Source organism: Panthera onca, chromosome D1, assembly GCF_046562875.1.
Source record: "Panthera onca isolate mPanOnc1 chromosome D1, mPanOnc1 haplotype 2, whole genome shotgun sequence".
NCBI lineage: Eukaryota > Metazoa > Chordata > Mammalia > Carnivora > Felidae > Panthera > Panthera onca.
This window is the reverse complement of record NC_138348.1, coordinates 6,663,176-6,897,368: the sequence shown is the minus strand read 5'-3', so window position 1 is coordinate 6,897,368 and position 234,193 is coordinate 6,663,176. Positions and strand designations below refer to the sequence as shown.

The 234,193-nt window shown below is 54.5% G+C and overlaps 12 protein-coding genes and 2 long non-coding RNA genes across 35 annotated transcripts; 10 read left to right on the top strand and 4 right to left on the bottom strand.

Annotated features, from left to right (window-relative positions):
• The first annotated feature begins 722 nt into the window (after positions 1 to 722).
• Positions 723 to 25,113, top strand: LOC144612995 (uncharacterized). The gene is made up of 2 exons (XR_013550274.2): positions 723 to 12,689; positions 13,259 to 25,113. It is a non-coding gene; the product is annotated as an uncharacterized LOC144612995 (long non-coding RNA).
• Positions 25,114 to 27,803: 2,690 nt separating this feature from the next.
• On the top strand, positions 27,804 to 33,845 carry LOC132661996 (general transcription factor II-I repeat domain-containing protein 2-like). 2 transcript variants are annotated; one of them, XM_060607215.3, is made up of 4 exons: positions 27,804 to 27,913; positions 28,193 to 28,275; positions 28,381 to 28,525; positions 28,925 to 33,845. In XM_060607215.3, exons 2-4 carry the CDS (start codon positions 28,201 to 28,203, stop codon positions 30,724 to 30,726), a joined length of 2,022 nt encoding a protein of 673 aa, XP_060463198.2. In that variant the 5' UTR covers positions 27,804 to 27,913; positions 28,193 to 28,200; the 3' UTR covers positions 30,727 to 33,845. The 2 variants fall into 2 exon arrangements, with proteins under 2 accessions (XP_060463198.2, XP_060463197.2); XM_060607214.3 differs by lacking the exon at positions 27,804 to 27,913 and having other exon boundaries at positions 27,928 to 28,275.
• A 51,091-nt stretch (positions 33,846 to 84,936) lies between these two features.
• On the top strand, positions 84,937 to 96,250 carry SCYL1 (SCY1 like pseudokinase 1). 2 transcript variants are annotated; one of them, XM_060607225.3, is made up of 18 exons: positions 84,937 to 85,127; positions 85,476 to 85,616; positions 85,808 to 85,930; positions 86,009 to 86,235; positions 86,577 to 86,667; positions 86,744 to 86,899; positions 89,251 to 89,409; positions 90,255 to 90,362; positions 91,135 to 91,248; positions 92,728 to 92,883; positions 93,446 to 93,634; positions 93,757 to 93,832; positions 94,112 to 94,276; positions 94,516 to 94,658; positions 95,317 to 95,385; positions 95,490 to 95,699; positions 95,789 to 95,843; positions 95,987 to 96,250. In XM_060607225.3, the coding sequence occupies exons 1-18, from the start codon at positions 85,017 to 85,019 to the stop codon at positions 96,109 to 96,111; spliced, it is 2,418 nt and encodes an 805-aa protein (XP_060463208.3). In that variant the 5' UTR covers positions 84,937 to 85,016; the 3' UTR covers positions 96,112 to 96,250. The 2 variants fall into 2 exon arrangements, with proteins under 2 accessions (XP_060463208.3, XP_060463207.3); XM_060607224.3 differs by having other exon boundaries at positions 95,314 to 95,385.
• On the bottom strand, positions 96,109 to 113,931 carry LTBP3 (latent transforming growth factor beta binding protein 3). 3 transcript variants are annotated; one of them, XM_060607220.3, is made up of 28 exons: positions 113,177 to 113,931; positions 109,840 to 110,169; positions 109,505 to 109,707; positions 109,222 to 109,327; positions 108,909 to 109,001; positions 108,611 to 108,733; positions 107,949 to 108,107; positions 107,677 to 107,862; positions 107,083 to 107,099; positions 106,936 to 107,008; positions 106,660 to 106,758; positions 104,674 to 104,799; positions 104,453 to 104,584; positions 104,211 to 104,339; positions 103,850 to 103,972; positions 103,489 to 103,611; positions 100,445 to 100,567; positions 100,079 to 100,198; positions 99,251 to 99,379; positions 98,778 to 98,945; positions 98,517 to 98,600; positions 98,130 to 98,258; positions 97,888 to 98,025; positions 97,650 to 97,790; positions 97,340 to 97,501; positions 97,172 to 97,252; positions 96,936 to 97,067; positions 96,109 to 96,770 (listed from the first exon to the last, which is right to left on the bottom strand). In XM_060607220.3, exons 1-28 carry the CDS (start codon positions 113,505 to 113,507, stop codon positions 96,619 to 96,621), a joined length of 3,912 nt encoding a protein of 1,303 aa, XP_060463203.1. In that variant the 5' UTR covers positions 113,508 to 113,931; the 3' UTR covers positions 96,109 to 96,618. The 3 variants fall into 3 exon arrangements, with proteins under 3 accessions (XP_060463203.1, XP_060463204.1, XP_060463206.1); XM_060607221.3 differs by having other exon boundaries at positions 96,936 to 97,064; XM_060607223.3 differs by lacking the exon at positions 97,650 to 97,790.
• On the top strand, positions 113,710 to 117,726 carry LOC145712478 (uncharacterized). The gene is made up of 2 exons (XM_081790415.1): positions 113,710 to 115,787; positions 116,048 to 117,726. The coding sequence occupies exon 1, from the start codon at positions 113,710 to 113,712 to the stop codon at positions 114,949 to 114,951; it is 1,242 nt and encodes a 413-aa protein (XP_081646541.1). The 3' UTR covers positions 114,952 to 115,787; positions 116,048 to 117,726.
• Positions 117,727 to 133,180: 15,454 nt separating this feature from the next.
• ZNRD2 (zinc ribbon domain containing 2) lies at positions 133,181 to 134,851 on the top strand. Its single transcript, XM_060607235.3, has 4 exons — positions 133,181 to 133,604; positions 133,701 to 133,852; positions 133,982 to 134,066; positions 134,473 to 134,851. Exons 1-4 carry the CDS (start codon positions 133,586 to 133,588, stop codon positions 134,814 to 134,816), a joined length of 600 nt encoding a protein of 199 aa, XP_060463218.1. The 5' UTR covers positions 133,181 to 133,585; the 3' UTR covers positions 134,817 to 134,851.
• Positions 134,852 to 135,536: 685 nt separating this feature from the next.
• On the top strand, positions 135,537 to 137,255 carry FAM89B (family with sequence similarity 89 member B). The gene is made up of 2 exons (XM_060607236.3): positions 135,537 to 136,021; positions 136,429 to 137,255. The coding sequence occupies exons 1-2, from the start codon at positions 135,722 to 135,724 to the stop codon at positions 136,705 to 136,707; spliced, it is 579 nt and encodes a 192-aa protein (XP_060463219.1). The 5' UTR covers positions 135,537 to 135,721; the 3' UTR covers positions 136,708 to 137,255.
• A 2,218-nt stretch (positions 137,256 to 139,473) lies between these two features.
• Positions 139,474 to 155,475, top strand: EHBP1L1 (EH domain binding protein 1 like 1). Of its 7 annotated transcripts, none has more exons than XM_060607227.3 (20): positions 139,474 to 139,823; positions 142,563 to 142,620; positions 143,266 to 143,361; positions 143,653 to 143,706; positions 143,798 to 143,976; positions 144,066 to 144,208; positions 144,669 to 144,704; positions 144,800 to 144,868; positions 144,961 to 145,123; positions 145,258 to 147,259; positions 147,718 to 147,875; positions 147,964 to 148,012; positions 148,440 to 149,093; positions 152,854 to 152,923; positions 153,044 to 153,099; positions 153,198 to 153,321; positions 153,588 to 153,687; positions 154,571 to 154,644; positions 154,729 to 154,843; positions 154,981 to 155,475. In XM_060607227.3, exons 1-20 carry the CDS (start codon positions 139,720 to 139,722, stop codon positions 155,078 to 155,080), a joined length of 4,404 nt encoding a protein of 1,467 aa, XP_060463210.3. In that variant the 5' UTR covers positions 139,474 to 139,719; the 3' UTR covers positions 155,081 to 155,475. The 7 variants fall into 7 exon arrangements, with proteins under 7 accessions (XP_060463210.3, XP_060463211.3, XP_060463212.3 ...); XM_060607229.3 differs by having other exon boundaries at positions 139,476 to 139,823; positions 145,258 to 146,002; XM_060607230.3 differs by having other exon boundaries at positions 139,478 to 139,823; positions 145,258 to 145,393.
• A 258-nt stretch (positions 155,476 to 155,733) lies between these two features.
• On the bottom strand, positions 155,734 to 159,260 carry KCNK7 (potassium two pore domain channel subfamily K member 7). The gene is made up of 3 exons (XM_060607234.3): positions 158,345 to 159,260; positions 156,562 to 156,960; positions 155,734 to 156,308 (listed from the first exon to the last, which is right to left on the bottom strand). Exons 1-3 carry the CDS (start codon positions 158,859 to 158,861, stop codon positions 156,103 to 156,105), a joined length of 1,122 nt encoding a protein of 373 aa, XP_060463217.1. The 5' UTR covers positions 158,862 to 159,260; the 3' UTR covers positions 155,734 to 156,102.
• Positions 159,261 to 160,155: 895 nt separating this feature from the next.
• MAP3K11 (mitogen-activated protein kinase kinase kinase 11) lies at positions 160,156 to 175,790 on the bottom strand. Of its 3 annotated transcripts, none has more exons than XM_060607249.3 (11): positions 175,687 to 175,790; positions 173,516 to 175,395; positions 169,102 to 169,282; positions 168,758 to 168,906; positions 168,478 to 168,653; positions 168,109 to 168,352; positions 167,513 to 167,626; positions 166,842 to 166,977; positions 166,662 to 166,753; positions 161,676 to 162,101; positions 160,156 to 161,026 (listed from the first exon to the last, which is right to left on the bottom strand). In XM_060607249.3, exons 2-11 carry the CDS (start codon positions 174,255 to 174,257, stop codon positions 160,689 to 160,691), a joined length of 2,598 nt encoding a protein of 865 aa, XP_060463232.3. In that variant the 5' UTR covers positions 174,258 to 175,395; positions 175,687 to 175,790; the 3' UTR covers positions 160,156 to 160,688. The 3 variants fall into 3 exon arrangements, with proteins under 3 accessions (XP_060463232.3, XP_078289820.2, XP_060463231.3); XM_078433694.2 differs by lacking the exon at positions 175,687 to 175,790 and having other exon boundaries at positions 173,516 to 174,814; positions 175,026 to 175,461; XM_060607248.3 differs by lacking the exon at positions 175,687 to 175,790 and having other exon boundaries at positions 173,516 to 175,119; positions 175,249 to 175,461.
• A 61-nt stretch (positions 175,791 to 175,851) lies between these two features.
• PCNX3 (pecanex 3) lies at positions 175,852 to 196,531 on the top strand. 6 transcript variants are annotated; one of them, XM_060607238.2, is made up of 35 exons: positions 175,852 to 176,585; positions 176,959 to 177,146; positions 177,374 to 177,473; positions 177,596 to 177,635; positions 177,735 to 177,830; positions 178,066 to 179,193; positions 179,700 to 179,823; positions 179,912 to 180,087; positions 180,551 to 180,641; positions 181,001 to 181,136; positions 182,404 to 182,564; positions 183,369 to 183,522; positions 183,810 to 183,842; positions 184,105 to 184,276; positions 184,385 to 184,495; positions 184,860 to 184,951; positions 185,128 to 185,237; positions 185,419 to 185,524; positions 185,631 to 185,723; positions 185,902 to 186,052; positions 186,850 to 186,994; positions 187,345 to 187,522; positions 188,554 to 188,662; positions 188,827 to 188,956; positions 189,348 to 189,406; positions 189,514 to 189,729; positions 190,619 to 190,872; positions 193,231 to 193,461; positions 193,633 to 193,736; positions 194,043 to 194,190; positions 194,283 to 194,513; positions 194,598 to 194,872; positions 195,255 to 195,388; positions 195,472 to 195,770; positions 195,847 to 196,531. In XM_060607238.2, the coding sequence occupies exons 1-35, from the start codon at positions 176,433 to 176,435 to the stop codon at positions 196,042 to 196,044; spliced, it is 6,126 nt and encodes a 2,041-aa protein (XP_060463221.2). In that variant the 5' UTR covers positions 175,852 to 176,432; the 3' UTR covers positions 196,045 to 196,531. The 6 variants fall into 6 exon arrangements, with proteins under 6 accessions (XP_060463221.2, XP_060463223.2, XP_060463222.2 ...); XM_060607240.2 differs by having other exon boundaries at positions 179,909 to 180,087; positions 182,443 to 182,564; XM_060607239.2 differs by having other exon boundaries at positions 179,909 to 180,087; positions 182,422 to 182,564.
• A 654-nt stretch (positions 196,532 to 197,185) lies between these two features.
• On the top strand, positions 197,186 to 208,901 carry SIPA1 (signal-induced proliferation-associated 1). 4 transcript variants are annotated; one of them, XM_060607247.3, is made up of 16 exons: positions 197,186 to 197,314; positions 199,632 to 200,392; positions 201,058 to 201,185; positions 201,271 to 201,447; positions 203,478 to 203,652; positions 204,362 to 204,465; positions 204,723 to 204,880; positions 204,961 to 205,570; positions 205,909 to 206,183; positions 207,105 to 207,332; positions 207,450 to 207,561; positions 207,655 to 207,763; positions 207,862 to 207,963; positions 208,059 to 208,113; positions 208,336 to 208,414; positions 208,509 to 208,901. In XM_060607247.3, the coding sequence occupies exons 2-16, from the start codon at positions 199,720 to 199,722 to the stop codon at positions 208,653 to 208,655; spliced, it is 3,132 nt and encodes a 1,043-aa protein (XP_060463230.1). In that variant the 5' UTR covers positions 197,186 to 197,314; positions 199,632 to 199,719; the 3' UTR covers positions 208,656 to 208,901. The 4 variants fall into 4 exon arrangements, with proteins under 4 accessions (XP_060463230.1, XP_060463229.1, XP_060463228.1 ...); XM_060607246.3 differs by having other exon boundaries at positions 208,038 to 208,113; XM_060607245.3 differs by having other exon boundaries at positions 207,450 to 207,763.
• A 1,839-nt stretch (positions 208,902 to 210,740) lies between these two features.
• RELA (RELA proto-oncogene, NF-kB subunit) lies at positions 210,741 to 219,306 on the bottom strand. The gene is made up of 11 exons (XM_060607251.3): positions 219,182 to 219,306; positions 218,518 to 218,544; positions 218,264 to 218,415; positions 217,966 to 218,114; positions 217,213 to 217,304; positions 216,722 to 216,853; positions 215,781 to 215,885; positions 215,351 to 215,563; positions 213,090 to 213,170; positions 212,926 to 213,000; positions 210,741 to 212,164 (listed from the first exon to the last, which is right to left on the bottom strand). The coding sequence occupies exons 1-11, from the start codon at positions 219,186 to 219,188 to the stop codon at positions 211,530 to 211,532; spliced, it is 1,668 nt and encodes a 555-aa protein (XP_060463234.1). The 5' UTR covers positions 219,189 to 219,306; the 3' UTR covers positions 210,741 to 211,529.
• Positions 219,307 to 219,691: 385 nt separating this feature from the next.
• LOC132662011 (uncharacterized) lies at positions 219,692 to 222,332 on the top strand. Of its 2 annotated transcripts, none has more exons than XR_009602478.3 (2): positions 219,692 to 219,976; positions 221,429 to 222,332. It is a non-coding gene; the product is annotated as an uncharacterized LOC132662011 (long non-coding RNA). The 2 variants fall into 2 exon arrangements; XR_009602477.3 differs by having other exon boundaries at positions 219,692 to 219,987.
• The last annotated feature ends 11,861 nt before the right edge of the window (positions 222,333 to 234,193 follow it).

Here is a 234,193-nt window from a genome sequence, read left to right as displayed (position 1 = left end):
GGCAGAGGAGCTCGGCTAAGCAGCCATTGGGGAACAAGCCTGGGCTTGCCACAAACTCAGTCATCAATGCTGACGGTCACATGAGAGTCATGAGTTTTGCAAGAACCACAAGGAGGGGCCCATCTGCAGATGCCATCTCACTGAGGCTGGGGAAGAAATCTTCCCCAGTTTCCTCCCAGTTGCCAAAGGAGGCTGTCTCAGGGAATGTTTTGTTTGGGGCGCGGGTGGTTACCCTGGGAGGAGGCTTTCCGGGACAGAGTCGGTCTAAGGAGCCATCCTCGCTTGTGGTTAACCTGACCACACAGTCCTCCTTCCACTCTATATACTCCAGGGGGCAAGGTCTGAACGGAGGGTACAGGAGGTCTCGAGCTGTGATTCTCCCTCACCCTGGCAACGAGATACCACCCGTCCCTTGCAAAAGCCTGACCCAGCGCTCAGGCCTGGGTCCGCCTGGCCTTGGCAGAGGGGATCATAAGTCCAGCGGGTTCTTTTGCCTCTGCTCTAGAAGACCCACGTCGGAGGCCTGCTCTATGTGGGCAGCCAGCAGGCAGTGACCCCAAGCCATCCAACGGGCTCCCTGGGCCCCATCACAGGCTGCAAACTACCCTGGATAAATGCAGTTTTTTCCCCAAAGTCTCCCTTCTTCCCCGCCTCCCAATCCAGAAGTAAAACGGGCTGAATTATCTGCATCCTTTTGGTCTTACAGCCACGCAGTTGTATACTGTTTTCTGCACTGGCAAGATTTTGATTTCATCATTTGGCAATTACTGATTTCCCCTTAATGCATTATGAAAAATCATTCAGTAGCCTATCCCAGGCGTGGTTTTCTTATGGAACACCTCAAACCGTCAGGCCCCTGGGGACAAAATAACAAAGCCGTAACACATTGCCTACAAGCCACCACGCAGGAACATCACGGGGCATTAACGTTTTAATCAACTTGTCCCCCAACCATTCCTAACACAACGACCCCACGGCGGGGTTTCTCAACCAGAGATGCTACAGGCGCAGCTCCGCGTGCGCTTCTGCGAGGGACGGCTGGTCGCCAACATGCGGGCAGCCCCCCGCACCCCTTAGAAATGTCCCGAGTTCGGCCGCCCGGGGCCTCCGGCCGCCCCGCCCCCACCCGCGCGCCTCGGCGCTGACGTCACCGGCGCTCACGCGGCCGAGCCGCCGCCCGAGCAGTCACGCGGCGGCGCTCCGCCGCCACCGCCCGAGGTGATGCGCCCTCTGCAGAGATCCCTCCGCGGCCGCCTGGAATTTTCCAGGCGCTCTGCCGGCCCTTCTTTCGGGCTTATGCGGGGCGGGGCGACCTAAGAAGACCCGGCGTTTGCTTTGGCCCCCTCGGGAATGCGGCCCCAGCCCGCCAACCCGCCCCCACTGCCCGGTCTTTCAGGGAACGGTGTTCCTACTGCCTCGTCCTCCGAAAAGAAAAAGGGGACTCTCCCCCGCGGAATCCTCTTCCCAAATATGACCTTGAAATCTATCTTCCGTGTCACGAGGCACTGCTAAAGGGGAGGCGGGGACAACTGAGGAATCCAGGTGGTGGACGCCCCGGGAGACCGAGACCCGCCTCCGAGTCGTCTCCCTGGGCAAGGTCAGGGAGGGACTTTTTTCCCCTCGCGTGGCGGTGGAGGAATCGTCCCGTTGAGCCGTGCCCCGAGTGATGCGGCCCGGGGCTATAAAAGCAAAAGTTGTGGCCTGTCCATCAGGAGTTAGCGACAGGGAGGGCTGCGGGCTTGGCTGTAGTTGTGGGGGAGGAAGTGGCCAGCTCAGGGTCTCAGGGGGCAGATGGGGGAGATGACAGGCTTAGATGAGACTCGAGGGGGTTGGGGTAGGAGAATAAGAAAGGTTAAAGAGGAAACGAGATCCTGGGGGACCTATGGTGGGGAGAGCTGCGTTGAAGGTCCCCGCAGTGACCCAGGGGAGCACAGCCCTTTAGCCCTGGCTGTCGCTTCCTTCTGGAGAACGGGAACTTGGCCTCTAGGAGGGCACCGCTCCTGCGTGGGCCGAGCGAGCCCCGTGCCCTGGTTTGTGTGGGAGGAGGAAAGAAGTTAGAAGCAGGAGGAGAACAGGATCTCAACGCCCTTACTGGAGAGGAAGCGGAATTGGGCATTTGGCTCCCAGAGAATGATCAGGAAGGAAGGCAGTGGGGTGCAGGGCCCCAGGAGGGCTGGGAGGGCAGACCTCGAACTCGTCAATGTCAGCAGCCCCCTTTTTTTTCAGAGGGTTGTGAACCCGCGTGGGGATGAGGCCTGGTCTTGTGGATACTGAACTTAGCTTCGCGGGCCTGACAGCTCTGGCCCAGGGTGGTATGTAATTTTGGTTCGGCCTGGGACAGGGTCCAGGCCATGCCCAGCCTGGTGAAACCCAGGTCTGGGTGTGAGGTCAGACCCTTTGTCGGAGGTAAGGGTGGTCTCAGGAGTGACTGAGGAGGTAGGGTGCCATCGAAGCGGTTACTGGTGTGGCGCCTGACGCCTGACAGGCTGGGGCTGCTGAGGCAGGATATTTGTGTGTCTGGGGACAAAATTGACCCAAGCTTTATTTTCCAGGTGGCAGTGCTCCCCTTTGGACTTTTCCTCTAGGTTCCGTGCTAACTTCTTCTGTGAGCTCACTCTGCCCTTCCTCCTCCCTTTAACTCTCTCGAGGTTATCCATTCGTTTAAAACATTGCTTCTGGTAACCTGGTAAGCCTGGGAAAGTTGGCAACGGCCTTGAGAAGTTCAGTTATGTCGGTAATCGTGGAGGAGGAGAGGCACGCCCTGCTGAGACTCGGGGTGGGGTGGGGTGGTCTTGCCTGCCTGCGGAGAGGGTGGGGACGGAATGTGTACCCTTGGGTGGGCCTGCAGCTCTGGCACCAGCTGAAAGTTACGAAATGCCTCATGGACCATGGTTTGTTACTATAGTGTTCATCGTGGTCATCAGATGGCACCAGGAGAAATGGAGCCCATGGCCAGTGTGAGTCGTAGCAGTGCAGGAGGGGAGACCCTGAAGGAGAGAGCCCGCCTAAGTTGATGTCTGCAGATTGAATTTCCAGAGGCTTAGGAGGTGGAAGTTTCTCCAGTGTCCTGTTTCCAGGCCTTGCTCAGGAAGCCCTGTATGCAGGAGGCCACCATTTAAGGTTTTCAGATGAGCTCGCGAGGGGGCAATCATTCAAAGTCCAAAGCAGATGCATCGGGCCATCAGCAGATCTGTTGCTTTGAATGTTTGATCCCGGAGCACCAACCCCCAGGCACCCCTCCTTTTCCGGGGCGGAGGTTTTCAGATGCCGCGTCTTCTAAATTGAGCCTTCGGTCTTTGCTAGTTCTGTGCTACGAACATTGCTTCAAGAAGATTCTTAAGCTGTAGGACGTTGTAACGTGCCGCAACGCAGAGTCGTGCCTTGTAGATGAATCTTGCGGATGGAGCCCGGTGACTCGTTCGCCTACCCACGCGCCTGCCTGCCTGCACATTGGTTGGAGGAATTAGTGTGATGGTCTAACCTGTGTCTGGGGAAAGTGTTCACGTTTGAAACGCCTTGAGCAAATACTTAAATGAAGCCTACTGGCAAACCGAAGGGGGTGGGGTGTGGGGGGGGGGGGGGTCGTTGTGTTATGCTACAGTCCCGGGGTGGGTACAAGTTGGTTGTGGCCAAATTCTGTTAGAAATGGCAGGTCTTTGGGCATTCTGATTGCATCACAGATGACTGAGGGAAATGGTTGGGGGGCTACCAGTGATCTTTGATGCTTCTATATATTTTTTCATGTGGATTTTGCTTGATTTCATTTGAAAGTAAACTTCAAATGGGAGGACCCAACTGAGGTGTGAGGGTTGGGGGGGGGGGCACACCTTGGCATTGGTTCTGGCAGGGGTGACAGTTGGAGTGGTACACGTTGGCATTGGTACTGGGAGGGGTGGGGGTGAGGAAAGGGAGAGGGTTGGGTTGATACCGTAAATGTTGCAGAGGGTAGGGGTGGTAGGGAATGGGGGTTGGAAGGGAATTCTGGCAAAAAGGGTAAAATTCTGGGGAAGGTAATCGACTCACAGAGAAAGAAGATACTAGTTAACGCTACTAAATTGTTAGTGCTAGTTACATTGTCTCTCAGAAAGCACAAAAGATTGCTTCAAAACTTTAGAAAGAAGCTAAAATTGTTTTGCCTTGCTGCAAGGTGGGAAAGAGGGAAGACAACTGAACATGAGTACAAGTCCCATGAAAGCTGGGTGGCAGGAGTCCCCATCCGCAGAGTGCTCACCAGCCTTTGCTGCTCCATGAGCTTTTTCAGTGGTTTATATGAAGGTGTGCGGGTGTTGGGGAGCTGTAAGTCTTAGGACTTTAAATGTGCACATTGTGAGCTTTTAAAGTATTGAAGTTTAAAATGTTGGTGTGCACTTGAGATTAGATGTACTCTTTGGGGTTTGGAACATTGCTATTTACTGAGATGTTGTGGTTGAAAATTCTGAGCAAAGTGAACGTGCAATGATAGGAATTTTATGTCTCAAACACATGTCTTGTCTTTGTGGTCCGTGTTAATAGCAGTAAAAATTTTTGCCATTAGTGTTTGTAACAGAATAACCTTTTTATGGTCACTGTAAAATTACTGTGATATATAGTAGCAAACAATCCATGTAGCCTTGCAAAGGTTGAGTGAATCCATTCTATCTTTAGTTTGAACATTTGTGCTTTTCAGATTGATCCAGTACTGGAGCAACTCTCAGCCAAAATCAGTTTGGGGAATAGGCAGAATGGTGGCCGGGGGAGCGGGGAGCCTTTACTAGATGTGGTCTGTTTTTAAAAATTCAGGGAAAGACAAGAAAACCGTTTATGATTACGTGTTTCTGAGCTGCATCCAGGGAGTTGGTAAAGTAATACCAGTAGCTCTTTCTCCTGTGCCTCTAACCTTAGATTTCACTAAAAATTTAAGATCCCCAATACCTTTTGCTTCTGGGATTTTTGTCTTATGGGTTCTTTTTTAATGTTTAAAAATATGTTGGAATCGTTCAGCTTTTCATCATGACTTGGGTATGATGTAATTCCTGTCCTCAGAATTTATTAGTCATGCGCGTATGGGGAAATGTGTTTGTTATGCTGTTGTGAAATGGAAGCTGTTACACTGGGTGGTTAAAGTACTTCTGTGTTGCTCTGTGCTGAGAACTAGTCTTCTGTTGCATCGTGTACATGATTACTAATCGTTTTCTTTACAGCACAAATAAAGGTTTGAGTTCTAAAACTCTTTAATTTGTATTGCTATCTTATGTTTTTCGACCTTTATCTTTTCTGTAAACGAGTTATCTTGATAATGACGTTGGCTGTATCATCTTCTTATAGATTGAGGCCTAGATTTGCTGTTCAGTAGCTTTAAATAATTGAGGTCACTTAGTGGAGTGTGTAGTAACTTCAAATAAAACAAGTATGTCCTCAATGGTCTGCAGCCTGGTGGACAGGAATGGGGGCTCAGCTCACCGTAGGGAGTGTCTAATGGTCGTGCAAACTGATGCGGAACCACCCAGCCGGTGAAGGTCAGTGTCAAGGTCCTGGGCGAGTACTTTAATATCCTGGAACTTTAACTGGTTAGATTTCCAAATGGTATCATTGGAAAGGGGACCTATCATTCCCTTTGCTGAAGGGAGACCGTCTGAAGAATACAACAGACGCGTGTTCTGTGTTTTCTGTACTTGTGGTTTGGGGGAGCTGGAATGTATTTTGGACTCGAATCTAAACACAATTCTCATCTTTAGTACCAAAGACTTTGGTTTGGCTTTATTGGTAAGTGACATGAGTTTGGGCTCGATTGTGCACCTGCTCTGCGGAGCAGGCCAAGGTTAAACAGAGAGTGTGAGCAGAAGCTCTTGGAATCCATAGTTCGTCTCATGTGTCTAAATTGACTCTGTCCTGGGTGGGGAAGTGGCAGGAGGCTCATCCTGGGAGCAAAGTCCTCACGCTGCTGTTGTGTATTTACTCTTGGGCCCAAAGGTTTTGCCTCGCAGGAGGCAAAACTTTGGGCTCAGGATAGAAACCCTTGCCAACCTCCGTTAAGGCTTTAGTTTGCAAGGGAGCCGAAAGGGAAGTTTACCTTGGAAGGGGAGAGGAGATGGGACAGGCTAGGTCTGTGACCAAAACAAAGCGGTGGGAGAGCGTGGCCTAGAGAATTCCTCCAAGAGCAGGCATGGGACTGGCTATTGTCCTCCCTCCTTGTGTCTAGGTGGCCTGCGTCTAGGGTCCTGGTAAACCCTCATGTGTCTGCTACTGAGAAACTGGAGATGGGTGCTGGGGAGGAGGAAGTGGCCGGGCAGGGGTGGGGGGGTGTGGGACAGGCTAAAGGCTCTGCTGAGAGTGGGCACGGCTGTGTGCAAGTTTCAGGATCCTTTCCCTGCTCACCTCTCTGGTCCTTCATCCCTGTAGAACAATCTAGGTCTCCTTTCCTATCTTACCCCTTCCCTTCTCTTTGCTTTTTACCCCAGCCCTCCTCCAGCTGCCCTGCCCTCTTTTCAGAACTAGTTTCTCCTTGTTTTTTATATGCTGACTACAAAACTCTTGCTTCCAACCTTGAAGGTAACTGCTATAAATGTTTTTCTAAATGGCAGTGTTTCCTAGCAACTATGTTGGCTGACAAAGGATTTCCATAAGGGTGTGGTTGGCACCCAGTGGTTGGTATTGGCAGACAGCAGGCAGCTGAAGCTCAGGCCCCCTAGCCTCCACCCAATCCAGGGGCTCCTGAGATGGTCTGTGAAAAAGGAGCCTTCTACCTGTTCTTCACCCACAATGATTCTCCCATCAAGTGAGTGGGCTGCAGGTGTGAATGACCGCGTTGATGATTTTTGCTAATCATTTTGCCTCCTCGTGCATAGATCTGAACTCGGCCTTCTCTCTGAACTCGCACAGGCAGTGGATGACACGATGAAATTCATTAAGTAGAAAATGGTGATCTGGTGCAAGATGAAAGTAATGGGGGCATAAGGATAGCAAAAGTTGCGTTTGGAAGTTCATTTAAAAAGGAAAATAGCCTAAGAGTAAATATGGGTTGAGGCCTCTCTGTGCCCAGGTTGGGCATAGTCAGAACTGCCTAAGTGGCTCTCCTTACAAAAGGGATCAGACGCTAACCACCGCCTCTTCCACTCTGCCGGCTGCCCTTGGTTTGTCTTCCTGACCTTGGACATTAAGGGACTTGTAGGACCTCTTATGCCGCTCTGTGTGGCTGAGTGTCTGGAGGAAGTGTTAACCTCTGGTCTGCTCTCTATTGTGTGGTGCTGATATTAAATGAAATGCAAACAGGCTTACAGATACTTGTATGTTTTAAGTGTTCGTATTTAACACAGACTGCACCCCTGCAGTCTGGGAGTGGGCAGAGGAAGGTAGCAAAATAACAAAAAATAAAAAGATGCAAAGGTGTATGTCCCTGGGGGTGTGGCCTTGACCTTGCTCTTGTGGGTGTCCTCTCCGCCACCTTCTGGCCTGCTGGGTAAGGACACTGCCTGCTCTCTGCTGCAGGCCCCTCAGCTCTGTGCCGCCTTCCCTCTCTTTTAAATACCTCTTAACTGAGTTCTCACGTATAAAAAAGGTTTATCATGAGGCTTACAAATAAGACAGAAAAACCAAAATCCTCAGTAATTTTCTGTTATTGGTATGTTTGCTTCTAGAGTTTTTTTCTTCCTATGCATAAGATATGATTTTTTTTGTTACAAAAATGGGATTATGCTGTAAATTGCTTTGCAACTCCTTTCACTTAATATATAGTGAACATCTTTTCCTGTCATTTAAAGCATCTTTTGTGGTGATGTAATCCGTCATATGGCTATATCAGTTTAAACAATCTAAGTTAGATGATCTTATTTTCCAGGTTGTTGTTTTTTTTTTTTTTTTTTTTCTCTTAGGAAGTACAGCTATGATGACCTTCCCTGTGGCTCACAGTTGATCACATCTGATATTCTTTCTTTGGGATATATGAATATATGAAATGCCTATGTCAAACTTAAGACTTTAGGTTCATTTATAGTGCTAAATAGCCCTCCCGGAGGGACTTTGTAAATTAATGTTCTCATAATTGAGGTAAACCTGGCTTTGTCTTCCCTTTTCTACAGTATTCCAAGGTATCACTATATTAAAAACCTTAGATCTTTACCGCTACTGAGACAGAATATCTGTGGATTGGCCATTTGCAGTGGTGTGTGTGTTGGGGGGGGGGATTACTTGGGCTTACTAATTGCTCATTTTCCTATTGGTTGTTTTGTAGAAACACATATTAAGGATATTAACAATCTATGTTCAACGTAAATGCTTTCCCCGGTTTTTAGATTACCTTTTCATTTTGTGTATTGTGTTTCAGACATACGAAAGAGTGGCACCATTTTTCTGAGGTCCTTTTGCTATAGTTTCTGCACTCGGTGTTCTGCTTAGGTCTCTCCCACCCCAAAAGTATATAAATATTAATCTGGATTTTCTTGTGACACTTATGGCTTAATTTTTTACGCTTAAACATGTACCACAACTGGAGTTTATTGTGCAGCCAGTGGGGGGTAGGGGCTGATGTCCTCTCAGAGCCCCCCAGAGCTTGCTCCCCTCCTGGTGTCCCCCGCCCTGTGGCTACATGATTGAGTGGAAGAGTCGCGGCTGTCACAATAGGACAGTTCACTGGAGAAGACCTTGGAGACAGGCAGGTATTGTCTTCTAGTGGGGGCCTCCGTGATGGAGGTTGCATTACCGCATCCTAACTGTTTTGGACCTATGGCAACGCCAGCCCCGGGGGCAGGTGTCCAAAGCAGGTGCCGAAGGATGGATCTGGGTTTTCCCCGACCTGGCCACTTAGAAGCTTTATGCACTAGAGAAAGTCACTGAACCCCACCCGCCGAGCCTGTTTCCCTCCTCTGTGAAATGGCGCCAGGTGAACGTGTGTCCTGGGCACACGGCTACTCTTCATCGAGCGTTTGCAGTGCCACCTTCCTCTCATTACCCAGCCTCCTGTCCAACCACTACCTCCTGGTTCCCCCTCCCTGCCCGCCTTGCTCTGAGCCTTTGATGGCAATCAGTGTGCATATTCTGGTCTGCTCTGGTTTTGCATTTCTGTTTTCATTTGCATTTCCCTGTATCAGTGGAGTTCACAAACACGTTGGACGTGGCTTTTTCTCAGGGTTGTTAATTCTTCCGTAAGAATGCTACGGATGGGCTTCTAGAGGTCTGTGAGTGCTCAGAAACGGTGTGTATTTTATATATATACACATATATATATTGTGTGTGTGTGAAAAGCATAAGCTTGCCGAAGAGGCCCATGACCTCAAAAAAAGATCAAATGAAAAACTGCATTATTGTATCCCGTGGTGCTTATACTATAGGATGTCTCCTCCGTCTCCTAAGTAGTAAGCAGTGTCTTGACTATTTTAGGTTGTGCCTGCTGTGAGCGTCTCTGTGAGTGTGGTGTGTGTGTGGCGTTGCCTGCTCGGTGAGTATGCACGGTTTCACGGACTCGGATACTCTCCGGAAAGCTTACACTTCCTCTTGTGAGTATCTCCATTTCCCTGCGTAGTTGGTGACATCGGATATTTTCAATTTTTCTTATTACAACTTTTTTTTTAGTTGTGGTAAAATACAACATAAAATTTATCATCTTAATCATTTTTAAGTGTACAGTTCAGTAGCGTGACGTATTGTCGTGCAACCAATCTCCAGGGCGTTTTCATCTGGCAAAACTGAAACTCTGTGCCTGCTAAACTCCCCATTCCCTTCTCCCTCCCTCCCCTGGCAACCACCCTTCTCTGTTTCTGGGAGTTTGACCTTTCTAGGTACCTCATGTTAAACAGAATCATACGGTACTTGCCTTTGGTGACTGGCTTATTTTACTTGGCATAATATCCTCAAGGTTCATCTGTGTTACATGTGTCAAAATTCTCTTCCTTTTTACAAGAGCTGAAATGGGCACCTGGTTGGCTCAGTCATTGGAGCGTGCAACTTTTGATCTGAGGTCTATGAGCTCGAGCCCCATGTTGGGTGTGGAGTTTACTTTAAAAAAATAAAAGAGCCGGAACGTTCCATCAGATGTATGTAACACATTTTGTTTACCGCTGGTCAATTAATACCTGGGTCGCATCCACCTTTTGGTTGTTGTGAACGATGCTGCTGGGAACGTGGGTGTGCAAATACCTTTTGAAACCCTGCTTTTATTTCTTTGGGAGATACACCCAGAAGTGGGACTGCTGGATCATATGGTAATTCTACTTTTAATTTTTTGAAGAACCTCCATACTGTTTTCCACAGTGGTTGCACCAGTTTGCATTCCCACCGGTCTGCAAGAATCCCAGTTTTCCACATGGTCCCCAATACTTGCTATTTTCTATTGTTTTATATAGCAGCCACCCTATTGGGTGAGAGGTGATGTTTCGTTGTGGTTTTGATTTGCATTTGCCTAATAATTAGTAATGTTGAGCATCTTTTCATAAGATTCTTGGCCATTTGAATGTCTTGTTTGGGGAAACATCTTTTCAAGTCCTTCGCCCATTTTAAAATCTGGGTCATTTTTTATTGTTATTGACTTGTAGTTCTTAAACTATATTTTGAATAATAACCCTTTATCAGATAGATGACTTAGAAATATTTTCTCCCATTGTGTGGGCTGCCTTTTCAGTCTGTTGATCGCATCCTTTGATGCCCAGGAGTTTTTAGTCCTCATGTAGTCCAGTGTATCTATTTTTTTACCTTCGTCACCTGTGCCTTTGGTGCCACGTCCGAGAAGTCATTGCCGAGTCCAGTGTCATGAAGTATTTATTGCTACTATTAAAAGGGCTTTGGTAGTCTTGATCCATGTTTTTGAACTTACTGGTTAGTCCGTTTTACCATTTGGTCTACCATCTGCCTTTTACCTCTTTGCCCGCTTACTGTGTAAAATGCCTTACTGAGTTCTATAATGGTCGTAGATTTTTTTGTTCCGTTCAGAAGGTAAGCGTTTGCCAGTTATGAGTGTCAAACGTACTCCTTTTTTCCCCTTCTGTTGTTGGTACAAAAAGTATCTATCACACAAGGACTTTTAAAACATCCATCTACCAAGTCTAATAATAATTAGTAAGTCTGTTCATTTTGCTTCTGATTACGTTTTCTTCAGTAGCTAAATGTCTGTGTACTCTTACAGTTTCCTGAGTAGTCTTCACCTTATGAATCCAATTTAGGGGTGAATCTAAATTGATGAGTTATACTCATAAAGTGGAAATGTCAAACTTTTACTGACTGAATTCTACTTTGCTTTGCTCCAGGTCAGTATTAGTGTCTTGCAATTAATTATCTGCCTGAATCTGTTTCTGGAATTTTTAGCCGCTAGTTTCTGTTGTTTCTAGCCAAATACAGCAAATTTTAATGACCATCACTGTTACTATGTTTGAAAACCTAGTATGTGGAGGCTATGCTGCTCCCTTTAAGGCAAGAGTATTCTCTCCTTGTTGGAACTTGAGTACACAGAACTGGGTTAATCTTTGGTTTGTGACATGACATGGCTCTCTTTTATTTGCTTCCTTGGTGTTTTTAATAATGTGGTAAGCATTTCTGAGACTTGTGTTCAGTGTCAAACCTAGGACGTTAGACAGTAGCTTTTTCTACCCGGGTGGTCATCTTCTCCCCCTGCCCCCATCTCTAGGCCAATGTAATCGCCATCCCGAATACTGGATTTATCTTTACTTGCTTTCTTTTCATATAACTTAAAAAAAAAAAAAAAAAATCCACCTAAGTGTGTTTGTTAAGGAAGCTCCAGGCATTCACAGCCCCTCCAGGACAGCACAGCACAGCAGCTGTGCCATCTGGGATTCTCCATCTTGTCAGGTGGGTTGAGACTTTCTGCTGCCAAAGTAGAGTAATGTGCTATGGAATTGAGTTAAAACCGATCGCTCTCTACAACTGCTTGTCGGTACCAGAATTGAGCATCAGATAGTGTCTGACTTATTTAGACCTAGCAAGACTCTGAGTCTACTTCTGGCGTTCTTTCTCCTAAGCAGGCTGAAAAACCAACTATTCTAGGACAGCAGTTGTGACATCGGCCGAAAGTGGCTTTTAATTATATCTTATTTGTTTGGTCTTGTTGAAATCTTCTTACCTGGCATCTGTCTGTCAGCATTTCTAATCCCAAGTGGAAAAGGCGTGCATCCGGGTGGGGCACGGTCTGCTCCCTCTGCTGCCTGCCTGCCGCACCCAGCCTTAGCTGGTTCCCCCTTTAAGTACGCGCTTCCCCTCAGAGGCCCCCCGAGGGCCAGGAGCACAGGTGTGAGCCCTGCTCTGTCTCTTACTCGACTAATAGGGTCATGGGGAGCTTCACGCTGGGAACCACAAGGCCCAGATCTATCCCCGGCAGCCTTATTCTTGCCCCCTTCGCTTCTGGGGTAAGTGGTAGCTGTCCCCTTGACTCCTCTGTCGATGTAACAGCTGTGGGACCAGCTGTCTGTGTGTCAGAGCGAGGCCCTGCCTCTGCCTCCTGCTGACCCCAAGGGCAGAGGCTCTGCCGGTTTTCTTCCAGTTTGTTTCAAGATATAAAAAATGTTCAGAGTGATATGTGCACATATAAAAAATTCAAACCCTGTAAAGGGGATGTAGCGACATCCTTCTCTAACCCCAGCCTCCCTTCCCACAGAGGCAGCAGTTGCGGCCAGTCGCTTGCATTTCTTTCTGGATAATCCTGTGTGCCTATTTCACTACAGAGGCCCCGGCACACCACATCCGGTCTCGCACTTTGGACTGTTCAGTTAACGGTACATCTAGGAGCTCACCGCTTGTCCTTTTTGGCCTACCTTGGGCTTTTCGAAACACATCTGTGTGGTAGTCAGTGTTTAAATTTACCCATTTTCCCTTGTGAGGAGCAATTAGATTGTTTCTAGCGATTTTTACGGTGTATAAGGCTATACTGAGTATCTGCCTATGTGGTTGTTTGTGTATATGGGCAACTGTGCCTTTGGGGGAAGGTTTCTGGGTCTTGGTCTGTGTGTCTTTCTGAATATGATGGGTGCTGCCAGCCCACGCTCGCCGTAGCTCCGTTCTTCCGCTTCACGTTTTCCCGCACTTCGCCAACACCGTTCTTAAACTTGGTTACTTGTCAATGTGAGAAGTAAAAATAGCATTTCATTGTAGTTTTGAGTTCTATTTCTATTGGGCTGCGTACTTACAGATTTTCAAGAGCTTTTCATATATTGAAGAAATTAAGCCTTTGTCACTGATGCGGCAAATACTTGCCTGTTTGTCGTTGATCTGGCCTTTGTGTTTCATGCTAGAATGTTGCTGTTCAGAGTGTTAAATACACTTATGTATCAATGTTTTCTTTTAGGGCTTCTGGGTTTTATGACTCAGGTTGTGAAGTGCCCCCCCAACCCCCGCCCCATTCCAGACGCAGTGGTTCCCTGCAGCCCGGCCTTGGCCGTTTGGGGTTTTATCTTTGCTGAGTAGAAGGTAAGCTCCAGTGTCGCCGCGGTTCAGTTTCCACTTTGTGATTCTGTAACGCTGAGTGAACACTTTGTCGGCCGACGTGTGTGACGGCTTGTGCCTCAGTTATGTGTTCATCTCCTGAGAACCCTTCACTGGAGGACGTTTACCCTCGAATGACTACAAAACATTGTTTAAGTTTGTAGTTTGCCCTTTTTTCCTTTTTTTTAAGTTGACGCGCGATGCTGCCGCGTTGCTTTCAAGTTGTAATTTGCCTTTTAAATTTACTTGCTGCATCTTGCCAGTGGTTTTCAGTTTTGTTGTCAAGTCTGTTATTTTGATCGTGGTTTCATACTTTGATGTGCTGCTGTATTTCCCACTGGCTTCCTTGTGCTTTCATTTTTGACATTTGACATAACTCTTTAATCCGTCTAGAAGTCGTGTTGGTGTTTGTACAGTGTGAGGTAAGAATCCAATTAGTTCAAGACGGCTGATTTCCCCAGCGCCGCTTCCTGGATGATGCCTTCTCTACTGATCTGAAGCTTGTTAGTTATGTACTAAGTACCTTTAATGTGATTGAGTATGTTTCTGAACTTTCTAGTTTGTTCCGCCGATCTATCTTTCCTCCGCCAGTCCAGTGTTTTCATTATATTAGCTTTATCACATCTGATTGTAAAACGTGGTAATACAAGCCCCTGGCATTCTTTTTTAAGGTACTCTGATTTTTACTGGAATTGTTTATGTTTATCGATATGTTATGACGTTGAGACTTTCCATTTAGGAACAGGCCCCCCCTGTTCGTTTAGGATTGGATGATTTTCGTGTCCCTCAGAAATTTTAGCCCTCTCTTAGGCAAGTTATGGACATTTATGAAGTTCGCTCCTAGATATGTTATATTCTGTGTTGTGGTTAGATATATTTTTCCATTAAAATTCCTGGTTGTGGTAGTATATGATAAGACTTGTTTTATAGGTATACATTATTTCGGACATAAATAGGCTGATTATTAAGGCCAATTGGAAGACAATATAGCATCCAGGCTGAAAGGGCTTTTGAGTCAGATGACTCTGCTCTCATGCTTGACTTGCCCCTTATTTATTTTCTGTGCCACGAGCTCTCTGCCTCAGTTTCTCCATTTGTAAGAAGGAATAATCATATTATCTACTAAGAAGTGGGATGAGGGTTTAATGAAATAAAGAGGCATCGTGCTCAGTGCTCTGCTGACACGGAGTGAGCACTGTTCTACTGGAGTTTCAGAGTCATCTTTAATGGTTCTGTCATCCATGTGATTCATTCCGTTTTTCATGCTTCTCTCCTGTCTTGCTGGCATTGGCTGTAATCACTAATGAGCTGTGAGCATCATGGTCTTGTTCCCACCCAATCCGCTGGTGGGATCTGTCGGCGGATAGAGGGGTCGGGCTGGCCCTGGCAGGTGTGCACAAGCCCCAGCAGCACACTTCAGGCTGCCCGTTGGTTGTCATCCTGACGGTCCTCAGCTGGAGTGATCTGCTGACAGACCTCTTCAAATTTTACTATTCACGTATTTGTTTTATCATGTATTTGAAAATGGCTGGTTTTCTATTTATGGTGGTAATACAACATTTCCTTTTAAGAGAAATATATTTGTTCTCTTTTTAATTGAAATGTCCCCCCACATACTGTAAGATTCATGCTGTCAACGTGTACAATTCAGTGGGTTTTAGTGTGTTCACCGTGTTTTGCCAACCATCACTGTCATCCCATTTCCAGGACTTTTTCATTTTCCCAAACAGAAGCCTGATCCCCATAAAACAGTAACTTCCCATCCCTCCCTCCCTCCTCCCGGTTCCCCCCCCCCCCCCCCCACACTTTTTTTCCTGCATTTTCATTATTGTAACTGATCAAAGTCTGTCTGCAATAGATGTGAATGTGAGTTGAGTACATGTGACATTGATTTGACAGAGGCAACCTAGTGATTGGCAAGAATACAGCACGAGCAGCTTCTGCAGGTTGGTGTTCCTCCTCCTGGTTCCTGATAACCTTTACTATACTCTCTGTCTATTTGCCTATTCTAGGTTCTTCCTACGAACGGAATCATACATTTGTCCTTTTGTGTCCGTCCTACTTCAGTTAGCACAGCGTTTGCAAGTTTCATTCACGTTGCAGCATGTAACAATACTCGATTCCTTTGTGAGGCTGAATATGCCCTTGGTGTGGCTACACCACATTTTGTTGATCCAGTCATTTGTTGGACATTTGGGTTGTTTCCACTCATTTGGCTATTATGAATAATACCTCTATGCACTTTTTATGTGAATTTGTTTTAAATTGTCTTTGGTGTGTGCCTCAGAGTGGAAGTGCTGGGTCAGATAACTCTGTGCTTAACTTTTTGAGGATCCGCAAAACTGTCTCCCAGTGTAGCTGCACCATTTTACATTCTCGCCATTAATTGATGAGGTTTCTGATTTCTCCACACCCTCAACCCTTGTTCTTATTTGGCTGTGTGTGTGTGTGTGTGTGTGGTTTTTATATAAGCTCTATGCCCAGTGTAGGATTTGAACTCCCAACCCGGGGTCGCATGCTCATCCACCCAAGCCAGCCAGGCACCCCTCTGGCTTTTTGATCATAGCCATCCTAATGGGTGTGACGTGGTATCTCCTGTGATTTTGATTTGCACTTCTCTCATGACTAACAGTGTCTAGCACCTTTCCATGTGCTTGTTGGCCATGTGTAGATCTTCTCTAGAGAACTGTCTATACTGATCTTTTGTCCCCTTTTTAAATGAGTGTTTATCTTTTCATTATTGAATTTTAAGAGTTCTTTGTGTATTCTGGATACTAGAGCCTTATCATGTTTTTCCCTTCTGGGGGTCGTGTTTCCACTTTCTTGGTAGTGTTCTTTGACATAAAATAAATTTATATGTCGAAAGTAACTTGATTTAAGGAAAAAAAAAAAAAAAAAACTAGGACTGGTTATATGGCAAAAAATGTCCAGGTGTCGTGTGAATGATTAAGGTTTGGGGGCAGAGAAAAGAGTGTTCCGATCCTGTAGCGTGAAGTGGGTGAGCACTCCTTCCTGTGCGACGTCAGCGGGTTCCACCTGGTGCGTGTGCCGGGGTCGTCTCGTTGGAGTGCTTGGAAGGTTTGGTTTTGTTTTTTATGTCCAGTAATAGATAATGGATTTATTCAGATGTCTTTTCTGCATTCCCCCCCCACCCCCCCGCCGCTGCCCCCCCAAGCATCGAGTTTTTCTCCTTTCATTCTCTCATGATTAATTACATCACGGAATATTATGGCCTCCTGTGGTTTCTGAAACACACCGGTCCCAAGCCTGGAGCTCTATTCCGCCAACACAGAAATGAATCAGAAGGTCCACTTCAGCTTCAGGGCGTTGTCAGGCAGGCTTCCGTATCAGGACCTCAGGAAAGGCAGAGACGCTTTTAAGAGCAGCAGCAAAGAGCAAACCTCTGAGCTGGACAACTGACTTTCTGTTCCCTGCTTTGCCACTTAGCACGTGACGTTGGCCACATTTCTAAAATCCTTGAAGCCGGTTTCCTTAATAAAATGGGGACAAAAATAAAGTCAGAACATAACTCGTGGTTTGCGTGAGGCTGAGATGAGGGGTCACACGGCACAGGTGCTGGGAGTGAGGGGCCCTGCTGTTTCCGGTCCCTGTCAGCCTCCCCACTTTGCACAGTTGACTGGACACAGAGTGTTGGGTAATGCCGCCTGGGCTGCCACTTCCTTTTGGAGATTCCAAGTTCTTTGCGAACTTCCAATGTCTTCCCGAGTTATAGGCTAGTCCGTATTTCTATTTCATTGTAAGTCAATTTGTTTGAATTAAGGTTTCTAAGAAAATTGCCTTCGTAAATACGTATTAGTGTAGAGCTTTTTTTTTTTTTTTTTTTTTTTTTTTTTTTGCATTTTAATATCCTTGTCAATGGTTTTTGGGGGTGGAAGGAAAAAAAAATAGTTTTCACTTTTTATTCCTAGTTTATCTTTGACAGACTTTCGAGAAATCTATTTTACTGGTTTTTTCAAAGAAGCAGCTTTAGAGAGAATACCCAGTTCTGTTTTCATGTTGTAATTTATTAATTTCTGCTTTTACTTCATTAATTCTTGTGCTCTCCTTGGATGTTGTTTGTCCCTCTTTTTCCAGTCTTGCCTTACGTGCTTAGTGAGGAAGGCGGGGGAGGCAGAGCGCGGTCAGGGAGGCTGTGGCAGGAGGCGGTCCTGCTCTAGCCCCACTGTGACCACGGACAGAGCCCTCCAATGCTGACGCGTGGACCCTCCGTAAGGGAGGCAACTGCTGCCCCCTCCCCGCCCCCGCCACCCCCGCCGCCAGAGGATGCATGGAGGCCAGTTAGTGGCCAGGGCCCAGCGGGAGCATGAGGGGCGTTCTGCAGGGGGGAACGGCCAACTGCTGTTGCTTCGGTCCACAGTTCGGTTTCTAACGATCACTCCAACCAACAGCCTCCTCGGTATCCAGATACTCGGCTGGTCTCCACAGACACAGGCAGGCGAGATGAATGGCCTTGCCTTCCCGTGGTGCCCCTGTTCTCCTGGGGGACGGGTCTCCGATGGTGACTAGATAGATGGTGAGTGAACACGGTGCGGCAACAGCCACCGGGGATGGAGTGCAGCCTGAGGGTGAAGACAGAGCCCTAACCCAGGGGAGACCTTTGAGCTGTCGCTTGACAGGTAGGTGAGGCTGTAAGGAAGAGCATTCTTGGCTGAGAAAAGGGCGATAGCAAAGCCTCTGAGCTGTGAAGGGAACTGGCTGGAGCTGGGAGTGCAGGTGGGGCTGGCCGGGCCACGGTGGGGACTCAGGAGGTGCCCCTTGGTGCACCTGAAGGCTCCCCGTCTGTATTTGGGAAAAGAGTTTATTGTCCTTATTTCCTATTTGCTTTTGCTTTTAGTTCTGACGTATCATTTGAACATAGTTATTTAAAGAGTGCGCTTTAAATTTCCCGAGGTTTCGGAAGGGTTGTGTTTTGTTTTTTTTAACTATTATAATCAATTTCTATTTTAATGAATGGTTACCTGAGGAAGTGCCCGGTACAGTTTCTGCCTTTTTGGATCTGTGGCTCCCTTTCTTCGCTGCTTAAGGTATGATTATTTTTATAAATGCTCCATGGTGTTTGAGAAAGTATTCTTTGTCACATTCCGTACGTTGGGTCCGTCCCTCTCGACGGTTTGGGGTCCAGTCCAAAGCCGCGACGTCCCCATGTAATGCGAAGCGTGATTCCATTTTCCCCACCACTCGTGGTTCTCTCCGCTGCCCCCAAGACTGCTCACCGGTTTTGTTCTGTGTGTTTCGCTGCAGTGTATTTGGTGCGTGGAGTCCGGCCCTGCCGCGTGGAGTGCCGGGTGCTGACCGGGCAGACGGGAGCCCACCCCCTCCCCACCCCCACCTCACTGTCTCCTCCTTTGCGGGTTGAATGAAGTACCTGTGTGTTGGAATTTTCAACTGTTGAACCTTGAAACCATTTTTCCATCTCTCGTCTGTTTCCTGCCCGTGTCGTGTCTTCGTTGTATACAGTAGTGATCGGGAGCCATTTTGCTTCTTCCACTTCAGGCTACCTTGTAGACACAGTGACTCTGTTGAAATAATCCACCTGTTCTGGCTGAGGCTCTCTGGGGTGTTCCAGGCTGTGAGCCTGCCACTGTCACCTCGTGGGCTTCTGCGTGGGCTGGTTCCAGCATTTTGTAATCCTGAATTACACGGGCACAGGCGTCTTTGGGCAAATCCTCTTTTATACCTCCAGGCTGCTCTTGGTTTGTCCCCCGGCCGGAGGCAAGGGGCGGGAATTGCTTGCTTCTCTTCACTCACTGCCCTGGGTCCAGATGTTTGGAAAGGGCCGGTTATGCACTCCGGTTTTGCCCACTGCCCTGCCAACACAAGTTTTTCTGTTTTTGCCTGTGAGTGTGGAGTGCTTCCTTGAAGACATTTTATTTTATTTTTATTTTATTTTTCCCTTGAAGCCATTTTAATTTTCACTGGGGACACGTTTCCTGTGTAGGTCACTCTCTGAGTTTCCTTAAGCAGACACCTTGAGGGTCTTGTCACTAACATGTTGAATTAATTCTTTGCTCATCTTACAGACTGTGTTTTGACTACCCCCCCATTTTTTAAGGCCTTTTAAGGTCAGAGCTTTGTTCCTCCATCAGGTTGGGACTTAGATGGCTATGCACGGTTCCTCTTTCCTGCTGCAGTAAGTAAGTGCCTGCCTTTTGTGGTGTGTTTGGGGGCTGAAGCCTGGAGAGAGGCCAGGAGGGGCGATGGGCAAGCGAGGGGGTGGGGGAGAGGTGAGGGAGATGGGTGAGGGGGATGGAAGTCTGGCTCTGAGCTCACCCAGTGGTCCCCAGACCTTGGTGTGTGTGTGTGTGTGTGTGTGTGTGTGTGTGTGTGTGTGTGTGTGTGACAGAGAGAGAGAGACAGACAGACAGACAGACAAGACTGGCTGTGCTTGCAGAGCATCCGTCAGGACTAGTAGAGAGGACCCGTTGTCAGCCTGGCCTGGTGTGACCCTGAACAGGTCTCAGTCCTCTCTGAGCCTCACCTTCTCCTCTGGACTCCGCTGGAGAAGGGCTACTGGGCTCCTCCGGGCTGGTGGGAGGGGTCCAGGAGCCCTCCCCTCGTAAGAGGCCAGGACAGGACTCCTGGATGAGGACCGCAGAGCTTGGGGGTGCTCCCACTGGACCCGCCGTGGGCCCACAGGAGGCAGAGCCCAGCCTGGGAGAAGCAGGTGCTTGGGGCCCAGATGGGGAGGGTGGCCCAGGGCAGGTAAAGTGGCCCAGGGTCCAGGGTACGCTTCCTGTTCCTCCTGTCTCTGGGGCCCTGGTGACTCAGACCGTCCTCTCGGGGAACTCAGACACGGGACCAGAGGCTGGTGGGGACACTGTGCTTCTGACTTCATTTTCAAGCAGTGGCAGCTTCGCAGGAAGGACCCCACAGCCGGCACTGGTGGAGAGAGCGAGGACGGCAGGCCAGGCAGGTGGGCTAGACTGTGTGGCCCCACACAGCAGGGGCCCAGCAGATGCGGAGGACCACTGGCATTTGAGCTAGGCTGGGGTGCTTGAAATTTCCTCTAGTTCTTAGATTTCCTGTTCTGGATGAAAAACTTGAAAGTTTTGCCTTTAATTATAAAAGTCATCTGCATAGAGTTAAAAATTCAAGCCATGGAAAAAGGTATAAAATGAAAGTAAAATCCTTCTCCCCTCACTCATCCCAGCCCTACTGCAGAGAGGTGGCCTCTCCCATTTCTTAGGATCTTTTTGGAAATTTCCATCTACATACGAAGACATTGCCCTACAGTGAGCAGGACCATAACTTGTGGTTCAGTTTTCCGTCGGACTTTGTGAGCTCCTGCAGTTGGGATGTGCATCCAGCACAACAGGAAACATGTGTCCATGCGGCCAAGGGGACACGCGTCCCCCTGGCTGCACATTTGACAGGGCTGTCAGGGCAGCGAGGGGGAACCTGGGAGGGAGGGGGGCCCGGAGCCGCCGCAGGTGTTTCTTTTACTGGACGCGGCCCATGGCCGCGTTCAGGTTTTGCTTTTCACCTTTGAGTCTGTGAGAAAACAAGCAGGAAAAAGCAAAAGGCGCTGGTGGTGGCACGCCCGGTGCTGCTGGGCCAGGGTTCGAGTCCCTGTGGCGTCTCTGCTTCCTTCCTGCTCCCCATTCCGGGCCCTTGCCCTCCGTGGTCCCGAGGAGAGACGTTGGGCTGAAGCACCCAGGGCCTCCCCCAGGAGTGCTCCCCTCCACGGTCTCCTCCATCGCCCCCTTGGAGGACCCGGGGCTGGGCTCTCAAGGGCTCTCCCCCTCCCTTGGGCCGTATGTAGATGAACTAGCCCCATCCGAACCAATCCTTCGAGAAGAAGAGGAGAGCTTGGGAGCTGTGAACCCCAAGGCCGAGGGTGTGTGTGCTCCCCGCCTGGTCTCCTCCATCTGAGGCTCCCAGGACCAACTCACCACCGCCCTCCACCTCCGAGGACCAGGATGGCTCTTCTGGGAAGGCTGAGGGGGTGAGGAGTTCTGGGCTGGCAGGTCAGGGTGTGGGGTGGCCCTGGGGGAGAAGAAGGCAGGGCCAACGCACACACGGGCCCTGGGGCAGGAAATGGGGCGGGAGGGGCCAGAATGGGCACCGAGGGATCTGAGACTGCACTCTCCAGGCTCCTGGGACCTGGATGGATCCCAGGAGACACCCCACCCCCACCACCGCCCCGCCTCCTGCCTGGGACCCAACAGGGACAGTGTGCTGTGATCCTGAGCAAGCTCCACGCAAGCCCCAGCAGCGGCTGCCTCTGCCTCTCTCCAGCTTTGTCAGCCTCCCCATCCCTTCCCCGCATCCCAGAAAGAGGTCAGAGGATCACAATCCATTTCACTGGCCACAGTGCCGATGGCTGCCTTGTCTCCAGCCCAGACCATGGTCACGCCATCAGTGCAGAGCCTGATTTGGGGCTCGATCCCCTGAACCTTGAGATCATGACCTGAGTCAAGATCAAGGGTCCGACGCTCAACCAACTGAGCCAGCCAGGCACCCTGACAAAACCTCTTTTAAGGGACTTCCAGGAAGCCTGGCTGGCTCAGTCAGCGGAGCATGTGACTCTTGATCTAAGGGCCATGAGTTCTAGCCCCATGTTGGGGGTAGAGTTTAGTTAATACAAAAAAAAAAAAAATAAGGGACCTTGGCTTGGGTCCTCCTAAAGGAGACTGATGGCCGCTTTGTCATCGTCTGCAATCCCTCAACCTCTTAGCAAATTTTGGTGACAGAAAATTGCCCCGTGGATCTGGTGTTTCTGGCTGAGGTGGTGAGAGGAGGCAGCAGGAAGCTGTGGTCTTGGCGGGTGGCCTGTGTGCATCCTTAGCAGCCAGGCCTGGCACTAAGGTCACAATGTCAACCAAGGTGCCTGTCTATCTGAAGTGCGGCCACCACATGAGTCAGAAGAAGCCTTGGGACCTTTAGTCCTTGGACATGATCAACCAGCTGCTAGGGGCTGACAGGCTTATGCTCGCGCATAAGCAAAGGCGGGGAGGCCGGGAAGAAATGACAGAGAGGAGCCAACATGTCTCAAAGAGCATGGACCTGAGTGTGACCTAGGCTGTTTGAGACTCAGTTTCCCCATCTCTAAAACTGAGTCAATGGTACCTACCTTGCAGGGTTGTGGGGAAAACTAGGAATAACATTTATGAATTGCCACATGGAAGGTATTCAAAAATGGCTATGGACGTAAAGGAACTCGGAACTTGGGAACGAGACGACTGTAAAGCAGGAAAAGCAGGCTGGAATCAGCTGGGAACAGCTTTGCCTGCAAGGCTGAGCGGAGGCAGTGGGGAGCTGCAGATGAATTTTAAGCAGAAGAGACACATGATCAGATCCGGGTTCTAGAAGGGTCACCACCCAGGCCAATGAAAGACAGACCAAAGGTCAAAGCGGAGGAAGCCAGTGCAGGATGAGGAGGACTGGACGAGGCAGGGACAGTGAGGACAGAGGCGGGGAGAGTGTTAAGATGGGGCTTGGTGTCTGATTGGTACAGACCATGTGGGCAGCTGGAGGCAACTTCAAGCCTCAGTTTCCCCTTCTTCCATTCTCCGCTGGTTCTTCATCCTTCTGACCCTGTGGATCCCAGACTCCCACCTCACCCCCAGCCTCTCCTGCCTCCAGGTCCTGTGTCAGATTTCAACGTGGAGGCTGAATTTGACCAGGAGGCATTTTGCTTGGCTTTGTGGCCTTTTTTAAATGTTTAAAAAAATTTTATTGGGGACACACACACGCACAATGTAAAACCTGCCATTTAACCAGTTTTAAGTCTTTAATTCGATGGCATTAATGACATTCACAAAGTTGTGCAACCATCACCACTATTTCCAAATCTCTTTCATAGCCCCCGACAAGCCACATCCATTAGTTATTCCCATTTCCCCTCCCCCACAGCCCCTGGTGACCTCTACCCTACTTTCTGTTTCTATGAATCTGCCAATTCTAGATATTTCATATAAATAGAATCTAAAATAATTGTCCCAGGAAACTAAGGCAACACTGTATGTTAACTATACTGAAGTTAAATTTTTATATTCTTTTTTTTAAGGCAGGAGAGTTTTGGGGTTTTTTTAAATGTTTGTTTTTGAGAGAGAGAGAGAGAGAGAGAGAGCATGAGCAGGACAGGGGCAGAGAGAGGGGAACAGAGGATCCAAAGCAGACTGTGCACTGACAGCAGCAAGCCCGATGTGGGGCTTGAACTCTGGAACTGCAAGATCATGATCCGAGCCTAAGTCAGACACTCAAGTGACTGAGCCACGCAGGTGCCCCTGGAGTTAAACATTTTTTTAAAGAAAAAAAAACCCTTATATATATTTTTAAAATATTTTATTTATTTTCAAGAGGTAGGGGAGGGGCACAGAGGAAGGGGGACAGAGCGTCCGAAGCAGGCTCTGCGCTGACACCTGCCTGCTGCGGGGCTAGAACTCACAAACTGTGAGATCATGATCTGAACCAAAGTTGGACGCTCAATCGACTGAGCCACCCACGTGCCCCCCAAAGACCCTTAAATCTTAATGAAAGAAAGAAAAATAAAGTAACTTCTTCTTTTCATTAATAAAAGTAAATAATAAATAAAATAAAATAAAAATTGTCCTTTGGGGTCTGACTTCCTCCACTTGGCGTGTTTTCAGGGTTCATCGATGCTGTAGCATGTGTCAATGCTTCTTTCTTTTTTATGTCCAAATAACACTGTAGGCAGGGGGTGGGGAGCTGAAGGGCCAGCACCTTCTTGCCTGCAAGGTCCCCCTTCAGCGCTTGGGTGGCTTGTCCCTTCGACCTTGGGAGACGAAGACAAGAAAAAAGGACGCCCTCCTTAGAGCTTCACCCAGCTGGAAGGCCACACTTGACCTGGACCTGAGTGGAGGCCAGAGTAGCCAAGAAAGGGGGATGTGCTTTCCCCGGGTCCCCTGGAATTGTGCCCCCCATCCTCCCTGCATCACGCACCAGCCCAAAGGCCCTGGGAAGCCACTCCCGGTTGCTGTACTGGGCTGGAGAAAGGGAATCTGAAGGGACTAGGAGGCGGCTCCCACACGGGGGCGGGGCGGGGGCGGCAGGACTGTCCTTCATGCCCATCTCTGGGTCAGTTCTGCTCAGCCTAGCACGAGGCGGGGGCTCAGCGGCACTTACAGGAGTGAGATCACAAGGACAAAGTGGCCTACGACGGAGAGGTTTGAGGCTCACCCCCTCCCGGCACCATGCCCATTTCCAGAGCCTAAATTTGCCTCCTGCTTGAGTTGTGTCAGGATAGGAACCACACGGGGGCCATCAGCCATGCCATCCCTTGCTTGACTACTCCTGGTGGGTCTTCCCTCCTTGAAGGTCCTTGAAGGTACGTAGCTGTTCTGGCCCTGTCTTCCCTCCTCCACTGCTGGCAACCTCTGCAAACTCCCATGCCTCCCCCTTTCAGGGCAGGGACTGGTCCCAAGGATTCCAGCCACTGTGCTGCCTGCCTCACAGTGCCAGCACCTCTCCCCAGCTCTGAGGCCCTGCTTCTTCCACCACCTCGAGAGCTTGTCCGTAATGCAGGGAACACTGTCACGCAGGCTGCTTGGCCAAACGTCAGAAGCCCTTCTCTAGGAGCCAAGATGTAGCTGCCCTTGGTCAGCATGATCCTCCATCACCTGGCTGGTCTAGGTGATGGGCATCAAACCCGGTACCACCGGAGGGAAACTCTCCATGTCCGGAAGGAAGGAGGTCAGTCAATCCTAGCCGGGTGCCTCATCCCTCTATAGGACAGAGAGAGCAGTTCAGCCTTCTGGGCCCCCACCCCCTTAGCCCTGAAAAGGCAAGAGACCAGAAGTCTGACCCATCTACCCACTGACTAGATGTCTCCCCTCTTCTCATCTGGAGGTTGCTGTGGGTAGTGCTTTTACACAAGGTAGGTGATGCGTGTCGGGAAACACCTTACAGAGTAGGGCAGGTTGGGTGAGGTGGGGGGAGGGGGGGAGTTGCAAAGAATACGGATGATAAGCCAATTCTCCCTAGGCTTCATCTCCCCAAAGCTGAGCACCTGTTTTCTCAGCATCTACAGACGGGCAGCAGCAAATGGCCAAGCCACCTCCAGACTCCAGGTCAAGAGCCTCCCTTTTCCATAAGTTTACAGCCAGGACAAACTGTTCACCCTGACACCTCAGTGTCGGGCACAGGGCCTGGCACTTGTCTCCTGCTTGAGTTGTGCTCAGTAAGTGTCTGTGGAATGAAGGAAGAAATGAATGTATAAATGAAACCAAGGCCACAGCTGCTGTGGGGTTTTAGGTGACTCTCTGAGAACAATCTCTCCCTTCTTTAGGCCGGGAAGACTCAGATAAATTTCTGGAACAAAGGAACAGAGTTCTGAGTGATTTATGTGCACCTTCATTTTATCCTAACAGCCCTCTGAGGTCAGATGTAGTATCTCTATCCTGCTGAAACTGGGGATGGGAGAGACTGACACCCACAGTGTGACAGGGCCAAAATTAAACCTAGATCCATCGACTCCCAAGCCTATGTTCTTGTGATGCCACATGTTCTTGAATTAGAAACCTCAGGTAGCGATGAGATAGGGATGCAAGGCCAAGAACACAGGCCTACTGGGGGAATCCAAGCACTTGGGTCTTCTCTGCGCTTCATTTTTTTCCCATCTGGGAAAGCTCTGTAAGGCATCCAATAGTGTTTGGAGACAGAGGGCTCTACTTCTGGCCACTACTGAGGACCTGAGTCAGATGTCAGCCCTGGGGAATTTCCCCACGGGTCCTGTCCACCAGGCAAACCCCAGATGAAGGCGGGCCGACCATGGGATGCGGGAGTGGGCTTTTCCACAGACACCAAGGGCCACGGTGCCAGCCACTCAAGATGAAACATTGTGCATGCTTTGGGGGCTTTGGGATACTTCTGGGGGTAGCAGGATCTCCACAGACTAGCACTCAACCAGACTCCACCATGGTAGAGTGATTAGTCAGCTTCTGGGTCTGTGTCTGAAGCAAAGAAACAACCAACTTAGCGACTGGCTTCCAAGGATGGATAGAAGAAAGGAGAACATTCCAGGCAGGGAGCAAAGCGGAAGCCAAGGCCAGGAACCCAGACTAATGGGTTACAAGACTGGAAAAGGGCTGGCCTCTGATGTGTCTGCTTCTCCCATGTGTGAGACTCAAGTGAGTTGCGTTTGAAGAATTACGAAAAAACGCTTGGATCGCAAGTCTAAACTCAACATGGTATATCTCTGTTTTTATTTATTAACAATAATGTTTTACTTATTCTGTGCCAGATACTGTTCCAAATGCCTTATAAATACATTGACTTACTCAATTCTCATAGGAGTAGGTTCTATTATTTCCATTCTCAGATGAGAAAGCTGAGGTACAGGTTACATGACTTGCTGATGATCATAGAGATTGTAAGCCACGGAAATTCGATCTGAATTCAGTCTGGCTCCAAAGTCTGAACCATTATACCAGGCCAAGATAAAAGGTTTTCAACATTTAAAAGTCTTTCTGATACACGTTTTTCCTGGTTTTAGTTTTATGCAGGCATACCCAACACCATGCTAAGTGAGAGTTGTACCTATTTCCTGCAACCCTTCTAGAGAGTAATTATTGTTGCCCAGCTTCACAGAAGAGTTAGACCCTCAGGGTAAAATGTGAGCTGGGATTCAGGCCTAGGTTTTTGTTTTTGTTTTTGTTTTCCCCTACAATCTATGACATAACTATTCTGCCATAAGGAGCCTCGTGGAGTATTTCTTTCCAACACAATACCCCGGTGCTAGATTAGGTTTGAGGGTTACAACGGAAAGGGGCTGCCAAGGTGGGGGTGGGCTGAAGGCCCTCTGGGACCCACAGTTCCTGGGCGTCCCACTCAGTCTGCCTCCTGCCCCCAGTCTAAATGAAAAGAGGGAGCCGAACTAAACATGCTGCTCCTTGTAGTTGAGGCCATCAGGGACCATGGCCACACCCGAAGCCCCGTGGTCGTTCTGTCCCTCTACGCATTTTTTCGAAGATTTTATTTTTAAGTAATCTCTACACCCAACATGGGGCTCGAGTTGACAACCTCAAGATCAAGGGTCACTCGCTCCTCTGACTCAGCCAGCCAGGCGCCCCTGTCCTGCGCACTCTTTGCTACCTCCTCTCTTTCTCTGCACCCTCACCCTATCTGTGCTTAAAACAGATGTCCACCTCGAAGGAGAAAACCGAGGTTCTAGCGGGCTACTCGTTGCTCCGAGGTCCCGAGAAATGGCTGGACTTCCGTGTGAGTGTTGGGCTAAGCGGCTCCCATCACCTGCCGCATCCCACAAGCTGCAGAGCGCCCGCTTTCCAGCTCTGCCAAAAGAGCCTGAGGACGGGGTCCGCCATCTTGGCGCCGCCTCCGAGAGCCTTTGCCCGCCCTGGAGGGTGCCCGCGCGTGCGCGGACCGCGGGGGGCGTGGCGAAGGGCGCGGGGGCTAGGCCAGAGGAGGCGCGGGGCAGTGACGCAACGCGCCCCTAGTGGCGGGTGTCTTCGCGCCTTCGCTCTGTAGCCTCTGGATTCCGTTTCCACGGTTACGGCGGCGCGAGGCTCGGTCCCAGGTAAGATCCGGGTGGAACGGAAACGTGATACTTGAGGGACCGAAGGCAGCAAGGCTTAGGGGAACGGGGAAGCGGGACCTGGGCTCGGGGTCGGGGGAGGTCTAACCTTTCGCCCCTGTGCGTGCCCCCACCGCGGGCTCTGGTTAGCTCTGCCCGGCGATTCCCCAAGGATGCTGTCCCGCCCACTAGTGTTCTTCTGCCCCACGAACTGTCCTGGACCCCCACAACCCCTCTTCCCGAGTCTCCCAGCTGCTGACCTCACTCTTCTCTGTCGCCAAGTCACTGACATGCAGCTGTTTGTCCGTGCCCGGGAGCTGCACACTCTTGAAGTGACCGGCCTGGAGACAGTTGCCCAGATCAAGGTAAAGGTGATAGTGTATCCCTGAGCTTCCCTAACCCATGTGCCCTGTGCCTGGCTTCCTGTGACTTCCCCGGAGAACACTCTTGACCCTCCCTTTCTTCCCTAGGCTCATGTGGCCTTCTTGGAGGGCCTCACCACTGAAGACAAAGTCGTGCTTCTGGCAGGTTCTCCCCTGCAGGATGAAGCCACCCTGGGTCAGTGTGGGGTAGAAGCCCTGGCAACCCTGGAAGTGGTTGGCCGAATGCTAGGAGGTGAGTCGGGCTGCAAGAGGCCAAAAGGTACCATGGGGTTCTTTATGATCCTTACACTTACTTGGTTTGCCTTTCGCAGTGTCTAGCATATTTTGCCTTAATTTACCGTGTCTAAAAGTCGGCCGATTTTGTGTTAAAATACAGCATCTGGCTTTGCTTCAGCAATTGGGTAGATCTGGTGGCAGGGGGGCCTGTGTTCCCACATACTAACAATCTGCCCCGGCTGAGTCGTGGCCGTGCCCTTTGGAAGGCTTTACAGTTTGCTGCAGGTTCCATTCCTCCCTCCTCCACTCCTCGGAACCAATGTCAGTCACCATTTTATCTTCAGGCTTGTGGTGGTGTTTCTCTTACAGTAAAGAAAAGTGAACTCTGTTTTTGTACCCGTTTCTCTGTCAAAAGTGGGAAAACGAAAGATGGATCGAGAGCATCGCATGTTTCAAGAAAAGTGGGAACGAGCGTATTTCTTTGTGGAAGTTAAGAATAGCCCTGTGTGTTTAATATGTAACCAGACTTTGTCTGTGTCAAAAGAATACAACTTAAGACGCCATTACGAGACAAACCATAGTAAGCACTTTGACCGGTATACGGAAGAGATGCGTGATGAGAAACTTAATGAACTAAAGAAAGGACTAAACTTTCTTCAGCATCTGTCATCAAATACAAATAAACTAAGTGATGCTGCCGTGAAATGCAGTTATGTCATAAGTGAGAAAATTGCCCGCGCATCAAAACCTTTTACAGATGGTGAGTTTATAAAAGACTGTCTCTTGAGTGCTGCGGAAATCCTGTGTCCAGAGCAGAAACCAGCATTTGCCAACATAAGTCTAACTGGAAACACTGTTGCTCAGCGAGTAAAAGATATGGCTGAGAACCTACAGGACAAGTTGCGAGAAAAAGTGAAATCATTTGTGACATTTTCTATTGCAGTTGATGAGAGCACATACATAAATAATACGAGCCAGTTGATTATATTTATCCGGGGTGTTGATGAGAATTTTGACATCACTGAAGAACTTTTGGACATGGTGCCCATGACAGACGCAGCATCTGAGGATGACCTATTTTTGTATGTTGAGAAAAGTCTTGAAAAGTTCAATGTTGACTGGTCAAAACTAGTAAGTGTAACCACAGATGGTGCTCCTGCGATGGTCTGTGATCACACTGGACTTGTTGCAAAACTTAAGTCCAAGGTCAAAATGTTTTTCAAGGATGCAGAGCTTAAATCTATCCACTGCATTATTCACCAGGAATTGTTCTGTACTAAAAAGTTAAAGCTAGAACATGTCATGGATGTAGTGATTAACACAGTAGACTGGATACGCACCCGTGGCTCCAACCACAGGCAGTTCAGGGCTTTGCTTGAGGAACTGAATGCCCAATACGGGAATCTCCTTTACTATACAAAGGTAAGGTGGCTTAGTCGTGGCATGGTGCTGAAGAGATTTTTTGAATTGATAAAAGAGATAGACTTGTTCATGTCTTCCAAGGGCAAACCCCTTCCCCAGCTCACCAGTGAAGACTGGATCAGAGACCTGGCCTTTTTAGTTGACATTACAAACCATCTGAACACTTTGAATATCTCCCTTCAGAGACGTTCACAAGTAGTGACACAAATGTATGATTCAGTTTGCTCTTTCCTCGCAAAATTGAGTCTCTGGGAAGCTCATTTGGCTGCACATAATCTGGCTCACTTTCCTACACTGAAATCAGTTTCCAGAAACGAACGTGATGGCTTAATCTACATCCCCAAAATTGTGGAGTTGAAGATGGAATTCCAAAAAAGGTTCTTTGATTTCAAACATTATGAAAATGAACTCGTACTGTTTAGCTCACCTTTCTCAATTAACATCGATCGCGTTAATGAAGAATTACAAATGGAAGTTATTGAACTGCAGTGTAATACGGTATTAAAAACTAAATATGATGACATTGGAATACCAGAATTCTACAAATACCTCAGCAAGAGTTACCCCAAATATAGAAAACATTGTGCAAAAATTCTGTCCATGTTCGGAAGCACCTATGTCTGTGAACAGCTGTTTTCTGTTATGAAATTGAGTAAAACTAAGTTTCGCTCCCAATTAAAGGATACAGGATTACACTCAGTTCTCCACATTGCGACTCGAAATATGAGACCAGACATTGACATCTTGGTGCAGAAAAAAAGGTGTCAGGTTTCTGGTTCCAAATCAAAGGAATAACAGATTATGAACAAAAATTTTCATAATTAAAAGATTTCTATTTTTCAACACGTATTTTTTTAATTTTGTCTTTGAAACACCCAGTATTATAAACTTTATATGTTACACACTTGCAGTGTGGTTCGATTGCAAAAAAAAAAAAGTTTAGGTTGTTTGTTTTTCCCTTGGCATTTGATTTTTCATATACTCGGGCCTGTTACGCTTGTCTAACTTACTTGGCTACCCAACTTTAGTTTGAGACTTCGGGCTGATGGAGCTGGTTGCCATACTTCGTGTTTGTTTTCCTACTTGTCTCAAGCCAGGGAAAAACCGTCACTTGCTGCCTCGAGCAAAATGCCTGAGCTGTAGACTTCTTACGCATCTTTGAGCCAGGTTGTGCTACTTATCAATTACTTGCTTCTCCGCTCCAAATTCATTCTTTGTTGTCTGCTCTCTAAAAATGGATCTGGGCCCTTTAAATATCTTTCCTCTGGCAGCAGGTCTGATGTTAAGCTTTGTCAGTGGAGGGCACTGGAGACACGTTTCAAAAGGAAGGAGTTTTCCTTCCTGGTTTGCTCACTTGGCGGACTCCTGCAGTGCAGCTGATGTCTCCAGCACCAGTGTCCTGCAGGGCCCGCAGTCAGCAGCATCCCCTGGCTTATCCCTACAGGCAGTTGTATGATGCAATCTTTCTGCTGAGACACTTCACCATGAACAGCCTTCCCCAGTACCCTAAAGGGGAGATTTCCAGCAAATTCTGCCAGTGTGGCACTGCAACAATTTCTCTGTGTTTCTTCTGTATCTATTCTGTATATCTGGATGTATCCAACATGGGCTGGATTTCAGCCCTCCAGTTGGGAGCCTCTTCCCTGGGCCTCTACTCAGCCCCTGAGATAGTTAGCAGCTGGCCCTTATCCCTGGTATTTCTTTAGAATTCTTACAAGACAATCCATAACTTTTATGTTAAATCACGGTTTAAATTATCGTGTGGCTTCTTCCGATTGGACCCTGACTGGCACAGGCCCTATTTCTTAGCTCTCTTGGGGTTCCCCCAAAATGAGCATGTTTGGATTCTGGCAACAAGGAAGACAAATGTGCATGTACTCAAGCCTTCGCCTTTCCCTGAGTCAGCATGTCACTAGATGGAGAGGAGATGTCTCCAGGCCCCGTAGCATTTAATCAATCATGCAGACTGTTTTTATGTTTATAATAATTGGTTGTAACTCATCACTGTTGTACTTCAACTATAACCTAACTTGACAGCAGAAGAAAATGATTGGGCCAATGCAACAAATATTCGTCAAGAACATACCATGTGCAAGATCCTACTCTGGGTGCAAGCTGGTTCTGTCGTTCGTTCATTCCATGATCTTGAGCCGGTCACCTTGTCCCCCGAGCTTTACCTTCTTCACCCATAAAATGAGGCTGTTGCCACACGTATCAGTTATCTGTTAACCACATTCAAGTTACTTCAAAGTGTAGTGGCTTAAAACAATAAATATTCATTATCTCACTGGTTTCTGTAGGTCAGGAATCTGGGAGTAGCTTAGCTGGGTGGTTTCTCTCTCTCTTTTTTAATGTTTGTTTGTTTGTTTATTTATTTATTTATTTATTTATTTAGAGAGACAGAGAGCATAAGCAGGAGAGGGACAAAGAGAGAATCCCAAGCAGGCTCCATGCTGACAGCACAGAGCCTGATGTGGGGCTGGAACCCATGAACCATGAGATAATCATGACCTGAGCCGAAATCAAGAGTTGGACACTTAACCAACTGAGCCACCCAGACACCCCATCATCTCAGTGTCTCTTAAAACGTTGTAGTCAAATTGTCAGCTGTACCTGCAGTCATCTGAAGGCTTTCCTGAGGCTAGAGGATCCCTATCTCTCATGACTTGTCCACGAAAGTCAGCTGCCGTGTTGTGAAAAGGCCTACGGAGAGGCCCGTGTGGTTGCAGTCAGATGTCTGTGGTGGCTATAGTCAACCTGAAGGCTCACCTGGGCCACGTGTTCATGATGGCTCATTCACAAGGCAGCCAGAGACCCCCGTGTAGCCTGGGGGCTCTCGGGGCTATAGATGACCTCTCCGGCACAGCGGTCTCAAGGTAGTTAACAACAGAATCTAACACAGCCCATGTCTCCCTCCTCTGACATTTCCTTTGCTTTCCTCTCACCACACTGGTGACTCTCAGCCTCCTTTATGGTTCTCGTTCACCTCCCAATTCTAAACATGGAAGCTCCTCAGGGGTTCTTCTCCAATTATATTTCTTCTGTTGGTGCACATTCCCTGGGTCTCCTGGCTTTAAATTAGTATTAATATGCTCTTAACTCCCAAATTCTCACCTCCAGCCAGACCTCTCTTTCCTAAGTCCAAAACGGAGCTGCTGGTCTTTCCTCCAAATCTATACCTACTGCAGTTGGTAGCAATTCTGTCATTCGTGCAGCTCCGGCTAGAAAGCTTGGAACTATCCTTGGTTTTTGAAAATTGTCCACACTGGAAATTGTCCACTGGGTTTAGAGACTGGAATCCCTGGCGACCTTGGGGAGAGCCCTTTGGTGGCAACGTCAAATATGACAGTTCCAAAACCACTAGACCATTTATTCAATAGGCACTGACTGTGCCACAGCTGTTGGTGAGATTGTGTCGCTGGGATCGGGCAGGCGGGCAGCGTACTACGTAACCAGCAGCTAGCCTCCCACACCCCAGAAGGGAGCCCTGAAGGCCTCTGAGCAGTTACAATCAATAGCATAAGATTTAAGAACATAGCTCCTGGAGTCATCAGAGCTTACTGATTTCTGTTTTATATACATTGGTATCAAGTAGGGTCTGATTTCTAGGATCAGAGCCACTAAAACAAGAAATTACCATGGGATAGCAGGCCTGCTGTAGGTGGGCAGTTGACTGCCTCACCCAAAAGAGGGAAACAGAAAAATTATTAAAAAACAGAGTTCATGGAGCGCCTGGGTGGCCCAGTTGGTTAAGCGTCCGACTTTGGTTCAGGTCATGATCTCACGGTCTGTGGATTCGAGCCCCGTGTCACACTCTGTGCTGATAGCACAGAGACTGGAGCCTGCTTTGGATCTGTGTCTCCCTCTCTCTCTGCCCCTCCCTTGCTCATGCTCCGTCTCTCTACACCCCCCCCCGCCAAAAAAAATTTTTTTTAAAAGCAAACAGTTCAAAAAGGCACAATTGTAGTGACCATTAAGTGTAGGACAGACAACTGGTACATTTCACCAGTTGGCAATGAAGTCAAATGCAGAGAGGCCACAAACACCCATAGGGCTATCTGGCCTGTCTCCTGACTTTATCACAGCCTCACTGTGTAACCTCCTGCAACTCTCTGGACTTGTCCTTAGTCTTTTAGTTTGTAAATTGTGAATACTAATCTCTGCCTTGCCTATTAGAAAAAAATATGAGAAATACATTGTATAAATACAGTTAAGATGTAGTATAGGAGCACCTGGGTGGCTCAGTTGGTTAAATGTCAGACTCTCGATTTCAGCTCAGGTCATGATCTCACGGTTCATGAGATCAGGCCCCACATCAGGCTCCATGCTGACAGCGCAGATCCTGCTTGGGATTCTCTGTCTCCCTGTCCCTGTCTGTCTCCCCCATTTGCGCTCGCTTTCACTCTCGTCCTCTCTCAAAATAAATAAATATACTTTTTAAAAATGCAGTATAAATACAGGGGTTATTATAAGATACTGGACAAAATATAGTCTGTGAGAAAATGGAAATAACCTGGTGTTTGTTGATCACCTTCTATGTGCCCGGTGCTGGCTGCTGTACAGGTATTATTAGGTTCAGTGTTAGAGATGAAAAACACAAAGTACAGAGAAATTAACTAGCTTCCCATTGCCAGGAAATGGCCACACTAAGTCTGCTCAAAAGACCAGAGGTAACCTCCATCTTCAGGCCCAGCTGGATCCAGCAACAAACGATAAAATTAATACAACTTTATATCCTCGTATCAGCTTGCTCCGGCCGCCATCACAAAACACCATACACTGAGTGGCTTAAATAACAGAAGTTTATTTTCTCACAGTTCTAGAGACTGGAAGTTCAAGAAAAGGTATTGGCCGGTGTATATTCTGAGGCCTCTCTCCTTGGCTTGCAGATGCTGCCCTCTTGATGCGTCTTTACATGGCCATTCCTGGCAACCCTTCCACTTCTCATAAGTCATGTTAGACTAGGGCCTCATCCTAATGGCTTCATTTTAACTTAGTCACCCCTTTAAAGAACTTACCTCCAAATACAGTGGCATTCTTAGGTACTGAGGATTAAGACTTCAACACATAAACTTGGGGATCAGGGACGGGGGGGCCCAATTCAGTCTAAAAAGTACCACACTAACAGAAAGGCTCCTAGGTATTTTATTCCCTTAAATCGTGAATGCTTTACAGATTTATGTCATAGTTCTCCTTGTCCTTCTGAACAATACAGTGACTTCCTTTCCTTTCAAATGTATATCCAGTTCTCCCTTCAGTTTCATTTTCCCTTGTTTATTCTGACTCTGTGTTTTCAAACCTGCTTTTGAATTACCTTTCTAATTGTGTATTTTCAACCTTTTCAACTTTGTATAGTTTTGAAAGCAAACGTCTCTCTTCCCTGTGGATGCCTGAGTGTTTTCTGGAGTGGTGGGGAGGGATCTTGAGGGTACCGTTTGAAAATAAGATCTAGGGGCGCCTGGGTGCCTCAGTTGGTTAAGTGTCCAACCTCAGCTCAGGTCATGATCTCATGGTTCATGAATTCGAGCCCCGCATTGGGCTCTGTGTTGATGGTGCAGAGCCTGTTTCAGATCCTCTGTCTCCCTCTCTCTGCCCCTTCTCTGCTCATACTCTCTTTCTCTCAAAAAGAAATAAACATTTTTAAAAAGGTTGATTTATTTTGAGAGGGAGAGGGAGAGAGAGAGAATTCCAAGCAGGTTCTGTGCTGTCAGCACAGAGCCCAGTGTGGGGCCCAGTCTCCCAAATCATGGGATCAGGACCTGAACTGAAATCAGGAGGTGGACGCTTAACTGACTAAGCCACCCAGGTGCCCCTAAAAAGCTTTTTTTCCTATTGTTTAAATCTCTTTATAAGATAATTGGCTGTTTAAGGCAAAATAATACATATTACAATAATGTAATGTATTATAACAAATGTATAAATAAAATATATGAAAATTATAGCACAAAGGCAGAGTGGGGCAAAATAGAAGCATAGTATTGTAGGGTTCTTATGCATTCTGTGATATAATGTCTGTGATAAGTTTAAGATGTATACTGTAAACCCTAAGACAACCACCAAAATGACATGACAAAGAGTTATAGCTAATAAGCCAAAAAAGGAGACAAAACGGAATCATAAAAACAATCTAGAAGAATACAATAAAGAGGATAAGGGAAACAATAGAGGGGACAAATAGAAAACAAGCAGCAAAATACTATCAACATTAAATGAAATGGTCCTAACACTCCAATTAAATGTGATGGATGAAAAAATCAATACCCGACCATATACTGCCTATAAGAACCATACTTTTAAGAAACAAATAGGTTAAAAGTAAAGGAATGGGAAAAGATACACTAACAATAACAACAACAACAAAAGATGCTGCAGTGGCTCTAATAATACCAGACAAGTTAGGCGTGCCTGGGTGGCTCAGTCGGTTAAGCATCCAACTTCAGTTCAGGTCATGATCTTGTCATTTGTGAGTTCAAGCCCCACATCAGGCTCTGTGATGACAGCTCAGAGCCTGGAGCCTGCTTCAGATTCTGTCTCCCTTTCTCTCTGCCCCTCTCCCATTCTCCCCCCCACCCCTCTCTCTTTCTCTCTCAAAAATAAATATTAAAAATCGGGGTGCCTGGGTGGCTCAGTCATTTGAGCATCTGACTTCAGCTCAGGTCATGATTTCACTGTCCGTGAGTTCGAGCCCCGCGTTGGGCTCTGTGCTGACAGCTCAGAGCCTGGAGCCTGTTTCAGATTCTGTGTCTCCCTCTCCCTCTGCCCCTCTCCCACTCATTCTCTCTCTCCCTGTCAAAAATAAACATTAAAAAATTTTTTAATGAAAAAATAAATATTAAAAAAAATTTTTTTTAATACCAGACAAGTTAGGTTTCAAAACAAAGAATATTACCAGGGATAAACTGGGTCATTTCATAATGATAAAGGGGTCAATTCATAAAGAGGACAGAACCTTCCTAAATGCTTATACATCTAATAATAGAGCTTCAAATATACACGAAACAAAAACCAGCAGACCTGCAAGGAGAAATAGGCATAGTCAAGTAACCATCATAAATTTCAATATCGAATAGAACAATAATTGATAAAACAAGTAAACTGAAAATCAGTCAAGATACAGAAGATGTGAACATTACTATCAACCCACTTGACTCAATTGATATTTTTTGGACCTAACTGACATTTATAGAACACTCCACCCAACAACAGCAGAATAAACTTTTTCTAGGACAGAAAATTTACCAAGATAGACCATTTTTAGGCCATAAAACAAGTCTCAATAAATGTGAAAGGAGTCAAAACATAGAAAGTATATTCTTTGACAACAATGGAATTAAATTAGAACACAAAGATCTCTGGAAAATCCCCAAATATTTGGGAACTAAATAACATACTTTATTATTTTTTTAAAGTAGGCTTTAAGCCCAATGTGGGGTTTGAACTCACAATCCCGAGATCAAGAGTCTCATGCTATTACCAGCTGAGCCAGCCAGATGCCCCTAAATAACATACTTTAAAATACCCCATAGATCAGAGAAGGAATCAAAAGGGAAATTAGAAAGTATCCTGAACCAAATGAGAATAAAAAAACACAGCATATGGAAATTTATGGGATTCAGGTAAGCAGTACTTAGAGGGACATTTATACACTAAACGTCTATATTAAAAAAAAGACCAGGGCGCCTTCTAACTAAGTCAAGGTTGCAGGATATAAAATCCATACACAGAAATCATAGTGTTTCTATATACTGTCAATGAACCATTGGAAATTTTATTGTATTTATTTTTTTTTAAATTTAAGTAATCTCTACATCCAGCACAGGGCTTGAACTCACAACCCCAAGATCAAGAGTCACATGCTTTCCCAACTAAGCCAGCCAGGCACCTTAACTATTTCATTTTTTAAGTGCTATTGCAAATGGTATTGTCTTTTAAAATTTTTAATTTCCAGGGTGCCTGGCTGGCTCAGTTGTTAGAGCACGTGACTCTTGATCTCGGGGTCATGAGTTTGAGCCCCACATTGGGTGTAGAGAGTACTTAAAAATACACTTTTAAAGGGGTGCCTCGGTGGCTCAGTTGGTTAAGTGTCTGACTTCAGCTCAGGTCATGATCTCGCAGTCTGTGAGTTCAAGCCCCAAGTTGGGCTCTGTGCTGACAGCTCGGAGCCTGAAGTCTGCTTTGGACTCTCTCTCCTTCCCTCTTTGTCTGCCTCTCCCCCACTCACACTCTGTCTCTCCCTCTCTCAAAAATAAATATTTAAAAAACTTTTTAAATACACTTTAATAAATAAGTAAGTAAATAAATAAATAGTGAAATAGCTAGGGATGAATTTGAAAAATGGCAAGACCTTTACTCTGAAAATAATAAAAAATTATTGAGAGAAATTAAGGAATTTAAAAAATGAAGATATACTGTCTCAATATTGAGATGAGGTATGACGAACTCAATATTGTGAAGATGTCAGTCTTTCCCAAGTGAACTGTAGATTCAGTGCAATACCAGCCCAAATCCCAGGCTTTTAAATAAAGATTGACAAGCTAATTCAAAAATTCATGTGAAAACGCAAAGGACCTAGAAGAGTCAAAAACAACTTTGGAAAATCATAAAGCTAGAAGACTTGAACTACCTGACTTACACAACCAAGACTTAGAAGGTTAGATCAATCCAGGCCGTGTGATGTTAGTGTAAACAGGGACAGATACATCAATGAAACAGAATAGGGAGTCTAGAAAATATACCCACACATATATAGTTAATTGATATTTGACAAAAGTGCAAAGGCAATTCAGTGGAGAAGCAACAGTTTTTCCAACAAGTAATGCTGGAACAAGTAGACATCCGTATGCAAAAATACGAACTTCAGTCCAAACATCTCATCTTATACCAAAATTAACTCAAAATGGATCATAGACCTAAGTGTACAACTTAAAGCTATAAAACTACTAGAAGAAAATTCAAGAGAAAAATCTCTGTGGTCTTGGAGTAGGCAAAGATCTCTTAGAAATGACAACAAAAACGGGTGACTGGGTGGCTCGCTTGGTTAAGCGTCCAACTTCAGCTCAGGTCATGATCTCGCGGTTCGTGAATTCGAGCCCTGCGTTGGGCTCTGTGCTGACCGCTCAGAGCCTGGAGCCTGCTTCAGATTCTGTGTCTCCCCCTCTCTCTCTCCCCTTCCCCTACTCACACTTTGTCTCTGTCTCTCTTTCTCTCTCTCTCTCTCAAAAATAAACATTTTAAAAAATAAAAAAAATTTTTTAAATGACAACAAAAACACAATCCATGAAAGAAAAAAATGACCATTTGGACTTCATCAAAATCAACACTTCTACTGTTTGTAAAACATTGTTAAGAGAAGAAAAAGACAAGCCACAGACTAGGAGAAAATACTTACAAATCAAATATCTAATAAAGGACTTGTATCCAGAGTGTATAACAAATTCTCAAAACTCTTTATGAAGTCACTATGCCTGTGTCTTGAGTTTATCAGTTTAAATGTTGCTTCAGGCTTCTGACAATAGACAGAATTAGAGCCTGCATGTTTCTAGAATCTGAGAAGGGGCTCAGCATCCACACCCTTCTTGGAATTATGGGATCACTGATCCTACAACCTTAAATAGAATTATCTTGTCCTTCAGAGTCACAGGTGGTCTCCTGCTGTGATCTCTATTATTAGAGGTGATGGTCTCAGCTCATATTCCGTCTAGCTATTCCTTCGAGCCCTGGAGAATGTGTTGCTGTCCCCCTCAAACACTTCCGAGTGGCTTTTCATTCACCCTGAGTTGGGGGCACCCAGGCCAACAGTGAACTCTATACCAATACCTGACTCCAGACAGAGCCCGTTGTCTAAGAAGACCCAGTTCTGTTTCTAGAGAAAAGAACTGATTCCCACCCAGCACTGGGCCCTGTGAGATACCCTTGACCATCTTTCATAGATACCTGCCTCTCATTTCAAGTCAGTCTTGTACAATCAGCTAGATATCCGTGGACGACACTCTGCAGCTCAATATAAGATGATCCTAACACGTCTGCAAACCACACATGCCTCTTGAAATCCTGAAAGCCAGGGGCGCCTGGGTGGCTCAGTTGGCTAGGCATCCGACTTTGGCTCAGGTCACCATCTCACAGTTGGTGAGTTCTAGCTCCGTATGAGGTGAGCTCGAGCCCTGCTCCAGACTCCGCATTCTCTCTCCCTCTCACTCTGCCCCTCTCTCTCTCTCTCTCTCTCTCTCTCTCTCTCTCTCTCAAAAAAAAAAAAAAAGTCATAGAGATGAAAAAATACAGCATGAGGAATATACTCAATAACATTGTAATAACATTAATGGTGAGAGATAGTGACTACACATCACAGTGAGCACTGAGAATTGTATAAAATTGCCAAGTCACTATGTTGTACACCTGAAACTAATATAATATTGTATGTCAACTAAACTTCAATTAAAAAAAAAAAAAAGAAATCCTTGAAAGCCAGAAGAGAACCCCTAAATTTATACCACCGGGTGGCAAAGTCAGCCTAGAAGGCAAAGGGTGAAGAACACTACAAACCTTTCAGAGGAACTGCACAAAGACACAGGATAGTGACCTCTGGAGGATGGGGAAGAACTAGAAAACTGCTGACCTTCACCCTGTGACTTGCTGCTCTCCAGGAAGGGTCTACTTCTGTGCGTCTTCCCTTGTCCCATTAACGTGAGTGTCTCATACAGGGATAGTGACCAGTTATAACACTTGTCAAGGGCTCATTATGCCCTAATGAATAGGGACAAATAGATGTATAGTCTCTCTATAGAGGGGTAGAGAAACCAGCCCCCTGAGACCAAGGTAGAAAATCAGTAACATGATCAGTGGTAACTGCATACCTGTTCAAACAGCTGAAGTAAAAATGGCGACAATACCAAATGCTGAGGAGGATAGAAAGAAACTGCATTTCTTGTGCATTGTTGGTGAAAATATAAATGGTTTAGCTACTCTGGAAAACTATCTGGCAGTTTCTGTTGACCTAAACATACGCTTATCATACAACCCAGCAATCACACTCCTGGGCACTTATTCCAGAGAAGTGAAAACAAATGTCTACTCAGAATATGTGCGTGAATGTTCATAGCAGCTTATTTGTAATAGCCAATATTTGGAAATAATTTCAGTGTCTTTCGATGAATGAATGGTGTGGCCACACCCTGGAATATTACTCAGCACTAAAAAGGAACAAAACATCTTGAATGGATCTCAAAGCAATTATGCTGATGAAAAAAAAAAAAAGCTAATCTCAAAAAGTTACATACTTGATGACTCCCTTTATATATCACTCATGAAATGACAAAATTATAGAGATGGAGAACAGATTTAGTAGTTGCCAGGGGTTAGGGACAAGGGTGCATCTGATAGGATCTCTGTAATGATGGAACAGTTCTGTATTTTGATGGTGATGGTGGTTACATAAATGTACACATGACATCAATTACACAGTGTTACACAACGCACATACAAATGAGTGTGTATAAAACCATTAAAATCTGAATCAGGTCTCTGGATTGCACCAAGGCAAGTCTCTTGGTTTTCACAATATACTTGTAATGAACTGAATGTTTGTGTCCTCTCCAAGTCCTATGTTGAAATCCTAGCCCCCAGTGGGATATTTGGGAGAGAATTAGCTCATAAGAGTGGAGCCCTCATGAGGCAGATTAGCTCCATTATAAAAGGAACTACGAAAGGCTCCCTTGCTCTCTTTCCACCATGTGAGGACCCAGTGAGAAGTTGGCAAGCCGCGACCCAGAAGAGGGCTCTCACCAAAACCGACCGTCCTGGCGCCCAGATCTCAGACTTCAGTCTCCAACACTGAGAAAGAAATGTCTGCTGTTTAAGCCATGCAGTCTGTGGTATTCTGTGGTATTGTAGCAGCCTATGAAATAATAGCAAATATATTGGTCTCTGCCCCAGTTCCTGACACAGGGCTCCTAAACTCCTATAACTTCCTAAGTGATAAGAGCATTAGGAGCATCCTTTATTCTGACGTTTGGTTTTGGACCTGTTTCTGACACAGAGCTCTGAAATCCCTTGGAATTTCCTGGGTGATAGGAGTGTCTTGTTTTTTTTGTTTTTGTTTTTTTAAGTTTATTTATTTTTGAGCAAAAGGGAGAGAGTGGGAGAGGGGGAGGGAGAGAGAGAGAGAGAGAGAGGATCCCAAGCAAGCCCCACACTGTCAGCGTGGAGCCAGACGCAGACCTGGAACTCCTGAACTGTGAGATCATGACCTGAGCCGAAATCAAGAGTCTGGTGCTTAACCAACTGACCCACCCAGGCGCGCTGAGTGTCTTTTGTTCTAATGGGACGACTCTTGATGGGCTCCTGGGCATCTTCAGGATGGAGGCTCTTCATTAAAAGCTTGAGGAAGCCTGACAATTCCACAGCCTCATCTCGCAGCCTCATTTGCTCCCCATCCCTCTGTGAGCTAATGCTTGGGCTGACACCTCCTGAGACAGAGACAAAAGAATGTCCAGGAGAGAGGTGTCCGCGGGCTGCAGAGGCTCCTGTGACCAGGAAGCAGACCTGGTAGAGGGATGTGTGTTCTAGGACCTCACCGGAAGCCATGAAATATGTAGTGTCCTTCTAGTTGAAAATGCCCAACCCCTGGCCATTCCTGCCCACAGATGACCATCTCCTAATAAGAATTGCCAGAAGAATCCGGGAACACGGGAAGAACTCAGCAGGGCTCAGCAGGAAAATGGAAGAGCACTAGAACCAGAAACACAGGGGCGCCCGGGTGGCTCAGTAGGTTAAGTGTCTCTGACTCCAGCTCGGGTCGTGATCTTGTGGTTCATGGGTTTGAGCCCCACATCAGGCTCTCTGCTGTCAGCATGGAGCCCGCTTCAGAACCTCTGTCTCCCTCTCTCTGCCCCTCCCCACCGTTCAAAAATAAACATTAAAAGAAGAAGAAGAAGAACCAGAGACACCATGCAAAAATGAGGCCCACGAAACAGAGCAAGCTGCAGAAAAGGCCCCTGTTGGCCACACACTGAGTCTGTGCCCTGCAAGCCCTCCAGTTACGGAGCGTGGGAAACGAGTCAGAGTCAAGTGAGACTGCGGTCCTCACCTTTGCATCAGTGCTGAGCGGGGCAGAGAACTTGCTTGCCCTTCCCTCCCTTCAGCCCCTATAGATCACCTGTTTCCTGAACTCACACTGAACTTCAACACCCAGACTTCCTGGGGCCTGTCTCTCTCCCAGTCTTCTTATCCCTTGACTGTCACATTTGCATTTCTTTTGGCCTGGTCTGACTGTTTTGCTTTGACCTTGACCCTGCCCTTTCCCTTCCAGCTTCATGGTGGTCTGATGAGTGTAGTGTTCGGACAACTTGGAAATAGCTCCCTGGAATCCCCGGTGAAACCGTGTGGTCTCTTGCAGTTCTGGTATATTCCACAGCATGAGTACATCACAGTAAACTACCCATTTTTAAGCACTTGTTCAACCAGTTTAACAAGCATTCCCTGTTTATTTTACAATATAAATCACTTTATCTAAGTGGTATGAGAAGCCGGTCTGGGAAGGAAGGCATGCCTGGGGGTAGCAGGGCCTCAGGGTGGAGAGCCATGGAGAACAGGGTCCAGCCAAGCCAGAACAGAGACTGCCTCTGGGTTTTTTAGTTACATGATCCAGCAAATGCCTATTTTTACTTCTGTCCTTTTGCGGTGGGGTGGGAGTTTCAGGTGAAACTGAAGGAGGTCTGCTAGACCTAGACCTTGGCCTAGCACACTCACGCTGACGTGCCTTGGCCGGGCAGCTTTAGGCAAGTAATAAAGGGATCTGGCCATGATTCTTGAGGGCCGATAAAAGACCAGCCGTAGACCTGGCCCGACTCTGAGGAGCAGGAAATCTGAATTCTAGACCTGCTGCTTTCACATCCTCTGAGGGGCCTTGAGCCAGGCCCCACTCTGTTTGCCCTGCCACCCACTCTGCTCCCAGCCTGGCTGGGGAAAGGCTGAGGGGGTGAAGGTCCCCAAGGAGCAGGTGTCCCCTCCCCGCACTGCTTGCCTGCACCAGAGGCACCAGCGCCTTAGGGACTGTGTGCTCCTCAAAGGGACTCCCAAGGAGTCCTAGGACTGGGACACAGGCCGCCTACAGTTCCGGGCTCCACCTCTGGGCAGTGCCCGATGTAGTCGGGGCTGCGGCACGAGTACTTCCCGTTCCCGAATCAAGCGTGTTTCCAGCTCCGGCATTCTGGAAAGACCAGACTTCCCCTCTTCGCAGCAAAGAGATGCTCCTCCTTGGACCCCACTCTGCAGGGCGCAGGAGGTTCACAGCCTGGACCCTTCCTGTCTCTTGGGACTGGAACTCAAGCCACAGGTCTGGCTGTGGCCTCCCAGCTTCTAGCTTAGCTTTGCACAAGGCTCGAGCCAGGACACTCCGCCTCTGCCTGGCTCAGCCCTACACTCCTCTCCATGGGCCTCAGTGTCACCCTGGTCAGGATTCTGCATGGAGAAATGTCATCCCACCGGGGCGTCTGAGTGGCTCAGTCGGTTAAGCAGCCGACTCTTAATTTCTGCTCAAGTCATGATCTCTCCATTAGTGGGATCAAGCCCCGAGTTGGGCTCTATGCTGACCACATGGAACCTGCTTGGGATTCTCACTCCCTCTCTCTGCCCCTCCCCCACTGGCGCTTTCTCTCCCTCCCTCTCCCTGTCTCTCTCTGTCTCTCCCTGTCTCTCTCTGTCTCTCTCTGTCTCTAAAATAAATAAATAAATAAAAAAGAAATGTCATCCCACCCCCAGATCAAGTCCTCTGCCTGGAGTGTTCTTCCCCACTCATCTGCCACCTCATCCTTCAGTCCTAATTAAAGCCCCACCCCTGTGCTCGCGACTGTCTCCCTGACGCAAGTTCCCGGTGCACCGGGTGGCTCAGCAGCTGTTTTGCACGGCCCACATGGCACTGCAGCTATTTATAGATGTGACAACTCTCCCCACGGAGGCATCTTAAAGCAAGTTCCAGAAATATGCTTAGAAAGGTAGAGAAGCCTGGAGAAACACAGGGCTGCTGCTTTGTGTGTGTGTGTGTGTGTGTGTGTGTGTGTTTTCACTTTTTGCTTTATACATTTCATTGCTTATAAAATGTATAAATATTACAAGGCTGTAAATATTACAGCCTTTTGTTTTAATTTTTTTTAATTTATTTATTTTGAGAGAGGGAGAGCACAAAAGGGAGAGGGGCAGAGAGAGGGAATCCCAAGCAGGCTCCGCACCATCAGCACAGAGCCGGATGCGGGGCTGTGTTTCACAAACTGAGAGATCAGGACCTGAGCAGAGACCAAGAGTCAGATGCTCTACCTACTGAGATAATCAGGCGTCCCTGTTTGAAATTTTTATAACAAAATTTTTAATACCTTTCTATGTAAAGTCTCACACATTTCTATTTTTATTTTTTAATGTTTATTTTAAAATTTTTATTTTTATATTACATTTTTAATGTTTATTTTTGAGAGATTGAGTGGGAGAGAGGGAGAGTGCGAGCAGGCAGGGGCACAGAGAGAGGGAGACACAGAATCTGAAGCAGGCTCCAGGCTCTGAGCTGTCAGCACAGAGCCCAACGCGGGGCTCGAACTCACGAACCGTGAGATCATGACCTGAGCTGAAGTCGGACTCAACGACTGAGCCACCCAGGTGCGCCACGCCCCATCCAATCTTTCTTTTTTAGGTCTATCTATCTATCTATCTATCTATTTATTTTTATTACATTTATTCATTTTTGAGAAACAGAGAGAGACAGAGCACAAGCAGGGGAGGAGCAGAGAGAGAGGGAGACACAGAATCCGAAGCAGGCCCCAGGCTCCGAGCTGTCAGCACAGAGCCCGACGTAGGGCTCAAACTCACAAACCTCGAGATCATGACCTAAACCAAAGTCAGATGCACAACTGACTGAGCCACCCAGGCACCCCTATTTATTTTTGAGAGAGAGAGAGAGAGAGAGAGAGTGCATGACCATGGGAGGGGCAGAGAGAGCGAGAGAAAGTATCCCATAGCACAGATTCTGATGCAGGGCTCAATCTCACCAACTGGGAAATCATGACCTGAGCCCAAATCAAGAGTTAGGAGCTCAACCGACTGAGCCATCCTGGTGCCCCAGCAGCTTGCTTTTTCTCGTTCAAAAATAAGATTGGAGGGGAGCCTGGGTGGCTCCGTCAGTTAAGTGACTCTTGATTTGGGCTCAGGTCACGATCGCATGGTTCGTGAGTTCAAGCCCACATTGGGTCCACGCCGATGATGTGGAGCCTGCTTTGGGTTCTCTCTCTCTCCCTCTCTCTGCCCCTCCCCTGCTTGTGCTCTCTCTCTCTCTCTCTCTCTCAAAAAATAAACTTTAAAAGAAAAGAAAAAGCAAGCTGCAAAACAGTATCTTCAGTATAATACCTTTTATGAAAAAAATCTCATAACTGCTAAAATAATACATTTCTATTTATATGTATATACTATATATACACATATATTAAATAGAATATGTACATATATATACATATATTAAGTATACATATTTTACAACAAGAGGGGCACGGCTCAGTCAAATGTCCGACTTCAGCTCAGGTCATGACCTCACAGTTCATGGGTTCAAGCCCGGCTGAACAGGGCTGTGCTGACAGCTCAGAGCCTGGAGCCTGCTTTCGGATTCTGTGTCTCCTTCTCTCTCTGCCCCTCCCCCTCTCACACTCTGTCTCTCTCTCAAAAATAAATAAACATGTTTAAAAATTTTACTGGGGCGCCTGGGTGGCTCGGTCGGTTAAGCGTCCAACTTCGGCTCAGGTCATGATCTCACGGTCCGTGAGTTCGAGCCCCGCGTCGGGCTCTGTGCTGAGAGCTCAGAGCCTGGAGCCTGTTTCAGATTCTGTGTCTCCCTCTCTCTCTGCCCCTCCCCTGTTCATGCTCTGTCTCTCTCTGTCTCAAAAACAAATAAACGTTAAAAAAAAAAAATTTCTACTTTTACAATAAGAAAGTATTCATGTACTTAATATTTCTAAATAAATAACAATAATAAATCATAGGGTGGAGCCAGGAAGCCCGAGGTAGGAAAGGCAGTGTTTCAGGTGAGCCCATGACATATTTTTCCTGCAACAAAGTTTCATCGGCTCTGGCCGCTGAGTCCGGATGGACATCTTGATGGGCCAGTCTCCCAAAGTGTCACAGTATGTAATTTCCAAAGCTAAAGGCATGGCCCTCCTTAACATAGAGTGTTGTGAGCGATTACCGAATGCCTTACGGAGGGTACCAGTAAGGTGGGAAGAACTAACTCAAAGAGAACATCAAAAAAGTTAAATTAAGTTCAGTGAAACTAAAAACCCGAGCACGAGGCTACTAAGCTACAAGCACAGCTGCCAACGACCTACAGGTACTGAAACCACTGCCTGCAGAGCCGACTTTTCTATCCGGCAGAAATTCTCGATACCTTATCAATCTGCTTGAGCTGGGACTGGCAGTCATCCTTTTGCCCTATTTCCAAATTTTGAAGAATTATTTCTTAACAGAGGAGTGTGTTACTTAACCTCTTCTCAGAATCTTCTCTGCTGATCCCGACCCAGAGTATTAGTCTGAGCTGGGGGGGAAGCGGACTGACCACACTCGGTGGCAGCATTCTGAGCTCTGAGGACACAACCCTGGGGCCAGGTGCCATCAGCGCCCTCCTCTAGAGGCCTGAGCTGGGCCTCAGGGAGCAGGAATGAGTCGGCTCTCTCCTTCAGGTCAGGGAGTCCTGCGGCAGGGCCCTTCCACCCACGTCTTCAAGGTGAGATCTGAGGGCTGAGGGCTGAGCCGAGATGTAAGGAAAGCTGGAGTTCACCAGGACTGGGGAGGACGAACGCGAGCCAGGAGCGGCCAGGAGGAGCTGGGCGGGGGAGGGGCAGCCTAAAGGGCTCCTGAAGGGCCTGGCATAACCACAGGCAAGCCCGAGTGTATTCAGGAAGGCCAAGGGTGGGACAATACCAAAGACTGGTTTAGCAAGAGCTTCCTAAAGGCAGATGATGTGGGGAGGAGGTCCGGGATACCCCAGAGAATCCAGAGAGGCTCAGTCCTGGGGAGGCGCCCTGGGTGCTGTGGGTGCTGGGCAGGGGGAAACAGAGGAGGCAGCCTCAGCAGGAGTCCAGGCCCTTGCGAGGGAGTAGGGAGGAAGGATGGGAAGGGAACATCAGGCTGAGCGAGCGAGGCCAGAGGCACTGTCCCACCGTCTTCTTCCTGGGGGACCCCTAGAATGAGACTTCTTTTGGCTCCTCTGTCTTCCTCTCTCTCTCTCCCCCCCTCCCCCACTTGAACGCGTGCGCGCTCGCTCTCAAAAATAGTAAACATTAAAAAAAAGAAAAGAAATAAAGAAAATAATGAGACCTGGCCACAGGGTCCTTTCCACCATCCTTTGAGCCCTGAGCCCCAACCCAGGTCCCGTTTCTGCGCCTTTTTTGGATCCGGGGCCACCATACCCGCCCAGGCACTATCAAAGCACCAAGCTGAGCCACATCGATGGGAAAAGCGGTTCCCAAAAGTCGAGGCGGAGACAGACCCCCGCCCCCAGAGTTCCCTCCTTCCCGCGAGGCTCCCCTTTCCCAGCCCTCCTGAGGGCCACCCCACTCCCCCGAACTGTCCACACCCAAACGACACTCGCGGATGAGGGGACCTCGCGGATCCGACGCAGCCCTCCCCCAGCCTGTTGGGGGGTGGGGCTCAGTCCATGGTGACTCCTAGGAGCCCCGGGCGTCTGATTACTAGGACGGTCACGTGAGGTGCGGCGCGTACTGAGTCATCCTGTTAAGATCTGGCGTGGCGCCGGGGTCGGAGCTGGGCCAACCTACGGGCCGGCCGTCTCTCTGGGCCCAGAGGTTCCAACTCAGGGTGGGGTAGCGGGGGGAGCTCCCAGGCCCGCTTCTCCTCATCCCAAGGTCTCTGCCCTGGCCTTCCAGATTGGGACACACGGGGAGTGCCAGGCAGGGAAGGGGAATGAATCTAGGGCAGAAAGAGGCTCTAGAAGGAGCAACCCTGGGGTCATTAGACCATGCCTCTCATAGCTGGGGTTCCTATGGGTAGGGGTCGTCAGGAATGAGGGAGAAGAGTGTCCCAGGTTTGGAGAGAGAATGGGGGCAGCATCCTGGCAGGAGCACCCGAGGAAAGACCCACGGTCTTGTGCCCCAGAGGTGGATACGGGGGAATGCGTGTCCTTGGAAAGGTTGTCTATATTTCTGTCCTTCCACCCTCTCCAAAACAGCTTTCAAGCTCTGCTACGCCTTAACTGGGCTGGCATCTCCCCTTTCCCATACACGCACTGGGCCGGCGGCATTCCTGGCACCCAGCTCCATCCACCGCCTACCATCGAGCCCTCTCATCCCAGCCCGTGCCCTCCCCGGCCCCTTCCTACATTTCTTTTTTTTTTTTTTTTTTAATTTTTTTTTTTTTCAACGTTTTTTATTTATTTTTTTTGGGACAGAGAGAGACAGAGCATGAACGGGGGAGGGGCAGAGAGAGAGGGAGACACAGAATCGGAAACAGGCTCCAGGCTCCGGGCCATCAGCCCAGAGCCTGACGCGGGGCTCGAACTCACGGACCGCGAGATCGTGACCTGGCTGAAGTCGGACGCTTAACCGACTGCGCCACCCAGGCGCCCCGCTTCCTACATTTCTGCTCTGCGCGCAGCCCCACCCGGGCGCTCTCACTCCTCCGTGCCGCGCCTTCTGTTCCCCTGCAACCCAGACTCGGTCTTCCGGACCCCGCCCCCCACTCCCGTACCCAGCTCCAGAGCAGCCCCTTTTGGAAAGCCTTCTCTGGGAGGGTCAACCAGTTCCATCACGGCCCCACTTCCCTCCCGGCCTCCCAAGCCCGGAACCAAAGCGTGTGCGAACACAGGGCCTGGCGCTCGCGGGGGAAAGGGCTTTGAGGCTGGGAGCCGCACGGGGCGGGGAGCTGGGCGGGCAGGTCACTGAGCCACTGTGGGAATCCGGTGACAAGTGACGCTGTTGTGTGGGGTGGGGGTGAGGGACAGCGTCGGAAGGAAGGAGGGGTGTGGTGCCCGAGGCTCCGCTCCGCCCCACGCCGGGGCCGGGGTGGGGTCCGGAACTGCGAAGCCGGCAGGTGCTCGCTCGGTTCTCCCCGTTCCGCCTCTCCGCCCCGCCCACCCACCCCCCCCACCCCCCACCCCCCAGCCGCAGGGGCGCGGGCGGAGGCAGCGGGCTGAGCTCACTCGGCGGTGACGCGCGAGCTCCAACTGCGGCCTCGCGTCGCCTCCCGGGAGCCAGAGCCTGCGGGGGACGCTCGCAGCTGCGTCAGCTCCGGCCACCTTCGCGACGCCTCTACCCGGGCGGGAGCAGCGCGAGGCGGAGGCGGAGGCCCGGCCTTCCGGCTGTGCAGGGGGGCGGGAGGCAGCCTCCAGTGCGGGAGCGCGTGGACTGAGCCCCTCGGCTCCGCCGCAGAGGGGCCTAGGGTTCAAAGCGGTTAAGCAGGCAGACTGTCAGCCGTTCCAGATCATTCTCAGCCTCACACCGCCCTGCAAAGGAAGGCTCTCCTAGGCCCTCACCATGCTTTAAGACGGGACCCCATGAAAGTGGGCATCCAGCAGCTCCTTGGTTCCGCCCACTAATAGGGAGCTCACTACCTATTACTACCACTAAAGTTTTTTGTTTTTAAATTCATTTATTTTGAGAAAGTGGGGGATGGGTAGAGAGAGAAAGAATCCCCAACGGGCTCCGCACTGATAGCTTGGGGCCAGAGGCCGGGCTCCAAACCACCAACCTTGAGATCATAACCTGAGCTGAAACCAAGACGGACTGAGCCCCAGGCTCACCCAGGCGCCCCTGAAAATTCTTCCCACCCCACCCCCTCCCCCGCCCACTCCCGAAAATTCTTGAAGTTAACACTCCTTTATGCTTGGCTCATTCATTCATTAAACAGATGTTTACGAGCACCTACTATGCGGCAGAGACTGGGCAGTGGTTTAGATAATGACAGTTTTGCCATGACAAAACCAAGTCTCAAGTCTCTTGGTTGATGTTCTAGGGTCCTTTGGAACGTATGGATCACTTTTCTCTGGAAGCCCTCCTACCTATGCCCACTGGGTTAAGCCCTTAAACTGGAGAGGGCGGAACCTCTTCTGGTTTGAACTTGACCAAAGAATTTGGAGATGCCTAGTGAAAGCTCAGCTCTGGGCTTTGAAAATCTCCCCAGCTACCAGCTCTGTTGGAGGCCAGTGGGGAGGGAGGCCGGCTCCCTTGGGGCTGGGCTGGTCAAGGTGAAATCTGGTCCCTGCCCCATGGCACAGGCCCTGAAGCAAGCATCACCGCCAGAACACATGCGGTGCCAGAAGCCAGGGCTTCAGAAGCTGCCTGCCCTCTAAGCCCAAGGGTCAAAAGGTCTGGGGTCCCCGCCCACAAAGGAAGACGTGGGCATATGTCTCAACACAGGTGGCAGTTGGAATCTGCGAGGAGGAACAGCTGAATATTTCACAGTCTTAAGCCAAGAGCAGATGGCCTGTTACTGGGAGACTTCCTGCGTGGATTGGGGGTGGGGGAGGGGGGAAGAGGGGGAAGGAACTTGCATTCCCTTGCCTGGGGAGCAGCCCACCTCCCAGAGGAAAATACCTGTGGCCCCGACTTCATCTGTCCACCCTTGTTCTTCCTTCCGTCTAGAATTCCTTTCTGCTCAAAGCCGGTTCATTCTCATCCTCCAAATCGCTGCTCAAATGTCACCTTCCTTGTCCACCCTATTTAAAATTGGTCCTCTCCTCTGGCTCCCTTTATCCCTCCACCTTACTCTCTTTAGAACATTTATACACTGCTGTTCTCCGGAGTCATCGCCTGACTCCAACACTAGCTCCTAGGAAAGCTTGGCCTTGGCTTCCTCTTGCCTCATTTCCACTAGCTGTGCCTTTCATTGAGAGTGTTTGTTGAATGAGTGAAGTTCTGTCCCAGGAGTAAAGAATTGGAAGCCGGAAGTAAAGACCACTAGGTCCTACTGTACAACTAATTTTTTTTTAATCTCTTTATATCTACCTTTTACACAAAGGATTGAAGTCATCTTTGGGGGGCGGGGGCGGGGAATTGGAATCAGCTTTTAAACATAAAGTGAGAGTGAACTAGCTAGCTAGATTTTTTTTTTTTAATGTTTATTTATTTTTGAGAGAGAGAGAGAAAGAGACAGAGCATGAGCGGGAGAGGGACAGAGAGAGAAAGGAAGGCACAGAATCTGAAGTAGGCTGTAGGCTCTGAGCTGCCAGCACAGAGCCTGACACGGGCTCAAACTCACGCACCATGAGATCATAACCTGAGCCGAAACAAAGAGTCAGACGCTTAACCGACTGAGCCACCCAGGTGCCCCAATATACTTTTATTTTTAATTGGATATTTTCAACACCATGTATAACATATTCTTGTAAAAAGAAAGAAAGGAAGGAAGGAAGGAAGGAAGGAAGGAAGGAAGGAAGGAAGGAAAGAAACCCAAACTGGATTCCAGCCCTTAGATTTAATCACCTGTTTACAGGAAATGCGGAGGGGACAGAAGAATAAGTTACACCACACCACAGGGATATGATCAGCAAAATCCAGAGTGTGGAAAATTCCAAGGGCAAACCCAGATTCTTCAGCAAATAACTTACAGGGGGAAAAAGGTGGGGAGCCAAACCTACAGAATTTAAGAGAATCTTAAGAGACATATAACCAAAGCAAATGTGTAGACTCTATAAATCTCGACTGAACAATCCAACTGCAAAAAATTGAGACAAACTGTGTATTTGAAGATTAGTATTAAAGAAGTATTGTTAATTTTTTAGTGTGAAAATGCTAATGTGGCTATTTAAAAAAAAATTTTTTTAATGTTTATTTTTGAGACAGAGACAGAGAGAGACCGAGCATGAGCGGGGGGGAGGGGTAGAGAGAGAGGGAGACACAGAATCCAAAGCGGGCTCCAGGCTCCGAGCTGTCAGCACAGAGCCCGATGCGGGGCTCGAACTCACGGACCGCGAGATCATGACCTGAGCCGAAGTCAAACGCTTAACCAACCGAGCCACCTAGGCGACTCTAAACATTTTTTTTTTTACAGATGGATTTACATGACGTCTGTGCTTTGCTTTAGAATAATTCAGGGTGTGGAGGTATTTGGGGTGTTGAGAAACAAAAGTGGCCAGGGGTTAATAATTGTTGAAGGGTAACATGGGGATTCACTAAACTATTCTTATTCCTTTCTTTTTTTTCTGTTTGAAATGTTCCCTAATTGGGGCACCTGGCTAGCAGTTGGTAGAGCATGTGACCTGGATTTGGGGGTCATAAGTTCAAGCCCCGTGTTGGGCACAGAGTTCGCTTAAAAAATAAAAAAATAAAAATAATAAAATAAAATAAAAATAATAAAATAAAAAATAAAATCTTGAAATTTTCCATAATATATAGACATAAGGTTAGCCAACTTTCCCCAATTAGTCAACATTTCCCAAGTAAGAACATGACAACAAAATAGGTACCATCTGCTATCACCATCATTTCATAAGAAAAATGACTTTATAACATCGAAAATGCAGGAAGGGCTCAATCACCGAAAAAAGGCCAGTCTTAAAGACAAAATGTATTTTGCTGGAAAAAAATCATGTGGACGGATGCTGGTCTGTGGGCCCCAGCTTCAAACAATCCTTCCCACACCTCAAAGGGTGAGATCAAAGCTAATGGACAGGCCATTTGAGGCTGCATTTATTTGCTCTGTGACTCGGGAAGGCTATCCCTGGTCTCCTCTAAGCCAATTTTTCTCTCGGAGACTCAGAGTGTTTCACCTGGAGAGGCCCTCAAAGATCCGGTACAATCTCTTATTTTCATGGACGGGAAAACTAAGGCCAAGAGGGGAAAAGTGACTTTCTGGAGACAACGCAATGGGACTTAACGGCAGGACCTAGAGTAGAACCAGGCTTGTGACTCCTAGTGCGGGATTCATTCCACCCAGTGTTCTACCTACTCTGAGTCGACCCATATTGTTTAATCTTCATGTCAGTTGGTACTTGGAAAGATACCTGCGTGGACTTGCCGCCAGACCCCCAGGCTTTACATCTCGACCTTGGGCAAATTTACCTACCGTTCCAGGGCCTCGGTTTCCTGATCTGTAAAATGGGTAGGTGTTGTAATAGTGATATTCACCTTCTAAGGCTGCTGTGAACATTGAGCGAATGCATGTGCAGGGCCTGCCACATAGAAAGTGCTTGGCATAGGGAATTTGCCTGTGTTTTTACCTCCTATGAGGATGATGAGTTCCACAGATTCATTGTGGGAAGCAGGCAGCCCTTTAACTTAGGACTGTGGAATGTCCGAGCTAGAAAGGGCTTCTCAAGATCATCTACAGAAGAATCCTTTTACAGAAAGAGAAAATGAGTCCCTGGGGGGGCTATGTGAACTGCTGATGGTTCCAGAGGGCAGCTGTTGACAGAAGAAATAGACTCCTGAGGGGCCCCTGGGTCCCGAAGGCTCCAGGCTTGGCTAAACAAGTCTGTGGGGCCTCCAACCCGACCTCATAGAGTTATCCCACACTAAGCTAATGTCAATGCCGGTCAGCTAAAGACACACGGTGGCCGCACAAGTAGTGAATCCTGGATGAATACCCCGTTTCACTAAAAGAAACCAAGGCCCCCAGGGGTGGGCTAGTAACCAAGGCCATAAGGAGAAGTTCAGCAATTCCTTGACTATTCTGGAAGGTGAGGGAGTTGCCCTTACTTTAAGTCCGTGTAAAATGGCTGCTACCCCCTCTGTCTTTGCAAAAGTACTTCAGCTACAAAGAAGTCAGCCGCTAACTCCAAGGAGGGCAGAAAGGAAAGCAGTTGCTATGGCAACATCTTTGGCAGCCTAGTTGCCCCTTCCTCGGGTTCAAAATAACAGCTTCCAGCAGATTCCGGGTGTAGGGGAGTGGGAAAGAGGTCTAACTCCAGCCCAGCAACAGCTCTCGGCCAATCTCCTGCCAGATTCGGTGGCAAGAGGAAGGTGGCAGCCAATGAAGAGGCCTGGAACTTGTGTCATCGTCCTGGAGCCAGGTTGGAATAACCAGAAGCAAGCGCACTTGACCGTTTCCATGGTGACCTCCCTTAGCAACCTGACTGCAACTCCGATTTTATGAGCACTGGAAAATTCCACCCCGCTGAGGCCTGATTTTGTTACCTCCTCTGCCTCCTTCCTGCTCCACTGCAGGGGTGAAGTCACTGCCAATGGTTAACCCCTTCCCGAGACGTGCCTGGCTCCAGTCGTGCCGGGAAGCTGCCGCTGGTAGTGACAGCCACCATTTATAGAGCACAGCATTTGAGCCACGCACTGAACCAAGCTGCTGACGACCTCACAACCCTGAGAAGGGGGTACTGCGCCGATCATTCCTATTTCACTGAGGCAAAAACTTGATTCAGAGAGGTTAAGTAACTTGCCGGTGTCACAGAGCTCAGGCAGAAAGTGGAGGAACAAACGAGGCTCAGACCGAGTGTGTGGGACTCTTGGGGCCGCTCTCTTCATGACTCCTCCATAGAACGCTTGCAGTAGTCCCAGATGGGTGGGGGACAGGAGGGAGATATCCACGGTCTTCAGGGGACCATCACCAAACCAAGGAGGGTGACATTTAGGCTGGGTGGAGGGACAGGGAGGACACACCTGCTGGTTCCAGCACACCTAAGCTGCCAGGCCAGAGCAGAGGGCTGATGGGTGAGACCAGACAGGCCCCAGGGGTGGTTTTGGCCAGAGCCCGAGGCCCAGTCGTCTCAGCCTCTAGCACCGGCCATGCTGGCATTCTGGCTGTGGGGGGAGGAAGTCCAGCCTACAAACATTCCTTTCCCTCCACTCCGGCTGAGGCAGTGCTGGCTTGGGCTGGGGGCAGATCTGGGGAACCAGGTCTGGAACAGTGTGGGGTGGGCTGAGCCTCTCAGAGTCCCCAGTGCCAGCCCAAGCCAGAGGCCACACAGGATCAACCGCATGGACGAGCTGCTCTCAGCTGAGGCAGGGCTATAGGACTCTGTTTTCAAGGATGCTAAACAACAAGGACAAACAATAAATATGCCATAGCTGAAGGTAATAACAGATGAGTCACTGGAGGAAGGGTGTGACCACAGGACTGCTGCTGAGGTCACTGGACCACGATGGCTGCAGGACAGACTGACCATTCAGCAGGGAAGTCTTCCTGTAAAAGGAAAGGCACACTGCCTGGCTTCTAAAGTTGGCGGGGGGGCTCTGACTGGCAGGGAGGATGGGCATATCCTCAGGGCAGAGGTGGTGGATGTCCGTGAACTAGGGAGCTGGCAGTAAACAGGGCCAGAAGTGGGGACACAGGAGGGACACCGCTGATTGAGCTTTATGGCCCAGCTTGAGGGTGGGGCAGTGGGTGATTAACACTGGAAGAATGAGGGAGAGTGACCCTTTGTAACCCCTTTGCAGTGTCTGCCTACACCTTGGGCCTCAGCTGGTCTTTGCCTAAGCAGAACAGTGATGGAAATTTCCACCTAGGTTCTTTTCCCAAAGCTGTTCTCAGCTCCACCTTCTTCCCAGGCTCTGCTGAGTTCTTTTGCTTGTGTAGGCTGTGGCTGAAGATGCCTGGGGCAGCCCTGGGGACTTGGGACAGCCAAAACACTTGTCAGAACTTCAGGCTCAGGGCACCATGGTGCTATGGAATGCCAGATCTGTACCCACACTGATGGTCCCGGAGACCCCAGGATTCCTGGTCCTGGGAGGGCAAAGGGGAGGAGTGACAGCTTCCGCCATCAATCACCACAGTATTCTTGAGCCAGGTCAACTTCACATGGGTGTCTTTCCCCCAGAGGACAGGGCAGCAGGGCTGGAACAAGCCCAGAGGCACCTGAATATTGGGGGTGTACCACTTCTGCTCCCCAGAAATTATCTGGATGTTCTATTTTCTTACGGGGGTAGTATTTTGTATACTTATTTCTAGGAGCTTCTAAATGGAAGAGTGACTTCTAAGGAAAGAGTGGGGCTGGGAAGACACTGGAAGCTCTCTCTCCTCTTCTGCCTTCCCCCCACTTCCCCCTGCTGGGCTCCCCGCTCCACCCCAGCTCTAGTTAGGTTCTTCCTGAACAGCCACAGCTGGAAACGCAGGGGTCCAGACAGGACGGAGCCAAATGATGTATCTATGGCGTCCTCACTCTCTGTCTGCAGCTGGGGGAGGGACTGTCTCTCAGGGAGGCTGGCACAGACCTGCCTCTCCCATGTCCGCACATGAGTGAGCCTGAGGCTTCTTTGCCCCCTCTCCCCCGTTCAGGCCCCAGCAGTGACACCCCATCCTCCCTGCCAACCAGCTACAGACCTGGAGTCCCTTTGACTGTCAGAGGAACAAGGGGAACATGTTAATGTTAATACACATCGGTATCCAGGAGAACATAGGCTGCGTTGTGACAGAGAGGAACTACGAGGTGGTGATGTGAGATGACTTTGGATATGCTGGTCAGAGAGGCCCTTTTTGAGGGGTGATGTCTAGGCGGGGTGATAAGAATGAGTGTCACCTGAAGAGCTATGTCATCGAGAGGAAAGAGCAGAGATGTGTCATTGAGAGTAAAGAGCATGAGTCTGGAAAGGGCCGGGGGTGCTGAGGAACCAGAGAGGAGGAAAACACTGGGGAGCTCAGAGCCTCAGGCAGACTTCTCTGTCTTCATTCTCTTGTCCCATGGCCGCCACCCACCCCAATCCAGGCCTCTATGACCTCTGGCTTGGGCTGCGACAATGGACTCCAGTGTCCTGCCATCTGCCACCTCTCCCAGCTCAGCCACCTTCCAAAGAGCCGCCATATAATACTTCCTATGGTCACAGGGTTGCTTCAAGTCCAGAAAGGCCCAAACAGCAGAATCCAAATTCCCCCTCCAGGTAACTGAAACCCCCCAGCCCTCGCTCCAGTCTTCCCTTCGTGCCTCTCCTGCTTTCTAGTGAGTTCCCATCGCCTAATGAGCTTTACGGTCCATTCCACCTCAATCCCTGTTACATGGCTCTCCTGTTACATTAGCCCTGGAGAAGGACCTGTAATGCCACGGGCTTCTGTTTTTACCCGCCCTGTGTTGAGAAATGTACCTCAGGCGAAGTTCCCAGAACTGGGTGACCTCTGCCCCCTTGTTCCACAAAAGTTGTCTGCATGGGATGTGGGCCACAGCTGTGTCGAGGACGAATGGCACACCCAGTGTGTGTGTGTGTGTGTGTGTGTGTGAGTGTGTGTGTGTGTGTGTGCGTATGTATAGAAGATGTGAAATGTTTAATAAGCATCAGGCGGGGTATGCGATGCTAACACAAACATCCGCCAGGGTCCCCAAGTGGGTGACTGAACAGCTCAGGGATACAAGAATGTGGAGACTCACGCTCCTTTGGGCTATTTCCAAAGGTCCACTCAGCAGGCCCCGAGGCTGAGTAAGCAGAGGTCCCGGCACAGGTGAGGCCTGACCCCCACACAGGGGGATGACAATGAGGCCTGAGCCTTCAGCCGGTCCCTTCGCTCTACAGCCTGAGTGTTCAGCCGGAGCTCGGTGGAGAGAGACCTAAGGTGGCCTTCGGGTTTCTTCCCCTGTACTTTCCCCTGTTTTTGACCCCTGTGGGTCAGTGTGTCGGGAAGTTTCTTCCCCTGCACCCCTGCATCAGTCTGTCTGGAAGTTCTCCGGAGACTTACGTAGCTCTGCTCCCTGCCATCGCGCTGCACCCTGATGAGCAGTGACATCTACGTCAAATCCGGATGCCTTTAGTTCCTCTCACGGCACGCCAAGTTGGGTCTAATCGCTTCCTTCTTCCTTCCTACCACCTTTCAAGACTTAAGCAGCACAGCAAACCACTGAAAACCTCACATTATGACGGAGCTTATTTCCCACGAGTGACCCCGGACGGGACATTCCAGAACGAGGACCGCTTGGCCCTTCAGAGCCCCTCCCGTGCTCAGTTGTCAGTCAGCCAGTCACACTGCACAGCTGAGCACGTACCACACATGCCCCTGAGCTATTCGGCTTGGGGTTTTAACTTCCAACGGGATGCTTTTCCCGATTTATTCATTTAGTCATTTATTCATTTAGTCATTACTCAGTAGAGCGTACAGAGCTTCTGTTGTGTGCCGGCCACTAGTGGTACCAAGAGAGCCATCTTAGGCCTCAGTTTCCTCATCCGTCTGGGGGACTGCAGCATCTCCCTCACGGGGAGCTGGGGTGACAGCTGAAAGGGGATTATGCAGGGCAAGGGGGTGGCAGCGCAGCCCTCGCCACCAGTTACAGAAAATAAAGCCGTGTGCCGAATTTACTGTCCTTCAGACACATCAGGGACAACGGAGGGGCCAGGAAGGCAGAGCAAGCAGACTGTTCTCTGCTGGGGAGAGGAGGTCAGTAGTAAGTCTCCAGGAAAGACTAACTGGGACAAGAAGAGAGGCCAGAGGGAGGAGGACAGCGTGGGGGAAAGGTCTAGAAACCCCGGGTGAAGGCTGTGAAGGCCACCCCCCCCTCCCCTGCCCTGCAGAGCTCTTAAGTTGGGGAGATGAAGCTAAAGCCGCTCCCCTAGAGAGCACTTTCTGCCCTGTTGTCACTCTGTCCTCCAACAGGCTTCCACCGCCAGACCTTCCAGAAAGATCCACAAACAGGCTGTAGGGCCCAGCGCCAAGGACATTATGTGGTGAATAAAACTAAAGAAGGGAACTAGCAGCAGGGAGCTCATAGGCTGGGGGTGGGGGAACTGTTCTTACAAGATGCCTTCCCCCTTGTCCCCACCCCCCCACCCCCCCCCACCTCTGAGGAGGATTCTATCTCACACTACATCTTAGACGAGGGTACATTTAGAAGATGGATGCTTCTCTCAGGAGGACAGGAGGAGAATGTTTCCTTTACTCTTCTGCCTAGTGATGTTCGGTGCCTGAGAGGGAGAGGCCCCGGGCTGCCTTTTCTAACCGCATTCGGGGAAGGCCAGTGACACCGCGGCCTGTAGTTTCTGTAACTTGTTTTTACTGGAATTGCCCTCAGCTCTCTGCAAGGTAACAGTCTGCTTGGGCTTCAGGGGCTGATTTCAGAGTTTCTCCAGGGTACATTTTTAGCTGTCCAAAATCCCCTGGAAAACAACGCTCTCTCTTTGGTGTGATGGAGCCCTGAGCTGCGTGGCCTCTGTGGGATTTTCTTGCTGCGAGGGAGCCCCATGTTTGAACCCGTATTGTTCCAGAGATCAGCTCTGGGAAGGTGGGCGGCAGGAGGGGGCTGGGAACTGCAAATTCCTAGTCCTCAGACAACGAACAAGTTGTCTCTGCGGGACTCCCCTTGCCTTTCTGATCTGCATTTCCAGAACAGTCTTTGGTAATGCAGTATTAGATAAAAATCACAGGATTCGATAAAATCAAACCAAAGAGGTGGCCGCTGGAGTCTCCCCCAGACTGAACTCCGGACCCCAGACCCAGAAATGAAGGGCACCCATAGTTTCTCTCTTGAGTAAGCTCGACTGGCCTTGCTAAAAAGGGGAGGAGGTGGAGTGGATTCTGGCATTCTCTGGAGGTTTCTGGCCTGACGCGAGTCTGGAGCATTAGGTAGGGCCTTGCTGACAAAAGGCCTGGAGGCCTGACCTTAAATTTTTGCTCCCACAGTCCTTTCCATTGCCCCGCCTCCCTGAAGCCACAGCCAGGAGGCCTGATACTTTTCCTGCTCTCTTCCCATCCTTCGCTGACTGCATTTTATAGAATTAGCATCATCACTTCTTTCATCTAATCTCCTCATTTTACACAGAAGGAAATTGCCAGTGAGAAGTTATTTGGGTTAGTGCCCAAGGTCACGCGGGTGTGTTTGTCAGTGAGGTGACTGCCCCAAACAGACCAAGGGCCACCTATTTTTAGCCAAGGCTTTTTTGAGGGTGGTGGTGGGGAGGGCAAGAAACAACTGGCTAAAATGGATTTACCCTCTTACATTTGACATTTTTTTAAACGTTCATTTATTTTTGAGAGACACAGAGCAAGAGTGGGAGAGGGACAGAGAGAGAGGGAGGCACAGAACTTGAAGCGGGCTCCAGGCTCCGTGTTGTCAGCATAGAGCCCGACACAGGGGGCTCGAGCCCACAAACTGCAAGATCACGACCTGAGCCGGAGTCGGACACTCAACTGAATGAGCCACCCAGGCGCCCTTACCTTCTTATATTTGAGTCGTTAGGCTCAAATGAAGACTAAATTATAGATTCAGGTGATACTGAATATGGAAACACCAGAGGGGAGACCAGTTGCCATCAGACATTCTGAAATTAAAAGGAACAGGGATGCAGGCCAGAGAGGAGATGCCTTGAAAAAAATGTAGTTTTACGTTAAAGGGATCCTCAAGGGGCTGAGAAAAGGGCACATAATCAAACGTATTAATATCTTCACCAAAGAATGTGGTGCTTTGGGGCCATCTTGTTGAAACGAACCTTCCGGGAAAGAAGGGACTCACTATATAAAGAGGAGGAAGGAATCAGAATACTTTGGAGACGGCAAAAGCTCCCTTTGTCAAACAAAAGCTAGGAGAGATGAAGTCAATAAATGCTTGGGCCTGCACAGTAAAAACGGGGGTGAGAGTCCACAATCTCCTCCAAAATAGCACTCACCCACCAACTGGTACAAAAAAATTCTCTCTGGCCTTGGCAAGTCTCCTCTCTTGGCACAACAGATTCCTGATTGCTGACCTTCATTCCCCAAACCCATGGAGAATTGACCAAGCGATACACAGCCATTTTAACAGTATGGAAGGAAAATGCTATAGTCTATAGGGGAATGGAAATGACTTCTTTTGCAATTCTGACAGTTACTTAAAGCACTTTAAGTCTCTTCTTCATCTCACGAGCTCCAGGGTGGGAGAGAAAGAGCACGGATGACAGATGAGGCCCTCAGCTCTCCCCCAGCCCTGGAGAAAACAGCAGGGGAAGCTGACAGAGGCACAGGGAGAGGGCCCGGAGGGGTGGGTGGGGCGGAGGTAGGAGAGAGGAGGAGGGGAGGCAGCTTGAGGTCAAATTCTGGGATGCAAGAATAGGTTCTGGTACTAATTAGCTGTGTCCGATTTTAGCCAGATCGCAAACTCCCCAAGCTCCCAACTCCCCTTTTGTAAATCGAGGTGACCCATCTCCTTTTTCCTCCTTCCAGCGCTAAAAATCCCACCAAAAATTTTCCAATCCAGAAAAAACATCAAGTCTGTGTCTGAAGGGAATCCTGTGCATCTCAGTAAAATTCCACTCTTAAAGGGAAAGTGGGGAAGAACGATTATACAAGAACAGTTTTGCCAGGGTCAGTCGGGTGTGTGTGGAGGGGGGAGGGGGGAGGGTCGGTTCCTTTGCACCCTCGCCCTCCCCCTGCCCCCATCCCCCGCTCCCCCGACGCCTGCACAACCCGTCATTTACAGGAGCCAAAGGGGTTTTTAAAAACAGAGAGAAACAAGTTTGCACAATTGCCATGTCATTCCTAAGTTGCCACCCTAACCGAGACCTTGTCATTGAACTCCACCTTCCCCTCTCTGAATTTATGCCATCTTGCAGATTCTACAAGAAAGCCCCTGGAGGTGAGAGGGGATGGGTGTCCCACCCTGTCCCCGAGCTCCTCACTCTCGCTACATCATTTTCTTTTCCAAAAACCCAGCCAGCTGCCAGGTCTCGGAGACCCTCTTCCGCCTCCTGCATCCTAGACTAGTAAGACCCGGCGCGACGCAAACACCCGAAGTGTGTTACAATAAAGAAACAGCATCTGCTAATGACAAGGGGATCCTGTGCGGATTTTCAACTAACGGATGACTTTGATAAATATGGAGGAACGACAAAGGCCAGGAAAGGGGAAGGAAAGGCAGACGTGGGTTGCAAAGGGAGGGAGAGCAGCAGCCACAAAAAGGGAAGAGCGGCTCGAGCGTGGCCAACAGCCGAGGGTCGGCCGGGAAGCCCCCTGTCCAAACCCAGCTTCCCCCCTACCCGGCCCCCTCCACCATTCTCTGGCACCAGAACGTGGCCTGGGGGCGGGGCGGGGTGCGCACGCGCACTGGCGCGCTGCGTCAACCACCACCGCTCAGGGAGGCGGCCGGGACCGGCTGGAGCCGGTTAGAGCCAGCGGTGCCCGCCCGCGAGCCGAAGCCTCACAAAGCGAGGCGGCGGCTCACGGCCCGCGTATCCCTGCGCCGGGCGGGTGTGGGGGGTGCGGTTCGGCACCCCTCCCCCAGCCTTTGTGCCCTTTCTGGGGCCGCGGGCAGCCCGGGCTTCGGGACGAGCCAGTGCCCGCTGTCCTCCCCGTGGCCCCGATGGCCCGAGGGTCCTGGGCGTGGAGCGGAGCCTGGCCGGCCGGAGCCGGAGCGGACGTGACCCCCTCACCGGCCGCCTCGCCCCGTGCTTCTCTGCGCAGCCGCCTTAGCCGCGTGGAAACCCCCTCCCCACCCCCACCCCCGCAGCGCCATTGTTTCCACATCCTCCGGCCTCGCCCCGGAGTCACATCCCCTTTGCATCCCCGGGAACCGAGGTGTTTTTTTTTTTTTCCAGAATCCTTGCAACGCGGTGCTTAGTTAGCTTTCCCTTTAGTTGGGAAACTCCGCGGGGGGGGGGGGGGGTGCTTTGAAAGCAAAACGCGGACTGTGCAGAAAGGAAAGGCTTTGGGTCGGGGGAGAGCCTTTTGTATCCTTTGCACGTCCGGTTTAGAAAATTGGGAGAATGGAGCCAAGCCAGGGATCCTACAGACTCTAAAAAACGCACGGTAAAGCAAACCCATAAGCAAAGCTTCGCGAATATTCGAGAAGACGTTCCCGAACTGGGTGCCCAAGGTCGTTATGTCTTTGGAGGCGAAACTCGTGAGACTCGGTTTTGCCAGCGGATTGGGGTAATTGATAACTTGAGCGAGAAGACTGGAAGCCCCGAAACGGCTCACGTTTGGACGGAACAAAGTGTAGGCATGACCCAAAAAAAAGCAACCAAAAATGGTTGGGGGACGTCTAGCAAGCATTTGCACAAAGACAGGAAGGGTAAGCGTGTGAAGGAAGGAACGCCAGCCCGCCGGGATGCGTTAGATCTCGGCAGCCCCCCCGGGGCCAGCTCGCCAGCTCTTGTTGCAAAAGACAGCCGCACACAGAGGCCAGTAGAGGCCCTTTCTGGAAGCGATTTCTACATTTAGTACCATTCTTAAGCAGATAACCCCAGGCCGCTCGGGCTTCTCCAGTAACAGGGCAATCAGAACGCGTGCAGTATAAGCTCAGAACCAACCCGCAGGACCCCAGGGGGTCTGGGGGACAAAGGGACACCTTGCCGCTCCTAAAATGGCTGCGGTGTTTCCCAGGCTGCTGCTGGGTTACGTAATGGAGATGAAGGCCGTCAGTAAACCCAATGTAACCTTTCTTCAAACAGCATTAAATAGTACCTACTGTACTCTGGAGGAAACATGACAGGCATTTTAAAAGTTGCGAAAAAACTCCCAAGTAATGGGTGTGGGGTTTATCTTGGCGGGGGAGGGGGGGGGGTGCCGTTTGCTCTACTTATGTGTGATTCTGTTTTTGCCTACATTTTCAACTCAAATGTGCTGGCTAGTAAGTTTTAAACTACGCGTGGGTACCTAGTTTGCAATCAAGTTGCGTGAACTGTCGCGAAAAATCTGGAAAGTCTTGTAAAACTCGATTCTATTTTTAACCCTGCCCTGGAACTATTTTTGTTTCCCTCACAAAGGCGGCGGAGGGTTATGGGCAGCGCGGTGTGAGCCGTCATTCGTCTATAAATACGCCTGTCCGGAGCTCTGCGGCAGGCTTTCAGGCAGCGAGCGCAGAGGCGACTGGGGAGGCAGCAGGCACTGCCTGAGGAGATTGCAGATAAGTTTTTCTCTTAAAAGGAGATAGACAGGAATTGATCCAATTCTTTAGGAAACGTAAATAGTGTTAATGCTTATTGAGATATTGCTTAGCATGAAACTCTTAGAGGAATTTAATCTTAAAAAGATCTGTAAGGGAAAATATGAAGACTTCTAGGTTGAGAAAGAGGCAAGATCTTTCTAGAACAAGACGGAGGTTAAGAGATGAAGCTTCTCCATGCAGTGAAAAAACTTAGGCTTTAAAAATTGAGGCCAGAACTGCCAAGCCCGGGATTCAAGAAATCCTGAAATTGAAGGGCAGCAGTGTAGATTGACGTTAAAATGTAAGCGACCTAAACAGGGCCTAAATGCTATTTTAAAAAGACGAGTTGTAGACGATTAAAAAAATTTTTTAAGTTTATTCTAAAAAGATTAAGTTGAAGGTGCCTTAAGAGATAGGCCTTCAAATTCATGGCGCAGGGAGGATTGCAGCATTTGAAACCTAGTTCTTAAAATGACAAATACTAATTGGAAGTAGTAGGATAAAAATTGGGAGAGCTTAGAAAATTGAAGTGGAGAACTCAGAAGACAGAAGTACAGGAAGGTGAAGACTTAAAGACAGAAGTACAGGAAGGTGAAGAAAAGACTTAGAGAAGATAGGAAAACTGGAAGAAAAGTTACGGCTTTTAGAAGACAGAAAATTAAAAACCCAAAGGGAGGAAGCAGAAGAAAAAGTGCTTTAGACAAACTAGAAAACCAAGGCAACTAAGGTCTCAGATTACAAGTTCAGGAGAAAACCAGAAGTTGGAAACGAGGTGGAAGATACCTTCAGGGAAAGTATTTCAGGTAGAATACGAAAAGCTAGGACAACTATTGAGCGCGAGCTTAGAAGATAGACGTCAAAAAGAAGATAGAAAAGGTTAAAGCCAAAAACAAAAAATTGGATTAAGTACAAGAACAGGAAAACTAAGGAGGAAACTAATGTTTATTAGAATTTCTTATAAACGCCCATGCAGAAGCTAGATTTGAGAAGATGAGGGTGTTAAAACAACTATAGACCGGCGCCAACTTAGAAGAATTATGCAGAAGCTAGAAGGGGAATCAGTTTAAAATTTCAGCGTTTCATGGCCTTGGTACTAAAAAGACTTGAAATTATTTAAGAACCAAGGTAGCATATTTTTGGAGAGCTAAAAATTTCAAAGTCTTTAAATACAGTAGCTTAGTGTCTTTTGGAAAATTTAAAGAACTTTCATAACTGAAGTAATTCAAGATCAAGAATAACTTCCAACTTAACATTTCTGCATTGGACTTTGGGCTAAGATGATCTTAAATCCTGAGGACTAGCGTAATTGGCAGCTGACCCAGGTGCTACGCAGAAGTGGATTCAGTGAACCTAGGAAGACAGGAGCGGCAGACAGGATTCCAGGAACCAGTGTTTGGTGAAGCTAGGACTGAGGAGCCAGCCGCAGTTCGTGGTGAAGATAGGAAGGAAGGAAGGAAGGAAGGAGAAGTCCAGGAGCCAGTGCGGTTTGGTGAAGGAAGCTAGGAAGAAAGAAGGAGCCCTAACGATTTGGAGGTGAAGCTAGGAGAGAGGATTCCGGGAAGGAGGAGGAGCCAGTGCGATGTGGTGATGAAGCTAGCGAGCGGCTTGGCGGCTGTGGCTCGGTGACCACGAGGAGGCGGCGAGCAGGCGGTGTGGAGGATAGATAGAGGATCCTAGAGCAGCGAGCATCCCAGTGTGCAAGGCCGCAGGGAGAGCGAGCGAGCGAGTGGTGTGGTAAAAATCCGTGAGGTCGGCTAATGTGTTTTTTGTAACTGGAGTATGGTAACCTTTATTTGTTTTTCCAATGGTAAAGGGGGAGTTGTGTATTTAAGCGCCAAGGGATTTTTACGGGGTGTAGGCCGATTCCGGGTGTTGTAGGTTTCTCTTTTTCAGGCTTGTTTTCTCATGCATCTTGTCTGAAGCTTTTGAGGGCAGACTTCCAAGGCCCGGAGGAATGGTAGATGGCAAGTTTTTTTTTGTTTATAACCAATTTGATTTGAACCAAATGAATTTGATAGAACAACTTTGAGACAAGATTTTGGCAAGTTTTGTAAGAAGTTTTTATTTTTAGCTTGGGGTAATGAAGCATTTCAGTTTTGTGAATAGATGACCTGTTTTTCTTCCCTCACCCTGTATTAAAGTTATGTAAATGTGGAGTTGGGTGTGTAACTCTGGGGGGGGGAAGTTTTCTTGTGGGGATGGGTGGGGGGCAAAATATGTTTTGAGTTCTTTTCCCCTTAGGTCTGTCTAGACTCCCAAAGGCAAATGACTCAAGGTAACAGAAAAAAAGAAAATCCAGTATCAGGATAATCAGAACACCACAGGTTTACAGTTTCTAGAAACTAGAGCACGAGCAGCTCTCACTTTTGAGTTCTGTGGCGGAGCTGTCCATTGGAGAAATGGCTGGTAGTTACTCTTTTTTTCCACCCCTTTGTCAGCTTTTTAATACATAACCCTTTAAATTTGTCATATTTACTTATTTTGGGGTGGTCTTAACAGGGAAGAGGGTGGGGGAGAAAATTTTCTTTCTAAGATTTTCCACAGATGCTATAGTACTATTGACAAACTGGGTTAGAGAAGGATTGTACTGCTATGCTGTTGGCACGAACACCTTCAGGGATTGGAGCTGCTTTTTTCCTTGGAAGAGTATTCCCAGTTGAAGCTGGAGTGGTACAGCACAGTGCAGCTTTGGTTCATATTCAGTCCTCTCAGGAGCACTTCAGAAGAGCTTGACTAGGCCAAATGTTGAAGTTAAGTTTTCAAGTAATGTGACCTTTAAAATCACTTTTATTAAAGGGGAGGGCAAATTTTGGCAATTGGTAGTTGGCAGTGGCCTGTTAATGGTTGGGATTTGGGAGGGTTGGGGTTAGGTAATTGTTTAGTTTATGATTTCAGATAATTCATGCCAGAGAACTTAAATACTTAGGATGGAAAAACTAAAGAAATCTCAACTTCCAAGTTGGCAAGTAACTCCCGATCCTCTAGTTTTTGTTTTCCCCCGATGTTTGAATTGGGCAGCTGGGGAAGTTCATGAAGATCCATTGGATTCACAGTGTAGGGCTTGGGGAAGGAAAGTACAGGACTGGGGGTTGGTCTAGCCCACCGGCTGACTTAGAAACTTTGGGAACTTTGAAAAATGACTTAAAGTTGTTTGGATATGGTAGTGTGTGGTTCTCTTTTGGAATTTTTTTCAGGTGATTTAATATAACTTAATACTACTGTAGGAGCTTCAGAGCAAAGGAAGTGGCTTAATGTTCCTGAAGGGATTTCTTCTGATGGTAGCTTTTATATTCTCAAGTAAGATTCTATTTTCAGTTGTGTATAAGCAAGTTTTTTTCTTAGCGTAGGAAAAGTATTTTTCTTTTGTATGACTGCAAACAAGATGCTAAGGTATGCTTCAAAATTGCTGTAAATTGTGTATTTTAATCATAACTGATACAGAGGGTGGGTCTTTGTGGATGAGGGAGGGGAAACCTTTTTTTTTCTGTAGACTTTTTTCAGATAACTTCTTCTGAGTCATAACCAGCCTGGCAATATGATGGCCTAGATGGAGAGGGAACAGCTCCTTGGTGAATGATAAGTAAAGGCAGAAAAGATTCTATTTCATACCTCCATTGGGGAAAAAGCATAACCTTGAGATCCTTACTACTGATGAACGCATGGTCTGCATATGCAAAAAAAAAAAAAAAAAAAATTAACCAAATGAAACTACCAATTTAAAGTTAATGGAATCTACCATTTAAAAGTTCTGGCCTATCAAGCTATACCCACACACAAAAATGAATTGATGAGAAATAATATAATGAATTGATGAGAAATGCAACGAAGATCAAGTGTCCATCTCAAAATGCTGCTTTTACAAAAGCAGAATAAAGAAATGAAATGAAAATAATACTACATTAATCGTGGAATAAAAGAAGCTGAAATAATTCAGAGTGGGATCAAGTGGATTGAGAGGAGGAGGCTGTGCTGTTTGCCAATCTTTCGTTTGCCTCAGACAGGTTTCTCTTCATTATCAGAAGAGTTGCTTCATTTCATCTGGGAGCAGAAAACAGCAGGCAGCTGTTAACAGATAAGTTTAACTTGCACCTGCAGTATTGCATGTCAGGGATAAGTGCTTATTTTAAATAAGAGCTGTGGATGTCTTGAGTATGGAACATGGCCGTTTTTCCTGATCCCTTCCCTAGGGGATTCCAGGATTGTGAGGAATTTTCCCATCTAGCCTTTGTAAAGTTAGACAGGACTTGTACCTGTGGGCTTCCATGATGGGATCGCACACCTCAGGCAAGTAATTCCTAAAAGCCTTGAGGGTGGTGCCTTGATATAATAAGGCGGCGTTTTATAAAACTAAGAAAACTTGTTTAGCATTGAATCGCTTAAATCCTACAAAAGGATAGCATAATGTGTTAACAAGAATCAGATGCTGTTAATCTCGCTGAAATTTAATTGTGTTGTGATGTACGTTGTGCAGAAAACATAAAATCGTTCAAAATAAAACCATTTTAATATAGAGAATGTATGCTTTTAGAAAGCTGTCTCCTCATTTAAATAAAGTATTGTTTGTTTGTAGTTAGTGTTGGGCAATCTTGGGGGGATTCTTCTCTAATCTTTCAGAAACTTTGTCTGCGAAACACACTTTAATGGACAAGATCAGGAATTGAGCGGAAGAACGAATTTAACTTTAAGGCAGGAAAAACATTTTATCCTTCGTAAAGTGATGAGCATTTAATAATTCCAGGCACATGGCAATAGAGGCCCTCTAAATAAGGAATAAATACCTCTTAGACAGGTGGGAGAGTATGATCAGAATAACAGGTAACTACACCAACACTGTTTCTAGAAAGTCAGGGGTCTATAAATTGACAGTGGTAGAGTAATAAAATACCGTCCACATTCCAGAGTTTGCATGTTAACTTTTAAATGCTTATAATCATCTCATCTGGTGTTAGCCAACGTTTATACAACTGGCCTTTCATATAGGTATGGGGGGGGGGGCATGTGGGTTTTTAAAGAATTTTCCTTTGCAGAGGCTTCATTTCATCCTTCATGAAGCTGTTCAGGATTTTGACTTGCATATAAGCGCTTGGCTCTGCCTTCTGTTCTCCTAGTGAGTGTGTGAGACCTTGCAGTGTATCCGCATAATACTCAAGTAAATTTTTTTTCCCCTGTTTTGGAGGGAAGGGAGGAGGGGGTGGGGCTTACTTGTTTTAGCTTTTTTTTTACAGACCACACAGAGAATGCAGTTGTCTTGACCTCAGGTCTGTCTGTTCTGTTGGCAAGTAATGCAGTACTGTTCTGATCTGCTGCTATTAGAATGCATTGTGAAACGACTGGAGTATGATTAAAAGTTGTGTTCCCCCCCAATGCTTGGAGTAGTGATTGTTGAAGGAAAATCCAGCTGAGTGATAAAGGCTGAGTGTTGAGGAAATTTCTGCAGCTTTAAGCATTCGTGTTTGTGATTGAAGTCAAGTACCTTTTGCTGTGCTTCTTTAGGTAAAATGCTTTTTGTTCACTTCTGGTAGGGGGCGGTGGGGAGGGCACTGAAGCCTTTAGTCTTTTCCAGATGCAACCTTAAAATCAGTGACAAGAAATAAATTCCAAACAAGCAACAGTCTTCAAGAAATGTAACTGGCAAGTGGAAATGTTTATCAGTTCAGTGGTCTTAGTGCATTGTCTTTGTGTGGGTTTCTCTCTCCCCTCCCTTGGTCTTAATTCTTATACGCAGGAACATTCAAAACAGCAGACGTATGCGAAGGGCCAGAGAAGCCAGACCAGTAAGGAAAAAAAAAATAGCTTATTTACTTTAAATAAACATTCCATTTAAAATGTGGGGATTGGGAACCACTAGTTCTTTCAGATGGTATTCTTCAGACATGTAGAAGGAGCTTCCAGTTGAATTCACCAGTGGACAAAATGAGGACAACAGGTGAACAAGCTTTTTTCTATATTTATGTACCAAGTCGGATCCATGATGAGTAAATAATTTAGCGTTAAATAGTTTCAGCTTTATGCTGGAATGAATAGCATGTGAGCAAGCTGTTTGTTGGCCTGGGGGTGGAGGGGTGAGGTGGGCGCTAAGCCTTTTTTTAAGATTTTTCAGGTATCCTTCCCTAAAGGCACCGAAGGCTTAAAGTAGGACAACCATGGAGCCTTCCTGTGGCAAGAGAGACAACAAAGCGCTCTTATACTAAGGTCAATAAAAACGGTGTCGGCCTCATAACCCCATCTTCTGTTAGAAACGAGGACTCGCCTCCACGCCCTTGGCAGACATGCACTGAGGCTCTTTTTGGAGAACGGAGCATCTAAAGGAATGCTTTGAGTACCTTGTATACTCTTGGGCCTGTCTGACCTTTGATTGTGCTGCTTTTACAGCAGCTCTTTAGAAAGCCCAAACGTCCAGTGACGGTTGAAGGGGAGGGAAAGGGGAAAGCGGGCAACCACTTTTCCCTAGCTTTTCCAGAAGCCTGTTAAAAAGCAAGGTCTCCCCACAAGTGACTTCTCTGCCACATCGCCACTCCCTGCCTTTGGCCTAGCGCAGACCCTTCACCCCTCACCTCGATGCCGCCAGTAGCTTGGATCCTTCAGGCCATGATCCATAATCGGTTTCAAGGTAACAGTGGTGCTGAGCTGTTCCTTCCGGTGGGTTGCACTACTAGAAGAGGCCCTTAATTTGCCTGCAAATAGTTAACGTTATTAAAACCACAACTAAAAGCTCAAAGATACTTTAAATCTGTAACCCCATTATCCAGTGATTAAAACACTTAAACCAGTGAATGGAGAATAATGTTTTAAGACTGTCATGTCGGGTGGGAGAATCTACCTTGTAAACTGAAGAAACATCGGCATTTTAGTCTCGAGGACTGTTGGGTGGGATTGCAAAAATTCTCTGCTAAGACTTTTTCAGGTGAACATAACAGACTTGGCCAAGCTAGCATCTTAGCTGAAGCAGATTCTCCAGTGTTCTTCAGTAGGGTTGTAAAGGTTTTTCTTTTCCTGAGAAAACAACTTTTGTTTTCTCAGGTTTTGCTTTTTGGCCTTTTCCTAGCTTAAAAAAAAAAGCAAAAGATGCTGGTGGTTGGCACTCCTGGTTTCCAGGACAGGGTTCAAATCCCTGCGGCGTCTTTGCTTGACTCTGACCTCTGTCTTCAGAACTCTTTCCGTTTTCCTTCTCTCTGGTTCTAGGCTTTTGGGGTTGGGGAAGGTGGGAGAGGACTTTGTTAAATTCGTCAGAAACAGAAATCAGTTGGTGTTTATGTGGGATCCTGATGATAACTAACTTGTCTCTAATTTTCAGGTAGTCCCCGTGCATCTAGTACATGAAGAAACCTCACTATTGAAAGCTGAAAATTTCTTACTAATAAAAATAAAAAGGAAAACTTTTCATATGTGTGATTCTTCTGTCTATGAACCAAACTTCTGTGCGTGAGCAGCTGAGAGAAGATGGGGCGTTTTGTGGGGGTTTGTCCACCTTGTTGCTGGCTCGTGTGAAAGATCAGCATCATCTTCGAGTAGGGGAGTGACTTGGGGGAAGTGGTAGAGAGTCCACCACCTAAAGGACCCAGTAATGTCCCCACAGAAGAAGCAGCAGCTTCGTCCTGCAGCAGTTGGGGAGCTGGGCCGGGGTGTAGAGAAACAGCTGGGAGTGAGGAAGGAGAGATCATCGCTTCAGTGAAATAACACTTGCAGACCTAGGGGCGCTTTGTGCGTTTAACAAGAAGTAGCTCTGTGGCCATCTGTTACTCCTGAGAACACCCTTAATCGGTTGTTGGTGCCCCAGACCAGTTGGGTCACGGAGTCCCCTTGTCTTGTGGAACGGCCTGGATAGGTGGTCTTCAGGTCTTCCCTTTTCAGTTAAAATGAAAATACTGAAATCCCACCCTCCCCAGCCCCCCAATGAAATACCCTCATGGTGTTAACCTGGCTGCTAAGTCCCTTCCGCTCCCAACTGACCTATCGCCTGAAGGGGTGGGAGAGGCTCCTTCCACCCAGCCAAGCCTAGGAGAGTGGGGGACCCTGGTCTACAGAAGACGCTACACCCAGCAGAGGCCTCCCATCCTGGTTCACCTGATGGCCCCCACAGTGGAGGGGCCTCAGTGAACCGAATTTTTTTTTTTTCTATGTTACAACTCTGGAAGATGTTACTCGTGTTAAAAATGGAAAAGCGGGCTTTGGGTCGCTTTGCCAAGCAATGTGGCAGGGCTGGGATTTGACCCCTGGTCAGTCTCCAGGCTGACTCTGTTGCTGTCATTTCAGTGCGTATGTCACTGTCCGCAGCAGACCAACCTCCAAGCCACCCAGCCTGTGCAGGCCCTGGGCACAGGGACTTCCTCTTCCCTTGAAGCCATCTAGTAAGAGGCAGATGGCAGGGAGAAGCCGAACCATGGTTCCCTGGGCTTGATTGCCTATTCTGAATGGACACCATCTTAGGGTCTTTTGGAGAAAGGTCTTCGTTTTTTCCAGAGTTGGAAGCCTCCCCGGAAAGACTTCATTGCAAAGTAGTAAGAGAGAGAGGCCTGTATTCACTAGGGGCTACACGGTTCCTGGTGCTGAGCACGCTTCCGGTCGGCCAGGACTGGAAAGGTAAAGGGCAGACAGAGTCAGGGACAGGAAGGTACAAAAGTAGGCCTGAAGCCACTACTACCCTCTGAGTACAAAAGGGCAATGGAGAGCAGGCCGACATGAAGTTCCCCCAAAGATCACGTCCAACTTAAGAGGCTAGGTCTTGATATTATAGACAAACCCTAGGCATTTACACAACCCTCCAGCTGGACAACGTGCTCTCCTACCACGTTTTTTTTGTTTTGCATTTCATCACCCTGATCCTCCCGGGTGTCTCTAAAACAAACCTGGATTCAAGCGGTAGCTCCACATTTCCTGGCCTCACCAAGCTTCCCCTCAGGCCTCCCAGGCCCAGCCCAGTTGCTACGGATCCAGGCCGCAGATTTCCGACTTCAGTATAGGGACGACGGCTAGGAGAGTGAGGGGACTTGGGGGGATGGGACAGGGCGTGGGGGAGAGCTGTGCGAGGGTCTCTCCGGGTTGTTGATTCGGAAACCCACAAAGTCCAGGAGATGTGGGTCAAGTCCTGGCTCCTGGCTCTGGCAGGTTGGCAAACATGGGGTGTCACTTGCCCTCTCCGGGCCTTTGTTTTCCCACCAGTTAAATGGGGTTAAATAAAATGGGTTAATGCCCTGCCTGCGGCTGTCGTAAGGACTACACACATTTGATGGAACTGGAAATGAGTGGGCTTTTGCTTCCCTCTAGTGGGTGAATGCGGCATTGCACGCACTGTCCTTGGAATGCTTCATAACCCGAATGAATGTTCAATGAACATTTTCATCGCTAAGTAGTATTCCTTCCACTGCGTGGCTATTTGAGTTATTACCACTTTGTTGAAGTTAGGAATAAAGCTTCTATAAACATTTGCGTACAAGTATTTGTGGATATATGCTTTCCTTTTTCTTGGTATGTTGCATAGGTGGATGCACGGTTTTCATGAAATTTCCAAACTGTTTTCCAAAGTGGTTGTACCATTTTGCATTCCCACCAACAGTGTGTGAGAGGTCTTATTATTCTTCATCCTCATAATCATTTGGTACGGTCTCATCTTTAAATTTTAGCCATTTTAGTGAATATATAGTGGTTCCTCATTGCTTTTTTTGTTTGTTTTAGTTCCATTATAGTTCACATACAGTGTTATATTCATTTCAGGTGAACAATATAGTGATTCCACAATTCTATACATTACTCAGTGCTTGTCATGGTAAGCACGCTCTTTTAACCCCTTTCACGTATTTCATCCGTCCCCTACCCCCCTCCCTCTGATAACCATCAGTTTGTTCTCTGTAGTTAAGAATCTGGTTTGTCTCTTTTCTTTGTTTTGTTTCTTAAGTTTCACATACGAATGGAATTTGACTGGCTTATTTCACTTAGCAGTATACTCTTTAGGTCTATCCATGTTGCTGCAAATGGCAGGATTTCATTTTTTCTTTTTTCTTTTTTAAGTTGATTTGAGAGAGAAAAGACAGGGTGTGGGAGGGGCAGAGACAGAGAGGGAGAGAGAGAATCTCAGGCTTTGCACTGTCAGCAAGGAACCTGATGAGGGGCTCAAACTCACCAACCGTGACATCATGACCTGAGCCCAAACCAAGAGTCAGACGCTTAACCTATGGAGCCATCCACATGTCCCAGGATTTCATTTTTTCAATTGTTGTTTTAAATTGGGTTCTCTATGGGGCGCCTGGGTGGCTCAGTCGGTTAAGCGTCCGACTTCAGATCAGGTCATAATCTCACGGTCCGTGAGTTCGAGTCCCGCGTCGGGCTCTGTGCTGACAGCTCAGAGCCTGGAGCCTGCTTCAGATTCTGTGTCTCCCTCTCTGCCCCTCCTCTGCTCACCCTCTGTCTCTGTCTGTCTCTCAAAAATAAATAAAAGTGTGACAAAAAATAAATTGGGTTTTATAATCGCTAATGATGTTAAGCATCTTTTCATTGTGCTTACTCGCCATTTATACACATTTTTTTGTTAAGTGTTTATTCATTTTTTTTTTTTTTTGCCAGTGTAGTTATTGGGATGTTTATCTTTTTATTGTTGAGTTGTAAGACCTTTTACAAGTATGAGATATGAGTCCTTTGTCCATGTATATTTTGAATATATTTCACCCAGTATGTGCCTGGCCTTTTCATTTTTTTGTAACTGTCTTTGAAGAGTAGAAGTTTTAAACCTGGCTGTTTTTTTTAAATGTTTATTTATTTATTTATTTATTTATTTTGAGAGAGAGAGATAGAGGGTTACCAGTGGATGGACAGAGAGAGGGGGACAGAGAATCCCAAGCAGGCTCCACACTGTTAGCACAGACCCCGATGTAGGGCTCGAGCTCGGGTACAGTGAGATCGTGACTGAGCCGAAATCAAAAGTCAGACACTTGACCGAGTGAGCCACCCAGGCACCCCACTACTTTTTTTTTTTTTTAACGTTTATTTATTTTTGAGAGAAAGAGCACGAGCCAGAGCCAGGGAGGGGCAGAGAGAGAGGGGGACAGAGGATCTGCGGTGGGTTCTGTACGCTGACAACAGCAAGACCGGTGACCTGAGCTGAAGTCAAACACTCAACTGCCTGAGCCGCCCAGGCGCCCCAGAAGTTTTAAATCTTGAATGAACCATTGACGTACGGAATAACATAAAGGAATTTAAAAATAACTGTTGAGAGAGAGAAGCCAGTTTTTGAAAAGTACACGCAGTCTGGCTCCATTTCTAAAAAATTCTCAAAAGATAAAAACTAACCTGAAATAACAGCGGATTAGGAGTCACAAAGGGGCGGGCGCCTGGGTGGCCCAGTCGGTCCCGTGTCTGACTTTAGCTCTGGTCATGATCTTACAGTTCATGAGTCTGAGCCCTGCCTCAAGCCCGGCGTAGGGCTCTGCCCTGACAGCTCAGAGCCTGGAGTCTGTTTTGGATTCTCTGTCTCTCTCTCTCTCTCTCTGTCCCTCCCCTGCTTGCGCTCAATCTCCCCCCCATCTCAAAAATAAACAAACATTAAAAAAAGAAGGAGTTACAAAGGGACACAAAGAAAGTTTGAAGATGATGAACGTGCTTGTTGCCTTGACCGTAGCGTTGGTTTCGTAGACGCGCACTGATGTCAAAATTCATCAAATTGTACGCCTCAAACGGTTTGATTATTGTCCATTAATAAAGCTGCACCTCTTGGGGGGGTGGGGGGCAGGGCCGGCAGCGGAGAAGAGGATGAAGCTGGAGCGGCCGCTTGGAAGCCGATGGTTAAGGTCCTAGAACACCAGAGAAGCTAGGGCGCTGGCCCGGGGAGCAGGTGGTGAAACCTGATTCTGGCCACAACGTCAGTGAGGAAAGACCCGAGGTCTGGGGACCGGGGGCGTTGAGGCAGCGAGATACTTAGGCTGGGACCGAGGGAGAGAATGGCTGTGAGGAAGGCCTTTGGTTTCCGGTTTCGGGGGGGTGGGGTGGGTGCAGGGGACAAGGTGCCTTCCGCGAGACAGCCGGACGGGGGCAGGCAGGAGCGCTTGAGAGGTTCCCGGGCAGGTGACGACAGTGAGGTGAGCGTTAGATTCGCATCCGAAAGGCCCGTGGGATGGCCGGGCGGACGCGTTCGGGGTGATCAGGCCGGATGCACTTGGGGTGCTCAGAAATAGGCCGTGGTGAGATCCGCCGGCTCCCAGGGACCACCCGGATGGGGGCCCGGAGGGAAAGGAAGAGGTTCGGCGGCCGACTCGGGAGGTGCGCGGGCGGGGAAGGCCTCCCAGGGGCATGATCGGACCTCACCACCTTCTGTCCCTCCGCCAGAAGCTTCGACGTGTGACGCCTCCCCCTCGGAGAGTCTCAAACCCCCATTTCAGCTCTGGGCTGGACACGCCCACGTGGGTGCCCCCCTCCCTGCACAAGGGCCTCCTTGCCTGCTCCCGTGTCTCCCTCTGGCGTCTCCAGCCACGTCCCCGCAGGCCCAACCTGTCCCCTCCCTCTCTCTCTGCCCCTCCCCGGCTCATGCTGTCTCTCTCTCTCTCTCTCTCTCAGAATTAAATAAACATTAAAAAAATAATAAACAAATAAATAAATAAAGTTGCTCTGGTCTCCGAGCCTCCTGGAGCCCTGTGATCTGGTCCCCCGCGCCCTCCCCGCCCCCCGCGCCCTGCCTCCGCACTGGCTGTGTGACCTGATGCCAGGCTGTGGTTCACCCCGCCACCCTGTCACGTCCTGCACTAGCCCTGCTCATTCACTCCTAACAGAAACACACACACACACACACACACACACACACACACACTACCGACAGTCAGTAGCTGGCATCTGAAGCCGGGCAGCCTGCACCCACCCATCCACACTCTCTGCACACGCTCGCCAGCGAACTGTGGCCCCCGGCCCGCGACGGAGCAGGCACAGGCCCCGGGCTCAGGGAGTCCGCGCCGTCAGCTCTGACTTGAGCTCAGGTACAAGCTGAGGTGCCCCGGGGGTCAGGAAAAGGGCCTCATGGGCCCGGTGGGAGGTAGGCCTCCCGGAGGAGAAAGCGTCTGAGTTAAGCCTCGATGAAATGTTGGGGCTCACCCATGCGAGGACAGGAGGAAAATCACTCCGAGGCAGGAGGCTGGAGGCTGGCTGGCTGTGGGGTCACACCCTCGACTCCAGACGGTTCTCTGGGCTGACCTCCACACCCCCCTCCGCTGTGGGTCCTTCCAGCTCCCCACCCTCCCCCACCTCCACCTTCTCCTGATTCCTTTGTCTCTCTTTCCGCTGCTTCCCAACGTGTACTATTTCTAATCTTTTGTTATCCCCTTGCATTTGGAAGCAGGGCACTTAACAGCACCACAAACGGCGGGCTCTGTACTCGCCCGCCCCCCCCCCCCCCCCAACAGAAGAATCCCAGCCACCCCTGCCTCCTGGCCACCTTGTTTTTCCGTCTCCCCACGTGCATGCTAATCGGCTGTCCCTTATGGGTAGGGATTATTATTTCACCTGACCGACTCCTGTGCCAGTGTCTCTGGCTTTCTCGAATCCTGTTCCGCCCTTCTGGGCCCAAGGCCCTTCTTCCTAAGGCCCTTCTGGAAATTCTTCCAGCAAGGGTTTCTGAGGGGTCAATATTCGGTGTCTACGTGAGATCTATTTGGCTCTCTCTTTTCATTCCTGACTCTCTACCCCCCAACACAGCCTCTGCACTGCCCACGGCCCCCAGTCAGGCCCGACCAGGCTGCCCTCACCAGACACGCCACAGCCCCTTCTGACTGTACTCTAGATGATTCTTTTATTCCTTCTGGTCCTTTCCCGGAGGGCCTTGCCTGATCTGCCCGCTTCCTGACCCGATCTGGCTCATCTCAAACCCAGGGCTCCTTCCAAGTCTCCCCACAGGAATCACCTATCGGGAAAGATTCTTGTCTACAGGCAAGCGTCATCAGATAAGCCAAAGGCAGAGAAGTGGGCCCGTTGTCACACACCCGGGTCTGCTCTGGGTACACGTGCGGGTCCTCTGGGCTGGGTGAGACGCCGCACGGTGGACGTGCTTGGCGAAGATTCCGCTGTATTTTGGCTTTACTCTTTGGCTTTGAAATATTTTCGTGTTTTGGTGGCATGTCTTATTTATTTTTTTTAAGGTTTATTTATTTTGGGAGCGGGGGAGGGACAGAGAGAGAGGGAGACACAGAATTCGAAGCAGGCTCCAGGCTCCGAGCCGTTAGCGCAGAGCCCGACGTGGGGCTCGAACTCACAGACCACAAGATCGTGACCTGAGCGAAAGTGGGACACGTAACCGACTGAGCCACCCAGGCGCCCCAGGAGTGTGTCGTTTTTAATTTCCACACATTTGTTTCCCAAATTTCTTGTTATGATTGATTTCTAATTTCGTTCACCTGTGTTCAGAGAACACACTTTGTGTTATTTCTAGGCTTTTAAATTTATGGAGGCTTATTTTTTGCCTTAGCACGTGGTTTACCTTGAACATCACTCCATGTGTATTTGAGAAGAATGTATATTCTGCTTAGATGGGTCTCTTTCGTTTTCAAGGACTCTTGTAATTACATTGGGCCCACCTGGGTAATCTAGGCTACTCAAGGTTAGCTGATTAATGAACTTAATTCTCTCTGCAGCATTAATTTCCCCTTTTTCATGTAATATTCACGGGGTTTGAGGACTAGGATATGGACATTAGGAGGGGGAGAGGGTGGGGTCATTATGCTGCTTAACACAACAGGCGAGAACCACCAGCAGCTTCTTTTTTGGGTATCCAGTTTGCGAAACAAAAAACAAAAACCCAGGTAACCATTTTGGGGAATGGCAATAGTAAGGACACAAAGTAACTTTTGCCTTGAAGTTGTTCTCCTGTTTTTGCAGACATTGGAGTCTCTTCTTTAATTCTCCGTATTCAGACTTAGGACAAAGCACAAGTCAAATCCTTTCTAAAATTAAAATTTGATTACTGTCGCATAAGAGCCATTATTGTTTCACAGCAGCTTTTCTGTTTCATGACCTAGATATAAAATAAGTAGAAAGAACACAAGCGACAGGTTCTTCATATGGGAAAATGTCAAGAATTAAAGCACGAGTCATTGGCAAGAAGCTCCTGCGACCTCACGGCGGGTTGAACGACAAATATTTTCCCCTCGAGTCTTTGGATCCCTGTTAGCTAAGCTTAAAGTTTCTATTTTATTGGAGGGACAGATACCCCTACAGGCAAAAGCCAGAAGAAGGACTTTCCGAAGCACACATACGTGATACAAACATTTATTATGTATATGTGTATGTATACGTGTATACATATGTAAATATATAATTTTCTGTTTATAAAAGCACCTCATGCCCATAAAAACTTCAAAGATCACATCACAGAAATATTATGTTGAGCTGTATAAAATTTCCAATATTTCACTATTTTTTGTTCTTTTTTTTTTTTATGTTTTTATTTATTTTTGAGAGAGAAAGAGAGAGCAGGGGAGGGGCAGAGAGAGGGAGACAGAGGATCCGAAGTGGGCTCTGTGCTGAGAGCGGAGAGCCGCTTGCAGGGCTCAAACTCACCAACCGTGAGATCATGGCCTGAGCCAAAGTTGGACGCTTAACCAGCTGAGCTACCCAGACGGCCCACCTTCACTATTTTTTTGACCTACACGATCAGCGATTTCATACTGCTCAACCTAATAATATAGCAAGGAGAATTCCCTGTAATCTCCGTGCCCTGGAGGGAACCTCTGGCATTTGGTGTGTATCTTTCCAGGCTGGAGAGTATGTCTGTGCATGTTCACGGTTGGCGAGGTTATTACCACAATGCCATAACATGAATAACATCGCAGCCTGCTTTCTAAACACTTTGTAGAGCAAAGCAAATCCTAGGGCCGCTGCTGCTGCTTCCCTTCTCTGGTGCCTCCGTTTCCTTATCTGTGAAAATGGAACTAATGGTTCTGTGCCGGGTGTTTATTGCTTCTGGGCTCCAAATTCATCATGTTTGTCCGCTCTGTGGAAATGGGTCTGGGCCCTTTATTTTCCTTTGCCAGATGGAACAATGCTGAGTTTTGCCACTAGAGGGCGCCAGCAGCCGTTTCTTGAGGAAGAGGCTTTACTTCCTGGTGGTGAGGCGGCAGGGCTAACTTCTCCAGCTCCGCTCCTGCCACGGGGACAGCTTTTCCAGCAGCCGGCTCCTTCAGCAGAGGCAGCCAGAACCGCTGCTTCCCCTAGCACCCCACTCCCACCCTGGGAGTAGTGGAGGGCCTCTTCCCCAGCACCCTAAAGGATGGCTTTCCAGTAAGTTCCATGGGGCCTGTGCTGTGCTTCAGCAACTTCACTTATCCAATGAGCCACGGCCCAGCCATTCCCTCTCCGGGGAGGTCTGGATCTCAGACCTGGGGCTGGATGGGAGCCCTTCTGGCTAGGGGAGGAAGTGCTCTGTCTCGGCCCTGGGGATGAGGGCTGCTCCTTACACCTGCTAGTCTGGTCGTGTTTAGAGTTCCTTTTACTTTTTAAAAGAGTTTTAATGTTTATTTATTTTTGACACAGAGAGAGGCAGAGCATGAGCAGGGGAGGGGCAGAGAGAGAGAGGGAGACACAGAATCCGAAGCAGGCTCCAGGCTCTGAGCTGTCGCACAGAGCCCGATGCGGGGCTCGAACTCACAGACTGAGAGATCATGACCTGAGCCGAAGTCGGATGCTCAACCGACTGAGCCACCCAGGCGCCCGAGTTCCCTTTACTTCTTACTAGCTGATCCCTTGTTACTCCAATCCCCTGTTATAGTTAATAATTCTTTACATTAAACTTTCCCTGTTCAAATTACTTTGTGGTTTCCCTCAGCCTGATCCCACATATTGTTATGAGGATTGGAAGGAGGGAGAGGGCTGAGCTCAGTGTGTAACACGCAGGGAGGACTCAGAAAACAGCGGTTACGTCATCATCATCGTCGTCCCTGTCATTGTCATTATCGCGTCTCCACGTCAATACCTACAGAGTGGCCTCTGCCTTATTGGCCATGGCCGTGGTTCCGCAGTACGGATGGAGTGTGGAATCCCTCAACTCCTGATGGACATTGGGATTATTCCACTCTTCCGTTATTACGAACAGCCCTATGATCCACAGAAGAGCTGTCCGCCCCTGAAAACTCAGCCTACATATGCTTTGCACTGAAGCAATTACGTATAGTGACTCCAATTCTCACAACGCGCCTATTCTATTCGCTTCCAAAACTTGAGTGGCTGAAAACAACACGACGTTTATTACCTTACAGTTCTGGATGTCAGGAATCCGAAATGAAGGTGTTGGCAGGGCCGTGTCCCTTCTAAGGGCTGCCGGGGAGACTCTGTCTCTCCCAGCTTCTAGAAGCTGCCTGCATTCTGTGGCTCGTGGCTACCCGCTCCCCGCCCCTTGGCTCCACCCTCTTGTCCCCACCCCCACCCAGGCCCATCTCCTACTACTCACTGTGATCCTCCGGCCTCCCACTTAGAAGGACCCCTGTGACAACATCAGGCCCACGCGGATGATCCAGGACAACCGCCCCATCTCAAGGTCCTTGACTTGATCACAACAGTGAAGTCCCTTTTCCCGCATAAGGTAACATAGTCACAGGGTCCAGGGATTAAGAGGTGGACACCTGTGAGCGGGCTTCATTCAGCCTACCTCACCCATGGAGTAAATACTATTACTCTACCCATTTTACAGATGAAAAAACTGAGGCACAGGGAGAGTAGGCAACTTGCCCAAGGTCACACCGCTCAGAAGCAGGAGAGCTGGGTACAGGCAGTCTGGCTCCATAATCCAGTTGAGGTTTTCTCAACTACACAACTTTGCATAAATCATTGCCTACTAGAAGGAGGGTTTGTGTCGCATACATTTCTAGAAGCAGAATTACTGGGGCACAGCGTAACAGGTGTTGCCACGTTGTCCCTCGCCACAGCCGTGTCACTTATTTCCCCCCAGCGGCTCCTAAAAGCCAGAAGTTCTCCTCAACCCGACTCTAGAAGCTTTGAGGGCAGACTACCGCTTGAATACACAAAACCAAAGGATTTTTACAACTTCGTATCAACTGAGTAACTGAAAAATGTTTCTCTTTAATGAGAGGAGAGGAATATTACTCTCCCAATAATAAGCAAAAAATTACAGTGGGAACAAAGAACCCTCAGCTTCGTGGAGAAAATGAAAATAATTGGTTACCTTAACGTATCGCAGGACCAAAAATACTGTCCTAACACTGACTGTGATTCCAGCTTTATTCCCCTCTGCTCCGCCTTGTCAGAGGCATCGTGTTTGAGGGTTTAATTTGCCTGCTTTGGTGGAGTTTTTGTTTTTCCTCTCCAGTGTCATCTTCCGAAGGTCTCTGGTTAATAAATCACTTCCATCCTTGAGCCTTTCCAATTTCTCCCTTCTTATGTTGTATTCAAGCCACCAGTCTTGTCGACAACTTCCTTTCCCAGGCCTTCCACTCCCCTTGGTGGCGTGCTGTTTATCTGGGGCCAAGTACGTCTCCTAACCACAGTGGCGAACGCTTAGTTACTTTTCTAGTCTCCATTCTCTAGACGAGGAAAAGGCACGGAGTGGTTTGTTCAAGACCCCTTAAAATGGGATTTAACCCACGACATCCACCTCGAGGTTCTGCTTGCTTGACCTCTTACTGTAGCTCCTCTGGAGCAGCTGGCCTTCTGGTGGTCTGCAGAACCCATGCCTACCTGCCCCAGGACGTCTACAGGTCGCCAGACGCTTGCAGGGCTGCTCGGACTTGTCCTGGCTGGCGAGGGAGGCAGCCAGCAGCCCAGAGCGCAGGCTGCCATTTCCTACTGCATCGGCTTTCGGAGTTTCAGGGCGCTCATCTGCACGTGAGAACACCAGTCCCCCCTCACAGGGCAGTGATGGGCAACTGGCGTTACCCCCATTTTATAGGTGGTGACACGGAGGCTCACGACGTGAGGGCAGGGCGGGCACAAGGTGAGAACTTGGGAAAGGGACACCGTCTCCTTCCTAAGATGCCAGCGTCCCTGTGCTGAGTTCCACTGAAGAAGCAGGCTTCGTTAACAGAGGATTTGTAGGGACCTTCCCTTTTCTGATTCTTCATTTGTAACTAAGCTTTCTGGTGTAGCCCTGCCCAGCCTGTTCCAGACTTGGCCCCTACCTCCCTGCTGTCTTTCCGTGCACTAGGGACCCAGATCTCCCCCAGCCCAGGGGTCTTCCCTTTCTGCACCTGTTACATCTCCAGGCGAGGCCCCTTGCATTGCACAGACCAATCATTTGCCAAGAGAATGTGCCACTGACTACATGTCACCACGTGAACCCTGTGTTCTTAAAGGCCCTTCACCCATGCCTCCAAAGTGTCACCACTCCATGGTTTCACACCCCAAACACACAGCTCAGGCTCTGGCTCACCTCTCCAGTACGATAAAGTTCTAGGCTCTCCACTCTGGCATTTGAGACCTCTGCTGGCTCCCCTCCAGTGATAGTAAGCCCCCTACCTCCTAATACTGCAAACTCCATATTTACAATGTTGTCTTGTCTTCCTGTAGAAGGTACACAGGAAGATCTCTAGTTGTTATTTCTGTTCTGCTCTGAGCACCCAACACCCTGTCCAACCCTCCTTCTGCGTGACTGTCCCTCCAGGTACTTGGAGAAGAAAAGGGAGACAATGAGACTCTTCTGAGTGGCACTGGGGAGCTGGGAAAAGGCATTGGCTTTGTAGACCAGAGAGCCAGGTCTGATGGCAGCAGCCCCTCCTGGCCCTCTGGCCTCTTCTGGACTTGCTGGGCTGTTCCTTCTCCACTCTTCTCTCCTCCTGGGGTTACAGCTTCTTCCCTCCCTGCTACAGGGTTCCTGGGCCTCCCCTGGACCTTTGCTTCACTCCACACCCCCGTCCCCCCATCGATTCTCAGGAGCTCTGTCTCCTTGTGCTTTTCCCCTGGTCACTAGGCCATTCCACAAACACCGATGCCTCACTGTATACTGGAGCCCCCCACTGGCTGGTGGGAGAGAGCATCTGGCTTGGGGATCTCTCTCCTCCTCCATGCCTTTTCTCCATCCCTTGTTCCTTCCCAAGTTCTCATCCCCATAATAACGCTGCGAGGTGGACTCTACTACCACCCACATTTTAGATATAAGGACACAGAGGCTCAGATTTGCGTGATCTGCCAGGGCCGCGCACCTAGTAACCGGCGGCGCCTGGCCACCGAGCGTTTGGCCCGGCTGCTCTAGGGCTGGTCTCCGCGCAGCTTAGACCCCGCCCGCCCCGCCCCGCCCCACGCCCCGCCCCCATCACGCCCCATTTAAATGCTCCGCCCACCGCTCAGGCCCCGCCCTCGCCCCGCCCCGCCCGGCTCGGCCGCCAGAGGACCCGGAGCTGAGGCGCCCCGGCCTGCGGCGGCGGCGGCGGGGACGATGTGGTTCTTTGCCCGGGACCCGGTCCGGGACTTCCCGTTCGAGCTCAGCCCGGACCCCCCCGAGGGCGGCCCGCCTGGGCCCTGGGTCCTGCACCGCGGCCGCAAGAAGGTGAGCGCGGCCCCGCTCCGCAGGCCGCGGCCGACCTCGGCCTCGCCTAGTCAGCGCCGCCGGCCCCGCCGCGTCGCGCCCCGCCTGACGTGGCTGCGGAGCCTCCGGGGCAACCGGCCGGGGGAGGGAGACGGGCAGTGCCGACGTGGCGGGCGGAAGGACCGAGGGACGACCGGCGGACGGAACCGGGGTCACGTGGGCCCGGCTCAGTCCCTAAAGGCTGACCTGGGGAGATACCCGGAGGCGGCCCTTTTCTCCCGCCACTTGTCAGCTCGGGGGCCCATCTCGGAACTGGAGTGGTCGCCTGGGCCCGGCCCACATCCCTGAGGTCCCTCTGTCCTACCCCAGGCCACAGGCAGCCCGGTGTCCATCTTCGTGTACGACGTGAAGCCCGGTGCCGAAGAGCAGACCCAGGTGGCCAAAGCTGCCTTCAAGCGCCTCAAAACTCTCCGGCACCCCAACATTCTGGCCTACATCGATGGGCTGGAGGTACCTGCTGCCCAGGCTGTCCCATCCGTGCCCCTCACTTTCTCCCAGGCTCCCAGCCCTGTCTTCTGCCTTCCTGCCCCTCAGCTTCCACCCCTCCTGCCTCTGCACCCCTAGATCTGATTTCCCCTTCTCCACCTCTCTCCCCGTGCCTCTCATCTCCCCTTCCTCTCCGGCCATGTCCCCTTCTTCAGACAGACAAGTGCCTCCATGTAGTGACAGAGGCAGTGACCCCACTGGGAATATACCTCAAGGAGCGAGCGGAGGCCGGTGGCCTGAAGGATCTGGAGCTCTCCTGGGGGCTACACCAGATTGTGGTGAGGTGGGGGCAGTGGTGATGAGGGCAGGGTGGGGGACTCCAGTTGCTGGAGTGCGATGGCTCCTTCTGCCCCCAGAAAGCCCTCAGCTTCCTGGTCAATGACTGCAGCCTCATTCACAACAACGTCTGCATGGCCGCTGTGTTCGTGGACCGGGCCGGCGAGTGGAAGCTGGGGGGCCTGGACTACATGTACTCTGCCCAGGGCAATGGCGGGGGACCCCCCCGGAAGGGGGTCCCTGAACTTGAGCAGTATGACCCCCCGGAGCTGGCTGATGGCAGTGGCAGAGCAGTCAGAGAGAAATGGTGGGTGACTGGGGGCGGCATGCCCCAACCTGCCCTATTCTGGAAGCTCCAGCAGCCTCGGGACCCCTCAACCAGCTGGCGCTTCCATGTCCCCTGCTCCCCAGCTGGGGAGGGACCTAGGGTCCTCAGGGAGGTAGGGCAGGAGAAACAAAGACGTATGAGCTGGGGTGGATGTCCTTGGTTTTCTGAGCCTCAGTCTCTTTATCTGTCAAATGGGACTAATGAGCCCTGCTTCTCAGGGCTGATGGGATGATCAGCTTAGTGTCTGGTGCCCAAGGCGGGTTGGAGGTCTGTGCTGGCAGGTGGCAGGGCCTTGAGCGGCTCTGGTCACACTGCCTCAGGTCAGCCGACATGTGGCGCTTGGGCTGCCTCATCTGGGAAGTCTTCAACGGACCCCTACCTCGGGCAGCCGCCCTGCGCAACCCTGGAAAGGTGAGTGTCCGACCCAATCCCAGCCCCTGTCTGCCAGCCAGCCAGCCCTGCCCTGACACTGACCCTTCTCCTGCAGATCCCCAAATCGCTGGTGCCCCATTACTGCGAGCTAGTTGGAGCCAACCCCAAAGTGCGTCCCAACCCAGCCCGCTTCCTGCAGAACTGCCGGGCGCCCGGTGGCTTCATGAACAACCGCTTTGTGGAGACCAACCTCTTCTTGGAGGAGATTCAGGTGAGCCCCCCACCCCGCCCTGGGCTTTGGTCCTGTGTCCTTCATCCCAGTCCTCCCTCCCCACTTTGTGGGCTCCCTTGGAATTAGGCCCTGGGGGACAAGCATGGACTAGGGAGCCAGGCTCTCTGGGTCTGAACCCTGGCTCCAGCTCTCATTTACTGTGACTTGTCAGACGCTCTTTCTACACTAGTACCTGCTTCAGAGGAACTCGGTGAGGATTCAGTGAGTGGGGAAGCGCATAATATAATGTCTGCCACATAGTAGGCACTTAGCGACTGCCCCTGGCACTCCAGTAACTCCCCCTGTACATACTGGCCTTGGCCCTGATGGGTGCCATGCCTGGTGCTGCGCTGTGCTATGGGCAGCGGGGCCAGGAGGAAGAGTCAGACCCAGATCCCTGCCCTCAAGGACCTAGCAGGGAGTAAATGGACCAGGTCCCAACCCTTAGGGACTCTCACTGGGAGAGAGGGACAGAAAATCATAAATGAGGAAATGTGTGCTCCCAGGATAGGGACAAGTACCAGGAAGGAAAATAGTGGGTCAGGGTGCTCAGGGAGAGGTTCTCTCAGGGGTGACATTTGAACTGAGACCTGACGAGTGGGAAGGTGGGAGCCATGGCGATGGGAATTGGGGAAGAGTGTTCCAGGCAGAGGGAACAGCGAATGGAAAGATGTGAGGGAGGACTCCTTGGCTTAATCTCCTTGAACTTGAGTTTCCATATCTGTGTAATGGGGATAATGATAGTTTCTGCTGGCCTGTAGGTTGTTGTAGGGAATGCGGGGGGAGGCTCAGCCCTGGATACCTGCTCTGACCCAGCTGAGTGTGGGGCACGCAGAAAGGTGACTGAGAATCTGGAGGGGGAGAGGAGTGAGACACTTACCTGACCTTGATGGAGCTGGTCGGGCAGGGAGGGCCTTCAGAGCAGGAGAACCTGAGCTTCATCCTGAGGGAAAAGCGCCGGAGGTGCTGGGCCCTGTGCCTCCTGGGCAGGTGGGGGCAGCAGGGACTTTGTCACCTGGAGTCCTCACGTCTCTGACTCTGCCAGGCCACCCTTCTTATAATGTGCTCCATAGGAAATGGGCTGTTTCTGGCCAAGCCCAAGGAGAATGTGGGAGGGCAGGGCCTTGGGGCCCCTCTTCCTGTCATTGGGCTGGCCAGTGGAGAGCGCCCAGCTATGCGACCTTGAATGCGGTTCGGTCTTCTCTGGGCGTTGGCGCCCCATGAACCTGACTGTCAGAGCACCAGGTCTGCCTCCCACGCTCGACTGAGGTACTCAAGTGCTAACCAGGTCCTCCTCATTCCCAGCCAGAGGTCAGCTCTTCTGGGCCAGGCATCTGCTTGGGGAATGAGGGCACAGTAGAAAACACAGGAACTTTGGAAGCATATAGAACTAGGGTATAATCCCTAGCCAGTCACTCTCGACTGGTGACCTCGAGCCTCAACCTCCTTGCATATACATGAGGGAATGACAGCATCTCTTCACAGGGTGCAGCACAGGGTAGGTGACAGCCCACGGAGTCAAAGTCTTCCCTGTCTGCTGCTTAGCTGTGTGACTTTTGACAGATTCCTTGACCTCTCTGTGCCTTAGCTTCCTTGTTGGATTAAATGTGGATTATGTTGGCACCTATCCGATAAAGATGTGGGGGGATCATTTAACCTGTGTAAAGGTTTTAGCATGTAACTCTGCCTGGCATAGTCTGTCCTCAGGAGATGTGAGTTACGGGGATTGTGGCCTCAGAGGCAGATTAGGGGGACCATTGAGCTGATGGCCTGGCCTGTCTGGCTCAGTGGGAGGACCAGGTCTCGGGGTTAACTATACCTGATCCCTGCCTTCTGCACAGCGTGCCACGAATACCACCCTGGCCAGGGTCACGTGGATGGACTAAGCCCCCTCCCCTCTCTGAGCCTTAGTTTTCTCATTGGTGTGCTGGGGTTAACGGTACTCACACCTTGGGTTGTTGTTTGTGAGGAGTAGAGGTGATGCTGACAAAGGTCTGATGGCCCAAGTGGCTGCTTTCCCAGCAACGGGTCAGGGGTAGTGACGAGAATGACAGTCACTGACTAGGCGCCCACGGTGTGCCAGGCACTGTGCTGGCAGCTTTCACGTGCGTTTTCTGGTTGAATCTGCAGAACAACTCAGTATAGTTATTATCCCGCTTCACAGCTGGAGGAACTGGCCCAAGGTCACGTGGTTGCTAAATGAGGGAGTTGGGATTTGAACCCAGGCAGTGGGGCTCCAGAGCCCGTATAGTTCAATTGTCTTTCAGGCTGGGGGCGACCCTCTGTCCCGGCCCATAGCTGAGGCTGATCTAGGCTGATCTCCTCCCCGTATCCTGTCCTTGATCCCCCAGATCAAAGAGCCGGCTGAGAAGCAAAAGTTCTTCCAAGAGCTGAGCAAGAGCCTGGACTCTTTCCCCGAGGATTTCTGCCGGCACAAGGTGCTGCCCCAGCTGCTGACCGCCTTCGAGTTTGGCAATGCAGGAGCCGTTGTCCTCACACCCCTGTTCAAGGTGAGCAAGGCCCGTGGGGCCCAGGGACTGGCCGGGTGGGTCTGAATGGCAAAGGAGAAGGCTCTGGGGGAGGGGCGGTCTGGTCAGGGCAGATCCACACACGTGACAGGACCACTTGATCAGCTGTCAGGGTGGCTGGGTGGACTCCTTGTCCTTGAGGAGGCGAAACCCTGGGCCTCTAAAATTCTTTTTCCAAAGACCCTTTGCTTGAGAGCCCACAGACCTTCTTCCATTTCCCCAACACAGTGCCCTTGGTCTGACACGTGCACCGTGTTTCCAAGGCCCGGGAGATCACCTGCTCAACACCCCACTTTCCCTCTTCCCTCCTGACCACTTTCCCTCTTCCCTCCTGACCACTCAGTTCTCTTGACTTCTAGGGGCTGGATCCTCCCCCCACTTCCTTAGACCCCAGCCCACCCTTGCCTGGGCACCTGCTCTTCCCCACTCTGCCCACCCTGGGAGAACACTTTCTCCTGAAGGGGCTTGGCATGGGGCAAGAGGGAAGACAGCAAGCAAATCCTTATGGCTGGGAGCCTCCAGAAATCATAGGCAGAATTCTGTGTGCATGAGTGTGCATGTGGTACATTGGTGCCTGATTATAGGGAGGGGCACAGAGCTTTCATTAGTCTCCCAAGAGGGGCCTGGACTCGAAAAGTTAAGGGCAGGGCTGCCTGAGATGGAGTATGGGCAGAGGGGCTGCTGAAGAAGTGCCTGACGCCCTCCACCATCACCCCATTCCCACCCTGGGAGATCAGCAGGGAGTCCAAGGAAGGTAAATGAGCCCAGTAAAGTCACCCTGCTTCTGTGCATGTAGCCGAGCCCCCTCTTCCTGCTCTTTCCCAAAGGTGGGCAAGTTCCTCAACACTGAGGAGTATCAGCAGAAGATCATCCCTGTTGTGGTCAAGATGTTCTCATCCACTGACCGGGCCATGCGTATCCGCCTCCTACAGCAGGTAAGGGCTGTGGTCAGACCCTATACCCCTCCACCTCACCCAGACCCCACCTTGGCTGCTGGGGAGACCTTTGTCTCACTTCCAGCCCCAGGCTGGTGACCCGAGCCCCTGCCCTGGCACCCCAGAAACCTTTCCCCAAACACACACAGATGAGGGACTGGTAAGGCTAGGCTCTCAGGAAGTTGAGACCATCACAAGGTTCACTGGCACCTTTGGGAAGGCACAGCCTGCCCAGACTGCAGGGCCCCAACTGTCCGCCTCCCCCAGTCTCTTGACTTGATCACTTTAGCTGTTCATAGAGTGGGGATAGTGTCTCTCCTGCCAATCCCTGGGCAGCTGGGAGCATCAGACAGGATCCGTGGGATCAAGGGTGGGGGCCTCTTATGAGCCAGCAAGTACCTAGAGGCTCCCAGGTATCATTCCCGCCCCAGCTGCCAAACACGTGAGCCTACCTCACGCCACTTTCTGGCTGGGGTTTATAGCCCCTTTTATAGAAGAGACAGTAGAGGCTCTGAGAAGGGATGTGATGCAGGACCGGAGGCCAGGCCCTCCAGCTGCCAGTCCTTGGTTCTTCCCAGCACCCTCCTGGCCTCTCTTCATCACTCTGCGTGGTCCGAAGGCCAGAGATAGGCCAGATGCGAGGTAGGGGGCTCAGGAGATGCACCTGGCTAGCCGGTGCCTGCCAGGTGGAAAAACAAAGCCACGAGATGAGCTGGTGGCTGTGATCAGGGTTGGAGGTGCTGACCGTGTTCTCCCCCTCACTGGGCCACAGATGGAACAGTTTATCCAATACCTCGATGAGCCAACAGTCAACACCCAGATCTTTCCCCACGTTGTGCACGGTTTCCTGGACACCAACCCTGCCATCCGGGAGCAGACAGTCAAGGTGGGCATGCCCTGGTTTTTGAAGGCTCAGAGAGGGTTCACTTGAGAGCACAGCGGCCTTGGTTTTGGCCTATGGGTCTGAGCAGGTTAAGGGAGGAGCAGGCACGACCCTGCATGTAGGGCCGGGCTCTGAGAGCGGCTCAGCAGCTGGTGAGGGAAGCAGGTTGGGATCGGCTTATAGTCCTCCGTTCAGCAGACACTGGCTGAGCACCTCTCGTGCCTGGCCCTGTGCCCCATGCTGGGATGCACTGTGCCTCATGGAGCATCTTTTTGAGATGACAGGGAGTGGGTTTGGCAGACAGTACACAGAATTAGGAAAGGTACATTATGTTAGAAAGTGACAGTGTGAAGAGAAGGGTTTGCAGTTTTAAAAACAGCAATCAGGGAAGAATTGCTAAGGAGGTATCATTTAGGGAAAGGAGGCTTGGGATCAAGGTAGGTGGAGATCTGGAGGAAACGGGTTCCCTGCAGTAGGAACATGTGCAGAGGTCCTGAGGCCAGTGTAGAAGTAGCAGTAAGAGGTTTAGCATGGCTGAAGGGGCGTGGTTGTGAGAGGTGGAGTCTGAGAGGTAATGGTGGCTCAGACCTGAGAGGTGGCAGTGGGGGGACAGAAGGGGCCACATTCCGAAGGTGGGGCCGACAGTATGTGCTGATGGGTGGATGCGGAGCCAAGTGTGGCTCCGAGGTTTCTGGCCCCGGGCACCTGGAAGGTTAAGTTGCCATTTACTGAGAAACTGGGAGCCTCAGGTTTGCGGGAGGAGGTTGGTCTAGTTAGGCAGGTACAGATGTCTGTTCGGCCGCTGGTTATTTATGTGTGAAGTTCAGGGAAGAAGTCTGGGCCGGAGCTGCTTTGTCAGCTAACAAGGGCATTCAGAGCCACGAAAGGGGTAAGGTCACCTAGGGTGAGGTGAAAAGAGAAGAGGCCTGGTGAGCACCTGTGGGGGTCTGAACCGTAAGATCTCGGCCACAGGAGACCGAGAAGGAGCAGCTGATGAGGTCAGAGGAGAGTGAGGAGAGGGCGGGGTCCTGGAGGACCAGAGATGGCAGTTTCAAGGAGCAAGGAGAACTCAGGAGTGTCAGAGCTACTGAGGGGTCACAGCTGGTTTGGACGGAGAATCGGCCGCTGGATTTAGCAACACAAAGGTCCCCGGTCACCTCCTGGAGCCAGTTGGTAGAGAGTGGGTGGGGGGCGGTGTTTCTGTAGAAGCGTGAGTAGAGTGCGTGCAAGAGAGGACGGAGGGAGAAGGACGGGAGACGGGGGTGTGCACCAACTTCGGAGGTTTTGCCGTAAAGGGGACAGAGAAGCGTCCCCTTCCGCGGCATTCTGGGTAGGGGCCAGGACCAGGTTGGGGGGTAGGTTGGGGAGGTTCCCTCAGCCCCCAGTGCCACTACTGGCCCACACACCCTCCCCGGAAGCCACTTCTGCATGTGGTCTTTTGGCCGGCCGTGGCCCACGGTTTGCACACTCCTGCACCCACAGTCCATGCTGCTCCTGGCCCCAAAGCTGAACGAGGCCAACCTGAACGTGGAGTTGATGAAGCACTTCGCGCGGCTGCAGGCCAAGGATGAGCAGGGCCCCATCCGCTGCAATACCACCGTCTGCCTGGGCAAGATCGGCTCCTACCTCAGTGCCAGTGTGAGTGCCCTACGTGGATCCCGGGGGTTCTCTCACTGTCCCCGGGGCCCCGGTGTCCTCCAGGGCCAGGCCTCCTCGTGCAGGGGCCGCCATCCTCCCAGAGGCCTAGGCCCTGGGTGCTCCCAGCCCAGAGGCGTGAGGGTAGATTGAGGCATGTATCAGGTCGCCCAGCCAGTAAGTGGTGGATCTGGGAACGGAACGCGGGCTTGCTTGGCCCCCTTGGCCTGTGTGCACTCCCTCAGCCAGGGTCTGTAAATGCAGATGTCCGCAGCGCCCAGACAGTTAACAGGGATGAATGAATGGTGACGGCGGCCCAGGCCTCGGCCCCGGGGCAGCGGCTCCAGCCCCTGTCGTCCTGAGGCAGCGTGAACAGGGTGATCTGGGAGGAGAAGCCCAGATGGAGTTTTCAGGAAAAATTCGCCTCGTTTGTTAGTGATTAGCTCACATTTTTCAGATTCTGGGGGAGCCCGTGGATGGCCTCTGCTCCGGGAAGTAGATCTGGGAGTTCTGGGTCCCAGTACTGATCCTGAACTCAGGAGCCCTCTCTCCGGCCCCACCCCAGACCCGACACAGGGTCCTCACCTCTGCCTTCAGCCGGGCCACCAAAGACCCATTTGCACCTTCGCGGGTGGCGGGTGTCCTGGGCTTTGCTGCCACCCACAACCTCTACTCCATGAATGACTGTGCCCACAAGATCCTGCCTGTGCTCTGTGGCCTCACCGTGGATCCTGAGAAATCCGTGCGAGACCAGGTGAGGCACAGCTGGGCCCGGGCCCTGGAGCGGAGGCTCCAGGGGGGCATTTGGGCCCTAGCTGGCCCCGCGGACTCATGGGAACCCAGGAGTCCCCAGCTTTGCCCCTTCCTACCCCATAGGCCTTCAAGGCCATTCGAAGCTTCCTGTCCAAACTGGAGTCTGTGTCAGAGGACCCAACCCAGCTAGCGGAAGTGGGTGAGTGGCCCCCAGTCGTGTGCCCTCTTCTTCCATCACATCCTTGACTGTTACCTGTCAGAGCCCCCTTCCGTGTCACTGGAGTCTCTGAAAGCTAGAACGACCTCGGAGAGCAGACCCGACACCACTGCTCCCCACCCCTCCCATCTTAGAGATGGGGGAGCACAGGCCTGGAGAAGGGGGGCCGCTACAGGTTGCTCTGTGTCCGTTACTGCGCTCCCGTCACCTTCCCCATGAGAGCCTGAGGTGACTATACTTGTCTCTTTTGACACTGCCCAGAGAAGGATGTCCATGCCGCCTCCAGCCCTGGAATGGGAGGAGCCGCAGCCAGCTGGGCAGGCTGGGCTGTCACAGGGGTCTCCTCGCTCACGTCCAAGCTGATCCGTGCACACCCAGCAGCTGCCCCGGCTGAGACCAACGTCCCCCAGAGACCCACGCCCGAGGGTGAGTGTGCCCCAGAGTGGCCGCATCAGTGACTGAGAGGGCTTGGGGGTGCTGGCACCTAGGAGCTATTACTGTCTGGCTTCTCCGGGGGTGGCAGTGGGGACGTAGGGGACAGGCGGGGTCTAGTCCCTTCACGAGCTGCTCCCTGCACCTTCCCCCTGACCCCAGAAACCTCTGCCCTGTTTTGAGACCTTCCTGGGGCCCGGTATCTGGGACCTCAGTGAGCCTCTGCTCCTCAGGACTTCCTGCCCCGGCCCCCGCCGTCGTCCCTGCCACATCCACAACCTCAGGCCACTGGGAGACGCAAGAGGAGGGCACGGACACAGCGGAGGACAGCAGTGTTGCCGACAGATGGGATGATGAAGACTGGGGCAGCCTGGAGGTGAGTGGGGCCGAGGGGGCCTCCCCAGGCGACTCCCAGGTAACTTCAGGTCAAAGGTTAAGGCTGCCTTCAAGGAGCTCAGGTGGGCTTGGCTGGTCACGCCTGTCCTCATCTGCACAGCATCCCTGCTGAGTAGGTGTCACGGGTGGCCCTTGTGGGTAAGAGTTGGCAGCTGTCCCCCACTAAGCCCCAGGGGCCCCTGGGAGCAGGGATGGAAGTGGTGGCGGTGGGCCACCCAAATGGGGTGGGCAGCCCATTTGTCTTCCTCACTCTCTTCTCCCTGTCCTCCAGTAGCTCCAGGGGTCAGTAAGGAGAGGCCACCCCCAGGCCTGTGGGGGATGGGCTGAGGATGGAGTGGGGCTACCCTGATGGGAATGGGGGCAGACCTCGGGGCCCGATTTCCCCATCTGCTGACAACAGTCTCGGGTCTGAGGCTGTGGGGAACGGTGTGGAACATCTAGATCTCATTCCCCAGCCTCAGAGGAGTGACGGCATGTCCACTCTATAGATGGGAAGCAAGGCTTGAGGAGCAAGTGAGGTGGAATGCCAAAGAAGAAAGGGTGGAGCCCGCGGCTGGGAAGGGGCAGGCAGGCTTCCTTGCCCTTTGGGTGGGGGCCGGAGCGCCTATGGTCGCGCTCTCCTTCCCACACTGCAGCAGGAGGCCGAATCGGTGTTGGCCCAGCAGGAGGACTGGAGTACTGGGGGCCGAGCTAGCCGTGCCGGGCAGGTAAGCAGGGTGGGACAGTGGTGTTCCTGTGGGGGGGGGGGGGGGCCAGCCATCGGGCACCCGCCCCCCCCCCCCATTGGGCACTACCTCCCCATCTTCTGCAGACCAGCAACCTGGACCCAAAATCCGAGTCAGACTGGAGCAGCTGGGAAGCCGAGGGCTCGTGGGAGCAGGGCTGGCAGGAGCCAAGTCCCCCGGAGCCACCGCCTGAGGGCACACGGCTGGCCAGCGAGTATAACTGGGGTGGCTCGGAGCCCAGTGACAAAGGTGATCCCTTTGCTGCTGTGTCGTCACGCCGGGAGACCAGCGCTCAGGTACTTGGCACCTTTTCCCATGAGGGTTCCAGACCCGGGTGGACCTCAGCCGGGAGTCCACCTCCACTCCAACCACACTTCCCTTTCAGCCGAGACCCGATTCATGGGGCGATGACAACTGGGAGGGTCTGGAGACCGAGAGCCGTGAGTGCTTCCCCTTCTGGTCCGGGCAGACAGACTGGGGGCAGGGGCAGGCTGGGAAGCTGAGGCCCCAGTGGGCCTGAAGCCCTCCGCCCACCTCCTCCTCCTCCTCCTCCTCCTCCTCCTCCTCCTCCTCCTGCTCCCAGGGCAAGGGAAGGCCGAGCTGGCCCGGAAGAAGCGCGAGGAGCGTCGGCGGGAGATGGAAGCCAAACGCGCTGAAAAGAAGGCAGCCAAGGGCCCCATGAAGCTGGGAACTCGGAAGCTGGACTGAACTTGCCATATGGGCGCTCGCAGCCGCGGAGAGCAGGCCCCGCGGATGTATTTATTGTACAAACCATGCCAGCCCGGCCAGCCCGGCCAGGCACATCTCACGTGTACATAATCAGAGCCACAATAAATTCTATTTCACACCCCTGTGCTGGGCTCAGTGTAGCCCCTCCCAGGAGGCTTGGGTATGGCGCTGCCCTGCGAAGTCCACGCCCACCACAGACGGGAACATCAATTCGCTTGGACAAGCCGAGAGTGCAGAGGCATGATTTGATTTATCAGTTTCCAGGAAACGCCCTCTGGGAGGAAGGACCTCAGTGCCTGAGAGTCCCACACTCCGCCTGCGAACTGGGCGGCGCCTGTAAGGGCGCCCTCAGAACTCGGGGCGCAGGAAGGGGTCTAAGACCCCCGGAGAGTTCCTGGGTCCGAGCCCCGAGTTGGAACACAGGTGAGAGACTGAGTTCACCCCGAGGGTCAGGCGGGAACCCCTCGCTGATGGCTGAGGGCCTCGTCAGCGGCGGCGCTGGGGCACACAGGCCCCGTGTGGGCGGCTGCGTGCGAAGCCAGCTTTGCAGACGCAGCGGAAGGAGCCGCTTGTGTTCACGCAGCGCTCACTCTTGCACAGCAGCCCACGCTGGTTCAGTTCTCGGCACTCATCGATGTCTGCAGGTGGGGGCGACAGGTGCGAGCTTCGCCAGGGCGCCAGAGCAGCAGCCCCCTTAGCGTGTGGCCCCGTGCCTCCCCCGGGCTGCCAGCCTTGGCCCCGGCCCCTCCACCAACTTCTGGTCTTGGGCTGGGGGCCGGTCCCACCCCCGCGGCCCCGCTCACCGACACAACGCGCACGAGAGGCGTCGAGCTGGAAGCCGCCCGGACACTCGCACACGGCGCCGCCGGGCCTCGGCACGCAGCGGCCACTCACGCAGCGGCACTCGTCCGAGTCCTCCTCCGAGCTGTCCTCTTCTGTGCCGGTGGGGAAAATGCAGACATCAACCTTCACCTCTGCCAGCAGATGGTTGGGGACCCCCCGCCCCCGCACCCTCTCTGTGCCCTCCCGTTATACTCACCTCGAGGGGGCTTTCCTAGCAGCAGGGGGCTCGCGTCCCAGAAGGAATTGCTCTCACTCTGTGACGTTGGGCACTGGGACCCTGGGAGGAGCGGGGGCGGTCAGCCACGCGAAAGCAGCACCCTGGCTCCTGCCCCAGCACTCCGCAAACCCCTCTGGGGAGGCTCACCAGCGCTGCGTGGCGGGCAAGGGCGGCACTGGGCTCCCCAACCGCGGCCCTGACGACAGCAGCAGTCGTCGAAGGTGAGGGCTGGCCCGGCCAGGGGTCCCGCGCACATGCCATCTTCTCCGCGCTGGGCCCAGCACACGTCCCGTCGCTCCGGGGCACGCTCTGCCAGGGGAGACCTGGCTTCAGCTGGGGGCCCGAAACGGGGACACTAGGTCCCCGCTCCAACCAAGCCTCGCGGGGAGCCGCGACCCCGGGGCTCCACCCGGCAGCCCAGGCCCTGGAATTGGCCCAAGACAACTCTTGCCCTCACCGGCTGGGCTCTCGGGGAGCTGGCAATCGCGGCCGGAGGGCCCGGGCACCCAGGGCGGGCGGCACTCGCAGCGGTAGGAGCCCGGCAGGTTGACGCAGCGGCCAGGGCGGCACGCTGCCGGGTCCTGACACTCGTCTACGTCTAGGGGGTAGCGAGGGCATGGATGGGAGTGGCGGTCACAGCTTGGCCCAGTCCCCGCTCCCCTCCTGTTTCCCCAGCCGGCAGGCCCGGGCCTCACCCATCTCCTCCGGGCTCAGACACTGCCGCTGCGCCGGGCTGTACTCGGCGGGGGGCGTGCAGGCACAGCGGTAGCCGCCGCGCGTGTTCTCACACACTCCGTTCCGGCAGTTGGACTCGTCCAAGCACTCGTCCACGTCTGCGGGGAGGAAAAGCACGAGTGGAGGGAACCAGCCCGAAGTCGGGTGGTTGTGCGTGTCTCCCGGCTGCTGGCCCACGGCCACTGGGACCATCTGCGCTCACCCACGCACTCCAGTAGGTTCCCGTCGTAGTAGAAGCCTTGCTTGCAATAGCACTCGTAGCCGGGCTGCGTATTCACGCACTTGCCCTCCTTGCAGATCTCTGCCCCGAACAGTATGCACTCGTCGATGTCTGCGGAGTGACAAGCCGTGGGCGCCCGGCGGCCTCTACCTCCCGGGCCGCTCAGGCCCGCAGCCAGGGAAGTGTGGGCGGGGCTTACCGCGGGGGCGGAGCAAACTCAGTGGGAGAGGCTTTTCCGGAGGCTGACGAGGGCGTGGTAGGGGCGGGGCAGACGATGACGGTGTGGGCGGGGCCTACCCCAGTTAGCACTACCGACCTCGGGGGGCGGGGCGGGGCGTGTCCGGTGGGCGGAGCCGTGTCGGGGCTTACCACGGTGGGCCGGGATGCCGTAGTTGACAATGTTGTTGTCTTGGGTGTAGCCCTTCCCGTCTGGGCAGAGACTGTGGAACTCAGCTGCGGGGAGAGAGCGGCCGTGGGGAAGAAAGGAGGCGGGGTTGAGCGCGTGCGTGCTTCTGTCGGAGCTCTCCGCCTCATTTCCCACCTATCCAGGGAGGGGCCATTTCTCCCCGTCCGTTTCCAAATGAAGAAACTGAGACTCTGGGAAGGGGAAAGGCCTGCCCGGCTCCTGACCTGAGCTGTACACTGGGCAGGGATAGATCTCGCAGTGGTCTCCCCAGCCAGCCCCCAGCGAGCAGCAGCACTCCTGCTGGGTGACATTGGTGGCCAGTACACTGTCGCAGAACACGGTGTCATCGAAGTTAAGGTAGCACTCCTTCTTGTGGTGGGGCTGCTCCACCTCTGAGGGGAGGGGAGGGCAGCTCAGGGTCCTGCAGACGGTCTTGCTGTCCACGCTGCCCACCGACCTCATGCCCGGGCTGCCCCACACTCCCTCGCTCCCCTCAGCCGCCCCGTCAGAGCCAAGCTCCATCCTCAATGTGAGGTTCAGGGCTCTCCTGTGCGGTCCAGGTCCACTGGACTCTCGGGCAAAAGGGATTTCTTCCCGTTCCCCAGATTCCAGAGGGTGGGACCAGGAAAAGTTTCTGAACCCCAGCTGCAGCTCAGGGGAGTTGTCTAGTCTGAGGAGGAGCCTGGAGGACACTCACCCTCACAGCCGTGCTGGTCCTGGGTGGGCGTGAAGCCCTCGTCACAGACGCAAACATAGGAGCCCTGCAGGTTCTCGCAGGCCCCGTGGGGAAGGCACAGGCCGGGGTCCTGGCTGCATTCATCTATGTCTGTGGGGAGTGAGGGAAGCAGGAAGAGTAGCTCCAAGGAAACCAGTCGCTTCTTGCAGGGGGGGGGGGGGGGATATGCCTCCGGGGACTCACACAAGTTCAGAACCCGAACTTCCACTTTGATCTCAAAGTGCACACAATAGGGAGTGCGCTCTTGCCTGTCTGTGCATGTGGGTAGATGTGTGCACATTCACTGTATTCTTCCCAAAACCTGCAGTGGCTGTTACCGGCAACAGAATGGAGCCCTCACTCTCAGCTTGGCATTCAAGGCCTTTGAGTTTGGTCTCCTGGTATCTTTCAATTTCATCATCCTGTATTCTAAGTTCCAATTCAACTGTCACGTCTCCGTTGCAATTAATCACCCCTCCAGACCTCTTTTGGCTCCCAGCACTCTGAACAGTAAGAATCAATTTACATGTCAGCCTCCCCCAGTGGGAATCCTGGATCACTGCTCTATTCCTAGTACATAGTATAGAAGCTGGCAAATAGTAGGTTCTCTGGAAACTCCTGTCCACTAATGCATGGAAAGGTCACCATGCAACTACGTCATTATTACTGTTGCTATTGTGGGTGGAGTGGAAGGGTGAGTGAGCGGGTGGATGGACAGATGGATGGAAAGACAGGTCAACAGGGTGTCTAGGAGATTACTGTCATTCCCTGCCACTCCTCCTGAGGAACTCTCAGCCAATACCCCCATACCTTGGCACTTCCTGCCGCCAACCAGCCGGTGCCCCTGAGGACAAAGACATCTGTAGGAGCCATTGGTGTTGATGCAGTCACCCCCAATGCAGGCGGCAGGGAAGTCACACTCATCAATATCTGTAGGGGATCAAAGAGGTGGAGACTCTCACGAGCTGACCCTACTCAGCCTGAGGCTGCCGAGGCTCCCTCTCCACACTCAATCTGTGGGTCAGGTCTACACTCCACGCCCAATCTTGGATAGGGATGCGGGCTGGACGTGGGAGTGCCTGACCTGTTTACAGGTAGCTCCGAACTTGGAGCCTGGGCTTAGAAGTCCCAGGATAGGGAGGAACAAGTTAATCCCCAGCTCTAGGCCCCACTCACCCTCGCATCGGCTCCGGTCTCTTGATAGATGGTAGCCGGAGAGGCACTGACATTGGAAGGAGCCTGGCGTGTTGGTGCAGATGCCATTGTCACACACATCCCCGGCCTCGCACTCATCCACATCTGCAGGGCACAAGGCGGGGTCAGAGGGCCAGCATGGGGATGGTCTCGGGCGTCTGCCACCCTTTTCCCGCTCGTGCCTGTGGCGTGGAGCACCAGAGTGGAGGCCAGGGGAGCTGAAGGGAAGCACGGGACCCTAACCCGCCCTCCATGTGGCACACCATGCCCTAGTGACCAGGCCAGGTGCTGCCAGGGACCCTGGGCCACGTCCGATTCCAAAGAGCTCAAGCCTCACCAACCTTCATCCATCCTCTCCAAAAAGGGCACCCTCCCCATCCCCTCTTCCCATACTGCCCCAGCTGCTCTCCCCTTCCCCTACCTGCATTGGCTCCCTTTCTTCCCATGTGAATAAGCTCCTCTGTTCTCTGTCCTTCTCACACAATAGTTTCTTCTCCTTGTGCAGTGAAGGAGCTTGGCTTTCCCCTGAGAGCATGCTTCTCTGCAGTCATTTCTGCCAGAAGCTGGCTCTTGGCCACACCTCCAACCCCCTTCCAAACCAAGCTCCGCCTCTGGGGTGCACCTGACCCCATGCCAGCCTTCACCTTCTCTACTGCTGTCAGCACTCACCTTCCTAGTCTCTCTCCCTCTATCTTGCTCCCCATCCTAGAGGTGTTCAGCATCCATGTGGCCAGCTGGCCCCAGCCTCTGACCTTACACCCTTGAGCAGTTTCTGTGACCTTCACCTCAGTGGCAGCCACTCACTCTCAGGACAGGAGCTGGGATCTGCCCCACCTTGGACATCTCAGATGCTGCTTCCTTCCCACTGCCTCTGCTATTCTCAAGTCCCCTACCTCGCCTTCTTTCGCAGGGGCCCACGAACATCTCTCCTTCCTCCTCACCGGTCTGGCAGGCCATGCCTGCCTCTGGGTCTCCAGATCCTGGGTGCTGAGAGGGGTGCAGGCAGCTGCCAGACTGTGTACCCTGGGCCACAGCCACTCCCTCTGGCCTCTGGACCCGCCCCATCCTCAGTGTGGCCGAGGCTACCCTCCCCCACCTCCCAAGCCTGGACTTTTGGAAAGCCCCTAGACAGCTCCCATGCCCTTGGGCAGTCCCAAACCTCTACTGATCATTACAAGTCCCCTACTGGACTCAGGCTCTTCACTGTACATGAGAGAATTGAGAGGAATCTCTTTTAACCTCCTGCAAATCATTATAGCCGTTCCCCTCTGGCTCCCATTAGGGCAAGAGATGTCCCTTTCCCTGTCCATGGCCCCTCCCCCAGCTGCCCTTGTCATCCCCTCGCCCATTTTCATGGCATCTCCTCAGCCTACAACCCTACACCCCATTCTGGCCGCCCCAGGTCTCGCTCTTCCTCACTTGCTAGCTGCCACCTCCTAACCCCCTCGTGCCACAGAAACCACCCTAACAAGGTCACCGGGAGCTTTCTCATCTTACCACTTAGTTCTTATTTTACAAGAACCTCTCTGTTGCATTTGCTTTATCCTCCTCTGCCCTGGGAACCTCTCCTCCCCCAGTTTCTCAGCTGGTGCTCCTTGGGCCTCCTTCCAGCCCTCCTCCCCATCTCCCACTCCTAGACCCCTGCCTTCCGCTGATGTGGTATTGCCCACAAGGCTCTGTGAGGCTCCCCTCACTGGACCCACCCCCCTTGGCTGAGCAGACGCACCCTAAGGCTCCACGGCCCCCGACGTCCACAGTTCTAGGAGTGTGTGTATTGGGGGGGGGGGGGTGTTTGGCCCAAGGCTTCCACCCTGTATGGCCCACCTTCTGCTGTCATCTCCAGCCCAGAGGCCCGCAGAAACCACCCACTCAACTTGTCCAGCATGAAACTTGGGTGTCTCCCTTCTCAAATATGCACCACGTCTAGAGACCCTATCCCAGTGAACAGCACCACCCGCAGAGTCACCCAAACCAGACACCTGGAGGGTTCCTTGTTCCCCTCCCCCACCCCCACCTGGGCATACAGTTAACAAGCCCCCGGGGAATCTGCTTTAATATTTCTCTAATATCACATCATCTCATGACCATCCTGAGGCAACTTCTCTCATCACATCCACCACTATCTGTGTCCTGAGCCATCAGAAGACCTCCAGCTACTCTCCACACCCAGCATCAGGAAACTTTCTAAAGCAAATGGTGAATCTTGTCCCCCTTCCCCTTAAAATGCTTCAGGTGCCTTATAGCGCCCTCGGGACGAAGCTTAACCTCCTGGGCAGGGCTTAGAGGGGCCTTCCAGGGGCTGAGGCCCAGGGCCTCGGGTCCTGCCCCTCACCAGCCAGCCTCAGCCCCCACTCTCTGCTTCTACCTTAGTTCCCTGCACATGCAGTGCTGTTTTTCACCTCTGCGTCCGCTGGTGCTGACTTCCTTCGCTTGGCTAATTTCGGTTGGTTCTTTAAGACAATTCAGGTCTCCCCTCCTCCCAGCCCTGCACCCAAATTCCATCCAGGCCCACGGCCTCGCACGCTCCAGACTTCTTGGTACATGAGAAACATTAGTGCAAGGGCGCCTGGGTGGCTGTCGGTTAGGTTAAGTGACCGACTGACTTTTGGTTTCCGCTCAGGTCATGATCTTCCGGTCGTAGGATGGACTCCACACTGAGTGTGCAGTCTGCTTAAGATCCTCTCTCTCTTTCTCCCTCTGCCCCTCTCCCCTCTCTCTAAAAAAAGGAAAAGAAACAGTGCAGAGGGACTACTAACGCCCCTCCCCGTTCTTTTATAGGTTTTTCTTTTCTTTAAATTTAAGAACCTGCTTTGCAAAAGCAGCTAGAGCCTTGCCTGCTAAGACCCTCCCTACACAGAAATCCTGGTGGTCTTCCCATGGGCTAGGTTCGCTGAGAAAATGAGTGACTACATCCGTGAACTGGAGGGTGCATTATCTTATCTCCTGCCCACTGTGGGACCGACTCGGTCCCCAGTTTGCGCGCGGCGTGGGTGCGGGGGGCGTTGACTGGCAGGGCTGGGGCTCACCCAGGCAACTGCGGCCATCCGGCGCAGGCGCGTAGCCCTGGGCGCACGTGCAGCGGAAGGAGCCTGGGAGGTTCTCGCACCAGCCCGGTGAGCAGGGGCTGCCCTCGGCGCACTCGTTCACGTCTGCGGCAGAGAAGACTCACCTCGGTCGCCACCCCACTGGGCCTGGCACTGTGTCGGGGTGGGGGTCTCCCCCGCCCAGTATGGGGGGCGCCGCCTGCGAGGCGACTCTCACGAACATAAGCCCTGCCCCTGCCCTAAGCGGACCCCGAAACTGCCCGGTCGCGGGGGACCCCTCCCTGATGGGCCCCGCCCATCTGCCTTTGAACCCGCCCGTCCGGCATCTAGGCCCCGCCCTCACCGCGGCAGGCCCCGCCCCCCTGGCTGCGGTAGCCGGGCTGACAGGCAATGCACTTGAAGCTCCCGGGTTTGTTCTCGCATTTGCCATCCGGACAGGAGCTAGGGTCTCGGCACTCGTCGATGTCTGCGTGGGTGAGGCGAGAAGGAGGCAGACCCATTTGGGGACATCGTGACCGACCAGGCCCTCAGTATCCTTGGCAGGACCTCCCTCCGTCACGGATCAACGGGGCCCCCTGGGACCTCAGGGCTCCCGCACCCCAACCTCTGAGGGGCCCAGAGCTGGAGTCCAGGCCCCCTGCCCCCACGCCAGGCCGAGGGACAGCGGAGGACCCCCTGTCGGCCCGGATGGGGTCTTCCCCCACCTTCGCACACGGGCGGTCGTGAGGCTTTGAGCCGGTAGCCGGGGTAACAGTTGCACTTGTAGTGACCGGGGAAGTTGAGGCAGAAGCCGCCGTCGCCGCACAGGTGGGGCTTGGCGCACTCGTTCAGGTCTGCGCGGGAGGAAGAGGGCGCGAGGGGGGCGGCAGAGGCGGTTACGCGGCGGTCGGGACGAGGGCCCCCCATCCCCCCAGCCTCCGCGCCGCCCCGGCCGGGCCGCGCTCACCCACGCACGAGCGCCCCCCGGCGCCCACGTGCAGGCGGTAGCCGCGGTTGCAGTGGCAGTTGTAGGAGCCGCCCGTGTTCATGCAGATGCCCCTCCCGGCGCCGCACGGCTCCGCCTCGCACTCGTTCACGTCTGGGGAGGACGCGCGGGCGGCGAGACGTCAGAGGGATATGGGGACCCGAGGCCGCCCCCGGGCCGCCCGCCCGGCCGCCCGCGCTCACCCACGCAGTAGCGGTGCTGCGGGTGCGACCGGTAGCCCGGATTGCAATGGCAGGAGTAGTCCGAGGGGCCCGGGACGCACTCGCCGTGGCCACAGATGTTCTGGTTCAGTCGGCACTCGTCCGTCTCTGGCGGGGGGGGGGGGGGGGGGGGGGGGGGTGACGGGGGGGGGAGCATGGGGCTGAGCAGGGAGCACTCACTTTCTGCCACGTTCCCCGGGCGGACCTCCATACCCCATTCTTAATAACCCAGATACCTGAGAGCCTGGTCACACCATGACCTCAGGCCCCTGTACACTCATACGCCAATCCTAGGATTTCCTATACCTCTATCCCAGATCACCCCAGCATCACGACCCCAGATAGCAACCCCGGGTCGCTGACATCCCTCTCCTCAACTCCAGGATCCCTGATATTTCTATTTCTACTCACTATATTCTGTCTCCCCATCACCCCAAACCCGATCACATCCCCTCAGGGCCTCAGTCATCCCAATGCCCCTACCCAAGGGGCTCTGAGACCCTCCCCTCCAGTCACCTCAATATTTAAAATCCCGCAGCATTTGTTACTCCCATATCCTCTAGCCCAGTGACCCAACACCCTTGCCTTAGGGACCCGGGTCCCCCATTCCAGAATGGTTGATTTCCTCCCCTTCCCAAGGCAGGCAGGAGCTCCTTCCTGGGACTCTGGCTTGCCCCTTTGTGGATATGTAGGCAGTCAGATCCGGAAACCCCCTTCACTTTCTTTGTCAACAGTCTCACTGAACTCCCTCACTCCCCCTCTCCCTTCCCCCCCACCTGCAGCCCAGGCCTTGACCCTGAACCCTGCCCCACCCAAACACACCTGGTGAGCTGCTCTTTTTGCCTAGAGTATCTCTCCCTACACCTAATACCCTCTCCTCTGAGAAGCCTCCCCAGATGCCTCTTCCCCCACATTCCCACAACCCCCAGGGCTGTCACTGCATTGTCCTAGCCTGTACAGGCCTCCTGGGCAGCCACCTTCTGCCTGAGCCATCACTCCCCCCTCCCCCAGCCCATCTAGCCTCCTAGATTTCAATGGGGCCGGTGGCTCCTTGTAGCTTTGGAGTCCACACAGACTTGGGCTTGAACCTGGCTCAGATGTGTGATCTGCGGGCAAGATACTGAACCTGAGCGTCTGTTTTCTCATCTGGAAGATGAAGCTACCAGTGTTCACTTTCAGAGTATGAGAAAGTTAAGTGATATTTAGTACGTAAAACTCTCCGGTCGGTGCCTGGCACAAGGCAATTGCTCAGCCATAGCTAGCAATTATCATGATGCCCCAAACCCTACAGACACTTCCCACAGCCTTTGGGATCAAACCCAAGCCTCTGAACAAGGCTCCACGCGTCGGCCCTCCCTTGGTTCAGAAACACAGGGCTGTGTGGTTTTCCCTCCTCCACCAGTGTTTCCATGTCTCCGTGCCTTTGCCTAAACTTCACTTGGAGTGTCCCGTTTTCCCAACCTGCACACCCATTTCTTCCCCACTTCTTCTCCTTAATTTCCAACACTCTTTAAAGCCCTGCTAGCCTTCTCTCATTGCCACCCTACATATTGTCACAATCCCCAGACTTCTTCTCTGATTTACTTTTTCATGGCATTTATGAGACATCTGGATTTTTAGTTACTGATCTGTTTTCTGTTTACTGTGCAAGAACAGGGAATTTTTGTCTTTTGCTTACTGCTGTATCCCCAGCACCTAAACCGTGTCTGGCACATAACAGGTACTCAGTAAGTATTTGTTGAATGAATGAATAAGTACCGTCGGACTGGGCTGACCACCACAATACCCGGATCCTTTAAGGTTGCACACCAAGGCTTCCCCAGAGCCCAGCCCAGGGCCAGGCACACAGGAAGCCTGGGTGGAGGGTTCGTGCTCAGGAATGATGGGGGGAGGGGGCGGTAAGGGAGGACTGAAATTAAGCCAGGGACCTGGCCTCTCCAGGACATAGCCTACGTGGGCAGGTCTTACCTGTGACCTGGGTAGGAGCAATCTCCACTGCACTGCGGGAAGGGGGCAGGTCTGGCAGGAACCAACGCACGGTGGGAGGCGAGGGCCTGGAGATCAACTCTGTAGGTGACAGTGTTCGCCGTCAGGGGGTGTGGAGGATGGGAGAGCCGCCCCTCTCCAGGCAGGCCAGTGGCTGGGACTTCACACCCATCTTCACTGTCCCCGGATGGCCAAGCTGTCAACCACCCCCCAGTGACAGTCCTTGAGGACTGGTTCCTCCAGCACCGCCCAGCTCACCAGGGTAGGGCCTGGCAGGAGATGTGGTGGCGGTCAGGTGGCTCTGCTGTGCCGACTGTTCCTCCATCACTGGCTGTGAGTGACAGCAGCATGAGCCCTCTGTCTCCTTGGCTTCCCCACTCCTCCCACCTGGGCTCTCATACTCACTGAGTCCGTGCTCACCCCTAAAAGGGAAGAAGATGGGGCCATTAGCGCAGGGCTGGGAAAAGAGAGTTAAGACTGGGATTGGCAGTTGGTATTTGTGGTTAGGGTCTCTAAGAGTTCAGCAGTCATGTCTCTGGGTCAGGTGTCAAGAGTTAGATCCTGGAGTCAGGGGGCGTTTGCATCACGGGTCAGGGGAACGGGTATGGGGAGCGATGGTTGGTCAAGGTCCTTGGGTTATCGAGCAAGACTCAGGAGGTTACAGCTAGGGCCAAATCCTTGGGTCAGGAGACAGAAGGTCAGATCTAGGGACAGCATTCGGACTGGATCAGTGCCCTGGTTTGGAAATCAAAGGGGTTCCAGGGTCAGAGGAATAGATCCGGAGGGCAATGGATGGTCAGATCCTGTCCATCAGGGGGTTAAATCCTGGGGTGACAACCTTGGTTCGGGACGAGAGGGTCGATTCTGGGGGTCAGTGATGAGGTCAAGGATGAGGAGCTAGGGGTTAGACTCTGAGGTCACATCTGTGGATGGGGAGCCAGGGGATCGAGTCTTAAGGCATTCATCATCTGTCAGGGAACAGAAAGGCTCAGGCCAGACCTCGTTCTTCCTCCGCGTCCTCAGGTGGCGGTGCCCGGCTGGGGCTCTCAGGATGCTGCTGGGGCTTGGGTGGCCCGTCAGGGTGCAGGAAAAGGGAAAAATCACTTTCGCCTTGAATGGTGAGGGTCTGGTGGGAAGTGAGGATGTGGTACCCCTTCCCAGCTGGACAGATCTCCTTGAAGGCAGCTGCGGCCAGAGGGAGGGGCAGAGAAGTGAGTGTTTCCCGGACGGGCACAGAGACGGCCCCTTCGCCCCGCATGCCCCAGGCTCACCAGTGCCATCAGCCGGGCAGCGCTGGCACCTCGCGCCCCAGGCCTTGCCCACGCTGCAGCAGCAGAGCTGGCGGGTGAGGCGCGTGGTCAGCGGGTGCTGGCACTGGTGCTCGGGGCTCACCAGGCGGAAGCACAGGCTCTTCTCCTCTGGCTTGTCCGCTGCGGGGGCCAGTGGCAGGCATGGTCACCTGGGCCTGATCGCCGCCCATGTCCCTCTTCCAAGCTGCTCCAGGCCTTGCCTCTCTGGCCCAGACAACCCTTGATCCTCCTGTGGCCTCTGACCTCAGGTGACCCCGAACTCACGTGATCCCCGAACCCGTGTTTCTCTGACCTCATGTGACCCCTGAAATCTCTGTGACCGCTGGCCCCACTGACCCCTGATTCTAGTTGCTGTATGTAGGGCTTTATCCCTCCTACCCATCAAGACCATGATCTCCTACAACCCTCACTCTATATAGTCCCTGACCCCATGTGACCTCTGACCAGATCTCAAGTGACTCCTGACCCCACTTATCCCTGATCCTATCGGCTCGGGGCCTCGATCCTCCTGCAATCAACCCTTGACCACACGGTGACCTCTGTGACCTCTCTGATCCTTGCCGCTTGCTGCTTGGAGGTCCATGCCTGTGACTTCCCAGGGACCTGAGCCCCCCCATTCTCACCAATGCACTGCGTTCGGGAGGGGCCCAAGCTATGGCCAGGTGGGCAGACGCAGCGATAGGAGCCGGGGTTGTTGAGGCAGTCACCATGGCGACACATGCCGGGCATCGCGCACTCGTTGATGTCTGTGGTAAGCAGGAATGTGATCCCTCTAGTCTGGGGCCATAGGGTGACAGCAAGCTACTCCGAACACCTCAGGGTCCTGCCCCAGCCCCGCCTGCTCCCTCAGTCACCTGGGGGCCTCCCCCAGTGACAACTGGCTTGCCCCTCCAGCCCACAGAATCTCCTGGCTGGCCGTACCCTGGCAATGGGTGCTGTTGAGTCTCTTGTAGCCCTGAGGGCAGTCCGCGCCCACCTCCCCACGTACAGGTCCTGGTTTCTGCACCCCTGTGTCTGCAGAGAGAGGAGACGGTGGCAGGGGAGGACACTGGGGGTCCTGCAGGGGAGGGGGGAAAGGAGGGCCATGGGGAGGAGCAGAGTGGGATGGGTGAGAGGAATCTGGCGGGCAGGGAGAGGCTCGGGCGGCACCGGCTGGGTCCTCTCCTGCAGGGGAGGAAGAGGTATGCCGAGGTCCACCCTGCAGTGACGGGGATCCCGGAGCCCAGGCACTCACACTGTAGCTGGGGGCACTTATGACACTTGCTCTGGCCCCACGCGGTGCCGATGCTCCCACAGCAGTCCTCCTGCTTGGTGAGGCCGGGGAGGGGGTTGCTGCCGCACTAGGGGAAGTTGGGACTGGGGTCACAGGGCGCCCAGCCCCACCCAGCCTCCCTCCCCAGGCCCTTTTCCTCCCTTCTCGGCCCGTGGGCCCCGTCTTGTGCAATCCCCGTTTAGTTGGGACAGGACAACCCTGGGAGACCGAAGGTCCGGTCCAGCTGGACTGTGGATTCACTCACAGGCTGCTTGGGCAGTGTGTCCTGGAAGCAGCGGCCCAAGGGCTTCTGGGTGGGTGGCCGGGGGTGCTGGGGCTTGGGGTGCGGCAGCAGGTGCTGCGAGGGGGCTGGGCCCTCGGCGTTCGGCCCCTCGATGCGGTGAACTTGGACCGAGGCATCGGGAGGATGGTGCACGCGCACGTTCACCACGGGGGGCGGGGCCTGCACTGGGGGGGCGGGGCACGGTGGCTTCAGGGCTGCCCCGCACCACCGGTTGCGGGTGCGGTCGCTCATTCCGGTCCCGCCACCCTAGTGTCCGCCCACTTCGGCCACCCCCGGGTCTGCCCGTGGTCCGGTACCTTCCGCTGAGATCTGTCCTGGCCCGAGGGGCACCAGGAAGGCTGCATGCTGGGCAGGGGGCCCCTCCCCGGGCCCGGGCGGATCAGCGATCACCTGGACCGCGTAGATGGCATGCTTGCTGGCTACAGACTCGCTTTCTGGAGCCAGGGGCGGAAGCGCGCCTGTGGACAGGGCCCCGGCCCGGCCAAGCCCGGGGCCTGCGCCGCCGGTGACCCCGCCAGCTCCTCCAGCGGGCACCTGGCAGAAGCGACCGGTGAAGTCCGGGGGACACAGGCACTGGTTTCGGGAGGAACACTGGCCGCCGTTCATGCAGGGCAGAGGGCACACCACTGGGGAGGGGAGGTGGATCAGGAACCGGGCCCACCGGCCCTCCCAGCCCCCAGGCCTGCTCCCTCACCCACAGCCTGCCTCTTTCCCCTCCTCCCTACTTCCTTGCCACCCACTGGCCCTGTCCTTGAGAAGCTGGCTTTCGGAACACATAGAAACTGCCCTATAGGTCTTCCAACATCCTACTACCCACGTTGGCTTCTGGAGTCTTAAGTCCTGTACTTAAATCCTAGCTAGGAGGCCACGTGCCAGCTGTGTGGCCCTGAGCCCCATGCCTCAGTGTCCTCGTCTGTAGGGATGTTTGTTGTGTCTCTGAAATGAGGTCACGCCTGTACAAACACTCAGTGCCCTGCACGCTGAGTGTTTAATAAGTAGTTGCAAATGATGAGGACGATCGTCGTGATGGAGCAGATTTTCTCTCCTCCGGATTTCCCTCCAAACGTTCCTGGGAATGTGATCTCTATGTGGCACTTCCTCCTTTTCTAAATTCTCCCCATTCAGACCTCAGCCCTCTCCAGGTTCGCCCTCTCCCTCCCTCCCTTTGCCTTGCCATGCCAGGGCCCACATCTCTAGCTGCTACCTCTCTGGGACCTCTCTTGGGCACCTCCAACCAGGGGACACTGTCTGAAATCAGCGTCCTGCCCCCACCCCTCCCTCTGGACTACCGCTGGGGAATCCCTGCCAGCCAAGGTCGTTCTACTGAGCCTCAGAGGCCGCATCTCTCCTGCTCCACTCCACCCAGTTCCGGCCTCTCTACAGTCTCATGAACCCATGTCCCTCCCCGCCATGCCCTCTGCCCCTCTGGTGCCTTGTGTCTTGCCACCCATCCTCCTCCCCGGCTTCCTGCCTCTTTCTCTCTCCTGCCTGTCCACAGCCCAGCACCCCCAGAGAAACGAGCCTCAGGCAAAGCCCTGGCGTATCACATCCCTGCTCACTCCTCGCTTCCTTGCACAAACATTTAAGGCTCTCCATGGCCCAGAATGAACCTTCTTTACGTCCATCCCCCTCTGCTCTTTCCACGTGGACCCCATGCCTCAGGACTCCTCTCCCTCCTCCTACAAATGGGTCACATCTCCCGCCTCCATGGCCTTATTTATGCCACCCTCCCTCAGGGCCCTGTCCCTCCACCTCTACATAGTCAAATATTATCCTTCCGGCCTCAGTTTCTCCTCCTGGGAGCTTTTCCATGTATCCCCGCCACACCTCTGTTCTCTCTCCTGAGTTATCACCCTCTGTCCTGCTCTGCCTGGCACTTAACTTGGTTATATTTATGTCTGTCTCTCACAACACGAAGAGTGTTTTGGAGGGTACGGCTGGGTCTGCCTCAGCTCTGGGTCCCAGAGGAGGTTCAGGGGGAATGACTGAAGGACTGAGTGGCAGGCTGGGACCTATGTCTTTCTGTCACACACACACTCACATCTCACATCCAGCCTTGGGGCCCTGAGCTCACACACCAGACCGAGCCCCTCTCCTGCCTGCCCCATGGCTGCCCTCACTTCCCAGGATGGAAAGCTGGGGGTGATGCTCTTCTGGACACCTGCAGGGCCTCAGAGGGCCAACCCACATCCATGGCCGTCAGGGCCTGGCTAAGAGCATCCCGGCCCAGCCCATCCTTCCAGGACTCTCAGGGCAGAAGGGGTGTGTCCTGGGCTGGGGGAGGCAGGATCCTCTCCTTCCTGCCTCCCAGTGAGTCACCCATAGCGGTGAGGGTGACCTCTCAATGACACCCGCCCACTGTGGCCTGGGCTCTGAGCCTGGGGGATGTGGGCAGCACAGATGGAGACAGCAGCCTGGGCAGGATGGCCAGGGGGTCTGGGAGGCTGGGCCCATATACACTCACATGCACGGTCATCTCCTCTGTCTGTCTCTCTCTCTCTCTGTCACACACACACACACACACACACACACACACACACACATTCATTTTGGCACCAACACAAGCTCACAGAAACACTCCCATAGTGACTGGAGACATACACCCAGGACAACACAAAGGAACATGTAATTAATCACAGAGTGTCACTGCAAAGCCCATGCATGCACACGCACACACGCACATCTCATGAGACTCTGAGCCACATCAGTGGAGTTCCTTGGGTCTGTGAGTCGGTATGTTGAGTATAGGAATGTGTAAGAGGGGCCGTTTCGCTGGTGCCATCCTGGGCCCGGCCTAATTACCCTGTCCAGGAGGGTAATTACTGCTGGGACACCTCCCCCAGCCTGGCCCACAGGGCCTTGCGGGGAGGAGAGCTGAGCCCCAGGCCTTGCCCTTTGAAGAGAGATGCTGAGGAAGGGGTAGGCTCCGAGTGGAACTGGGGAGTCATGAGGGATTGTTGGGGAGGGGAGACTCTGAGGCAGAGCTCCTGAGATCTTATGGGGGAGGCATAGATGGGGTGCCAGGGAAAAGATGGACTGAGGACCCCAAACAGCCCCCACCTCCAGGCCTGCACTCCGCCTGTTAGGCCTCAGCACCCCTCCCCTCCAAGACCTTGCCAACATCTAACTTCTTCACCCCCAGCCCTGACCTTGGCTCCTCCCCCCAGAGCATGCAGGTGTCTACCCCTGGCAGGCCCTACTTTAGACGTTTTGAAAAGATTTCTCCTGTTTCTTCCAGCAACTCTGTTTCTTAGGGGAGAATTTGTCCCTTCTCTGAGACCTCCTTGGCCCCAGCTCACGTCCCTCAAAAGCCCCTGTGTAATGACCCTGACTCCCTCTCAGAACCCAGCACCTTCCGAGCGGCCTGTATCATGCAGAACCCCAGCATGACTGCACACCTTAGGCCTCAACCCTGCCCCAAAGCTGTGAAGTCCCGGTCCACGCGGCCCTCCAGCTGTGGCCGCAGGACTCCAGCCTCCCAAGCCCCTCGTGTCCCCCCCGGCCCCAGGCCCCCAGAGCTCTGCACTCCGCACCCTGCGCCCCCAGTGTCACAGATCCTACCCCACCAGGTATCCCGCATTTGTCCTGCTGTCTGCCTTCCCGCGTCCCCCACCCGGGCCCCCGGGCCCTCACCCACGCGGAAGCCGGAGCCCGTGAGCGTATCGGTGCTGTGGCCGTTCTCTCCGATGAGCGTCATGTTGGAGCCCTGCTGACAACTGTCCCGACACTGGCCCTTGAGGCAGGTCCGCTTGCAGATCACCGGCGCAAAGACCACCTTGAAGCGCTCCCGGGCCAGCGCCCCGCCCCCGCCGGCGCCCCGCTCGCCCGCCGGCCCCCCCTCGGCCCCGCCGCCCGGGCCCAGCAGCAGCAGCAGCAGCAGCAGCAGCAGCGCCAGCAGCCCCGCCGCCCCCGCCCCGCGCATCTCAGGGGCCAGGCCGCCAGCAGCCCCGCGGGGCCCGGGCATCCGGGGCCGCAGGACCCGGGGGGCGCGCCCGGGCCGGGGCTATGGTCGCGGCGCCCCCCGGGGGGGGGGGGATGAGGGGGGTGGGGTAGCAAGCCGGGAGCCCCGGGAGAGGGGGGAGAGAGGGCAGCGAGGGAGAGGAACGGAGGAAGCGCGCGGGGAGGGGACGGCAGGCGCGGCCGGGGGCCCGGTGCGAGGCCAAGAGATGGAGGCTGGACCGCGGGGAGCCCGGAAACTTCCAGAGCCCCGGGAAGGAGCCCAGCCACGAGCCGGGGCCGGGGGCCTGCGAAGGCCCCGAAGTGAGGCGGCCGCGCGGAGGCCGAGCGGGTTGAGGCGGAGAGGAGGAGCGAGGGGAGAGGAAGGCCGGGCGGCCGGCCCGCTCCGCGCCTCCCCCGGCCGGGCTGGGCTCCCGCGGCCGCCGGGAAGCAGGGAGCGCGCGGGGCGGACGCAGGGAGAAGTGAGCAGTTGTTTTCCCTGGCTGCGGCGCGGCGGCGGCGGCGAAGGGGGCTGGGACGCTGGCCCCGGGCCAGGGAGACAGTTTTTTTTTTTTTTTTTTTTTTTTTTTTTCAGTTTCAAGCGTCGCCGCTGCCGCCCGGAGGAGCGAGGGCGTGCGGGCGGGCGGAGGCCGGGGTGGGTGGGGGGCGGTCCCCACCCCAGATGCCCGCCCCGCCGGAACCCGCCGCCGCCGCCGCCGCCGCGCTGGGCGCCTGCCAGAGGGCCCTCACCTGGGCCGCCGGCCGGGCCGCCGGATTCCTCCGGGCGGGGCGGCGAGGCCGCGTCAGAGCGGGAAACCGAGGCTGGGGGAGGAATTCGGGGCCCGGCCGGGTCACGCGGCCGCCGGGGCGGCCAGGTGGGGCTGGAACCCAGGCCTCTCAGCCCTTTCCCAGCCTCCCTTGCGCACGTGGGGGGCTCACCACCCCAGAGTCACTTCTCATTAGTGCCGCTCCACTCGCCTCCGAGGAGGGGGCTCCAGGAGAGGGCACCCTTGGGCCAGGGGCTCCGAGAGCCGGAAGAGGGGCCGAAAGAACGAAGCTGGAGGCCCGGCTTCCCTGCCAACACCCCCCCCCCCCCCCCCCCGGAATGGCTTCCTGGTGCCCACCCTGCCCCCACCCCCTTCGCCTTGTCTGGCCGGGCTGGCGGGGCTGGCTCTGGGCCTCAGACACTCTGGAATCGCCAAGGTCTGAGCTCAGGGCCTGGCCCCCTTCCCAGGCTAACAGCCGGGAGGAGGGGGGTGCTGCTTGAGGGCCCAGGGGGCTGGGGAGGGGCACAGCAGGGCCCCAGGGCAGGGGTTGGCAGGGGCTGGGGAGGGGCCTTGGGTTTGGTAAAGCTTCAGAGGAGCCAGGCCTGTCCACTGGTCTGGAAAGGAAGCCCTGGAGGCCTGCTGAGTCCTGGGGCCCCAACTGTGCCCACAGGGCCCGGCCAGGAGACCCCAGGATTCAGTGTCTGACTCACAGAACTCAGCAGGGGGTGGGTGTGACCAGGGTATCCTGAGCAGCTCACTGCCAGGTCAGAGCAGCACCCAACCCTCTCCTGTTGGGCCCTGGGGGTGGCAGTCTGACCGGGGGAGGGGGTTCAGGGACTTGCCTTTAGGAACACCTGTCCAAGGAACTCATGGTTTTTACTGTGAGGGTGGATTTATTTGGATAGCTTTGGAGGGACTGAGGGAAACCCTTAAGTGGAGCCCCTGCCTGAAGTGCCCAGTGGGCTCTGACCTGTTCAGACAGCCTGGTGTTGCAGGGACGGGATGAGGCCGTGTCCTCAAGGGATCCCTACTGCTGGAGTCCCAAAGTGGATACGAGAGACAGCCCCACCCTCCCTCGGGGCTCAGATCACACACTGAGGCAGGGAATAATAGTGAGCGCTTACCACCTGCCAGGTTCAGGGCTGAGCAGGTCCGTAGTCATTTTTTCCTCCTACTCATTTGAACCTGACCCTCCTCTGTTGAGAACAGGCTGTGGCTCCCCTTGGAACACAGCACGAACAGACCAGGGTTGGAGTCTGAATCTCTCCAAGCCCCAGTTTTCTCACCTGCGAAATGGGGCTCTGTTCATTCAACCAACTGAGAATCCACCAGGTACCAAGCTCTTGCTAAGGTATAGGACCCATCCCGGCCTCACCTGGAGCCTCTGTAGAGGAGACTGACATGCGACAAGTCAATTCACAGGTGACTGTGGCTACGATGGAGGCCTGCCGCTGCTGTGGTGGGACCTGGAGGTCCAGGAAGCCCCTCTGACAAAGGGACTTCTAAGCCGAAAGCTGGAAGAGGAACAGGAGTTCATGGGGGTACGTGTGAAGCCAGCCAAGCGGGAGGGAAGCCTGCAGGAGGCCTGAGGGATTGAGGGCGCAGGGATGGACAGAGGGCATGCAGGGCTGGGGGATGGGAGGGGGATGGACAGAGGGCATGCGGGGCTGGGGGATGGGAGGGGAGAGAGATTCAGTTCTTCTAGGAACTAAAAGAAGGCAAGCAAAACAACAGGGTGCAACGTGGGAGAGGATATGGATGTGGGAGGCCACCCAGAGGAATTTGGTTTTTTTCATTTCAGTGGGACTGTATCAGGGCAAGAGGGGGTGTTGCTGCCATCACCCCAGAAGAGATGCTACATCCTGGGCACAGTGGGATGTATTTGGGAGCTGGAATCTAGACACTGGGTGAGTGGCCGGTACCCGACAGGCAGGTGGCACGAATGGCGCAGGGAGTCTGGCCTGAGCCCGAGGGTGGGTGAGGAAGGTGGCGGAGAGGGAGATGCTGGGAAGAGCCTGGGGTTCTGTTTGGGGCCTTGCTGAGTCTGAGATGCTTGTGTCATCCAGATAGAGACATCTCAACCCAGCGGTCTAGAGCTCAGACAGAACGTCTGGCCCGAAGACACAGACTTGGGGTCCGTAGCATACAGGGGCATCGATGGCCACGGGAAAGGATGGGCTCAGCCTGGGAGAGAAGCGGGCCCTGGGTCAACCAGGGAGGTTCCCACTCCCAGGTCAGGGAGAGGAGGCAGAGTCGGAAGTGACTCACAAAGAGCAGCAGGAGGGAGCACGGAGGAAAGATTGAGAGGAGTGTTTGGGAGGAGTGTGTGGCCAGCAGTGTCCCCCGCTGCCGAAAGCAGGAGGGCGTGGTGACAGCCCTTCTTCAGGGGCTGCTGAGGGGACTCAGTGACTTAAGGCAGTGAAAGCAAGCACTCCGTCCAGTACCGGGCACATTCTGAGTGCTTAGTAAATGTTATCTGTCGTCATCACCAAACTCCTTAAGCTCAGTGGGGAGCCGGCAGGGAACAGAGGACACCTGCATGTGGGTGACTGAGGGGGCTGGATGGGAGGGACCGCTTACAGAGGGCAAGGAGACCACCAGGGGCAACAGAGGGAAGCCCTGGCCGCTGAAGGAACTGGGGGTGGCGGGGGGGAACCAACTACCCCACTAACCTAAGCCTGGAACCACAGGAGCTGGAGCTGGGGCCTGCAGCAGAGACCCTGGGCACCAGAGAGGGGGCTGGGCTGAGGCAATATTACTCTCGTCTCCTCTTGTCCTGCTGGGCCTCCCAGGGGCTGAGCCCCCAAAGCAGCCTGTGGGCAGGGGCCCCTGGGAGGTTTCAGCACATGAGGTTGGTCATGGAGCAAGGAGGACAAAGAGGCAGAGTGGACCAGCAGGGTAGACTTTGACAGTCCAGCTCTTGGGGCCTGCCCCTGTCTAGCCTCGTCTCCTGCGTCGCTATACCCAGCACCCCATCTCCCTAGGATCTACCAGCATGCTTCCATGCCTCCTGGATAGAGTTCTCCTGTAAGTCCAAGGAGACCATGACCTTTTCGGTCATTCCAGATCGTTTCTGCTGCCCAACGGGTCTCCCCACTGCCACTTCTGCCCTCGTCCGTCTTCTACCTGGTGCCAGAGCTGCCTTTTTTGTTGTTGTCGTAAGTTTGTTTATTTCAAGAGAGAGAGAGAGAGAGTGCGAGCCGAGTAGGGACAGAGAGAAAGGGCAGAGAGAGAATCCCAAGCAGGCTCTGCACCATCAGTGCAGAGCCCTACACGGGGCTCGAACCCGCGAACTGTGAGATCATGACCCCAGCTGAAATCAAGAGTCCGATGCCCTGCGTTGGGCTCTGTGCTCTCAGCACGGAGCGTGCTTGTGATTCTCTCTCCCTCCTGCTCACACGTGCGTGTGTGCTTTCTCTCTCTCTCTCTCAAAATAAATAAATAAATAAACTTAAAAAAAAAAAAAAACAAAAACCAACAAACCTGATTCCAACCATGCTACTCCCCTGCTTAAAAAGCCTCCAGTGGCTTCCCTTTGCTTGCTGGCCCCCAAGGTCCTCTGTGCCTCAGAGGTGCTGACTTCTTGACTCTGCAGGGAATGAGGGTGGGGTCAATCCTTTTTGTCTAGGGTTCTTGCCTCTAGGAAGCATTTCTTTACATCTTTCTCTAAAACAGCCACCTCTGGCCCTCTGGGTCCCATCACCTATTTGTTTCCTGCTGGTATGCATCACAGCCTGAAACATTCTTCTCCCCCTCCTCCTCCTCCTCCTCCTCCCTCTCCTCCTCCTTCTCCTCTTCCTCCTTCTTCTTTTCATGTGTATTTATTTTGAGAGAGAGCGCGCACAAGCATGAGCAGGGTAGGGGCAGAGAGAGAGGGACAGAGAATCCCAAGCAGGCTCTGTGATAGCAGCTCAGAGCCCGACTCGGTGAGATCATGACCTGAGCTAAAATCAAGAGTCGACGCTCAACCCACTGAGCCACCCAGTCACCCTTGGAACATTCTTCTTTATAGGTGTGTTTACTTCTTTTTTTTTTTTTTAAGTTTTTTCTTAATGTTTATTTATTTTTGACAGAGAGAGAGAGAACGCGAGTGGGGGAGGGACAGAGAGAGAGGGAGACATAGAATCTGAAGCAAGCTCCAGGCTCATCAGCACGGAGCCCAACGTGGTGATGCCCGACCGTGAGATCATGACCTGAGCCGAAGTCGGACGCTTAACCGACTGAGCCACCCAGGCGCCCCTATAGGTGTGTTTACTTCATTATTTTCTGTCTCCCAGCCATCCCAGGAAGGCACACCTTTGTCTCCAGATCCTAGCACAGGGCCTGGCACACAGAAGGTGCTGAAGTTTGTTGACTGGCTAGGTGGAGTGAGCCACAAGAACACCCATCATTTACCACGTACTTTATACCTTTACATTGTTACATCCTCCTAGTGACCCCGGGAAGGGGGTACTGAGGCTTTGAAAGATGAAACAGTTAGACTCAGGTCATCAGGTGAGTCAAGTGTGGGAATGGGACTCAAGGCTGCCTGATCCGAAACATACACAAGTACTCTTGGGAGGGAGGAGTGAGAAGGGTCCCACAAATGTCCTAAAGATAGGTGCGTGGGGCCCTGAGGGCCATGACAAGCTCCACTGGGACGGGACAAACATGAGGCAGGGGACCCAGGCCCAGGAAATGTTCAGACCTGCTTAAATTTAGGGACGGCTCCGTGTGGAGGGAGTTCGTGAGGCCCAGAGAAGGCAAGGGACTTGGCCAAGTTTACACCGCCGGTCAACAGCAGAGCCAGGACTCAAACCCAGGGCTCCCAATGCCTCATTGGGGGAATTGGCGGGACAGGAGAGAGGCAGCCTGCATAAGGAAGTTATATTTCAGGAGTCAGTAGAGCACAGCGGTGGTTTTCTGGCCTTAGATTTTCCTGGCTGCATCCTGTACCAACTATGGGAATTGGGAAAACTCTTCAACTTCTCTGTCTCAATTGCCTCACTGTTAAACAGGGATGCAAATGAGCTGGCATTTAGGAACCCCTTAGTGGGTGCTGGCCACGTGGTAAGTACTCAGTATATGTTAACTCCTGTCATTGTGATCTGGGTCTGGGAACCGTGATGGGCTGCTTGTGAGGAGGTGGGGTACAACCACTAGAAGAGGGGCTCTGTGCCACCTTCAGAGTTCTGAATGTCTTTAGGAAGCTTCTAGGCTCTGAAGACATGACTCTGGGGGGTAGGGGAGTGGGGGGCTACGCATCAGTTCTGAAGGTGAGAGTGGAAAGTTTCAGAGGCCTGGAGAGGACGATTCTGCCCCGAAGCATCTCTCTCCCAAGACACTTTGGCGAGAGTGGCTTTCACTGAGTCCCTCCCATGTGCCACATACTGTGACAAAGGGATGGGATTGGAAAATGAAATGACGCTTTCTTCATGCTTGATCAATCAGACAGCATCTTCGGCCCTGCTACCCCTCTCCACCTTTCAAACACAGGAAAAGCCCACTGAGAATCAGGCTCTAGAGGTACACTGCCTGGATGGAGTCCCAGCCCTGTCACATCCGAGCAGAGTGCTCATGGAGAAATCTCTTAACCTGTCCAAGCCTCAGTTTCCTCATCTGTAAATTAGAGATGATGATAAGACCTAATTCACGGTGTCGTCCTGAGCATTTAAGCGAGATAGGTCGTGAAAAGCCCTTAGCACAGTGCCCACCCCAAAGAAAACATACACCACAAGTTGAGTAGTAGTATTTTTGTCACTGTATCATCAAGCCCTTTCCTGTTCCACAGAAATGTCAGGTCAATTAACATTACAGTTAAAAACAAGAAGAAGGGGCGCCTGGGTGGCTCAGTCGGTTAAGCGGCCGACTTCGGCTCAGGTCATGATCTCGCGATCCGTGAGTTCGAGCCCCGCGTCAGGCTCTGGGCTGACAGCTCAGAGCCTGGAGCCTGTTTCAGATTCTGTGTCTCCCTCTCTCTGACCCTCCCCTGTTCATGTTCTGTCTCTCCCTGTCTCAAAAATAAATAAAACGTTAAAAAAAAATTAAAAAAAAAAAACAACCAAGAAGAAAAGCTGATACCTTTCGGGTGCCTGTTAGTGTGAAGATACAATAACATAAATTATATTTTTCAGAATCACAGCTATGCATCATAGACCACTTGGTACCATGTGAACCTGACCTCCAAATGAGGCAGTCAAGGGTGGCTGTTATTGAGTTGTGCGAGTATATCTGCCACCATGGTGTTTGCTGCCACTGAGGAATGGGCCTAACTACTGCCATGTCAGCAGTGCCACAGGTAGGGACAGATGTTGGGCTGGCTTACATGAGGGTGTGATAGATTCATTGGTGAGGGAATAGTCTGAAAGAGTCCAAGCCCACTGCTTCCCAGACAACTGGTCTGCTTTCCATGACTACTATGAATAAGTTTTACCACCAGCTTTTCTAGGATCTTCTTTGTACCCCTGTCAAAGACTGGCAAGGGGCTGAGACTGCCCCCTACTTGCAGAGTAAGAAGTGAGCCCACCATTGTCTTGTGCATGCCGGCAGAAGACATGAGATTCTTGGGTCAGAGACAAAGGACTTCACTACTCAGGGCACAGTAAACAGTGTGATCATGAGCCTATTGACATTAGTCCCCTTGTCCCTAAGTCCCACGGAGGTGGCATCAGTGGGCCAGATAGATGTCTACACACAGTGGGTTGCACTAGGGAGAGGACTCTAAATTTAGAGAACCCAAATCTCTCTTTTTTTTAATATATATATATTTTTTGTCAAGTTAGCTAATTTACAGCATATACAGTGTACTCTTGGCGTCGGGAGTAGATTCCTGTGATTGATCACTTACATACAACACACAGTGCTCATCCCGACAAGTGCCCCCCTCAATGCCCATCACCCATTTTCCCTGCCCCCACCCCCATCATCCCTCAGTTTGTTCTCTGTACCTAAGAGTCTCTCTTTTCTATTTATTTATTTATCTATTTATCTATCTATTTATTTATTTATTTATTTAATTTATTTACATCCAAGTTAGTTAGCATATGGTGCAACAATGATTTCAGGAGTAGATTTCTTAATACCCCTGACCCATTTAGCCCATCCCCCCTCCCAGAACCCCTCCAGCAACCTCTGTTTGTTCTCTATATTTAAGAGTCTCTCATGGTTCGTCCCCTCCCTGCTTTTATATTATTTTTGCTTCCTTTCCCTTATGTTCATCTGTTTTGTATTTTAAATTCCTCATATGAGTGAAGTCATATGATATTTGTCTTTCTCTGACTGACTGATTTTTCTTAGCATAATACCCTCTAGTTCCATCCGCATAGTTGCAAATGGCAAGATTTCATTCTTTTTGATTGCCAAGTAATACTTTGTGTGTGTGTGTGTGTGTGTGTGTGTGTGTGTGTGTGTGTGTATACCACATCTTCTTTATCCATTCATCTGTTGATGGACATTTAGGCTCTTTCCAATGTTATAGCACTGCTATAAACATTGGGGTGCATGTGCCCCTTTGAAACAGCACACCTGTATCCCTTGGATAAATACCTAGTGGTGTAATTGCTGGGTCGTAGAGTAGTTCTAGTTTTAATTTTTTGAGGAACCTCCATAACTTTTTTCCAGAGTGGCTGCACCAGCTTGCATTCCCACCAACAATGCAAAAGAGATCCTCTTTCTCCGCATCCTCGCCAACATCTGTTGTTGGCTGAGTTGTTAATGTGAGCCATTCTGACAGGTGCGAGGTGGTATCTCATTGTGGTTTTGATTTGTCTTTCCCTGATGAGTGATACTGATCATTTTTCATGTGTCAGTTGGCCATCTGGAGGTCTTCTTTAGAGAAGTGTCTATTCATGTCTTTTGCCCATTTCTTCACTGGATTATTTGTTTTTTGGGTGTTGAGTTCGATAAGTTCTTTGTAGATTTTGGATACTAACCCTTTATCTGATATGTCATTTGCAAATACCTTCTCCCATTCCGTCGGTTGCCTTTTAGTTTTGCTGATTGTTTCCTTCTCTGGCAGAAGCTTTTTGTTTTGATGAGGTCCCCATAGTTCATTTTTTGCTTTTGTTTCCCTTGCCTCCAGAGACATGTTGAGTAAGAAGTTGCTGCAGCTGAGGTCAAAGAGGTTTTTGCCTGCTTTCTCCTCTAGGATTTTGATGGCTTCCTGTCTTACATTTAGGTCTTTCATCCATTTTAGGTTTATTTTTGTGTATGGTGTAAGAAAGTGGTCCAGGTTCATTTTTCTGGATGTCACTGTCCAGTAAGAAAGTGGTCCAGGTTCATTTTTCTGGATGTCACTGTCCAGTTTTCCCAGCACCACTTGCTGAAGAGACTGTCTTTATTCTATTGAATATTCTTTCCTGCTTTATCAAAGATTAGTTGGTGTACTTAAGAGTCTCTTATAGTTTGCCTCCCTCTCTGTTTGTAACTTTTTTTCCCTTCCCTTCCCCCATGGTCTTCTGTTAAGTTTCTCAAATTCCACATATGAGTGAAAACATATGGTATCTTTCTCTGACTGGCTTACCTCACTTAGCACAATACCCTCCAGTTCCATCCACGTTGTGGCAAATGGCAAGATTTCATTCTTTTTCATTGCCAAGTAGTATTCCAGTGTGTGTGTGTGTGTGTGTGTGTGTGTGTGTGTGTGTACATACACATCTTTATGAACCCACATCTTTTCTTTTAAAAAAATTTTTTTTAACGTTTATTTATTACTGAGAGACAGACAGACACAGAGTGTGAGCAGGGGAGGGGTAGAGAGAGGGGAGACACAGAATCCGAAGTAGGCTCCAGGCTCTGAGCTGTCAGCACAGAGCCTGACGCGGGGCTCAAACTCACGAACTGTGAGATCATAACCTGAGCCGAAGTAGGTCGCCCAACCAACTGAGCCACCCAGTCGCCCATGAACCCACATCTTTTCTAATGGCCAGCAAGCATGTCTGCCCTTTGCTCTGGAGGAGACATTGTTTCCATCTTCTCTTCCATGGCTGCTCACTGTACCAACATCCTTGAGAGGAGTCCAGGACAAGGGAGATAGTCCCTCTCTTGCAAAATGTGAAGAAACTTAAGAGACTCCCAGAGAACTATTTTGCAATAATAACCAATCCTCATTTCTGAACTTTGATTTTGGCAGATTTTCCCATGAGGGTACCACATCGTCAGTAAATCTGATCAACAGAGTCTGGGACCAAATCTGTTCAATTTGTCACACACAGTATTACGTAAGGCTTCTCTCAACAGGAATTCAAGCAGCAGAATGAGGTCAATTTATAGTACTGACCTCAACCTCAACCATGCCCCTCAGGGTCCTAGTTCAACAGATTCATTAAGCATCAGATCTCCCTTAAAGAGCGAGGTTGCAGGGTGACCAGTTAAGCACCCAACTCTTGATCTCAGTTCAGGTCTTTTTTTTTTTAAATGTTTATTTATTTTTGAAAGAGAGAGACAGAGTGTGAGTGGGGAGGGGCAGAGAGAGAGGGAGACACAGAATCTGAAGCAGGCTCCAGGCTCCGAGCCATCAGCACAGAGCCCGATGTGGGGCTCGAACTCATGAACCGTGAGATCATGATCTGAGCTGAAGTTGGATGCTTAACTGAATGAGCTACCCAAGCGTCCCCCAGTTCAGGTCTTGATCTCAGGGTCTTGAGTTCAAGCCCCACATGGGACTCTGTGCTGGGTGTGAAACCTACTTAAAAAAAAAAAAAAAAAAAGGGCGGGGTGGGGGTGGTTGCTTGCTTCTAGGTATCAACCTTTCCACTTGACCAGAAGTGTTAACCCAGGTAGGTATAGCAGAATATATCACGATTGCACAGACTCTGCCCCGGCTGGCAAGGAAGAAGTCCAGGGAAATTCTATCATCCATAGCAACACGAGGTAGTGAATTAAAACTCTCCTAAAAGATTTCTAGGCCAAGGTGGTGCCACTGATCACCTCAACTAAAGTCGGATAAATTAAAAAAAAAAAATTTTTTTTAACGTTTTTATTTTTGAGAAAGTGAGAGACAGAGCATGAGCGGGGGAGGAGAGAGAAAGAGGGAGACACAGAATCCGAAGCCGGCTCCAGGCTCTGAGCTGTCAGCACAGAGCCCGACGCGGGGCTCGAACTCATGGACTGCGAGATCATGACCTGAGCCGAAGTCGGACACTTAACCGATTGAGCCACCCAGGCGCCCCAGAATGTCGGATAAATTTGAAGTCATCCTGTTTTCAAGAAAGAGGCAAGTTAACATTTAACTTCCACACAAGTCGTGCAGTCTCAAGGATACACATGGTGCTTCTGGGAAGAAACCTAACCCCCCCCACCACCCTCCGCCAAGTGGGACCTGCCTCAGTTGGGGGCACAACTGACGGCGCCTCCAATGTGGCTTCTCCACGCGCTAGTCGCCTTAGAGTGTCCAGTCCAAGTCAAATAATGGAGTCTAGTCTTTGTTTTCGGAGGGACTGATTGAGGGCCCAACCTCTCTGGGTTGCCATGGCCACCAGCCAGATGGCATTCATCTCCCCCAGGGAATGTCTGAGTGATGACGGCTACAGGCTTGGGGATGAGGAAGACGCCTGGAGGTGCTAGTGTTGGCAGGTGTTCTATGTGGGAAGCAGAGGAGCCGAGGCCACCCTCTGCTGCTCCCGGTCTCTCAGCTTAAGCGGAATGGCAATCAAAGCAAGGTCAGAGCTGTCGAGTGGACGATAACAGACCCAGCAGGCAGTTAAGTTTAAGGCACTCGTGACAGTTTGCGTGCATTGGACCAGGGTGTTTTCCTTAGTAAGGGAGGCTCCAGGTGCCTTGGAAAGACAAAGATCACTAATGTCTCTCTCTCCCTCATGGCTCCTGTGTCTGAAGTCCTCCCTCCGACCCAGGTGGTTGTTTCACTTCCATTGTTACAAAATCAATCTGTTCTGTTCCAGTAGCCAGAACGTCACCTTTTTCCAATCATTCCCTACTGACATCTTTCATCTGGAAGGGTCTGGTGCAAGAAGGACAAGGACATTTAAAAAAACATTTTTTTTAACGTTTTTATTTTTGAGAAGTGAGAGAGCATGAGCAGGGGAGGAGGGAGAGAGAGAGGGAGGCACAGAATCTGAAGCAGGCTCCAACCTCTGAGCTGTCAGCACAGAGTCCGACGTGGGGCTCGAACTCACAGACCATGAGATCGTGACCTGAGCCGAAGTCGGATGCTTAACTGACTGAGCCACCCAGGCGCCCCTGACAGGGACATTTTTATACAACTTACAGGGACTCATTAGGTCCCCCAGTCTACATTTGGGCCACTTCTGAGGACTCAAAGAGAGAACACTCCAGTTGTTTTCACGATCCAGGACCACATCTGTCCAACAAGAGAACCTAGGTGGTTGAACCACAATTCAGTGTAAATCTCATAGGTCCCCTTTGAGCTGCCACCGAGGAAATGCAGCAACAGGCTGGGGCTAGTGTTAGGGGAAACAAAGAATCATGTATTTTTTTGTTTTCTAGAGATTTTACACCAAACATGGGGCTCGAACTCACAACCCTGAGATCAAGAGTCGCCTGCTGTACCAACTGAGCCAGCCAGGTGCCCCAGTGACTTTTTAAAACTGGTCTATCTAAACCCCACCCCTCTCATCCTGATCATTACAAAGGACATAGCCAAGAGGAGATGGTCCCATCCTGGGGACAGCCACATTCAGTGACTGAACTGCTGTACTGAGTATGGACCGGGGGGAGGGCCAGAAATATTTTTGAGTTTATTATTTCTTTAAGTAAACTCTACCCCCAACGTGGGGCTTGAACTTCCCACCCCAAGATCAAGAGTTGCATGTTTTTTGAGTTTAGTTTTGAGAAAACTACTTCAACACTCAACAGTGCCACCTGCCTGCGGATGATGGCATGAAAGGGCCACCAAATCCCTAGACCATCAGCCCCCCTTGTTGCGTGGCTTTTGGGATAACAGTTGCACTGTTCCTACGCTACAAATCATCCAGAAAGTAAAATGCACAGATGAGTCTCAAGAACCACAATGATGGGGGCGCCTGGGTGGCTTGGTCGGTTAAGCATCCGACTTCGGTTCAGGTCATGATCTCACGGTCCGTGAGTTCAAGCCCCGCGTCGGGCTCTGTGCTGACAGCTCAGAGCCTGGAGCCTGTTTCAGATTCTGTGTCTCCCTCTCTCTCTGCTCCTCCCCTGTTCATGCTCTGTCTCTCTCTGTCTCAAAAATGAATAAACGTTAAAAAAAAATTTTTTTTGGGGCGCCTGGGTGGCGCAGTCGGTTAAGCCTCCGACTTCAGCCAGGTCACGATCTCGCGGTCCGTGAGTTCGAGCCCCGCGTCAGGCTCTGGGCCGATGGCTCGGAGCCTGGGGCCTGTTTCCGATTCTGTGTCTCCCTCTCTCTCTGCCCCTCCCCCGTTCATGCTCTGTCTCTCTCTGTCCCAAAAATAAATAAAAAACGTTGAAAAAAAAAAAAAATTTAAAAAAAAAAAAATTTTTTTTTAAAAAAAGAACCACAATGATGTGGCCAAAGCTGCCTGGCTGGACTGGCACAGCACCACCGTACCCTGAAAAAGGCACCGCCGATAGCCCCAAGAAGGAGTGAAAGGTTCTATGTAGTCAATTCCCCCGGAGAGAACAGGGGCAACACTACCTACGCTGTGGCCTCCCTAGTCGTAGGACACACAGATGAACGTTCGGCAGGAGTCACAAGTTTGGCAGGGAGTGGTGGCCTCTGTACCAGAAGCCTAGAATCTTCTCCTTTGTGCCCACTCTATGGTGGTGGACGTGTTGCGTATGATGAAAGACCCAGGAAGAAAGGGAGACAACCTGGGTGATGCAGGACCGATCAACAGCTTGATTCTTGCCAGTCTCGTTAGAGAATGGCCCATGGCGTGGGCAGCTACATGAGCGATCTGTATTGAGCAGCCGTGGTTTGTTTCCACAGTTAGCCGAAAGCATTGCCATGCGAAGCCCCCTATTGGCCGGCAGGGTTACTATCACTGGCATTGACCTCACGTGTGGGGACTCCCTGACATAGCAACCACAGCCACATTGCTTTCTGGCTGCAGCTGCCAGGTTCATACCCTTTGGCCAACCTGGGCCTGAGCTGGTCAGTCCAGCAAAAGGTTTGTCAATTTTGTTGATCTTTTCAATGAACTAATATGTAGGTTAGTTGATTTTTCTCTAATCTTTACTGTAGCTTTTCTTTTGCTTGCTTTGGGTTTAGCTTATTCTTCTTTCTCTATTTTCTTAAAAAAACTTTTTTTTAATGTTTATTTATATTTGAGAGAGAGAGAGAGAGAGGAAAACGCAAGTTGGGGAGGAACAGAGAGAGGGAGACACAGAATGCGAAGCAGGCTCCAGGCACAGAGCCTGACGCGGGGCTCGAACTCAGGAGCCGTGAGATCATGACCTGAGCTCAAGTCGGACGCTTAACCGACTGAGCCACCCTCTTTTTCTATTTTCTTAATATGGAAGTTTAAGCTATTGATTTTAGATCTTTTTTTTTTCTTTTTAAATTGAAGGTTTTAGGGGTGCCTGGGTGGCTCAGTCGGTTAAGCGTCTGACTTTGGTTCAGGTCATGATCTCACGGCTCCTGAGTTCGAGCCCCGCGTCAGGCTCTGTGCTGACAGCTCAGAGCCTGGAGCCTGCTTCGGATTCTGTGTCTCCCTCTCTCTCTGCCCCTCCCCTGCCTGCATCCTCTCTCTTTCTCTCTCTCTCAAAAATAAATAAGCATTTAAAAATTTAAAAAAATAAGATTTTAGAACTATAAATTTCCTTCTAAGCAGTGCTTTGACTGTATCTCGTAAGTTTTGGTATGTCGTGTTTTTGTTTTCATAAATCTTAAAGTAGTTTCTAATTTCTCATGTTATTTTTTCCATGTGATTTCTTCTATGACTCATTGGTCATTTTAGAGTCTGCTGTTTAATTTCTACGTATTTGTGAATTTCCTAAATTTCCTTCTGTTATTGAAAACTTCATTACATTGTGGTCTGAGAACTTACTCTGTATGATTTCAACCCTTTTGAATTTACTGAGACTTGTTTTATGGTTTACCACATGGTCTCTTCTGGAGAACGTTCCATATATACTTGAGAAGAATATGCATTCTGCTATTGTTGGGTGGAATATTCTATAGATGTCTGTCAGTACTTGGGCTTGACTTGCACGTCTGTGACTTTTAAAGGAAACTACCTTGGTCGAGGCTCTTTCTGTCTCATGGTGATAATAACATCTTGTTTTTTTTCCTGGTCTTAATGTAAGGGCGAGGAGCATTTTCTAGGGCAGTGGAGCTGATCACAAAAATTTATCCAGATTTTTTTTGGCCACCTTTAGCAGCACTGTGAACCCATATTAAGACAACAAGAACCCAAAGAACAATCCATGCCTCATCTATGGTTTTCTAAGGGAGCTTGTCTGTCTCAAGAGAATCTCCCTGAGTGGGATAAAGCTTCGATATAGCAGCTAGGACTCATTGGCAAAAAAAAACAAAAACAAAAAACTAAGCAAAGCTGAGACCTTTCATCATCATCTTGGCATGGGTATAAGATTCGCATGATAGGGGCGCCTGGGTGGCTCAGTCGGTTGAGCGTCCGACTTCGGCTCAGGTCATAATCTCACAGTTTGTGGGTTCGAGCCCCGCGTCGGGCTCTGTGCTGACAGCCCGGAGCCTGCTTCGGATTCTGTGTCTCCTTCTCTCTCTGCCCCTCCCCGACTTGTGCTCTGTCTCTGTCTCTCAAAAATAAATAAAACATTAAAAAAATGTAAAAAAAAAAAAAGATTTGCATGATAGACTGTAGGAAGGACTGAGCTGTTAGATGGTCCAGCTGTTACTGTCCTTCCTTAACAAGCATCCCATGTCCTTCTCATCTCCCAAGTGAGCCAACAAAATTCTCATGGTTCATCCGACTTTGGTCCATAGTGGTAGTAAATTTCCCTCCCTTCATTGTTCAGTGTGTATGTGCCGTCTGAAAGGGGCTGGAAACTTCCGTATGCCCCAAATGAGTCTTAGGGCTGGTTGTTACAACGGGGCAGACCCGAGGCTGACTGCCGGGCTGTGGGCAATTAGCCCTGCATCCCCCAGTCCCACCCAGAGGAGAGTTAGCAACAACCTGGGCGGCGTCTGGCAGCTGGCTTCGACCCTACCTCCAGGTACTCCACCTGCAACGACCTCCCTCACTCGTTCTCATGAACAGGAAAGGAAGTCGCAGGCCGTTTATTGACTGGTTGATTGTTACGATTTGGTCAACCTGCGCGCTGCTGAGTCCCTTGGCCTTCCCCTCAACATGTGTTCATCAGCCCGTGAGGTCCTCATACTTCCTCTTACAGAAAACTGCTTCCGTCAGCACCTCATCCTCAGTGCCAGAACAGTCCAGAACTGTGAAAGGGTCTCTTATTATTACTTTTTTTGCAATTTATGATATTTATTTATTTTTTAAAATTTTATATTTTTAAAAAAATTTACATCCAAATTAGTTAGCATATAGGGCAACAACTGATTTCAGGAGTAGATTCCTTAGTGCCCGTGACCCATTTAGCCCATCCCCGCCTCCCACAACCCCTCCAGCAATCCTCTGTTCTCCATATTTATGAGTCTCTTCTGTTTTGTCCCCCTCCCTGTTTTCATATTATTTTCGTTTCCCTTCCCTGATGTTCATCTGTTTTGTCTCTTAAAGTCCTCATATGAGTGAAGTCATATGATTTTTGTCTTTGTCTGACTAATTTCACTTAGCGTAATACCCTCCAGTTCCATCCACGTAGTTGCAAATGGCAAGATTTCATTCTCTTTGATTGCCAAGTAATACTCCCTTGTATAGATATACCACATCTTTATCCATTCATCCATCGGTGGACATTTGGGCTCTCTCCATACTTTGGCTGTTGTCGATCGTGCTGCTAGAAACATGGGGGTGCATGTGTCCCTTCGGAACAGCACACCTGTATGCCATAGGGTCTCTCATTTCACCCTACTTTCAAATAAACAAGGTGACACAATTTCAGGGATACTGGCAGAAGACCTGAGACTTCTGGGCCAGAGATATAAAGGACTTCGTTACCGCACAGCACGCATTATGAACACGAGAATACTTGTCACTTCCCCTTACCCTCAGGTCTCACCAGGGCAATGCAGGTAGACTCGTATGGATGCCTACACACAGGGCGAGTTGTGTCACCATAGAGGAACCCTGAGCTTGGGCCATCCAGGGATTTCATAACGGGCAGTAAGTATGCCCGCCCTTTGCTCTAGAGGGAGCCGCTATCTCTGTTGTCCAAGGCTGTTGACTATACAAACATCCTGGGAAAGATAGTTCAGAATAAAGGTAGTGTCTCTGCTCACGAAACCTGCATTCGTGTGACAGGCTGGGAGACAACGGTCTCCTACCACCTCTCTCCTCACATCTCACTAAATCCCCAAGGCAACCCTGCCAAGTAGGTGTAACTGACCCAGTTTCACAGATGAGGAGCTGGAAGTCCAGACAAGTGAAGGGAATTACTGCTGGTGACAGAGGCAGTAAGCGGCAGATCCAGGATCAAAGCCAGGCCTACCTGGTGCCTGACCTGTGCCTTGTCTACCCTCCTGCACAACTGGAGGCAGGGACGGGCTCTGAGGAGAGACAGGTGATGAGAATCCCCTTGAGTAATGGGAGAGTGGGCTTGCAGGGAGAGTGGGAAGAGAGGAAGTGGGCCGGGAGCCAAATTCATAGGACCTTGGAGACTATAGTAAAGACTGGATTTTTGTCTAGGTATGATGGGGGGATGCCAGAGGATTTTGAGCAAAAGAGCGATATGACTTGATTTGTGTCTTTTTGTTCATGTTTATTTATTTTTGAGAGGGAGAGGAAGACAAAGTGGGAGCAGGGGAGGGGCGGAGAGGGAGGGAGACACAGAATCCGAAGCAGGCTCCAAGCTCTGAGCTGTCAGCACAGAGCCCGACGTGGGGCTTGAACTCACCAAGTGTGAGATCATGACCTGAGCCAAAGTCGGCCGCTTAACCGACTGAGCCACCCAGGTGCACCCTGATATATGTCTTAAAAGCATTATTGTTGGGGCGCTTGGGTGGCTCAGTCAGTTGAGCATCCAACTTCGGTTCAGGTCACGATCTTATGGTTTGTGGGTTCAATTCCCACGTCGGGCTCTGTGCTGACAGCTCCGAGCCTGGAGCCTTCTTCAGATTCTGTGTCTCTCTCTTTCTCTGTCCCTCCCCCGCTCATGCTCCCTCTGTGTCTCAAAAATGAATAAAGGTTATAAAAATTTTTCAAAGCATTATTGTTTCCTGTTCTGTAGAATGGGGATAACAGTAGTACCTTCTGGATAAGGCTGTCATGAGGAGTAAACTAAAGGGATGAAACAGGAGGATGAATGTCAGGATCTTAGTTGGCTCCAGGAAGAATAAGCTGTTGAGGGGATACCGGCCATGCTGATGAGATGAGTTTAGGATGGGGCTGGGAGCTGAAGCGGTATGGACCTGGAGGGTCTGTGCATCCAGGTTAGAGTTCAAGAGTTCCTCTAGTCAGCTTGGCTGAACTGACTTCGGGTCAGCCTGCGAGTCAAGAGCACTAATGCCCGGAAGCCTGCTGGTAAATGGAGAGAGTGAAGAGGGGCACAGAGCTCTCCAAGTAAGCAGGAGGCAGCAAGGGTCAGAAAATGGCAGTTCCGGGGAGTCTATGTAGAAAGAAGATGGGGCCAAAAGGAGGGCAGTCAATCTCCAGGTAAGATTGCAGAAGCACGTGCTGTGTAGCCAAAGAAGGAAGTTGCCGATTAGATGATGGGGGTCTAAATCCTAGCTCCTTCTCCTTTGCCCTGGGGTACAGTCTTAAGGCACTTCAGCCTGCACATCTGGGGACCACTGCCTGCCCCGTCTGGCTTCTCTAAATCTAATAAAGGAGAGAATGTATAAAGAAAAAGAACACAGAAGAGAGGGAAAAATCAAGACCAATGTTCAGGGAGCACTAGTAAAAAAAGAATATTACAGGTAGTTCAGGGAGCACTACCTAAAAAAGAATATTACAGTCATAACTATTAGGTCCCTCAGCCTCACCATCCAGCGGGAACCCCTCCGCAGCAGCTGGACCAGCTCTTGTGCCTGCCCAGTACAGCACTTCTCAGTCAGCCAGAGTTTTGAGGGCTTACACTTTTTTTTTTTTTAATGTTTATTTTTGAGAGAGAGACGGAGGGGGAGAGGGGAAGGGACAGAGAGGGAGACACAGAATTTCAAGCAGGCTCCAGACTGTGAGCTGTCAGCACAGAGCCCGAGGACGTGGGGCGGGAACCCACGAACTGTGAGATCATGACCTGAGCTGAAGTCAGTCCCACGCTTAACCGACTGAGCCACCCAGGCGCCCCATTGAGGGCTTAAACTTTAAAAAGAAGAGAAGGAAAGAAAAAAAGGAAGGAAGGAAGGAAGGAAGGAAGGAAGGAAGGTAGGTTAGGGGCGGAGTTTGCATTAGTCGAAAGAAAAAAAGAAAAGAAAAGAAAGAGAAAGAAAGAAAGAAAGAAAGAAAGAAAGAAAGAAAGAAAGAAAAAGAAAAGTTAGGGGCGGTCATTGCATCAGTGAAAGAAAGAAAGAAAGAAAGAAAGAAAGAAAGAAAGAAAGAAAGGGAAAGAAAGAAAAGTAAGTTAGGGGCGGTCATTGCATCAGTCAAAGAAAGAAAGAAAGAAAGAGAAAGAGAAAGAAAGAAAGAAAAAAAAAGAAAAGTTAGGGGTGGTCATTGCATCAGTCGGAAGGAAGGAAGGAAGGAAGGAAGGAAGGAAGGAAGGGAGAGAGAAAGAGTCAGGGGCGGACTTTGCATCAGTCCCAGGCGGCCTTGGGGCTAAGGGGTCGGCAGATCGGGACTCCGAACAGGCAGAAAGGGGTGGGAGTGTCTTGAAACAGGCTGAAAGGAATAGAAAGGGAGACCGATCCCCGCCTGGCCTGCCTTCTGAAGTGAGAAGTACTGAGGCCCGAGGAGGCTCGACGCGCGCGCAGGGGGCCACTAGTTACCATCAAGTGTGTTGTGACGACACTGCCCGGCCTGCCGGTGGGACCGGTGCGGAAAGGGAAGCCCTAGGGCAGGTGGAGGCCAGCGGGGATTTCACCAGCCAAGTGGTCTTCTTCATCTGCGACGGGTAAGACAGGCGACCCCGCACACCCACCACTTTCCGGTCCTGCGACCCGAGCGGCGTTACCCCGGGGACTCCCCTCCCGCGGCCCCACCAGCCCAACGTTCGCAGACCCGGTTCCGGATGCGGGGCTCGCCAGCAGGCCGGCGTCGCCGGCAGCAGCCACGCCCCACTCCTGGCATGTTGACGTCTGCGGGGTGCCGTTTCCGCCCTCATCCTGGGAGGGAGTGAAGGGGGCGGAGCCGGGTGGAAAGCGCGCTGCTTGTACGTCACTTCCGGTGAGCCTAGTGGCGACAACGGCAACATGGCCCTGAACGGCGCTGGTGAGGACTTGGGCTGCGGGGGCCTGTGGTTGCGGGATATAGGAGGCAACCCGCTCGGGCAAGACCTCTCTGTCTCTTGTGACTCTCTTCCGCCAGAAGTCGACGATTTCTCCTGGGAGCCCCCAACCGAAGCGGAGACGAAGGTTCTGCAAGCGCGACGGGAGCGACAGGATCGCATCTCCAGACTCATGGGCGACTACCTGCTGCGTGGTTACCGCATGCTGGGCGAGACGTGCGCGGACTGCGGGGTGAGGAGACTCGGGACGTGGGATCGGGGATGGGGCCGCGGACCAGGCCTCCACGGCCCTTCCTCAACTCTCCCCCCTGGATTCCATGGCCTTGCGTCTCACCCCTGCCCCCGTACTTTCTGCTTCTAGACGATCCTCCTCCAAGACAAACAGCGGAAAATCTACTGCGTGGCTTGTCAGGAGCTCGACTCAGACGTGGATAAAGATAATCCGGGTGAGGGGGTCGAGTGTGCTTGGTGGAGAACATGCGTGCTAATAGAAGCCCCGGAACAGTAGGTTTGGGAGGTGACAGTGGAGTCTGCGGGTGGGGCGGAGGTAAGGTGCTTTCTCCTTTCCGCTCTAGAAAGGACCATTCGTTCAGTGAGAGCACTAAACACCTACTTTGTGCCAGACACTGTGAAGAGTCTGAGCGCCATCGGGCACGGTCCTGATGGGAGAGATGAATCAAGGGCACGAATAACTTCGACACAAAGAAGAAAATGGATGCGTTACCTAATAGAGGGGTTAGGAAAAACATCTCAAGCATAGAAAGAGCAGAGCAGTAAAGAGTTAAGGAGGTGGCTCAGGGCCGAGAGGGGACAGGCGTCCTGACCATTTCACCCACTTTCTCCTTTTTTTAGCTCTGAACGCCCAGGCTGCCCTCTCCCAAGCTCGGGAACACCAGCTTGCCTCTGCCTCGGAGCTCCCCTTGGGCTCCCGGCCAGCCCCTCAGCCCCCAGTACCCCGTCCAGAGCACTGTGAGGGAGCTGCAGCAGGGCTCAAGGCAGCCCAGGGACCACCCCCTCCTGCTGGGCCTCCAAATGCAGACGTCCTGGCCTGCACACAGGAGGCCCTCCTGCAGAAGCTGACCTGGGCCTCAGCTGAGCTGGGCTCTAGCACCTCCCTGGAGACTAGCATCCAGCTGTGTAGCCTAATCCGAGCTTGTGCTGAGGCTCTGCGCAGCCTGCGGCAGCTTCGACACTAAGAGGCCCCTCCTGAGAAAAACCCTCTAGAAAAACAGCTGTCCTCTCGTGTGGTTTGTTCTTTTCTTGGTTCTGAGTTGCATGCCAGCCCCGGCTCCATGAGCCTTTTCCCTGCCTTTGGCCTCTTACCCTACTACTGTCTGCTCTCCCTGATGCCCTGAGAGATTCGTTGGGCTTCTCTCTGCTTGGTTTCCCCGCCCAGAAGGAGCGAAGAGGGAGAGGACTATGTGATACTTTCTTTCTGAGGAGGAGGCCAAAGCCTCTTCAAAAGCCGAAGGAAGAGGGGTGGTCCTCTCCGCACCCCTGCAGCCTCCTCGGCCATCCAGTGCTCATTTCCCATCCTCCAGTGACATTTGGGGGTTCCAGTCCCCTTTGGCATCTTCTCCTTCCCCTGAGTATTCTGGTATCATCATCCTGACCCACCTCATGCCCAGCCCAGGTACTCAGACACTTGACAGGACGTCAGGGACCAAGTATGGACTTACCCAAGTCTCCCGACCGCCCCAGCCCCCTCGTTTTGGATCCTTTCCCTTGGGAGTTATAATTGGGCAGAATGATTAAACACATTGTTGTGGGGGGAGCAAAAAAGAACCACGAAGGGACCGCGTGCGCCGCTTTTGGTCACCCCCACCCCTTTTCTGGCTCCCGTTCAGTGGATGCCCCGTTCCGTTTTCTCAGCTTTTCGAGATGTGGTCCCACCACCATAGCCCTTTTAAGGGAGGCCCCGCCCGTGCGAAGGGGGTGGGGCAGGGGCGGAGTCGGAGGAGTCGGGGAAGGAACAAAGCGCGGCCTGCGGGCGGCGGCTGGGCTCGGCCGGCTGGGCCGCGCGGTGCGGGCCCTGCGGGCGGCGGCCCGGGCGCAGCGTTGAAGGGAAGCAGGCCGCAGCGGGGTCCGCGCCGGCCGGGCCATGAATGGGCTGCCCTCGGCCGAGGCGCCGGGTGGCGCTGGCTGCGCCCTAGCCGGGCTCCCTCCGCTGCCGCGCGGCCTCAGCGGTCTCCTCAACGCAAGCGGGGGCTCGTGGCGGGAGCTGGAGCGCGTCTACAGCCAGCGCAGCCGCATCCACGACGAGCTGAGCCGCGCCGCCCGCGTCCCAGATGGGCCCCGCTACGCTTCGGGCGCCACCAGCGCGGGACCCGCCGCCGGTCCCCCCGGTCCGCGTCGTCCTGTCAATCTCGACTCAGCACTAGCAGCGCTGCGCAAGGAGATGGTGAGTGGCTGGGCCCCGGACCTACTGGGCGGGGGTCTGCCACTGAGCGTGAGGGTCCGGGGCGGGGCGGCGGGCAGAGGCACGGAACAGGGAACGCATAGCTTGCGTCTCAAGATCTACAGAAGCTACTTGGGTCAGAGGGGATATGGTAACGATAATTATAGTTACTGTTTATGGCACTAGTTACCATGTATTTTTAAGAGCTTTACTCGTGTTACTTCATTCCATCCTGCTAGATAAACGTTATCCCCATGTTACAGATGAGGGTCAGTGACTTGCCTAAAGATTCATAGCTTGCAGGTGGCATCTGATGTCCACAAACTTTGTGCTTAGAGAGGTGCAGGAAGATTGGCTAGGGCAGAGGGTGGCCTGGACCCCAACCCCAGCCCACCCTCAGTCTTTTGCAGGTGGGGCTGCGGCAGCTGGACATGTCCCTGCTGTGCCAGCTGTGGGGCTTGTACGAGTCAATCCAAGACTATAAGCACCTGTGCCAAGACTTGAGCCTGTGCCAGGACCTGTCATCCTCCCTGCATTCAGACAGCTCCTATCCACCTGATGCTGGCCTATCTGATGATGATGAACCTCCTGATGCCAGCCTGCCCCCGGACCCGCCACCCCTCACTGTGCCCCAGACACACAATGCCCGTGACCAGTGGCTGCAGGACGCCTTCCACATCAGCCTCTGAAGAGCTGGGGGTGGGGGGAATATGCACCCATGCAAAAGGCTCAGAAACTCACCCGTAGTAAGTACTCAGACTTCTAGTGCCTGCTTTCCCCCATACCACCTCACTTTATAGGAAGGCAAGGCTTGGGCCCCTCAGAGGCAAAATTGCCAACCCTCTCTCTCCTGACTCTGGTTAGCTGGCACTGGGGCAGGCACCTGGCCTACAGCCTTTGCCCATGGCACTGGACCTCCACTTCTGCCACACGTGTGCACCCCAGCTTGGCCAACCTTCAGTCTGGTGGTGGGGCCCAAAGCATCTGGCACTCCCCTTAGCGTCTCTGGGATTGGGATGAGTGCCTGGTTCCCATCACCTTTTCACCTTTTGCTGCTACTGGCAGCTGCTGGCTCAGGGGCATCCCACCTCTGGTCCCTGGGTTCCACTGCTCTAGACCAGGGCATCCCCATTCCTGCACCCACCCACGGCCAGGAGGGCCAAGGCTCCATGCTGGATATTTAAGTTTAGGGGCCAGACTCCTGGGCACGGAGGTAAATAAATACTCTCTCAGCGTTCTTGTGTTCTGACTGCCTGGCTCTGCGGCTGGAAGATAGCGGTGTTTCTGGCAAGTGCGGCCCCGCGCTTCGCCGGCAGATGGCGCCCAAGACCCCCGAGTGGAAGAAAGGCTGGCCGGTGATGGAATGCGAAACCTCCTTCCACCGACGGGGTTGGGGAGCTGGCCAAGCTGGTCCCGCGGTTCTGCGACGGCTGGCGAGGAACTTCCCCTCTCTGGCCGGACATCTAGGAGTCCAGCCCCTCTCCCCCACTCCTCGCTTTGGTCCTTCCTGGCCGGCTGGGAAGGAAGGAGAAGGAGCCGCCTATCTTGAGAGAAACTTTCCACCCCGAGTGGGGGCGGAGTTGGGGCGGCACAGGAAATGGGTGGGCCTGAGCCAGCGGGCCTAGGGGCCCCTCGGCAGGAGAGGGGAAGACGCCTCCAGGAAGGGCCTGGGAGTTAGTGAGTGCTCTTTGGGTGGAAGGAAACAGCTGCAGAAGCCGAATGGGGTGAAGTTGCGTTGGCCCAGGCCTCCGTAGAGGCCACACAAGCCCTGGAGGGGAGCTGGGGGCAGGGCCCCGGGCTTCCGTGCAGAAGACCCAGCTTTGGTGAGGGGCGATTGGGTGCCAGATACTCCCATTCCGCGCTTACAGGCTGCCTAGCCCCCCATCGCACTTGGAACCTTTAGAGTTATATGTAAAGGGCTTTCTCTTACAGAAGAAACCGAGACCGCACTGCTGGGTCTGGGAGCCAAACCCAAACCCAGGTGTCAGGCTCGCTGGAGGAAGCCTGCGCAATTGGGTATGGTGCGTGCTCAGACCTTCAGGCACACACATAACACCCCCATAACTTCCTGAGATGAAAAACAGAGGACCTCGAAATTGCACAGCTTAGGTTTACAGGTTGCTCACCCCCACACCCTGCTGTACGGTCCCTTGCCTCCTGGACACAAAGGCAGGCACTCCTGGCAGATCAGTTATCCTGTTCAAACCGAGTATTTACTAAGCACCAGACTGTAGTCCATTCACAAGCCTTGCAGAGTGCAGGCAGGGAGGGAAAGAGACTGATGCGCTGTCCTGGGGCAGTTCTCTAACTCGGCCTGATACCTGCAGGTGCTCGTTACCATGCAGGTAGGCGATAAGGGTTCTAATCTAGGTGTGAACAGGGCGGTTAATGCCTGGGGCAGGCTTCTTAGGGCAGGGAGAGTAAACTCATTTGTGCGTGCACACACACACTTTCCAGTCTGTGATAACGGGTTCCATTTATTTGTTTTAAGTTTATTTATTTTGAGAGAGCCAGCGGCAGTGTGAGCAGGGGAGGGGAGGGGAGGAAGAGAGAGAGTGAGAGAATCCCAAGCAGGCTCCATGCTGCCAGTGCAGAGCCAGACACGGAACTTAAATCACGAAGCATGAGATCGGGACTGAGTTGAAACCAAGAGTCGGACTTTGAACCGACTGAGCCACACAGGTGCCCCAGGTAGCGGATTCCATTTAATAAGACCTCAGAAAATCAGCCAGTCTCCGTACTAAACGCTTCCCAGGATTTCATATTCTCAGTGACTGTGTAAGAGGCAGAACTATAATTATCCCTACTTAACAGAGGTAGAAACTGAGGCTCAGAGTGTTGGTGCTTTGCCCAAGGTCACACACTTGTTGGAAGTCAGCTGTTTGTGTGATGTTGGGGCTATCTTCCCACTTGCCAGCTAAGGAGTCAGGTTCTGAGACTGGCAAATGGGTGCTGCCCACAGGTAGGGCCACCCAGGTTGACCCCTGACTCTGCTCCTTCCTACTTAGGTTAAGACTTAGGTGGCAGCAGAAGTCCGCCACCCGTGTGGAGGGCAGTTGGCTCTGGCCCAGGTTCTCAGTGTTGACCTGAGCAAGTCTGTTCTTCCCGGGTCTCTGTTTGCACCACCTGTGAAATGGGGCCAACAGTACATACCTCCCAGGGCTGCGGGCAGGAAGGGTGGCGGCCGGGGCAATGCTCGAGAGGGCGGCACCAAGTTGTCGGTTGCTCTCTCCCCTGGCCCCCGCGTCCGCACCGCCTCGGCGCGCTGCGAGCCGGCGCTGCGTTCCGGGCGTCCCCCTCGGTACCCCTCCCCTCCCCGCCAACCGCGGTAGAGGCGCGAGGCCCCGGAAGCCGGGCCGCCCCGCCCCCCGCTCCCGCCCGGGCCCCGGCCCCCGCCCCCGCCGGAGCCCCGCCCGCCTTCCGACGGGGGTGCGGCTCCAGGAAACGGCGCGCTCGCCGCTCAGCGCTCCAGCGACCCGACGCGCCCCGGACAACCCGCCGACTCAGCCGGACCACCCGGCGGGCCCCAGCGGCCTCCCCGGGGAGATCGGCCCCGGGTCCGAGCCTCGGACATCTCCGACGGACGGGACGGGCGGCTCGGATAGCAGCCCCGGAGGCCATGGGGACCCAGGGCCGGCCAGCGGTCTCGGGCCAGCGGGAGCCCAGAGTCTGAGGATCCGGCGGCGGGGGCGGCGGGGGCCATGACCTCGGTGTGGAAGCGCCTGCAGCGCGTGGGCAAGCGGGCCGCCAAGTTCCAGTTTGTGGCCTGTTACCACGAGCTGGTGGTGGAGTGCACCAAGAAATGGTGAGTGACAGGGAGGCCTGGGGGACTCCGCGGGCTGGCCGGGACCCTGTGGCGGTGGCGTTGAAGCCTGAGAGAACCCTGCCCCCAACCCAGGGGCCAAACAGGCGCCTTGCCCCACCTTGGGCCCTGGCGTCCCAGACAGAGATTCAAAAGTGCCTCTGCAGTTTGTGGGGCCCCTAAACTTGGTGGTGTGGGTAGCTGTTGGGGAGTGGAGGTCAGAATTTGCAGGCCTGGGAATCTGTCTGTCTGTGCCCACACCTTCCTCCGCTGCGCTCAGGGCTGGGGGAAGGGAGGCCTCCTGTTTTTTTGACCAGAGGGATGGTTCCGGGTGGCATCGGAAAAGGGAGCAAATTTTGAGGTCTGCGGGTGGCCAGGCCGCGGCAGAAACCTCCATCGACGGGTCCAGCTCAGAACAAGGATGTTGCCCCCTCCCCCTCTGCCCACTTGTTGAGCCAGAGGAACACACACGCACACACCACACGCAGGCCTCAGCCAGAGTGGATGCTGGGAGGCTGGATATGTCTCCACAATGTCCTTAAAAGGGGAAACTGAGTACTGAGAGAGATGAGGAGGGAGGCAGGGATTGGCTTAAAGGGGCCTGAGGGCCTAGAAGGTTGTGAGTCTGGGAGGAGAGGGCTTAGGGAGGGCGAGGTGGCCCGGTCAGGGGGAGATATGTGAGAGAGCACAGAACCTGGCTCAGACTGCCAAAGGAGCCGGGGGCATCTTGTTCACATGGCTCCCACCCGCAGCTGCCCGGACCCCTGCGTCACACCCTAAATATACGTGCTCACTGGTGTCGGCTTCCCTTGGCTGGATTAGGGCGCAGCTGTGGGGGCCTTGCCCGCCAGGCGGGGCTAAATTTAGGCTCCCAAGAGAAAGCTGCTGGGGCAGGAAGGGATCATGGGGTCCAAAGGGAGGGGAGTGAGCAGGAGGCTAGGGTCCCCTGGGCAGCAGCCATATCCGTGGTTTTGACTGGGCCAGCTGGAGGGCCCTTCACTCCATTTGGCGAGGCCCAGAGAAGACAGGGGCTGACTAGGGTAACACAGCACAGGGCTAGGACTTGAACTCTGGTCTCTGGCTTCTACCTTCTGCCCCAGCATCCAGGATGAGCCCAAGGGGACGCTGGGCATGGTCCCAGAGAGCAGGCCTAGGGTGCGGGCAGTGTCAATGCATCTGAGTCACGGGGGTGGGCAGGGCCTACTGGGCTTCTGAGCTAGGAGCCCAGGCTAGGAAGCTGCCCCTGCCCGGATCTCAGGCTCCCCAGGAGGGCGTGCCTGGCCTGAGTCAGGCTGCCCAGCCAGGCCCCGCCCTCTCTAGGCACCCCTGTCTGCTTCCCCTTTCTGGGAAGGCCCCGTGGTGGCTACTTTTGCTCAGCCATCACCTGCAGTTTGGGGTTGGGGAGAGGAGCTTGGCTGCAGGCTGGCGGGCTCTGCGCTTGGCTTTGTGACCTTGCCTGGCTCCCAACCTCTCTGGGCCTCAGGATTCTCAGGGGTTGACAGGAGAGCCATTTATCCTGGCTCCGCCTACAGAGGGGCAGTGAGGTGGGTGAGCCTAAGTGCCCTGGCCTGGGGCCGGGTGCAGGCAAAGAGGGCTCTTGTACTGCCCTCGGCCTGATGGTCCCCTCAACCACCCCCATCCTCGTGGGCAGCACTTGGACTCTCTAACCCAAAAGGACCTTCTCCCCGCACCCATGTGTTATCGCTGTGGGGCTGGGCCCTGCACGGGCAACTCTTGGCTCTTGAAGACAAGAGCCTCTTCACGTCTGTCTCTTCACGTCTCTGCCTCTTCTCTGGGTCGGCCCCGGTGTATGCAGTTGGTTTGGATGTCACCTTCTGGAAGTCTTTCTTGATGCCCCTTGTGGGAGTCAGGGGCCCTGCAGAGCTAGAGTCCAGGGCTCTGGGTTTGAGAGGTGGGGGCATGGCTGGCTCTCAGGGCCTCTGAGCCCAGCGAAGGACTGGACGTGGAAGGCCCTGGGTGGTTGTCTGATGACAAACTGACCCTGTGTGTCTCTGATCACCTCCCACCCTCTGCCCCTCGCTCTGATCCCGAGCCCCCATCCCCCCTGCTCCGTCCCCAACCTCGGACCCTTGCACTTGCCATCCCTTCTTGAACCCTCCTTCTCCAGAGCCTCACGAGCTTGTCCCTCCCCCACTCATGCCTTGCTCAGACACCCCAAGTTCAAGGAGACCCCAGTGGCTCTCTCCCATCTCCCTGAAGCCAGCTTGTTCACTTATTTTCTTTCTTGATTGGCACTCCACCCCTGCCTCTGTTGTCCTCAGCCCCCGAGAGGGTCTCATTTCTTCTGTGCTCTGCTCTGCCCCTAAACTGGGCTGGGCTCACAGTGCACACTCCCCACATATTTGTGAGTGATTGGGTTTGTTTTACTCCAAGTCTGTCTCTCCCTGTGTCTCTAAGTCTGTGTGTCTCTTGCCGGGTCCTCGCTGTGTTTATGTGTATCTCCCTGTCTCTGTGTGTGCCTGTCTCTCTATATGTCTCTGTCTCTCTGGCTGCCTGTCTTCATAATCCCTGTCGACCCACACACATCTGGGCCTTTGCCCTTCTGCCCTGGGCCTCACCCTGCCTCAAGCAGCTCCACCCTGCTCCTGGTGGCTCCAGATAATGGGCTGTCCAGTCCCTCTCCCGGGCGAGGAGGGTGTGGGCAGAAGGAAGACCCCGGGGGAGATGGAGAGGCTGGGCGAGTGGGTCCGACTGAGTAGCCCCCTCTCTCCCCACCCCTAGGCAACCGGATAAGCTGGTGGTGGTATGGACCCGGCGGAACAGACGCATCTGCTCCAAGGTGGGGGAGGTTGTCAGCTGGGGGGTCCAGGTTGGGGGTGAGGCCAACAGTGGGTGCGGGGTAAGTGGGTGAGGACTGATGGGAGAGTGGAGTCATCTTCGGGTTTGGACCAGAATCCGCAGAAAGGGGGCTCGTGGGTGGCTCAGTTGGTTGAAACTCCGACTTGGGCTCAGGTCACCATCTCGTGCTTCACGAGTTGGAGCCCTGCGTTGGGTTTGCTGCTGTCATCTTGAGGCTGCTTCGGATCCTCTGTCCCCCTCTCTCTGTGCCCCTCCCCTGCTCGTGCTCTCTCTCTCTGTCTCTAAAAACTAAATCAACGCTAGGGCACCTAGGTGGTTCAGTCGGTTAAGCATCCAACTTCGGCTCAGGTCATGGTCTCGTGGTTCGGGGGTTCGAGCCCCGCATTGGGCTCCGTGCTGACAGCTCAGAGCCTGGAGCCTCCTTCGGATTCTGTGTCCCCCTTCTCTCTCTGCCCTCCCTTGCTTGTGCTCTCTCTCTCAAAACTAAATAAACATTAGGAAAAAAAAAAAAAAAAAACAAAAGAATCCACAGAATGGAGAGAAAGATGAGGTCAAGTTTGGGGATAAGGACAGGGGACAAGGGGAGACTTAAGAGTCAGGGGAGGCTTCAGACTGCTCATTGCAGGCCCACAGCTGGCAGCCAGGCATCCAGAACCCATACCGGGGCACCGTGGTGTGGATGGTGCCAGAGAATGTGGACATCTCTGTGACCCTATACAGGGTGAGTCTCTAACCTTCCTGCGTAGGTGGGAATGGGAGGGGGCGATTACAACCCAGGCAGCCACGAGGGATCCCAGTGTGTTATCCATCCAAATCAGAACGCAGGGGTGAGGCCAAGAAGCAAGACGGGGGTGGGGGTAGCCTGCTCAGTGTGGGCGGCCCAGGAGGTCTCTCTGGAGCGGGTAGCATGCACACATAGCTGCCAGAAGCAGCGTGAGAGACGGCTGGCCCTTCTCCCCGTACCGCCCTCACCCCAGCAGCCCCCGTACTCACCAGTTCCCCCTTTCCCCAGGACCCTCACGTGGACCAGTACGAGGCCAAAGAGTGGACGTTTATTATTGAGAATGTGAGTGGCCGGGCAGGCCGGGGCTTGGGCTCTTGGGGCCTCGGGGGCGGCACTGATGCTCCTCCCCCCGGCCCTTCTCCCCGGCCCACAGGAATCCAAGGGGCAGCGGAAGGTGCTGGCCACCGCAGAGGTGGACCTGGCCCGCCATGCGGGGCCCGTGCCTGCCCCAGTCCCCCTGCGGCTGCGGCTGAAGCCCAAGTCGGTGAAGGTGGTACACGCGGAGCTGAGCCTCACTCTCTCGGGGGTTCTGCTGCGCGAGGGCCGTGCCACGTGAGTGCCCATCCTCCTCCCTTGGCCTTAGTCTGTAATCTCTGTCCCCAGCCCCGACCCCTGACCTCTGACCCCACCCCCACCCCCAGGGACGATGATATGCAGAGTCTTGCGAGCCTCATGAGCGTGAAGCCTAGTGACGTGGGCAACCTGGACGACTTCGCTGAGAGTGACGAGGAGGAGGCCAATGGTCCAGGTGCCCCTGAGGCACGGGCTCGTGTCCCCCAGCCAGGTGGGCTCACGGCCTACCATGGACTGAGATCTCCAAGACCTAGAGAGGGTGGGGGATAAGCCCGCCCATAAGCCCCTCGCTGTGCCGGGCCAGGGCCTGCCTTGAGCACGCCCAGTGAGGGGGCTCACTACGGCCCGGGCAGCCCCAACCTGCCCCGGCAGCCCTGATTGTCCAAACTTGGCTCCTGGTCCTGCGGCGGCGTGGGTTCTTGGCTGAGTCCTGCAGGATGGGTTCCCAGAGCCGCTGGCCCTCTCATCAGCCCTGAACGGGTACCTGCCCGGAGACGGCAGGGCCAAACGCGCAGAGGGGAGTCTGATCTCCCCAGCCCTCGCCACCCACCCTGGCCCTCCTCACTGGCTTCCTCATCCCTCCCTTTTGCTTGTTAAGGCTTTGTTTCTGTCTGTCCTTGTGGTTCTCTCTCTCTCTTTCTCCGCATCCGAGGGCCTGTCTCTTCTCGCAGGCCGGGGCGGTGCCCTGAGGCTGGGGCGTTTCCCAGGTAGGCCCAGGACTCTGGTTGGGGGGAGGGGGTCAGACCTGCAGGGCCCTCCCCTGGGCTGACCTGCCCCCCACCCCCCACCATCCCTACCCCAGATCCCCCTCGGGAGCTGAAGACACTTTGTGAGGAGGAGGAGGAGGGCCGGGCCCAGCACCAGCAGGCAGGTGAGGCCCAGGCTCAGGTTGGGACCGGGGAGGGAATGGACCTCCAGCCTCAGGGCCCAGGCCTCAGCACCCCTCCCTTCCTTCCTCCCCAGCTGCCAACCCCTCTAGTGTGGAGGATACCAGCCCGGCCCCTGTGAGTGCCCCTGCGCCCCCAGCCAGGACCTCCCAGGGCCAGGGGTCTGAAAGAGCTACTGTAGCAGGGGGCCAGGTGGGCCTCAAGGCCCCAAGGCCCCCGGGAACCCCACCAGAGAAGAGGTGAGCTTTGGCACGAGCCCTGTCCCCTGCCCACTGTTAGAAAGCTGCACTCCTACCAGCGTGCCTTTCCAGGGCCCTAGGAACCTGAAGGGCGGGGATGGGGCTAAAAATGCTCTCTCCTGCTCTCTCCTCAGGTCTTCAAGACAGCCAGGCCAGGAGGTGGCCCCCACCCCAGCCCCTCGGCTCCGGAAAGGCTCTGATGCCCCCTGGCCCCTAGTCCCCCAAGGGGAAGATGAGGCTCCCAAAGCCTCAGGGGATCCCCCGGCAGGAGTGCGTTCTTCTGGGCAGACCCAGGCCCAGGAAAGCCCGCAGGAAGGGACAGAGGCTCAGGGAGCCAGGCTGGCCCCAGGCATTGAGGGTGGAGGCTCCAGAGACTCTTTGGGGGGGCAGAAACCTAAGGTTAAGGGGAGGAGCGCTGGGGATAGGCAGGGGGCTGGGGGGACGGACACTGAGCAGGAGTCAGGAGTCAGAGAGGTGAACACTAAGAGGTCAGATGTCAGAGCCGGGGAGCCTGAAGAGAGTTTAGAAGGGAGTCAAGTGGATGCTGAGCAGATGTCAAAGGTGAGACATGTGGACACTGAGGGACCAGAGGCTGTAGGGGTGATGTCTGAGGCAAGATTCAAGGGGACTCCCGAGGCTCCTCCAAGGGGCTCTCAGGGGAAGACAGGGGTCAGGACCAGGGATGAGGCTCCCACAGTCCTGAGCCCACCCCCAGCAGACCCTGCAGGGCACACCAGGCATCTCGGTGACCTCAGTGGGGCCAGGGCTGCTGCAGGCCAGGAGAGAGAGGGTGCAGAGGTGAGAGGCAGAGCCCCTGGTGTTGGGGGGACAGGCCTGGAGCAGGGTCCCTCTGTTGGAGCAGCAAGCACCAGGCCACAGGTGAGCGGGTACCAGGGAGCCCCGCCAGCAACTGACCAGGGGGTGATGTCTAGGGATCTGGGGGTCTGGGAGGCAGAGACTCGGGATTCAAGGGTCCTGGGAACAGAGACGGGGGTGGCAGAGTCAGAGGTACTGGGGACCCAGGAGACCCAAGTGGAGGGATCAGGGTTCCCAGAGATAGAGATGGGGACAGCAGAAGCCAAGGCGTTGGGGGCCCAGGAGACACAGATCGTGACATCAGGGGTCCTAGAGTCAGAGGCTGCTGGGGTGGCAGAGTCTGAGGAACTGGGAGCCCAGAAAACAGAGGCTGAGGGTTCAGGGTTTCTGGGGACAAAGACTAGGATGGCAGAGACGGAGATATTGGGGACCCAGGAGATAGCTGGTGGTTCAGGGATACTGAGGATAGAAGCTGAGATAGCAGAACGTGAAATACTGGGGGCCCAGGAGACAGAGGTGGGAGGTTCCAGGATGCCAGAGATAGAAGCTGGGACGGCAGAGGCTGAGATATTGGAAACCCAAGAGGCTGAGGTGGGGGGTTCAGGGATAAAATCTGAGACAGCAGGGACCCGGGAAACAGAGGTAGGGGGCTCAGGGATCCCAGGGTTTGAGACTGAGACAGCAGCAGCTGAGATACCGGGGACCCAGGAGATAGAAGCTGGGGGTTCGGGGGTTCCCAGGATAGAAAATCAGATAGCAGGCGCCCTGGAGACAGAGGTGGGGGATTCAAGGGTTTCAGGGCCAGGAGTTGGAAGGGCAGAGGCTGAGGGACTGGGGACTCAACAGACAGAAACGACAGTTTTAGAGGCTGAGAAGGACAAGGCTAAGACTTTGGGGGTCCAGGAGGCAGAGACTGGGCTCTGGGAGACTCTCCAATATGAAGCTTTGCAGGATTCCATCACTAAGCGTGGAGTTTTAGGGCCCCAGGGAGCAGAGGCAGAGACCACAGTTTTGAGGGCCCAGGAGGTAGAAGCTGAGGTGCTGGGAGTTTCAGAGGCCAAGTCTGGGGCTTGGGGGGCCCAGGAAGCAGAGACGGAGATTTTAGGGCCTCCAGAGAACGAATCTGGTATTTTTGAGGCCCAGGAAGCAGAGGCCGGGTTCTCAGGGACTGAGCAGGGACAAGAAGCTGAGGGAAACCTCCCGGAGGCCAGCCTGATTGAGGTGCAGGTGGCCAGCGGGGCAGGGGCTGGGGTGCCCAAGCCCTCGGGGGCCTCTTCCCCAGAGGAGCCTGAAGAGGACGGGAGGCTGCCAGGCAGCCAGGTAGGGATGGGGGCCGCCGAGGGCCCAGTCCGCTGCTTTCCACTAACCCTGGGCTGAGCTAACGGCGGCTCTGCATGGACCCACCTGGTCGACTGGGGTGCGGTGGGATAGGGGCTCGGCTTCAAGGAGCCCCCCTCACCCTCTCCTCTCTCAGGATGCCCTGGCTCCCCCATCTGTCTTCCCTGGGCTGCATGGACCCGGACACCCCTAAGCTGATTTTCTGGGCTGACCTTGAGGTGTGGCTGCTGGTGACCTCTGATCTTGCCTGGGGGCCACTGACCTTTTAGGTGACCTCGGTAGATAACCACAGAGCTGGAAACCCTTTGCCTAGTCCCAAGGCTCTGGCCAGTGGTCTCTGGTGACCCCTGCAAACCCAGAGCCAGGGCTGTTTTGTGCCCAGGGGTCAGAGGGTACAGGTCCTCCGTTCACATTCCCTGAGCCCATCCCTGTGTCCCTAGGCACCACGTGCTCTGGTCAGCTCCAGTCAATCCCTGCTGGAGTGGTGCCAGGAAGTCACCGCTGGCTACCGTGGTGTCCGAGTCACCAACTTCACTACATCTTGGCGCAACGGCTTGGCCTTCTGTGCCATCCTGCACCGTTTCTACCCAGACAAGATGTGAGCTGCCAGAGGGGGTGGGAATGAATGAGGGAGCCTGCTGGGAGGGCGGTGTGATTTCAGCCTCTGACCGGCCCTCTCTCTGCAGCGACTACGCCTCCCTGGACCCACTCAACATCAAGCAGAACAACAAGCAGGTGAGATGGAGAGGGAGCGACGCCTGGGGGGAAAGGGTCCAGAGCCAGGCCGTAGATCCAACATTTAGGGTCCGTCTGTCCTAGGAGAGGAACGTACGGGCTGCAGGGCCCCAGCAAGTGGGTTTGGGAAGTTCTGTCACTTTTGTATCCTCTCGGTCTTTAAACTGTTCGTTTTTCTTAGTTTTGTTTTGTTTTAAAGCCTATTTCCCCCAGATGGTTTTTCCAAAACCGCCCTTTGGTGTGCAGTTGCTGGGTGACGCGGGGGCGGGCCCTGTTGCTAGATTTCCCCCAATAGAAGGGTGAAGGCGTTGCTAGGCAAAACCCCGGCGTGCCAGTCGCGGGGATTCCTCCGGCGGTCCTGGGCGGGGCCGCAGCGTCGCTGGGTAACACCCGCCGCCGCCGCTGATCCCCAGCGCGCCGTTCCTAGGCCTTCGATGGCTTCGCGGCTCTGGGCGTGTCGCGGCTGCTGGAGCCGGCGGACATGGTGCTGCTGTCGGTGCCCGACAAGCTCATCGTCATGACGTACCTGTGCCAGATCCGCGCCTTCTGCACCGGGCAGGAGTTGCAGCTGGTGCAGCTGGAGGGCGGCGGCGGCGCCGGCACGTACCGCGTGGCCAGCGCCCAGCCGAGCCCGCCCGACGGCCTGGACGCCGGGGGCCTGGCGCAGCGGCTGCGCGAGCACCGGGCCGAGGCGCCGGAGGAGCCCAAGGGGCCCAAGGAGCCCGAGAACCGCGCGGACGGGGCGGCTCCCGAGGCGGCCTCCAAGGACCGCGGTGCGGAGGCCGCCCCGGAGGCGCGCTCCGCGGAAGCCCCTGCCGACGGCCCCGGAGCCCGGGCGTCCGCGCCCCCGGCCGAGGGGCTGGTGAACGGGGCGGGGGCGCCGGGCGCCGGGGGCGGCGTGAGGCTGCGGCGGCCGTCGGTCAACGGGGAGGCCGGGCCGGTGCCCCCGCCCCGCGCGCACGGCTCCTTCTCCCACGTGCGCGACGCCGACCTGCTGAAGAAGAGGCGCTCGCGGCTGCGGAACAGCAACTCCTTCTCGGTGGACGACCCGGACGCGGGGGCCGCCGGGGCCGCGGCTGCGGTGAGTGCCCTCCTGTGGCGCGGGGTCGAGGGTGGCCGGGCAGAGAGGGATGGGTCCTGAGGGGCCCCAAGGGCAGAGACGGCGCAGGGGCGGCGGCTTCAGGGCAGCAGGACTCGGCTGGGCGCGGCGAGGCGCTTTCTGAGTGCGGGGGCCGTGGTGTCCGGGAAGAGTCCCCCGGCGACGGAGTGGGCTTCCGTTCAGGGGACACGTGCAGGCCGAGGCCCCCCAGGCCCAGAGCGGCCGCCTGGGCGGGGTCTCCACCTTTGCTCCCAGCTTGGAATCTATGCTAATGGTTCTTAATGCCTGACATCCAGGTAGTGGAATCACGGGCTGTAGCAGGAAGTTCCTAGGAGGCTCCATGGTTGTCAGCACTCAGCACGCTGCTCTTTAGGGACTGTGAAGTGGGTGGGGGCGTTTCTTTCCCTGCGGTTGGCCCTGGGTCGCTCAGCAGCCACCATTGCCCTATAAGCCGGGCAGGGCTTCTGTCCTCAGCGGGGCCAGCCAGGGCCTCCCTGTTCCAAGTATCTCCGATTCGGATCTTTAACTCCAGATCCTGGAGACCCATTCTTCTCTGATAATGGGAGGTTGAAGCTGGGAGACCCTGCCTGGTGCCCCCTCCACCCCACTCCCCCAGCCCCTGCATTTCTCAGGTTCGGGTCTCCCAGGGTATCATATGGTCATTGCACTGAAGGAGAGGTGGTCCCAGAGAAGGCAGGGATTTGCTCAAGGACAAGTGCCACTGAAGTGGCTTCCCAGCTGGGGTTCCTTCCACCCCCTGCACCCATCCTGCCCGCAACAGCAGGGGCAGCCCTGTCAGGCCACTGCAAGCCTTCAGCTGCCCAGGGATGACGTTCCAAAGAAAGGAGGGAATAAACCGGGAAAGGCTTCTGGAAGAAGCAGCCATGTGAGCTAGGCTGATAAGATGGGAAGAGATGGTTCTCAAATGGGGGGGACCTGCTTAAGTAAAAGTGTGCCCTTAGCAGGAAAGCTCAGGTCTCCTTTAGGGATCTGCCAGTCATCTCCCACGAGGTCCGCAGGTAGCGATAAGGCTGGTTTGGAGAGCGGGAGCCTTGAGCGGGTCAGAGGCACAGCATTGTGAATGAGAGACAGAGAGGGCACCAGAGGCACCCCTAGGAGATGTGATACGCAAGGGCCAGAGGGACACAGTCACCCCTGGCCTGTCTGTTGTCCTCTGGCCACAGCCTCATTAATATATGTCACTGGCTCCTTAAATCTTAGAGGGGAGGCTCTGTCCTACACCCTTCTCTGCCCAAGTCCCAGCAGCTGGTCCTTCTGAGCCAGGCCCCTCCCGAGCCCTTGTCCCACAGGAGATCTGTGACCCACGGGGCTGGAGGGGACCCCTCCTTATTGGCTGTTCCCATCCCCCATGCCCTATGCATGTAGTAGGAGGAGGTCAGGCCTGTCCCTGCCCTTGGGAGCTCCCAAAATCCTGGATGGGATGAAGTCAGGCACCTTGAAGCTGGGGTGGGGCCAAAGCAACGCCAAGAGGAGGGCAGGGTGCCTCTGGTGCGGCCCAGCAAGGCTTCCTGGAGGAGGGGCCATGCGTGAGGGTATAGAAAGGGGAATTGGGGTCAGACGGGAGGAAGCATTGGAATTCCCATCGGGGCTGAGTGAGTAAGCTCAGTGGCTGCTGAGGTTGGGGTTTCTCCTCCACTCTTCTGCCTCTGCCTGCTCTGTGGGCGGAGTGCACGCTGCGTGCCAGGCCCTGCCCCCATGATCCCTTATTAGCTCCCAACTGACTTCTCCCAACGTCCCTTCCGGGGAGGAATGATTACCCCATTTGCAGGTGGGAACATTGAGGTTCAGGGAGAAAGTTGAGAACCCCCGTGAAGCCGGAACTATGAAACGGTGCCCTCTACTAGGCTCAGCACTCCTGGCTGGCTGGCTGCGGGACTCTGGGCGAGCCACGTAACCTTTCTGTCCTCTTTCCCTGAGGAGAAGCAGCAAATGCCTAAGTCCTTCACGGAGTGGCCTTGAGATACTACTTCAGGGTGCCGTCAAGAAAGGGGAACTGTGTTCTTCCCCAGATGCCTTTCTGGAACCCTGCCACCCCCAGTTTCCACAGGGTTTGGATTTCTCTCACATAAAGACAAACAGAAGCCCAGGGAGTATGACTGGCCCAGAGGCAAACAGCCAGTGGGTGGCCCAGCTTGGGAACACATCTTTGGATTAGACAGCCCTGGGTCCTCGGCCAGACCTATATGAGCTTCATCTCTGACTTTTGGTGTCCTGTTCTGTGAAGTGGTGATGTTATGACCCCTGAATCACAGAGCTGTTGGGGGGACTGGTGGAGTCATGTGCGCCGTGTCCAACGCATCAATGTCTAGTCAACAGCGCTAATTGGTGGGCCCTGAGTGCATTCTCTGGGCCCCATCCTGTCTGCAGGGGCTGCCTCTGGGCAGGGAGACACAGATAACCAGCAGCTATGATGGGGGTGCAAGCAGGGATGGGGGAGGCCTGGGAGGCCATGGAGGGGGGCACTCTCCGGGCTTCAGGAGGGGTGAAGTTCGGGAAGAGAGACAGAAAGCTGTGTGGGAGCCCGAAGGGGCCTCATGGAGGTGGAGCCGAGCCGGGTCATGAAGGTTGCTGATGTCAGGTTTCTCCAGATAGAGGCCAGTCCAGGCTGAGGAAGCAATTTGGGGAAGTGAAAGTCCATTGCTATGGCCAACGGCTGGTGTCTGGGTGGGGTCTGGGGTAGTAGGAGTTGAGGCTGGAGCTGCCAACAGGCCTTGGCGACAAGATTGGGCGCTGAGAGGGGTCGGGGGGCTGGGGGAGTGACACCATCCGGTGAAGGTTTTAGGAAGACCCCTCAGTTGTGACTTGAGGATAGAGTCAGCAGGCAGGGAATGGGTAGTGGCCACTGACACGGGCCAGAGAGGATGGCATCTGACCGCCATCTGTCCAGGGACGCTTCTCAGAGAAGCGCAGGATGGAGTGGACAGTGGGGTAGTTCAACCTTCTCCCCACCCTGTGACCTAGAAGGGTGGCCCGAGCAGGAGCCATCAAAGGGGCCAGGCTGTCTGCTGACCTGAGCCCCCGGAGCTGACCCCCCCACCCACCCAGCAAGTCGCCAGGGGCAGGGCACATTAAGGGCCAGCCCTGCCTTTGGAGACTGAAATTGGTAGGCCCAGCCCACCTGACGTGTTCTGAGTGTTCTATGAAGAGCACAGCAGTCTGGGCGTGGGAATTGATAAGGTGGGAGGGTGCCCCCTTTTGGCCAGGATATGAAGGTGCTGGCCCAAGGTGGCCTGGGTCTGGAGATGAGGTGCATGCATCAAGGGAGCTCAGTGTCACCGCGTGGGCCCCTGGCCATGATGGAGACTCAAGCACTAGGTGATGGGAGTCGGAGGTGGCCTGAGGGAGCTCCAAGCAGGAAGGGGCGAGGGAGAAGGAGAGGCCCCAGCCAGGCCCCTCACAGCCTTCCACCCCTGACTCTCACAAAAGCCTTGTAAACCCAGCCCAGGGAACAAGGACTGTGAGGCTCCCAGAGTGGGAGTGGACTGGCCCAGGATCACAGGGCCAGGCAGGGTGAAGGCCATGGCCTTCCCTTGGGGAGGCACTTTCCCTGGAGGGGACGGAGGGTGGAGTTCTGTGCATGCAGGACTGGAGAAGCAGCTGGGGTGGGCAGGGCCTGGAACTGAGGGCCTCTCCTCCCCTGCGTGTGCATGAGGCTCTGGCTGGCCCTAGGGCGGGGCTGTTGGGGAGCCCTGCAAGCCCTCACCGGCCCCTTTCTCCACAGGAAGGCCTGGGCCCCGACCCCAGCCCTGCCCCTGGCCCATCTACAACCACAGCCCCACAGCAGCCCCCTGGTGAGTAGTTGTGAGGGAGTAGTGACCCAGCTCAGTTCAGGCTGTTCACAGATCCTGAGCTGGGGACGCCCTGGGGGCAGCTGTCAGATGGAGGTGCCTTAGCCCGGTCTCTGTCTGCAGGTGGGAGTTCCCCACCGGAGGAGCCGCCCCCAAGTCCAGGGGAAGAGGCTGGGCTGGTAAGGAGGGCTGAGGAGGGAGGAGCTGGTGGGTGGCACTTCCCAGGCAGAGCCTGGACTGAGCCCCCCCCCCCGCCCCCCCCCCCCCTTTTCTGCAGCAACGGTTCCAGGACACAAGTCAGTACGTGTGCGCAGAGCTTCAGGCCCTGGAACAGGAGCAGAGACAGATAGATGGGCGGGCAGCGGAGGTGGAGACACAGCTGAGGAGCCTTATGGAGTCAGGTGGGGCAGACATCGGGAGTCCACTCCCCAACACATGCCACCAGATCTGCCCAGCCCTGCAGCCCTTCCTGATCTGGGGAGGAGTTGGGAGGAGGCAAGGCTGGGGTCTCTGTCCCCATTTACAGCGGGACAAGGGAAGCAGCTTGCCGGAGGCACCAGGCTCCGGCTTCTGGGATGCCGTAAGGAAGCGAGCCCCAGTCCCCAGCCGCCCTACTCTTGCCACCTGGGTTGACGGCAGGCCTGGTGACTGTCCTGGCCGGGTTCAGGTGCCAACAGGTTGCAGGAGGAGGTGCTGATCCAGGAGTGGTTCACATTGGTCAACAAGAAGAATGCTCTCATCCGCAGGCAGGACCAGCTGCAGCTGCTGTGAGTGAGCCCCTCCCACTCCAGGCCCCGCCCCCAGCCCGCCCCGGGCCGTGCAGGACAGAGGGGAATCTTGGCCACTTTGGCTAGAGCTATTCACTACTTTCTTCTTTCTGCAAAGGTCTTTTTGGAAAATTGCTCAGTCGCCTTATTTTCTTCTTCTCAAAAGTCCTGTATGAATTGTACACCTCTTTTATTGGTACTGTTTTTATGAATCAGAAAACTAAGGCCCAGAGAAAAACGTGGTACAGGCAAGTCAGGGCTGAGTGCCGGTTCCTTTGACCCTGTTCCTTTCCAATAAGAAAAACTGAGGCCCACCGAGATCTGAGCTGGTTATTCATTTTTCAGAATAATTTTAGCGTCTCATACTTGCTGCTGATGAATAATGTTCATCCAAATGATCCTGCAAGGTTGTTTCCTAATTAAAAAAAAAAAAAAAAAAGGGAGGGGTGCCTGGGTGGCTCAGTCAGTTAAGTGTCCGACTTTGGCCCAAGTTATGATCTCATGGCTCATGAGTTCGAGCCCCACGTCGGGCTCTGTGCTGACAGCTCACAGCCTGGAGCCTGCTTCGGATTCTGTGTCTCCCCCTCTCTCTGCCCCTCTCCCACTCATGCTCTGTCTCTCTCAAAAATAAATACATATTTAAAAATTAAAAAATAAAAAGCAGTGGGGATGGGAGGAGACACTATTAAGCATCCAGCATTAGGAGAACAGTTGGAAGGAAGATGATCTGGGGCAGGGACGGGGGTATAGCGCTTTCCTCAGCCCAGCCCTCCACACGAACTGGTAATGAGGTGGGATGGGAGGCCAGGGAGTAGTCAGAGCCCCGGGACCCCTTCCTCTCCTGTTCCCCTTTTCCTGACCCACCCCGCACCCTCCACCCCAGTATCGAGGAGCAAGACCTGGAGCGGAGGTTCGAGCTGCTGAGCCGGGAGCTACGGGCGATGCTAGCCATCGAAGGTGGGAGATGGGGCCCGGAGAGGGTGAGAGCCAGTACAGAGCAGGGACGGGCGCCTCCTGACCCTCGGCCTCCTCTGCCCTCAGACTGGCTGAAAACGGCCGCGCAGCAACGCCGAGAGCAGCTTCTGCTGGAGGAGCTGGTGTCGCTGGTGAACCAGCGGGATGAGTTGGTCCGGGACCTGGACCACAAAGAGCGGATGTGAGTGGGGTGGGGACCGTGCTGGGAGGGGGCGGGGGGGCGCGTCTAGGGGCGGACTCCCGAGGAGGGCTCGCTCTGGCCAGGGGGGCAGACTAGGGTTGGGGCCCCGACTCTGACTTCAAGCCGCTCCCTCCCAGCGCCCTGGAGGAGGACGAGCGCCTGGAACGCGGCCTGGAGCAGCGGCGCCGCAAGCTGAGCCGGCAGCTGAGCCGGCGCGAGCGCTGTTCGCTGAGCTGAGGCCTTAACCACTCGGACCAGGCTTTCTCGCTGCCGCGCCGGGTCGCCGCCCCGGACTAGCGCTGCGGAGGACCCGGGCCGCACGGACGCGGCGCGCCGCCCGTAGGGGCCGCCGTCGCCCCCGTGTGGGGGAAAGAAGGGCGGCCTCTGGGGGCCCGACAGACAGGAGCGGCTGGACGGCCGTGCCGTCCGGGCCGTATTTATTTGTCCGTGTGAGTGTGTGTGCGTGTGTTCGCGGGGCCTGGGGGTCCCAGGAGCACCCCTACAGAACCCCTCCCCGATGGCAGCGGGGGGACAGGGATGGCCGGTGAACCGCTGCGCCCCCGCCCTCCCCCCTTTCCTGATCTTCGCGAGCAATAAAGTTGGACGAGGCCACACCAGGCCTGCCTTTCTCAGCCCTGGGGCTTTCAATAGACGGAAGGGGGCGGGGCTGGGCCGATAAGGCTGTCTGCGATCCGAAGTGGGGCCGGGCGGCCTTTGAGGTTCCCAGATGGGGCCGGGCGGGCTTTGAGGTTCCCAGATGCGGGGAGGACCCCCCTAGGCCTTCGCCTTCAAAGGATGATGGGGTTTAAGGATGGTGGGGTTTGGGTCGTCGATCGCTTTAGGGATCCCATTTTTTTTAATTTTTTTTTAATTTTTTAACGTTTATTTATTTCTGAGAGACAGAGAAAGAGTGCAAGCAGTGGTGGGACAGAGAGAGGGAGACACAGAATCGAAAGCAGGCTCCAGGCTCTGGGCTGTCAGCACAGAACCCGATGCGGGGCTGAAACTCACAAGCTGTGAGATCATGACCTGAGCCCAGTCGGTTGCCCAACCGACTGAGCCACCCAGGCGCCCCTAGGGGTCCCATTTTGAAAGAAGGGACCAGAACAGGGCTATTGCCTTTCTCTTTAAAAAAACAAAACAAAACAAACCACTATTGCCTGAGGTCCTTACAATCACACCCTCCCCTCCCATCACTGGGGGCTTCCTCCTCAAGCTCGTCCACCTGAACAGAGCTCAACTCCATCACCTCGCACCCATCAGCAAGTTGGGGTCTGTTCTGGGGCTGCGGCTGAGGATGGCAGGGTGCTCAGGGCCAGTTCATCTTGGCCTAGGATGCCGCTTTGGTCTTCAGCCGTCCGCGGGCCACTGGACCCAAAGAACTTCACCACGGCGCGGACCTGTGGCAGCTCTGAGAAGGTCTCCACGGCCAGCAGCATGGCCAGGAGCCCGAGGAGCAAGTAACCTGGTGAGGAGAGGTTGATGGCACAGCTCTTTGCAGTGCCCATATGCTCCCTGCCACCTCCCAGCCAGGTGACCCGCCACCCCGGCACCCGGCGCCACTCAGAGGTGCCGTCAGGGTTCTACGACTCCCACACCACAGCCCAGGGCAGGGTTCCTCCACCTGGGCGGCTAGGCCTCCCCAGTGGTTTACGGAGTCGTAGTCCGGGCTCCTCTTCCCTCCTCTCGCCCTCACGCTCCTTGGCAGCTGGACTCACCGAGAAGTGCGAGCCGGCCCAGGTGGTAAAGCACCGGATGCAGGCCACGGCCGTGACCCGGCAGCAGGTCCCCCAGGCCGATGGTGCTGAGGGAGCTGAAGCAGAAGTAGATGGCCTCCAGCAGGCTGCAGTCACCCTGGACGCCCCACAGCACCAGCGCTGGCAGCAGCACGAAGGCGCCAGCCACTAGCAGGCCCAGTCCGGCTGCCCCTAGCAACGCGGCCCTGGCCGGGGCCGGCCGCCAGTAGGCCGCTACCCAGGCCCCTGGGCGGCTGAGCAGAGGCAGCAGGCAGCGGCGCAGTGCGGCCAGGAGCGCTAACGAGGCTGGCAGCCCCAGGGCCGCGTAGACCACGCAGAAGGCCTTTCCGCCCGCCGACAGCGGGGCCATGCAGCCATAACCTGGAAAGGAGAGAGGCCGGGGGCGATGAGCACTCCAGCGGGATGCCGGCTGTGGTGTGTCCCCCCCCCCCCCCCCCCCCCCCCCCCGCTTCCCCCAACGAGGCCTCTGGCAGAAGACCGCCCTCTAGTGGCTGAGATCGAGGGACCGGCTCCCGCCTGTGCTCTGGCTGGCTTTGCTCCTCATTCGCTGGGGGTCTTGGACAAGTCCCTTTACCTCTGTGCCCACTCTTTTCTGGGAAATGGAACATTAAAAGAGGCAGTCACCTTAGGCCTCTTGGGGCTGGGACAGTTCTGAGAACCCCTATCCTGCCCCAGAGGAAGCTTGGTTTTCTCCGGGTCCTCAGCTCTGCCCTTGACCAATACGATGCTTCCAAATCCACTGGGAAGAACGTTACGCACTCTTCCCCTGCCCAAAGGTGTCTTGAGACACCCTGTGTGCCAGGCCTTGCACTGGAATCTGAGTCTGCCCAGGCCCTGCCTTTTGGTGGAGACGACAATGCAGGAAAGTCAGTGAAGACGTGACATGAACGGCGGCAAAAGAGGCAGCGTGCGTGAGAAAGGGCAGTCAGGACTGGAAAAGCATGTGCAAGGCAGGGAGAGGCGGGAGAGCAGGGTGTGCTGGGAGAACAGGACCAGCTGGTCCGGAGGTTGTAAACGCAAATGCCTAGAGGGGCCAGATGTGAGACAAGAGCGTTGGGTTGGCCCGGAGTGGAAGCGTTCTGTCCAAAAGTACAGGCCTTGTTCCTCTCCGGACAATATGCCGCCTTGCAGGGATTCTGGCTCAGAGGGAATATAGCTCTCCTGATTGTCCGAGAGAAGTTGGGAATACAGATTCAGACGACATTTAGACACTCTGCAGATGTTTGTACGGACGATGTCCACTCACAGGACAAAAAAACCTCCAGGGCTGCGGCTCCCATTCCTTTATTTCCCTGCGCCTTCACACATGCTGTTCCCTCTGCCAGGAATTCCGTCATCCCTCATCTCTGTGCCCTCTTGCCATGGCTAACGTTCCATCAGGACTTCCTCCCCCTGGCCACTCTCTCCGGAGTCGGTGGTCCTGACCTGCACTCCTGGGTTCACTCCATTCTCCTCCGTTCAAGAATCCGCCCTACAATACCCGCTCCCCACCTTGCCTCGGGCCACGGGGTCTGGGCATCTCTCCCGGATGTCAGGGGGCGTCGGGGTGTGTGGCTGAGGAGGACACACCCTGCCTGGCCGCTGAACTTGAGGTACCAGTTGGGGTACTGGTGTGGGAAGCCCCAGCTCTGATGTCAGGCCGAGTCAGGCCTGGGATCTGTCTGGCCTTTTGGGGCTGAGGGAAGGGCTACATCGCCAGGGCCCCCCAGGAGCCCCCGCCTGCCCGGCCGCCCGGCAGCCTTACCCGTGGTGGTGAGGATGCTGGCAGTGAAGAGCAGGGCCGAGGGCAGATCCCAGTTCCCAGCCTCTGAGCCATCGCCCCAGCTGGAGACCCCGCGTACCTGGGCCGCCAGGGCGGTGCCCAGCAGCTCCTCCAGCGCCCCAGGTGGCAGGCAGGCCCCATATTCTGCCTGGAAAGTGGCCAACTCGGTCCTGAGCTTGGCCTGGAGCCGGAGGGCTGGCGGCCCCTCCAGGGCCTGAAGCACAGCAGCCCCAATCCCCAGGGCCAGCAGGTGGGCCACAACCAGTAGTGGGAACCGGGCCCAGGGCCTTAGAGCCCCCATGTTGTGCCGCCTGGGGTCGGAGGTGCTGTGGGAGCTGGCGGCTCCACGGGCACCTGGGAGGGGCTGGCAGGGTGCGGCCGGGAGGAGGTGCCCGTGGGAGGCTGAAGACAGACGCCAGGGACTCACTGAGGGAGAGTGTGAATGAGCGGGAAGGGGGTCGGTCCGGGTCCCTCCTCCTAATTTCTGGGGACGAGACATTATTTGCCCAGTTCCCCGAAGCCGGGGAGATGGGGGCGGGGTGGAGCAGGTTGAGGCCCAGAGAGCGAGCGAGACTGGCTCAAAGTCACACAGGGTGGCTTATTCAGGGAGGAGCTCACTCAAGCCCGGCCCGCTCCCTGCATCCCCTCAGCAAGTACTTCTTTTTCCTGAGGACACTGGACAAGAAGACAGACACAGGTCCCTTCCCTCCTGCTGTTCCACAAGAAACCTGTTAGCAAGAGAATGTGACAAGTTTGAATTGTCACACATACCCTGAAGTTCTGGGGGAAGGCCCTGGAAGAGTGAAGACTGACATTTCAGCTGGGGAACAGAAGCCAGTCAAGGTGGGAGAGAGCTTGGGGTGTGAGAGGAACAGTGTGGGGTGGGGGTGGGGGGGGTAAGGACACAGGGCCGAGAGGACAAGAGTGGCCTAGGTGGACCTATTGGGAGGGGGGTGCGAGGGGGGTACAGCAGGCAGCCTGCAAGGAAGAGGGGACAGGAGTGGGGATTTGGGAAGAGTGGGGGGGGGGGGCGTGCAGGGCAGTGAGCTGAGAGGAGCCAAGGCCGCCGCCCAGAGGACGCTCTCACACCTCCATTCTGAGTTCTCCCTGAGAACCCTGTGCTGGGCCCTCCTGAGTCCCGCCCCACTGAACACTGGGGACACAGTGAGCCTGGCTGCCAGGGTGTGTGCAGGGGCGGGGAGCCTAGACTACTACTCCCCTGAACCATGGAGGGGCTGAGCGCAAGGGCCCCGCCCCGGGGCCTGGTGTAGGGTGCCCCCCACCCCCCCGCAGAACCCACAGAAGCGTGGACGGAGCCATGAGCCAGTAAGAGAAGTGTGGACGGAGCCATGAGCCGGGGGGGTCACTCCTCCTGGTCCAGACCCTGGAATAGAGACAAACCCAGGACAAGCCCCCAGGGTTCTGCCCAGTGGGCTCTGGACACCTGAGCTCCGCGAGCTGGCTGTGGCGGGCACAGCATGGCCAGGGAAGACGCCCCAGGGGAGGTGACGTTGCAGCTGGGTCCCGAGGATAAGCAGCAGGAAGAACGGGGCGATTCTTGAAATGGCAGGAAAGGCCTGCCAAGGGTGGGGAGAAGGTGGGCGAGAGCAGCGCGTGTGGGTGCCGAGGAGGCTGAGGCGGGCCTGGAATGCCTGACCGAGGCCAGTGCCCTTGGTCCCAGCCTAGCCTCAGGCCAACTGCCCCTTGTGCTGAGGGCACGAAGGCACCAGGTTTGCGTGATGGCTCGGATCCCCCGGCTACCTCCCAAAAAGGTGAGAGGCTGCACCCGGGGAGACAGCTTGGGGAGTTTATTTGGCTTCATAGGATCCTGAGGCCGAGGCCCCAACCCTGGCCGGGGCGGCAGGAGGGCACCCAGAGAGTCCTGGCCCCAGAGGACCCCCAGGGCAGGGGTGGGGGCATCCGGGCGCTAAGCCCTGGGGCGGGGGCCACAGTAGCAGGGCTTGGTCAAGAGTGCTGGTGACAGCCGAGGCCAGCCCCTCTCCCCTGTACTTCCCCTCCTTCCTGCACCACCCCTGGGGGCGATTCCCTGAGACAGGCTCTGGTCCTCCCAACCAGCTGGGTACAGTGTTGGGCCCCAACGGGGCAGGTTAAGTCGGGGGACCCACAGGTTGCAGGTGTGGGGGGGGTGCAGGCTCCCCCCCTCCAGTGTGAAGGCTTCCTGTGCAGTGTAGTGTTCCTGACCCCCAAAGGGGGTGGGGTCCCTGGGGGAAACCAAGGCAGCTACAGAGGCTCGCCCGGCTCCTGTTCCAGTGTATACTGTGGCTCCTGTAGGGCAGCTGGAGCGTGGGCGAGCAGCCCAGCCCACTCAGGGCCCTGCCTCTGGCGCCCACGGGGCCTGGGCACCTATGTCTTTGGTCTGTGCCCTGCAGTCCTGAGGGCCCCCCCGGAAGGGGTTGGCAGGTGGAGAGTCCCAGAAGGGGTCCGAGTCTGGGAACAAGGTCCAGGGTGCCCGGCGGGGCGCAGGCTGTGGCGAGGACAAAGGCGAAGGCCGTGGCCCGGCTGACACGAAGCTCCACGGGTCGATGCGGCTGCGAAGGGGTGAGGGTCGAGGTCGGCTGATGAGGCCCAGGGGCGGTGAGCGTGGGGTGCCTGGGGTGCCAGGAGCAGAGCGTGATATCCCTGGCGGCGGTGAGACAGCACTTCCTAGGAAGGTTGAGGGAGGGGGCACGGGGTCAGGCAGCCACCAAATCCTGGGTGTCCACAGGAGGCACCGCCCACCTCTGGAGCTTTCCTATCTGCACAGCGAGCTGCTTGACTCATAACTTCCATGGCCCTTTAGACTCTGTGGTGCATCTGTTTAATTACCCAGCGGTTAAGAGCAAGGCCTCTGGAGTAGACGGGCCTGGGCTTGGATCCCAGCTCTGCCACTTAACTGGTGAGAGCCTTGGGTCCCTCATCTCTCTGTGCCTTAAACCTCATCTAAAAAATGGGTATAACAAGAGTATCTTGTTCACAGGCCCGTCATGTAATTAAGTGAGACAATCTCTCCGCAGCTCAAGGAACAGCGCCTGGCACAAGTAAGCAACCAGTAGGCGTTTGCTGTCATTATCTCACCAGGATCATTTCTATTCTTTCACACAACCTGCCTGGCCATGCCCCCCCACCCCAGCCCCCTCTCCCGCCACTGGGTGGCTGAACTTAGAACTCAGTTCCTTCTGTGCGTCCCCAGTGCCCTGAGGGCCTGGTCTGGGATCCAGCAGATGGCTGTGGCCCCAGCCTTACTGCCCCACACGTCCCCAGCGGCCTCTCCTCCCCGCTGTCACCCACAGTAGGCCTGCTTCGGGCCACTCACCGCGCCTCTCCTCCTCGCGCCGGGGGCTCTTGGCTGACAGCTGGCCCACGGGGACTCCGAGTTCCAGCAGCAGGGGCGCAGGGGTGGGTGGGCCGGGGGCGTCCGGGCTCAGCGGGGAGGCGGGGGCGTCGGGCCTCTTGGGGGAGAAGCGGATGAGCTGGGAGGGGGGTGGCTCGGCGGCTGACGGTGTAGGCAGCGGCGTGCGGGGTATTGGCGAGGGCTCCCCACGCTCGCGGCCCGGGCCGCCCGGCGACGGCGACGGCGACGGCGGCTGCAGGTCGCGGCCCAGGCCCAGGGAGGCGAGCAGGGCTGTGCCGCGCAGCAGCGCGCGCTGGATCAGCTTGGGCGTCCCGGAGCCGCTAGCGCGCTCCGCGGGGCCTGGGCGCCGAGGCTCCTCGGGCTCCGGGCTCGGCCGCGGGGGGTTACCTGGCAGCGGGGGCGGGCACACGTTAGGCCGTCTTCCGGGCGGGGGCCACAGGGGGCCCTCAGCGGCCTAGAACAAGGACTGAGTTCTGCTCCCCACCAACGTCCTCCCTGACTCCTTTACTCCCCGACCCGGTTCCTCCCCTGCCCACCGATCTCGCCCATCGCGCGTTCTCTCGTTCTCTCTCTCTCGTTCTCTCGTTCTCTCTCTCTCTCTCTCCTCTCTGGCTCTAGAATCTGCCATCGTTCTCCATTACCACTAAAATAAAGTCCAAGCTCCTTGGCTGAGCTTTCAAAGCCTTCCTCTACTCCACCCTCCTCGGGCCAGGACTGGAGTGGGACATGGGGCTGGGGGTCCAGAGGAGGAAATGCAAGGCTGGGGAAACTGAACTTTTACTACCAGGGCTTGGCTCAGGGTCCCTTTTCTCAGCCACAACCCTTACCCAGTCTCTCTGACTTATCTGCCCCTGCCCAGACCCCTGCCTTCTAAAATGCAAATGGCTAAACTCCCCATCGTTTCCAGGCCCTTCCTAAACTGTCTCTTGCCTCCTTTTCCAGCGTCACGCACTCATTCATTCAACAAACATCTGCTGGGGCTGAGCCGGGCCCACAGACCCAGAGGATGAAGGCCTGGCCCCCACCTATGGCTTCAGGCCTGCAACTCCCTGGCTCTCAACTTTTCCTCTGAGGTTTCCTCTTCCTCAGGTGTGGAAAGCCCCGTGCCTGTGCACACACCGTTCCCTCTGCCCAGCACAACTTTCCCACCTCGGCTTTCTGTGATCCCTTAGTCACCATTCAAGCCCCGGGTGAAAGAGCACCTCCCGGTGAAGCTGTAATACTGTTAATTATAATAAGAAATACATATTTGGTTTTCACCTCATCCCTGGCACAGAACTCTGAAAACTCTTAGATTTTCCTAAGTGATCACATTGATAGAAGTGAAAGGAGCATTTTTGGCTCTTCCTAACAAGCCCCTTTGAATCACATTTAAGTTCACATTAACGATGGGGCACCTGGCTGGCTCGGTCGGTTAAGCATCTGACTTTGGCTCAGGCGGTGATCTCACAGTTCGTGGGTTCTAACCCCATGTCAGGCTCTGTCCTGACAGCTCAGTGCCTGGAGCCTGATTGAGACTCTGTGTCTCCCTCTCTCTCTGCCCCTCCCCCGACCTGTTCTTGTCATCCCTCTCTCTGTCTCAAAAATAAATGAACATTAAAAAAATAATTTTAAGTTCACATTAATGAGGTCACTTTTGGAAAGCCCGGTTGCCGGGGCGAATGAACCACGTGACGAGAGCTGGAGACTGAGGTCTATCACCAACGGCCAATGATTCAATCAATTGATCGTGTCCACATAATGAAGGCTCTATAAAAAAAAAACCCTAGCCAAAGGGTTCAGAGAGCTTCCACTGGTCAACACGTGGAGGTGCCAGGAGAGTGGAGCACCCAGAGAGGGTCCTAAAGCCCCACTTCCCCCCTTGCCACAGACCTTGCCCTAAGCACCTCTTCCATCTGGTTGTTCTCGATCTGTATCCTTTATGATAAATTGGTGATCTAGTAAGTGAACTGTTTTCCTGAGTTTGGTGAGCTGCTCTAGCAAATTACCAAACCTGAGGAGGAGGTCACGGGAACCTCTGGCTTATAGGTGGTTGGTCAGAAGCACACGTGACACCCTGGACTTGTGACTGGCATGTGAAGTGGGGTGGGGGGCAGTCTTGTGGGACTGAGCCCTTCACCTGGAGGGTCCGATGCGAACTCCAGGTAGACTGTGTTAGAACTGAATGGGAACCCCACATTTGGTGCCAGAAGTGAAGTGAGTAGTGCCTAGAGGAAAACAAGAGTTTTTTTCCTCTTTTAGAAGCCCTCCCAGAATCTCTCCTAACCTCTGGAGTTACTGCTCACCTTATGCCTTATACAGCCTTTGCCCCACCACTTACTTGTTTGTTTCTGAGTCTGCCCCTCCCCCCCACTAGGCCCTCCCCCAGGGCAGGGCAGGGTTGATTTCTTTTCTTTCTTTCTTTTTTTCTTTCTTTCTTTCTATTAGAGAGAAAGAGAGAGCTTTCTTTTTTTTTTTTTTTTTTTTTTTATTTGAGAGAGAGAGAGAGAGAGAGAATATCTTAAGCAGGCTCCACACTCCACACTCAGAGCCTGAGGTGGGGCATGATCCCACAACCCTGGGGGATCATGACCTGAGCCGAAATCAAGAGGCAAGTACTCAACTGACTGAGCCACCCAGGAGCCCCAGGATTGATTTCTAATATGTATGATGCCTGTCTCACAAAATGCATCAATATATGTTTGATGGGGGCATCCATTCTTATGATCTTTGCAACAGCCCCATAAGGTGATCACTATTATACGACTTTACAGATGATGAAACTGATAGTTATAATGATATTAAACTGAACAGGGGAAAAACATGTTTAAAACAGACAGGAAGGGGTGCCTGGGTGGCTCAGTCGGTTAAGCGGCCAACTTCGGCTCAGGTCACGATCTCACGGCTTGTGAGTTCGAGCCCCACATCGGGCTCTGTGCTGACAGCTCAGAGCCTGGAGCCTGCTTCGGATTCTGTCTCCCTCTCTCTCTGCCCCTCCCCCACACTCTCTCTTTCTCTCTCAAAAATAAACATTAAAAAAAATAAAAACTAAAACGAGCAGGAAAAATGAGACAAAGGTAAGGGCGGATGGAAGTCAGCACAGACTATGAGAGTGTGAAGAAATTCCTGTGACCAATGGCCTTGAGAAACTGAGGTTCTGAGAGGTAAGTGCCTTGCTCAAGGTAATTCGGCAGGGATTTGAATTTGCCTCCACTCTTCCTAGCACTAAGAGTTGGCAACTCTGTTGCTTTGAATTAAAGCAGCACAGCCATCTTGACCCAGAGATGCGGGTGAAATCGCTTCCATGGGCCTCACAGAGAGCACGTGCCGTGTGGCAGTCAGCGGCTCCAGAGAGTCACAGAGCAGTCCCGTCAGCATAGGCGGACTGTATCCACCAACAGGCACCTTACGGCAACCCGCTCCCCGGTAGTATGGCGCATGCCTGGGACAACCTCACAGGGTCCCCTTTGACTCTCAGCCAGGCTTCTGACTGTGTGGGTGGCTGGGAGGTCAAGGTCACGTACTCTCCTAGGCCCAAGATGGCCACTGGAGTGTGGGCTCGTGCTAGGGAACCAAGTGTTCAGCCGGCGGCTGGGCTGGGATAGGGGATATCCTTCCAGGTCAGGGGCAAGCTTGAGAAGGATGGGGTTCAGACCCTTGTGTCCCTGCTCCTCGTTGCTCAGAAAGAGCAAGGTCAAAGGGCTCTGCAGAACACGGTAGGGGCCGCTTCAACCCACACACCTGGGTTGACAGGACTTTAAGTTCTCCACCGGCCCTTTTAGCTTGGTACATTCTAGAGCAGGTGAACCAAGCTGCCCCTTGGGCCTTCTAATTCTCAGTTCCATCTCTACAGCTAGCTTGGGGCAGTGTAATTTCTGGAGTAGAAAATGGAGCGGCAGATGAGGGTCCGTGGCCCTGTTGCTGGAGTCAGACCTGGGTTCAGATCCCTGTTCTGCTGTGTGCCCTACATCAAACCACATAACCTCTCTGTGCCTCTATAAGATGGTCCTAATCATAATACCCAGCATTGCCTGGCACATACGAAGGACCTAGTAAATGTTACCTGTTGTTACTACTATCAAATGTTACTCAAATAATGGTGGAGGTGATGTGCTGGGTGGGGCGAGAGGGGCTCTGATGGGATCCACAGGCAAAGAAGGATGCAGCTTTCTACCCCTTGCCAATCCCGAGCTGCTTGTCCCTCTGACACAGGAGCCCTGATCTCTGCCCAACCCACTAGCTTCCCAAGCAGTTTGTGTGCGAAAAACCCTTTCTTCAGGTGAAAGCATCTGAGGAAGCCAAAGTCTCTCTGCGTTCAAATCCTTAGCTGAAGGCCCCAGGTAGGTTACTTTACCTCTCGGGGCCACAGCTTTCTCATCTCTAAAATGCCGATAATAACAGCACCTCCCTCACAGGGTTGTTGCTTAAAGGGAATGCCTGACGCGCAGTAACTGCTCGTATCCTCATGGAGGACAGAAAAGCTCAGAACTGCCCCAGGTGCAGTGAGAATGGGCTCTGGACCCCACCTTCTCAGCTTTCTCATCTTCTCCTCTACCTACAGGCTGCTCAGAAGGGACTCTGAGCACAGTGTGGCAGCCACCTGCCTGGTCCACTCCACGGGCACAGTTTCCCTCCCCTCTCTGGACCCAGCTTCCCTTGGGTCCCAAATGGGGAGTACCATTGCTGTCTTCCTTCCCTCCCTACAGCCTGCTGAGGCACAGCAGCTGCCACCGGGGCAGAAAAGAGGCCTTTTGCGGGCCAGGCCTGACCACGAGGACTGCACTATGGGCCCCCTGAAACCTGGGCTGTACCTGGCTCAGTTGTGGACCTATATAGGTCAGATGGGGGTTCTAGGAACGACCTGCCCTGCTGCTGATTTTTTGTAGTTTCCCCATAGTACCCATAGGAGCGCAGCAGGAGTCTGCTGTTTGCTGGTGGGGGTAGGGGGAGGGAGAAAAGGCCACTCACCATTGAGCATTGGGGGTGTAGAAGGAGATCCCAAGGAGGATGAGTCATCTGAATCCAGGTACCACGTGGCTTCGTCCAAGCGGGACCTTCTCCTGGGGAGGGGAGGGAGGTTGGGCTTCGTGAATCTCAGGACTATTGGGGAGGTAGATGATGCTGGGGCGGGGGCTCTCTGGCACTCACCTCCCATTCTGAGCTTCCCCAGGCTTGGGGGAACTGGGGCCCCAGGCCCAGCATGCTCGCCGCTCTCCGTTGCTGGAGTCCTCCAGACGTCTAGGGGACTGGCGGCCCCATGCCTGGCCTGGTTCAGCAGGCTCCACTGTGGGTAGAAAACCAAGAGGGTCTGAGCTGAGGTCAAGAGCCCTGATCCTTGTCCTCCAATCATAACAGTCTGGCTGCAGGGACAACTTCTTAGAAGATGGGGGATCAGGTGGGAACCCATACTATTCCGAGGGTGGGCTTTGGGCCACAGAGAATCTGAACAGAACTGGGATGGGGTAGGTAGGTTTGGGTTCTGGGGTTAGCAGTGGGGTGGGGTATCTCATCTAGTTCTCCAGTTGGCATTTGCTGTTTAGTAGTTCGCATGCTGTGGCAAACTTGCCTGGGTTTGCTGGCTCTGCCCCTCGTTAGCTATGTGACATTAGGCAAGTTACTTTTTCCATTTTTCTCATCTATAAAACTTACTTAGACCAAATAAATGCCGCCCAGGGCACGCAGAGATATCGGTCTAAACAGATAGGGGAGGGAGTCTGGGTGTGGGGAGTTAGGAGAAGACAGTGGGATCCAGCTCCCAGGGTAAGGTTTGACAGAAGGATATGGTGCTGAGGGGAAAAGCATGCGGAGAGGTTTCTTACACTGGATGGCCCGGAACCGGGGGAAGGTGGGCGAGTCCCCAGCCCCAACCTCGAAGACGTTTCTCCTCCGGTCCAGGCCGGGTGAGGCCTGCACGGTGATGCGGTGTTTGAAGTCTGGGGTTGGGGGGAAAGCAGGGTGCAGGTTTGTGGTGAACGAGAGCCAGCATTCCAACCCTCAAGAGCCCTCAGCCAGCTCCCAGGCCACGAAGGCAGTTCAGGCACGGTGGCTGCGTGACTGAAGCCGGGGTCACCGCTCTCCTGGGCCTCAGGCTCTCCATAAGGAAAGCGGACAGCCAGGACTCCACCAACCGAAGATTCCCCGGAGGCGACCCGCCCGGCGCCCACGGCCTTCCCCGAACTTTCATGAGCCCCGCCCCTCTCCGGGAGCAGCCACTCCCTGGCCGCCATGCAAATATTTCCGCCAGAGCCCGCCCACATGAGAAAAACAACACCCCCGGCCCCACCCCTTCCAGCCTTCGGCTCACAGTCCCACCCACCAGCACCCCAGACCAATCCCAGTGAGGCCAGCACAAGCCCGACCCCACCTCTCCGCTCATAACCAATGACTGGGAGGCGCGCTAGGCCCCGCCCCTTACCGAGGGGCATGCTGATGCGCTCGCCGCCGTCTCGCGCGCGGAGCTTGCTGCGCTTGAAGGTGCCGCGGCGGCGGCGCACGTGCGGCCGCTCCCGGTCCACCTGCTGCAGCAGCAGCGTCAGCTCGCGCTCGAACACCTCCAGCTCCCACTGAGCCAGCAGGTGCTCGCGCCGCCGTAGCTGCTCTGCCTGTGACCGCTGCTCACGCGCCGCGCGGGTCAGCTCCTCCTCGCGGCTCAGAAGTTCCTGCGCCCGGGACAAGGAAGGTGGTGGGATGGGCCCAGTAAGGACCCTTAGCGTCCGCCCCCACGGAGACCGTGGAGGCACTTCCCGGCCTCTCTTTCCAATCCCGTCACCCCGACCCCTCCCACCTTTTCCTTGGCCCGCAGTTCGTCGAAAAGGCCTTGGATCTCACGCTTCCAGCCTTCCTGCATGGAATGGAAGGAGTCCCGCGGCATTTCCCGCAGGACCTGCGCCTCCAGCGCCTCCAGCTGCTGCAGGATGGAGGCAAAGTCGGGCCTGCGGTGGGGGTCCTGCGCCCAGCAGTCTGGGGACACGAGTGGAGGGGGAACAGAATGAGAAAGGGTCTGTGGGTGGGCGTGTCCCGTGCCAAAGGGCTCTGCCCCACACCCTTCAGCCCCATATCCTTACCTGCCATGAGCTGTGCGAAGGGCTCAGGGCAGGTGGAAGGGATGGGCAGTGTGAGCTTGTTGACAGCTACTCCGTAGGCTACAGCAAGGCAGTCGATACCACGGTAGGGCACCTCCCCAGTCAGCAACTCCCACAGCAGCACCCCAAAACTGTAAGCAAGACAAAGGGTCTGTGTCCCGTCCTCTACTTACTTATCACTATTTCACCCCAAAGCAACTAGGAACCAAATGATTTGGGTCCCTCCCCCTGGGCTCTGCCTGTCTGCCCAGCCCTAGATTCTGGCAGCCACCTCTGCCCTCTTCAGCCCCACGGATGGCCTTGTCCTGTCTCTACCCAGGCCTCACCTCCAGACATCGCTGCCCTTAGAGAAAGTGGAGGCCTTGATAACCTCAGGGGCCATCCAGGCATAGGTGCCCGCAGCACTCATTTGTGTGGTTTTGTGCCACTCTCGGGCCAGTCCGAAGTCAGTGATCTTCAGGGTCTTGTGGTCCATGTCATCACCTTCAATGGGCTGCAGCAGCAGAACTGGGGAAGAGGGTGGGGGGCAGGACTGTGGGTGCTCCATGCTCAGTTAGTGGGGACAAGGGAGGAGCTAGGAGCAAACCATCATCTCACAGACAGGCTGGCTAGGTACTGGAAGCACAGAGGTGATCTTGCTCTGGAGAACTCACAGCTGGAGGTTGGGGTAGAATCAGACAAAAATAATAATGCTGGGAAACATTAATGGAGGGGCTACTTGAGGCCAGGCATTAACACTCAGCTCTAGCATTCACAAAGCCATCTCCGAGGTACCCATCGTTATCCCCATTTTACAGAAAAGGAAACGGAGCAGAGAAACCACTTAGTCAAGATCATATGCAAATAAAGAACGGAGTGCAACCTAGTCTGTGTGGTTCTCAAGCCAGCGTTCTCACTTTTCCCTAATGCCGCATCGGACAGAAACCCATGTCTTGTCATGGTGCTGAGACAGGAGTGTGAATTAGAACCCCCGTTCGTGTGGGGAACAGGAGGGAACCCCTTGGTGAGAAAGGAAACCCAGCAGGCACTGCAGGCCCCCGGTGCCCATGTCTCGTCTTGGCTAGTGCAGCCACTCTCCGTGAGGACAGAAAGACTCCCAACAAAAGATATCTACTGATGCAGCTGGACATGAAGAGAACGGGGAGTCTGAGAAGTGAAGGTCCTTGGCCAGAAAGGAGGAGCTTGGGACAAACACGGGAGTGGATGGTCAGATTTGGCAGGGGTTCATGGTGTTGACCCCAATGGGGCCACCATAGTCTGTAGACAGAGGAGAAGCAGCAACTTGCAAATCTCTCATCGGGACAAACATGGCTCAGATGAGAGGTTTTGAGGAACAGAAAGAGGATAAAGTCATAGAATCATCAAGGGTTTGAAGGGGGCCTCTCACTCTGCTGGTTATTGTAGAGAAGTGACATCCAAGCCAATTACCTTTCTGAACATACGTCATTTCAGGGCACACCAACCACTCAGCCCTGCTGTCCAGGGTGAAAGCACCATTACGGGGGCAGCTCAGGGTACTGAGGGCAGAGGGGATGGGCACCTAACCCAGCCTGGCAAAAGGGAGGACTTCTTGGAGGAGGTGGCAGAACCAGGGTATTCACTTTTCCAAGCTTGAAACCATAACCCCTGCTCCTGCTGCTGGCCAAGCTTTCTGGGCCTTGCGGCCGCATCTGGCACTGCCACCCCCCCCCCCCCCCCAGCTGTCTTTGATTCTGGGGCCTCTGGCTGCTTGTGCTATTTCCTTAGGGCCTCCCCTCCCCTCAGCCTTTTCGGTGCCAGTGCTCCTCAGAGCCTGGCCTCTCCTCAACCTCTGCCCACTGCCCCCAGGCTGTCATGGCCTCTCCCAAGTGCCAGCTGCCCCCTCCCGGTTGGACTCTCCCACATTTGAAGCTCTAGGCCAGAAGCCAATTCAGCTGCCCATCACCGCCCCGTCTGATGTCCAAATGCCCTCAACAACCACCTTCTGAATCCCACCGCACACAGCAAATCTCCCTGCGATTTCTCCTAATTCAGAGAACGGTCTTGCAGTCCATCCTCTCCTCCGAGCCAGACTGGGGCTGAGTCCCAAACAGTTAATAAAGCTAAGGATGACAACGAAAGCCACCTCAGAGGGTTGTCATGAGTATTTAACAAGATCACACTTCTTAAATCCTTAGCACAGGGTGTGACATCTGGTACTGAGTGTCAGCTGTCCTCTAAAGATTAGGTCTCTACCCTCTCGTGTTGACTCTCCTTGCGGTCCTCTGTCACAACATATTCCCTGCTTTGCAATGGACTCTGGGCTGGCTGCTGGAGGCTCAGAACTGGACCATTTAGTAAACCTTACACGAGTTCATTCCAAAGCAGCAGCACTGCAACGGGGGGGGCGGGGCGGGGGGGGGGGAGGGCGGCAGGTGGCTGGAGTGGCACCAAGCAAAGGGGTCTATGTGCTAGGGCCCGAGGGTCTACGTGCTGGTCTCTCCTGGTGACAGGACCCACCCACCCTCTTGAAGACCAACTGGCCAGGTCTCTAGCTACTTGTACCTCACAGACTAGTGAAGCACTTTCCCACCAGCATCTCTGGCTGGGAGGCCAGCTTCCCCTTTTCGGTCAGGTAATCTGAGGCCCAGAGATAGGCAGCCTCTCATCCAAGTCTCAGGACTTCTTTGTCCCTGGTGGCCTTTCTGTCACCCTCCACCCCCAGCTTCACACCTTTGAAGCCTCATCCTCACCTCCAAATCCCCTGCTTTATATCGAGTGCCTTGAATCTGTCCCAACCCAAGTTGCTCTTCTGGCATCTGATACAAACCTTGGGGATGGGGTGATCAGGGGCCACCTGGAGGAGAGGGAGCTGGAGATCCCAAGCTCTCAGCCCCCTCTCAGGGCTCCCTAGCCTCTGAAAGGGGCCTGGCCCCCAGCTCCCTCCACAGGCTGGCCTCTGGGGGCCTAAGCAGCTCACACCTCTTCCGCTTCCCTTCCCTGGTCCCTACTTCTCCTTTCTGGGAGGCCTGGTCCAGGTTTCCAACTGGGGGGGAGCCCTTTGGGGGAGAATTGGGGGAGGTCAGACCCAGGCCGGGCTGGCTGGTCAGTCCTGTGACTCGTGGGCCTGGAGAATTCCCCCTCCACTCCCCGCCAGGCTTCCTCACAAGGCCCCCATTGTCCAGGAAAATCACGCCATTGTTTCCTGCCTGTGCCCCCCCCCCCAGCCCAGGGACTCCCCCCACCATCCCACAGACAGCACCCCAGGCCTAGGACTGGGGTCTTCGAGGTGGGAGGCCAGGCTCAGAGAGGCTGAGGGCACCTTGCCTGCCTTCATCACCACCCAGACTCTGGGAGAGAAACAGGGGAACTGGAGCGGGGGGTGTGTGTGTGCAATCCCTGGCTCCTTCCTCTCCCATAACCCCCCCCCCCCCAACCCTTGGCTCTTTCCTCCCCTGAAGGCAGCTGGGCTAGGGAGGGAGCAGAGGCTGGAGCAGGGGCAGGAAGCCGGCTCAGGGGCAGCAGGAAACGCAGGAAGCAGTGGGGAGGGTGGGGAGCAGGGGCCTGGGCTATTGTTCCATTTTCTCTGGAAAGAAAACTGGAGGAAAAACAGAAGAAGGGAGTCCCCTCCCCCAAGGCCTTCGGGGAATCTCCCTCAGGCTGGGGCAGTGAGTGGGGGTCCCTGGAAGCCTAGGGCCAAGAAGTAAGGGTGAGCAGAGGGAAGTGCCCCACTGGATGAGGGGAGTAGGTGGGGGTGGCTGGTAGGCCTCCCCAGCCCCTCCAGGCCTGTCAAGGACTTGGATATTACTGGGTCAGGGCATTCTGCTCTCCATAAGCTACTTGTATATGGTCAGCTCAGGCCAGGCCGCCCAAAATATCCATGCTTACCTCCCCCAAGAGTTGCCCATGCCTCTCCAATAACCCATCAGCCCCTCCCGCACCTCCTGTTGCTCTACGGCCTGTACCCTGAGCCCCAGCAGACCCAGCCCCGCGTCCCCACTACTGGGAGGGGTGGTCCTGCCTCTTGGCCTGACATGGCTGGAGACGGAGTAACCTTACTGCTTGAGGTTCCCTTAGCCCCACCATGCCCACCCCAATTGCTCATTCCAGGCAAGGCCCTCTCGGTGATCCAGCCCTCAAATGCTCACACCCACAGCTGCAGACCTACTACGTGCCAGGCATCAGATGCCAGGCTTGCCCAGTCCCTTAAGCCATTTCACCTTCCTGGTCACTCCCTTTTTACAGAGTCTGAAATTGAGGATCTGAGTTGAAATAAGGAGCTAAAGGTCATGCAGTCAGGGGCATGGGCGGGACCAGAATTCCAGCCCTGTCCCCAGCCTTGACCCCCAGGGGTGGGAAGGGTGGGGGGCTTTCCTCTCCAAGATCTCTGTTCTGGAGAAGCTTCCCACCACAAGAGCAGAGCAGCAACAGCACAAGTGCGAGCTTTAGGGGAGAGGAAGATGAGCGCCAGTATCCAGCTTCCTTGAAGTGGTGTCCACGGTTAGACACGATGCGTATGGCTCACCTGAGAGCTCCCAACTTTTTAACTTGGCAGCTATGAGCTCGGGTTAAGGGCTCCATCTGAGGCTGGGGCGTGAAGGACGGTTTGGTGCCTGGGACTCCTGCTTTGGGGCCCGTGTGGACTCATGGCGCCCCTAGTCAGCTGGGACTCCCCTAGGGCAGGAGCTCCTGCCTCTCCTAGATCCCCAGGTGGCTCAGCTGAGAGTTGGCAGGTGTGTGCTCGGCCCACGCCGCCCTCCAACCATGCTCCCCAAAACTCACTGTTGTTGGACTTGAGGTCTCGGTGGATGACAGGCACCAGGGCCTCACAGTGCAGGTAGTGCATCCCGCGGGCAATTTGCACAGCCCAGTTGACCAGAACATGCGGGGGCACACGTCGCCCAGCCAGGGCACGGCTGAGGGGCCCACCGGCCGCATACTCCATCACCAAGCACAGGTTGGGCTCCTCTAGGCACACGGCCTTGAGGGCAATGATGTTGGGGTGTGCCAGCATGGCGAAAAGCCGGGCCTCCTGGCGCACGCTCTCAGCTGTCACACTGATGTCCTCATCGGGGTCCTGGCGAGCTGCCTTCACAGCCACCAGTTCACCTCGCCAGCTGCCGCGGTAGACCTTGCCGAAGCCACCGATGCCGATCACCTCCTCCAGCCGCAGCTCTTGGAAACTGGCCACCTCGCAGGGGGGCGGGCCACCGCCCCGAGACACATAGTTGGATGGAAAGATGCCCACCTGGCCGCCCACCTGGCCCGCCCACCAGCCCTCATCGCCTGAGATAGCTGCATCCCGGGACAGCACCTCCACACGGTCGCCCTTCCTCAGGGCCAGTTCGTCCTGCCCACTGGGTTCGTAGTCAAACAGGGCTGTCCAAACAGGGTTGGCATAAGCCGCTGTCTTCGGGGACCCCTCTGGCCAGCCTCCTCCGCCGCCACCCCCACTGCCCCCACTGCCGCTGCCGTTCCACGACCCCAGCGGGCTCTTGAGAAAGAGGTTCTTCAAGGGCTCCATGGCTGGGACCCAATACTGGGGCAAGTGGGGTACCTTCCCTGGGTGCCCCTGGTCCCCACCCCTGCTGGCTGCCAAGGCCCTAGTCCCGGAACCCGGGCATCCGGGCCCTGGCCCTCAGCCCCAGACCCAAACCTCTCTGGGGAGCCAGGAGTATTGCCTCCCGGCCCCCCGCATCTCGGGCTTCTAGAGGGCCACCCAGGGCAGTGTGGTCAGGCTCTGGGGGTGGGACCCCGGGGCCTCCGGCGTCTCACCATGGCCAGCTTGGAGGGGCCCGAAAGTCCCTCAGTCCTGGAGCAGTCCTGGGAGGCTGGCTCCGGCACTCGCCAAGTGTAAGGTGGGGCCAGCAAGGGGCAGCGCCTGGACTCCGGTTGGGTCTTTTTGCGCACGGGGTGGCTGGAGTGTCCCTGGTTGGGCCGAGCTGCCGCTTCCCAGCCCGGCTCCCTCAGCCCGACGGCTCCAACCCCGTTCCCTTCTTCCTCCTCCCTTTGTACTTTGGCCCCGGGGGCGGGAGGCAGAGGTGGAGGGTGGAGTTTCACTTTTTTCCGCTCTTCTCCCTCCTGCAGGAAACAGCATCAGATGACGCGGGCGGGTAGCCCTGCTCCCCTCCCAGAGGCTGCCGGAGCAGGTCCCGGGAGTTCCCGGGTAGGCGGGCAATGAGGGGATGGGTAGTCCCGACCGCCCATCGCAGGAGGTTCAGGGTCAAGGTTGGTCTTTGCTAAGGACAGGCCATCCCCTCTGCATCCGCATCAGCAAAACGGGGTAAAGAACCTGGCTTGGGAGTGGGGCAAAGCCGAGTCTAGTCTTGGCTCCGAAGTTGAAGGACTGTGTGACTCATCTTCTCTTCGCCTCATTCCCTTCATAGCTGAAACAGAGACCAGAAACTCTGCTTTGTAGAGCTAGTTTGGGATGAGAGTGGGCAAGGTTGGAGGACGGGACTGGCTGCACCTCAAGCTCTTGGAACGGGTTGTCTAAGGTGTTCTCTGCTCCTCACCTGGAAAACAATCCGGTTCTTCATGCCCCTTCCCCAGTGGGCTGAAACCTGAGGCTGTCTTCCAGAATTTCGCCCAGCGATTGGATTCAGAATAGCTAAATCGCCCTCACAGCCGCTGGATGGACTCCAATTGCCTTGCGCCTGTCTCTTTAAGAAAAACGACGTTATCCTATTTCTATTACTCATGCCTGTTCTGTAAGGTTACTCTTCAACCGCTAAATCTGAGCTCTGACCCGGAAGTAGACACCGCTTAGGGCGAGAGTGCCGGTGTGAGGTCCAGCACTAAAAGGGGCGGACCGAGAGGGGCGTGCTTTGGTGGTGCAGAGCTGTCCCTGCAGCCCTGGGGAGTCCACGCCTCCACCCCGCCTCCTGTAACTCACTGGGAGAGTTTTGTGCCAATTAATTCCGCCGTCACCCAGTGGCCACTCATCAACTAACCCTTCGGTTCCGCCCAGTGGTGTCTACTGTGTTGACAACGCCTAGGTGTGCGCATGCGCTCGAGCGCTACCACTTTTGAGCTCTTTTAGACCTGGACTCTGCGCACGCCCAAAGGGCTCCGCCGCTTCTTAGCGCTCCACTACCTTCCTGCGCGTGCGTCGGGTTTCCTGCCGTCAGGTTTTCCTTTTCCGGGTCTCAACTAGGCCCGTCGCACGCATGCGCCACTGTTGGCTGGCGGCTCGCGGTTCCTTCCGGCCTCCCCCTTGGGCCGGCTCCTGCAGTAGCCGGGCGAGCGCGGAGCCCGAAGAGAGTGACCTGTAACCCCGGAAGTGGACCTCAGGGTCCCGGGGCTCTCCCCGGGCCAGAGCCGAGGGAGCCGTCGTCTGCACCCCCGGAGCACCCACTCCACGCCCATCTCTGGATGCCGCCGACGGGTGCCCGGCCCGTGCCCCGCGCCTGCCTACCGGATCGGCCCCTCGGAACAGTTCTGGGCCGGGGGTGGGGGCCTGGACCCCGCCCCTGATGAGGCTCCACCCCCGCGCCCAGGCCTCGCTCCGCTGACTGCTCCGGCCGGCCCCGCCCCCTGCCCGCCCCCTTGCCCGGGCGACCCCTCTCCCCCGCTGGGGGAGGCCATGGCGTGAGCTCGAGGCCGGGCCCCGGGGCCCTCGGGCGCCAGGCGGGGCATGGGCCGGCGGCCGCCCCCATGAGGGTCCCGGGAGGGGGGCGCGCGCATCAGCGGCGGGGCCATGGGGTCGCAGGTATTGCAGATCCTGCGCCAGGGGGTGTGGGCCTCGCTCACCGGCGGTTGGTTCTTCGACCCGCACCAGAGCACCTTCTCCAACTGCTTCCACCTTTATGTCTGGATCTTCCTGCTCACCTTTCCCTTCTTGCTGTACATGGTGAGATGCTGCCGCCACCTGTGACTCTCGCGGGGAAAGGGAGGGTGGATGTCAGGGAGGGGTGCCAACCTGGTAGGGATTCCGGGCTGTGCCTTGGGCACTTGGGGTGTGGAGAGGATTCACTGCAGCGTTTGGGGTAGGTGGAAGAGTGGCCAAAGTATTCTTTTGTTGGGCTGGGTGACCTTGAGCCCCTCACTTAATCTGACTCCTGTTAGAGGACCGAGCTTCTCGACAAGGTCTCGGTACCAGTTGTAGCAAGGGATGGGCGATGAAGTCTTGTGAATTTGTGAATCCCGGCTCTGACTGTGGCGGTAGGCCTACCCCATGGGGCCGGGGCTGTATAAAGAGGAGCCTGACTTGCTGCCATCTCCAGGTCCTGCCCCCCAGCTTGATGGTGGCCGGTGTGTACTGCCTTGTGGTGGCTGTCATGTTCGCTACTATCAAGACTGTGAACTATCGGCTGCATGCTATGTTCGACCAGGGCGAGATCGTGGAGAAGCGCAACTCTACCATGGGGGAGCCGGAAGAAGAGCCTGCACAGGGGGACAGCAGTTTGCCCAGGTTGGTGGCGTAGGGGTTGCGTTGGGAATTGAGGGGTCCTGGTGCCTGGCCTTAAGGTTTGGGGGCTTAGGGGACATTGGCTCCGTGAGCAGTTGAGTGCTAGCTCTGCGGTCAGCCCCAGACCTTCGACAGGACCCTGGAGAAGAGAGGAGTGCCGGGGATGGTGGAAGAAGTACAATGGGAAGAGGGGAGGTCAGCTGAAAGCTGATGTTTTTCTCCTCTGCTAGGGACCCCGGAGTGGAGATGACAGTGTTTCGGAAAGTGAGTTCTACACCGCCGGTACGCTGTAGCTCCCAGCATTCCGTGTTTGGCTTCAATCAGGTTTCGGTGAGTGGTCCTTAGCGTCAGTCTGTCCCACTTCTCTCTTGGGAGCCCGACCCCACTGTGGGTATGTCCTGAACCTTCGTTTTACCCGGCGTGTTCCTTCATTTGTTTGTCTGTGTGCCTAGGAGCTGCTGCCCCGGATGGAGGACTCCGGGCCCCTCAGAGGTAGGTGGCTCCTGCTCAGGGCTGAGTTTGGTGGTGTGGAACGGGATGGCACACCGGTGCCTTGAAGTCCTGCTGACACCTGTGGGGCCATGGTCGCAGACATCAAGGAGCTGGTTCGGGAGCAGGGCAGCAACAACGTGATCGTGACCTCGGCTGATCGAGAGATGCTGAAGTTAAGCTCACAGGAGAAACTGAGTGAGTGGGCATGTTAGGGCAGGGACTTGGCAGCGGGGGGAGGACGAGCTGACTTGTCTTTGAGTCACCCCAAGTTTTGTTTCTCTGGGGCTCTCTTTGTCCTTCAGGTTGGGGCCTCCTCATTGTCCTGCCCCCGCTGGGCTCTGGGGAAGCAGCGGCCTGAGGACCCTCTTAGCGACCGGTTCCTTTTGCAACATGCCCTTCCCTCACTTTCTGTCTTCCTTTTCTCTGATAGTTGGAGACCTTCCCCAGACACCCCCGGGGGCTGCCCCAGACCCCTCTCTCCCCAGCACAGACTCTTCAGAACGTTCTCCTCTGGCTGGGGATGGAGCCCCCTGGAGGGGGAGCAGTGTGGCCGATACTCCCATGAGCCCCCTTCTGAAAGGGAGCCTCAGCCAGGAGCTGAGCAAGAGCTTCCTGACCCTGACCCGGCCTGACCGGGCCCTGGTGAGGACCAGCAGTCGACGGGAACAACGCCGGGCGGCAGGCGGCTACCAGCCCCTGGACAGGCGGGGCTCTGGGGAGCCCACACCCCAGAAAGCCGGCTCCTCGGATTCCTGCTTCAGTGGCACTGACAGGGAGACGCTGAGCAGCTTCAAGAGTGAGAAAACCAACTCCACCCACCTGGACAGCCCCCCTGGGGGGCAAGCCCCGGAGGGCAGCGACACAGACCCACCCTCTGAGGCTGAGCTGCCTGCGTCACCAGATGCTGGAGTCCCCTCAGATGACACCCTGCGTTCCTTTGACACGGTCATAGGAGCAGGGACGCCACCGGGCCCAGCCGAGCCGCTCCTGGTCGTGCGGCCCAAGGACTTGGCCTTGTTGCGGCCCAGCAAACGGCGGCCACCCATGCGAAGACACTCCCCACCTGGCCGTGCCCCTCGGCGGCCCCTGCTTGAAGGCGGGGGCTTCTTTGAGGACGAAGACACCAGCGAGGGCAGCGAACTGAGCCCGGCCTCCAGCCTCCGATCTCAGCGCCGCTACAGTACCGACAGCTCTTCTTCTACTTCCTGCTATTCCCCCGAGAGCTCCCGTGGCGCAGCAGGGAGACCCCGGAAGCGACGGGCCCCCCATGGGGCTGAGGAGGGGACGGCTGTGCCCCCCAAGCGGCCCTATGGGACCCAGCGGACGCCTAGTACCGCCAGCGCCAAAACGCATGCCCGAGTGCTGAGCATGGATGGGGCAGGGGGCGATGTCCTCAGGGCCCCCCTGGCTGGCTCCAAGGCTGAGCTGGAGGCCCAGGCGGGGGTGGAGCTGGCTGCTGGGGAGCCCGCTCTGCTGCCTGCTGAGGCCCACAGGGGACCTGCCGCCAACCAGCCCGGCTGGCGGGGGGAGCTGCAAGAGGAAGGTGCTGTGGGGGGAGGTGAGTGTCCGCTCTGCTGGGGGTGGGGTGGGGAGACGAGCTAGCTACGGGCTTGGGTTTGGACAAGGGCCAGGCTGCAGAGGAGCTGGTCAGAGTCAGCTCGGCCTCTGTCTCAGGGAGCCGGTGGAGGTGGACTGAGTGAGTGAGAGGCGTCTGCTGAACCCCTCAGCTGAGCAGGGCCGAGAGACCTCAGACACCTGGCTCCAGATCTTGGCAGTCAGTACAAAGCCTCCGGCCGTCGAGGATCCTCAGCATCTGCATTCGTTGTCCTGGGCCGCCAGTGGGGCAGGGCAAGGTCCTATCTTCATTTCCAAGCGTGGAAACTGAGGCACAAGTGTGGTTAGGTGACCTGGCTAGGCCCCAGAGGCAGGACGGAGTTGAATGAGGCCTGACACTTAGCTCCGTGCGGGAGCAGCTGCTGCCTGCTCCCCCGCCCCCCCGCCCCGCACGCCCCCCCAACGTGTCCAAGCCCGTGTCGCTTACGCTTGGGGCCTCTCTCTGGGCAGCGGCCGAGGAGACCGGCAAGCGGGACCGCACAAGCAGTGTGAGGCGCACTCAGGCGATCCGCAGGCGCCACAATGCGGGAAGCAACCCCACCCCTCCAGCCTCTGTTATGGGCTCGCCGCCCAGGTGAGCCCCTGCTGGCTGGTTGGAGGGGCGGTGGGGGCCCGTGGCTCTAAGTGGCGCTGACCCGTGGGCCGACCCCCCCCTTCAGCAGCCTGCAGGAAGCTCAGCGGGGCCGGGCCGCCTCTCACTCCCGGGCGCTGACGCTGCCCTCCGCCCTGCACTTTGCTTCCTCGCTGCTGCTCACCCGGGCCGGCGCCACCGTTCACGAGGCCTGCACCTTTGATGACACCTCCGAGGGCGCCGTGCACTACTTCTACGACGAGAGCGGTGAGCCCCTCCCCCGAGTCCAGCGGCCGAGCCCCTGAGCCCGGCTGACCCCACACCCCCTGGCCCTCACGCGGGGGTTTTCGTAGTCCTCGCAGCAGCGCTTGCTCTGTCGGGCACGTACCGCGCCCTCAGCCCCGTGGCGACCGACCGCTTTACCTGTGCTGCCTGACCTCAGACTTGCAGCCGCCCCGAGGCACGGGGTAGCCTCGTAATCCTTGCCCTGCTGCTAAGGAGGCTGAGACACAGACTGAAGTCACAGCTGAGCAAGTGGCGGGAGAGAATCCCAAACCCAGGGCGAGCTGACCCGCGGTCTCTCTCCTCTCCAGCTCATGGTCCCTAGGGGCTGGGCTGCCACCCAGGAGGATGTAGCACGCGGTTCTTCCTTGCATGACGGTCCACGTGGGTCAGGCCTGGGTGCTCCTGTCCCTGATCTGCTGCTTTGTGTCCCATACCCTTGCCCCAGGCGTGCGGCGTTCCTATACCTTTGGCCTGGCTGGAGGCGGCTACGAGAACCCTGTGGGGCAACAGGGGGAGCAGGCAGCCAATGGAGCTTGGTGAGTCTCCAAGCTTGGGCTCGCCCGGCCGGCAGCCTGTTGGGCCGATGTTTCTAGGGATATTGTCTCTTCCCTGGGCTGGGGCAGGGGCAGCTCAGAATCTCTAGGAGAAGAGGGTGGAGAGTGGCAAAGGGCAGGCCTGTAGGGGTGCTTACGCTGTAGGAACACGACATCTCTAGGCAGGAGGCTTCTAGGAACCAGGGCCTGGGAGGGAGATCTTTCTGCCACCTGTTTCCTGTATTCTGTATCTGAGCAACCCCCTGTTGCAAGGCCCCAGTTGTGGCCTGACTTTGGCCTCAATGCCCCCGCTGTCCCAGGGCTCTCCAGTGGCCTAACCTTCATGGCTGCTGTTCCCACAGGGACCGCCACTCACACTCCTCCAGTTTCCATTCGGCTGATGTCCCTGAGGCGGCAGGTGGCCTGAACCTGCTGCAGCCAAGGCCAGTGGTTCTGCAGGGTATGCAGGTGCGCCGCGTGCCCCTGGAGATCCCAGAGGTGAGGAGCCAGCGGTCAGGGAAGGACCTGCGGGAGGGGCAGTGGGGGGGGGGGGGGCAGGTCACTGAGCACTTGCCCAGGTACCAGGAGGGACGAGCCGTTCCAAGTAAGGGCTCCCGGGGGCCCTGAGGTGTCCGTCCTGACCTTTGATGGCTGACACTGGGCGTGCAGGCTCTCTGGATCTCTGGGGCCCAAGGAGTTGTTTATTTGCTTATTCAACAGGCGTGTCTAGGGTATCTCCTTTATCCCAGAGGGGCCCCCACTAAGTGGGGATGACGAGTGTCGACAGTGATACCTGTAGAAGAGGCGCTTTCTTCCACGTACTTGGCTGTGCTGCTCCCTGTGCTGGGCCCAGGTGCACCGCATAGCACGGGGCACTCTGTTCGTGCTTGTTGCCTTAGCGGGGTTATTCACGGGCTCCCATCTCACTCCCAAAAGTACCCCGGTTTGGACAACAGTTTACAGGATCTGTCTAATAATGGCAGAAGCATTAAAGATGCTTCAAAGCCAGAGTCAGAGTTTAGAGAACAGTCGTGAAAGGAGCACCCACTCATCTGACACTCAGGGTCACAGACAGCATATGCAGTGCCCAGAAGCCCCACGTGTCCCTTTCTGGTGCGTTTATTCTCCTTACTTGTCACACGGGATAGGCACCACGGTCCTGAGACAGCTGATGGCCACATCCAGAGGCAGGGGCTGTGCATCTTTGGCTCTGCATTGTATCCCTAAGGCCCAGGGCGAGGCCTATAGTTGTGCCCCATGAGTATGTGTTGAACGAAAGATGCAAGAAATGCAAAGAGATTAGGTATTTGCCCGGGGCCTCACAGTACTGGCATTGGCACCCAGGCCTGTCATCAGGGCCGGTTCCCTGTGTGCTCTGGGATAGGATGGTCAGAGTGAGCCTGATGGCTCTGTTCAGGAGGAGGGTAGCATTGCACTGCGTCCCAAATGTGGATTTCACCGAGCCCAGGAAGAGGTGGGAGAGGCTGCCTGAGTGGGGAAGACAGACACGGACGGCACTGGTGACTGTGGCCCGCAGCAGCCCCGGCGGGTCCCCAGCAGCCATTGAGCCATTGAGTCCTAGGAACCCGGAGAGAGGATCGGGCCTTTGTGATGGAGCGTCAGGACAGGCCACAGGGCTGCTCGATGGCGGGGACTCTGTGCTGGAGGAAACGGCTGACCAGCCAGTGTGCACCGGGCAGGGGGATGGTGGCAGTGGACCGTGTGGGGGGCGAGGGGCTGATGGCTGCGGCTGTGGGGACCGCAGTTTGACCTGCTGGACCAGGACTCCCTGCACGAATCCCAGGAGCAGACGCTGATGGAGGAGGCACCACCTCGTGCCCAGCACAGCTACAAGTACTGGCTTCTTCCTGGCCGCTGGACGTCTGTGCGCTATGAGCGGCTGGCCCTCCTGGCCCTCCTGGACCGGTGAGTGCCCACCCGCCTCGACCCCTGGCCCCCGGCCCCCCGGCCTTCTGAACCCTATAAACATATGGAGGCCATCACGGCAGCAGGAAGCCTAACCGTTGCTGGGGGTCACTGAAGGTGTGTCAAGGGCTGGAGTGGGGTTCATCTAGGTCCTTTTGGAGCGTGAAGGGGTGAAGGGGTGGCCAAGCGGATGGTGCTTTAGTTACTCCTCTGTCCCAAAGCTCCACTCAAGACAAACCATTCTTGTCCGGTCTCTTGTTTATATCTGTTTCTATTTTAGATTTTATTGAATAGAGGCCCACGGTCTAAAAAAAGCTCGCAAACTCTTTGTCTCAGCTTTCCCATTTCTCGGGGGTAACTGAGGCCCAGGAAGTCAGATAGAGAAGTCAAGTGACTTCTCTTGTCTGCATGGATGACTTGGGCCTAAGAGCCCATGTCCTGGCTTCCATGGTCTGGATTTCCTCCCGGCACTGCAGCCAGTGTTTGTGGGGCACTGCCTGTGTGCATGGCACGCGTAGGCTAGAGACAGGCAGTCCCCGGAGCGGTGGCACTTGGAGCCTACAGGGTCTAGAAGGGACGGAGATTGGGATTCAGGTTAGCAACGGGGTGGCTTCCTAGAAGAGGTGCGAACTGGCCTCCATCCCTGAGAGGTATAGATTCCGACATTCAGAGGATGAGGGGGTGGCGCGGGCACAGGCACAAACGTGGGCCTTTGTGGCTGGGTCCTGTCCTCTGTGCTCCACCCACTTTTGCCCCCCTAGCCGGTAAGGAGTTGGGTGTGCCCTGACCTTGCTGTCTCTCCAGGACTCGGGGGCTGGTGGAGAACATACTCGGCGTAGGCCTGAGCAGCCTCGTTGCCTTCTTGGGCTACCTGCTGCTGCTTAAGGGCTTCTTCACGGATATCTGGGTCTTCCAGTTCTGCTTGGTCATTGCCTCCTGCCAGTATTCCCTGCTGAAGGTCAGTCCTTACTCCCCGGGCCACCTCCCTTCCCCCCCCCCCCCCCCCCACCGCCCCACCTCTTTCCACATGCCTCCTTTCCCATAATCCATTTTGAGGGGTGTGAGCTGGAAAGCAGATAAGACGCTTGAGATTCCCTGTAACCAGCCCCTTGCCTTACAAATGAGAGAACCAAGGCTCAGGACAGTTTAGGATCCTGCCCTGGTTACTCCTGACAGCCAGTGGTGGAACCAAGCGGGTCCTGGGCTCTGGCTTCTGTTGCGAATGTAGCTCCTGTCTTTTTCCAGAGTGTCCAGCCTGATGCGGCATCTCCCATGCACGTGAGTAGAGTGCTTTCCCGAGGGTGCTCAAATGTGGGGCTGGCAGGGGCTGAGACCAGGTGTGCAGGGGTCTGGGAGGGGCAGGGCTCCCTCACCACCCGTATGGCCTCAGATTCTCAGTCCTGCTGCCCTCACCCTGCCAGGCTTTCTGTCTTAGATCCAGGGCCACGGGTAGGGCACGTGAGCATGTGCGTGTGTGTGCGCACATGTGTGCGGGGTGGTCAGTGGGGGAGGCCTGGCCCCTCACAGTCCCACTCCCCAGGGCCACAACTGGGTGATCGCATATAGCCGGCCCGTCTACTTCTGTATCTGCTGTCTGCTCATCTGGCTGCTGGACGCCCTGGGCTCAGCTCAGCCCTTCCCACCCGTCTCCCTGTACGGCCTCACGCTCTTCTCCGCCTCCTTCTTCTTCTGTGCCCGGGACGTGGCCACTGGTGAGATTGGGCAGCCTTGAGGTGACTCAGGGGAGTGAGGCCCCAACGGTGGGCCAAGGGGTGGCCTGCAGGCTGACCGGCCGGGCCTTTGCTTTCCCTCCCTGGCAGTGTTCACCTTGTGCTTCCCGTTCGTCTTCCTCCTGGGCCTCCTGCCCCAGGTCAACACTTGCCTCATGTACCTGCTGGAGCAGATAGATATGCACGGCTTTGGGGGTACAGGTAGGGGGCCCATAGGTGGCTTGCGTGTCGGGAGGCAGTGTGGGGCCCAGGAGGGGCCTTGGGTTGGGTGTGTGGCTCCAGCCTTTTGCTGAGTCTTCTCCTGTGTCTATACTGTGGGTATCTGTAGGTGTGGATCAAGAGCCCGTCACCTCCCCCTGCTTCCTCCCCTCCCCAAACAAGTGGTTTAAACCCAAGAACGCCAGAAGCCCTGAAGGCCTCTCAGGGCTCGAGGAGCAGAGAACAATGGGCTAGTGATGGGTCCCAGGGAGGTTAGCCTGTGAGAATCGAGGGGCAGTGGGGTGCGGGTGAGGTGGGGCAGCAGCAGGTAGCAGTCGGGCCTTACCTGCTGTTTCTCACCTGACAGCCGCCACCAGCCCGCTCACTGCCGTCTTTAGCCTCTCCCGCAGCCTGTTGGCTGCTGCCCTGCTCTACGGCTTCTGCCTTGGGGCCATCAAGGTAGGGATGACCTGTGGGGTGGGGGGCATGCTGAGGCCCAGGGGTGTTGTCGGGGCAGGACTGTGAATTGGGCTCAGCGGTGGCTTCTCCCGGGGCAGGGGGAGGGGGCGGTAGATCCTCCCCTCCCCTCCCACGCTTACCCTGCCTCCCCTGACCAGCATGGGTTCTCTCCCCAGACTCCTTGGCCGGAGCAGCACGTCCCTGTCCTCTTCTCGGTCTTCTGTGGCCTCCTGGTGGCCCTGTCCTACCACCTGAGCCGTCAGAGCAGTGACCCCACCGTGCTCTGGTGGGTGCCTGCACGTGCCTGTCCGTGCGCATGTGTGTGTCTGCGTGTGTGTCCGTGCATGGCAAGGGTTGCAGGGGCGGGGGGGTTCCGTGCACGTGCCTGGCCCCAACCGACCCTGGTGCCTGCGGCAGGAGCGTGGCCTCTGCAGACCCGGGCCTCTGCCTCTTCTCACCCACCCCAGGTCTCTGATTCGGAGCAAGCTCTTCCCCGAGCTGGAGGAGCGGAGCTTGGAGACGGCTCGGGCCGAGCCCCCAGACCCACTGCCAGACAAGATGCGCCAGTCGGTGGTGAGGGGCTGGAGTGTGGGGTTCTAGTCTTGGGGTGGGGAGCTGACAGGGTGTGGTCAGCCCCCCGGGCGGCGGGCACCCACGCTGGTGTTTCCCGGCCCTGCAGCGTGAGGTCCTGCACTCTGACCTGGTGATGTGTGTGGTGATCGCCGTGCTCACCTTTGCCATCAGCGCCAGCACCGTCTTCATCGCCCTGAAGGTTCGTGTGGCATGGGCCACCCCTGTCCCCTGGGTCTTTGCCGGAGCCTCCTCCACCTGAGGGCCCTGGGCAGCCATGGCCTCGTGTCTTTCTCTGCCCCTGCCCAGCCCGTGCCCAGGCCCCCTTGGCTCCTTGGCCTGCTCCCCTTGGCTGAGCCTCTGGCCTCTCCCTCCTGCAGTCGGCGCTGGGGTTCGTACTGTACGCACTGGCTGGGGCCGTGGGCTTCTTCACGCATTACCTGCTGCCGCAGCTCCGCAAACAGCTGCCCTGGTTCTGCCTGTCGCAGCCTGTGCTGAAGCCGTTGGAGTACAGCCAGTATGAAGTTCGAGGTGAGTGCCTGCCCCCACCCCTCCGCCCCTCCTGCCCTGATTTCCTGGTTGACCTGCAGCCTGCCGGCAGGGGGCAGCCTCCCCCCGGGCTGTCTTGACCGCGCTGACCCTGCAGCCCCTTCAAGGGCCCTGCCTGCCTTCTCCTGCCTGCTGTGCCCCAGCTTGGCCCCTGCTTTGCTCTCACCCTGCCTGCCCTGCCCTTTTCCCGCCTCTTTTGCTTTCTCTGAGGAGATGGAAGAAGTAGAATTCCAAGGCTCTAAAGGGATCTGTCGTCCGGGATCACAGATTGGTTTCCAGTAGACCAGGTCTGCCTGGCTGATTTTCATTTGAGCCCTGTGATAAAAACACCTTTAAGTCTCTGTTTAATCATCTGGTTTTGTTATGCAAAGTTCCACGTGCCCTGTTTTACTTCAGTGATAAAAGATTTTGCCCATCCCCGCGCGTGACGATGATCAGCTCAAGCCAGGTGGCAGTGGCCCCTTACGAAGGGCCCTGCAGCTCAAGGTCACAGCGCATAGGGGCCTCACCCAGCCTGCCGTGGCTCCAGTGGGCATGTTGGATGGCCTCATTCCATTTGTTTTCAGACAGCAGAACAGGCAAAGAGTGTGCCCTGGGCCCCTGATGTGCCCTGTCCGGGCCTCATTGCCCTCATTTGAGCTGCCACAAAGCTTCTAGGCACCTGGAGAGCCATGTCCCCTGGTTTGCCCTCCCTCCAGGTTCCCTCTGGGAGCGCACCTGACTTGGCCCTGCGGTAAGAGGGGAACACACAGAGTCAACAGTCCTGCCTTCTCTCGCAGGCGCTGCCCAGGTGATGTGGTTTGAGAAGCTGTATGCCGGCCTGCAGTGCATCGAGAAGTACCTCATCTACCCCGCTGTGGTGCTCAATGCCCTCACGGTGGACGCCCATGCTGTCGTCAGCCACCCGGACAAGTTCTGCCTCTAGTGAGGACTGCCCCGCCCCCACCATCCCACCACTTGCGTTCCCACGTGACACGTGGGATGCTGAAGCCCACAGAGGGAATGAAAACCTGCCTCCGCTGCCCAGCCAACTAAAGCAGGATTCGGGCTTCTGACCTTTTCTGCTGAGACAGTTGCCTCTTGGAAAACAAACGTGTCTCCCAGATGTGTCTAAAAAGGGCGACCCCTTTGGAGAGCAGAGGCTGAGAGTCACCAGCCCAAAAGAGCAGGGCCCAGCCCAGCGGCGCCCAGGCCAGGGCCGGGGAGGGATGGGCAGCCATCTCTTCTGCCTCCTGAGCCCTGCCTGGCACATGATGCCTGCTTCTCGTCTACAGCTGCCGGGCGCTGCTGATGACCGTGGCTGGGCTGAAGCTGTTGCGCTCAGCCTTCTGCTGCCCGCCCCAGCAGTACCTGACCTTGGCCTTCACTGTTCTGCTCTTCCACTTCGACTACCCACGCCTCTCCCAGGGCTTTTTGCTTGACTACTTCCTCATGTCTCTGCTCTGCAGCAAGGTGAGGTGCTCATGTTGCAGTCTCTGGGCTGTGCAGCGGGAACGGGGTGGCGGGGAGAACTCCCCCAGGGGCCTGCGGCCCTCGCCGCTGCTGTTCCACATCAGCCCCACCGTGGGCCTTCGCAGCAGTTTATCCAGGGGCACGGAGGAAACTGGTTTAAAGGGCTAAAGTGACTTGCCTCAGGTCCCCCAGAGAATTGGTAGCCAGCCAGGACTTGAATCCAGGTCTGTCTCACTTGGCTGCCTGTTCTCTGAATCATGGTATGTGGTCACTTTCCTTATAAGCAGTTAAGGCAGTTCAGACTTGGCCTTGTCCTCTAGATACCAGCCTCTGAGCTCTGCCCCTCTGCCAGCCACAGCCCTGGGGAGCAGTTAAGAGCTGAGTTTCAGAAGCCCCTGGGGCCTGGGTATATCCAGACTGCTCTGCCAGGCTGTGGGATCCCCTGACCAGGGGTTGGGGGAGGGGATCACTGTGAACAAAGAACCATTCCTCGGCACTATACTGGAAGCCTGTAGTGGTACCTTCATAGCTCTGGGATCCCAGCAAAGATCCCAGCATAACCCTGAGCCTTTTTCTTTTACATGGGTGTTCTGGTCTGGTTTTCTGGTCTGGCCCAGAGTGGTAGGGATCCAAACTGTATCCCCTTCTGAGGGTGGGGCCTGTGACTGTGTCTTGACTCTCAGTATCGTGGTTGAGGCCCAGCCTCATCACTGACTGATGGCCTGAGCGAGTCATTTGCCTGCCCTACCTTTTCTGAACCTCACCTTTCCGATCTGTGAAGTGGGACAGCAATAGGAAGCTCCCAGGGTGGTCCTGCAAATAGATGGCTAATGCTCCCGTAGAGGGTTTGCTAACGGTAACGGATACTTTGAGCCAGGTCCAGGGAGAAAGGGCCGGGAGTGATCTTGAGCTTGACTCGCACGTGGGCAGCCACTGGGGTAGGCTCGAGGCTGCGAATGGGTACTTGATAGACCCCCACCTCTGTGAGTGACCTGTGTATCTTTCACTTCTCCCCTCTCCGACCCTGCCAGCTGTGGGACCTGCTGTACAAGCTGCGTTTTGTGCTGACCTACATCGCGCCCTGGCAGATCACCTGGGGCTCGGCTTTCCACGCTTTTGCCCAGCCCTTTGCCGTGCCACGTACCCAGCCTGCCGCCCGCTGCCTGGGTGGGGGTGTGCGAGGAGGGCTGTGGCTTGGATGGGGGGGGGGTTGGGGGCACGGGGCAGGTTGACGGGGGTCAAGGAGTGGTGAGGGAGGTCAGGGAGGGTCCTGTATGCCTGCCACCTCCTTGACTTGCGCCCAGACTCGGCCATGCTGTTCGTTCAGGCCCTGCTCTCAGCACTCTTCTCCACGCCACTTAACCCCCTGCTGGGCAGTGCCGTCTTCATCATGTCCTACGCGCGGCCCCTCAAGTTCTGGGAGCGCGACTACAAGTGAGTACTGCGGGAGCAGGTGGGTCACCCGGAGGGGACCCGGAAGGGAGAGGAGCTCGGGGCCCAGGCGGGGTGGGGTGCAGGGGGGTGCCACAGCGAGGTTGCAGGTGCTCGGGCACGGTGGGCTTCAGATGGGTGATCTGATGAGGGCAAAACCTGAGTCAGGCCGAGCCTCGGGCTCACACCCTGGGCTTCCTGGCCATGTGGTCCTAGGTGAGTCCCCTCACGTCCCGAAGCCTCAGTCTCGTGTGCAGTGGGGCTGTCATGGCATCTGCCCAGAGAACAGGGGTGTGGGCTCAGAGGACGCGATGGTGGGCTGGCGGGAATCATCGTCTGAACCCTGGGCAGCCTCACCCTCTCAGCCAACTGTGTTGTCCTTCTCTCTGAACAGCACTAAACGTGTGGATCATTCCAACACCCGCCTGGTCACCCAGCTAGATCGGAACCCAGGTGTGTACTTGGCCATCTGGGGGCTTTTAGGGCCGCCGGGCCTCCCTGGGGAGGGAGCCTCGCTTACTTGTCATTTTGCCCATTTGTCTGTCTGTCCTGGGTCTCAGGCGCTGACGACAACAACCTCAACTCCATCTTCTACGAGCACTTGACGCGCTCGCTGCAGCACACGCTGTGTGGGGACCTGGTGCTGGGCCGCTGGGGCAACTACGGCCCCGGCGACTGCTTCGTCCTGGCCTCTGACTACCTCAACGCCCTGGTGCACCTCATCGAGGTTGGCAATGGCCTCGTCACCTTCCAGCTGCGTGGCCTTGAGTTCCGGGGTGAGCCGCGGGGCCTGGGCCTGACGCGGGCTGCTGCGTTGCATGGCGCGTGAGGGCTGGATTCTAGTCCATCCCTGCCCTGGTTTGCAGGGTGACCTTGAGCAAGGCACTCTTCCTCCCTGGGCCTGGGTTTCCCGGTATAACTGGTGAGGCGGCAGGGTCTCCTTTGGCCAAGCTGTGTCCCTGCCCTGACTCTGGGTCCACAGGGACTGAACAGGCTGTACTCGTACAAGCTTGGGCCCGGAGCTCTGGGATCTCCCTTCCGCTCCCAACTGCCTGCCCTGTGGTCTTGGGCTTGGCCCAGGTTGGGTGCCACCTATGACCCCTGGTGGGTGAGCTAGCTCTTTGCCCTCGGAAGACGTCCATGTTGGATGTCAGCTTCAGAAAAGGCCCCTGAGGGTGCAGAGGGGCTCTAAGCACAGCTCATGAGCACCATGAACTTGAGCAGGTCGCTTTTCTCTGAGCTTCGGTCTTTTTTTTTTTTTTTTTTTTTAAACGTTTTATTTATTTTTGAGACAGAGACAGAGCATGAACGGGGGAGGGTCAGAGAGAGAAGGAGACACAGAATCTGAAACAAGCTCCAGGCTCTGAGCTGTCATTACAGAGCCCGATGCGGGGCTCGAACTCACGGACCGCAAGATCATGACCTGAGCCGAAGTCGGCCGCTTAACCGACTGAGCCACCCAGGCGCCCCTGAGCTTCGGTCTTTGCTGTGGCCCCTGGGAGTCAGGAAGAGAAAGGGTTCATTTGTCGATCCGTTCATTTAATAACGTTTACTCAAACGGCATCCCCGGGCAGGGAATGACGAAGGCCGGGGTGCTGGCTGGGGAAAAGGCAGGCGGGATGTCCTGGTGGCCCCCTGACTCCCCCCCCCCCCCCCCCCCCCAAGGTACCTACTGCCAGCAGCGCGAGGTAGAGGCCATCACGGAGGGCGTGGAGGAGGATGAGGGCTGCTGCTGCTGTGAGCCTGGCCACCTGCCACGGGTCCTGTCCTTCAATGCCGCCTTTGGGCAGCGCTGGCTGGCCTGGGAGGTGACGGCCAGCAAGTACGTCCTGGAGGGCTATAGCATCAGCGACAATAACGCCGCCTCCATGCTGCAGGTGTTTGACCTCCGCAAGATCCTCATCACTTACTACGTCAAGGTATGTCGGGCGGGTGGCTGGGCAGCAGGGGTCCCCACTAGCAAATGCTCACTGACCAGGAGCGTCCTGAGTGTCATCTTCTGGATTGTTGGGAACCTGTTTTTCCCAAGGGAAGCAGAAGCCTTAGGTTAAGCATCCTCCAAGGTGCCACCCATCACCGGACAGCAGGACTCGGGGGCCTCAGTGGCCTGTGTGGCTCTAGCAGTAGGGTACTGGGGGGCGGGGGTCTCCCTGTCACCCTCCTCTGGAAGATGCACCTTGGGCAGTATCGGGGGAAAGTGGGCAGTATGTGCATGGGTCCCCTCACTGGGCTGCTGGTCCTGGGAAGGGCAGTTGCTGAGGCCAGTCTTCTAGACCACCAGGACCCTGGCCCAGGTCCCACCAGCACAGAGGGACGATAATGCTACCAATGGTGGCGTTAAATGATAATCATAGAAGTGGCTGCCTAGCGGTGGTACTTACCAAGGGACAGGCTCCTAAACTGGCTGAAGCCCACCATACCCTTCAAGAGAGGTCCTGATGTCTCGGCCATGGCAGCTGGCTCGCAGAAGGAGGCGATTAGCCTGAGGCCCCAGAATCAGGAGGAAAGTGGCAGAGCCAGTCTTAGACCCAAGCCTGGGCCTCCCTGTCTCAGTCTGGGTGTGCCAAGCACCTGCTGGGGGTGGTGGGGTTTGTGAGGCACGGTGTGGGGTCCAGCAGGAGCCCTGGACTGGGTTCTGGGAAGCCTGCGATGTCACCTCCTTTGCTGTGTCTGGTTTATCCGCTTGAGAAGTGGGGATTACTGGAGTTCTGTGAGATGGCAGGAATGATGCAGCTTTGTGACCCTCCAGAGTAAGGGAACCGAGGGAGTGGGGTGAGGGTGGTCACTGGCCACAGTCCCTTGTGCCCTCTTAACATCTGCCCTGGGGCTCCTGGCGCGGGGTCTGGAGGGGAGGCCTCCTGGGGCCCAGATAGGCCTGCTCACCTGAGGTCATCTCTGGGCCAGGCGTCTGCATCTCCCAGCTGTCCTCTCGCCTCCAGTGACATCCCTTCTGCAGCACACGTCAGAGAAACTGTAATTCTTCAGTGGTTTTTCCTAGCCACCCATCCACTTCTAAGGAAGGGCTCGTGAGCCTCACACCTCTCACTGTCACCTAGGAGGAGGCTGTGGTCCAGACCGGGACATTCCCAGCTTCAGGTCATCCAGGGGTCACAGTTCTGTCCACCTCTCCCCCCCCGCCCCCATTGTCAGAAAAGTGCTCTTACTGAGGTCACCCTGCTGCCTCCCGGAAACCCAGCTCAAGGCCAACAGCAGCCTTCTCAGGGCTGTGCACCAGGCACCTAGCCAGGCTTGGGCTGGCAGGCTGAGACGAGCTCCACCCCAGCCAAGTTTAATGTGCCATGGGGAAGCTGACTTGCCACGGATGCAGCTGCCTCCAAAGCTGGGCACAGTCAGAGCTGGGTACAGGTGTCTGTGGAGGACCTGGGGGGTGCTCTGCCAAGGACGGTGTGGGGTGAAGTTCGGAAGGATGAGTCGGGCGTGGTGGCGGGTGTGTGGGGCAGGGTGCCCCACCGGAGCCACCCTGCTGGACGTTCCTCGTCCTGCTGTCTGGGTGCCCTCTGTTCATGGCCGGCTGCAGCACCCTCCCCAGCCCCGGACTGGCCACCCTGTCCCCAGGCACAGGACCAGATCGGCTCCATCCCAGGGTGCCCATGGAATCCCTGTAACCTTGCTGGTTACCAACTGCCAGCCACACACTGCCCATCCATCCTGACTGTCTACCTTCCAGAAGCTCTTCTCCATTTGCCCAAACACCTGCTCAGCAACCAGCATTCACTTAAGGGGTACAGGAGCCGCCGACTTTGGGCACAGGGTACTGTGCCTTTGCCTTTTTTTCTGAGTGGAAGCCCTGTGGCTGTCACATCTCACCTGCCTAAAGGGACCCATGACCTACGGGCATGGCCTGCAGGCAGCCCCACTACCTTAGCCTGACCTTCCAAGGTCTCTGACATTTGGATCCCACAGCATCATGGTGTGGAAAGTTCTGGGGGTTCAGTTTAGAACCCCCTAGCTCCGTCCGCTTTGCTGTGTAACCTCAGGCAAGTCTGCTGTCTAAGCCCCAGTCTCTCTTCAAATGAGGGATCTTCTGAAGCAAGCAGACAAGCACTTGCCACAGGGCAGAACCTTCCAGGCGATGCTGTGTAAGGAGGGGGGCTTCCTGGCCTAAGAGAGGGGGGCACACTTGCCCGCGTGGCTTCAGGGAACTCAGAGGGGCCGAGGGTGGATGGCCCAGGGAGCATCCTGGTGCTTTCTCTTCCACGACTAGGGCATGACCGCAGTCACCGGCCCCGGCTCTGATGGCTGCCCTCTCCTCCTAGAGCATCATCTACTACGTCAGCCGCTCACCGAAGCTGGAGGCGTGGCTGAGCCACGAGGGCATTGCGGCAGCCCTGCGGCCCGTGAGGGCGCCGGGCTACGCCGACTCGGACCCCACCTTCTCACTGAGCGTGGATGAGGACTATGACCTCCGCCTCTCCGGCCTCTCACTGCCCTCCTTCTGCGCGGTGCACCTCGAGTGGATCCAGTACTGCGCCTCCCGGCGCAGCCAGGTCCGGCCACCACGACCCTGGGGCTGCCTCCCTCCCTCGCCCCACCGGTTCTCCCTTCCCCGTGCGAGTCCCTCTTGCTCTCAGCCTCCCTTGGCCCGGGCCCTGCCCCCCGCCCCGAATTCCCTGTCCTGGCCTGAGCTGGGCTCTGGGGACGGGGTCCTTGTGCCGCAGCCCGTGGACCAGGATTGGAACTCGCCGCTGGTCACACTGTGTTTTGGCCTGTGCGTGCTGGGCCGGCGGGCCTTGGGGACTGCCTCGCACAGCATGTCTGCCAGGTGAGTGCCACAGGCCTGGCCGCGCCTCCTGTGCTCCCCCTGCCCCTTCCACGAACAGCTCTGGGCCAGAAGCCCCCAGGAACCACATCAGTCCTTCCTTCAGGGTGGCTCCTCTCTGTGGGCAAGACACCTCCCAGTTATGATCATGCCTGTTCCTCACCACCCCGTGAAGGACCCAGATGGAGACGGACCTTGTCAGGCTGGGGAAACTGAGGACCTGCAGGAAGAGCGGTCTCGGCTCTGACCACTGCCTGGAGAGCCAGAGCTCAGGAACCTTCACGCTCGCCTGTGCCTTCTCTTCCACAGCCTGGAGCCCTTCCTGTACGGCCTGCACGCCCTGTTCAAGGGGGACTTTCGCATCACGTCCCCACGCGACGAGTGGGTCTTTGCTGACATGGACCTACTTCATCGTGTGGTGGCGCCTGGAGTTCGCATGGCCCTCAAGCTCCACCAGGTAGGGGACACGCCCCCAGGCAGGGCGGGGCGTGGGGTGAAGCCCCTCCCCAGGGCGGGGCCACTGACGCGGCCCTCCGGTCCACCCCGCAGGATCACTTCACGTCCCCAGATGAGTATGAGGAGCCCGCCGCCTTGTACGACGCCATCGCAGCCAACGAGGAGCGGCTGGTCATCTCGCACGAGGGCGACCCAGCCTGGCGCAGCGCCATCCTCAGCAACACGCCCTCGCTGCTGGCTCTGCGTCACGTCCTGGATGACGCCTCCGACGAGTACAAGATCATCATGCTTAACCGGCGCCACCTCAGCTTCCGAGTCATCAAGGTGGGGATGCCCCTTCCCGCCCCGTGCCCGCTCGGCCCCCTTCCTGGCACTGACCCCCTGACCCTTGTGTGTGGCCGCCCACAGGTGAACCGCGAGTGTGTACGTGGCCTGTGGGCCGGGCAGCAGCAGGAGCTGGTGTTTTTGCGCAACCGCAACCCCGAACGCGGTAGCATCCAGAACGCCAAGCAGGCCCTCCGCAACATGATCAATTCTTCCTGTGACCAGCCACTGGGCTACCCCATCTATGTGTCCCCCCTCACCACCTCGCTGGCCGGCAGCCACCCCCAGCTGCGGGCACTGTGGGGTGGCCCTGTCAGCCTGAGTGCCATTGCCCGCTGGCTTCTGCACAGCTGGGAGAGGTGAGCCCAGAACACCACCCCGAGCCTGTGGGGCTGAGGTCCTGGAGTGAGAAGCAGAGGCTCAGCGAGGTGAAGCCACTTCCTCCTAGGGCTCAGAATGAGGAAGTGCTGGAGCCAGGATTGGGCCCCGAGAGCTGACACCGTCCCAGAGCTGACCTGACTTCATCCTGCTCTCCCAGAGTTGAAGGTGGCCTTTAGCCTTAAGAGCCATTGCTAACGCCTCTCTTAGAAGACCCTGCACAGTAGATGGCAAAATCTGTTAGAGACAGGATCCTGGGGCTCAGAGATGTTAGGTGACTTGTCCTGGAGCCGGGGGCTTGTGCCTGCAAGGTCGCTGGCCCTCCCCCTGCCAACCTGTCCCTCCCCACTGCCCCCATCCCAGGCTTCATAAGGGCTGTGGCGCCGGCTGCAACAGTGGCGGGAACGTGGATGACTCGGACTGTGGCGGAGGCGGTGGCTTGGGCTCCCTCAGCAATAACCCCCCCTTGGCACACCCCACACCTGAGAACACAGCAGGTGAGCTGGCGAGGCCGGGCCGAACTGGTGGGTGAGGAGGACGGCCTAGCTGAGATCTCTACCCTCTTATCTGTCTCCCACAGGCAGTGGAGACCAGCCCCTCCCTCCGGGTCCAGGCTGGGGCCCTCGGCCTTCCCTGAGCGGCTCTGGTGACGGGCGCCCCCCTCCTCTGCTGCAGTGGCCACCCCCTCGGCTCCCTGGACCAACCCCTTCTTCTCCTGCCCCCACTGAGGGTCCCCAGCCCTCAAGAACCCCTGGCCCCGGTCTCCTCAGTTCTGAGGGTCCCAGCGGGAAGTGGACCCTGGGGGGTCGGAAGGGGCTGGGGGGATCTGAGGCAGAGCCAGCCTCAGGGAGCCCCAAAGGAGGCACCCCCAAATCTCAGGTAAGGGTCCCGTGGAAGGGTTGGGTCCTGAGCTACTGGGGTCTGCTTTCCCACCAACCTCTCTCCCCTCCCTTAGGCGCCCCTAGACCTCAGCCTCAGCCCGGATATCAGCACCAATGCCTCCTCGCCCGCCAGAGCAGCCCAGGACATTCCTTGCTTGGACAGCAGTGCTCCTGAAAGTGGCACACCCACTGGGATCCTGGGTGACTGGCCTGCCCCTGCTGAGGAGCGTGAGAGCCCGGCTGCCCAGCCCCTGCTGGAGCATCAGTACTGAGTGGCCTGGTACCCTCTGGATCCCAGCCCTAGGATTCAGTAACTTGGATCCCTGGTCTCTGGCCCTCTGCTGGACCACAGAACTGAGTGGCTTTGGCTTCCACATCTGAACCCTGACCTCTGGCTGCCTTAGCCAGCGTACCGGAACTAAGTGGCCCAGACCTCCGGCCTTGATCCCTGATCTCTCATCCCTAGTCGAGGGCCTGGGCTCCCTAAACTGAGGCAGGCAGCCTCCCAGCCAGGCCCTAGAAGTCAAACCCATGGGCTGGTCCCGTTTCGAGCCCGTGGCCAGGACTGTCTTGGCCCCTGGGCCTGCACTGCCTGCAGGGGCAGCCCCTTGGCCTGGACCAGGGGCTGAAATGTGGGAAGGGTGGTTTCTTTTTTTCTTTTCTTTCTTTTTTTTTTTCTTTCTTTTTCTTTCTTTCTTTTTTTTTTTTTTTTTCGTGCTTCAGAGACACCAGAATTAATAACACTATTTTTGATTTTGGTTGGCGTCTTCTTTTTTCTGTCTGGGATTGTTTGGGTGGAGGGTAGAGGTGGCGGCCAGGTCAAGGTAGATGAGCACCAAGAGGAGGATAAAGGATGTGGGGCTGGGTTATGATGGAGATAGAGGTAAGGCCCAGGTAGGGTTCACGTAGCCCTAGGTCCCTTCCCCCCCCAACCTGTTCCTTTTGAAGCCTTGGTCTGAAGTTCATTTTGTTCACTTTCTCATCCCTGTATTTTCAAACACTTCCAGTTCATGAGGCTAGTGCCTATAATTATCGGCCTTGACTTTAGCCGAAGCCCATCTCTGAACCTCAGTTTATCCAGCTATAAAGAAGAGAGGACACCTGTCCAAAATGTTTTAAGAATAAATGAGAGCGCGTGGAGAGTAGGGTTCAGTGCTTAGTAAGTGCTCATAAATACTCAGTTTCTGAGCACCTGCTGCGTGGGGTGGATGGGTGGGAAGGGAGGGGGTTGCTAAACGCTCCAGGAATCCTGCTGTAGCCCTCGGACTTGGTCTGGACGGCAGGTACACTTCAGCGTTTCTCGGCGGAGGCTGGAGGCCCCACAGCGCTCGGACTGCGCGCCCGCCTTGCCGACGCCTGGCCAGTCCCCGCCCGCGGTGCTTCCCGCCGGCCCAGGCTGCTCCCAGGCCGGCCCCGCCCGCTCCGCGGCGGCCCCGCCCCCCGGCACGGCCCCGCCCCCAGGCGGAGCCAGCGCCCTAGCGCTAACGGGAGAGGCAGCGGAACCTCAGCGCGGGAGGCGGCCACCAGGCGGGAGCCCTAGAGGTACCGGCGGGAGCGGGGGAGTGGAAGCAGCGAGGTCGGGCCAGACAGGGGAAAAGGTGGCTTGGCGTGGGCCTGGGTGGTGTGTGTGTGGAAGGGGGGTCCTCGGCGCGTTCGCCGCCTGCACCCTCCCAACCTCCGTCCGGGCTCCAGCTCCAGTCCCGAATCAGTACGTCCAGTCCCCTGCCTCCGGCCGGCGGCCCCCACTCTGCTCTGCGTGATGGCCCGGCCCGTCCAGTGTGCCGGCGACTGGATGCGGCGGCCCCCGACTCCTCTGGGCGGCGCTGGCGACTGCCCCTGCTGCCGGCTGTGTGAGGGGCTCCCCCTGTTCTGGGGCTCCCCTTGTCTCGGGGCGGCCTCCTCCTCAGCCTTTGCGCACTGTCCCCCAGTCTCGGGCCCGGCCTGGGAGGAAACATCTGTCGCCCCCTTGGCAGCAGAAATGGGGTCGTGACCTCCAGATGTGCTGGGAGGCGTCCAGGGCCTCCTCCTGGGGCAGCCAGGCCTTCCGGATCTGTGGGGGCGGGGCCGGCCCCCTCCCCCCAAGTGACACAGGCTGCGAGGAATGTCCCGGCCTCAATGGACCCTGTGTGAAGCTGCCGGGTGGGGGGCAGAGCCCAAGAACACCCCCCAAGGCAAGGCTAGAGCCCAGCACTGGGCCAGAGCGAGAGGCACCCCACGGGCTGTGCACAGACACGTACACAGAGCTCAGCCCACGCGGAGCAGGGGCTTACACGGCTCCCCTCTCTCGTGTCCCCTCCCACTCCAACACACACTTCACAACCCAGGCCCAAGACCAGGGCCTGCATCATCACCACACATGGTCAGCTTCACACTCTTCAACCTCCTTTCAGGCTCCCAGTGGTGTTGGGAAAGGGCAGAAGGTTAACCCCATTTTAGGGATGAGGGAACAGAGGCTCAGGGGTGAGGTCAGAGGTTGTCCTAGGAGAAACTAAGGGAGGAGGCACCCCGAGCGTGGTGGCCTACCCTTGCTTTGTCTTAGAGCTTAAGCTCAGGGGTGGACGGAGCCCTGGCCCCCACCCCGGCCACACACAGTGTCACCGGAGGATGCCCAAAGCCCTACCGGCAGTCGCCTGTGTTCCTAGTGGAGGGTCCCACATCCCTGTCCTGCTTGCCCGCACCAACCTGAGTTCACCTGGGGTGGCTTCCCTCACCTTCTCACACTACCCTTGGCACCTGCCCCTGGCCTCGACACGTTTCCGCATTTAGCAGGTCCCTGGGACCTTGGGTATCTCAGTCTTACATCCCGTGAGACCTCGAGCCTCAGCCCAACACCCCCCGCTCACCCCACACCTACACACACAGGGACGGGAGTGGGCAGGTACTGCGCTGTCTAGGCCCTGGAGATTGACAGAGCCGGGTTCAAATCCTTGCTGTAACATGGAATTACTTCAGGCAAGAGCATCCCTTTCTCTGGATCTGTTTGACCATCTGTCACACGGGGTTCAGACCTCCCTGTCAGCATCAGTGAGGCCAGGTAGGCAGCTGTCCCGTGGGTCCCAGTTCCAGCAAAGGGGTTCCGTCAGTGTGACTCCTTCCCCTGCCCCCAGGCATGGCCACAGTAGGCTGCAGAGAGTGAGCCTGGGCCTGTCCTTCGGGCCAGGGGGATGGGTCCCATGACTGAGCTGGTGTGACCCCAGCACCTTCCTCAGGATATGGTGCTGGGCAGGGGGCTGGGCTCAGAGTTGGGGCCACTTCCTGTACTGAAGGAAGTACTCTTGTCGTTTCTGTTGCCCTCCCAGTGCCCCCCGGGAACCTCTGTGTCCTTGAGGTATTGAGGCCATGAGGGCCCGGGCATTGAGACCCAGCTTCTGGGTGCTCGGCTTCTGCGGGACCCTGAAGGAAGTGGGAGGGGCAGGGAGGAAAGTCTCTGGGGACAGGACGTCCTCCCTTTGTCAAGTGGGTAAGACCCAGACATCAGTGGCCCCATGGGTTTCCCGTCCCAGTGAAGACGAATCGTCTGTCTAGCTGGGCCAGGACTTGGTGGGGACCCTCATTCTGGGCCCAGGCCAGAGCCACGGTGTGTGCCGTAGGAACTGACCGCCCCAGGGCTGCCCGGACTCCAAGACCCTCAGGGCCAAGGCCCAGACAGCCCGGCCCCTGGCCCTGCCCCTCACTTAGCTGGAGGAGGGGGCTGGAAACCTCAGCCTAGGGCAGACGAGGAAGTGGCCAGGAAAGCGGAAGAGGCTTTGATGGTCGCGGAGGGGGGCCGGAAGCCAACCCGCGTGGTGGAGGGCCAGGCTGGGGGCCCGGGTTCCTGTTTTCTCCCCAGGCCCCACTGAACAGCCCCCTCCTCCCTCAGGGCAGGAACTGGCCTGCCGCCCGGGCACCAACCACCCGCGCCTGCCAATGCGACCCGGCCCCCGGAGAGCCAGGCCCACATCACGCCCATGTGGGCCGGTGGCGTGGGGAGCCCTCGGCGGGGCCCGGCCCCTGCGCCCACCGATGACCTCTTCGCTCGGAAGCTGCGCCAGCCGGCCCGGCCCCCGCTGACACCGCACACCTTCGAGCCAAGACCAGCCCGGGGCCCGCTCCTGCGCAGCGGCAGCGATGCCGGCGAGGCCCGGCCCCCCACACCGGCCAGCCCTCGCGCCCGGGCCCACAGCCACGAGGAGGCCAGCCGCCCTGCCGCGACCCCTACCCGGCTCTTCACTGACCCCCTGGCACTGCTGGGGCTCCCGGCCGAGGAGCCGGAGCCCGCCTTCCCGCCGGTGCCTGAGCCCCACTGGTTCGCCCACTATGACGTGCAGAGTCTGCTCTTTGACTGGGTTCCGAGGCCGCGGGGGACGGGCGGCCACGCAGAGGCTGGCTCTGGGACTCCGGCCTCCGCTGAGGACCCGTCCGCCAGCTCGGACCTGCTGCTCGAAGCGCCTGGCTTCGTGAGTGAGCTCGGGGGTGAGGGCGAGCTGGGCCTGGGTGGGCCGGCGTCCCCACCCGTGCCCCCTGCACTGCCCAACGCGGCCGTGTCCATCCTGGAGGAGCCGCAGAACCGAACTTCGGCCTACAGCCTGGAGCACGCAGACCTGGGAGCTGGCTACTACCGCAAGTACTTCTACGGCAAAGGTAAGGGGAGGGCTGGGCAGCAGGCCCTGTCACCTGACCAGCACACGGTAGGGCTCAGGAGTTGTCATTTCCCTGTCAAGTTTCCGGCCAGCTGCGTGAAGGGTCAGGGTCTGCCTCTGGGGCCAAGACTGCCCTGCAGGGCCTAGCTTTAACCACCTCCCTGAGGCCTTCTGCCTGCATCGATTCATCCTACCCCTCCTACCCCTCCGAGCTGGGGAGAGAATTTCTATCAACACTTCTGTGAGGTGAAGAGTGAGGTGTGAAAACCTCTGCACCTGGGAACCTCGTTCTCGTCAGTTCCCAGAAGGGAGGGCCCCAGACGTCCTGCAGCAGAAGACGGGAGGATGTGGCTGGCGGGGCCCCGGCAGGATCTAGGCCTGGAAGCCAGCGGGCATTGGCCCCCTGGGTCTGGGGCAGGTGTGAGGTGTGCCGAGCCGCCCAGGGGGCGTGGCAGAGGGCCAAACACGGATAGGGATTTGGCCTGGTAGAACGGGGGCGGGGCTGCGGAGGGAGTGGGCCTTAGTCTAGGGTCCCCGCTAGGTGAGGGGATGGGGCGTGGGGGGGGGGGTGGATTTAGTGATGGGCGTGGTCGAGCGGGGTGGGACCCCCGGGGGGGTGTGGGGCCGGTCATCCACCGACCGGCCTTCCCCCGCACCCCCCTCCAGAACACCAGAACTTCTTCGGACTGGACGAGGTGCTGGGCCCGGTGGCAGTGAGCCTGCGGCGGGAGGAGAAGGAAGGCAGCGGAGGAGGCACTCTGCACAGCTACCGCGTCATCGTGCGGACCACACAGGTGGGCCGAGGTCATGGGACCCGAGCGCGCTTTGCCTCCTCGAAAGCCTGTATGGATCCTGAGCGCCCCTATGTCCCCTCCTCAGCTCCGGACCCTCCGCGGCACCATCTCGGAGGATGCGCTGCCGCCGGGGCCCCCGCGGGGTCTGTCCCCGAGGAAGCTTCTGGAGCACGTGGCGCCGCGGCTGAGCCCAACCTGCCTGCGCTTGGGCTCAGCCTCACCGAAGGTGCCCCGCACGCTGCTCACACTGGACGAGCAAGTGGTGAGTGGCCGGTGTCCCCGTGCAGCCCCTACAGCTAGACCTGGTCTGAACCCAGTCTGCTCAGCTCCCAGCCGCCTAGCCCTGACCCTGATCCTGGGCTGGACGGTGACCCCAAGAGAGCTGGCTTTTCAGAGGGGGCAGCACAGGTCATCCAGAGCCTTGCCTCTCAAAGTATAACCCGTAGACCAGCAGCATCCACACCATCTGGGAGCTTGTTAGAAACGCAGACTTTTGGGCCCTGCCTGTCCCACCGCATCAGAGCCTGTACTTTCAGAAGATCGCAAGTTAATTGCCATGTACATTTCAGTTGAGAAACACTTGCTCCCCTTCCTGCAAGTCCCTCTCCTTCCCTGTCAGTTTGCCCTGCAAGGTGCTGCTTAGTCTCCTCTCAGTGTGGGGTGCTCACTCCTTCCTGGGGCTGCCTGTTCCACTGTGGGTCAGATCAAGCCAGTGGAAGTCCTTCCCGGCCCTGTGCTGAAAGCTGCCCACTGGCTCCGATTCTCCTCCTCTGTGTCATTCGGTCTGTCAGCCATTCAACAAACATTTTCTCACAACTTGATGCTGGGCCCCGAACTGGACACGTGGGGACATGTCCAGACCAGGTGCTGTCCTGGAGTAGCTCACAGCCAGTGGGGAGAGAGAGAGAGACCCACAGTTAATCGTGGAGCAGTGAAAGAGGAATATTGAAGGCTCCATGGGGCGCCAAGGGTAGTCTTGACAGCCCTTCCTTGGCTTGGGGTTTAGTATCATGGTGGAAATGTAAGGGCTTGGCTCAGGAAGAACAGGTGTCTTCTAGACAGAAGAAACAACTTGTGTGAAGGCTTAGTGACTGAGGGCAGGTCACACTGGGGTCCTATAGGCAGTTCTGTGTGGCAGGAGTAGCACTTGGGGGGAAGGGGGATGGGGAAGGCTTGTATTTGGGAAGGCTTGCATTTGGTCCTGGGGGCACTGGGGAGCCATGGAAGGTATGAAAGGTAGAGCAGCCTTCAGGTGGCAGTGTGGAGGCCAGACTGGAGGGGCCAGGCCAGAGGCTGTTGTAGTCATCCAAGCCAGACCTGATGGTGATGATGGCAGAGGTGAAGAGGAGATGACAGTCCAGGGGTAGGTGGGTGGGATGGGAGCGGCACAGTGAGGGGCGTGAGGTGCCAAGTGGGGGGAAGGACACTTGGGCAGCCGGAGAAACGGGTCTGGAGCTCAGAAGAAAGGTCTGAGCTGGAGGCAGAGACTGGAGTCTCTTCCCGTGGAGACGGTTGCGACCGTCACCGAGGGCAGAGACCGTGGGCGGAGAAGAGGCCCAGGCCGGAGACAGTGGGGTCATTAGGGTTTCAGGTAAAGTGAAGTTCCAGTTGTCCCAGGCGCCCACCATGGAGACAGCGTGCCAGGGTAAGGCACGCCCATGGGCTGCCCATGGGCTGAAGGAGCCGCAGGGATTTGGAGCTGGGGAGGAAGCGGGGCTACGGGAGTCAGGAGTGATGAAATTGAAGTGGGGACTGAGTGTAGACAAGCTTCTTGTGAAGAAAGGAGGCTGGAGCCCGAGGACCAGAGCACCTTGAGCTGTGCACGGTTAACCCCGGATGGAAAGGAGCCGGGAGCAGCGTGAGCGGAGGGGGTGCAGGGCTCAAGGCCTCCAGAGGCTGGGCTGGGGATGCCTGGGATTCGAGGGAGGGGAGGACAGGCTAGCCTTGAGATAAGGAGGATGACAATGTGAACGTTCACAGAGATGGAGCGAGCGCACCGTGGGCCGGGTCCTTTCCACGAATCACCTCTTCTGTGGTCACATGAGAACCACCCCCCTCCTGGTCCCTTCCCACCTGTGACTTCCTCTACCCTCCTGAGCACTGGGTGGGGTGGGGGGAGGGGGCAGGACAGACCAAGCCCACTTACAGGCAGAAACACAGAGGTGGCTTAGCGAGGGAGGTGCTCAGGGCCGCTCGCAGAGACAGCCCAGCCCCCAGCCCATTGCCCAAGACCCGGTGGGCGCAGGGCCCGAGAGACTGAGGCCTGGGCCCTCTGCCTGTGCTGCCCCGCAGCTGAGCTTCCAGCGCAAGGTGGGCATCCTGTACTGCCGCGCCGGCCAGGGCTCGGAGGAGGAGATGTACAACAACCAGGAGGCAGGACCGGCCTTCACGCAGTTCCTCACCCTGCTGGGCGACGTGGTGCGGCTCAAAGGCTTTGAGAGCTACAGGGCCCAGCTGGACACCAAAAGTGAGGCCCGGGGGCTGGGAGTGGGGGCGGACCGGTGCTGAGGGGCAGACGGCCTTGGTGAGAGCCCCCTGGCTTGTCACCGCTCCCCCTGTAGTGTCCTGGGTCTGAGGCCCGGGTCGAAGAGTTCTTTGGGCAGGTTGAGGACGTGGGTCAGGGGCCACACTGGCCAGGCAAGCCACGGGCTGGAAGGAAGGACTAGGATGGTCCCCCAAGGCCCTGATGCCCTACTGCCTGAGCCGGAGCCACGCGGGCTGGCAGGCACCGCTCCCTCCGTCAAACACACATATTCCCCCAGCCCTGCTTCCTCGGGAATGCCCCTGCCTCCCGGGTTAGAAGGGCCCCAGGGCCGCTTGCGGAGCACCTCTGGCCTCCTTCCCCTCTCAGCTGCTCCACACATGCGGGTGCCTGGGCCAAATCTGTCCTCTCCTGGGACATCCACCTCCGCCCCCCCCTCAGAGCAGGCCGCTCCTCACTGAGGTCCTCGTTCTATCTCCGCACGCCCACGCCGAGCCTAGGCTGGAGGCTGGAGCCTGTGGGGGAAGGGGCAGGGAGCGGCCACGGGTGAAGCCACGACTTCGTGACCTGGTGGCATGAGGGGTGGTCCGCCTGCTGGCTGGGGGGCACAGGAGCTCGAGACCGCAAGCAGGGATGCCAAGTTCGAGCCGATCCCTCTTGCTCTCCCCCCGTGTCCCCGAACCCCTGGCCACAGCGGATTCCACAGGCACACACTCCCTGTATACCACGTACCAGGACCACGAGATCATGTTCCACGTGTCCACGATGCTGCCTTACACCCCCAATAACCAGCAGCAGGTGTGAAGAGCTATGACGGGGCTGGGGGATGGCCACGGGCTTCTGGGGAACCATGGAGGGGGGTCACGTGGGCGGTGGCATTCGCACCTTGACCTGAGATCTCTCGAGGCCTAAACAACCCTCCCCAAAGACAATCACCCCAGACCTTCCCCAGGGGCAGGTGGGGGAGCCCCTGATGCCCAGCCTCCGCCCTGCCAGAATTAGGAGGGACTTGGGCAGACAGGTCCGGGTTACATCTCCTGCCATCTAACTCCCAGCTCCTTCGGAAGCGCCACATTGGCAACGACATCGTGACCATCGTGTTCCAGGAACCCGGCAGCAAGCCCTTCTGCCCTGCCACCATCCGCTCGCACTTCCAGCACGTCTTCCTGGTGGTGCGGGCTCATGCACCCTGCACGCCACACACCTCCTACAGGTGGGTGCCTGGGTGGTCCCAGTTCTGCCACCGCCACGGGCCCTCCCGGTGGCCCCTAACTACCGCCTCCCTCCCCTCAGGGTGGCCGTGAGCCGCACCCAGGACACCCCTGCCTTTGGGCCGTCTCTGCCCCAGGGCGGAGGCCCCTTCCCGGCCAACGCCGACTTCCGCGCCTTCCTGCTGGCCAAGGCGCTCAATGGCGAGCAGGCAGCAGGCCACGCACGCCAGTTCCACGCCATGGCCACGCGCACGCGTCAGCAGTACCTGCAGGACTTGGCCACCAACGAGGTGACCACTACGTCGCTGGACTCGGCCTCGCGCTTTGGCCTGCCCTCCCTGGGCGGGAGGCGAAAGGCGCCCCCTCGGGGCCCGGGCTCCGAGCTGCAGGCGGCGGGGGCGCTGGTGTGGGCCGTGCGCGCGGCGCCCGGAGCGCGGGGCGCCGCGGGGGCCGAGGCCCGTGGTCCCGACGACGCCGAGGTGCCCTGCCTGCTGGGCATCTCCGCTGAGACGCTGGTGCTGGTGGCGCCGCGCGACGGCCGCGTGGTCTTCAACTGCGCCTGTCGCGACGTGCTGGCCTGGACCTTCTCCGAGCAGCGGCTCGACCTGTACCACGGCCGCGGGGAGGCGATCACGCTGCGGTTCGACGGGCCCCCCGGCCATGCCGTAGGCGAGGTGGTGGCGCGTCTGCAGGTGAGGCCCGGGAGTAAGGCAACTCGCCGCCGGGTCCCTCCCCACCTCGGGGCGGAGCGGGCTGTGGAACCCCTCGCTCTCGCCGCCTCTCCCGCGAAAGGGGAAATTGGGGTTTGTGGGCAAACCCTGCCCTGGCGCTTGGCAGAGCTGGAACGGGGGCCGGGGGGGGGGGGGGAGCGGGGAGGTCGTCGGGCAGGTGACTTCCGGTCTCTGAGCCTCAGGCCCTCATCTGCCGGGGTGTGGGGGTGCGGGGGTGTGGGGTAGGCGGTCTGGGCGGCCTGGGACCTGGACTGGAGCTGGCGCAGTGCCCGCCCTGCTCACGCCCCGCCCCGCCCCAGCTGGTGAGCCGAGGCTGTGAGACCCTCGAGCTGGCGCTGCCCCGCGAAGGCCAAGGCCGCCTGGGCTTCGAGGTGGACGCCGAGGGATTCATCACGCACGTGGAGCGCTTCACGTTCGCGGAGACAACGGGGCTGAGGCCAGGGGCGCGCCTGCTGCGCGTGTGCGGCCAGCCGCTGCCCAGGCTGGGCCCGGAGGCCGCTGCCCAGCTGCTGCGCTCGGCGCCCAAGGTCTGCGTCACCGTCCTGCCCCCCGACGAGAGCGGCCGGCCCCGCAGGTCAGGGCCTGGATGCGGGGAGGTGGGAGGACCTGGCAGCTGGCCACCGCGGAGCCTGTGCCTCCCGTGTCGCCATTAGCATTCTCCCAAGAATACCCGTGGGGAGGGCTCTCCTCCAGAGAATCCCACGTTTCTTAATCTCTCTGAGTCGCAGGTGCAGAGTGAAGCCAAGATCCAACAGCAGCCCCATCTTTTTAAAAGTATCATCCACAGACGCATACATGCAACCGGCCACTTACCGGCTTAAGCCAGGATATGCAAACTTTTCCCCCAAAGGGCCAGACAGTAAATATTTAGGTTTTCTGGGCCACCTGGCCTCGGCTACAGCTACTCAACTGTGCTGTAGCACAAAAGCATCCATAGAGGACACATGAATGAATTCGTTTTCTTTGTTCCACTAAACCTTTATTTGTGGACACTGAAATTTGAATTTTATTGATTTTCATGTGTCATGAAATGTTCTTTTGATTTCTGCCAACTATTTAAAAATGTAAAAACCATTCTTGGCTCACAGGAGTAGGAAAACAGGCACATCTGCTAAAACAGGAAAAAAAAAAAAAAAAAAAAAAAAAAAGGCGCAGGCTGGATTTGGCTCCCAGGCAGGAGGTTTTAGATCTCTACCCCGGGTGATTTACTTGTGTCATTACTTAAATCCTCACAGCGGGCTGTGAATTGGTACAGTTTACCCATTTCGCAGACGGAGAAACGGGTGTTCAGAGTGATTTGCCCAGGATACACAGGGGCAGCGCTGGGTCTGGAAAAAATGGCCAGTAGTCAGGCAAACAGTTTTCGTTGTCGTTAGGGTGTCTGGAGAGCTCTCCTCCTGGAAGTGAGCCTCGGGCACAGCCGGGAGTGGGGCTGGAGATGCGGGACACCGGGGACAGGGTGTTCCTGCCTGACGCCGCCCCGTTCTCCCGCCAGGAGCTTTTCGGAGCTGTACACGCTGTCTCTGCAGGAGCCCAGCCGGCGGGGGGCCCCAGAGCCCGTGCAGGATGAGGCCCCCGGGGCGGCGACCCTGCAGCCCACCACGCAGCAGTTGCTACAAGCGTGCCTGCTGGAGGGTGGCAGTTCCACGGGGCCTGGGGATCTGGCTGAAGAGAGGACCGAGTTCCTGCACAGCCAGGACTCGCCGTCACCGTCACCCCGCAGGTGCTCCCTCTCGGCCCTCCCTCTCGTCCAGCCCAGTGAAGTTGGACGGCCGCAGTCTGTGAGAGCAGGGGCCCTGGGGTGCAGCTTCTCTCGCCGAACTGTCTCTGCTCTCCCCAGCTCCCTGTCAGACGAGGCCCCGGTCCTTCCTAACACCACCCCGGACCTCCTCCTGGCCGCCACGGCCAAGCCGTCAGCACCCGGTGCTGGCCGGGAGACCCCACCCACCCGGGTGAGCAAAAACAAGACTCGAGCCCAAAGGGCGGTGGTGGGCACAGTAGGGAGGGTGGACGTCCCTGCATCCGTACCCATTAACACCCCTCAGGATGGGCCAGGCAGCCCCAGTGGTTGTGAGGACAGGGGCGACCCAGCCCCAGAGCTGAGGGCCTCCTTCCTGCCACGAACCTTGTCTCTGAGGAACTCCATCAGCAAAAGTGAGTCTGGACCAAGGTGTGGGTCATGGGTGGGGGCGGGCAGAAGAGGGGCTGACTTGGGCTCTCCCTGGGCTGAGCCCACCTCCCTGTGCCCACAGTCATGTCAGAGGCGGGCAGCGAGACCCTGGAAGACGAGTGGCAGTCCATCTCAGAGATCGCCTCCACCTGCAACACCATCCTGGAGTCACTGTCCCGGGAGGGTGAGGCCACCAGGGCGCCGGGGGTAGGAGCCAGGATGGGGCGGGGATCTTTCTCCCTTTATCCTCCTGCCCAGATGGTCCCTCTGTCCCCACAGGACAGCCCATCCCAGAGAGCGGGGATGCCAAGGGAACTCCGAAGTCTGATGCTGAGTAAGCCTCCCCCTGCGGATCTAGCCCCTTCGCTGTACCTGTGTGGCCTCCATACGTGCCCGTCCGCTAGAGTTAAGCGTTGTCCCGAGCGGGGCTCCGCGCTCACACCCACAGAAGTCTGCGAACACAGGGGTTGGGCCCGTCTCATTTAAGCGGGCTGGGAGGCAGCCGGAGGTGCTGACACCTACCCTGGTCCCACGAACCTGTCCCCCACGTCCTCAGGCCAGAACCTGGGAACCTGTCGGAGAAGGTCTCTCGCCTGGAGTCCATGCTCAGGAAGCTGCAGGAAGATCTGCAGAAGGTGACCGCGGGGCGGATCGGGGGTCGGCGGGGAATTACAGGGCCACCCTGGGAAAGGAGCCGCTGCTCTGACACCTGCCTCCCACCGGTCCCAGGAGAAGGCAGACAAGGCGGCCCTGGAGGAGGAGGTGCGGAGCCTGCGCCACAACAACCGGAGGCTGCAGGCCGAATCGGAGAGCGCAGCCACGCGCCTGCTCCTGGCCTCCAAGCAGCTGGGCTCACCTCCTGCCGACCTGGACTGAGCCGTCTGGGCCAGCCTCAGCCTGGCTGTGGACCCGCCTGGAACTGCTCAGGTCCTTCCGGGTACCTGGGTCACAACGGGCCCGGGGCCCTCCTCAGGAACTCTCCCTGCGCACAGAGGCGCGTCTTAGCACTGCCCCCACTCCCCAGTCCATTATTTGGTGGTGAAGTTGCCCCTACCCCCCGTCCCTGTTTGTAAATATTCTGTGGAGAAGAGGGGACTTTGGGGAGTAAAGAAGCCACTACTATTTGCGTCTGTGCGGGTGTTCATGACACGACGGGGCGGGGGGGGGGGGTGTCGGGGGGGGGGTGAGTAGGGGGCAAATCGGTTTTGACCCCAGAGGCTCCTGCCAAGTTCCCAGGACCAGTTAGAAGGACAGGCCTTGGGGACATTGGCTCAGGCCCAGATCGGCACTCGCTGAGGGGTTCTCTGAGGCTAGGCCACCCCTTGGTTTCTCTCCCACAAACATTTATTTGTTCTGTTGGGAAGCAGATGGCCACGCCCCACACTTACTCTGCTTTATCTGGGAGCCAGGCCCAGCCAGGCCCTTGCCCTGGAACCAAACCTGAGGGAGTGAGACCAGGGGCAGAGGGACAGAGGTGGGCCTGCAGGCGTGGGGGAGGAGTTTAGGGGTCCAGGAGAGAGGCTGATTATGCTCCGATGGAAAGTCCTTTTCCAGGCCCTGCCCTCCAGGGAAGGCCCCACCTCCCCTCTCTGTAGTCACCGAGCCCCCAAGACTGGAGCTCCCTCGACCCCTGGCAGGTGACTGCAAGACACTGGGAAGGCCAAGGGAGAGGCGTGGCCCGGGTAGGGGCACCAGGGCTCACTCGGTTCGTTCCCCTCGGGCCTCAGGCTGGGGCCACCGTACGCAGCTACGCCGTCCGCTTCCTCGGGTCAGGAGCCTTCTCACCTCCCTCCTCGGGCTCGCCCGGGCCCCGCCTCTGGGGCCGGGGTTCCACCGAGCCCGGCCTCTCTGGGCGATGGGGTCGCGGGTTCGCAGGGGTCCTGACCTGGCGACCACACTCGGGTTCCGCCCCTTACGCGGACGCGCAGCTTGGCCTGGTCCCTGAGTGGCCCACCCCGCTTCGGGCCCCACCCCTGGCTCCGCCCGCTGGGCTAGAGGCTGGAACGCAAGCTTGGCTCTCCAGACGCTTTCCGATAGCCCGGCACTTCGCCGCTCTCTGGCGTCTTCCTCGCCGGCAGGCAGTCCACCACCGGAGTCTGCAGCCAGGGCCCACTGTCGTTCCCAGGGTACACGCTAGTTTTTGCAGCAAGCGCCACCGGTAACCCGCATACCTCTACCTTCACCCTCCCGCAGCCGTGCGAGCACGGAACTTAGATGCCATCCGACTCAGGACTGCGATTTCCCCGAAGCGCATTACAGGGCCGCCCCTCGCGGAATGCCGCCTGTGCGCGTGCGCACTTGAGAAGGCGGGGTCTTGCGGGCAGAGCCTTCGCGAACACTGCCTTACTGCGCCTGCGTCGGGTCAAGCCGGAAGTACGTCCAGCTCCAGGCCTCTGGGCTGTGGCCCGGCTTTTGTTTAGGCTCTCGGGGCTGCGGGTTTAAGATTTCTTTGGTCCTCGCAGAACAGGATGTCAAAGCATAGACCTTTACCTGGCACCTCCCTTCCCCAACAGATGCGAACTCTCCCTCAACCACCCAAGAGATGAAATCCAAACCTCTCGGTCCAGCGTCCTTCATGTTTTTTATAGCCTGGCCCCATCCAACTTTTCCAACATCGTCTCTTTTACCCGGCTCACCTTCCAACGCTGGCTAGACCCTTTGCAAGACTGACCCTCCTCTGATCAAAGACCTGAAGCTGATTGCCCCTATGGCCTCTGTGAAGCTCTTCCTGAAACTACTCCATCCCCACAGCCACTGGGCCCTGCTGAGCTCTCACTGTGCTGGGACACCGCCCCTATCAGCTGCTTGCTTTCATCCACGGGCATTTCATTCCAAGGACATCCTCGGACTGCAGGCTTCTAGATAACAGTGTAACTATTCATCCAACTCTGTATCGCTAATGTCCAGCCTGACATGACCAGCAAAGAGCGTGCTGTTTGCTGAAAGAAGGGGAATCTCTGGCCAGCTTGGCAACAAATTTATTAGTTCAGAATAGAAAGAGCAAGAGTCCAACTGCTTTGATTTCTTCAGTAAAAACTGAGCCTCTTGATTGGAGAGCTGCCAGCCTGCCCTCCCCCCTACTCTCCAAACAACTAGCCCTACTTATTAAGGCACTTGAGGAAAGGGGGAACAGAGAGGTCTCAGACCGAACCTCCCGGGATCCCGGACAGGGCCAGTGTTGTCCCACCGGTTCCCTTACAGCCACAGCTGAGCAAGGAGAGCTGGCAGAGACCTCCGCAGGGCCAGAAGGCCAGGCCCTCAAATGCTGGTGTTAGTTCAAGGACAACGTGCCAGCACCACAGAGGGGCTGGTAACAGGCATTATTTTGGCACAAGATGTGAATGAATCCATCATGTGAAGACACTTGGTGATAAGGCTTTGTGGCCTCAAAGGCCATAGCTCCAGCCTGTCCCTCTCTCTAGGAGAGTATTAGAAGCTGGAAGGTAGGGATGGGGGCCCCCAGAATTCCCTGTAAAGAGAAGGGAGCGGAACATCAGGATAGGGGAAGAGTTTGAGTCCTCCCTGCTCCCCGCTTTCCAGAGAAGTTAATGCTTCTGCTTAAGCACCTCCAAAAAGAGAGAGAGATAGACACTGCCAGTAAAAGAGTAAAATGCACCCCCCGGAAGACATCACCCAAAGAAGTTGGGGGCAGTTGGAGCACACCCCCCTCCCCGAATCCATAAGTGCTTGCTTTGGGAGGGCTTCAATCCCCTGCAACCCAGTACCCCAGGCAGGGTAAGTGTCACCCCCTTAGGAGCTGATCTGACTCAGAAGGGCTGAGAAGTCCATGTCGGCAATGGAAGAGAAGTCTTCATCCCCTGAGAGGAGGCCGTTGGGAAGCCCCGAGGCCCCCAGGGGAGCGGGAGCTGGGTCAGGGGGCCTCTGGGATCCCGTCACCAGGCGAGTTATTGCCTCAGGGTATTCCATCAGCATGGGCTCAGCTGGGTGGGGGGCCACAGATACACCCTGGTTCAGCAGCTGCTGAAACTCAGAGTTGTCGACGGATGCCAGGTCTGTGAACACTGCCGGGTCGGCGCTGTTGCCAAGCAGGGCCCCCAGGTCTTCATCAGCGTCAAACTGCAGCTGCAGCAGGGCCTCCGTCAGCGTCCCTTCCCCAGCCTGGGTGGTCTTGGGAGCAGGCGGGACCACAGCCTGAGCAAGGCCTGGCGCTAAAATTGGGGCAGGGGCCGGGGCTGGGGCCGGGGCAGGGGCGGGGACAGGAGCGGGGGCCGGGACAGAGGCAGGGGCCGGGGCCAGGATTGGGGCAGGGGCTGGTGCCAAGGCAGGGGTCTGGCTTGGGATCTGCCCGGAAGAGAAGACCATGGGGGAGAACTCCTCGAAGTTGATGGTGCTGAGGGATGGCGTAAAGGGATAGGGCTGGGGAGCTGGAAGAGAGAGACAGAGTCGGGTCAGACAAGGCTGCAGAGACCCACCCTGTCACCTGTGCCCCAGCCCCTGTCAGTAGTGCTTAGGATCAGTCCCTAGGAGGAGGTCCCTCCCTAGGAGGTCATGGCTAGCACCCTCACTCCTTCTTCCTCAGTCTGACCTGTTCGGTTCCATCCCCACGTCCTCCTGTGGAGCCCTCCAGCCCGCAAAGCTCTCCCAGCCTTTTAGAGGAAGGGATGCTGTCAGAGATCAGCTGGTAAAACCCAAGCCGCAGACCATGAGCCCAGTGAGCGCCCGGCGAGTCAAAGCCTGAAGCAGGGCACTTGGTCGCTCTTTTGTGAGCTACATACCAGCACGCCCATTCTGCTGGAGGAGCTTTTGCTTCCCTAATTCAACTGAGAGCTGAGGGCGAAGACTGCATCTTTGAATGGTCTCCTGCGGCATCCAGTATGGGGTTTAGCTGACATAGTGGTTCTCAGACCACAACGTGCATTAATTCATGAGCTGGTTCCTGGGCCACGCTTCCAGAGCCTCTGGATTGCACAGGTCAGTGATGGGGCCGGGGAATGTGCATCTTCACTACCCCCCCTTCCCCCCCCCCCAAATGACTCTGATGTGGGTAACTAGACCTTAAGCCCTGTGAGCCCCACAGACAGTAAGCTTCAGACACCCGCTGGTAAAGCTGACCCCCTCCGGCCCAGAGCCACAGGCTGAATAGAGTTGAGCCCACAGTTCCGGTGGGGCAACAGGAAATCCTTACCTGGCTTGGGGACGGCAGCTGAGCTTCGGGAAGGCACAGCGATGCGCCGGGGTGGAGGCCGGGGGTCGGTGGGTCCTGTGGGGCAAGGCTGGGTCAGTTCCTAGCCCCCAGGGTCTCCCCTCCCCTATCCACCACCTTCTAATTCTCTGCACTGCCCCTCTCACCATTGAAAGGACTCTTTTTCATGATGCTCTTGAAGGTCTCGTATGTCCTTTTGCGTTTCTCCTCAATCCGGTGACGATCATCTAGAAAAGTAATGGGGAGAAGTGGGTCTTGCTCTTCTCAGCTGGATCCCCAGAGCCTTCAAAGGACCCGCAGGAGGAAGATGACGAGACCACCTTTCCGTAAGACCCCTTCTCCAAACATTGCCTGCCAGTGAGAAGGGCCTCATGACACTGACACGCAATTCTGAGAGTCCCACAGCTTTCTGAGAAGGCCTTGGTCACTGAATCTGACCACCCCCCTCAAAGGCCACGTGGGTGCCTCCAAGTAGGGGTCGTGCTCTGAGGGGACAGGAGCCCTCGTGAAGCCGTCTCCAGCTTTTTCTCTTACCTGCGTTGCCCACGTCCTCGCTCACCTCCAGCCTTGATCCGGGCCTGGCCATGATCTTTGCACTCTGGGGCAGCATAACAGGCTTGCCAAAGACCAACAAGGACTTGTATTCTTACCTCTGATGGTTTGCTAGTTCAGTCTGGAGCCTCCAGGACTGCCTTGCTAAGTATCGGAGCATATGGATGACTCCAAAGTACTCAACACCATCAGTCCAAAGCCAGCCTCATCATCTCACCTCAAAAACCGGGTTCTTCCTTCTCCAGTGGCCCCTCACCACCTGTCTGCCCTGTCACCCCAACCAGAAACCTTGGAATCATCCTCAGCATCTTCCTTTCTCTCACTCTCCACCGTCCACTAACACGACGCGCGTTTACCAACACCCACCGCGCGCAGCCTCCATCCTAGCCACCGGGGGTGTGGCTGTAAGCAGACAAAGGCTCCTGCTCCCCCCGAAGTGGACATCCTCATGACAGGGGGACAGGGACACAACCACATACAAGTGACAGGAGCTCTGAGGAAGAGACACAGGCTGATGTAACAGAACCGGAAGTGAGGCTGGGGAGTCGAGCTTAGAGGCGGCCGTGGAAACACCAGTGTGGGCCCATCATGTGGAGATCAAGCATTCCAAGCAGAGGCAACAGCTGGAGCACAGGTCCCGAGGAGGGACTGAGCTTAGTGTGTGTCGGACAGGAGGGCCTGGGGGCGGAGGGCACCCAAGGGAGACAGCGCTGGAGGAGACTGTCTTCCTCTGCCACTGGCTCTGCAAGGTTCACTCCACGTCTTCTCCTGGACCGGACTACGGCATCTTCCACAAGAGCCTCCCTGCCTGGAGTCTCTCCCTCTCGGATCCTCTATACATTCCTGCCAGAGTGAGCTTCCAGATCCACGCGTGCCCCTTCCTTCTTAAACCTTTGGTGGCTCCCCACTGTCTTTGGGATGAGATCTTGGATGAATGCCTTGAGTCTGACACTCGAGGCCCTCCTGCCAGCACCTGTTCAGTGCCCGCCGACAGCTCCCACAAGGCTGCCCCCAAATGCGATGGGCACCCTCCAACGCCCTTGCGCCTCCAGGTGTCTGTCCGCCTACCCGGAGACTGTGCTTCCGGGGCCTTCTCCGCCTTAAAACACTCCTGCCCCATGCAGCCATCTCCAGCTCTTTGCACGCAGCTCCCTCTGTTTCACAGGTCTTTCTGTCACTTAAGAATCTGTCCTGCTTGTTTGTCTTTCTCATGAGACTGAGCTTCTGGAGAGCAGGGAACACATCTCATTCGTCTTTGTGTTCACAATACCTGGCACGGGCCCTGACACCACGTGGTTGTCAGTAACTATTTGTGGAATGAACCGATGGCTATTTCAGGGGTTGCTTTCCAAACGCTATTAGACTGCTCCTGGGACAGAAAACACTCTCAGGCTCGACGACGGGCTTTGGATCGAAGATCATTCTGGCTGTTCCTAATGTGGTCAGATGCCCGAAAGCCTTGACCAAATCATGGCTACGTGGGAGGGACGAGACACATCGCCTGGCAATAGGACCCTAGAGCCAGATGGCCTGAGTTTAAATACTAACTCTGCCACTCACTATCTACGTGACCTCAGGCAACTCAGATGCCATCTTCTACCTCAAAAAGCTCACGAGGGAACAAAATCAGGTAATTCACTGATAACGCTTGGAATAGGAACAAACATATAAGGACTCAGTCAATCTCAGGGATCCTTACTACTAACTGAGGCAAGAAAGAGAATCTGATTCCTGTATAAATCCCTGCCCCGACTCTAGTTCTTGACCCACTACTACAGCCCCAGACGTCTAGCCCTAGCCTCACGTCTGCTGGCTGGAGACAACAGTCCTGCTGCTTCCCTCCCCAGCTGTGTACCTGTGTCTGGCAAGTACTGAAATTCCATGGGCTCGCTGAGCTCCCGATCTGAAGGCCGCCGCAGCTGCATGGAGACACGCACGGGGGCCTGCAGGCTGGGGTCGGCATAGGGAGGTGTCCGGAACACAATGGCCACTTGTCGGTGTACGTCAGCTTGAGAAAAGGAGCCTCGGGCCTCCCAGCCTGGTCCCGTGAAATACACTTCAATGTCCTCTGCGGGAGACGGGGAGCAATGTGGGTCACCGTGCTCGACTCATACGGCTCGCCGCCCGCCCCCCCACAATCGCTGAGACTTGTTTCCCAAGATACATCACTCTGCTGCCCCCGAGGCATTAGGGGGAGTGTTTAAAGCCAGTCTCCTGACACCATCTCCGCTCAGCATTGCCCCTCACCTCCTGTTCCAGAGTCCAGCCCTCTTCCTGGTGTGTACCTTTCTGCACCTTGTCACACAGCAGGAAGATCTCATCCCCCCCGAGGCAGCTCCCAGAGTTTCGGTTCACTCGGCAGATCTTGAGCTCGGCGGTGTTGGGGGCACCTGAGGGCATGGGAATAAGGAGGGAAGCCCTGAACCGTCGCAGGTCTCCGGGGCTGGCCTGCAGGGGATGCAACATCCCTGTCCATCCCAGAGTCAAGGCCGTTCAGAGCTTGCGGACCACACCTCCGCAGCCAAGGCTGCCCCGTTCCCAGGACCCCTCAGCCCAACGTATTCAGCAACTGTTTATCTACTATGTGCCCAGCACTGTTCCACGCACGGAAAACACGACAAAACTTAATCATCTCTGCCCTCGTGGAGCTTATAGTCTGGGGGAACCAATCTGGTCACATACCCTCTTTTTCCATCAGACCCAAGCACCCTTCAAGACCCAGTTTGCTTGGTAACAGACCCTTCCCTCCTGACCTCCACTTCATCCTGGTTTTCTGTCCTTGGGGCTCCAGAGCCCTTTTAGTCCCATTCATCCTGCTGATTACTTGATTAAAGGCTGCAAGTGATCATCATTGGCCCAAATCATCTGTGAACTTCCTATGAGATTTCATCATTGAATTACTACTCTGGTAACATCTTCTTGTTCCTGGGAGTTCATTTCCCGGAGTCGTTAGTACCGTTCCGGGCACACTATCCTCCCATCATGTAGTGGAAATGCCTGTCTCGCATCGACTCCCTGCCAGCCTAGAAGCGACACCTCACAGGCAGCTCCGGGTCTTCTTTGCCCTGTCCCCCCAGCCAGCACAGAGCTGGACACAGAAGAGGTGACAAATCCACAAGATGCCTGAACCAAGCGAGAGCTCCTCTCGCAGGCCATACCCAGCCAACCCCCTTCCTCCTCACAGGCCCATCCCCCTCTCCCTTCCACGGCTACCCCGGCCACTCACGGTTGTCAAAGATGGGATGCGAGAGGACGGGTGGCAAGCGGAGGGGCCTGCCTGCCGGGTCCCGCACTGTCACCTGGAAGCAGAGCCGCACCGCATTCAGGTCGTAGTCCCCACGCTGTTCTTCTATGGGAACTGCCACAAAAGCACATGGTCAGGAGATTGGGAGGCATGGCAGGGAATGAGGGGGGGGCAGGGAGCTCTGGGCCAGGAGGGTTAGTTGAGGGTGTGTCAAACAGTAGGAGTCCTAAAGCAGGAGAGAGACAAGGTTCTAGACCCATCACTGACCTGTATGACCCTCATGGGACCCTGGATGTCATGTCCCCTCACTGGCTCCCAGTTTCCCCAATGGTAAAATGGGAGTGTGTACTGAATGGGCAGCAAGCTTCCGTCTGCGCTATGACTGTTGGCCAATGAGGTGCAGGGAAGGTGGCTTCAGAGGGGCGACAGAGGGTGGGGGTGCTTCAAGCAGGCCCAGGCTTTCGCCCCCTCACCTTGGAAGGGATTGTTGTTGGTCTGGATACGTTGACTGATGGCCTGCTCCAGGTCCCGCTTCTTTACACACTGGATCCCCAGGTTCTGGAAGCTGAGTCCCCCACCAGGCATCAGTCCCACGGTCTCTGCCCAGGCTGCCCCCCTCCCCCCACGCACGAGATCACCTCTGTGCTTTACCCCCTCGAAAGGCTTCCTCCTGTGCTGCAAAGAAACCCCACTCCTTACTTTGGCTGAAAAGCACCTGTGCCCTGCGACCCGGCCCTAGCCACGGTCCCTGCTGGCTCCCTGCCCTCAGCCATAGCGGCTTCTTGTCTGTTCTCCAAACACGCCAAACTCAGCCCCACTTTGAGGCCTTCGCATGTGTTCACTCTGCTTGGAATGTTCCTTCCATGCTTCTTTGCTCTTTCTCACTACTCAAGCCTTAAGTGAGAGGCCTTTCCTGACTTCCTGGCTCTCCTCCCTCCCTCCCCTCCACCAGGAGATTATTCTTCCAACCTAACACCGTTTTATTTTCATCTGTGAAGTTATCTCAGGTGTTGAGGTGACTGGGGATCCAGCCCTAGCCCACAGAGCCCTTATCTACTTGACAGTGGAGACGCGCCAACAGGTAACTCCAAGACCAAGGGAATCTGCTTGCAGAGCTAGGAGTGAGGCATTTGGCCCCTTGTCCAGATGGAGTAAGACAGTAACAGCTACACAACTGCCTTGCCTCTTGCCCCCCCACCCCCATGCCCTGCTGGTCAGGAGCTCACCTGTGGATGCAGCGGTCTGGGCAGAGCTCAGCCTCATAGAAGCCATCCCGGCAGTCTTTTCCCACCAGCTCATGGGGGTGAGGCCGATGAGGGGGGTCCTTGGTGACCAATGAGATGCGAACTGTCCCTGGCCCGGTGTAGCCATTGATCTGTTCAAAGTACAGAGAACATCTAGAAACTCAGGAATTCCAGACCCAACTCCCAGACACTGCACCGGGGCCCGGAAGCAAGCCTACCACAGTTCCTTCCCGCAGACCCTCTCTGTGCCCCCCACCCCACCGCTAACAGCCATGCTGACCTTGATGGTGGGGTGGGTCTTGGTGGTATCCGTGCTCCTCTCGCCGGGGATACTGCCCGCGGAGCGACCCTCGCACTTGTAGCGGAAGCGCATGCCCCGCTGCTTGGGCTGCTCGATGATCTCCACATAAGGGCCAGAGGCCTGGGCCGGCTCTGCGGCGGGGACACGGACCAGCCCCGGTCAGGCGGCTGCCCTCCTTGCCCCTAACCCTGGGGAGCTCCTCCCCAGTCACTGGGAAAGGCTGGTCCACTTACCAGTCGGGAAGATGAGGGGAAACAGGTCTGAAAGGGGAGGGAGACGAGGGTCAGCACAAGCCCACTTCCCATCCTTACCAGGGAGGGCCTGCTTCCCCACGGAGAGGAGATGGAGCCAGGCTCCCTCCCTCCGAAGGAGACTTTGTCAAGGCCTGTTCCCTGGGACCTGCGGGTGAAACTAAGGAGAAGGGGTAAAGAAGGCAGAAGCACCTGCTTCGCGAGGGAACCCTGGGTATAGCGTCCTCTCTTTACGGAGGGAAATGGAGTCGGGGCCTTTCCTACTTCCATAGGGAAAACTAAGGGAGGGCACTTCCCACACCTCATCCTGAGAGGAAACCGGGTCAGACACAGTCTCTCCCCTGACAAGGAAACCAAGTCGGAACTGCCCCCACGGCCCCGGGGTGAAACTGAGTCAGAGCTCACAGCCACCCCTCCCCCCTCCCCCCCCCCCCGCCAGAGGATACTGAGTCAAGTCTCCGCCACCTAAAGGGGAAACTGAGTCAGACCCCTCCATGCCCGCCCCGCCCCGCGCCACCATCCGGCCGGCCGCTCCCTGCGCAGCGCCCGTCGGCGCAGGAAGGGGCGGAAGGCGGCGCGGGGGGCTCCCGTCGCCGTCCCGGAGACCCCGACGCGGCCACCCCGCGGGGTCAGAGGGTGCCCTCACCGTCCATGGCCAGGGTCCCGGGGGCGGGGCCGGGGTCGCAGCTGGACCCGCAGCGCGCGCTACAGCCAAGCCATTCGCCAGAGGCGGAAATGCGCCGCGCGCGCCCGCCGCCGCGTCACTGCCGGGAATCCGGCCGCGCCTGCGCGCTGCACCGCTCGGCCGCCGTCGCCGCCGCCGCGGCCGCCGCCACCCGCGCGGGGCCAGGCGCGCGCCGCGCTCAAGTCTGAGAGGCCGCGCGCGCCGCCGCCTCCGCCGCCGCCGCTGGAGTCTGGGAACCAGAGCGCGCCGCTCCGGGAACCAAGAGGCTGCTCGTCCCGACGCCACTCTCGAGGCTGGCGGGGCTGCTGGGCTGCCTCCCGGGTCCAGGCCCCGCCTGGAGGGCGGGCCCAGCGATTACTCACAATGTTTTTAGGGGATTTCGGGGCCCCCTCCCGCTGATCGGAGGAGTTGGGTGATGTCACCCGGGCCGGGTCTGGAGCCCAGCCAGGGCTGCTGGGCTGCGGCCGCCCGCCCTGCGCGGGGAAAGGCCCGGGCCTGCTTCGCCCGCAAAGGCCAGGTGGCTGACCTCCGCAAAGTTTCCTAATCGCCAAAGGTGCCTCTTGGTGGTGTCGCGGCAGAAGCACTTTTTAATTAGCCATTCACCCCAATCTAACAAAGCAGGGGCAAAGGGGAACTTCCGGACCTCTCCACCTGGCAGTGCTTGGACCGTGGGCTTCACGGAGCCTGCAGAACGCAAGGGGCGACCAGGACACTGCGCCGCATCTGCTCCCGCCGGCGAGGGCGGACCGAGGGCTAGTAGGTTTAAGGTTCATATGCGCTTATGGTTCATTCACATTGTCAGCCCCAGGTCCCAGGCCCCCAGCGCCCCCCCCCGCCCCCCGCCCCCAGGGGCGATGGTAGGGCTGGAGGCGCCCAAGGGTAAATCTTCCGATTTATAAAGAGCTTCGTCTTTATAGCCTGATGCCTGTGTCTTGGAAGGTCCCAGACCCCTGGGGCCACCTAAACCCGCAAAGTCCTGCACCCCCCTCCCCCGCCCATCTCCCCAGGGCCTACTGCTAGGGTCCAACCATCTGCTAAAGCAATTCCACTAATTAACCCTCCTGTGACCTCTCCGCGGAGGTATAGTCCCCAAGGCCAAGCTCAAGGCCTCTTTGTGGGGTGAGGGAGGAGGCTGGAGTACCCCCCCCCCCCCCGGGCTTTTTCCCCAAACGAAGATGCTCCAAGGCAGGCGGTAGATTCTTCCCCAGATGGAGAAAGACTGAACTCGTTCTAAATTAGGGAATCATGTGGGAATTGGAAAAGATTGGAAATTCTGACTTGCTTTCCCAGGCTCTGAAAAAACAGGAAGAGAAAAGTGAAAACAGTTAACCACCCCTCCCACTCATTTCAGTTTCTCCTGTTTTGGGCCCCGATTTGAAGAGTCAGCTCACTTTTGAGAAGGAGGCATTCAGGTCGACAGAAGTGATTACTTAAAATCTTTGGTTAATGATACACAATCATTGATCCTTGCATGATCCTCTTTTTAAAATTCACATATATTGGGACACCTGGGTGGCGCAGTTGGTTAAACCTCCCACTTTTGATTTCAGCCCAGTTCATGATCTCAGGGGTTCATGGGGTTGGGCCCTGTGTAGGGCTCTGTGCTGACAGCGAGGAGGCTGCTTGGGATTCTCTTTTCCTCTCTCTCTCTACTCCTCCCTTGCTCAAGCTTGTGCTCTCTCTCAAAATAGATAAATAAACTTAAAAAAAAATTGTTTTTAAAGATAGCCAGTCTTAAAAAAGCTCTTAATGCATGGATTTAAACATATTTGATGCATTTTGATCTATTAATATTTGATCTATTGTTTTCCTTATTGAAGTTTAAATTGTTCCATCTTTGGCCAGTGGAAAAATTTTCAATTTTGTTCTTCACTCCTTTTGACACAGTTCCGCAATTCTAGTGTCTAAGATCTGGAATTGGGAAGGTTTCTGAAGAGTCCTCATTCCTCCTAGTGGGAAATGGTATTTAGAGACCACAGCCTGAGTGCTAGGGGTACTTACTGATCCCTTACTGATCCCTTACTGTACTGGGTTAGTCATTGTAGATCTTTTCAATGAACAGTTAGGCTATATATATAATATAAAATGTATTAGGAGTTCATATTGATATCTCCTTTTTAAATTTAGGACTACAGGGTTTTAACTTACCCTCAATCATCTTACATATTTCTCCAGTGTTAGAAAACAATCTCATTTCTCTTTTTACAGAAATAGAACAATTCATCCTTAAGTTCATATGCAGTCTCAAGGGACCCTGAATAGCCAAAACAATCTTGAAAAAGAAGAACAAAGTTGGAAGAGTAAGACTTCTTGATTTCAAAACTTACTACAAAAGAATACTAATCAAGCCCATGTGGTACAGACATAGATTGATGAAATGGAATAGATAGAAAACAAACAAATAGAAAAACAAACTCACATATGTGGTTGAATGATTTTTGGTAAGAGTGCTAAGACTATTCAATGAGGAAAGGACAGTCTTTTTACCAAATGGTGAGGGGAAAACTGGAATTTCACCTTCAATAAATGAAGTCGGACCCTTACCTTACTCTATATACAAAAATTAACTTAAAATAGATTGAAGACAAAGAGGCAAACCATAAAGCTCTTAGAAGAAAGCATAGTGGAGGCGGGGGGCTCACCTGGGTGGCTCAGTTGGTTAAACAACCGAGTCTCGATTTTGGCTCAGATCATGATCTCATGGTTTATAGGTTTGAGCCCCGTGTCCGGCTCTGTGCTGACAGCACAGAACTTGTTTGGGATTCTCTCTCTCCCTCTCTCTCTGCTCCTCCCCCCTCCCCAAGTTGTATGATTCTACTTATATATAGAATTGTCAAATTCATAGAGACAGAAAATAGAATAATGGTTACCAGTGGCTGGGGAAAGGAAGGAATGGGGAGTCAGTGTTTAATGGGTACAGAATTTATACTGGGGGTGGTGGAAAGATTCTGGAGATGGATGGTGGTGATGGTTGCAAAACAATAGAAGTATACTTAATGCCATGGAACTGTACACTTAAAATAGTTAAAATGGTAAACTTTATACGATGTATATTTTATCACAATAAATAAATAAAGGAGTAAATAAATAAATACCTCTGTTCTCAATGACATCGACCAATTACTCATTTGATGTATTTCACATTGTACACAAAACATTCTCAGAATAATAACACCAACTGCCACCAATAATGCGTGGAGTTATTGAAAATATAATATATTTTTGTAGTATTTGTCCTTAGGTTATATATAATTTGGGGTACACATCCATTATCAGGTTAAGGTAGCTCCTTTCTCGTTCTAGTTTACTAAGAAAGTGTATGGTAAGTAGGTGTTGATTTTTTTTCTTTTTAAAAGTTTTTGTTTATTTATTTTGAAAGAGAGAGAGAGTAGGGGAGGCACAGAGAGAGAATTCAGAGCAGGCTCCGCGCTGTCAGCACAGAGCCCGATGCCGGGCTTGAACCCAGAGCCACGAGATCATGACCTGAGCCGAAATCAAGAGTCAGATGCTTGGGGCGCCTGGGTGGCGCAGTCGGTTAAGCGTCCGACTTCAGCCAGGTCACGATCTCGCGGTCCGTGAGTTTGAGCCCCGCGTCAGGCTCTGGGCTGATGGCTCGGAGCCTGGAGCCTGTTTCCGATTCTGTGTCTCCCTCTCCCTCTGCCCCTCCCCCGTTCATGCTCTGTCTCTCTCTGTCCCAAAAATAAATTAAAAATGTTGACAAAAAAAAAATTAAAAAAAAAAAAAGAGTCAGATGCTTAACTGACTGAGCCATCCAGTCACCCTGATTTTTTTTCAAATGTTTTTCCACATCTATAGCGAAGAGCAGATGATTTTTCTCCTTTATCTGTTAATGTAGAGTATGATGTGGACTTCCTGATAGGAAACAGTCCTGTGTTCTTGGGATAAAACTAGCTTGGTCATCAGTGCGTTACATTGTTGACTTGATTCACTGATAAATGAGGAGGGGGTTTTGCAACTATATTTGTACATGAAGTTGCTGTCATTTTCCTTCCCCCCGCCCCCGGCTTGGTGTAATTTTGGTATCAAAATTGTACCAGCCTCAGAAAGATTGGAGGAAAAATCTCCCCTGTTCTATTCACTTGAGGAGTCTGTTTAAGTTTGGAATGATTTCTTCCTTGAACAATTGGTAAAACTCACCAGTAAAACTGACTGTGGCTGTTGTTTTCTCAGTAGATTTTATTTAATTATTTTAACCTTTTAATTATGAACATTTTCACATACATTCAGTATTAGAGAGACTGGCATAGTTAACCCCTACATACCCATCCTTCAGCTTACATAAGTTATCAACTTTCCTGGGGTGTTTTTTTTTTTTTTTTTTTTGCTCCGTTTTAGGGAGTATTTAAAAGCAACCATTACATTAACTCATAAGTACAGAATTATATATGTCTACATGTAAGGATTTCTATTTTTTTATATATTTATTAATTTTTTTTTAATGTTGATTTACTTTTGAGAGAAAGAGAGAGACAGAGCATGAGTGGAGGAGGGGCAGAGAGAAGGAGACATAGAATCTAAAGCAGGTTCCAGGCTCTGAGCTGTCAGCACAGAGCCTGATGAGGGGCTCAAACTCATGGACCACAAGATCATGACCTGAACTGAAATCGGACACTTAACCGACTGAGCCACCCAGCCTGGAGCCTGCTTTGAACTCTGTGTCTCCCTTTCTATCTGCCCCCCACCCTGACCCTGCACCCCACCTCCCCCACCCCCTGCTCGTGCTGTCTCTCAAAAATAAATAAAAATGTTTTAAAAACTAAAAGGTCTTTGAACAGATTTCCTGCTGTTGAACTCTCAATTTTTGATTATATGCAAATACATTCATTCTACCCTCATTTTTTATTTATTTTTGAGAGAGAGAGAGAGTCGGGGAGGAGCAGAGAGAGAGGAAGACACAGAATCCGAAGCAGGCTCCAGGCTCTGAGCTGTCAGTACAGAGCCCTACACGGGACTCAAACTCACGAACCATGAGATCATGACCTGAGCCGAAGTCGGACACTTAACCGACAGCCCCCCAGGCACCTCTCTACCCTTGTTCTTGAAAGATAATTTTGGTAAGCACGCAATTCTAACTTGGTTATTTTCTCTCAGTGCTTTGCAGCTATCACTGCCTTGTCTTGTGGCTTCCTTTGTTGAGAAGTTTGCTGTTATTCTCTTATTTATTAGAAACCTGTCCTTCCTTTCAGCTGTGAAAACTTTGTGTCCATTATCTCTAAATATATTACCTTTCCTCTATGTTTTCCATATGTTCTTTCTGGGACTTATTAGTAAAATAACTAGATAGGCCTCAGGGAAAAATATGTGTAACACATACATCCAAGAAAGTCCTCATATCTAGAGTATAAAGAACTTCTACAAATCAATGATGAAAAGAGAAACAATAAAAATTGGCAAAAGAATTGAACAGAAATGTCACAAAAGAAGATATCCAAATAAATGGTAATAAACACACAAAAAGTATTCATCAAGAGTCATCAAAGAAATGCAAATTAAAACTACAATAAGATACCACTTCCCACATACTAGGATAAAAAGACTAAAACATAAAATGATAAAGAGGATGTGAAGCAACTTGAACTCTTGCTGGTGAGAACATAAAATGGTACAACCACTCTGGGGATCTGTTTGGCACTTGTGAAGTTAAATCTACATTCACTCTATGACCGGCAAGTTCACTATTATGTATTTTCCAAAAATGAATCTTTAAAAATGCTTTCACAAAAGGTACAAAGATGTTTCTAGCTTTTTTATACTATGAGAAGACTGTAAACTACCTAAGTGTCCGTCAGTAATAATCCTTTGTGAGTGGATTAACAAATTGTGGAATAGTCACACAATGGACTACAGTTACTGTACCTCGCACCTTCTACCATGGAAAAGAAGCACCGTGTCTGCGAGGCAGTTTTTAGATTTAGACCACAGCACATACTACGTGTAGGGATTCTGTTCTGACCCATCCATTGAATGGCTTGAAGCCACGTTTAAGTAGAGCCTGGAGCAAAAGAGAGCTCAATGTGTATGCAGGTTAAGGTCCAAGGGTCCCTGCCTATCATGATCTACGAATTGTCAACCCCATCAAGTTCAAAGTGACATATTCACAATCGGGCCTGTACAGATCCAAAGGGCAAATGTAAGTTTCATGACCATGTGGCCTGATCCCCACTAGGTCTGTTGCATCGACGTCTCCCCATCAGCTCATGCCTGTGGCCTCTTAGGGATTCTCTATGACCAGCTAACAAAGACGAAAAGCTCATGCTTGGTTCATTGATGGGTCAGTATGATAAGTTGGAGTGAACCAAAAATGGTCTGCCGCTGTTCTACAGACCTACCCAGGGTGGAAAATAGCGAGGGGTAATCCTCCCAGTGGGCAGAGCTTCAAGCAGTAGACATAGTCATCACCTTGGTGTAGTTTGAGAAATTAATGGCCTGGAATAGCGCTATGTATGGATTCCCGGGCAGTGACAAACTCATTCGTCAGAGCCTGGGAGTAGCAAGGTTGAGAGCCCAGAGACAAGGAGACATGGGGAAGAAGCATGTAAGTGGCCTTATGAGAGTGGAAAGAAAGTGCAGGGATCTTTGTGTCTGGTGTTACTGCCTACCCAGACAGCATCCATCATAGACAGAAACCAAACAATATGGTGGACAAGACGACTTGTCTCATGGATGTAAGTCAGCTTTTGTCTTAGGCGACTCTAGCATTTGCACAACTCGTTCATGAATAGAGTACCACAGTGGCAGGGATGCAGGTTACCTATGGCCCAATGATGTGGGCTCCCTTTCATCACAGCTGATGGCAAGTGAATTACATTGGGTGCTTCTGCAATGGAGTGGCTGTGATATTGTCCATACTAGGATTGGCATGCATTCTGGGTATGAATTTGCCTTCCTTACCTAGGTTTGGGTTAACTCACTGGGCTAGCAACCATGTCCATGGATTGGAAGATTCAGTATTGTTAAGATATCAATTCTCCCCAGATTTATCTATAGAATTAGTGCAATCTCAGTCAAAATACTGGCAGAATCTGTTCTAGAAAATGACAAATTGATTCTAAAATTTATACGGAGGGGCGCCTGGGTGGCTCAGTCAGTTAAAGCATCGACTTCAGCTCAGGTCATGATCTCACAGTTTGTTCAAGCCCCATGTCGGTCTCTGTGCTGACAGCTCAGAGCCTGGAGCCTGCTTCCGATCCTGTGTCTCCCTCTCCCTCTCCCTCTGTCCCTCCCCTGCTTGTGCTCTGTCTCTCTCTGTCTCTCAAAAATAAATAAATGTTAAAAAAATTGTTTTAATTTATATGGAAATGCAAAGGACCTATAATAGCCAAAACATCTTTGAAAAAGAACAAAGTTTGAAGAATTACATTACTTGATTTCAAATTTATTTTAAAACTGTATATTGGGAAAAAACTGTATGTTGGGCTTTGATTAAAGAAGGGTTTATTGAAGTAAAAAAAAAAAGCTGTAGTAAACAAGAAAGTGGGATATTAGCGTAAAAACGGACCTATTGATAAATGGAACAAATTAGAGAGAAGAGAAAGAGACCTACACATATACATACATGATCAATTGATTTTCAACAGGGGTGCCAAGGTAATTCAATGGGGAAAGGTTAATCTTTTCAAGAAGTGGTGATGGAATAATGGGGCAGGGGAGGGGTGGGGAGTAAAGAACCTTAATCCTTACCTCACACCATATATAATAGGTGGTTTCTTGTCTCTGCCAATATTTATTGCTGAGTAAAACGTGATACTTTCATGTGTTTGGTGGTGGTTGTTTGAGAAATCAAACAGTCCTGTAGGCTTAACTTGAGAAAGCCGCCCTCCATGGAGGGTTTGCTCCTGCTTTTGTTTCTGCTATTAATTTCAGTGGAGGTGGGAGTAACAGGACCACTGAGTCCATTTTAGTACTAATTTAGCCTCTCTTGTGGGTTTAGCGCTAACTGGGAGTCTCAAAATCAGCGTTTGATCCTTATTCTTGTTCTGAGAATTTAAAAGTGTTGGCCTAATGTCAATTGTGCTTGCTAGATATTTAAAATATTTTAAAACTGGGGCACCCAGGGGGCTCAGTCAGTTAAGTGTCCCACTTCGGCTCAGGTCATGATTTCACAGTTCATGGGTTCAAGCCCTGGGTCGGGCCCTGTGCTGACAGCTCAGAGCCTGGAGCCTGCTTGGGATTCTGTGTCTCCCTCGCTCTCTGCCCCTCCCCCGCTCATGCTCTGTCTCTCTCCATCTCTCAAAAATAAACATTGAAAAAAAATTAAGATATTTTAAAACTACGATTTTATTGTCTTACTGATAAAATTACTCTTTCTACAAATGATTGACACCAGAATTAACACAGTTTAATAAAACAATGTAAATATTGTCTATAAAACCATCTAAATAGTTTTCTTGTTGGAGCTGGTTGTTGTCATTGCTATTTAAGTAGGTTCCATGCCTGACACGGGGCTTGAACTGATGACCCTGAGATCAGTAGTTGCCCGCACTGCCGACTGAGCCAGTTAGGCGCTCCTGGAGCTGGTTGTTCTAATGGGGAAGAGCAGAACTAGTCTTTGAACCTCTTTAAACTAGTCTTTAAACCCTCCTAAGTTTATATAAGGGACTTAGAATGAAGTTATCTGTCAGTTTTTCTGATACATATGACAAATATCTACACCAGTTATGGATTTAATATCTGTTTCTATAACTCTCCTAAGAATGGCATCTTCCCTATCTCTTGGTTTGTCCTCCCAGTCATGATTTGGGAATGTGAGAATCAAAACTGTATCAAAGGAGAAAAGTGCACCTGGATATGTAAGGAAATCATAGCCTTTCACCTTTCTGGCTGCCGGCCAGTCGGTTTACTTTGTGTGCAACTTGTCTTGGTTCACTGGGCCTTGGGAATCAGCTGTGCTGGCCCACTTCCAGCGTCGTGACAATAGCTAACACTGAGCATTGGTTGTGTGCCGGATGTTGAGCTAAATGCTGTACATGGGTGAGTATTTGAATCTCATGCTCACAGCCAGTCTTTGAGGTAGGTGTTGCACCATTCTACCTCCACATTACATGTGAAGTAACAGGTTCAGAGACACTGGGTAACGTTCTTAAGATCACACAGCTTCATGGAGAAGCCAAGATTGAAACCCGTTCTGTCTGCCAGGAGAACGGACGCTTTGTTGCAATTGCCTACATCAATGTGATCCTGGAGCCAAGTCCCAGATGCAGTGTTGAGGGCCCTTCAGATCTTCCTTGAAGCAAGCCATCTTCCCTAGTGTCTCTCCAAGTCTATCTTTGGCCCCAACATGGTCAGCTCTTGCAGCAAGATGCATGAAGCAGCTCTGGGTTTTCAAGGTCCTTCATGATGTAGGTCAAATCTGCCTCCCTTTGGCTTCCATTAGATGCTCAGCCCTTTGCCCTCTGGGGCCTTATAGAAGACGTAAAGCTAGTCCACACCATAGGGAATCCCCTCAGATCTTGACTCATTCATTCACCAGATATTTACTATGTGTCCACAATGTGCCTGGGACAGAGCAGTAAACAAGACAAAATGGTAGCCCTGGTGGAATTGACATTTTAAAGAGGGAAACATACAATAAGTTTCATGTTGATAGTGACACACACACACACACACACACACACACACACACCCTTATAGTCTCTCTTGATCATTCCAGATTTCCAGATTTTTTTTTTTTTTAGGTTAGCACAAGCTGCTGTTTTTTCTGCCACATTTTTTTTTTTTTTAAATAAAAGAATAAAACTCAGGGGCGCCTGGGTGGGTCAGTTGGTTGGGCATCCAACTCTTGATTTTGGCTTAGGTCATGATCTCAGGATTGTGAGGTTGAGTCCTGCATAGGGCTCCATGCTGAGCCTTGAGCATGGAGCCTGCCCAAGATTCTCTCCCTCTCTCACTGCCCCTCCCCCTCATGAGCTCTCCGTCTCTCTCTCTCTCTCTCTCTCTCTCTCTCTCTCTCTCTCTGGGTGTAAGGCTACTGCCTCCTTTCTCTTCACATACTGTTGCTCTTTCTCTTCCTCCAAAAAGATGACCAGCTCTGGCTTCCACACAAGGAGACCCAAGAAGGGGAAGTTTCCATGATTCTCTAGAATTATACCTGTATGGTTCCTGCTCCTCCTGAGAGAATGCTATGGCCACATCCCTGAATGTCAGCAGTCCCTGGCATTGTTTCTATCTGTGGAAATGTTGGGGTTCGGAGCCAACAGCCAAGGAAGAATTCTTGAGACATCTTCAGTTACAAAAAGGTGGTTTTATTAAAGCATGGAGACAGGACCCACGGGCAGAAAGAGCTGCCAGATTTCCAGATTCAAGATCCTTTGAAAATGTGGTCTCAGATGAGGTAGTCATACAAAGAGCAAGGCCATGGGGCTGGCTGTGATGACCCCATGCAAGATGCTTTGGCTTGTTTCTGGGGTTTGGATGGGCCATAGGTCCAGGGCAATCCCAAAGCTTTACTCTGTCCAAGTCCCAGCAAAAAAAAAAGAATGGAAATCCTGCTTCCCCATCTCCATACACCAAACAAGCAGACAGCAAGAAAGGCTCAATTCACTGGCCTCCCCACCCTCTCCCAAACTCCAGAGTTCCCACTCCTACCCCTGCCCACTATTTCCTTCACCCATCCCCAGATCCTTCCCTAGCCAGAGTGCATAGGCACTTCCAACTCAGTCACATTCTGCCTTTCTCTAGCCTAAAGCTCCCTTGCCTATTCTCACTGCCTCCCACCCTGTCTCAGCCACCCTCCCAATCTTCTGGTCTCTTCCACCTCCCACCTCTGTCTCCAGTTCAGCCTTGGCCCAAGATCAAGTGTCAGAACTGTTCCCTCAGACTTACACCCTTCCTGTTCACCTCCCCAGCCCTACTCCAACAGATATTTGGAATAGGAGAACATTTGAGATAGTATCACAAGTCAAACACACACATTTCCTTTTATTCCATGACTCTCTCTAGTCACTGACTCAGGACACAGTGGAACAAAAGAAGTCATGATGCTGGTTTCAATGTCATAACGATAGATGACAACAATAGAGTTGTCAACAATAGAGTCTATCAGCTTACCACCCCCACCAAGGGGGATCATGAGAGGATGAGGAACAGACAAGACAGGGACATCAGAGGTTTCAGAAAAGACCCAAGAAGTTGGGGTGTCCCCCCACTGTGTCCGAGCCCCGGCCCAGCCCCCACCTTGGCTAAGGCACAGAAACAAAAAGAGAGCCCAGAGGGATTGGGTTGCTGGCAGCCCCATGCCTGTGTCATGTTTCTGGGCTGGAGTCAGGGTCAAGGATGTCCTCAAAGATGATGGCCAGTGGAAGCCTGGAAGGTGATTTGAGGGGCCTCACAGAGTCCTGGGCATTGAGAGGGATGGGGCACAGAAGGGTTCCCCTGCAACCAAGAGTTGTATGGTTTGGGCACCAAGAGCTGGTAGGCCTGGAGAGGCTCCGCCCTGAGAGCAGGGAAGGCCAAGATGCGGAAGGAACCATAGGTACCAGCAGGGTACCTCCCCAATATTAATAGTATTATTAGCACTCCATTAGCCTTTGTGGACTGCTCACAATATGGCCGTTCATGTGAACGGAGCTCATTTACATCTCAAAGCAACCTTGTGAGATACTACTATTCCCATTTTACAGATGCGTAAATTGAGGCACAGAGGGGTGAAGACACCCACTCAAGGACACAATACAGTAAAGGACACATTAAAAAATCACTTTTATTAAAATATATTTGCATACAATAAATGCATATATTTTGAGCATGCAGATCGATAAGTGTTGACAAACATACACATCTATGTGTCCATCACCAGAATCAAGACACAGGACATTTCCATTATCCCAAATGCTCCCTTGTGCCTCTTCCCAATCTCCACACCCATCCCAAGCCCTAAGCACTAAGTGACCTGTTTTCTTCTTCTTCTTCTTCTTCTTCTTCTTCTTCTTCTTTTCTTCTTCTTCTTCTCCTTCTCCTTCTCCTTCTCCTCCTCCCCCCCCCCCTTTTTTTTCAAGAGAGAGAAAACATGAGCAGGGGAGAGGGGCAGAGGGAGAGGGAGAGAATCTCAAGCAGGTTCCACGCTTAGCATGGAGCCTGACACCGGGCCCGATTCCATGACTCTGGGATCATGACCTGAGCCAAAACCAAGAGTTGGACATTCAATCGACTGAGCCATGCAGGTGCCCCTAAGTGGACTGCTTTCTGATACTATTAATTCAATGAGTCTTTCCTAACACTTCATAATATGGAATCATACAGTGGGATGAGTACTCTTTTGTATCTGGCTTCAAATGCCATCTATTGTAAAGTTTCCATTCAATTTTTTTGCTTTGAGTTTTTAGAGTTCTTTGTATGTCTGGATAAAAGTCTTTTGAATTTGCAATACACGTATTGCAAATAGTTTCTCCCAGTCTGTGGTTTGCCTTTTCATTTTGCTAATGATGTCTTTCTAAGAGCGAATTTTTATTTCATCAATTTTTTCTTTTATGTTTTTAAAATTTTTTTTAATGTTTATTTTTGAGAGAGAGAGACAGAGACAGAGCATGAGCAGGGGAGGGGCAGAGAGAGAAAAATTCACAGAATCCAAAGCAAGCCCCAGGCTCTGAGCTGTCACACAGAGCCTGCTTAGGATACTCTGTCTCTCTCTCTCTCTCTCTCTCTGCCCCTCCCCAGCTTACACTCTCCCTCTCAAAAATAAATAAAACATGAAAAAAATCTTAAAAATTGTTATTTCATGTTTATTTGTTTTTCTTTTTTAGAAAGAGGGACACCTGAGTGGCTTGGTCGGTTAAGCAGCTGACTTTGGTTCAGGTCATTATCTCACAGTTTGTGAGTTCGAGCCCCAGGTCAGGCTCTGTGCTGCCAGCTCAGAGCCTGGAGCCTGCTTTGGATTCTGTGGCTCCCCCTCTCTCTGCTCCTCCCCCCACTCATGCTCTGTCTCTCTCTGTCTCAGAAATAAACATTAAAAAAAAATTAGAAGTAAGGATCAAATGTCTCTCTCTCTCTCTCAAAAATAATAAACAAACATTAAAAGAGAGAGAGAGAGAGAGGGTGGGAGAGGGGCAGAGGGAGAGAGAATCCCAAGCAGGATCTGAACTCAATGCAGAGCCCAACATGGGGCTCAATCTCACTAACCAAACCATGAGATCATGACCTGAGCCAAAATCAAGAGCCAGACGCTCAACCTTCTGAGCCACCCGGGCGCCCCACTGATCCATTTTTGAATCAGGTTTTGTATGGGTTAAGAAGTAAGGATCATGCGGTACCTGGGTGGCTCAGTTGGTTGAGCGACCGACTTCGGCTCTGGTCATGATCTCACGGTTTGAGTTCGAGCCTCGCGTCCGGCTCTCTGCTGACAGCTCAGAGCCTGGAGCCTGCTTCGGATTCTGTGTCTCCTTCTCTCTCTGCCCCTCCCCCCATGCTCTGTCTCTCTCTCTCTCTCAGAAATAAACATTAAAAAAAAAATTAGAAGGATCAAATGTCCTTTTTTTCTCCCCCAAATGGACGTCCAGTTGGTCCAGCTCCATTTGCTAAAAAGCCTGTCCTTTTCTCATGGAATTATCCTGACTCCTTTGTTGCAAATCAATTAACTATACGTGTGTGGATCTATTTCTGGACTCTATTCTGTTCCATAGATCTATGTTGTGATATATGTTTCAATTCTTATGCTAATATTATACTGTGTTATAAGTCCTCTGATCTCATTCTTCTTTTTCAAAAATTCATCGGCTATTCTAGGTCCTTTGAATTTCTGCATTTATTTTAGAATCAACTTCTCAATTTCTACCAGTAAAGCCTGCTGAGATTTTGATTGAGATTCTTTTAGGAATCTATAAAATTGAATCTCATTCTCAAAATGAAAAGGCTGCTTAGAAATAGGATACATTTTAATCAAGTTTCTAGAATATGTAATTGTTAACTGTGGCCATGGAGCAACCAAACTTAATATAATCTGAATCATTATTAAGACTGAACCCTTATTAAAAAGTAAGTGTTGGGGCGCCTGGGTGGCTCAGTCGGTTAAGCGTCCGACTTCAGCCAGGTCACGATCTCGCGGTCCGTGAGTTCGAGCCCCGCGTCGGGCTCTGGGCCGATGGCTCAGAGCCTGGAGCCTGTTTCCGATTCTGTGTCTCCCTCTCTCTCTGCCCCTCCCCCGTTCATGCTCTGTCTCTCTCTGTCTCAAAAATAAATAAAAACGTTAACAAAATTTAAAATAAATAAATAAAAAAAATAAATAAAAAGTAAGTGTTGGTGGGGATGTGGAGAAATCAGAACTCTTAGGCACTGCTGGTGGGGATGTCGAATGGTACAGGCATTGTGGGAAACAGTCTGGCGATTCCTCAGAAAGTTAGACACAGAACTAGCATAGGATGCAGAAGTTCCACGCCTATGTAAATGTCCACAAAAACTGAGAGCAGAGACTCAGATAGGTCCACACCAGCGTTTATCACAACATTACTCACGGCAGCCAAAGGGCGGAAACAACCCAAATGTCCATCAACAGATGAATGGGTAAACAAAATGCGGTCTAAACATACAATGGGATTTTATTCAACCTGTAAAAAGGAAGGAAATTCTGACCCGTGCTACAACACGGATGAACCTTGAAGACATTATGCTAAATGCTACGAAGCCGACACAAGAGGACAAGTATTATTTGGTTCCACCTACGTGAGGCACCTAGAATAGGGAAATTCATAGAGACAGAAAGCAAAATAGAAGTCAGCAGGAGTGGGAAAAGGGAAATGAGGGATTATTGTTCGTGGCACGGAGATGACATTGGGGATGATGGAAAAGATGCATAGTACAGACGGTTTTACAACACTCTGAATGCATTTATGCCCCTCAGTCGCACACTTACAAGCGCTTAAAAGGAAAAATATTTTGCTACGTATATTTTAGCAAAATAAAGAAGTAAGCCTTTACTAATAAATTAATGGCATATATCTAGTGACGTTTAAAAACAGAATAGTG

Excerpts from the sequence above, each read along its gene's own strand:
- LOC132661996 (XM_060607214.3), top strand. The coding sequence starts at position 28,084 with ATGCTGTCCCGCCCACTAGTGTTCTTCTGCCCCACGAACTGTCCTGGA. Across the intron at positions 28,276-28,380 it reads AGACAGTTGCCCAGATCAAG|GCTCATGTGGCCTTCTTGGA; the intron begins GTAAAGGTGATA and ends TTTCTTCCCTAG. Across the intron at positions 28,526-28,924 it reads GGTTGGCCGAATGCTAGGAG|TGGGAAAACGAAAGATGGAT; the intron begins GTGAGTCGGGCT and ends CTCTGTCAAAAG.
- SIPA1 (XM_060607243.3), top strand. The coding sequence starts at position 199,720 with ATGTGGGCCGGTGGCGTGGGGAGCCCTCGGCGGGGCCCGGCCCCTGCG. Across the intron at positions 206,184-207,104 it reads GAGAGCGGCCGGCCCCGCAG|GAGCTTTTCGGAGCTGTACA; the intron begins GTCAGGGCCTGG and ends TTCTCCCGCCAG. Across the intron at positions 208,415-208,508 it reads TGCAGGAAGATCTGCAGAAG|GAGAAGGCAGACAAGGCGGC; the intron begins GTGACCGCGGGG and ends CACCGGTCCCAG.
- LTBP3 (XM_060607220.3), bottom strand. The coding sequence starts at position 113,507 with ATGCCCGGGCCCCGCGGGGCTGCTGGCGGCCTGGCCCCTGAGATGCGC. Across the intron at positions 110,170-113,176 it reads GGGCTCCGGCTTCCGCGTGG|TGGTGTGCCCTCTGCCCTGC; the intron begins GTGAGGGCCCGG and ends TCCCCTCCCCAG. Across the intron at positions 100,568-103,488 it reads GGATGGCCGCAGTTGCCTGG|ATGTGGATGAGTGCGAGGCC; the intron begins GTGAGCCCCAGC and ends TGTGCCCTGCAG.
- FAM89B (XM_060607236.3), top strand. The coding sequence starts at position 135,722 with ATGAATGGGCTGCCCTCGGCCGAGGCGCCGGGTGGCGCTGGCTGCGCC. Across the intron at positions 136,022-136,428 it reads CAGCGCTGCGCAAGGAGATG|GTGGGGCTGCGGCAGCTGGA; the intron begins GTGAGTGGCTGG and ends AGTCTTTTGCAG.
- SCYL1 (XM_060607224.3), top strand. The coding sequence starts at position 85,017 with ATGTGGTTCTTTGCCCGGGACCCGGTCCGGGACTTCCCGTTCGAGCTC. Across the intron at positions 86,668-86,743 it reads CCCTGCGCAACCCTGGAAAG|ATCCCCAAATCGCTGGTGCC; the intron begins GTGAGTGTCCGA and ends CTTCTCCTGCAG. Across the intron at positions 94,277-94,515 it reads CCAGAGACCCACGCCCGAGG|GACTTCCTGCCCCGGCCCCC; the intron begins GTGAGTGTGCCC and ends TCTGCTCCTCAG.
- PCNX3 (XM_060607237.2), top strand. The coding sequence starts at position 176,433 with ATGGGGTCGCAGGTATTGCAGATCCTGCGCCAGGGGGTGTGGGCCTCG. Across the intron at positions 189,407-189,513 it reads CCAGCTAGATCGGAACCCAG|GCGCTGACGACAACAACCTC; the intron begins GTGTGTACTTGG and ends CCTGGGTCTCAG. Across the intron at positions 195,389-195,471 it reads CACACCTGAGAACACAGCAG|GCAGTGGAGACCAGCCCCTC; the intron begins GTGAGCTGGCGA and ends TGTCTCCCACAG.
- MAP3K11 (XM_060607249.3), bottom strand. The coding sequence starts at position 174,257 with ATGGAGCCCTTGAAGAACCTCTTTCTCAAGAGCCCGCTGGGGTCGTGG. Across the intron at positions 166,978-167,512 it reads CCGGTTCCGGGCCATCCAGT|TGGAGCCTGCTGAACCAGGC; the intron begins GTAAGAAACCTC and ends TTCTACCCACAG. Across the intron at positions 161,027-161,675 it reads GCGCGAGGAGGAGAGGCGCG|GAAGTGCTGTCTCACCGCCG; the intron begins GTGAGTGGCCCG and ends CAACCTTCCTAG.
- KCNK7 (XM_060607234.3), bottom strand. The coding sequence starts at position 158,861 with ATGTCTCGTCCCCAGAAATTAGGAGGAGGGACCCGGACCGACCCCCTT. Across the intron at positions 156,961-158,344 it reads CAGCATCCTCACCACCACGG|GTTATGGCTGCATGGCCCCG; the intron begins GTAAGGCTGCCG and ends TCTCCTTTCCAG. Across the intron at positions 156,309-156,561 it reads GGGCCGGCTCGCACTTCTCG|GTTACTTGCTCCTCGGGCTC; the intron begins GTGAGTCCAGCT and ends TCTCCTCACCAG.
- LOC145712478 (XM_081790415.1), top strand. The coding sequence starts at position 113,710 with ATGGAGGCTGGACCGCGGGGAGCCCGGAAACTTCCAGAGCCCCGGGAA.
- ZNRD2 (XM_060607235.3), top strand. Across the intron at positions 133,853-133,981 it reads AGACGTGCGCGGACTGCGGG|ACGATCCTCCTCCAAGACAA; the intron begins GTGAGGAGACTC and ends TTCTGCTTCTAG. Across the intron at positions 134,067-134,472 it reads CGTGGATAAAGATAATCCGG|CTCTGAACGCCCAGGCTGCC; the intron begins GTGAGGGGGTCG and ends TCCTTTTTTTAG.
- RELA (XM_060607251.3), bottom strand. Across the intron at positions 215,564-215,780 it reads GTGTGACAAGGTGCAGAAAG|AGGACATTGAAGTGTATTTC; the intron begins GTACACACCAGG and ends CGTCTCCCGCAG. Across the intron at positions 213,001-213,089 it reads GAAAAAGAGTCCTTTCAATG|GACCCACCGACCCCCGGCCT; the intron begins GTGAGAGGGGCA and ends CTTGCCCCACAG.
- EHBP1L1 (XM_060607227.3), top strand. The coding sequence starts at position 139,720 with ATGACCTCGGTGTGGAAGCGCCTGCAGCGCGTGGGCAAGCGGGCCGCC. Across the intron at positions 142,621-143,265 it reads ACAGACGCATCTGCTCCAAG|GCCCACAGCTGGCAGCCAGG; the intron begins GTGGGGGAGGTT and ends TGCTCATTGCAG. Across the intron at positions 144,705-144,799 it reads GAGGCTGGGGCGTTTCCCAG|ATCCCCCTCGGGAGCTGAAG; the intron begins GTAGGCCCAGGA and ends TCCCTACCCCAG.